The sequence below is a fragment of the Spinacia oleracea genome, chromosome 3, assembly GCF_020520425.1.
Source record: "Spinacia oleracea cultivar Varoflay chromosome 3, BTI_SOV_V1, whole genome shotgun sequence".
NCBI lineage: Eukaryota > Viridiplantae > Streptophyta > Magnoliopsida > Caryophyllales > Amaranthaceae > Spinacia > Spinacia oleracea.
Window position 1 is genome coordinate 3,662,807 of NC_079489.1, and position 288,358 is coordinate 3,951,164.

The following is a 288,358-nucleotide window of genomic DNA, read 5'->3' on the forward strand; positions in this document are numbered from 1 at the left end:
ACTTATCAATCCAACCATCTACTTAAATAATACATCTAATTTACTCTATGATCCACCATTCTATTAAACAAATAATTTCATAACTCCACCCACCTCCCACCCCCAAAATGACATGGTTCCCACTTGTTTATGTATTATTCCGTAAAATATCTATCCAACCCCACTTACTTTATTATGGAGTATGGCTTAGATTTGAAACTTCAAATTCCTCATCCTTATCTATACTAATATATTAAAAGGCGTTGTGGAAAATGTATATGTGTCACGTAGTACTCTCCTCACGCCACATCATCCATTCACCATGTATTATGTAATGGACAATCAAAAATCAATACAATGAGGTTCGAACACCAGACCTCCAGTTTGGATGATAATTCTCATTACCATCTTAACCAACCACCAATTGTGATTTATCTCTTCACATTAATTTATAAATAAATGTTCACGTAAAATCTAAAACAAATAAATTTTTATGTGACTTTTTAATTTCTATGGACTATTTTGAAAAGGAAAAAAATTAAAGCATTATGACAATCATGAAGAAACCTGATGTCATAAATCTCATAAGAATCAACTATAGGATTGTCTTACATAGCTGCATATATATCTAATTGGGTGTTTATTAATTTGACGCACTTAGTTCCACGAGAAAACAAATTATACAAATTGTAAGATGATATGATTGAAAACTTACTTGCCGTGATAAATGACTTAGCGTGCCTGTGTAGTTGACAAACTTAACGGATATTTTTCATTCTAGAGAATACAAGTATTTTGATCAAATATTGAGCTCAATAAAAATCTAAAACTTTAGTTATTAAATGTAGCAACTGGGACATCGCCCGGGCCACACACTAGTTTGTAATTTATATTGCGACTGTGACTCATCCGCACCAGAAAAAGATACAGTTATCCCGGTTTATAAAAGTAAAACTGAGCCCAATTAATTTGACCAACAAACTTGCCAATTAGGAACGTGATTCCCCTACAGCCCTAGATGCCTCTTTCATTCACACTCAGTTTGTGTTAGCTCAACCTATGTGCACTAGTGCAGTACTGTCTCCTTCAACCTCTCACCCGCAACCAAACACCACGCCATCAACCAGGGCGGCGACGTCGGCCGGAAATATTACTGAAGCACAAACACACATCTTGTAAGTAACGAACTGAATCTCTCTCCCATTTTCCGAAACCCTATCTTCTTATTCTCCATTTAATTTGCCACCATTTTGGTATTTGTAATTCTAATTTTGATTTGTTGATACCTAAATTGATAGATTTTCGCTCGATTTTCAGTTAGGGTTTCGCAATTTGATATCGGAATGGCTACTTTAACGAGTCACAGATTATGCCTGAAAGATTCCACTATTTTCAGCCGCCCAAGGCCTGCTTCACCGTATTCTTATAATAGGTATTTTTTTCTATGAATTTTGGATTTTAGCTGTAATGTCAATTATGAATTTTGTTTTTCCATATCAATCATTTTCATACTACAGGGTTTTGGTAAATTGAGTTTAGGCTCTTTTAAGGCAATTGTATTTCTGGTATTTTTTTGAACCATTGGTTTCTGTATGCTGTTTTAGTTATCAATAGATACCTTGGGAAGTTATTTCCGATGGGACTTTTGAGTATTGAGCAAGATGTGTAGCCGTTGTGTAAACAATATAATGTGATAGACATTCGCAGTGGCCATAGTTTCTACGGATGCTTTCTTTCCGTTGATTTATTGCCTCGAAAACAGGGTTTCTGGTCATTTTGGGTTGGGTTTCATGTTTGGTATAGATCATGAATATGAAGCTTCATCATGACCAATACGTTTCTAGTGTGTGGAATTGTCATCTAGGCAGGAATATGGTTTTGTATTGAGTAATGAATACAGACTTAGTGGATATTGGGGACTTTTGATTATGGAGCATGAATGTAGCCTTTGCGGAACCGACATAATGTGATAAGATATTCGCGATTGCCATTGAGTGTCTACGGATGTTAGCCTGGGCTCTGTTTATATGTGACATTGAAATCAGGGTTTTGTGGTCATTTTGGTTAGGGTGTCATGTTTGGTATAGATCATCAATATGAAGCTTCATCATGACCAATACTTTTCTGGTGTGTGGAATAGTCATTTAGGCAGGAATATGGTTTTTGTATTGATTAATGAATACAGACTTGGTGGCTATTGGAGAGAAGAGATTATGGCCTAAACAAGGAGTGTCGAACCAGAGCACGATTCAGTCTTCAACGGGCTCACATGGAAATTTTGTGTTTTGGTGTTAATTTTCGATATGGTCCATTTTGAATGCAGTTCTGTTCTTAAGATGCTATTAGATAGTAACTTTTACATTGCCAGAAGACTTCCCCTTTAGCTCAGGCGAGCCTCTGTCTCTTTTTATGATCTATTTAGGGAGCTCTGAACCTTGGGTCTAATCTTTAACGTACGCAGCCCATATGTATCAAGGAACTATTATTTTTCACCTGGATATGGGGAGGGAATTTCCTGCTTGTTTGAGGATCAAGTCTAAGACGTGTCTGTTACAAAAAGTAAACGACAGTCAACATATACCAGGTTACAATATGCATAAAGCATCCAAGGTAATAAAAATGCTGAGTCTTGGTTGTTATAGTGAATGGCTTGAGATCTTACCACTTCCTGTGTGGTATTTTCTTAATATGAACCCCGTATATTGTGTTTGGGGATATTTTTCTATTAGCTAGTAAAATAATGCCTGTTCATCAGCCAACTTTTGTCATTTTTTCTTGCAGAACGTATATTAGGTGGAGGTCCCCACAAGCTGCTGTGGTTGCTAATTTCCATCTTCCTATGCGTAGTTATGAAATTAAGAACAGGTAATGTATCAGTTTGAATTGTAAGTGGTATGTCTTGCTGGATAGCTTGTTTATTTTTACAGTTTTGATTACATGTAGTCTTTATTCAAGCATGTGTATTGATTCATTCAAGCAAGTCAACAAGGAAAAAACTAAAATTTGATGCCTACCTCATCTGTTTAAAATTTGATACCTACCTCTTCTGTTTTGAAGAAGCCAGTTAGCTATGAAAAGTACTTAAAGCTTATAGTGCACCCAATACATGTCCCAAGTATGAAGGGAAAAATTGATCTCACACATTATGCCGTGTACAGAAGCCTCTGTGTGTCGTTACAAGTTCTAAGTTTTAGAATAGGGGGGCTATTGTTTTATCAAGTACGATGTATGTTTTGTCTATTCAAAAGTACTTGTTTCTCTGTTGATTAAGTCACTTATCCTAAGAAGTATATAGACCTGCATTGTTGCTCTTGTTGATTATAAGTTGATCTTTTACTATTGTGAAGTAGGGGCTGGCTGTCATGCTCAGAGTCTATCAGAAGCTCCGAAATTTACTGTTCTGTATCAGTATTTTTCAGATTAGCAGCTTTAATGACAGCCGACATGACTTTTTGTTCTAGACTTCTAGTTTACATGCCCATTAAAATCTCCTTTTGTCGAAATTTACTCGCTTTGGTGTATTCCTCGTATCAGCTTATTTAACTTTGCAAATGAACTGACTATCCTATATGTAAGTAAAGAAGCAGAACTTTCTCAGAGCAGGGACTTGTTGGAAAATGTTAGTGAGGTTAGATTTTTGCCAGATACAAACATGAAGATAACTCATAAACTTAATCAACATATAATGGTTTCCTGTGCTGTTTGAATAGTTGGGAGAATGTTACTTGCCCAAAAAAAACCAAGTTTTTGTTGAGACCCCATTTTTTTCATCCTCGAATAGGAAAACAAATGAAATATGTTTTTCGATAATTCTAAATGGGGTTCTTTTGTCATTTTTATCTAAAGAAGTAAATGATAATGGTTACCAAGTTTTCAGACTCCCCCCTTTTTGCCTTTGTGAAACGAATTTTAGTTTTTGGATAGCTGTTGAGGTGTGGAAATATTACAAAGTCAGCTTGGTTTTATTTTCAGGACAAATGTGGACGATATAAAGGCCTTGAGACTGATTACGGCCATCAAAACCCCGTATCTGCCAGATGGAAGATTCGATCTTGAAGCTTATGATGCCTTAATGAACATGCAGATCAATGGAGGCGCTGAAGCTGTTATTGTCGGTGGTACAACTGGTGAAGGGCAATTAATGAGCTGGGATGAGCACATTATGCTGATTGGTCATACTGTCAACTGTTTTGGCAGTAGCATCAAAGTAATAGGGAACACTGGCAGCAACTCAACACGAGAAGCAGTACATGCTACTGAACAGGGGTTTGCTGTTGGAATGCATGCCGCACTTCACATCAATCCTTACTATGGCAAGACATCCATGGAGGGCATGCTTGCTCATTTTGATAGTGTGCTGTCCATGGGGCCCGCCATCGTGTACAATGTTCCGTCAAGAACAAGTCAAGATATTCCTCCTCAGGTGATACATTCTCTAGCACAAAATACCAACTTTGCTGGTGTTAAAGAATGTGTTGGACACGAAAGAATTAAGCAGTATACAGATAACAGGATTGTAGTTTGGAGTGGGAATGATGATCAGTGCCATGATTCCAGGTGGGACTATGGGGCTACTGGAGTTATATCTGTTACTAGTAACTTGGTTCCTAGCTTAATTGGACAGCTCATGTTCAAAGGGAAGAATCCATCTCTTAATTCCAAGCTTATGCCTTTGATGGAGTGGCTTTTTCAGGAGCCAAACCCTATAGGCTTGAATACAGCTTTAGCTCAACTTGGAGTAGCAAGGCCAGTTTTCCGCCTTCCTTATGTGCCTCTTCCACGGGAAAAGAGGGTGGAATTTGTGCACATTGTGAAGGAAATCGGGCGGGAGAACTTTGTTGGTGACAAAGATGTCCAAGTCCTTGAAGATGATGATTTCATTTTGATTGGTCGTTACTAAACTCTTGAACGCTTGTAGTAGTTCATTGTTGGTAGAACCGGGAAATAAGGGTAGAAGTGGGGGATTCAGGAAAAGCCTGCCGTTTCTTCTTCCTGCTTGTTTCAGAGTTTCCTTTGCTGTGCTGTTTATGAATTTTCTGCAAGTTATGTAATGAGTTTTTCAGAATGCCAGGGGTAGATAACTAGATACCAAAGTTTGTTCTGAATGTTTGATTAATTTACGGGATTTTGGTCTATACGCTTTACTGTTGCCCTCAGCTTATTCCATCCTCGAGTCTCCTGGCATATACAAGTGCTGAATACCTCCAATTGCTAATAAGCAAATGCTGCAAGGAAACTAGTACGTCTTCTCTTACTGTTTCCTTTTATTACCCAGCTCTAAGTAATTGTATGCATTTACTTGTTTGCTACTCCCTCTATTCTCATATCGCATTTAAATATAATATACAAATAATTGTGTGTGAAATGTAAATTAAGTAGCTAGAATACCGAGTGGGGACTGATAGATTACCGTTATTTTGGGGGTGGCAGAGTGGATTGGTGCATCTGTTGGATAGTTGGCAGTAACATTCAGCTCAATTCGGTATCATAAAAAACACGCCCTTAAGGCGTTAAGGCATTAAGGTTTTGTTTAGTTTGTCAGTTTGAGATTAATTGGTTGCTCAATTGGCCTAGTTTAGCGGATGCAACCCTGATGCCAGCAGCAGCATCTATTATAGAGTTGTACCATTTTGAATAAGGATTTGTTCAAAGAGAAAATGAAGAAAAAAGATTAGCTAGGGCATAAAACATAGTGCTTTTTTAATTCCTCTCTTATTCTTGAGCTAAAAATCCCCCCTTTTTTTTCTGCTTAATTTGCTGATATTTTCTGGCCTTTGTATTGCTTAATTGTCTCACCGAGATCTTCGGTTGAAATTGAGCTATTTGCAAATGCTGAAATAATTAGAGGTGGATTATATCTTCAGCTAGAATTGAGCTATTGATTTCATTGCTGATCAGTGATCACAATTCTTAATACATGCTAATCTTTTATTATTTAAACATGGGTAAACCAGAAAAGTTTAAGTGAACCTAGTAGATTTCCTGTATCTTGTTTATTCTTCAAACTCCAGGTCCAATTTAAAGTCTCGTCCTATAGACTGCCTCAGATCTGAAATTTCCGATACAACAAACTCCCCTTGGTTGCTAGATCTTGATCTTAGTCCCAAACCTTTGATCTTTGTTGCTTTAGCACCCGTCTGTACTGTATAACTCTTTATCCTCACTCTTCTTTTCAAACCCAGAATAGTTATCTTATCCAATATCCATCTCTGTCTCATTGCATATCCTCTGTGCACAACATCGGATGAGATTGTCACATTGTTTGGCCATGATTCTGCAGAAAATCTTACCAAGCTCCAACTTTCACTGTCGCCTCCCATATTCATTTCAACCCCGTCATCTAAGAAAAGCTCTCCGGTGCTGGCCACATGATCACTCATAACTACCAAAAGATGGAACGGTGTGCTTCGTGCAGCTTGAGTTGTCATAGCTTCTCCTTGCATAGCTACAATATTACCTGATAGAGATCACAAGGAAATTGGGTTATAGGTACACCTATCAAATTGACCCAACTGTGGAAACCTCAAAGCCCATAAGATATTTAAAAAATACACTTCAGCCTTGAACATTGAGATTGTTCGACTCAGGACCGACCCCATCTCCTAATCCAAGAACCCAACTTGACCCAAACCTAACTATACATGTAGATCTTGAAGGTCCACAAAGTCGGTACAAAAGAACACTTGATACCTTAAAGTTATGTTTACCCGCCCAACCGTACTCTATCTATATGATTTGTACGTCTAATTATGGATAATCTTCATCATATTGGTGTTAGCTAGGTTCACTTATGGACCATCGTGACCCTGCTAATAGTTTCAGGGTCCATACTGGTCCCAGGTTTCAGTCATAAAACTAGGTTTCAGTCATAAGACAGTAGGAAAAGGTAAGCCATTTTAAACAAATGAAGAACACAGTTTAGATTACCTTCGCGGATGTGAACATTGATATGATCAGGGGGTGCGTTGAGAGTAACATATGTTCCTTTAGATACACTCACTGAATTTGAGAAGTTGAACATGTCGAACCAGTTTCCCCGTGGGAAATATGCGTCGACAGATACTGCTCCGGGTTTCAGAACAGGTGAAACCATGATTCCTCTGCCAATGAGGAACTGTGAGCTAATTCCGTAAGTTGTGACATCTTCCGGAAAAGTAAAGAAAAGGGGTCGGGCAATGGGGGTTCCTCTCAAGTTCGCTTCATACATCATAGTGTAGAAGTAGGGGAGGAGCTGGTAACGGAGTCCCAACACTTTCCTTGCTGTAGCAGCAACTGATTCCCATAGATAGAGCTCCTGATAAATAGTATCACGAGCTGAATGATCCCTTGAAAACGGATAGAAGGCACCTAGCTGTGTATTAGCAAACACATATCAGATATAAGCAACCAAGCAAGCTAACACTTGTATATAAAATGAAGTTTCTTCTCCTATCTGAAGGCCGAAGCCATGTCTAATATTCTCATATGCAGGACCTCAAAGTGTAAAACCATAGCTATCTAATGCACAATAATCTAGCTTCCTCCTTCTCACTTGAGAAACCATTATTTGACCTATGAGCCCTTATTTGAACTTATTTTAGTTGTGAAAGAAATTGTGAGCTTAAAAACATCTGCCCTTTTCTGAACCTAGGTTTGATCAACTATAGCCCAACCTGACCCACCCCAGAAGGGCAGATTTGGGCAGTCTCATTTTTGAACCAAAGCCCGAGCTGGCCCTAAAAGTTGGATTTCAGGCCAAAAAGCCCGCACCTAATTTATGGGTCTGGCATGAGTTTTGTGTTAAAGTTTGGCCCGGCCTGAACTTTGATCACCTCTATCTGAACTGATTCTGAACCGGTTCTCCTGGTGAAGAACAAAGCCTAGGGCATACTTCTAAGGGATATAAGGATAGAGATTTACCTGAATCCATCGTCGACATAGCTCTTCTGATGTATTTTCAGCAAAACCACATATATCTGCTCCAATCATTGGCATCCCAAAAATTCCAAAGTTCAACATAGTTGGAATAGAATACTGCAAATCATCCCATCTTGCCGCATTATCTCCAGTCCAATGCGCGGTATACTTCCCGGAACCAGCAAACGTCGACCTTGAAAGTAAAAACGGCCTTTCATCCCTAGTTCTAACGAGTGCTTCACGGGTGGCTTGAGATTCAAGAAACCCGTAAAGGTTATGGACATTGTAATCCGTAACATTACCATAGTGCATAGCTGTTCCTGGTATAGTCTTGCTGATTATGGACACCCTACCTCCAGAATTATTGATCTTATATGGTGGATTATCAAGGGTAGATCCAGGTGTAGGTGTAGAAGTTATGAAATTTGATGCTTCATTCATGTCAATCCAGATTCCATCAAAGGGAATTATATCTCGAAATCTCTTAATTTCATCAACCCAGAAGTTATGAGCAGCAGGGTCTAGGAAATCAGGGAAGTAAACTGGTCCTGGCCAAACAGAACCCAAGTAAGGTTTACCGTCGCGTTTGATGAAAATATCAGCTTGCATACCCCTAATGAAAGTTTCATATGACTTGTTTGTATTGATTCCTGACATGAAAAAACAGAATATGAGTAACACTTATCAGATCTGAACTCTGAAGGCGGTTTGTTAGAGTACTGGTATTCTGAAACCATTTGTATCAGTTTGTCAGAGAATGCAGTATTCTGAAAATATTTGTATCAGTTTGTTGTCAGTTGAATTACCAGGATCCAAGATTGGAACATATCTTTGGCCATTCTTGTGGAGTTTACTAACAAATTGTTGCATCTTGTCCTGAGGGAAGTTAACAGGATCAAGAGTGAAATCCTTATAGGCATCCATGTAATCAATATCTGTCCACATTACTTCCAAAGGGATCTTAGCTTCTGCATACTTATCGACCACAGATTCAACCTCGTTTACATCATGGTAACCCCATCGGCACTGATGAAAACCTGAAATGGGAGGAAGATGCAAATATGTATGCTTAGAGGTAGACCTGTCAAATGTCAAAAATCAACCTGACCCGAAAACAAATCAACCCGACCTGAAAACCGACTTGAACCTGACCCGGATATTGGGTCTTGAACAATATTTTATGACCCGTAACCCGATTTTATCCGAACCCGAACAACCCGAAAAGTAATGGGTCAAAATCCAACCGAATCCGTTTTGACCCGACTTATTGAAGAACGGTATACTTATAGTATAATGAGATTATGAGCAATTTTAAGCATAATGAAGATGTTTTTACTATTGTTGTGTAATATGATTTATTGATTTTGATTTGAATTATACGTCATTTTATGGTTGAATTTGACTGTGTATAAAATTTTCTTAATTTGTGTGCATATTTTGTATAATTATTACCCAAATTAATTAGTAAAATATAACACGTATTTTAAAATATTTCAACTCGTTGGGTCGACCCGAACCTGAAAGTTATGGGTCTTGAACAATAATTAGTAAACCCAAACCAGAAAGTGACCGATCCGAAAGTTTTTTTGTTTTATAACCCGGCCCGACCGATCTGACTTCTTTGACAGGTCTACTTAGATGCATTCAAGTAATCTGCTTTTGTCAGAAACACACTGTAGAAATTGAAGTAAATAGATTACCGAAAGCCCAATAAGGCATTGGAGCAGGCCGGCCGATGATCTTAGTGTACTGATCCACCACCGCGGCTGGTGTTGGGCCGGAAAACACGTAAAGGTCAATAATGCCCCCAATCACCCTGTAAGTGATTCTATCACCAGTGTATTCTACATCCATCCCATTGCTATTCAACAGAAACACTCCATGAGTGGACCCTGCCACCGGTGAAGACCGAACATCCATATAAAACGGGTGTGACCCGTATAAGTTAAGGTCTCTATTGAAGCTAGCTATATCAGCATTCCAGAGAGTGAGGAGTTGGTTTTGAGCTAGCTGGAAGCTGGGCTTGGAGTGCTCCCCGAGCCCGTAGAGGTGGGCTTGTTGGCCCGGGAGGGACGAGGATAGTTGGAGATACTGGTCCTTGAAGACGAGGAAGGTGTTTGGGTTAGATGGATTAGGATTGGCGTCAAAGAGGACGTCGTGAGTGGATTTACGGTAGATGGAAAAGCCTAAAGGAGAGGTGTGGAAGAGAGTGAAGGTGAGGTCGGAGTGAGGGTGGGAGAAGATTGTGGCGGTGGGTTCGTTTATCGGGAGTGGATAGCGGAGGTGTTTTGGTGGGGGAGACGGTGGAGGTGGTGGTGGACGGGGGAGGACACTGTCGGGGACTTCCCATCGACGGTTGTTTTCGTCTGTGATTCGGATCCTCAAGGTGTCGTCTTCTTCTAAGCTGCATGCATGGTTAATTTGGTAGGTTAGCTTAGTTATCAAATACATAGTATGAAATTACGGAAAACTGATTTTGACACACCTCTATGTGATATGAGTAAGGCAAGTTTCATGTGGTCTCACATTTTTTTTTGAACATGTGACTTATCTTACACAGGGATAGTTAGTTAGGTAGGTTAGCTTACTTAGCAAATAGAATAAGGTAGAAAATTACGGGAAATTGATTTTAGCACATCTCTATGTGAGGAAGACAAGTTTCATGTGGTCACACATCGACAACTTTTGTGTAAGACCGTCTTACCGAAAAGACCATTTTGATTGTTTAACTAATTTGTTTCATTGCTTAACTAATTGGTTTCATTGATTAACTAATTAGTTTCAGTGCTTTTCTAAATTAGTTCCATTGTTTAACTAATTAGATCTCATGCTTAACTAATTAGTTCCCGTGTTTAACTAATTGATTCTATTGCTTAACTTATATGACATCAAGGCGGTCTTTTGTGTAAGACCGCCTTATATAAAAGTTTGTACATTCTTTTTGATACGAATGAGCCACAAGGGCATTTCAAGTTACAAATACAAAATGAACATGTGACTTATCGTACACAGGCTATAATATTAACCACTAGACCGAGACATCCTTTGTTCATGTGCTCGTACAAAGGGTATGCCAAAATCACTTCCCGAAATAATGTTAGTACTTATAAAACGTTGCAAAAATAAATACTTTGTATTAGCAACAAATTAGCAACAAAATACCTGGCAGTGAGGGTAAGCAACTGAATATCAGGGCCATAAACAGAGGAATTTCTTATAAGCTGCAACAAAGCAGTCAATGACTTCCCATCAACTTTGGCATACTTCACCTCGTACCCATACCCTATTGCTTCTTGGTTACCATTTTCCGATGCTGTTGCTCCCACTACCACCGTGCAAAACACCAGCAGTAACACTACTCCTAGCCCCGAGCAGGCTGATCGCGGTGGTTTAGCCCGTCCCATATGGCTGCTGCCTTTGCTGCTCGGCTGCTCCCTTTCTAAACGAGCCAATAATCAGAGTATTTAAGAAGTGAAAGACCAATAGTGAATAGTAGTTCCTGAAAATAAAACTTTTATTATTTATAAGTACATGTGAATTCAGTTATATGCCGTATGAAATTGGCGCAAATGATAACGACCACTACCTCAGTCACAAATTTCAATAATTGGCCCTCTTTTCAAGTTTATTTTCAACGAAATAACAATATGGGTACATTTTGGATCTACTATATTTCTCTTGATAAACACTAAATAATAAGTAATCACTTGAAATAAAAGATTACTATAATATGCTCAATATGTGAAATATATCTAGAGAACAGAAAATGTCTTCTACCACCGTTGTAAATGTCAAGTAGTGTAACATATTCTTTTTCATGTATGGTTAGAAAAAAATAAATTACACCATCTTTTAATAAATTCTTAAAACTTTTTTAATTTTTTTTAAGGTGTCGTTTGATTTATTTAGGAAGAAGAATTTTCCATGAGGGTCGTAGATTCTTGTAGCACAAAAGTTAGGTATGAAGTATGAAATGAGTTTTGTTTTTCATTTTTATTTTTTTAATTTTTTTTATTAGAAAATGATTGAGTTTATTTGGTTAGTTTCAAAGCAAATTCATTGAATCATTGATTCATTGGTGATTAGCTCTTTTACCCAATGAGAAAGAGGCACCTTACATGACATTTAGCGGCCCACTAGCCCACAAAATCAAAGGTTTTTAACAGGCCCAATGGTCCAAGTTGTCCTGTTTTTTCTTTTTGGTATTTGACATGCTTAGTGGTCATAGGCGGCTCGTGCATCGAGCCGAGGGCAATTTTTCTCGTATAACCGGTTGTATCTTATACAACTTGATGCCCATAGGGTATTTTTCTTCTTCATATTTTCTCATCTAGAAGAAAAATTAGTAAATAAGTAATAGAAAGTCGTTGAGTACAACCGGCTATATCATATATGAGCTCTACTCGGAGCTGTCGGAGAGGATAAAGGGAAAGTGGGGAACCCAACACTAAGGCTTCAAGAAAATTCCATTTCAACAATTAAGAAATCGACACATTATCAAATTGACCAAATAAATTCCTTCACATAACCATTGATAATTTGGTTTTATTTTTATTTTTTATGCGAAAGTGCCATAAGGGTAATACAATTACAAAATGGAGAAGGGGGATTCGAACATCTGACCTATCGATCTATCGTAGATTAGCCTTCGTCTTAACTATTAGATCATGACCTCATAATTAGCTGCAGAGTATTTTTTACCTAGTAAGGACTAAGGATACGTGTTATGCATATGACATTGTTTTGTTCAACGTACACCCTTCAAAACAATTGGAATGTTCTTATACTTTCTCTATAACTCAATTCTAGTAAGTATTTAACGTAAAATTAATGCACAAATTATTACACCTTTATAAAATGTGACAATGTTTTGAACATTACAATAAAGTATATATGATTATTATTTAAGAACAGATCGAGTAATAAAACTCCCTTTACTTGCAAATAAATTTTTTTATCTCTTATTTTTGAAAAAGATATTCCTCTTACTTATCCTTATCTCTTTCTCCTAGGTGCACTTGCTTTTAAAGTGGTTACTTTTGCTTTCTAGATCAAAAAAAAAAAAAATCCATGACATGAACTTTTACTAAGTTTCAATTCCAAGCTCACCACTATTCATATTATACAGCCATGCAACTAACATGTTATTACTCATAAAAAAATCTTAATTAATTATTTCAAAATTAACATTCAAACACTAGAGTTTATGCACACAATATAATCTCCAAATTTAACATATAACACTACAAGAATTTGTATCATTAACGACAACCTAATTACGACGGGTCAAACATCACGTCGCTAAAGCCTTTTGCGACGGGCTAACAACCAAACAAAGACGGAAACAACCGTCGCAAATGTCTTTTACGACGGGTTAACGACAGAATTTTCCATTAGCGACGACCCACTTATATGACGGATTCGCGACAGAAAATCCCGTCATTAATCAAAGATTATTGGCCTTTAGCGACGGGGATTTCCCGTCGTTGATGGTACAATATTTTGTAATGATATATGCAGTACGCAACCTAATCTACATTAACATAGACTAACTCGATCACTAACCTGGACGTACAACGAATTGATGTGTGTTCAATAGCCTTAATTATGGACGACGACCTTGCTTCAACGAAAATGGCATGAGCTACTAATGTTTTGTTATTGTAAGTTTGTAACTCTAGCTAGCCTGAAGTGTGATATATATAGAGAGATTGAGTATGCATGGAATTGAAGCCCGTGGTATTATAAATAAATTTGTAGATAAAATGCTGGTATTACATAAATACTAGTGGTATATAATTGAGATGCGTATGTAGGTGGGAATAAAATTGGCTTCTTATGAAGGTGGAAGCCTGTAATTAAGGTGTAAAGTATTGTATATTATGCATGAAATGCATGGAAGGTGTGAGTAAAGGTGTATTGGATAAGAGGAATTTTATCTTTATTTTCACCTTATTTACAAATAATAATGACCTAATTATAATTTACATAAAATAAGTTCAACTAAGTACAGGTAAGTGAAAATCTAATAAGCAATAAAAGATCTTGCAGCATCCAGTGTAATAGATAATTTTAATATTGTATCGAGGTAATTTTTAAGCGTTTTGAGTCTATTTTATTTTCGCTTTAGAATGTTTATTAATTGTACATCAGCCTTAAATAAGATTTTATGGATGAGCAAAACGCACATCAAAGTTTTTTTTTAGTTGTAGATACCACTAGTAAGGAAAAATTGACGCCACTAATTTCAAGTCTCCCAATTATAGATGGTCTTCTAAAAGGTTTCAACTTTGGGGGTCTCAACTTTAAACGGTCTCTAATATTCGGGAAGAATATTAGACTGGATCTAAATTCGTTAGATTTGCGGGGTTTGACAATCAAAACAATTTTGATGGGATTGGTAAAGCGTGAATCAACAAAATATCTTAAGAACAAAATGATAGAAGAATATAAGTACATATTGAGCAATCTACACGATTTGGCAAGTTGAATCATATCTTCGTTGTTTTGGTAAGTTGAATATCTTGATTGACATCCTTATTGATTCTCTCCTTAAATTAAAGGATTTATGTGCTTGTTGTCCAGTTTACTACGGAGTATCACACGTCATCATGTCTAGAACAATTAATGATGGCTTTCAATTCAGAATAGCTTCGAGAAATGAGGACAACTCAGAATGGCTTACGTTGTCTATACTGATGGCAATACTGCTAATTTGTAGGATATTGAGGAGATATGTCTGATTTGCTGACTTGGCGTGACTTGACCTTAATATGTATACATTGACTTTTCCACTTGACCTTCTCACATTCTTCTCTTACTCAGTGATGAGAAAATGTGAGAGGAACCATCAATAGACGTAAAATACTCTGGGAAATGATAAATCCAAGTAAGAATTTTACTTCATCCAAGGAAATCAACTTTTTTATAAAGTTGATTTCCTTGGAAAAAGTAATCCTTGGATTTATCACTTCCCAAATACTCTTAGGTGCACTTAATAATTTTCACTCTTGGTATTATTGACATGATCAACTTTGACCATTTATATTTATTTATGCATTTATTTATTTAAAAACATACACCGTAGTGATGTTGAGTTTTGTTAAATTTATTTTGAAACATATTTTCATTGTATCAATTTTTTATATTTTTTTAATTGTAGAGAGTTAAAAATGTTAATGATCAAAATTGTACATCGCCAAATATGTTATGTTAAAAGGGATCAACTTAAAGTATGAAATGAGAGGTGTAAAAAACAGTATGAAAGGAGTTTATTTCATTCTTTTATTAAAATTATTTGGTTATTTAGTCAATTTCAGAGCAAATACATGAATTATTGGTGATAAGCTCTTTTGACTACCCAAAATGAGAAAGAGGCACTTGAAAAGACATTTAGCAGCCCACAAGCCCACTGAAATCAAAGGTTTTAAACAGGCCCAATTGTCCAAGTTGTCTTTTTTTTTATTGGGTTTATATGTCATGCTTACTATTTAGTTGATAACCGGTTATCCATGATAAGTTGATAACCGGTTTACCAAGCATAAACTCAAAATACGGAGTACTACTTCGTATTACAAGTTTACAAGAAAACCTCGTTGTAATTATTATGAAATTAGGTTTAAGCCACATCAAATTGGCCAAATTGGCCAAATTTTCATTTCCAGCCTCAATATTAAGACTTTTTTTTGGACAGCTATTCAAACAAACTAAGAAAAGACAATGTTCGTTCTCGCCCTTTGTGCTAGACAGTGAGCTTGACGGACTGTGGAACGACTTACTTTAAGAATCTCAAACCTTTAAAATGCATGTATTTTGCGTACTATGCTTAATTGCTTATCAATAGTGATGTGAGTGAGGATTCCTTGAAATTCACTATTTATAAGGAGTAAAATTTTCAAACCTTCCCTTTGTAAGCTCTACATGCTTGTTTCCTTTAGTCTAAGGTTCAAATCCTACCATCAACGTTTCCTTTTATTTTATTTCTTCTTTTTTCTTTCTTTCACCTTCTATCTTATGAATTGATTCCTTTTATCATTTTTTTTTCCTCTTACGTTCTTTTTAATAATTTATTTATCATTGTATGCGTAAATTATATATTTATAAATGAAACATCAGACTTTCATTTGCGAGGTATTATTAAAAACCATAACATATTTACTTAACATTTGGTAAATAATTTACTCCACGTCTAATTATTCAACATATTTACTCTATTATTTTTTCTATTGGATTTCAATATCTAGCGCGCGGTCCAACAACTAATAAGAACAAAAGATGCTAGAATTGCCACGTGGATGATTTCCCTTACCACTAGTCTGACCTCCAGTGGGCTGGAGTTTGGGCCCTTTATATGATCCACAACATTTTTGTGGTCCGTTTTAATGATAATATTCATTCCATACTTAAGCCCCTCCCGAAGCCCACGCAGGATGGCCTTACACTCAACCCGGATAGGCGAAACCGCAAAGATTCTATCCGCACCCGAGATATTCCCGAAGACGCTACATTTAACAGCCCACCCCACTGCCGCTACCCACGAGCTATCCTTCTCTTTCCTGATACTCTTCCATGCCGCATCAACTATGATTGGAATACTAACATGGGAATCCACTGAGCCGTGTTGAACCGATATTCCAGAGCGGATACCAAGTTGGCTAGCTGAAGTATTTTCTTTTTAATATAGATAAGGATACTCCCTCCGTCCCCGGAATACTTGAATCCTTATCTGTAAAGATTTGGAGTCCAGATGCTATCCATCGATTCCATGAGATGGAAGATGGAGAAATTAAAGTTATCAATCACAGATTCAATGACTGGTTCTGTGGTCTGTGATCTTCCCAAATAAACCCATCAACCAAGATGAACTTAGTAAGATGAACCTCAAACTCGGTATCATCATCAGAGAAAGGCTCTGATAGTTTGGCTACTTAAAGAGATTTCAACACATATGCAGTGCCTTCCCAAAAACAATCCAGTCTCCTTTTACCTCATAAACTAGCCTTAAACATGCCATTATCTACCATACATATTCAACCTGATATAATTATGTGGAGAGCATATGAGTAGGAAAATGTAAGGGATGCAACTAGTTTCTCGGGTGCATAAAAGATGCTTACGGAGGACAATATCCATAATAACATAATCAAGGTAGTCCTATTTCATGTCTACAACAGGAAAAATGTTAAAGCAAGCAAGTTGTGGAGTGAAATTGGAAGAGATGTTACCTTACATGGATTAACTTCCTTGCGGGTAAGAGGAGCGAGACAAGGTATTCCTTTTATTTTTTTTCTTCCTTGAATAAAAATATATGTCAAGATCAAATCCGACCTGAAATTAGCAACAAACACGGTTTCCAGTTTCATCCCACGAGTGCAACTGTGCACCAATCAAGCTTACACCTTACACATACATGTGTTTTGCTGATGATGATAACATCCTTCGTTCCAAAGGTGAGTGTCAATCTAAATGCTTGATGCTAAAAGGTCTCAAGGTATTCTCATAACCCCGTCTGGTCTTCAAGTAAACACTCAGAAATTTGCACGCAGCAAAAGGCAACAATCTCAAACCTTAACTACCCAAACATGTCTGTCACGCCTAATTCACTGGCTCACCGCTATTAGATAATGATACAGACAGTCAACTAGGTCCAGGAATACAGAGGACCCTCAATTAGTGTGCTCATATACTATTGCAATTCCAATTGTCCACCAAGTTTCTCAACTTCCTAGAGTTAACCACATCGTGCTGCCTAGAGCCTACATGTTTCACCCTTTCTCCAATATTCAACTAAGCAGCACTATCATCTGTGAACTGATGCAGAAACGACTGTTATATTCCCACATAAATCAGTACTGGTTAGGTTGGAAGATGACTCACATGATAGGAAACCAAACATAGTGATAGGAAGTATGAGAATAAGGGATGTAGATGAGAGAAGCCTATGGCTATAAAACAGACATGAAATTTTTTAGCAACTCATCTAAAAATTTCCTGTTATAACCCTACAATTCTAGCAGCTGCAATTACCCTGTTTCCCAGGTAAACTGGCAGGAAAACTAACAGAAGCAACATAAATCTGAAGATCCTAACATATCAATGTAGCAAGTGAGCTAACAATTGCATTTCTTATGGCCAGAGGGGAAATCTGACTCAATATAAAACATGGGTGAAAATGCTCTATCCAAAGGAATAATTTCAAGGTTAGAACCACTTCGACATAGATATCCAAGAATCCACAGATAACAAGCATTCAGCTAGCCTAGACAAGACTACAAGAAATTCAAGCCTAGCTCATCTCATAGAGGTCCAGATGCCCAGTACTCCAACCAAACCAACAACTTTTACTTAAAGTCAATCCTAAACACATAAAGAACCCTGAAATCTTACAAGATACTCATATGACAAAAATATAAAGCTACCCGTGTTTAAACTAAATAGGAGAACATCAAGCATGCAAGCAAAATCCATACATGTGTTAGTCTGTTACACAGAATAAGCCATAAAAATGACCCTTAATGCATTCATCAAATCAGCTCAAATTGAATCGTATCGAAAAAGAGAACAAGGGTATTTCAATTCTATTTGCGGCATCACTATCAACCCAAAATCTTAACCTATTTCATCACTGTCGGCAATGTGAAGGAAGAAGTAGAATAGTCTAGAGTATTGTAGTGGTGGAAACCACCAACATTGTGTTACTATAAATATGGAGCATTGTAAAGCATGGGAATTGAATAGCTAATAAAACAAGAATAATTTCCCACAAAATTCAACTTTGTAACTCCTCTTCCCAACTAGAGCCCACTACAGTTTCCTAAATATTTCCAACAAATTCTTCCAGTCACATTTTCCGACCCATCTTAAATACCCAACAAGCAAAACTCAAACACAACTTTATAAATTTCCAAAGTAAAATGTTAAAAAATTAAAATCCAATGGAACATTCTTTCTCATCATTATCAGTACTAAAAAATAATAAACCATCTCAGCATTAATTCAAATGAGCAAGGGTTTGCAGAATGACAACAATTGGGAGCATTAATTCAATTAATTCCCAAAATAACTATTATTGAAATTGATTTCATTGCAAAATCAAAGCAAACATCCCTCTAAAAAACTGAACACAATGTTCCACAAAATCAACAAATTTCCCATTTCATTAAAATAAAATTACTGATTAAGCTTCTTCTTGTACTTAACTACCTCATCATCATTAGGAAAGAAACCCATGAGTCTGCCAGCAGAGTTCTGGTAAGCATACATGAACCCTCCCAGAACCCCGATTAGCCCGCCCGTCACCATTGAAGGACCTTTAATCCCAGGCTTAATCCCTAAATCACCAAAAAACCCAGATAAAATAAAATTAAAATAAAAGAGAGGAAATTGCGAAATGGGTATTTGATAAAATGAGGATAAAGGAAGAGGGATTACCGGATAAGTAGCCGACGGTGACAGAAACGCCGGTTATAGTGACAAAACGGAGGTAATCGAGGGAGCTGAAATTGCCGACGACTTTGGTGAAAAGTGGGTTCCGATCGATTACCGTGTATTCGGGCTTTGTTGATGCAGTGATGTCGGTGTTCATTTTCTCTCTCCTGTTATCGGTAATCGGAGCTCCGGTGACAGGGATTTGTTTCTCTCTCTTCTGTAAAAGTCGATTCAATATCTATTTCTTTTTTTCTTTTTATTTTGGAGGAAAGAGGAGGAATTGATTTTCTAACTCCAACATTTTAATTTGGCAATCGCTAGTCCCCTAATCTCCTATATCTCGTTAAAGATCACGACGGGCCGGGCTTCTTGAACGAGTCTAGCCCACATTCCATCAGTCCGGCTTGGCCGAAAATTTAATATAGGATCTAGGCCCGATCCAGGTCCATGGGTCCTTGTACCGGTCCGGTTGGGCCGCCGTATCTAGGCGTAATTTTACCAAATTTAGCGTTCATTGTCGTGTTGGGTTGAATCGTGTTATTTCTTGTTAAAAAAAAATGCGGTCCAGCCAGACCCACGACTCACGACTTTGTGCTCGTGTCTGGCCTTGCTTTTTCTGTGCTTGTGTTGGGCCAGCCCGGTCCAAATCCATCTTTATCTCTCGTGTGCGAAAATCAATTTTAATTGTAATATTTTTATCTAAACTCTTAATTAATGCCAATGTACAATAAATAGTATAAGTAGAATATAAAATTAATTCAAAATGATTAAAAAAATATGGTGATATTGTACTCCCTCCATTCCCTTTTGTTCTTCCCCTAAAGAATGTTGGGTGTGGTTTAAGAAAACTGAATCTTGGTTTGTATTGGGATATGAGTAATGATTGGGTGTAAGATTGGAAATAAGAGTTTATATATTTAAAAATAAAGATAAGTGAGAGAAAATATTTTAAAAAAATAAGATAAATGGAAATTAAACCCGGAATTTGTAAGAAATTAAACCCATAATTTCGAATACCCAGAATATTCAACCAAAATCGACGAACAAATTGTATCCAGAATATTCAACCAAAATCGACGAACAAATTGTACCTAGAATATTCAACCAAAATCGACAAACTATCTTCATCGACAGCAATCAACCAAGAAAACCGATTTATCAACCCAGTAATCGACAAAATCGACAAATTAACCCAGATTTCAACCAAAATCGAATAAAAATCGAGCAACATCAACCCAGAATTCAACAAAAATCAACCCAAATTAAACCCAGAAATACGAACAAGTTCAACCCAAATTAAACCGAGAAAATCGAACAACAAATTCAACCCAAACCGAACTATTTCAACCCAGAAAATCGTATAAATTCAACCAAATATCGAGCAAATTCAACCCAAATTCAACACAGAAATGCGAACAATTTCAACTCAAATTCAACCACCAAATTCGACCAAATTTAACCCAAAAATCGACCAAATACAACCCAAAAAATCTGCCAAAAATCATCGAAAATCAACCGAAAAATTCGACGAAAATCAACCTAAAACTCGACAAAAACCACCCAGAAAATTCGACAAAAAAATACAAAAAATTAATACCCACTTGATCCTTACTATCACTCCCGATTTCAAGGATTTAGAGGTCAAATTCGACCATGAAAACTCTAGATCTAGAATTTTTATAGTCGAATTTCACCATCTAAAGCCATATTTCCGTATTTTACGACCTTAACGGAGAGTGGTGTCGGCGGCGGAGGTTTGGTTGTGGTGGTGGCGGCGACCTCACATCCAAATATGAAGAACAGAGAGATGTTTTGGAGGAGAGAGAGTGAAAAACGTAGAGGAGGAGAGAAACAGAGCAAGAAATGAATAGAGGGAGGGAGAGAGAAAATGAAGGAGAGAGAAAATGAAGAGAGAGAGAGAGAAATCAGAGAGGTGGGAGAGGGGGGTGAAGTGAATGAGAGAGAATTGAAAGAGACGGGTAGTGGGTGGGGTTATGGGAAATGGGAAAATAATTAAATAAGGGTGGTGGGGAAAAAGATGGTAGAAAAAGTGTAGAATCTTAGGGTTTTTTGGTAAATAGTGGGGAATCTTAGGGTAAATTGGTAAAAATACTATGGCAAAAAATAGTAAAGATTCAGTAGGGGAAGAACAAAAAGAAATGCTAAAAAAGGAAATGGGAAGAACAAAAAGGAATTGAGGGAGTAGTATGCAAAAATTATTTATTTTTAAGTGACAAACAGTATAATAAAAGTGATATTATTAAAACAATGTCGTTGGATAATAAAAGTGATATTATTAAAAAACATGTCGTATGTGGACTTAATAAAATAAAATCGGTCAAAGGTTCGATTAATATTACCAAATTTTCCTAACTCTTATTTAAGTTTGGTGTACAATAAATATTGTAAGACCCAATCTATTTGCATCATTTAATACTTTGTAATAATTATGCATGAGTCTTGCAAAAATACGTGATCCAAGCCATTAAATAAATTACAGAGGGAGTAATTATATACAAACAAATACCTCGTATGTACTACCTAGATATTGGTTTAGAGATTTAACGTTGTTCTCTTCACTTAGTCTAATCCGATTTTTCTAGTTTCTAGTTTGATTTGGTTTGTTTGATATAAATATTTTACGTTACTGTTTTTTTGCTTCTTTTTTTGTCTGATATGATATGATCTGTTCTCAAATGAATTTTTTTATACTCAAGTTCCTAGACACAAGAGCAACCAATCTTCTTTCTTTTGGTACTCGAAAGGGTCAGCATGATTTGATCTACTCCCTCTGTATTTATTTAAGGGATACACTTGCCTTTTTCAGCCGTATTTATTTAAGAGATACACTTGCCATTTTTAGTAACTTATCAACCCCACTATCTAATTAAATAATCTATCTACACCCCATCCCCACCCACACCCTTAAAATGTCATGGTCCCTACTTGTTTTACTTATTAAAATATCTACATAACCCCACTTGTTTTATTACTTTATTTCATTCAATTCTCATTCTTAATACCCGTGCCCGGCCAAGTGTATCTCTTAAATAAATACGGACGGAGTAATAAACAATAGGAATAAAGTGAATAGAAAAGATCCTAAGACTAAAGATCTGTGTTTGTACAATAGGTCGCAAGTTTGGATTCCTTTTCCCCATTTAGAAGCACGAAGTCGTGTACAGAATTGAACTGCATGTTTTTTGAAAAAGCCCAACCCGACATGGCCGATTTCGAAATTTCAACCCGACCCGATATTGAGTGGGCTTAGCGTAACCGGGCCCGTTCAGGAAGCCCGACCCGGCCCGTATCCAACTTGTCTAACCAGCCAAACAAGGAGAATTACATTCCACACAAATCAACCCACACAGTCTTTCACCTCACCCGACTCTGCCTCACTCTTTCACCCTTCCCTCTCCTCCCCTCTTTTCTATTGCAAAAGGCAGCAACCGCGACGACAACCGCAACCATGGCGGAATACGACTTGACACCGACAATTGCGCCGCACCTAGACCGTCACCTGGTGTTTCCTCTTCTCGAATTTCTCCAAGAACGTGAAACGTACTCAGAAGATCAGCTCCTCAAGAATAAGATCGAGCTCCTCAGCAAAACTAACATGGTCGATTACGCCATGGACATCCACAAGAGCCTCTACCACACCGATGATGTTCCTCAAGGTACCTTTCTCTCTCCTAGGGTTTTAATTTTTGGTTTGATTTTTTTTTTTTTTGTTATTTTATGGAATTGTTCGTTTCTCTCTCCTAGGGTTTTTAATTTTGGATTTGATTTGAGGTTAATTTGTTTATTTGAATGTAGATATGGTGGATAGGAGAGTTGAGGTTGTTGCTAGATTGAAGTCATTGGAGGAAGGTGCGGCACCTTTGGTTTCATTTCTTCAGAACGAGGACAAAGTTCAGGAATTGCGTGCTGATAAACAGTATAATCTTCAGATGCTCAATGAGCGTTATCAGGTTTAACTTTTGCAACTTTTTGTAGGGAATCGAATTTTGCAAGTTTTTTGTTTAATTGTTTGTAATTCACTGAATGATTGTGTTCTATTGTTTAATTGTTTGTAATTGACTGAATGATTGTAATTTACTGAATGATTGTGTTCAGGTTTAACTTTTGCAACCTTTTTGAGGGAATCAAAATTTGCAAGTTTTTTGTTTAATTGTTTGTAGTTTGTAAGTATAATCTTGCGTTTGGTTTAATTTACTTTGGTGAATCTAATTGCTTTTGTAGTTGATGTTTTTTATTCGTTTCGTTCTCATCTTCTCTCCTGTTAGAATAAGGTGTGTGCTGCAAATTGCGATGACTCAGTAGTAGTATCTAATAGTTATATTGGTGGTTGTGTGTGGTGGTGGGAGAGCGGGGGTGGGGTGTTATGCTTTATGTGGTGAAGGAGATATGTCTCTATGTTTACATGTTGGAGGAAGTTCTAGGGACAAGTTTTTATATTAATTTTTATTTTAGAAAGAGGCGATTTGATCGAAAGTTTCCAGCTTTGTTTCTTGTTACTAGATAGAAAAATGAACCTCTTATGGGTTTGTATGCTTGTTCAGTTGAGGGCTTTGTATGATTGTGTATGTTCTTAGTTGAGTTTGCGTTGTCTCCTATGTTCACCAATTGTATTGCTGTTTCGTGTAGTTGTGGTTATTTATCTTTCATACTTCATTTTTTTTTAATTGCACCATATGAGATTTCACTCTTGCCAATGCATATGCATTATTTTAACCGCTAATATCTCTCAATATACATTTGAAAAAATTATAAAAATTTGATAATTTGAAAGCATATTTCTATCAAGATCCCACATGAATATCTTTTCCTTACATATAAATCACAAAAAATAACTATATAAGAATATGGGAATGAATAGTACTAAAATCCAAATGGTGCAATTATTAAAAAATGGAGGAAGTATATGTTATGGTGAGGGTTTTCACTTTTTGGTACTGGTGGTTGATGAAGTCACTCTGAAGGGGTTTCCTGGGAGTTTGAACTCTAGCTTTGACTAATAGATACGGTTACCATTCCATATCTCACTTGAGGGTGCCTCTCTTCTTTTGTTTCAGACTCCTATTGCCTTCGAGAGAACTTAGTGATCACTCTGTTCATGGAACTTGAGTTTCGTTGCAGGCAAAGAACAAATGTAAAAGCACCTTTAATTAATAACATATTTCACTTCGTGTGCCTCTCTGTTTTTGTTTTAGACTCTTATTGGCCTATTGCCTTTGAGAGAACTTAGTGAGCACTCTGTTTATGGACCTTGTGTTGCAGGCAAAGAAAAAATTTCAAAGCACCTTTGATTTCACTTCTGTGTACCAGAACCTTCATTGCGTAGTTGCAGAGAGAAAAGCCTTTGGATATTTCAGTTCTACCCTAAATCATCTATTTTTTTTAATGCTTTTGAAACAATGCTTATTTTTCTTTTTGGTTGACTGCTTATCCAATGAGTTCTTAGTTAAAACTTAAAAGTATATTCTAATAATGACTCTATTTCACCCGGTCTACAAATGAACTGTTGTTTGGTTAGCCTGGAGAATAGATATGTTACTCGATCATGGTAAAATTCAGACTGCCCTAAATTCCGCTCCAATGGCATTAATTTCTTTTGTTGATTTGAGTTAGAACTACTTAGAAGGTAGAATTTTACACCATTTGTGATCCTTTTTTTTGTTTTTAAATTTTATTTTATCACTTTTGATGTTATTTGAGTTTGTTGGTGATGGCTAAAAATCCCTTTTTCACATGGGATTGAATTCATAAAGAAAATGAAGAAACTATGGAATGATAAAAATGAGAAACTGTGCCCAGCAAGTATTTGAGCACTTTAGCATATGATCTGTTTCTTGATTAAAAATCTGGAAATTTCTGATTTACCTAGAATAAAAATAGAAGTTGAAGTTGTTGTTCTTAAGGTAGAATTCAAGAACTATGTAATTGGCCCAGCCTGGCAGATTTTTTAATTTTTAGCTGTGTGATCCAGTCCTTGTGCTACATGATTTTAATTTCTGGGTATATTCTTATATCTCATCATTGGTTTTGATCAGATTGGTCCAGAACAGATCGAGGCGCTCTATCAGTATGCTAAGTTCCAATTTGAATGTGGGAACTATTCCGGTGCAGCTGATTTTCTCTATCAGTACAGAGCTCTCGCCACCAACAGTGAAAGAAGTCTCAGTGCATTGTGGGGAAAGCTTGCAGCTGAAATTTTAATGCAAAACTGGGACATTGCCCTTGAGGAACTTAACCGTTTGAAGGAGATAATTGATTCTAAGGTCTGTTACTTTGTTCTTATCTGCTTGTTTTAATGAAAATTGATTCCTTTGTTATGTTGCATGTTTGCTGATGATCAACTTATGCTGCAGGCTTTCCCATCACCTTTGAATCAGGTGCAGAGTAGAATATGGCTGATGCACTGGAGCTTATTTATCTTTTTTAACCATGACAATGGCAGGACACAGATAATTGATCTGTTCAATCAGGACAAGTAAGACTCTCATTTGTGCTCATCTCTGTTTCTTTTATCTTATTATTCCATTACCTCTTATGGTCTGGGAAGCATTGCTGCTAACAGAATTTCACCTCTAACCAACATATAATATAGTATGTGAAGTTTTAGTGCACAATCTTCTCTTTTAATAGAATTGATTTTTTTGTAATTCGTTGTTGCTGTGGTACTTGAAGTTTTTGCTTTGTGACTTTGTATAAAGTGCCAGAAAATCTGGCAGATTTCTCCCCGAATTAAACATATAACTTTATCTTACAGGTATCTTAATGCTATTCAAACAAATGCTCCTCATCTTTTGCGTTATCTTGCAACTGCATTCATTGTCAACAAGAGGAGAAGGCCACAATTTAAAGATTTTATTAAGGTCATCCAGCAGGAGCAAAATTCTTACAAAGATCCCATCACTGAGTTTTTGGCCTGTGTTTATGTCAACTATGACTTTGATGGGGCACAACAAAAATTGAGGGAATGTGAACAAGTAAGAATCATCCCCTTCTTGAACTAAAGTTCTTTCTCTTATGCTGCACATTTCCTTGTATGTTTGTTAATGCTTGTGGCGTTTGTCATAATTGTTGTTGTGATCTCAAGTTTTCTTTCCCTATATGCGTCATCAGGCAGTGTCTTTAGTGCTCTACTCTTCTGTAGAAGTTATAGCCGGTTTTAGTGCTAGTGGTCTAATGTAACATCAATGTAAAATGATGCTTTTCTTGATATGTCCTGCTGACTTTACAATAATCTAAGGACTGTAATCTGTAATCAATGACTGAAATTTAGTTAGTGAATATTCCGTATGTTGGGGGAAAAGAACACATTTTGGTCTGCTAAATTTGCATTAACTTATTTAGGTTATTAAATAAGTACATAGGGCAAGTGTTTTTGCAACCCAAATTAGAAAGGTGGACAAAAACAGTGGGGCAAAGGGGGTATGAGATAGTTCTTGAATCTGTGCCTTTTTCTTTTGTTGTTTATCCATGGAAAGTAGTACGCAGTAATGAATAATAGACATTGTCACAAACTTAAATTCATTTTATTGGCTTGTGGGACATCTTCAGCATAAGGTCCTATATACTTCCGTGAGCATAGTAAGGGAGCGCTAGTCTGAACTTGAATTTTTGTGTTAATGACTTAATTTTCATCACAGGTTTATAGAGTTAAAAACTTCCTTTCTAGTTCTTGATATTCAAGCATAATTTGAATTTAACGTCTTTTCGGACTGTTCACTCTTCTTATTTTATGTATTTCTCCCACTTCTCATTTTCTGCAATTTATGTTTTTATTTTTTTCAGGTCATACTAAATGATCCATTCCTTGGAAAACGAGTTGAGGAAGGGAATTATACAACTGTTCCACTAAGGGATGAGTTTCTTGAAAATGCCCGGCTTTTCATTTGTGAAACCTATTGCAGGATTCATCAGCGCATTGACATGGGGTATGTTCATGCTTTCCATGAAAACGTTTTACACCCTACCAAACGGAACCTAACGTGATTATTTGATATAATTCTGTTTGAGTTAACCCTACTTGAAATTCTTGCTGGAGATTTTTGTTTAGTTGACTTGTTCCGAAGTATATGGACTACCATAGTGAATAAATTTTTGTAAAATTTAAAATTCGTGTTTAAATTTGAATTTCCCAGGGTCCTCGCCGAGAAATTGAATTTGAGTTATGAGGAAGCGGAGAGGTGGATTGTTACACTCATCCGCACTTCTAAGCTTGATGCCAAGATTGACTCTAAATTGGGCACCGTAGTGATAGAGCCCAATTACCCTAATGTGTAAGAACTTTTCCCTGTCAATTTTGAGCGTTTCCCCCTCATTTCTCTTTCCTTTTCTGGAAATTTTGAAACCTGTTTGTTTGTTTCTTGGTTTGCTCTTTCAGGTATGAGCAGCTCATTGATCACACCAAAGCATTGTCGGGCCGTACATACAAATTAGTGGGCCAACTTCTCGAACAAGGACAGGCACAACCAGCAAGATAGTTTTCGACGTGGGTGCTGCTGTTGTGGTGTTTGCTCTTTTTGGTTTTATTGTAATCTTTGATTTTTAGGTCAAGAGTTTGTTTGAATCTCATAAATTTGTTGCATTGATTTTCCTTGAACTTAGAGAAAAAGAAATTTTGCGGGAAAAGTTACTGATCTCTTTTGGTAATGTAAAATGGTGAGTATTTCACAATTTCTGGTAACAATTATTTCGCAGTTGTAGAAGTTTTACGATTTGATGAACTCGTATTTTGTTTATATTTTCTTTATTAAGGCCGTTCCGATCTTCTGGGGCGGGAAATTATAGCCGGATATCAGGGATTGAGCAATTGCCCACTAATGCGTGCCTTTTAGTCCGAAAGTGAACAATATTAGGTACCAAAAACTTATAAAAAGTTGATTTTATAAAAATGTTTATTGCGGCTAATTCAATAACATTTGATTAATGATTATTATATGTAAAAGGTTAAAGTGAAATTTAATACTTCCTCCGTTCCGGAATATCACACCTTTTGTTTTTTACATTATTTACACTATGACTTACGTCATTTTTGTGATTTGTACGTAAGGAAATTTTGGTCATGTGTGATCATGTTAGGTTCGTATTAATATATATTAATTTTTTAAATTTTTTACTTGAATAAACGCAATTGTATTTGTATAATGATTCAACGTCAAATTGACGTAAAATTTTGTGCTCTGATTGAGTAGTTTCTTTCCAGGTTAGTAGTTTCTGATTGTAATTATGGCTTAATTAAGGAAATAGTTCTTGTTTAATCTTTGTTTTGATCAGTATTCATTATTGTGTGAAGCTTTTTTTTAGGTTTTTTAACTTTTTCCCTCGTTAATTTGTGTGAATTTGATCAGTATTCAGTAATCAGTAATGAACTTAATTTGTGTGAATTTGATCACCTGATTGTACATTTCCAAAACCCTAACACTTGTGTTTGAGAATCAATCAACTACTACTCAGTTTGCTAAATTGCAGTATATAAAATCATGTAGTAGCATATCCATTATCCGATGTTAAAAAGGTTGATAAAGTTAAAAAAGTTGACAATTGATCATTATTGTACACAATCATGAAGCGTCGATAATTCATTATCGACAGTTTCTAAGAAATTTGCGAAAATTTTCCATTGAAATGGTCCTGTACTCTTGCCAGAGATTTCTTTTAAAAAAAAAATTATTTTGTATTAATTCTCATATTTATTTACTTAAATCAATGGTCCTGATTTTGTACTAAATATGGACGGCCATGAAGCCCATGATCAAAAGATTTCAATGGCTACCAATTTAGAGTAGCCATCATACGTAAAACTGTCCTACTTACGTAACTACCATAAATTCTCACTAGTATATCTATGAAAAATTATCATGAGATATCTTATTAGATTCGTCTCACGGTCAAACATTGCACATGAGTCCGTGCAAATAGTAAGTGTAAAGATCTTTTTGAAGTTGAGGTAGTACTTCGTATATATATATTTGTTCATATTAGATGTCATGCATAGCATGAGCCTAGACAAAACAATGGCCACAACATTTTTATTGCTTGGACATAATTTTTTTTTTTTTTTTATATTTATGGAGAACCATATACGAAACCGCAATCTAATCTCTATTCTATAAAACATGGAAAATGTTTTTTGTCGATGTTGAGCTAAATGACCTTACGCTTCATTCAATTTTTCATTGAATCTGAACTATATCATAACTTTTACATGTGTTTTCTGTTGTAGGGTGAGGGCATACAGTGCAATATTTTCGAGCCCGTGATTGAAAAGTTTATAGGACGGTTTCAAGAGGGATTCATTTATATACTCCTTGCTGTACAAGTGATATTTGCTGAAGGGAAAAACAAAATTGTCCCCAATTGGAAACAGATGATCATTAAAGAAGAAACAAATGTGATACGTGAAGAGGAGGATGACATTTCCATACCTTCATTCCACTATAATTTGGTTCATTTGAACAGATTAAGTTGTCACATCGACTGTACCAGTAGAGTTTATGGTACTTTTGTTTGCCTTTTTTCAATATTTAGTTATCATGCATATGTCGGTTATTAATTGAAACATTGATGATCTTTTAGATGCAATGGGATTGGTCCTATACGTTTCACCAATTGAGAATGTTGGTGTAGATTCATTCAAGCGAGACGTGGCAATAATGGATCGATACAACGTAAGTCCCCTACATTATTAAAATGTTAATTACTTATCGAATTTACATGTATTTCGATAAATTTGTCTTAATATTGTTTTACTTTCTACTTGCAGCTGGACTGTTATTAAACTAACACTTTGGAATGATTTTGCGCACGTTCTTGATGAAAATCTTAATCATGTTGACATTTGTCCAATCATTGTAGCATGTGGTCTGCATGTCAAGAGCTTCTATGGTACATCATCCAAATTAAATTATGGTCTTTTTAATATGTAGTTCAAAGTATAATATTCATATGTGATAATATTTCTAATTGATAATTACAAACAGGTACATATCTTTCCACGGGATACCACACTAGGATTTATGTTAACCCAGTTAATGAAAAAACAACATCCTTATCTACATGGTATGCACAATTTCGTAAAATTCATATACAACATAACCTTGAGTATTATGCTAACAAGTTTTTTCACGTATAGGTATAAATCGGAAAAACTAGCGAGGATAAGGAGAGATTGGTTTCGTTCGTCGACTTTTTCGCTAAAGTCATCGATTGATATTTCTAATACCCCCCGTATCCGATTATCTCAATTTCCTACTGTAAGAAATGTATCGTTTCTAACCTTGAAGTTTGAGTGTTGTCAACATATTAAATACGATATTATGTATTTAATTGTCTAACTTTGCTTTTTTTTTGTAGGTACAATACTGTCGAGTTGCCGCATATGCATGTCGTGTTGATGATGTTGGTAACGTCATTTATGAAGCATGCAATCGTTGCCTAAAAAAGGTTGTCATTTTTCAAGGACTACAAAAATGTCAATCTTGCAATATGAACAACACTGTATATATAAAAAGGAGGCATATTTGCTGAATTATTAGAGCGCCACGTAGGATTACTAATGGTTTCGGCCAATTAAAAATAAGATTTCTAATTTAGTTTTGAATTAAAAAAATCGATTGCCACGTACATAATTAATTAGGTGCCACATAGATATTTTAATTAATTAATATACAACTCCATCTAAAGTCAAACATTCTAATAATTAAAAACTAATCTAACATATAAAATTGTTATATACATAAGAGTTTTATTTAAACCTAACAATTTAATAGAATCCGTGCATCGCATATGCTAAAATCTAGTTTGAATAATATGATGAATGTAAAACAGAAAGTGAAACTATTGAATCGATCTGTAATTGTTCTCCTAGCTTTTCATCGTCATGAAAGGTGAAACAAGACTTTCAACGTACAAGACTGCCGATGCTCCGTAGTCGCTAAATAGAGACGGTTCAACTTCAAAATATTCATGCTGCGTAATTTGATGATCACTCTTACTCCTACTTTTACTTTTACTCTTACTCTTTAGGTACAAACTCCATACATCCATGTTCGAATACGTCAACAACTTGACACTTTTCCTAAACTCATACGAAGTGAAAAAGATACATAAATTCTCAGGGCTCTCAACACCATCAAACTTCAAAAACTTGTTCCATGAACTTGTTTCTAGAAGCTTCCACACTTCTAGAGTTCCACTTACGTCACCATACACGGATGCCGTCATAGCAATACATAGATTATCCTTAATACTGCTCAAACAAGTATGGAAGATACCATGTGCGGATCGGATCATCTGCTTCCGAACCCGAATAAGTTCTTCGGGTGGGTTTACCGTCTTGAAGGTATCCGTTTCCATATCAAACCCTAGAATAATCAACTCGTCTTCATTATATGTTACTAACCAATGTGATTTCGCATTAGGTAAAATAATCCCAGAACATAAATAATTGTACACTAGACGAGTACTTCCCAAACTAAACCTATCATCAATATCCACATAATCCACATTGTGTTGTTTCCACTTTGTATCACAACTCCTCAACGTATAACTATGAACATGAATCACGTCACTTAGCTCCAACATTACTAGCTTGTAATCATCCAACGACGGGACGTACCTTGAGGTGAGCAAAAATAAATAGATATTCATATTTCCGATCTGAACTGAATTTTGCAATATTGTATAAATAAAGTTTGGAGACTTAAATAACAAAATACAAAATTACATGTTCCATACAATATAAAAAATTAACAAGAATCGCCTTGTTCTGTTCACCTTATTTCAACTTATTTTAGAAAAAATAAGTTCAGATATATAAGCTCAGATAAATTCAGTTAAGTTCAGGAAAAATAAGGGTTGAACAAGTACAAGTTATAACTAAAATAAGTTTTGATAAGTTTGATAAGTTCTTCAGATAAGTTCAGAAAAAATAAGTGAAAATCAGGTAAATAGAACGCACCCTATGTTCATACGATACAATAATAAAGAAAATTACCGAATTTAGTTATTTCATCATACTAAATCTAAATTTATTAATACAAAAGATAAGTCAATTTCCTACAAATTTATAACGATTATTAGAAGAAAAATAAAAAAAGCTTATTCACTTCGCAAGGTATTGACAATTAAGAATTAGTTTTGCATAAATCAAAGAGACGTACCCGAAACCAAAAACACACCGCCATGGATATTCCGCGAGTAATTTTGGAATTTGACGGCATTCGTTGGTGATTGGATTCCAAACACAAATTCGACCAACATTTAGCCAACAACATTGTAATCCATTGCATGAACCAAGAACATAATAGTCAGGACAAAAACCCGGATAACTAATTCCGATTTTCGACATATCCAAGTGGAAATCTGTGGTGCTGAAATCATCATAAGAGATGTAAGTTAGTACCCTTTCTCTTGACAAAGACTTAGATTTTGATCGGACCAAAACCCCATTGTTATTATCGTTTGCTTTCGATAGTCGAAGATTCGATTCGATGAAATTAGGGGTTGAAATTATGGATCGCCATTGTTTACAAACAGTTTTGAATCGGATTAGTGATTTTGGTGGTAATCTTGGGAGGATGTTTATGATCAAAACATCATCGGGTATATTAGGGTTATTGTTTTCTCTAATCTCCATATTCTTCCCTTCCCTTTGCTTTTTTTTTTTTTTTTTTTTTAATAACTTGAATAATTAGGTTGTTTCGATAATTGGTTGGGTTGTGAATTTATAAGTTTTTCTTCTCTAAAGATGGAGTTTTAGTAACATACCAATTTGGTAATTTGTAAATCTAGGTTAATCTTCAACCGTGGTATTTATTAGAAGGTGACAACATATTAGTCATCAATTTCAATTATACTCGAGCAGAAACTTTCGTGTAGGACCGCCAACGGTTAATTTGACCACTTTTTTTTGGTACTAACTAAACTAGTGTAAAACATAACTAAAAGTAATAAAATAATAACTAATTGAACAACAAAAAGAGTTAAGATATAAAGACAAATAGTTAAATTTATGAGTCGAATAGTTATTATTTTTGAACAAACTTATTATTAACTAAATCTCATAATTAAAATCTTAACTAATTGATCTCATTGCTTAAGTAATTAGTTTTATTGTTTAACTATTTTATTCAGTGCTTAACAAATTGGTTCGGTTGCATAACTAATTGGTTTCGTTTCTTAACTAATTGAATTTCAAACTTAACTAATTGGTTTCAGTGGTTAACCATTTAGTTAAAGTGCATAACTAATTGGTTCCAATGCATAAAAGTGGTATAAATGTTTAACCGTCTAGTCACTTCATCGCTTTCGGACTAGGCAGGCTGTTTTCCTAAAAGTTTGTAATACTCGAGAGGAGACATTTTTTTGGTCTTCCTTTGAATAAAAAGGAGTATAGCGCAGTGTACTCTATGCTCATGAAAACTATATCGCGCAAAATGCTTATTGAAGCTACTAATATAAGTAACCCTAAGACTAATTCCGCACTAAGAGCATGTTCAGCCCTGTCTCGTCTTAAGACTTACTTCAAATGCCACATCAGCTTTCTACTAACTTTTAATAATTTTTTATGCTCTAAGACTTGCTAAAAACTCAACTAAATTTATCTCTTCACCCCTAAGACTCAATTAAGATTTATCAATACATGTACATGACATAACTCACTTTTAGGATGACATCACCCATGTGAGTGTCCAAGTCTTAAATTGAGTCTTGAAAAATCAAGACTCCACTTAAGACTTTGTTAAGACAAAGGGAGATAAATGGGTGAAATTATGGAAGTCTTGTCTTAAGATAATATTGATGATGTCATCCCAAGTCTTAAAACTTAGGGTTGATCTTGCTCTAAGTAGCGTTTTAACGTGGTACGAGTACATATGCTCTTTGAGGACGCTTACGGATATGTTTCTAGCTTAACTAACATCCAGGACTCGAAATCCTTTTCTAACTCAGGTTTCAAGATTTTAGGCTGATATTTGATAATGACATTATTCAATATATTGGTTGTTAATTTGATCCACAATCATATCCTCATTTGCTTGATTGATCAGCATTTTTGAGTAGAGAGCTAATTTAAGTAGTGTTAATTAATTCATACGACCCCTCAAAAAAAAAAAAAAAAATTAATTCATACGAAATAGTATACTAATATGAATATAGTGTCAAGTAATTAATGTTAATTAAACCAATATTATAAGTATATGATAAACTTGTATTTACAAATTCATTACATATTAGTTCGATCATCATTATCGATTATTAATTACTACGTTAATCGTTATTAATTCATCAAAAAATGTTTATGAATACGAAGTGATAAGTTCTATTAGTCATTAGTTTATTGTTATCGATGATTAAACTAAGCCATATACTATATATTCACTAACTCTATTGGGCTGTCTTAAAATTTTAACACTTTTACAATTCAGTTCCTCCCTTGTCTCCAAGGTAAGACATCCATATTATAATTTATAAACGTATTGAAAATTGTGATTTTACTAATAACTCGATATTGTTTATAATTTGTATCCGAATTAACCCGACTCGACATGAACCCGACTCGATATGAACTCGACCTGATAATCTGATATGATATGAACCTGTTACGTACCTAGCTAAATCCGTTTACAACCCGACGTGTTTCAACCCGACCCGACCATAATCCGACTCAATCCAACTATAACTCGACCCGATATGAATCCGATCCGATATGAACATGTCCCGATATAATCTGTCTAACGCTGTTTACAACTCGACCCAATCTAACCTGACCCGATTATACCCGTTCCGATATGTACCCGATACGATATTAAATTAATTAAATTTATTATTTGAGCTACGTACATCCCCTTTTGATGCTCCTTTATGATTACTAAAATATTTAAATTTATTATTTAAAAAGATAGTAATATGAATTAGGAAAAAATCTATCCTAAAACTCCATCTTTTGGAAAGAAAAACTTATAAATTCACAACGCAACCAATTATTGAAACAACCTAATTATTCAAGCTATTAAAAAAAGCAAAGGGAAAAATATGGAGAATAGAGAAAACCCTAACCCTAATATATCCGATGATCTTTTGTTCACTAACATCCTCCCAAGACTACCACCAAAATCACTGATCCGATTCAAAACCGTTTCTAAACAATGGCGATCCATAATCTCAAACCCTAATTTCATCGAATCGAATCTTCAACTATCGAAAACAAATCATCAAAACAGTGGGATCTTGGTCCGATCTTTATCCAAGTCTTCAACAACAGAAGGGGTACTAACCCTAACCTCCCTATCTTTCGATGATTTCACCACAAAAGACTTTAATTTCGACATGTCGAAAATCGTACATCGTTATCGAGATGACCACACACTTTTTGTTCTTGGTTGTTGCAATGGATTACTCTGTTTCTGGCTAAGTGCTCGTATAATCTGTGTTTGGAACCCGATCACGAACGAATACCGAAGACTTCCTAACCCACCCGTGGTATACTCTCATCCCGGGCAGTGTCTTTCCGGGTTCGGGTACGTCCCTTCGTTAGACGACTATAAGCTAGTATTGTTAGAGTTCATCAATGTCGATGATGGAAATAACTTGATCCGGGTTTATTCTTACACGTTGAGGTGTAACGAGTGGGAGCTCATTCGGGTTGTTGATGATATGTTTGATTCGCCTTTCCCGGATAATCCGTTATACAACTACTTTTGTCCCCAATCCGGGGTCATTTTACCCAATTCGAAGTCACATTGGGTCGCCAGACAAAACTACAAAACCCGAGACTGTAACTTGATATTAGCTTTCGATTTGGTGACGGACACATTTAACACCGTAAAGGTGCCCGAAGAACTCTTGTTACAGAGTGGAGAACCATCGATGAAAAGGTTTCTTTATTGTTTGAGTAATATCGATGATAAGCTATGTATTGCTGCACATGGTATTCGTTTAGGGGACTGTACTGATTCCCTACAAGTGTGGAAGCTCGAACGGTACGGAGATTCGAGTTCTTGGAACAAGTTTTTATGGATTAATGGTATTGAAAGCCTTAAAAGTTTATGTAGCTTTCTTACTTCGTATATGTCTAGGGATGGTTTGACATATTTGATGTATTCGAACACGAAGACAGGCATATATAGTTTTGGAGGTGAACTCTGCGCAGAGTACTTACTATTCACAGTTCCGTATGTTGAAAGTCTTATTTCACCTTTTATGACAGCGGAAAAAGGTCTGTTTAGCTAGGAGATGTTCCATATTTCACTAGTTTTCTATGCACGCCGAGCGTTTTTTTAATTTAAAAGAATACGATATCATGTCTAATTGGTTAAATATTTGCCCTTTTTATTGATTAATCTTCCTAGTTTTTAATGTATAACTTGTTGATTTTGATAATATCTTTTAAATTGAATTCCTTTGTAAGTTGTATTATGTTTATGTTTTCTATTTAAACAAACAGTAAAATAGACAATTACTCTTTTTTGGTATATAGGGCTCTCCTCCTTAGATATTGTCTTTTCAGCTTATTTGTTGCACCCAATAAAATATTGTTGACATTGTTTCGATCTGTTAATGACTATATTTGCAGATTCATTAATGTTGTTTGGTTCACCTTTCACCCTCCAACATTCTTCATTGCACCAAATCTGAATGTTGGTGAATTGAATACAAGAAAGATGATGGGTAGTATTGTGTGAAGAATTATTCAGGTATTGAGGTAAAGCCCACCCAAGCCAACAAGAAGATCATCCATTTCATACACATACACACTCCCGAAGATAGGTTTAAGTATTTTAGCTTCCATAATCACTAACATAGTACGTAGTATATTAATTTATTGCTTTCGATTACTAAAATGCATGTTAGAGTAGCGGCTGAAATTTTGACCATACATGCACACATGTTAAGATATGTTAAGATATTAGATATTATTCTGTGAATATTCTGTAGAGTCCTAACTATGGTAAGTTACCTAATGTGTACCTAGGGTTTAGGTAACTGAGTTGTACTATATATACGTGTGTTATTAATGAGAATGATACGAGATTACACAATATTTGACATGGTATCAAGAGCCTAGGTTAAAAACCCTAGATTTTTTTTTCCGCACGAGTTTGAGAGAGTTTGAGAACAGCGAATTCCTTCGCTTGTTGAGTACTGCGTTCTGAGGAGTTACAAATTCCTAGGGCATAACAATGGGTAATGACGAGGAGCCACCACAAAAGACAATCGCCGCCGCCGTCGATCTGGACTACTATCTTGGGTCAGGTGACGGCCCCGGTATTGTCATCACCCCTGTAAAACTTCGAGGAGCGTCGAACTACGATGAGTGGGCCAAAGCGGTTCGTCGCTCGATGATTTCAAAATTCAAATTTGGTTTTCTTGATGGGTCTGTGAAGGAGCCCATTACGGACGAGACGAAGATGAAACATTGGATTGCGGTCAATTCGATGGTGGTGTCTTGGATCACAAACACCATTGACGAGAGTTTGCGTTCGAATCTGGAGGACTTTGATATTGCTCACGAGTTGTGGAGTCATTTGAGGACGCGGTACTGCGTCGTGTCGGGCACCAGGGTCTGCCATATTAAGATGGCTCTGAGTGGTTGCAAGCAGGGCACGTCTGAGGGCGTCATGGAGTACTATGGCCGCTTGTCGAAGGTATAGAAGGAGTACGTACAGTATGCACGAGTTCCCAGGTGTGTATGTGCGGGTTGTACGTGTAATATAGCGAAGCAGGTGGGGGACATTCACGATGAAGATCGTCTGCACTATTTCCTAATTGGCCTGGATGATCACTATGAAGCCATTCGTGCACAACTGTTAGCACGATCGCCGTTTGTTGCATCGACATTTCTTAATTTTGTTGCCATGATTAAGTGTCAGTTTAATAGATCCCTTCGAGTAGTACGCAGTGATAATGGTACTGATTTCAATTGCTTACAAAATTATTTTCGTCAACATGGGATTCTGTTTGAGTCGTCGTGTGTTGGGACGCCTCAACAAAATGGGAGAGTCGAGAGAAAACACCAACATATTTTGAATGTTGGGAGGGCGTTACGTTTTCAAGGAAATCTTCCAATAACATTTTGGGGGGAATGTATTTTGGCCGCCTGTTACTTGATAAACCGTACACCTACCCCGATCCTTGACAATAAAACACCTTATGAGATGTTGTTTGGTAAACCACCATCGTATGTGCCTATCCGCGTGTTTGGGTGTCTGTGTTATGCATATAATCTCCGGTGTAAAGGGGATAAGTTTGAGTCTCGGAGTCGCCGATGTGTGTTTTTGGGTTATCCGTTTGGCAGGAAGGGATGGCAACTTTATGATCTAGAGACACATGAGTTCTTCGTCTCACGGGATGTCAAGTTTCATGAAGGGACGTTTCCTTTTGTAGATGAATCGGATGTGTTGCCACTGGTGCATGATGGTCATGGGGGGATTGACCATTGGAGTTTGGATGAGAGTGGGACTACGGGTCCTGAGACCGTGTCGTCGCCTGCAGGTGATACTGCTGGGGTGTCGCCGCCTACAGGTGATACTGAGGGAGTGTTGTCGCATCCGGGAGCTGATGAGGGGGTGTCATTGACCAGTGGCGACGACAGGGGAGTGTCGTCGCCTGTGAGGGAGGAACAACAACATGAAACACCTAGTCGAGTGGATTCAGACGTCGTCTCCTCACAGACAGGTGTAGAGGAGACGACGGGTAGTGACGAGAGTGAGACAAGGCAGTGTGTGGAGGATACGGAGTTAGGAAGGGGGAAGCGTGCGAAGTTTCCGTCGACAAAGCTGAAAGACTGTGTGATACATACAATACGGGAAAAATATAGTACTTCCGACAAAACACCTACGGCGTCATCACTCTCAGGTACTCCTTATCCTATCACATATTTTGTTAATTATGAGCGTTTTTCGTCAAAGCACAGGCATTATATAGCAGCATTGCAAGAAGGGCAAGTTCCTAAGAGTTTTAAACAAGCGATGCAGCATGAGGGGTGGCGTCAGGCAATGGCTGCTGAAATCGACGCGTTGGAGGAACAGGGGACATGGACGTTGGAAAATTTACCGGAAGGGAAGAAAGCACTGGGGAGTAAATGGGTGTATACTGAGAAGCGTGATGAGGATGGGAATTTGTTGAGACTGAAGGCTCGATTGGTATGTTTAGGGAATCATCAGGAGGAAGGGTTGGATTATAATGAGACATTTGCTCCCGTCGCGAAGATGGCGACAGTTCGAACTTTCCTAGCTGTCGCAGCTGTCAAACAGTGGGACGTGCATCAGATGGATGTCCACAATGCGTTCTTGCACGGTGACTTGGAGGAAGAGATCTATATGAAGATTCCTCCTGGATTCCAGAAGAATCACTTTGACAAAGTGTGTCGAATGAGAAAGTCGTTGTATGGGTTGAAACAAGCACCTAGATGTTGGTTCCAGAAGTTGTCGACGGCATTGACGCACTATGGATTTCGACAGTCGCTGTCCGATTATTCGCTCTTTACTCTGTCTAAAGGTACGTTGCAGCTGAGTGTGCTCATTTATGTGGACGACATGATTATCGCAGGCAATAACAAGTTTGCGCTTGAGAGTTTTAAGGCATACTTGAAGGAGTGTTTTAAAATGAAAGACCTCGGGGCTCTGAAGTACTTCCTTGGGTTAGAGGTGGCACGAAGTAGTCAAGGGTTCTATGTATGTCAGAGAAAATATGCCCTCGACATCATCTCAGAGGCCGGATTGTTGGGAGCAAAGCCTGTGGACTTTCCCATGGAACAGAATCATAGGTTGGCATTGGCAGACGGGCCAGACCTGTCGGACGGTGAGCAGTATAGGCGTCTGATCGGACGTCTGGTTTATTTGGCTGTCACGCGACCAGACGTTGCCTACTCTGTACATGTCCTATCTCAATTTATGCAAGCACCAAAGGAGGCACATTGGGAAGCAGCTTTGCGAGTAGTGAGATATTTGAAGAAGTGTCCGGGTCAAGGTATACTACTTCGGTCGGACAGTGCGTTGCAGTTGGAGGGGTGGTGCGACTCGGATTGGGCTAGCTCTTTTAGGTACTTGAATATTTCCCAATTGTTCTGGCATAATTATTTATCGAATTGATAGGTGTCTTGCCCTTTTTTGGAGTTCAACTCCGAGCCGGTAAGCAAGGATGTAGTGGGGATGGATGTTATTGTGCTTTACGAGACGCTGCCTGTGACTCAGCATGGGATAAGAGGGCGGAGGTACTACGGTCAATGAACTATTGATTTGAAAGCTCCGGATTCTAGATTTGGAAAAAGTAGATAGTTACTGGGAGAATCTTGCTACTTACTTGCTATATCCCCTTTTCTTAGACGCGGGGTAGAGCAGTTTGGGCAGGGTGTCCAATGACGCGTCGGTCGGTGACTGGATGGTTTGTGTCACTTGGTATGTCGCCAGTTTCTTGGAAGACCAAGAAACAGCATACTGTTTCTCGGTCGTCTGCTGAGGCAGAATATCGATCGATGGCAGCTCTGACGTGTGAGTTGAAGTGGTTGAAACAACTACTACGCGACTTGGGGGTGACACACGACCAAGGCATGAGGATGTATTGCGACAGTCAGTCTGCATTGCATATTGCACAGAATCCGGTGTTCCATGAAAGGACAAAACACATCGAGTCAGATTGTCATTTCATTCGAGATGCAATCAAGGAAGGGATCATCAGTCCGTCGTACGTGTCGACGAAGGTTCAGTTAGCAGATATCTTCACCAAAGCGTTGGGGAAGGCGCAATTTGAGTTTTTTTTGAACAAGATGGGAATTCGAGATCTACATGCTCCACCTTGAGGGGGATGTTAAGATATTAGATATTATTCTGTGAATATTCTGTAGAGTCCTAACTATGGTAAGTTACCTAATGTGTACCTAGGGTTTAGGTAACTGAGTTGTACTATATATACGTGTGTTATTAATGAGAATGATACGAGATTACACAATATTTGACAACACACAATGTAGCGCAACGCATACTCACTAGCTAACATGGTTCGGTGTGATTGTCAACTAGATTAGTTGATAATTGTCTTAAGGGGGTGACATCAAGATTTGGGTTAAATCACGTCTGCATCATTTTTTTTTGGCTCTCTCTCTACACAAAAAAGCTAAAATGATCATGTACGAAATACTTCGTCTTCTACTTTTATATTTGTTCATATTAGATGTCATAACATGAGCCTAGAGAAACAATGGCAACAACATTTTTATTGCTTGGACAGAAAGAAGAAAAAAAATTAAAAATCCAAGGAGAACCATATACAAAATATAAATCTCAGTGTAATAACATGATGAATTAGACTAAAACAAAAAGTGAAAATATTAAATTCAGTAATTGTATCCTAGGTTTTCTTGGTCTGTCATAAAAGGTGAAACAAGACTTTCAACATACAAGACTGCTGGTACGGAGTATTGGCAGAATAGAGACGGTTTAACTCCAAAACATTCATGCTGCATAATTTGATGATCACTCTTACTCTTTTGGTACAAACTCCATATTTTCGGGGTCGAATACGTCAAAAACTTGACACCTTCCTTAGACTCATACGAAGTAAAAAAGTTAGATGAACTCGTAGGGCTCTCGACATTGTTAAGCTTCAAAAACTTGTTCCATGAACTCGAATCTCCGTACCGTTCAAGCTTCCATACTTGTAAACATCCACTTACATCCTCGCAATACATAGATTATCGTTAATGCTACTCAAACAAGTATCGACGCCGTTATTGTACCAAACCCGAATAATTTCCTCGGGCGGTTTTACCGTGTTGAAGGTATCCGTCTCCAAATCAAACCCTAGAATAATCAACTCGTCTTTAAACATGTCGTAATCAATGTTATATGTTACTAACCAATGTAATTTCGCATTAGGCAAAACAATACCAAGACTTAAGAAACTGTACAAAGGACTAATAAGTCCCAAACCACTAGCTTGTAATCATCCAACGACGGGATGTACCTAGGGGTGACCAAAAAAATCCGAATAAATGGTTAGCCATATTTCCGATCAGAACCGAAATATTGTAAAAAAAAATGTTTGGAAACTTAAAAAACAAATTAGAAAGTTACATACATTTAGTTCATTTACTACGTATTTATGACTAATGTTTGCACAAAAACAAAAACAAAAAAAATAAAAAACTTAGTAGCAAGAATTAGTTCCGCATAAGTCGGATTCGAATTATCCGAATTACCGACCCGGTTAATAAATCATCCAACGAAGAGACATACCCAAACCCTGAAACACACTGGCATGTATATTGCATGGGTGGGTTTGGAATTTGACGGCATTCGCTGGTGAAACACACTGATTTTTTTTTAAGGTAAAAATCAGTTCATTAATAAAACGATCATACGATATTTATAATAGAAATCAAAACTAATAAATACTAGTACATAACAATTTGGATCAAACGAAATTCAAATCTGGCAAAATCATAATCGTTGTAGATGAGATCGATCTAACAATGATTAATACCCTATTTTACATCATTATTTGATACGGCCTTCAACGAGGGGTCTTTCGGTCGGTCGACTGTAGTTTTGAGATTGAATTAAATTCGATTCAATTGATTGTAGACGTTGAATTAACATTTGTTGTAACATCGTACAAATCTTCATCAATAAAATCAACTTTTCTGCGAAATTAAAACCATAGCCTCATACTCTCACAAGGAGAGAAATAAAACTCAATAAATGGGTAAAGAAACTCTCCAATAGAGAGAGAATGGAGTCTTATTCCAAATATGAAATTAAACTAGTTCATGGCGATGCTCCGAATTTTATTGTTTTTGTTATTTGGGTTTTGTACGGTTGATGATTGTTTTCTTTGCAAACCTTTATGTATTTTTCTATTTAAATTGTTGCCAATATTACAGAATATCCTCCAAATATATGAAGGTTTCCAGAATAGTTCCTAAGATCAAATACTTTATTTTTGCAAGTCTTATTTGATTGGTACTCCGTATAAAACATTGTTTTTTCTGATTCAATTATAAACATAACAAAAAATATAGTATATTTTTAGAAAAATACAACTTTGATTAGCTAAAGAAATAGTACAACAATTAACTTTTTTATACGTATGATGTGATTAATTAAGAAAGATTACGTAAATTTTTTATAATAGGTTATTATTCAAATATATATTGGGCATCAAAGGTTTAATACTTATAAGAGTGACTCTTGTGTTTTTCAATACTTTAGAGACACACGTTATATCATTGTAGAGATGGTTAGAACTTTACATTATGAATTAGAGGTCATGGGTTCAAACATTGATACTAACATTTTTGATGATAATAAATTTGAGTAATGCATGTGCGCGCGTGCATGACATGACACATCATTATTTCACTTGCCAAATCACAGTGACACATGGCTACGTGACATTTCTTGCCTTGGAGATTTAATAATACTATAGATAGATAGGTTGGTTGAATGATTAATATCATTGAGAATTTATAAGTTTTTCTTCTCAAAAGATGGAGTTTTAGGTTAGATTTTCGCCTACAATTCCTTATACGGACCATAATTTTAAACTACAAATCATGTTAGGCAATCAAAAGGGGATGTAGCTCAAATGGTAGAGCGCTCGCTTTGCATGCGAGAGGCACGGGGTTCGATCCCCCGCATCTCCATTTATATATGATGTTGATTTTACCTTGAGTTTTGAACTTATCAGAAACATATTTTAGTTAACAATTTTTCATGTCAACTTTTAATTTTAATTGGTCCAATTTTTTCAAATCATTAAATTTCTTTACAAATTTCCAAGTATATTAAGTTAACAATCTGTGTGCTTTTTCATCAGATTTTGAATCATTGCAATGGAGTTGGAACATTACTAGTTCAAATTACACTTTTAGCGTGATTATTAAGTCCGAATTTATATAGGGAGTAATATAATGGGTAGGTGACTAGGTGGTACTCCCCAAACCAACCTCAAGTGGGTATTTCTTATTAGATCATTTTCTAGATATGAAATTTATTTGATATGTGCATTTCTGCAAGTACTAGATATTGTGTGTCATTTAATTGCAGTGTTATGATCTGTTTATTGACAGGAAAATGATGTTACTAAATTTATTTGTGGCTTATAATGAACATACTTCGTATATAGTATCATATTCTAATTGAGAGAGCATTACTTTTTATGGGTTTCAACTTTCAAGTTAACTATATGCACTTAAATCTTACACTGTATGAGCGGAGATATTTTTTTTTTGGTTCTACTACGAGGAGTTTCCACCGCCTTTGGCGAGGTAATGTCCTGTGGGAGTTTGTATGGGACTTCGATGGGCAGCATCCCTCCCAGTTGAGATTTTTTCCATTACTCGCTTACACCGCTTATTACCATTTTTGTTCAGGGTACATAACAATTGAAAAGTTAGGTATCAAAACAAACGGACATAGGTTGCGGCAGGTCGGCCCAACCCGTTTATTAATAAATGTATTTATTTATAATTTCTTGAGATAGTTCATTATGCTTGTAAATTTTTATTATAAAGAATGGGAAAATATTATATTCTTCACTTTTAACGGGTATAACTTTTCACAAATTCTTGTTTATAATGGGTGTACAATAAATATTGTACACCGGAGTAAAAGTTGACTCAAAATGCTTAAAAGTTACATATATATATATATATATATATATATATATATATATATATATAAGTTATCTATTTTTTAATGATAAATTTTTCACTATTAATGTATAAATTAATCATTTAACCCTTTAAAATGTTTATCTATCAATTTTTTTATTTTATAATATAAAAGTTACAGAAAAATAGGTTAAAGTTACGAAAAACTGCATAAAAGTTATCTTGGTGTACAATAAATTTATTATACACCTTGTACGCGCAAGACCTTTTGATAACTTTTTACTTTAGTTAATCAACACAAAATAACTTACTCTGTACTTTTTTTTTTTTAATGTCCTTACAAGAACATCTCATGACTTAAACTTTTCACTTTATAATGTCTAGATGGACTCCTAAATTTAGGAAAAGGAAATATAAGCAAAATACTTTTTTCATAGCATGTGTTACAGAGTACAATATATTAATTATAATTAGTCATTTTTTTAATGCATAGCACACCTTAGCTCTGACTACATCCGGATCCGACCCGGTAGCACACTTGTTTATAGTGGATAAGTCTTCCAACAAGAGTTTTTGCATACAACGAGGCTCAAACCGAGACCTTTCTTAAGTAGTATCATCAAGCTGCTTACCACTCGAGGCCAACTATATGTTGGTAATTGTAGTTAGTCAAATGGACATTAATGAATCATCCTTGATGGATGTTGCATATAAAAATAAAATAAGAAGTAATATGTTTAAGTGTTTAACGCGCCTTTATAATATGACGGCATTGACGGGCAAGGCCCATAAAAGTGGATTCCTTTTTTGCTCCTTCAGGAAACAGGCCCAATAGACCAAAAAAAAGAATCAGGCCCAATAAACCAAAAAAATAGGCAAGGCCCTTCCATTTCCCGCCCAATAACGCAAATGATCCACCTACCAAAATTAGATAAACATTGTTAATTTGTTACAACTTACAACTAAATAGAAAAATGAATAGATGAACTCCATTGTTGATTGCAGTCCGAGTTCCCCAACTCGGAGCTTTCCACTATAAACTTGAAATTGATTATCCAGAAAAATGGCGCGGAAAACGCGATCAACAGAGTTGCAAATTCCACTACCTTGCAGTTTTTTGGATTTCTTCTCACTCGTTTCAGCAATTTCCCCGATGTTTCTCCATCTCCTTGCTTCGATTCATCATGATTCATCATCAATTAATTCGTCTTCGTTGTCATCGTCGACCGACCTCGTCATTATCTTTTTTGACGCCTCTAGGTAATTACGGCGAATTTGATTTTAATTGCAATTGATTTGGGCTGTAATTTTGTCAAATTTGAGGTTTTTTTGGGGGTTTTTTCAGGTTTGATTTTGTTGCGCCGATCGAGTAGTTTCTTTCCAGGTTAGTATTTTCTGATTGTAACTAGGGCTTAATTATGGAACTGAGTTTTGTTTAATCTTCGTTTTGATCAGTATTCAGTAATGTGAAGGTTTTTTTAGGTCTTTTTTTTTTGTTAATTTGTGTTAATTTGTTTGAATATGAACTTGTTTTTCTTCAACTGATTGTACATTTGCAAAACCCTAACACTAGAACTCTTGTGTTTGAAAAATCAATCAACTAATAAGTTTGCTAAATTGCTACGTTTGCTAAATCAATCAACCCTAACAGCATATTGAAATTCAAATGATGTTACAGAATTTAGTTATGGCTTATAATGAATTACAATTGATGGTTTCAAGATAACAACTATATGCTCTAAATCCTACATTGTCTGACTTTGACATACGATTGATCTTTCCTAAAGAACCTCAATCTAAACCCTTCATCTCATATTAATCTATTCAAAATCGTAAATTTCAAGTTTAATTCCAAGTTAGCAATTTTGTTAAGTGTAAAAGAAAAACAAAAAAATAAAGAGGAGGAAAGGAAGGTTAAAAAAAATAGTCTGTCACTGCAGCTATAAAGGGAATCGAACGTTTGATCTTTGCTGTCATGTTGATCTCAAAACCACTGAGGTACTTGGTTTATTGTGATACATTATAGGGGTGAATAATATATAACGTTTTTTTTCTGTCCAGTAAGGGTTCAGTTGCTTACTATCTTTGTTCATGAAACATAACATTTGAAAAGTCAGTAAGTTAGGAACCAAAACATAGGGTAAGAAGACTTTGAAATTAATGTTAAACAAGTGAATGGAGGATAGATGTCAATTCCATTGTGATATAACTTATTCATTCAAACGTTCGGGGATTTCTGTGTAATTCAATTCTGAGTGAGTCAATTTTGTTGGGCCAAGACTTTTGTACAACCTTTCTACCCCACAAGCTTTTGACTAATAACAGAGTCTTAGTGGGCACTAATTAACAAATACAAAGAACAAATATATGCAAGTTGCCATACAGATTGATTGAATGCTCAAAATTGTGTCCTTACAGTAACTGTGCAATTCTACCATGAAAACATTCCATCACCTTTTATTTATGATCCTACTTTCTTGGCTTGTGCTGTTATGCTACTGGTGTCATACTGCTGCTACTGCTGGAGACGAGGCTAGCTTTGGTGTCAACAATAACATCAAGTGTATTGATCACGAGAGAAACTCCCTGCTTAAATTCAAACGAGGCGTGAAAGATTATTGTGGGATTCTTTCTTCTTGGGGAAACCAAGATGACTGTTGCCAGTGGCATGGGATTCTCTGCAGCAACCGTACCGGTCATGTTATTATGCTCCATCTTCACGATAATGAAAATCAGTTCACGTGTTTAGAAGGTAAGGTGGATCCTTCCCTCTTTGAACTAAAGCATTTGAAATATTTGGACCTCAGTTTGAATTGTTTCAACCAGACAATACCCAAATTTATTGATTCTCTAACCAAATTAGAGCACCTCAATTTTTCCCACGGTTGCTTTTTTGGTGAAATTCCTCCTCAAATTGGAAATCTTTCCAAGTTAACATCTTTTGATCTCAGTTTTAATAATAATCCCCTTTCCGGTGACATCCTTACTGCTAAAAGCTTGCAGTGGTTGTCACATCTTACAGTATTGAGAGAAATCAACCTCAGTGGAAATAATCTTAGTGAAGCCACGGACTGGATCCAAACCATCAACAACATTCCCTCCCTAAGGGTCCTTTACTTGGATGATTGTGAACTTTATCCTGTAATTCCATCATCACTTTCTTACAACAATTCTTTAACTGCTCTTCGTGTCGTCAGCCTTCAGTCTAACCATTTAAATGACACTCCTATATTCCAATGGTTGTTCAACTCGAGTGGAAACAGTAACCAAATAGAATATCTTGACCTTTCTGATAACTCTATTTCAGGGCATCTACCAAGTGCATTTGAAAGTGTGCATTCCCTTTCATATCTCGACCTTTCTGGTAACTCTCTTTCAGGGTTTCTCCCAAGTGCATTTGAAAGCATGCACTCCCTTTCATACCTTGACCTTTCTTACAACTCATTTTCGGGGTTCTTCCCAAGTGCATTTGAAAACTTGCACTCCCTTTCACATCTCTCTCTCTCTGACAATAACCTTGAAGGTCCAATTCCTGAATATTTTCGAAACCTAAGGTCCCTGAAAGTGCTCCACCTATCTAACAATAAACTTCATGGCCCCCTTTCAAAAATCGCCAGTTGTTTATGCAACTTGCAAAAACTTGACTTGCAAGGTAACATCTTTACTGATGATATGTCTGATGTCTTCCAAGCACTATCAGTTGGGTGTACAAACGAGCCACTTTTGGAGTATTTGGATTTAAGTATGAACCAGTTCTGGGGTTCTGTTCCGAACATGATCAGCAGTTTTTCTTCAATGAGAGAATTAGATCTAAATGGGAATCATCTGAATGGCTCAATAAGTCAAGGTATTGGGAAACTTTCAATGCTTGAGGTTTTGGATGTTTCTTATAACTCTATAAGAGATACCCTCAACCACAACCACTTCTTAAATCTTTCGAATTTGCGGGAACTATACTTGTCAGACAACCATGCACTGATGGTCAATCTCAGTGCTGGTTGGGTACCTCCCTTTAAACTGAACATCATAAGTTTAAGATCTTGCAAGTTGGGGCCTTCTTTCCCAGATTGGCTTCTAACTCAAACTAATTTCTCCTACCTTGATATATCTGATACACAACTTTCAGACAAAATTCCCGCATCCTTTTGGGCCAAATCATTGTCGTCCAATCTGCAGTTTTTGAACGCTTCTCACAATAAAATTCATGGGGTGCTCCCAAATTTGTCAGCCACCTTTGACATAGATAGTGTGATTGACTTGAGTTCAAACTACTTTGAGGGTTCAATCCCATCATTTCTGGGAACATATGCTTCCTCACTGTACCTGAACGACAACATGTTTTCAGATGCCACTCATCTATTGTGTCCAAGAATAGGTAATACCGTCCTGTGGGATCTTGACCTATCAAACAACTTGTTGTCTGGAAAGCTTCCTGATTGTTGGATGAAATTTGATCAATTGCAATATTTGCACTTGGAAAACAATAAATTCTCTGGTAATATACCAACATCCATCGGTGATCTAAAACAACTTAACTATTTGCACTTGCAAAATAATAGTTTTTCAGGAGATCTCCCAGCACGGTTGGAGAACTGTACTTCCTTGTTAATTCTAGATCTTGGGTATAATTCTTTAACTGGCTATATACCTCCAAGCATCGGAATTGCTTTTAATGATCTCCGTCTTCTTAACCTGCGTGGAAACCATTTTTTTGGTAGACTGCCTCTAAGCCTGTGTCAATTATCCAATCTTCACTTGTTGGATCTTGCTATTAACCACATATCAGGCACTATTCCAGATTGCATACATAATCTTACAGCAATGATAAAAGGAGGGTCAGACTATCTAGTCTCTGTTTCAACCAGTCTGGGTAAAGAGGCCATTTCGCCGTATGAGGAAACTGCGGTAATTGAGTGGAAAAGAGAACAACAGAAATTTAAAGATACCTTGGCACAAGTGAATTACATTGATTTGTCCAGTAATGAGCTGGAAGGGGAAATCCCAGATGGAATTACAAATCTTACCGGGTTAATCTCCCTCGATTTATCAAGAAATAAGTTGAGAGGAAGCATTGTATCAAATATTGGGCAGCTGATATTATTAGAATTTCTTGATCTATCAAACAACCATCTCTCTGGAGTTATACCAACAAGCCTTGCTGATGTGAGTTATCTGGGAACCTTAGATTTGTCGAACAACAACTTGTCGGGCAAAATTCCACTCGGAACTCAGTTACAGGGGTTCGATCCTTCATCGTACAAAGGAAACCCATTACTTTGCGGGGCACCACTACGAAAATGTCCCGGAGATAAACCACCAAACGGAGAAAGTATGATTCATCAGGAGGAGCATGGAAATGATGATATTTATCCAGGGTTGTACATAAGCGTGGTGCTTGGATTTATAATAGGATTCTGGGGAGTTTGCGGCACTTTAGTGATGAAAACGTCGTGGAGACATGCTTTTTTCCGGTTGTTTGATGGCATGAAAGACAAGGTGTATGTCATGGTGGTTGTGAATATAGCTAGAGCTTGGAGGAAACCTTGAAGGTAGTTCATATATCTTTTTTCATTACTGATCCAAGTACTCCATTATTAGCTCAGTTAAGCAATGATTATTCAATCTTATTTTGTGCAGGTGTTATGCTTCTTATGATTGTGCATTAATTGTTCTTCAAACTGCATCTACATACTTAACCATTTTCCCAGACTAAAATTATACTTCTTATTTTGAATCTGTATACTTTTTATTTTGTAGCATATTGACATTTCTCTTCTCGTTTCCAGTTTTGGCAGTGTGTTTATTACTCTATGCTTCAAGATTTCAATCAGTGGCCGAACACTGAGCTAGAAAGGATACGTTATAATAGTATATCATCCTCCTCCATATATGTGTCAATGGTGGATCAGGCCTTTCCTGTTTATAATTTTTTCAAGGACATTTATTATCATCAATTCTTCTAGTTGCAAATCTTAGTTTCAAAGCTTCAATTCTTCTAAAATTATATGCAACTTTGTATGAATTCAGAGACTAGTTGCAAATCTTAGTTTCAAAGCTTCAACGTTGTGATAGTTACGTTGTTTGTAGAGGTTTATATATGCAACTTTGTATGAATTCAGAGACTAGTTGCAAATCTTATGAATGTTCAATACATGAGTCCTTTGGCTACTGCTAAATGTTTTATGTGATATACATTAGCTCTGTTTTCATCTTGGTTCATGATTCATATGTATTGATTGATATACATAAACTGAACTTGTAACTATTATAGGTTACTGATATGAGTTGACTATTTCAGCTCAAAGAAGTGAAGTACAAGGTTGTTCTCAAAGGATTAACGACAGCAGAAGAGAAAGGAATCTTACATGGAAGACTGAAAAGGGACTAGACGATCAGGTAAAGCTCAAATTACATTGGTGAGAGCTAGACCAGTGCAATGGGACAGGTCGGGTCAAGATAACTCTTAAACGGGTTAGACCGGGTCATGACCCATTTATCATGACTCGGCTCATTTATTTATTATATAGCTCATTTTTACAACCAATTTGATATATTTTTAAGTAAATATCTGTAGTACAAAGTTTTGATTTTTTGACAAAAGCAGAGCAAAAATTACAAAATGTTATTAATTACCCCATATTACCACCAACTAATTTAAACTTCCTTCACTTTCTAATTAAGCTTGGAAGCTTAAAGCTTAAACGTGTAGGCCAAATCTAATTGTAGATAAATTCACAGTTCATAGGCGGTTATGCATGTTATCCTAATGCATTATCGAACTAAAAGAATTCTAGGTTATACCAAATGTAGTAATAATTTTCAGGATAGAAGACTTCGTATTATTTGTTTATAAGAATTTGACTTATTCTACTTTCCTATTTCATGCGTTATTATTAGGCTAATATATCAAAAACAAAACAAATTAAAACACCTTTCGTTTTCGTATATAATAATAACCTGGCCTCAATCTTAATTTTAACACAAACAAAAACAAGAACAAACACAGAAACAAAAAACAAAACACAAAGTTTGGATCGATAGTGATGTATCAGTTGGCAATGGATGATAGTACTCCATTGTGTGATATGATCATCCCTATGGATGATTTGAATGGAGTTCTCAATGACTCGTGGTTCTTCTCCGATGAACAACTTCTACAACAAATAACTACCGATGGTTTTTTAGACCAGTCGTCATCATCAATGGTGTCTTTGCCGGAGTTACTACCTTCTTCTTGCCGTCATGGCAAGGGGAAAGAGTTAAAGACTCTCACTCGTCAAATCTTGATCAAACCAAAGTCGTCGGGAAAACCACTCTCTTTTCTTCATCGACAACAAAACAAGATGATAAAGAAGTCGGGAAGTGTCGTCAATGGCTTTCAAGAACAACAAAGCAAGACGATAAAGAAGTCGAAAAGTGTCGTCAATGGCCTTCAACAACAACAAAGGAATATGGTGAAGACGACGTCGTCGCCGAGAATAGTAATCAAATGCAGTAGCAAAGCTGTCGAGGGTCATCAAGTGACATCGACAGAGAATGTCGGTGCTGTGAAGTCTAAAGATGAAGTGGTGACCAAGAATACTCTAACTCATCAACTCATCAAACCGAAGTCGTCAGGAAAACCACTCTCTTTTCTTCGTCGACAACAACAACAACAACAACAAAAACAACATAACACGATGATGAAATCTTTCGTCAAAGAAAACAAGATGATGAAGACGTCTGTCGAGGGTAATCAAGTGACATCGATAGACAATGTGGGTGTGAAGTTTCAAGAAAATGCAGTGGTGACCAAGAAATCTGAAGATGTGGTTATGAAAGAAGATGAGTTGAAATCGAATCTGGAAATAACGAAGAGGAAACTACAAGAAGGCTATCAAAAGAGTAATGAAACGAGGAAGAGAATATGCATGATAGACATAAGGGCTCTTCCTTCGCAACCGGCTTGTCATTCTTCCCTCGATATTAGGAAAGGTTTGATATGTTAGAGACAATAATTGATCATTTTGTTTGTTTACTTTTAGTTTGTATTAACACGTACAGTTAATTGTGAAGCTTAACTTGTGACTTGGAAGGTGTAGTCCCTTTAGGGACTACAAAAAGTGCTCCCGTTGGAGTCACCTCCAAGGGAGAGTAGGGCTTTTTCCTCCTCGCGGAGGAGGTTTTTGCCTGTTATAAGCTTCACTTTATTTACACGTATTGATCAATACAGTTTTTAATTTGATACATTCTCTTTGGGGTACGTTTATTTTTAATAATAATGGTTCAAAGTATGATGCTCAACTTGGGATTTGGAAGGTGTAGTCCCTTTAGGAACTACAAAAAGTGCTCCCGTTTTTTGTCTGTTATAAGCTTTACTTTTTTTTAACAATTCTTGATTAATATAGTTTTCAATTTGATTCCTTCTCTTCTGGTTACGTTTGTTTTACTCTTGAATTGAGGTCGTTTTAGTCCACTTAACTTAAGCATGCATACATAATTAAAGTTGTAAGCAGACTTAGGAGATTAAATCTAAGGACTTAATTGCTTAATTAAACAAGTGAATGAATGCATCCAATGAGCCTGGTCCGTTGGAACTCAGTTACGTTGTTACATACTAGTTCAAATTAAACTTTTAGCGTGATTAATATATTAATCCCGGACATATATAGGGAGTAATATAACGGGTTGAGGTGGTACTCCCTAAACCAACCTCAAAAAGGAAGGACACATTAGGATTTGAGGCAGAGGAAGTTTTAAATATCCTATTATCATCTCAACCCTTTAATTAATTAGTTAGAAGAAATCTTTAATTACTTGGAAGTATACTAAATCACGTAAGCATTAAGCCGGGAGGTCAGCTGTCAAAAGGCCAACTCAACCAAAAGCTTAAGTTGATAGTTAAAGGCCTCAAGATTAGTTTAATACTCTATGATCAGCCAGGGCGAGTATATCTTATAATAATGTTATGCAAAAAGGCCTAGCTACGAGTAAATTAATTCTTGCATTGCACAACATTAAAGGTTTAGTTTGTCGATTATATTTTTTGATGTTCCAAAGGTGTAACAATAAAGTTGGAAGTCTAGGTAGATCAATCATGTATTGGTCTGTCTCTTCGAATTTCCACTCTTCCAATCCTAACACTTTAAAACATACAAACTTCAAGTTACTATTGCAGCAATAGTGTGCTGCCTATTTTACCCCTACCTATATCTCTTTACTACTCATTTACCCTTCCTTTCGGATCATGCCAAGTGCACCCTTCATCCATCGTTGTTTCTTGCGTCTGTTCTCCCTCTTCATTCTTCACTGCTTCGGTGCTTCCCCCCTTTTTTTTAGGGGTTTTCCCTTTCCTCCTCTCCCTTTCGGCGCCTCCTTTTCTGATCTACCCTTCCCAATTTCTTTTTCTTCGTTCTTCGTTTGATTCTCAAAGGTGAGTATGTCTCTTTTATTTAATTCTTACTCTGTGAATTCTCAAAATGGTAGATCTAATTGCGGAAATAATTTCCCCATTTCGTTGCCTTTTCTTTTAATTGAGTGTTTGAATTTGCAGGGTTTAATTGAGGGTTTGGAATCGAAGGATTTGATTAAGGTCAGCGAAAATTCATGAGTCGGTGGTCGATCTCCATTCGCGAACTATTAAAAATAAGTGAGGATCGTTGGTGAAATAAAAATGGGATCGTTGAAAAGTGAGGAAGAAATTGAATGATCGAAGCGAAAGAATCAAATGGCGCTATAATTTACATCGATGGTGTTAGGAAAGTAATTCCTGATGGTTTAGCTCACTTGACTCTCCTTCCTTTAGTATCTTCGAGGTACTTTGATTATTATCATTACTCCTTAATTTCCATTTTTAATTGGTGATTTGACTTGTTTTTTTATTTTACTGGGTTGAAAATATTGTTCATAATTTATATTGATTTCTGTAGTTTGTAAAATTCGTGATCTTTAAGGAATTATGTAGTTACTATTATCATTATTATTATCCTTAATTTCCATTTTTAATTTGTTATTTAAATTGTTATTGAATTCGTTGGGTCGAAAAAATTGTTAATAATTCGTATTGATTTATGTAGTTTGTGAAGTTTGTGATCTTAAGGAATTATGCATTTGTTACTGTGATTTATTATCGAGGATTGATGTTTGGCTTTGCTGGGGAAATCACTGACTTATGCTTGTTAGGGTTTGGCACTTTAGTTTTAGTGGGGGACTCTTGATCAATTTATAGTCCCCGAGCCCCTGGTTGATTGTTGATTGTTGATTGTTTATTGGTTATTTGTTGTTGTATACCCTGGTTGTCCTTCCATGATTGGAATGTTTATATCTTCATGTCTAAAAGAATTGAAATCAAGTTGTATTATTGTTTATTAAACTTGGGATATCTGCATTTCAATTTCTGGATGATATGTTGTGAGGTAAAATTCTTCCTCTGATATGTTCGAAGGACCTTAACCTTTACATTTAAGTTTCTTGTAGCTGGTTCTAATCTTATTAGTTACTGTGGTGAATCACCTTATTTATCTGGCAGCTATTCATTTTTTTTTTACCAGGATTTTTGTGCTCCTGCTCAATTTTTCGGTGCATCAATTTCGGTTTGTTATTTTTTTTTTGCGTGTTCCCTTATTTTAGTTGAATTCTGATGAACTGAATCTCTTTGTTTTGTTTTGTTTTTTATATTTTTATATTTGTTTCTTTTTTGGTGATATAAGCGGACCTGATTCTTCGGGATATGTTGAGATTTCAATTGATAATTTTTTTGAAGTAATTGGTCAATATTAGTTCATTGTGTTTTTGTAGTTACGAGTTATGACTTCTGACGCGCGTTTTCTATTTGATTAAAATCTTTGATATAATTCGCAACACGCGTACCAAGCTTTGATGCTAAATAAGATCACGTACCTAAAACTATTCTCTTTTGTTGCTATTCTGCATAAGTTCAAAATTTGAGAGTCACTGTTTTCATCAATTTTACGGTTGAGGTTTTCGGATTGCGACGAGAAACCATTTGACGAGTGAGTTGTTATTTTTGGTATAAGAGGCATAGAGCATGACCGGGTTTTGTTGATAACACGGGTTTTGTTCTTCTATTTTGGTACTTTTTAATTGAGAGTGTATGATTTTTTTTGGTGCTTCACAAATTTCTCTCCGTCTCCATAACTATATTATTGTCATAAGTATAACTGTGCTTTTATTGATGTAGATTCGAAGGTTATAGGTTATATCATGATGGTGTACAGATCTTGGTGATGTTGTAAGCATGCAAACAACTGAAAACACTCCTTTACAATGTATTGAACACCTTAGTTCTGGTTAAGGGAATGGGGGTGGGGCTTTCGAGTGGCAAGGTGACGCCGGTGTCGATTAGTGGGAGGTCGGAATCAGTGGTGTTTATGGAGGAGGATGAGCCTAAAGAATGGGTGCCTCAGGTGGACCCTGGTCTTCTTATTACTTTTGTTTCCATGCCCCAAGGTGGTAATGATCTCAAGCGCATTCGTTTCAGGTATAATTTATGTTTTTGGTGGTTTTTTTTTATCTGATTTTTTTTAGTGGGTTGATATACCTCGTTCTCTTGAGCATTTCTCTTAACTCTCAGTATTTTAAGTGTTATCATTTCATCTAATGGCTTCCAGATTTTTATTAATTAATAACATATGATGTTAACTGTTCAAACCTATAATTTTGTGCATATAAAGAGAACCAGGTTCAAGTGACCCTTTATGAGTTTATGGCTGGAAAGAGGCCGAACATCTGGACCATCCTCCAAAATGTGTAGTAGTTCGATAAAATCCTTGAGTACATTTTATGCCTTTGCTTCAAGTGGTTTTTTTTTCCTAATTTGGTCCTTTGCAGGTAATTAGTGTTGTGCGCCTGATGTGCATTCTATAGTCACCGTGGAAATCGAGCTATTGTGAAAAAGAAGCAGAATTTCAACTGGTTTCCCTTTTGGAAGAAGGAAAACAAGAACACATGGCTTGCAAAGTTTATGCAAATGAATGAGTTGAAAGACCAAGTGTGCTCTTCTTGGTTTGCTCCTGTTGGATCTACAAGTGACTACCCTTTATTGACGAAGTGGGTAATTTACAGCAAGGTATGTGATCAAAATTTTAAAGAATTTTTCTTGGTAATGTTATGGCGATTAAGCTCTTCGTAATTTATCTTATAACACTGCGTGCTTGTTGGTCTATTCTTTTGTTCCATGGCAGCTTGCATGCAGCAAGCGAGCAGCGGCACATGTGCAGAGTCGCCAGACGAAATTTCCCCTATATAGTCCTTATGGGCCACCTTTATAGGGATTTGCATAGCTAAGTATGTAGTGGCAAGGTCAACTGGGTGAGTTATTACTCTCTCTATTCACATTTTCGTTACCAAGTGATATTTTACCTATTACTGAATTTATAGCTGCCAAAATTGTATTAACGATGTTCAGGCAAGAAGGGACTAGGCTAAGACATCTAGGAATTCTATCACCTTTACCTATGATACTTGACTTCTTCATTTCAACCAAAGTGCCGTTTCCAAATTTTATTACTTCCTATAACATGAAATAATTCACCTCCAGCAAAGACTGAAATGTTTTAGAAGTTGCAAGATCCGGTTGCTTCTTTGTGTAAATAGTATCTATCGCTTTTTATCATGATTTTGAGGTTCTGCACTTCAATATTGTCTTGCAGTCAGAGAAATCTGAGCTTTACGACGAGTTGAATGCTATTAAGGGTGAAAAGGAACAAAACTGGGCATTTATAAATGAAAAAAGATCGCAATTGAAGCTCTTGCAGGAAGCGTTGGGCTCCTTACGTGGTGATGGTGGTGGAGAGAAGAGATTTCTCATATGTTCACTAAGAAGGGTTGTATTACTTATGTCCAGCCTATCTACGTGCCTGCTGATGATTTGACAGATCCTGCTACAACTTCTGCTCACTTGGATGCCACTACTGTGTTATCCCAACAGTAAACTGAGGAGCTTATTTGATATTTGCAAATAAAAAACTTAGATAAAAGGATTTGTTCTTGTCTGCGTCTTTTGAGTAATATGTACCTTGTGTGGAGGATCATTCTTTAATATAACTCAAATCTCTCTCTTTCTATCTCCTGACATAACTCAAAACTCAAGTCACTGTCACAATTCGCATTGTTATTTGTCTTACATGCACGTCATACAGAAGGGAACTGTCCTAATCATAGAAATTTCATGTTTTCAGGGACATTTTGAGCTGCTAAATTGGTATATGCAGCACCTAAAAAGAACAAAAGAGTTGGTTTGTTCTCTTCCCTATTCATGTCCTGCATTGTTTTCAAGATTTTATTTATCACCAAAGACCATGTAACTGACCTGCCTACTTTTTACTTTACCTTCTATGCAGGATGCTCATTCGAGCTTCTCACTGATCATCCTAAGGTTTCTTCTCGCGCAGAGAGATCTTAACCAAGAGGTGTAACTTCTAATTTTGTTTGCATTTTAGTAATTTTGATATCTAGGGTTGGGGTTCTATCTATTTGCTTTTGCATCTCCCATTCTCTACTCCCTCGTCCTCTTTAATTATATCTCCTGCATTTTCGATTTGAATTGGATTTTAACTTCTTTTTTTTTGTTTTTCTTGTAAAAATTTGACAGTGAGAGTACAATGTCCACAATACAGCAATTCGCGAGCGCAAAAGTCGATGAATCGGTTAGTCGTTGATGAATCAGTTATTGTTATGCATCCTGATACAATGAAAACGCTTCAGCCCTTTCGCGGTGATACTTTTCTAATCCAGGTATAATTTTTATCATTGATGTGTTTGTATTGTTATAGTTTTTGTTGTTTCTATTATTATATAGTCAATTGTCTACTTGAGGGTTCCTTTTCTAATGTTGCAAGAACTAAAATAAATTAAGCATAAATAATTTTTGTTGTTTCTATAATTCTATTGTTAATTTATGATGGAAGAGTGTCGTATGATCATCTTAGTTTTAAAAAGCGCTCTTTTTTGCGCTTAAAGCTCGGAAGCTCAGAAGCTCACAGCAAAACGCTTCTGCCAGCCGAAGCCTAGCGACATACAAGAAGCGCGCGCTTCCTAGCGCTTCGGTGCTTCTGCGCTTCCTAGGGCTTTTGCGCTTCTTGTAGTCTGGGCACATTAGACCCTTCATTTTTATAAAAAATAAAGCCACGTGACTCTAATCTTCTTTTTTAAAGTATCACGTGATTTCTTTTTTTGAAAAGCGAATATTTGGGAAGTTTTTGAAAACCCTAGTGCAATTTTCTCCCTTAGCCGGATTTCTCTATCCTTCTCGCCGGATTTCTCCCGTCGGATTCTGAATTTTTCTTTCACTGTTTTGATTTCTCTTTTTTTTCATCTTTTTTTTCAATATTTCCTCCATATTTTCTGAACTTTTGAAATTTTATTATTTCTTTGTGGGTGCGCTTCGCCTACGAAAAGCGTGCGCTTTCACTTTGCGCTTTGCGCTTAAGCTCCAGGGCCCTTTTGCGCTTCAGTGCGCTTCGCGCTTTTTAAAACTAAGATGATCATTCAATAATACACTGGTGTGAAACTGAACCTTGAGTAATTTTGAGTTATTCCTTGTATTTGTATTGAATTTATATCAGTTGTTCATATGGAATTTGTCTGGCTTGTTAGTTTTTACCTATGATAGGAAAAGAGAAAAAAATTTGATACGTCATAAGTGTACAAAATAGGACAGACGAGCTGTTCTTCCATGCATCACGTGCAAGGAAAAATAGTACTATGTGCGATGTATCAGACAATGGTAAGAAGCTACTGCAATGCGCTGTGCGTTTTGCTGCACTTACAAATTCGATTATCGTGCAACTATATTTCTTTTTCTTTTTTTTAACTGAGGTGTTTTCTTCGGCGAGTAGGTATCCTCGTGCTTCTGAAGTGGAACTTGCACAAGCCAGTCCCTTCTGTCAAATTTGTGATTGTAATGAGAGCAATTTGACTGAGCAAGCCTGCCCATGTATTGTTAGATTCTTATGTTTCTTTGAAGTTGAATAGGGTAGGATGACATATCTGGGTTCCTAATTGGAGATAGTGAGATACTTGGCATGTTTCCTTGATTTCTCCGAACAACTGGAAATTCTTGGAAGTATGAGGTAAAAGCTGGTTTTGTCTTGATGTTATCTACTTGCCAGTGTTCATTTGGATCACTTTCTTAACCTCTTTGTTGCTTATTATAGTGTGTAGGTCGTTTTTCTGTTTGGTAAAGAGTGATAAAGATAATAAGTTTTCCTGATAGTTTTTTCAAGTATGTTCCGTAATACCACTGCAGTATTAATGTGAAGGCGAGAAGTTGTTTCCGAAGTGTGGCAGAGACAAAGCAAGAGCAGAAGAAAAAGGAACCCAATAAAGTGACATTTTTCGATAACTGTAGACATTGCTCAAATTACCCATCTGCCAAGATTTCAGAGCATGAGAACTGCCCAGCTACAGGTATTTTTGTTCCTTGTGAACTCCTTTTCTCTCTTTTTTCTGAATTCATTTGTTGTAGTGATTGCTTTTATGTAATTCTTAGACATAGATAACTGATTTGTGATTCATTCATACTATGTGGTAAATGTGATGCATTCATACTATGTGATAACTAGTGAAAAGCAGACATGACTATCTGAAGAATATCTTTATGGAACTCATGTTTTCAGTTCAATAAGATCATATGCTAGGTTTATCTGTTCTCTTTCCCTTGTTTAGGTGTGGAATTAGGGGCTCATTAGCATGGGTTCCACTTCCCCACCCCTTCCTTCCACCACATATGTTTAATTCTATCCCACAATTAATTTTAAATTTAGTGTAATAAGAATATTCGAGTAATGAAAGAAGTGGAGTACTACACATTCAATGATTCAAAGATATAAAGAAGTATTACTCATCCTTCATCCCTGTTTTTGCATTTAAGAATATTTTGGATGACCTTGTTCTAACAATAGACTAAAGGCATTAGTGGTACTTAAATATTTCTCTTATTGTCTTTTGTGACAGTGACATAGATAGCAGTTGTCAAATATTTAAATTTGTTGTTATTTGTGATGTAGGAAGAAGATGTTGCTGTTTTGGAGTGCATGTTTGGCGAAAGATAACTTGAAAGTTCGAACGTGAAATTAGTAATTACCGTCTCCAAATTCAGATCAAGAAGGATAAGACACAGAAGAAGGATATAAATTTAGTAATTTTATTAGTTTGGCGGAAAAAATACTTAATTATTTATTAGTAAGAATAATTCTTTAAAATAGTAGTTTGAAAACAACTTGGTGTATATATTAAACTTTTGTGGACAATAAGGAGAAGGTAGCTACATTGATATACTACCAAACATCGTGTATCCTAAAGTTGTCTAAACTTGAAAGCTTTATTTTTCTTTTCATGGCTCCAAAACCTTAAATGATACCTTAGGATATTCTCAATGCAGACTTACCCTCCAAAGATGAACTCAATTGGCAATTCTTCCTCTTAAGTCTTAACCAAGTGAATGGCTGAATAATGTCAACAAAAGATAGCTTTCACTTATGTGTAGCTTTTTTATTTTTTTCATAAGCATTTTTTTGTTGCTGCTACAAATATATTAATTAAGAAAATTATAATTTCACAAAACATACCATTCATATTTTAACAAAATAGATTTCTATACCTCGGGGGACGGCGCGCGTTAGCGCGCCGGCCAACGACTAGTTATACAAAGTATATATAATGAAAAATAAATTGTTACAATAATCAAATAAATGGTAGAGCGCTCACTTGGCATGCAAGAGACACGGGGTTCGATCCCCCGCATCTCCATTTATACATTATTTTTAATGTTGATTTGGTACACGTGACTCCGTTCCTAGCTAATTAACTTGATTACAACAAACAACATTTGATTATTGTTTTCAATCAAATTAACAGATTTTTCATGAAATGCTCTCGAGATTTAACAAAATGCACCAAATACACTCAACTTTTTTAAAATACACCAAAAATTATTGAGTTTAGTAAAAATGCACCAAATAACTTGAGAATTTACCCTCCAATTTGAGTCCTAACTCGGAGAACCATACACGAAATATAAAAGCAAAATATAAATAACATTATGAATCGGACAAAAACGGAAATTGAAAAATATGGAATCAGTAACTATCTCCTAGGTTCTTTGGTTGTACGTCATGAAAGGTGAAACAAGACTTTCAACATACGAGACTGCCGGTACAAAGTATTCCCAATATTGAGACGTTTCATCTTCAAACCATTCATGAAGCGTAATAATTTGATGATCACTCTTACTCTTTAGGTACAAACTCCATACTTTCGAGGTCGAATGCGTTAATAACTTCACACCATCCCTAGACTCATACAAAGTAAAAAAGTTACATGAACTCGTAGGGATCTCGACATTGTTAAGCTTCAAAAACTTGTTCCATGAACTCGAATCACCGTACCGTTCAAGCCTCCACACTTGTAGACATCCACTTACCCCCTCCCCGTACGCGCGGGCCGTCATCGCAATACATAGATCATCCTTAATGCTACTCAGACAAGTATAGACGCCACTGTGTCGGATCCGGATCCTCTGCTGCCAGGCCACAATAATTTCCTCGGGCGGGTTTACTGTGTTGATGGTATCCATTTCCATATCAAACCCTAGAATAATCAAGTCATCTTCATTGTTGTAGTCATCAATGTTATATCTTACTAACCAATGTGATTTCGAATTAGGCAAAACAATTCCAGGACATAAATAACCGTACAAAGGACTAATACGTCCCAAACCAATATCCGCATAGAGTTGTTTCCATTCGGTATCACAACTCCTCAACGTATAACAATAAACTCGAATCACCTCCCTTAGGTCCAAGATCACAAGCTTGTAATCATCCAACGACGGGATGTACCTAGGGGTGACCAAAAAAATCCGAATAAATGGTTAGCCATATTTCCGATCAAACCGAAATCGGCAACTTTTGTGTAAGACCGTCTTACCGGAAAGACCACTTTGGTTGCTTAACTAATTGGTTACATTGCTTAATTAATTGATTCAATTGCTTAACGAATTAATTCCCTTGCTTAACTAATCGGTTTCAATACTTAACTAATTAGTTAAAGTGCTTAACTAATTGGTTCCATTGCTTAACTTATATGGTGTAAGACCGCCTTATAGAAAAGTTTGTAAACCGAAATATTGTAAAAAAGAAAATGTTTGAAACTTAAAAAACAAATTAGAAAGTTACATACACCATATGATCTAAAAAAAAAATTAACAAGAATATAAATCTATAAAAAACATTAAGAAAATTACAGTGATTTGATTATATATACTAAAATACTGCGTGTTATAAAAGAAATTTTATGCAAGTGCAGAGTAAGGTTATTAAATTTACAATTATCGTAGACATGATATTTGGATACTAAAACTATAGGTAATTTACAATAAATCTATAACGATTATTTAGAAAAATAAAAATAAAAAAGCTTATTAGAAAGGTAAAATAAGTATGAAAATTAGTTCCGCATAAATCGGATTCGGATTATCCGAATTTCCGATAGACGTACCCGAACCCTGAAACATACTGGCATGGATATTCCGCGAGTGGGTCTGGAATTTTACGGCATTCGCTAGTGATTGGATTCCAAACACACATTTCACCACAATTTAGCCAGCAGCATTGTAATCCATTGCATGAACCAAGATTATAAAATCCGTATTTCGACTTATTGAATTGGAAGTCTGTGGTGCTGAAATCATCATAAGAGATGTAGGTTAATGTTTCTACCCTTTCTCTTGATAAAGACTTAGATAAAGATGGGACCAAAACCCCATTGTTATTATGATTTGTTTTCGATAGTCGAAGATTCGATTCGATGAAATTAGGGTTTGAGATTATGGATCGCCATTGTTTACAAACAGTTTTGTATCGGATTAGTGATTTTGGAGGTAGTCTTGGGAGGATGTTTGTCATCAAAAGATCATCGGATATATTAGGGTTAGGGTTAAGGTTAGGGTTTTCTCTAATCTCCATATTCTTCCCTTTGCTTGCTTTTTGTGAAATTGAAGAATTAGGTTGATTGAATAGTTGGTTGCAATGTGGATTTATAACTTTCTTTTTATACAAGCGTTTGTGAATTTATAATTTGAGTAGGGCTTTTCTCTTTAAAAGATAGTCTATTTCTTAACCTATTACTATGCTAGTCTTATATGCACGCGATGCGTGCGGAATTATATACGAACTGAAAATTGTGTTGTTACAACTAATCATCACAAATAATAGGCAAAAAAAATGTTCACAAAGCTCGATCATCTAAAGAATTTTTTTTCTATGATGTATATAAATGAACCCCTCTGCAAACCATTCGATGAATTTTCAACGCGAGGCGAGAAAATAGTACACTGTATGCCTTTACTCTACCAAAAAAAAGAAATATAGACAGAAAAAGTTATGTTATAGAAAAATAACTTAATAAAAACTGACTGAAATATAAAAAATTTACTCATGACATCGGAAAAAAGCATTTATCAATGAAATAGTAGTTGTTCCTCGAGAATAAAGAGTAGAAAATGACACTCCGTCCTCCTGTAAAAAAATTAGAATAAAAGTAGAATTACATAAAATGTCACAATATATGAATGTCTATAACAAAAAGAAAAAAAAGTTATGCAGCTGAATACATTTAATTCAGCCGTAATAGAAAATTAATGCCTCTAAGGTAACAATTCGCACGCGACATTGTAAAGTAAGAATTTTAATAAAATTTATTGAAGTACTTAGGAACACGACTAATATTACCATAACGAAATATTTAGTGAAAATAAGAATGCAATAACATTTACAACAATGTTAGAAAATACTACCTCTGTTTCGAAAATGTACTTACTTGAATCGGCAATGTCAATCGTAGGAGGAGAAACGGTGATGGAGTTTATGTAGATGTTTGCGTGGTTTACTTTTTGTTGAAATATTCGACTGAAGAATTTTGATTTTGGTAATTGTAATAAGTAGTTATAGTTAATTTCTATTTTTATCTTTGGCTTTTGCTTGTTGTTACATTTCTAGCGTGATTTTTGGTGGGTTTAATTTGCTGTGATTAAGCATTTAGTTGTAATTTTTTTCCCCTTTTTAGTGTAATTGAGTATTTAATTATTTAATGTGATTGAGTATTTGATTGCAGTTTTCCTTTTTTATTTATGATTTTTTACTAATTTAGTTTGACTATATATTAAGGAGAGAGATTGATTTGTAATTCTCATTAAGTATATATTATTTGTTAGAAACGGTTACACTTCATAATATGTGTTTTTGAGTAGGAATTAAATTTTTTATTTGCTGTCAAATTTAACTTTTATGCGTTATACTTTGATAACTCATAATAGCACTAAATAGTCCGTTTATTACATGAATTCAATTTTGATAAAAAAAAAATCATTTTTTAAAATCTATTCCATATGGGACATCAAAGGGTATTAAAGTCTATTCATAAGGGGACACCAAAAGTGGGATTACCGAAATGTCCCTCCCCTCTTGGCTTATGTAATAGAGATTTTGATTAATTAATTTAATTCTTTTGACATTCATTTAAGAGCATCAAAGGTGATGTAGCTAGGGGTATTCATCGGTCCAAACTCAGACCGGAACGGGCCATCTCAACCGGGCTTGAATTTTGATAATACAAAATCCGGAGACCGTTGGACACTGCTATATGGAGGTCAATCGTGGTGGTTCGTTTCTTGTTAGGGGATTGCCCTCTTAATTCTCCTTTTATACATATTATTCGCAAGTGCAAGCTTTGATTGCTCGTCAAGGGTGGAAGGTCAGTAGGTCACCGTTGGACACTGCTATAGGGAGGCCAATCGGGCGGCGAATTGGCTAGCCAATTATGGTGTTACTTTGAACCAAAAACTCGTGATGTTTTAGGCGGTCCCAAAGACCCAAAAGACCTCCAGGATGATTTATTGGAGGACCTTAGTGGAGTGGCTAGACCTCGATTGGTTCCGACCGAAACGGGAGAGTTGGTTTAGTAGTTGCAGGAATGGCGGCTTTGCTTTTGATTTTGTTGTTTTCGCGTTGTTATGTTAGCTTTGATTTCCTAGTTCTTTTATTTTGCCCCCTTTTAATATAAGGGCTTAACCCTACTCTTCCTCCCCCAAAAAAGTAAAAATAAATTTGGAGACCGAACCGGTTATGCTTGGACTGAATTATGATTACTGAATCGGAAAAAAAAGGTCCAAAATCCGGACCGTTTGTAGACCAATTTCTATATTTTTTTTATTTTTTCTAAAATTTATGGTAAAAAAGAAAAAGTATATTAAAAAAAATCAATTATTTAAGACCATTTTTAGAAGCTAAAATAAAATGTATCACAATATATTAATATTTACAACATATTAAATGACACTACAAGAAATTGTACTATTAACGACGGGAAATCCCGTCGCGAAAGGCCAATAATCGTTGATTAACGAAGGGATTTCTTGTCGCGAACCCGTCATAAAAGAGGGTCGTCGTTAATAGAAATCCCGTCGTTAACCCGTCGTAAAAGACATTTTGCGACGGTTATTCCCGTCATTGTTTGGTTGTTAGCCCCATCGTAAAAGGCTTTTGCGGCGGGATTTTTTACCCGTCGTAATTAGGTTGTCGTTAAAGATACAAATTCTTGTAGTGTGAGAGAATTAAATTTTTATATAGTTAATATTATATTTAATTAAGGGAAAATCGGTTTATTTTTTTCGATCCGAACCAATTTTTGCACACTCCTCCGCATCTCCATTTCTAATTTTTAATGTTGATTTGGTATCTCCATTTCTAATTATTTCCACTTATTTTAGAAAAAAGGTGAATAGAACTTAGCTTAAACGTACATATGTTCGATTATTTTATAATATTTCAACAAACATATATATTGTTGACAAAGATTAAGAGCATGCGTAGAATATATCACAACTTAATTTCCACTCTTCCAAATATATACGTAGTTATTTATTATTTGAATAATCAGTAAAGAGCACAAGAAGGGGATGTAGCTCAAATGGTAGAGCGCTCGCTTTGCATGCGAGAGGCACGGGGTTCGATCCCCCGCATCTCCAAAGTTTTTTTATGCTGCTTTGTCAAACATGATAAATACATTAAATAATTGAAATGATATACTTCGTATTAGAAATTGTAGGTAAAATCTATCCCAAAACTCTATCTTTTGAGAAAGAAAAACTTATAAATTCTCAATGATACTAATCATTCAACCAACCTATCTATACTAATATATTAAAAGGCGTTGAGAAAAATGTCTATGTGACACGTAGTACTCTTCCTTTTGCGCCACATCATCCACTCACCAAATGATATGTCATATCATGGACAACCAAAAATCATTACATATACAACGAGGTTCGAACTCCAGACCTCAAGTGTGGAGGATAACTCTCATTACCATCTTAACCACCAACCATTTGTGGTGTATCTCTTCACATTAATTTATAAATGAATGTTAACATGAAGTTTACAACAACTAAACTTTTATGTGACTTTTTATTTTCAATTGACTATTTTGGAAAGAAATAATAATTAAAATATTAGGACAACCATGAATAAACATGATGTCATAAGTCTCATAAGCATCAACTACAGAAATGCTTTGCATGATTGCATATGTCTAATTTGGTGTTTGTTAATTTTGAATCATTTATTTCCACTAGAAAACAAATTATACAAATTGTAAGATGATGCAATTGAAAAATTATTTCTCATGATAAATGACTTAGTGTGTTTGTGTAGTTGACGAACTTGATGAATGATTTCACTTAATACTATACATGTATCTTATCAAATATTTTTCTCAAGAAAAATCTTAAATTTTAACTATTCAATGTAGCAATCGGGGCATCGCCCGAGCCACGCACTAGTTTACAATTAAAAATCAAAGGGAAGAATATGGAAATTAAAGAAAACCCTAACCCTAATATATCCGATGATATTTTGATCATTAACATCCTTCCAAAACTACCTCCAAAATCACTAATACGATTCAAAACTGTTTGTAAACAATGGCGATCCATAATCTCAAACCCTAATTTTATCGAATCGAATCTTCGACTATCGAAAACAAATCATAATAACAATGGGGTTTTGGTCCGATCAATATCTAGGTCTTCATCGAGAAAAAGGGTAGTAACATTAACCTACATCTCTTATGGTGATTTCAGCACCACAGACTTCCACTTGGATATGTCAAAAATCGGAATTCGTTATACGGATAAGTTTTCTCAATTTTTTATTCTTGGTTCTTGCAATGGATTACTGTGCTACTGCCTTTTTTTTTGGTTCGATGCTACTGCCTAGATGCTAGTGTAATCTGTGTTTGGAATCCAATCACCAGTGAATGCCGTAAAATTCCAAACCCAATCTCGCAAGGTCCCCGCCGGTGTGTTTCGGGTTTCGGGTACGTCCCTTCGTTGGATAATTTATTAATCGGATCAGAAATTTGGATTCTCGAATCCGATTTATGCGAAACTAATTCTTAATAACTTGCGAGTAAACTCTTTTTTCCCCCTAATAATCATCATAAATTTGTAATAAATTATCTGTACTGTTAGTATCCATAAATCATGTCCACGATAATTAATAAAATTTAATAACCTCAATATGCACTTGCAGTATATTAATATAATCAAATAACTACATTCGGTAATTTTCTTTAACATTGTATCTTATTGACATATATATTCCTATTAAACTTTTTTATGTAACTTTTTATTTTGTTATTTATGTTTCACAACGTTTTTGTTTATAACAAAATTGCAAAATTCGGATCAGATCAGCAAAAAAAAATATGAATATCCATTTATTCGGATTTTTTTGTTCACCCCTAGGTACATCCCGTCGTTGGATGATTACAAGCTAGTGATTTTGGAGCTAAGTAACGTGATTCGAGTCCATTGTTACACGTTGAGGAGTTGTGATACCGAATGGAAACAATTACACTATGAGGATATTGCGGATATTGATGATAGGTTTGGTTTGGGACATATTTATTTTGTGAACAATCACTTATGTCCTGGGATTGTGTAGTAGGGGACTTGATTACACTACAAGAATTTATATCTTTAACGACAACTTAATTACGACGTGTTAAAAATCTCGTCGCAAAAGCCTTTTGCGACGGGGCTAACAACCAAACAATGACGGGAATAACCGTCGCAAATGTCTTTTACGACGGAATTTCTATTAACGACGGCCCCTTTTATGACGGGTTCGCGACAGAAAATCCCGTCGTTGATCAACTATTATTGGCCTTTCGCGACGGGATTTTCCGTCGTTAATAGTACAATTTCTTGTAGTGTAATTATTCTAGGGTTTGATTTGGAGACGGAGACCTTCAACACGGTAAAACCGCCCGAGGAAATCACTTGGATCCGATCCGGTGCCGTCCATACTTGTCTGAGCAACATTAAGGATAATCTATGTGTTGCGAGGATGACACGTGCGTACGAGGTTGTAACTGGATGTCTAGAAGTATGGAAGCTTGAACGGTACGGAGATTCGAGTTCATGGAACAAGTTTTTAAAGCTTAACAATGTCGAGAGGCCTTTGAGTTTATGTTACTTTTTTACTTCGTATGAGTCTAGGGAAGGTGTCAAGTTTTTGACGTACTGTAACTCGAAAGTATGGAGTTTGTACCTAAAGAGTAAGAGTGATCATCAAATTATGCATAAACGTTTTGGAGTTGAACCGTCTCTATTCGGCCACTATGGAGTATTCGCAGTCTTGTATGTTGAAAGTCTTGTTTCTCCTTTTATGGCTGCGGAAAAAAAGTCAGAGAAAAAATAACTGATTCAATATTTGCACTTTTCGTTTTAGTCCGATTCATAATTTACTTTGCCGCCACTACAAGAAATTGTACTATTAACGACGGGAAATCCCGTCGCGAAAGGCCAATAATCGTTGATTAACGACGGGATTTCCTGTCGCGAACCCGTCATAAAAGGGGGCCGTCGTTAATAGAAATCCCGTCGTAAATCCATCGTAAACCCGTCGTAAAAGACATTTGCGACGGTTATTCCCGTCATTGTTTGGTTGTTAGCCCCGTCACAAAAGCCTTTTGCGACGGGATTTTTGACCCGTCGTAATTAGGTTGTCGTTAAAGATACAAATTCTTGTAGTGCGCATTATATTTCGTATATGGTTTTCCTTAGATATTTTTTCTCTCTAAGCAATAAAAATGTTGTTGCTATTGTTTATCTAGGCTCATGAGTTATGACATCTAATATGAACAAATGTATAGAAGAGTGCCACAAAGAGCATCGCAAATGATGCAGACGTGATTTGAACTCTTGGTGTCACTTCGTTGTGCTACATTGTGTGCATGTATTGTCAAAATTTAAGCCGCTACTCCAACGTCTCCAACATGTTAGTGAGTATGTTGTATGCATGCATTTTAGTAATCGAAAGCAGTAAATATATTATGTTAGTGATCTGAAAACCAAAATACTTAAACCTATCTTTGGAGTGTGTATGTGTATGAACCAGGATCTGTTGGCTTTGGTGGGCCCGCCCTCTGGTCCCTAGTGTATTTTCAGTTCTTGCCTCACTAAAACTTTAATAATTGTATAAATTTCATACTATATTATTTAATTTTCTACTGTCCTCTCATAAAACTGTTCAAGATCCACCACTTTAATAATTTTTTACATAATACTACCTATATATAAAAACAAAAACAAATATCACTATTTTAAAAGAGCATCACAATTATTTTTTTCTTGTATTCACCAACATTCAGATTTAGTGCAAATATAGTACAGAAACTAGGCTAAAAATATTTTAGTGGGTGCAAAAAAATAAGCTGAAAATAAAATATCTAAAGAGGAGAACCCTATATACTTCCTCCATTCTCTTTTAGTTACAACTTTTAAATTTTTATTATATAAAAAGCATGCACCTGAGTCGGCATCAAAAAAGTAATTATCGGTCAATTTTACAATTTAAAAGATAGGGCAAGTGAATAATTAAACAATCAATTAACATTATTGTGTATTTGTATGTGTTTTAAAATTACAAGCGTGAACTAGTAAAGTATATAGCAACATCGAATCATTTGTTCTCTCCTCGCAGACTTTTTTCCACCGCCATAAAAGGTGAAACAAGACTTTCAACATACAAGACTGTGAATGCAAAGTGCTCTTCGCAGAGCAAAGAGAATTCAACTCCAAAACGATCATGCCGCATAAACCATTCCTCCCTATTCGAATAAGTGAAATACGTCAAACCATCTCTACCCTTATACGAAGTAAGAAAGCTACATAAACTTTTAGGACTCTCAACACCATTAACCCATAAAATCTTATTCCACGAACTCGAATCTCCGTACCGTTCGAGCTTCCACACTTGTAAGGAATCAACCCACCCTTCTAAACTAGTACCATGTGCAGCAATACATAACTTATCATCGATACTACTCAAACAATAATGAACACCGTCCATTGAAGGTTCTCCACTCTGCAACTCCCAATTCACGAGTTGTTCGGGTATTTTAACGGTGTTAAAGGTATCCGTCGCTAAATCGAAAGCTAATATCATGCTACAGTCTCGGGTTTTGTAGTTGTGTCGGGCGACCCAATGTGATATCGCGTTAGGTAAAACGACCGCGGTCTGGGGACAAAAGTAGTTGTAAAACGGATTATCCATATCCAAATCCAAATCCGGTTGGAAAGGATTCGAATCAAACATATCATCAACAACCCGGATAAGCTCCCACTCGTTACACCTTAACGTGTAAGAATAAACCCGGATCATGCTACTTGATCCATCGACGTTGATAAACTCTAACATGACTAGCTTGTAGTCGTCTATCGAAGGGACGTACCCGAACCCGGAAAGACACTGCCATGAATGGGTGTATTTCACGGGTGGGTTGGGAAGTTTTCGGTATTCGTTCGTGATCGGGTTCCAAACACAGATTATACGACCACTTAGCCAGCAACAGAGTAATCCATTGCAACAACCAAGAACAAAGAATGTTTGGTGATCTCGATAACGAAGTACGATTTTCGAGGTATCGAAATCAAAGTCTTTTTTGGTGAAATCATCGTAAGATAGGGAGGTTAAGGTTAGTACCCCTTCTTTTAATGATCTAGATAAAGATCGGAATAAAATCCCAATGTTTTTGTGATTTGTGTTCGATAGTTGAAGATTTGATTTGATGAATTTAGGGTTTGAGATTATTGATTGCCATTGTGTAGAAACTCTTTTGAATCGGATTAGTGATTTTGGTGGTACTCTTGGGAGGATGTTAGTGATCAAAAGATCTTCGGGTATATTAGGGTTAGGGTTTTCTATAATTATCTCCATCTTCTTCCCGAGTGTAATTTTATGAGACCGCCTTCTGCATAAGATCCTTAGTTTGTTTGAATAATTGGTTGCATATTGGGAATTTATATAAAAACAATTCTATATAAAAGAGAAGACGATTTAAAAGATAGATGATAGCCTAAATGTCCTAGTAGTATTTTTTTTTTTTTTTTTTTATTATTATATGTTTGATACAGTTGGTTTACGGGTTAAATTCTTCTATCCTAGAATTTGATCGAATTGGTGTATCACTTATGTATCAATCTTTTTTATTGGTTGAGATATATAGTTAGTCAGCTACTTGTATTTTGATATCCAAACTTACATCAATATCGATTCAACCATTGGAAAAAAAAAGTCTTTATTTTTAACGGTTTTCATGTGAACATTCATAACGTAAATAAAAATTTAAAAAAAAAAATTGTAGCTTCATTCTTTTCTAGTGTAGAAGTATAGAAGGAAGATCGAACTCATTCAACTGATCGAGTTTGTCAGATCAGGTGTAAAGACCATTGGCGACCTCAAACCAGAACTACCCTTAACGCCGCTACATAGAGACCATTGGCGACCTCAAACCAGAACTACCCTTAACGCCGCTACATAGTGATTTTGAGGGTTTATTCAGTTGTCGGTAAAGGTAGAGTTATGGTCAGGATCCATATAAATTTTAAGGACAATTATTTAAGGTAAAATACATAATTTTTATAATAATATTGTTTTGTTTAAAAAAATTTAGAACCAAATTAATAATGTAGTTTAACAATTTATATGGGTTGGTTTGGAAAAATGAATGAAAAAAATTGATATATACATAAAAATGGTGCCAAAAAAGAGAAGTATGGGGTCACGATTCCAATTCGAACACGGGCGTATGATACTAGCTACACATCTATCTCCTTACCAGCCAAGACAAAGTGGATTTATTGTTATATGGATGGCTAAGAAAAATATGAGAAATAGATGGATTAAGGTGAGTTCTGCAAGTCCAAATAGACCATGTTAGTTGTTTCACCTTTTCTTACGACGAAAATTCTATAAAACAATTAATTTGTTTGTTTTAGTGCAGGACTCGATCAGATAATGCATGTGTCCTCAATGAGTACTCCGTACACCTTTTCTTCTTAGCTTATTGTTGCATTAAACTCTTTCTTTGCAATCTTCGTTCCTAATTACAAGTACAAAAGTGTCACATTCTGATTAAGATTGGTTTAATGCTCTCCAGTTAGTTGTCAATCAAATAGTTATTTACGAGGGGTTAGATTCTATCCTAGATGATTTGTTTCCCTGCGCCTTTAGTTTTTTCCATATGTTGATCTTTTGAGTATAAAATTGCCTGCTTACACAAAAAAAAAATTGTTCTGCTGATTTTATTATTTATACCTCTTTTAAGTTTTAGACAGTATGCTAATTGATGAAATTCATCAAATAGGCATATAAGGTTGACTTTTCTGATGTTTGCATTACGTGCATAAACATAGTGTAATATTATTAGCAAAATCATTAGTTTTGTATTGATTGAGAGAGTTGTAGTGCTTGCTGATCTATACAAATGAATGCTAAGACCTATTTATAGGCCGCCCTACTAGTTTCTAGCCTAGAAGCTTCTACAATGCTTCTTCAGAGGAGTGTTCTCTAGGTATTTAGAATGTTCCCACCTCCAAAAAAAAACCAGAAAACGCAGGGAGGTTTAAAAAAAATACCACCGAAATAATACAAAGGTGTTCTAGAACACTCTAGAGAAAGCTAAGCTAAAATGTTCAAGAACACTTTAGAAACTTTTTTTTCTTTTTTTTTTTGAGGGGAAATGAGTTTGTTTTCTGAAAATGCAGCCAGTACATCCTAATATCCAAACAGACGGGAAAAGATAAAGCATCCCCACCTTTAAAACAAATATGAATGAAAAAAACTTTGGAGATGCGGGGGATCGAACCCCGTGCCTCTCGCATGCAAAGCGAGCGCTCTACCATTTGAGCTACATCCCCTTTGATGCTTTAAATGATTAGTGTAATATTTATCATTTTTAATCTGTCCATAAGAATCTTTTGTCTCTGTCCAATAGAAATTTGTTTATGTGCGTTCAACCAAACTTCTCATGAGTCTAAAATACCTAACACACCCCAGTTTTTGTATCCTATTTAAAATGGTTGCCGTTACATATATTTTTCTGGAAATTTCAAACACAAATCGTGTGTATTTAAATCTAGTAGGAGTTCGTATAAATCATAACTCGCCTGCACTTAATCAATTTGGCGAATCTTACGCGTGATGGGGCTTTCGGGCCACTCCCCGTGCCTCTTTCTTAATTTAGTAACTTATGTCTTATAATGCTACTCGTATAAGTCTAATGTTTGAATGTACGGTGGGTGAAAACTTATGTTGTAAATTAATTAAGCTTCTTATTACTGGTTTTAATCTAAGAAACAATAGACTGTTTGAGAAATTGATTTTGGCACACCAGTCTTATATTAATTTTGGTACATTGCATACGAACACACCACCTTTGATTAGAGCGTGGAAAATTGTCTCACAGTTTGTGTGCCAAAATCATTTTTTTGGTGTGCCAAAGTTATTTCCCGCTATTTGCGGCCTGTTTGGGAAGAGTTTAGTTACATGCAACTTAGTTCACATGTGGTATTTTCCTAGTTGGAAGTTAACATCCCGTGAATGTTTTCCCCCCTAGGAAATCATGTGCAACCAAACATAGTGCAAGTAGATAAAACAAAAGAAAAGAAAAACACCATTATTATGCTTTTTAAACACAATTTTGGATGTTTATACTGTTTCTATTTTGGATATATTTGACAAGGACCCGTGACATCTTTTTTCCTATTTGCTGAATATCCAAAGTTCCAAACCTTAGCTCGATCTCATTACCACAAACCAAGATTCCTCTTGTTGCTTGTGGCCAATCCAATTATTGCAATCTTTATTTCTATTTTCTTTAATTTGTTGTAATTACTTGTAAAGCAACTACCTTGATGGCCAACTTCTACCTACTAGTAGTAGAGTAATTCTTAAGCTAATCAGCTACCCGACTGAGGTACTTTAGCCTTGTTTGGTAATTAATTAGGTGTTAGTTGGCTTGATTAGCTGTTATAGCTGGCTTGATTAGCTGCTTGTTAGCTTTTTGTGTTAACTGATTGAATTAACGGTTTGTGTTAAGTGCTTGAGAAATTAGTTGTTACTAGTAGGTGTTTAATGTGTAAAATGGCCATTAAAATCGGACATTGACATAAAGTTATTTGTGCTGGTAAGAGTTGTAATTTTAAACAATATTAAGACAAATTAGTTGTCGTATACACTCATTTCTTCAAACCTCTAATGCAAAAACTTCTATATTGAGCTTTTTCAAATTAATTTTCATCCCAAATTTCTTTTCCAAACCTCTCATAACCAAATACTCTCATTAGGTTTTTAAAGTGGTCAAAACGACCTTTAATTATTCACCTCAAATTAAAATCATTTTTTCTCCAAATCGATCTCTCACAACCAAACATCCCCGAATTCATAACAGAAAGATGAAAGTGGAGGCTTGCGAAATTCAGAGTAGAAAATGCAGTGAAGCTCATTACATAATTGTGTTTAATTGTTAATCATAAACGTAGCTAGATAACAAACATTTGTTGACTATAATGGTCTACATTAATAGGATAAAACGACGAAAAATCTGTTTCCTGACAATCATAAGAATTCGTACGTATGTGTAATAATAATAATAATGCATGCCCCACGTCTTATTCCATAGGTTTGTTCATGTTTGTATGTCTATCTATCTTAGTAATCTTGTGAAAGGGAAATAATTATGTCGAAATAACGTCAGTATCCTAGTTAGCAGAATATTACAAGTAACAGAGTTATATTATATGATATAAGATAAAAATCTATTAAACTGAAAGATAAACATATTATTTTTCTGCTATAAATAGAGACATATGCCCACGAATTAATAATTGGAGACTTTGAGATTAATTTGATATGTTCAACAAATCACAATAATTTGTTATTGATCCTTAATTAACATCATTTTTTGGACCTTGAAACCCTCCTAATCAAGACAAACAAACAAAGAACCCTATAGAGAACAAAAAACCCAATCAAAACATAAACATTATTCCATCTTTGCCCTTCATGTAACCCTCTCTTTTCCAACACATCATGCCCCGTCACCATACAACTCTTACTCCCTTCATACCAAACCAAACACTTATTAACAAGACAAGAGTACTCATTTATAAGCAAAGCATCAAGGGCATACTTGTACATTGACAAGTAATGCATGTAAACCCAATACTTAGGCATACTCTCCTTCCCAATAAAGTAGCCGGAAAAGAGGAAGAATCCGGCGAGGATGACCGTCACCAACGAACTTCCGGCGATGTACGTCGGCGCCACCGAGCTAAGGAAAAGGACAAAAGAGTTCGCCATAAGTACAATAACCCATATCACTAGCACAAAGTATCCAAAAGACAGCCACGTGGCACAAAGACCTACTAAAAAATACACCGAAAAAGAGTAAATTATAGAAATGATTAACAAATAAGGAAGGAAAACGATTGTGTTAGCTATAAGGTAAGAAGAAACCCTATAAACCCCACTTGAAGTTTCCCTTAATAAGATTGGTCTTTCATTAATGAAGATTGGTAGGGTTTCGGTTGTGGAAGAAAGAAGAAACGTAAGAGTGAAGGCAAAAAGCCCTAATCTTTTTTGAATCCCTTCTTTGTTATACCCTATATTGATGTAAATTGTACCTAATACAAGACCAACAATGAGTGCTTCCAATGTGTTTGTCAAAAGAAGTTGTTTCGTTCGGTATATAATCTTCCAGAACCTTCTAGAAAGTGTGATGATCTCATGCACACGTGAGCTTTTGTACTTGATCTTTTCCTTTATCTCGATTTTGTTACCGTAATTGTTTGTGTTATTGTGGGTTGGTGATGGAGGGATAGGGAGTTGGTTGAGTATTTCCATGGCGTATTCTAAAGCGTTGAGTTGTGGTGGGACGATGAAGCCATGGAAAGTGAGGTGGTTTTGTAAGGAAGATAAGCTTCCATGGTGTAAGACTTTTCCTTTTGATAGTAAGAGGATTTGATCGATTGTTGAGAGGATTTTGAAGCTTGGTTGGTGGATTGAAACGACGACGGTTCGATGTCGAGATATTGAGATTGATTTTAGGGTTTGCATGACGTTGAAGGCTGAACCGCTGTCGAGACCGGAGGTTGGTTCGTCGAGGAGGAGGATTCCGGGGTCGTGTAATAGGCTTAGTCCGATCGAGACTCGTCTCCTTTCGCCACCGGATAAGCCTTTTTGGCATGAAGTGTTTGATAGATGGCCTAGGCGGAGCTCCGATAAGAGGGTGGTGACAACGGCGGAGATGGAGTTTGAGGAGGAGGTGGGGTGGAGGAGGCGGGCGGTGAAGGTGAAGGTTTCGGAGACGGTGAGGAGGTTGAGACACGCGTCGTGTTGAGGGACGTAGGCGGAGAGTTTACGGTAGGAGGAAGGGGAGATGGGGTGGGAGTTGAGGAAGAGGGTGCCGGAAGTGGGGGATGTTCGAGCGGCAAGGATGTCGAGGAGGGTGGATTTTCCGGCGCCGCTCGGTCCGACGATGGCGAGGATTTGGGAAGGGTAGGCGGTGAGGGAGATGTCTTGGAGAATGTAGGTTGGTGGGGTGGAGGTGCAATCTTTGAAGAGGAAGGTTGGTGTGAAGGATGATGTAGTGGAGTTGTTTGTGGTGGTTTTTGTGTAGGAGATGGAAGTGGCGGTTAGTTTGTAGGTTTTTGGTGGTGGTGGTGGTGGTGGTGATGGTGGCGGAGAAGACGGAGTGGGGCTATGATGTTCCATCATTGAAAGGTAAGGCTTGTATTAATGGGTTGAGAAAATGAGGGAGTTTTACATGTGAGATTGATTTTGATGTGGCCAAGTGGAGTGGAGTGGAGTGGAGTTTCATGTGGTTTTGTAGTACTTGGAATGTGTCGTAGAAAATACCACCTTTTGGAATTGTTTGAGCTACCTAGTTTCATAATCCATCTAACATTTGCCATCAAGAAAATTAAAAAAATCAGAAAATTAAAAACATAAATATAAGGGTCCGTTTGGTATCATTGTTAATTTTCAGTTTAAATTATACGTAGTACGTAGTATGATTTAGGTTGTATTGTAAATTGAAATTTTATTATCAACATAATAGTCAGGTTGACTTTGTAAAGTGTTAATAGGAAACTGTAAACTACTCTTTGCAGTTTTCGATCATATTTTTATTTTTAGTTTTCTAAAAACATAAATCGTAAAAAAAACGATATCGATGAAGTTCATATGTTGTGTTTCATTTATTTCAGCTTATTTTACTTGTTTCATTTGACAAAAAAAAACACTATCATAAAAAAGTGAAATGGTCGAAGAAGAGTAAAATGAGACGGAAGGAGTAACTATCTAATTGTTTTACATGAGAATCATCAGCAGATTAAAAGGTAGTTAGGCTTTGATCCCATCTTAATTATTGGAATACTTAAATAAGTTAAACACAATAGTTAAATAAGTTAAGAATTTATTGATTTAAAAATTTGATTTTATCAGAATGTGATGAGCTAGACAAACAAATGAGAGTCACGGGGTGAGTTGTAAGAAACGATCGAGAGAAAGCAGATTCTTTAAAAATGCATGAGAACAAGAAAACGGACAATCATTATAGCGAGTACAATTCAATTGTACCCAACATTACAATCCACTCATAAATTAGGTTGGTGCCAATTGTTTGTTGGCAATATGTAATTATGTACTCTTACATCCGTTTTAAAATGATTTTTACAATTTTTGTTTTAGTCTGTTTGATAATGTACTTTACACTTTACTTTATTCTATTTTTTTATATGAAAATTTACTACCTTACATTTCTTACTCCACAATATTTACAATTTCCCACCCACGTTCTTTTACTTTATTCAGTTTATTCTTACAATCATCCACCTTTTTTTTTACAAATACTCTCTTACTTTATCCATATTTTATTATATTCAACCAATTTTTCCTTTTTTGTCTTAATATTTGTGCAAATAGTAACCGTAATTTTTTTTGAAACGGAGGTAATATTTGTATAATACAATACAAATTGGACTATTGAACCAAGGTGCGATTTTTTATCAGATGAAACCTAGCGTTATCTAAAGAGTTAATTTATAAGATTTAATTGTAACGTATATGACCTGATATGAACTTATTTGATCTAATAAGATTTATTGTTGCAATTGTATAATTCAGAATTATGTTGTTTTGTGGTTAATTGTAATAGAAGGGCTCTATTAATTCCTAAAGTTTGATGTTCTATATTAATTCTTTATTTTGGTACTAAGATTTAGATTCTTTGTCATGTAAAGGGTATGATTACTTTGTTTCACTATTTAGATGTATGTTCATATTGTATAACCTTAATATTTTAAAATATGAATTTTGTGAATATTTTTTAATCTAATATTTATATTTAGTGGTAGTAATACAATTTAAAGCTTTTATATAATCCCACACGCATCGCGTGCATATAAGACTAGTCTTAATTTATTTGAACTTATTAAACATTTTTTTTCCCCTAAGGTGAAAAATACGCACCTTTAAGAATTAAGATTATAGATGCCTTCAGCAATACAACTAAATAAAAGCATATGGAAGTGTTTTTTTTACATTGGCACAAAAGCATATATATTTCATTTCTAAATTTAAACTTATTTCATATATAACTTAAAATTGCTAATGACGCACATCAAGAGGAGCCAACTTCAGTATTTATCGAGGATTAACGAAAAAACTAGTGTTTGGTCCGAGTGTTGCTCCGGGTTTTACTTTTAGTAGGGTTTACTTTTTGTAAAAATGTACCCATTTTTAAAAGATTGTATTTTACATTTATATGGAAAAAATAACATACATTGTAGCTAGTTAAGATGGTAAGAAATGAAACTTTTATCCATGAGGTTTGATGTTCGATCCTTGCTACATGATTTTTTTTGGTTGTCAACATGCCATGATGCTTATTAGCGGTGACGTGGCGTAATAAGGAGGGGGTATACGTGACACATATACGTTTTCATAAACGTCTTTTAATATATTAGTATAGATTCATTTTAACACAAGCCCACAGAGAGGAGTCGTGGTTTTTTAGGTCAACGGTACTATTGCCTTGTTTCATAAAATAGTAAAGTGAGTAGCTTATTTGTTACAATAATACAATGAGACAAGTATATAAATACTTCTTCTTTTGTGTGTGTGGGGCTAAATATGGGCTTCGTATCATCTTCACTCCCCCCTAATAAGGTTTGGGTTGACCTGATAGGAGTCTTGGGCCTCTTGGCTCATTATGGGTTTAAGGGCCCATCATCTTACATTTAGAGTAATCTATACCCAAGATTACCTCTTTTTTTTTTTAGGGAACTTTTTAAATTATTAGAAGATCCTCAATGAGAAAAATGGGCAAATAGCCTAATACTTCTAAGTTATAATCCTAGATGTATCTAATGTGAATATCATTTATTACTCCGTATTTAGGTGTTTAAAATCACAAGATTTGAGATCAAATCCAGACTGTTACCGTCACTAATCCTCTATAACACTTACTCAAAAAGTATGTAGACAGGTAAAAAAATAACAAAATAGAGATTGAGAACTTGGGGTTTTTTACCGTACAACCAAGGATCTTTCCCAAGCCCGATCCCGACAATTTATGAGCCCAGGGCGAAAAATAATATAGGGGGCCCTAGTATACTGGTCCTTATACTCCGTATTTGATATTAGGTCAGGTCATGCTAATTAAATTTATTAATTCCCTATAAAAATATTAAAAATGATCCTAATTCAACTAAGTAAAGTATGATGACGTGGCATGATTTAATTTGGTTGGGTGGAGTTTTAAGTCAGTTTTGAGTGAGTTTTTTATTTTTAAACCAACCTCCATACTTGATGTAGTCTTTTACACATTATCCGAAGATTCTAGCTCCAAACTAGAGATAATCTCACCCTTATTGAATATTGATACCGAAATTGAATTTTGATGCAATGACCCGTAAGAGCAATTCCAATGGTTACACAATGGACCTGCTCACAAAAAAAAATGAACATGTACTGTGAGCAGGTAGCTCACCATTGGTACAACAATGACATAAGCAGCTATTAAAACCTTGTAACTATTTTGGGCTACGTAGCTCAAAAAAAAAATAGAGCTCAAATTAATAAATTATTTAAATTAAATATTATCGGGAGCTACAAAGTATTGTAGCCCACCAATGTGATAACTTGTAGTTTTTAATCAATTGTAGCTATAAATTTGACGTGACAAACTTAGCTACAACATCTTGTAGCCCACCATTGGAGTTGCTCTAAGGCCATAATTGTTCTAGTCAAAATGGGGTACTGAATTTGGGCCAAACCCCAATTTCTCCAACATACGCAAATACATCTTACGGTACAATTTAATGTTTTTACTTTTCATCGGTTCTAGATGTGCTTAAGGTTTTGATTTTTTTCAAGACCCGAATAAAAAGGCAAGGACTAATGGACTATTAGTGTATCTCTAATGACAAACTACAAGGTACTCCCTCCGTATTTTTTTTAAGAGATACACTTGGCCGGGCACGGGTATTAAGAAGAATAATTGAATGAAATAAAATAATAAAGCAAGTGGGGTTGGATAGATATTTTAATAATTAAATATGTGGGGACTATGTCATTTTGGTGGGTGGATGGTGGGGTGAGTTTATGAAAATGTTTGTTTAATAGGATGGTGGGTGATAGGGTATATTAAATGTATTATTTAATTAGATGGTGGGGTTGATAAGTTACTAAAAATGGCAAGTGTATCTCTTAAATAAATACGGCCGGAAAAGGCAAGTGTATCTCTTAAAAAAATACAGAGGGAGTATTGTACATTGGCTCGGCACATTAGATTCGCAAGTGACAATTTTTTCAAGCCACTAAGTCTTTCAATGGCTGGTTACAAGTTTATGATAGAATTTTGAGGACGCACGCGTAAATTTTGATGGATCTCAATTATATAACAAAATTGTATTTTCATCATTGATTACATTAATAAGAATATATTGTACAACAATTGTACAACAATATTTGCTAAACTCTTGTTTCTACCCTCACTATGTTTTCTGTGGGAGCTCTCTTGATTGGCTCATCTCTAAACTTATGCAAATGCAACATATTTATAGTGGTTGTATTCTAGTTTCTAGATTATTCTATTCTCCTCATTTATCTAGATTTTACTTAGGATAATTAATTAATCGGTTTTTTCATGAAATGCCCCTGAGGTTTGCAATAATGCACCAAATACCCCTGCGCGTTTCAAAATTCATAGAATACCCCTATTTAAACTTAAAGTGCACCAAATACCCTTGGATTTAACGGCCGTTAGTACTCCGTTAGCGTTAATTTACGTTTATGCCCTTATTCACCCAATATTCTACATTTTAACTTTTAAAAAAAAATCTAATGTCTTCTCTCTCATCTCATCTCCTCTGTTCTTCTTAATTACTCGCCCCTCTTCTTCTTCTTCTTCTTCTTCTTCTTCTTCTTCTTCTTCATCGTTTCTCTTCTCTCGCCACCGTCTTCTCCTTCCTTTGCTGCTGCCGCGCTTAGTCCTCTCCTTTCGCCGCCAACCTTCAACCTTCGTCGGCGGAAATGGCGAAAATGGTGGATTCGCAGAACTACCGAGCTTGTATTTCTGAGTAATTTGAGGTGAATTAATGCCAATCCTAATTAACACTTAATGAACCCTAATTAACTCTAAATCCCCTCTCTCCTCTCACCCACCTCTCTCCTCTCACTCGCACATCTCTTTTTCCTGGGTATCAAAATGGTGAACCCAACCACAATTTTTCCTTCTCAAACCATCTTCATCAAAAATCAATTGCTAACTCATATCCCAAATAACCGAACCCAAATTTTCTAGTGAATTGAAATCGTGAATTGAAGTTTGATGAACAAGGGGAGGTTTCTGTTAGGTATGGTGATGATGAATATTATGAACAAAGATGAAATTGAAGATGAAATTGTGGATATGTGGGTTAGGCATGTGCCCATGAACATGAATTCAGTTAGGGTAAGGTGATGATGAAGACAGTAGGACATGAATTCATATTTCTGTTGAAATTGAAGATGCTGAATTCAGATTTCATGTTGCCCCTATTTTCTGGGCTGATTTTTTTTGGAATTCGGGGGTTGGATTCGAAGGACGGAGAACAAAAATTGATAGTGTAGAGAGCATAGAGGGTAGCGCAACAATTAAGAGAGAATATAGAACTAGATTTTCGTTTTTTTTTTTTTTTTTTTGCAGATTTTCGTTCTCGAATTCGTTCTTCAGCATTTATGTTCTTCTCTTTGGTTCGAGGGAGCATATGAAATTAGAGGAGATTTTGGAGCAACATTTGTTTGTGTTTTTCAGATTTTGATTTTCGTTGGTTTTCCTATTTTAGATTTTGGAGCTGAGTTCTTCGTGAGCATAGAATAGCAGCGGCAGTAGCAAGGGGCGAAAAACAACAGAATTTAGGTAGATTAGAGAGAGATTATAGACACTGGAATTCGAATTTGTAGTTTAGATTTTCGATTTTAGGAATTAAACTCTCAAAATTTAATATTCTCTTCTTCAATATTATGGGTTTTGTTCTTCAATTTTCAGATGTATTGTTCTTCAAATTCAATTATTAATGGTATAAGCTGTTTGGGTATTTGGTGCAAAAAACTTTGTAAATAGGTGTATACTATGCAAAAAGTTTATAAATAGGTGTATTTGGTGAATTATAAACATGACTTAACGGAGGACTAACGGAAAGTCATAATAGGGGTATTTGGTGAACAATACGGAAAAAATAGGGGTATTCAATGAATTTTGAAACGCGCAGGGGTATTTGGTGCATTATTGCAAACCTCAGGGGTATTTCATGAAAAAACCGTTAATTAATTATAGACATTTTAGTTACTAGATTTTTCTAGTCTACCTCCTAAATATTTTCTAATATTATTCTAGATTATAAATTACAATCACATATTTCTATATTTTTCTAGATTAATATTTAACAGCTTATTGCATACGGTACTGTATTTAATATTTTCTCCGTTCGCGTCGTTCCTATTTTTTTAAAAAAAATATACATAAAAGGAGTTCATTTCATTTAAAAAATTTAAAAAAAAAAAAAAAAAAAAGCACCCCATTTTCGTCTTCCACTCTTCCTATAAACGGGCCAAAAAGCTACGAGTAGTGGAGTATAAAAGAGTGAAGTGATTTGCATAACACAAAAACAAAACAAAAAAAACCCTATTTTTGGAAATTTTGATGGCAGCTCCGGCTAACACCTATCCTTCTCCTCCTCTTTCCTCCACCACCTCCACCGTCGTTGCCGCCGCTACGACTGATTCTGATGATTCTCTCTCCTGCCTTCGTACCGGATCGTCTCCGTGGACTCAGATCATTCGAGATGAGGAATCTGACTTTATCGCACATCCGACACGGACATCGTTGTCTATGTTGATTCAGATGATTCGAGCTCAGGAATCTGAATTTTCCGCATCTCCGACACGGCGGCCATCGGCTACAGGTGAGATAAGATGTTCATGTCCCCGTTTTCCGGCTGAAAACTCCGACAACGGTGGCAATGCGGGTGGTAAAAAGCCCGTGAGGAATAAGAAGTCTTCTAATGGACCCGCACGTCGAAAAAGGTAGGCCCGGCCCAGTTGTGATGGGCCCTGCCGAAGCTTGGCCTGCTATCTTTGAGTCTACCAAAGCCCTTCCATTAATGTCGGATCGGTTTCTTCCCCTAGGTTTGTTACCATAATTTTGTTTATCAGTAATTAATTGTCTTTTCCGTATTTTATTTGTTCTGTAATCAGGGAATCCACTCAAGATCGCATATTTGAAGTGTTTTAGCTTTAATATAGAGTTAAAATTGGTGCTTTAGTATTGAGTATAATTTTATTTGTTATCGTAAATTACCATTTGTGCTACCTCCGTTTCAAAAAGATCTTTACAGTTACTATTTGCACGGACTCCAATGCAATATTTAACTAATAATATATTCAATTTCGTATGTGAAAAAATTATAAAAGTTTGATATTCTGAAAATACATCACGAGACCAATCTAACAAGATCTTACATGTAACGTTTTGATATATATAATGGTGAGAATTTACGGTCAAAGTTTTTATACTTTGGACACATTTTCCAAAGCGTAAAGAACTTTTTGAAACGGATGTAGTATAAGTTAGTGGATAATTTCGCACTACCAGACTTTGTATCTTTAATGATAACTTAATAATCACGGGTAAAAAATCCCGTCTCAAAAGCTTAAGCCAAAGGTTTTTGCGACGGACCTAACAACCAATTAAACAACCGTCGCACATGTCTTTTACGATGTTAATAACGGAATTTTTCATTAATGACGGCTCCTTTTATGACGGGGTTCGCGACATAAAATTCTGTCATCAATCAACGATTATTGACGTTTAGCGACGGGATTTCCTGTCGATAATGATACAATTTCTTGTAGTTTTCCTTCCATGGACAAAGAAAGCATTTCTAACCTTAAAAGAGGGCATTTTGTGTTTTCGGGTATGTGTTTTTTATGAATGAAGGAGAAATTGTATTGCATGGTGGTGCTGGATATGGGGACTTAATTGGTTTTTATATCGACGAACAAAACATGTTGTATCTTTGTGGTGTAATTGTGTAAAGTACTTTAATATAGGTAGTGGGAAATGTGTAAGGGGTGGGGAGAGGAAGTATTTTCGGATATCAGATATGTGCTTGCAAATACATATCATAGCAAAAGACAAAATAGGAAAACGGACAAAAAAGAAATTAAATGGTACTTTTTAAAATAAAAATGGTACTTTTTTTAACAGAATGGTACTATTTTTTACAGAATGGTACTTTTTTTTACAGAATGGTACTTCCTATTTTGTCTTTTAGCTATTTGTCTTTTAGCTGATATGTGTGTTTCCACACATATCTGATATGCGAAAAAACAACCCCGGGGTGGGGAGTGGTGAGAGGGGAGTGTGGATTTTTAAATGATTTTTTGTAGGGAGTAGGGGTGTAGGTGGGGTAATAGGTAAGTGTGAGAAATAATATAATATTGATAAATATTTCCATTTATAGAAGCGGTGCAAATATTAAGGGACGGCCCGAAAAAAAAAGCGGTGCGAGTATTAAGGGACGGATGGAGTACGAATGAAGGTTGTAGAAGAAAAATACGGAAACTATATTGTATGTTTGTCCATATTGGTGATGGTTATCATCGTTATAATTTTGTTATTGTGAGAAGTGAATATATCCCTGATTATCATTCATTGTGTGATGCCAATATATACACAGCATCAGTTACAAATTAGCGTACAAATTAACGTTAGACTAGGCTAACTTTATGGAATATAGTGCTAGAAATTAGGAAGCTAATTTTACAGAATATTTATAAAATTAATATTTACATATTCTATTAGTTATGTCTCATTCAATAACAACCACCAGAGAATACAATCGGTGTATATATATATATGGAAGACTTTTCAATGGCTACTATAAAATGGTAGCCACCATAATATATTGAATCTCAACCTTTTATTATTGTTGACTCATATAAACCATTGATTATGATGACTTTTTATTAATAAAAATAACAAAAAAATAAAAATAACAAAAAAATAGAAAAATAGAAAATCACCAAATTATCTTCCCACGTTCACTTTTATTTTACTTTTTTGGTATTTTCTTATTCTTGGAGATCATGAAATTCCTGATAAACGCCCATTGTCTCATCATTTACCAAAAACATCAACGAATACTCCATACATCTATTTCCAGTTTTTTTCATCTAACTCAAAACCATATACTTAGCAAATTAAAATCTGAATATTCGTTGGAAATTTAAAATTTCAAGTAAATTGAAATATGAATCTCTTTGGGAATTCGAAATTAAAATAAGTCCTTAAATCAGAGGTAAGATAAGAGGTGAGATTTCAGTTATTTAAATTAGAGGAGAAAGAATTAGGGTTGATCGAATAAAATGGTAATTGTGACGTCGTTTAGATACTTAAAGCACTGATTGGCAAATATTAGCAACTGTGAAGAGCATAAAAAGGGATGACAATGGGGAAAAAAAGTAGCGGGCAAGTAGGGATTTTATTTTTAGATAGAAACTGCTCTAAGATCGTGGGTGAAAGAAAGTAGGGTATATTTAATGTATTTATTTTATTGAAAAATAATTTAAATTAATTATAATAGTTTATAATAAATTAAAAGTCAGCCTAAATAATGGTTTAGATGGATCAACTTTTTTCAATGGTTCAGATTAAATACATTATGGTGGCTACCATTTTAATGTAGCTATTGTAAAATCTTCTATATTTATAACTAAAATAAGTTTTGATAAATTAACCGCCTAACATATACTATAATGGTGAGAATTTACAGTCAAAACTCTCTGTAACGGAGGTAGCAGTTATTATTTTTGAACAAACTTATAATTAACTAAAACTCATAAAATATTAACTAATTGATCTCAATGCTTAACTAATCAGTTTCATTGTTTAACTAATTGGTTCAATGTTTAACTAATTGGTTCAATGTTTAACTAATGGGTTCGGTTGCATAACTAATTGGTTTCATTGCTTAACTAATTGAATTTCATATTTAACAAATTGGTTTTATTAGGCCGTCTTTCTTAAAAGTTTGTAATTAAAAAGGGACACGGAATAATTTTCTTTAGATACTAATCCTTTATTGATACAAATAACCAAAAAGTATTACGTTGTATATTAGGCGTAATCTAATGTGGAGGGAAGAACTTGATCATACCTATTGTCCCACTTTGGAAGAGGGAAAGAATAAAAACATATACGTTTGGTGGGCTACGCTAGATATTCAATTCTTATAGAAGGGAACTTATCCACATTAGGTTTGTATGTGGTCAAAACTCTTCTCTGACATGGGCTTGGCCCAATTAAATTTACTCCATATCACCTAATTTTACATCAACATGCATGTATGTTGCTTATCGTAAATCGTAATTGTCTTTGATTATGTAAACTATCAAGCGTCAATACAATATTATTCTTTAATACTCCGTACAACACTAGTAAATGGATGAACCTGCTTACAAATTATTAAACTAATAATGTCGATTATGATCCAAAACTATGATATCAAGAGTAAAATGAGACGGAGGAAGTAACGGTAACTCTATCTCCATGCATCTATACAATTGTTTTACATGAGCAGATTAAAAGGTAGTTAGGCTTTGATCCAATCTTAATTATTTGAATACTTAAATAAGTTAAACACAATAGTTAAATAAGTTAAGAATTATTGATTTAAAATTTTGATTTTATCAGAATGGGATGAGCCGAGTACGTACGATTCAGTTGTACCCAACATTTCAATCCACTCATAAAGTCATACTACCTCCGTTTCAGAAAGTATTTTACAGTCACTATTTGCACAGACTCCAATGCAATATGTAACTACTAATATATCTAATTTCGTATGTGGAAAAATTATAAAAAGTTGATATTCTGAAAATACATAACGAAACTAATCTAACAAAAATCATATATGTAACGTTTTGATGTATATTATATTGAGAATTTACGGTCAAAGTTTTCATACGTTGGGCACATATTCCAAAGCGTAAAGAACTTTCAGAAACAGAGGTAGTAATTCATAAACTAGGTTGGTGGCAATAATTTTTTGTGGATTTGAATAAGTCATAAGAGCAATAGTGACTATTGTTTGTTGGTAATATGTTCTTTAATACAAATTGGACATTTGAACTAGCTGTATAATATGGGGTATTACTCGGTAGCCTGGAAAATTAGAATACAGATGAAAAATACTATGCCTTAAACATGACATAAGTTGTTGGCTCGTGTTATGCCTAGGATAGTAAAAGAAAATAGATCAATTAGATTATTATATAACTTAATTGCTTTGAATCTAATTTAATTCAATTTGTTAGATTATAATATATGTTGCTTTGTGTATGCTTTAATAAATTTGATTATGTAAAGATTAATAGCTCCTAATTATATTAATTTGAGGTAATATACTTTTAAACGCAAAGGAAACAATAAAATGAGTTGTGGCATAATGACGCGATTATACAGATGCAGGGGCATAAGTTCGAAACGTTTGCCCAACTTTTTTTTCCAACAATATAATAAAAGAGGTATGATCAAGAAATTACATAAGATGATAAAGCGCCATGTCAATGATGAATAGTAAGCGGCATGTAGTGAGATGACATTTCTTAACAAAAAAACTTAACAATACCACAAAAGCGTGTAACAGTTACTTAAAATTATTAACGAAGTCCTTAATTTAATGACAAAGACTGAGAATTTGTGTACAATAAGACACATATATAAACCCTTTTTGCCCATTTGTAATTGGACAAAGTTAAGGACCCGGCAATGTCACATTCGGAAGAGCCCCTTCAGAGTTTATCAAGGATTAACAAAAAAGTACATTTTGACACAAGCCCACAGAGAAGAGTCGTGGTTCTTTAGATCCACAGTAAGTCGAGTAAAGCCCTGTTTCATCAAAATAATAGAGTAAATTATTTGATACCATCATATACTACCTCCGTTTCAAAATTATCTTTATACTTTTCGTTTTAATCCGTTTTATAATGTTCTTTACACTTTGCTTTATTCTATCTTTATGCATAAAAATTTACTATCTTAACCCCCTCTTACCCTATAACATTTACAAATTTTCACTTACTTTCTCTTACTTTATTCATTTTTTCTTACACGCACTCACCTTTTTAACCATCTACCATACTTTATTATATCCAACCACCTTTTTACACATTTTATCTTTTTTATCTTAATATTTGTGTAAATAGTACTCCCTCCGTATTTTTTTAAGAGATACACTTGCCTTTTTCGGCCGTATTTTTTTAAGAGATACACTTGCCATTTTTGGTAACTTATCAACCCCACCACCTAATTAAATAATATATCTACTACACTTTATGACCCACCATCCAATTAAAAAATAATTTTACAACTACACCCACCCCACCCCCACCTCCACTTGTTCAAAAGGACATGGTCCCCAATGTACTTATTTATTAAAATATCTACCCCAACCCCACTTCTTTTATTTTTCTTAAGACCCGTGCCCAACCAAGTGTATCTCTTAAAAAAATACGGAAGGAATAACTGTAAAGATTACTTTGAAACGGAGGTAGTACTCTACAAGTACTTTGCATTTTGTGTGTGGTAAATATGGGCTTAGTCTGAGACACTTTGGGAAGGAAATCCTCTTTCCTTCTCCTCCCCACTAATAACTAATAAGGTTCGAGTTGACTTGATGGGGTTCTTGACTCGTTATGGGTTTTAGGACCCACTAATAAGGTTTAAGTTGACCTGATAGGAGCCCTGGCCCATTATTGATTTTAGGGCCCATCATCTTACACTCAAGAGTAAGTTATACCCACGTGTTTACTCCTTAAATATTTCGAAGATTCTCAATGAGAAAATTGGGCTAACACTTCTAAATTTAGATATACCTATTGTGAAGGTCAATTTTTTGTTGTTTAAAATTTCGAGATTCGAGATCGAGTCTAGTGTGCTACTGGTTGGCAATCCCTGATCCGACCTGATAATCCGACTCGAACCCGGCCTGAAGTTATTAAGAGAAACCCAACCCCGACCTGAACCCAATCTGAATGACCTGAAATTGACCTGATTTGACCCATTTAGCATATTTGGTAGTAATATTAAGTTTTACAATATTACTGATATTTTTTGACACAACCCGAAATCAACCCGAAACCAAACCCAAACATAACCCATTGATACGAATTGTCACCCCTACAATGCCTACCAATACTAATCCTTTGTAACACTTACTCAAAAGTCTAAATATATCCAAGTACAAAAATAACAAAACATACGTCGAGAAGTTAGGATTTTTCGCCGTATAAGTTTATAACCAAGGCTATTTTCTTAGCTATTTTCTCAAATGAGCACGAAAAAATAGCCTTAAATGTACTCTATAAGATACAACCGGTTGTACCTACAAAATTATAAAATAAAAAAAGCTTAGGAAAATGAGGAAGACTTAGGAAGTGAGTGTAGTGACTTACCCAGGTAGATCGCATTTTATGGCGGGTAGTGAAAGTAAAATACGAAATCCGTCTAATGGGACAAGTTGTGATACTGCAAAGGGGAAATGGTCCTCCGTGTGATATTTCAGTCGATGTTCGATTGGGTTGAACCTCTTCGAGGCTCGTCTCGATCATGATCCCTGTGGCTTCTGAGATATCCACCCCTACGACAAAGTTTTAAACTCCACGTTCAATTAGTGGTGAACCCGAAAAATATAGGTAGTGATGAGTTGGACATGTAGGGTTACTATTTAAAATTTAATGAAAATTTAACTGAAATGAAGTATTTTTTTTTAAAAAAATGAAAAATTAACTAATTTTGGTAATTTTTGTTGGCAAGTGGGGTGGCATGACCCCACTTGAACTCCCTCCCTACTCCACATGCATTCAATAACAACCACATGGGACATAAAGAGTATCGTTATATATATAGGTGATGTTTGGTTGTACTTAGGAAGTTATATTTCCCTTGTATTTGCAATTCTCATGTATTTTGACTTCAATTCCTAGGAATTGAGTATTCTTGTTTGGTTGAACATAAAAAGTTAGAATTCCCATGGGAAGTTCTACTTACTTAGGGAGGACTAGGTAAGCCACTTCCCCCATTTGGGGGGGAAATACAACTTCCCATGAAGTTTCACTTCCTATACACATGTCAACCAAACAACCTCTTTGCTCTTCACTTCCTAGGAAATCAAACTTCCCATATATTAGAGTGTCAAGCAAACTAGCCCATAGTAGTATAAGTGTATAACTCTTTTAATACAAAAGAGCCAGAAATCGATAAGATTACATGTGAAGACCCGGAATGTAAAATCAACATCTTGACCAGCTTTTGGTGTATAAGGCGTTGTGTCTACTTGTTGAATATTGATATCGAAATTGGATTTTGAGCCTGCAACAATTAAGAATTTACATGAATTTCATACAAACAAAAACTACGTAATAATAGTGCTCATGACATTGACTTCGATGTCTAAAACACTCCCTATGTTTCAGAATAACCGACACATTTCACCTTTGCACATATGTTAGTATAATAGTTCGGCCATTAATATGCGTAAAGAAATGTAAAAATTATAAATAATAATAATAATAATAAATTATGTAAGTATATCTTAATAGCTATTTAACAACATTTCACCTAATAACTTTTATTTGTAATATGTTAGTAAAAAACTATATAATAAAACTTAAAAAGTTAAATGTGTCCGTTATTCTGAAACAAAAAAAAAAGTATGAGAATAGAAGATGGAAATATTTGTTCGTTGATTAAAGTATGTAACACACTTTTTCGAGTTTAATATGTAGAAAATTAACTTACTACAAACTTCCATGGTTGGTCTTATAGCTTGAATGGAAGGAACAAAAAACAAGCAAAAACATAACAAAAGGACGGATCGTTTGAGCTTGAATGAAGCTTCATTATATAACAATCTAACATCCATAATCAAGATTAGTGTAAAAAATAGGAAAAAGAGAGAAAAGTTGTGTATGGAAAAAGAAGAAGATGCCAATTGGTGGTGTTGGGAGTTGATCTGATCTTGAGTTCTACAATATTTATAGAATTTAATTCCACTTGTTAGTTTAGTAAATTAGTAATGCTTGGAAACTTAATTGTTAGTTGACTTTTTGTTTTGGATAGAAATGGTAAGTTGACTTTAAGATGATTTAGAGTTGATTATATTCATATTGTATACTCTTATCTAATGGAAATTTTTATTTCTTCTAAGAAAATTCACATTATTATTGATCAAGATGCAAGTCTACGAAAGTATGAATGTAATCAATGGTCATCTACATTCTCATCTTAATCCTAAAATTAAGCACTAATTTTTAAATGGATTTAGTCCACACTAAATTTATTGTGGACCATGCTTAAAAAATAAGTATCAACAACATGATTTTAATTTATTTTAACGTGTTTTTTAGAATTATTATGAAAAACATATCAAATTGGTATCTTTAGTAAATGTTGTGCTTGAATAATGTGATTTTAAGTCATGGATCTATTTTAAAATTATAGGGTTCAAAAAATGGTTACTATATCCATGAAAATCAGTGTTTAATTTATTATAGTCATTATGTAAACAATAAATGTCACTATGTATGTAAAAGAGTGTTAGAGTAAATTATTGTCTTTAGGCTACAATAATATTATGGTGGAATAGGTCCATACAAGAATAATCCAACATTAAAAAAAATACAAAATAATCTTTACAAAAATATCATCAGATTGATAAAGGCCTGTTCAAGAAATCATTTCATGAAATCATTTACTTGTATATTTTTAATACAAGTGCGCTACATGCTTGCATCATGTTGATATATAGAGTAGTGTATTTTATTTTTTATTTGATAAAATTGATAGACAAGTTGACTTAGTCATGTTCTAGGCTTATAATTCTCTTTTGGCTGCAAAATTTTTAAATGGGGTCAAACCCTAAGCTAAAACTAAAAAGTCGTGGGTGAGACATGCCTATTTATGCTCCATTGTGTGCTATTTCGTCTCGACCATGATCCTGTGGCTTCTGAGAAACCCACAACTACGACAAGGTATGAAACGTCTCATTCAATAACAACCACATGATCATCTGGGACAAAGAGAATACAATCGGTGTGTAAGACGAGATAAGGTTATTGTTAAGAGTCTTAAGACGCAGAATATAAAATCAACATATTAACCTGCAATCAGTATATAAGGTGTTGTGTCTACTCGTTGAATATTGATATCGAAATTGAAATTGTATTTTGAGCCTGCGTTAATTAACAGTTTTACTTGAATTTCACATACATACAAAAAGTACGTGGCAATGCGGGTGGTAAAAAGCCCGTGCGGAATAAGAAGCCTTCTAAATTGACCCGTCGACAAAGGTAGGCCTGGCCCAGTTGTGATGGGCCCTGCCGAAGCTTGGCCTGCTCTCTTTGAGTCTACCAAAGCTTCCACTAATGTCGGATCGGTTTCTTCCCCCTTGGTTTGTTACCCTATTTTGTTTATCAGTAATTAATTACTTTTGTCGGTACTTTCTTTGTTATGTAGATCAGGGAATCCATTCAAGATTTCTTTTTTAAAAATAAAATAAAATTATTGCGCATATTTTAAATGTTTTAGGTTTAATAAAGAGTTAAAATTGGGGATTAGTATTGAGTATAATGTTATTGTAAATTACCATATGTATAATTGTATTTCAACCTATGACGACCGCTTTTATGACGGGTTAGCGATATGAAATCCAATCATTAATTAATAACGGTATCTTAAGCTGATGGTTGAAGTCCCTAGATTAGTTTTATAATCTATCACGCATCCTCACATGAAAGCCTCTTGGGCTTGAAGTGTGGATGCAGCATATGCCTCCTCATACCTAGCGCGAAATATTCCACTTTGAAATGAGGGGTGGATGAGATTCAAACCCGTGACCTTTGCGTCACATTGGCTCTGATACCATGTCAAAGAGCCAACTCAACCAAAAACTTAAACTGATGGTTGAAGCCCCAAGATTAGTTTTATACTCTATCAAAAACATGTTGTATTTTTATAGTGTAGAGTACTTTGGATAGATTTTAAAATGCTACGAATGAAGGTTGGAGAAGAAAAATACGGAAACTATATTGTATGTTTGTCCATGTTGGTGATGGTTGTCATCGTTATAATTTTGTAATGTCTCATTCAATAACAACCACCAGGTCATATGGGACAAAGATAATACAATCGGTATATAAGGCGATATAAAGTTATTGTTAAGGCTCGGAATGTAAAAGCAACATCTTGACCTACAATCGGTGTGCAAGACGTTGTGTCTACTCGTTAAATATTGATCTGATCTTTGAGCCTACATCCTCATAAAAGTACGTAATTCGTATAATATATAAAAGAAATTGATTTACTTGTTCAAGTTCTTATAATATAAGTTCAAGTTCAAATAATATAAGTTCATTAAAAATAAGGGTTGATCAAATATAATTTATAACTAAAATAAGTTCAAATAAGATAAGTTCGTGAAAATCAGGTGAATTAAACGCACTTTTAAAACCCCAGATAAGGAAAGCTATCATTAAAGTTGTTATTTTTTGGGTTTATTTGGCAAAACTTATTACAAACTTCCATGATTGAACTTATAGCTTGAATGGTAGAAACAAAACACAAGAAAAAGCAGAATAATACAAGGGTGGCTCATTTGAGCTTGCATGGAGCTTCATTATGAATTAAGCTAACAACCGTGATCGAGATTAGTGTATTACTAGCTAGTAGTATAGTACCAGTGCGATGCACGGTTTATAAATTATACTCCGTAACAAATTATTTTACATAGATTTAAACTGCATAGGATATTTTAAAGAGTAAGAGTGAACATTTTTACATTAACATATTAATCACTATTTGTTGTAATGTTGATTACCGATTAAATACGGACTCTCAAAATATTGGGAAAGAGATTCGAATAAAGTTTTCCCCCTGATGTTTCTCTTATTGTATCCCATTGTCTCAGATGGCTTAATTCACGAAGAGGGGTCAAATGTTTTTCACGAACATATGGTCCCTCCGATTCTAGGTGTTTGGATAGTCTATTTGGAATATTCAAAGATTTCACCCATAATGAAATTTACTACTCTATAGATAAATGTACGGAGTATATTGCTAAATATATTTATGTTGGGTCTTGTTTGACTCGTCATTAAATTAATATTTTTTCAAAATTGGCACTACTATGTATATCACACAAATTCTATGAATAAATAGATTATATCAAGAAATGTTCTATGTCCTTTTTAGTAATTGATGTTTTTTTATATAAAAAAAAGGAATAAACTAAGTGACATTTCCTCCATTTTTTTTAAATTTTTTTACGTATTTCTTTTTATTTGCAACATTATTTCTGAACACACAATTCAAGGAGACATATAAAGAATTAAAGGGACCATTTAATTAACTTAAATTAAACCTAAATCACACAACCTGCTTTTTTATTGGACCTTGATTTTTACTATTCATTTATCCTTTTTTTTTTTATCATTGTTTAATTGTGTGTCATGTATATATGTTACATTAAAAAAAAAAATGAAAGTACAAGATAAATAGATATTCTCATTTTCTCTCATTTCTCATGTTAGGTATAAAATTCGATTATCAAATTGTCCCATCATCTACCACGATAATCATAACCCATTTTTATCATCTACTCGATCCACTACATACCTACATACCTTACCCACCAAAGATTCACCTTACCCAATTTTTTTTTAAATATAAGTAGAAATTACTATATACTCCCCCCGTTCTAGAATATTCACACTGTTTTGACTGGACACGTTTGCCAATATACAACTTTGACCACCAATATCTTTAGCTATATATTATAAAAACTTATAAAATATTTATATTTTGAAAATATATATTAAGATAAAGCCAACAATATATCAAAAGGTCTTGCGCGCACAAGGTGTACAATAAATTTATTGTACACCAAGATAACTTTAACCCTTTTCTTTGTAACTTTAACCTAGTTTTGATTAACTTTTATATTAGTAAAAAAAAATTGATAGATAAATATTTTAAAGGGTTAAATGATTAATTTTATACATTATTAGTGATTTTGAAGAAATAAGTTTTACTAAAATGAAAAATTTATCACTTAAAAATAGATAACTTTTACATATATAAGCTTAACTTTTAAGCATTTTAGGTTAACTTTTACTTCGGTGTACATATATATACTAACATTTGTTTCATATACTAGAAATAAAATAGGGTCAAAATAAAATATGTGAATAGTGTAAAAATTCAAAACAGTGTATTCCGGGACGGGGGAGTATATATGTATAAACCAACTTTTTTTTTTAAAAAATATCTATATAATCTAGGAAATTAATAAATTATAAATGTTGATTATAACTTTTAGGTAAATTTGTAAAAAATAATTCAACATTTACCATATCTTCTAAAAACAGTGTAACTTTTGAATTATTCTAGAATAATACAACAATTTCACAGATCTTTATCATAAACTCTCTAACAATGCGTATATATAAATACTCAAGAATTACAATTCATCAGCCCACTTCACAAAAAAAACGCATAAGTTCATATTCAGTGGAAACAATATATCTACTTTGACTTTGAAATCAAACAAAGGTAATAAATGCAACAAAGAGTATAATGATGCATATGATGCAAAAAACCTTTCAAAAAAGTTTAGTGTTTGTCAGCTCAGATTCTCTCACTAATGCCCTCGATCCAGGGCTTCAATTCAAGGATGAAGTTGGTAGGGTCTTAAACTTGGATCACTATTGGTTAGACACGTTATCAAGTTCTCGAGTTTTTATTTTTTGTACAGATGTGGTGACAGTGTCAAAGGTTTTTTTTTTTTTTTTTTTTTTTGAAGTACAATAACGATTTGTCTTTCTCCTTGTCACTGTTATATCTCAAACCAATTCTAGCAAAAATGATTCTCATAATGTATATGTCTGACAATAAGGTGTAACTTTTATCCTTAAGCTTTGGGGCGCAGTACCATCCAACAAATGGTGGACAATTTTTGCCAAAAGCCTTAGTTCATCATCTTTAAAATGTATATGCTCGTGAAATTGCAAAACCCAAATAAATATAAACACGTACCTTAGTTCATCATCTTTAAAATATATTGAGAATATTTTCTCACCTAAAACAAAATCGCTAATTTTTATATTTTTATCTTGTAAAAAAGATATTATTTGGACATAGATCTCCATGTTTTAAATGATGCACTTTTCTAAACCTTTGACATAATTTTAGGTACATTTTCCATATTTGGTATGTTCTTACATATTAATAATATATGTCTATATTTATGGTCATACTTTCACCCATTTTATTATTTCTTCTTACAATTTACATTTATGAATAACTTAATACCAATTATCTTTTAATTACTCACTTACATCTTACTTTATTAAAATTAACTTACCTCTCCTTAAATCATGTGTCATTTAATAAAATACGGATGGCGGAAGTCTGTCATTTCATATTTTATGTTAATTCGTAAATGCTTACGTGTAATTTACTATTTGTTTTTGTACCGGTAACTAATTTTATGTGAATTTTTTTTTTGGTAAATTACTCACTTATATCTTATTTTATTAAAATTAATTTACCCTCCTTAAACTATGTGTCAGTTAAAGTACACCATTTAATAAAATACGGAGGCCAGGAGTCTGTCATTTCATACCATTTGTTAATTCGTAAATGGTTACATGTAAATTACTACTATTTGTTTTTGTACCGGTAACTGATTTTATTTTAAATTTGTTTTGCAAATAAAGGAAATGTGGAAGTAGGATTTTGGACTATTTTGAGGTGTTGAGGAAACAGGTGCAAGTGGAACTAGGGCGGAGACGAAAATCAATAACAGGGAAATATGACCAAATACACCATTTTTTTTTCTCTCGGTTGAAGATGAAAGTGGTACAGAAACTTACTGAAAATATGAATCTTAAAATATGTCATTGTTAGGGGTGTGCACAAGTCCAAAACCGGATCGTACCGGATCGGAACCGGTTGGACCGGTGGACCGGAATTTTCAGAATTCGCGGACCGATGACCGGGCCGGAAAGAATCCGGTCCGGACCGGAACCGACCGAAAAAGCCAAGTCCGGTCCGATTTTGGACCGGCTTGGACCGAGTTTTTTTAATTTTTGCGATTTACAATCTTAAACTCAATTTGTTTTTACGATTTTATCTTTTTACGATCTATATTTCTTTTTAAGTATGACATACATCAAATCATAAGCTTAATTTAAATGGATAAAGGCCAATGATATACAAAAAATTCTCCAAAGTCTTTTTTTTGCGGGAGGAGATTAATGTATGTGGGCTATAATTTAGACTCTTCTATCTAAAATTTATATATTTAAAATTATATTCCGGGTACCGGTCCTGACCGGAAAATTCCGGGTTTTGATCGGACCAGACCGGAAAACTGAAATCGTGTATTTTCAAGGACCGAGGACTGGATCAGAATCTATTGGTCCGGTACGATCCGGTTCCGGTCCAATTTCCGGTCCGGTTCCGGTCCAATTTCCGATCCGGACCGGATCGTGCACATCCCTAGCCGTTGTGCGAGGAACTCACATGTAAGAGAAGTAGGGGCAACACTGTTGTTCTAACTAAATACTCTCTTTGTATTTATTTAAGGGATACACTTGCCTTTTCCGACCGTATTTATTTAAGAGATACATTTGCCATTTTTAGTAACTTATCAACTCCACCATCTAATTAAATAATATATCTACACCCCACCCCAACCCTCCACTCCCTAAAATGACATGGTCCCACTTGTTTTTCTTATTAAAATATCTACTCAACCTACTTGTTTTATTACTTTATTTCATTCAATTATTTTTCTTAATACCCGTACCCGACCAAGTGTATCTTTTAAATAAACTAGGTTTGATCCCGTGCAATGCACGGCTATTACTAAAATATTTTATTATTTCAATAGTATTTAAATAAAAGACTTGTGATATTAGTAAAACGTAAAAGTAAAAAGAATATATGCAAAAGTATGAATTCATAGTGTACAAAATAAATATCCAAATAAGCTAAATATGTATATTAGTTCAATACGGAGTAAAAAGTTAAGGATTATTTAGTTGTATACTTAGCACTTATCATTATTTTAATTAACATCCCGTACTCACCGTGTATTATTATTAGACTAATATTAGAAATCAATTCTTCAGTATTATATAAATTAATTAAAAAGTTATAACAATACATAAATAAAATCAAATTATAAAGGAGAAAATAATATTGATTCATCTTTCCTCCAATAATATATCATGTACTACGTAGTTACATTTATGGTTGTGAGAAATAAATCCCCTGACTTTCATTGATTGCGTATTGTCAGTATATATACAAACTATCTGTTGTACAAAAGCGTGATATGAGGCTCCTAATTAGGAATCTAATTAATACATAATATTTACAAAATAACCGCATATTCTATCACACCCCCGCAGTCGAAGCGGGAGGTTGTCGTACGCCGAGATTGTCCCGAAAATCATTAAAAAGTACGCGCGGAAGATCTTTTGTAAAAATATCAGCAATCTAGCGGCGGGGTTTTACATGAAGAACATCAGTATATATATACAAACTATCTGTTGTAAAATAGCGTGATATGAGGCTATTAATAAGGAATCTAGTTAATACATAATATTTACAAAATAACTGCATATTCTATCAATGGTAATTCAATGATATATTATATATATATTTTTTTTCTCTTAATTTCCTAAAAAAAATGCAAAGTAAAATCTTTTAAAAAAAGGTAAAAAGATATATATTTTTTGGCGGGAAAAAAATAACACCAGGAAATGACACGTGTCATTTCTGGTGTCTCTTTTAGTATATAGTAAAAGATACGGAGGGAGTATAAGGACAAAAATGTAATATCATTTTCCCAAACTTAATTTGAAACGATTCCAAAAATAAATTTGGGCGGTTAACACAAAAAATGTAACATCACTCTCCTCTCCCCTTTCCGCCATCGCTCGTTCCTGATTGAACTCTTCAACTGTGGTAATTTTCTCTCCATTACTTCGTATATAGGTTCAAGGTTTTTCTCTTGATACTGGTTATGATTTCTTCCCCACATCAAATTTCTGTGAATTTTGGTCTGTTGTTAATTTAGATGTATTTTGTGTTTACAATAAATAAATTATCAGTAGTCAGTGAATTTCCTTCATTTAGTTGTGATTTAGGTGAATTTTTCGACATTGATTAAGAGATTTTCTGTGAATTGGCATTTTTTTCAACTCCTCCTATGATTCGGTACTGTTCATCAATCCCTAATTTGAATATTTTTGGGGGAATTTGATTTTGAAATGGGGTACAAGATGGGCTAATTGGTTACATAATTTCTGACTTGTCCTTATGATTTGTTTCTTAAAAGTAAAGTTGTTTTATGTAACTTGTAATGAGCCTGAGTAAATCTTTAATATTCTAAGACCCTTGAAGAGTAACTTGTAATGAGCTTGAGTTAGTGCTTAATATCACGAAGCTGATTCAAAGTCCGTTGAAGTGTTTGAAGGTTTTGTGAGTTTTGTTCGGTTTTACAGGAGTGCAGTGCAAAACTGATACCTTTTCAGCTGAGTAACCTATATTCCTAAATTCTAAATTTTTAATGACCTTGTGGCTAAACATTTGGATGAGCTATTATTGAGTAATTTGACTCTGTTCTATTGCATAAAATGGAGATGGAACTGATGAGAATCTTCAGGGATTTTTTTACTATCTAGTAACTATGAAAGAAAGTCATGAACTTTTACTGTTGGTGTTGCCTTTTCTGAGCTCTGGAATATCTGATCAGGTTCGTGCTGATCGCATTCAATCTAGTTTGTAGGAATTAGTAATATCTCAGTGAGTGTTGCAAGAAATATGGACTGTGATCGAAACCTACCACATTTGTTGAGCTTCCCTTTGGTAACTTCATATACTTGGCATGCTTTCTTTTCTTTGATCCTTTTCCCAGTAGCTTTGAGTTTTTTACCTGTTTCTTGCAAAATATGTTAAAGATTTGTGTGCTTGTCATTCAACTTTATTGAAGATGTTTCAGCCACTGTGAAGCTCGATTTCTGTGACGTGTCTGTCAATATTTTCTGACGATTCCCCTTATCCTTATATGCTCTTGGTCTGTACTCTATAGCTAGTTAGCTCTATTTCCTCTAAGCTTCTAAGTTCTTACCTTCTCAAAACATAATTGGGAGATTTCCAGGATCGTTGATTCGTTTCATGTTAGTATAACTTTTGCTAGTCGCGTTCTGGATTGTTTCAACAATCCCCGTTCTTGTTCTTGTTGCTTTCCATTTAGTATTTCCGTCTTCATAATTTTAGGTATCTGTTGTCATCTTAAAATTTATAGGCCCATTATATTTAGCAAAAAGGTCATGCTCTTTGGCTAGTTATTTTGTTTCATGCCCTGACATATTTTCTTACAGTTTAGAGAGATCCCAGTATTTCATGTTGCTTTACCTTGGAATCAAAGTACTTTGACCAATTCTGAGTGCATGAGGTTCTATGGAAAGTGATTTGTGGTTCTAGTTCTACATGCTATATAGTATAGAATTCTATATTCTCTGGAAAGAAGTTTTTTTCTGCAATGGTGGTGGTGGTAGGTGTGTGTGTTTGAGGGTGGGGGGTAGTGGTGTAAAAGGTCTTTATGGGTATAAAACAAAAAGGAACAGAAGTAGATTAATTAGGAGTAAAAAGAAATTACTCTCATACTAGATTATTTGCATTAATCAACAATGACTTCTAAGTTCTAACATAAATTCACTTGTCTACATGGAAGTTATGCAAGCGAAAAGGAACAAAAGTAGATTTATTAGTTCCATCAGTTATTTTATGTCTTCTTTATAAACTTGATTCATTTGATATCACTTGTGACCCCAAAGCATTGTAATCAGTTTTATGAAGAAAACCCTATCGGTGTATTGGAGGGGTTGAATAATGAATATAGCTTGATAATTCCTTGATAAACTTACCATATGGGATCCAAATAACAGAAAATCAGCTTAACCAATGTCATACTTCTAACATTTGTTTGTAATTTTTGTAGGAGAGGATTTGAATTGGAAAGGAACTTCTTGAGGCAAAGCGTATTGAAAAAGATAAAGAGAGAAATTGGTCTGTCTTTTTTCAGTATTCTATGCCCATGCTTTTTGAACTAATGCGTATTGCATTGGCAGTTTGATAGCCTTCAGGAAGGCAGAGAAAGATGAAGAGAAGAGAGCCTTGGAAAAAATTCAAAAGAAGGTGGAAGAAGACAAGGTTGTAATATCTTATCTTCCTTGTTGCATACCTTTACAAGTAGTTCTAGTTAGATCAGAAAGGTTCCAATTGAAAGAGTTACATGTTTTTTACTTTTTGCTGTAATTTCTGCTTACCCCTCTGAGCGCCATCTTAAAGTTTGTTGCCTGCAAATTGGTGGATCTACTTAGTTGAACGTATCCTTTCTCTTGGTTTCACACTTTCACAGGCTGAAAGAAGACGCAAACTTGGGTTGCCTCCAAAGGATCTCAGCAACATGTTATAAGGTTTTGCAGCAGCAGGACATTTTTACACAGATTGGTTAGATTAGTTTCACTTTCTTGTATGGGCTTACAGGTATTCTTTGCCTTGACCTCGTAATTTCTAATAGATTTTTTTTTTTTTTTTGCAAAAGTCTTCTAATAAACGTTTTAACAAAAAATGTGATGTTCAATTACCATGAGATCAACTTTCGTGAGTCTGAAAACAGTACTTTGCAGCTTTTAGCATTAACATGGAGTTCAATTGATACTTTTTGTGCAGGATTTTTTATTAAAAAAAATAATCAAACAAATTAATAATAGTGATGCTTCTGGCAGTTGCTAGCAGTGAATCATCTTTTTACCATCGTGCTGTATTATCTGTCTTAAATATCTAGAATTACAGATATAGAGTTCTTACTAAGTTGCATGTTTGAATGGGTGTTAGCTGGTTGGTTGTGGTGGCAAAGTTGTTGAGATGCTAGTTAGTAAACTATGCTTCGGAATTTCCAGTCCCACATTCAGTGAACATTTTAGGGACTGTGGACTTGATTGTGTTGACAATGTTGTTGAAGAGTTTATTTATGCAATAAGATTTATTAGAGGAATACTGTTGAGTGTTGTCTATGTACTCTGTGGTTTATTCCACGTTTTTGCACCAGGTGGCCGTTGTACTTGTATTAATGAGTTGCATTCTATGCCTAGATTAGATTCTTGGTATGTGGGCTGAACTTACACGAATCCAAAGGGCAAAGGGCAAAGGGCATACTGTGGTTTTTATTCATATTGGTTTCTATTTGTACAATCACCTGCCGTCCTGCCATAGTCGTCCCAGTAGTTATTTTCTCTTCTTTAAGCAGCAGGGTTGCAGGTGTTTGACAATTACTGCACGTGCTTTAGTCTTAGGCATCACAAATTATCCTTTCTTCTTCCTTGTGACGCAGCACACAGTTGTTTTTATCTTTTTCAAGAAAAATATTGACATTCACGCGTGTTGATTGGATAGATGGGAACTTACCTTTTTTGTAACATCTTAAATTGTCCAAGTAGTTTGCTGGATCTATAGTAATCTGCATTGATATTTGGTTGGCGCTAAATACTTGCTGCACCGTGTCACACTGGCAGTATATCTATTATACTTCAACTCCCCCTTTTGTCAGACTTTGATCTACCTGTTTTCCCCCTCCCCCTTTATTGCTTTCAACTGATTCACACATTCACATATGCTTGTAGAGTTGTAGTTGATCATTGACATATAGTTGTAGCTGTCTTCACAAGGTGTTAACTGTTTAGTGTAAACATTTTATATTGTCATTGTTCCGGTATTGGTATTGGAATCGAGTGGTGTGGTCGGACTCCAAGATCTTGAGTGTGGAGTGAGTTCCTGCAAAGTGAACCCTGAGTCCGGGGGAGGTTCCCCGAATTAGGGCCTCCGACGCCCAACATTAGTATCCAGTAGATAATATAGAGAGAGAAAGTAGAGAGTAGAGTGTGAGAATGGAGGAGATCCCCCCCTTACCTTACCCAATAATGAGTATTTATAGAGCTTGGGGGACTTAGGTCATGGACCATCATTGGGCTTTTGGATTTTGGGCCTTTAGTTTTTGGGCCTTGAGACCCTTAATTGGGCTCAAGGGAGTATCCCGTACAACTAGCCCCCTCAGAGTAAGTACAACCGTCTAGACTGTTGTGCTTGCTTTGAGAAAATGAATCACCCCGTACAACTAGCCCCCTTATCTGTAGACTTTCGCAGAATGGGCAGGTGCTTCGATTATGTATGGTATTTGACTAGCCCCTTCAGAATCGATGTAACCTGCTTATGAGGTGAAAATATGCAGATAAAAAACACTATTTTAATTTTCTTTTTCTGGCGATCTCCCTTGATTTTTTTTTTTTTTTTTTTTAGGCCGACTAGCCCCCTTGATTTATAAGGCTGACTAGCCCCCTTGATTTATAAGGCTGACTAGCCCCCTTGGCTTTTTAGGCCGACTAGCCCCCTTGATTTTTTAGGCTGACTAGCCCCCTTAATTTTTTAGGGCGACTAGCCCCCTTGGCTTTTTAGGGCGACTAGCCCCCTTGATTTTTTAGGCCGACCAGCTCCCTTGACTTTTTAGGCTTACTGTTATCTTCCGGTGACGCGATCTGCGAACGAGCTCGTGGAGTGCTATCGGAGTTATCAACGTCGTTTAAAACGTGCACGAGCTAATTTTTTCAGGGAGCAGATTGCCAAGCTTGGGCTGGATGTGATTGCAGTAGGCAATAGGAAGACCAAGTTGGGGCTTCTTCCAGCCAAGCTTGAGGAAGATAAGAAGAAATCAGCTGAATTGCTCGTTTTTAATAGTTAGGCCAACTAGCCCATTTGATTGTTTCTTGGGGCGAATGGCAACATACTTTGATATAAACTGATTTGAAACTAACCGATTCATTAAACTAGCCCCTCGAAGTGGGTACGATATTTATATTGTGGCCATTTTAATATGTTCTTGCTAAATAAGCTTAACCCATCGGAGTGGGTATACTGCATATATTGTAGCCGCTTTTATATTTACTCGCTAACTTATAATGGTTCGCATAATGATTACAATGGTGCAGGAGTACTTATGCCTTTTAGGCTTTTTTGTATGAAACAATGTTACTTTATTAAGCTTGGTGTTATTGGTGTTTTTGTACGAGAGTTTTGTACTTATGCCGCTTAGGCTTCCGTACTGAATTTCTTATTATTTCTTGTACTTCTGCCCTTTAGGCTTATGTACTAAATTGAATTTCTTATTGTTTCTTGTACTTCTGCCCTTTAGGCTTATGTACTCAATGGTGTTGCTTGGTGTCTCTTGTATCATCACAGACTGGCCTGATGTACTCAACTATTATGGCGTTTCTTGCATCATCGTCGACTGGACCGATGTGCTCAACTATTTGTCGTTTCTTGCATCATCGTCGACTGACCGATGTGCTTAACTTTTTGTCGTTTCTTGCATCATCGTCGACTGGACCGATGTGCTCAACCTTTTTGTCGTCTCTTGCATCATCGTCGACTGAACCGATGTGCTCAACCTTTTTGTCGTTTCTTGCATCATCGTCGACTGGACCGATGTGCTCAACTATTTGTCGTTTCTTGCATCATCGTCGACTGACCGATGTGCTTAACTTTTTGTCGTTTCTTGCATCATCGTCGACTGGACCGATGTGCTCAACCTTTTTGTCGTCTCTTGCATCATCGTCGACTGAACCGATGTGCTCAACCTTTTTGTCGTTCCTTGCATCATCGTCGACTGGACCGATGTGCTCAACCTTTTTGTCGTCTCTTGCATCATCGTCGACTGGACCGATGTGCTAAACCTTTTTGTCGTCTCTTGCATCATCGTCGACTGGACCGATGTGCTCAACCTTTTTGTCGTTTCTTGCATCATCGTCGACTGGACCGATGTGCTCAACCTTTTTGTCGTTTCTTGCATCATCGTCGACTGGACCGATGTGCTCAACCTTTTTGTCGTTTCTTGCATCATCGTCGACTGGACCGATGTGCTCAACCTTTTTGTCGTATCTTGCATCATCGTTGACTAGACCGATATGCTCAACTTTTATGATTTTTGTCATTTCTTGTATTATCGCTGATTAATGTATGGTAAGATTTATATGGTTGTAATTTATTTCCTGCAATCTTGATGTACAGAATATTAGGTCATGAGCAAAGTCAACCAAATCACATACGAGTACATACGTGAGATTATACAATGCCCTCGAGCATTTAGCATTTAGCATTTAGCATACTGCATACATCATTCATACTTTGTGGGAAGCTTACACTTCAACCCTTTCGGTACAAAATCTATATTAGTACTACTGTATAAGCATTTTCTCAACTTTTATTAATCACGTATATGTAAGGGCATATGAATGTGTGTGGGCATACGGCTCCTAAGTCGATCAACTTAAAGCCATTTAGGAGAATAAAACAAAATTTAACAACAATATAAATTGCTGATTGGAAGGACAATTGTACGATTTAGCATATACCTCATTATACTAACATCAAATCGTTTTATTAACTCATTTTAACGATACTTATGGATTTAAAAGTGATTGCACACATCATTAGTTTATAAAGGAATTAACATTGATCGCTCTAGTATACGAGCTAACCCCTCGAAGTCTTAAATCGAGTTTATAGTCGGCTTGAGAATTAAAATTACTTTGTAAGGAGTATTATTATGGTCACTTGTTGTTCTCTTTCTTACACAAAGACGCTTACAAACACATATTCAACTACTTGCAACGACATAACATGGTTAAAACCCACTAAATAATGACAATTTTAAAGCTACGACACAGTCGGCTTGCAAGAGACTTCTTTTATTACACGCGAGCCATTCTACGACGAACTAATTTAAGTCGTTGCTAACATTAAACTAGCCCCTCAGTCTTAAGTCGATTTTGCAGTCGGCTCAAGAGTGATGTCATTGGGGTCTCTTTACTTAAAACAAATTCTAAGAGCGACCTTAAACTATTTACTGAAATAACTAGTGATTATAAATAAGTTGTGGTATTCTTTTAGTAGCACCTTTGTTAATAGTTGTATTGCAGAACTGATGTACAACAATATTTCAGGGTTTCGGCAACTGGCAGGACCTTATTTGAGATGTTAAACACAAATTTCTCTGAAAAACCGATATATAGGTGAAACTTGACTAGCAAAGAAATGCTTTTAAAATCTAATCTATTATAAATAGAAAATATTTTGATATACACACATTTCAAACTGCTAACTCTATTTGATGACTTCATCAAAGAAAAGATAGGGGTGCTTAAGCAATTCTTGGTCACGAAAATACAATTTTGACAATTGTTACATATATGGCAACATGCGGATGAGAATTTGAGCATCATTTTATGACTCAAGGTGCTATTAGTGGCATAAACCATTACAATACTAAGTACTTAGGTTATGAACATGCCAGTTTTGAGCTTTACATCTTGCTTTCACTATTATTTAGTATTGTAACTATTATGTTGCGACGTTCATGGTTATGGCAAATCAACCGGTGACAACAGGAGCCTACCACTTAAGAAAGTTGGTATTTCCAGGCTTTGAGTTACTCTGGACTAGGCCTGGTTATCGGGCGGGGCGGGTCAGGGTCGGTGCGGGTCAAAAGAGGGTCGGGTATTGAAAGGGTCATTTTTAGAGGGTCGATAATGGGCGGGTTAAAAGCGGGTCGCGGGTCATTATTGGGCGGGTCAATAAACGAGCAATGAAAAATGAAAAACAAAAGAGCCATGTGCAAGTACAAGTAAATACGAAGCTATGCATGTAATTTTTTTGTATCATTACTATTTTTATTTTCAAAATAATTGTAGTATAAGTTTGACCCTATAATGACCCTGTCCAATAAAGGCCCTGTCCAATAAGAGCCCTGCCCAATAAAAGCCCTATTAACTTGACCCTAACCCTATATCCATTGGACTACCCTGTCCAATAACCAGGTCTACTCTGGACTAACATGATTACAATAAAGTATGCCATAGGCCCAAATTCTGCTGACATTATTGGTAAATAATGAATACTCTTTTCATGTTGTAGCTCATGCATCTTATAAGCTGTAGCTCATGCATCTTATAAGCTGCTTTATGCATCAGGTAGATCATGTAGCCACATAAAGTATATGAGTGCAATAAAGAAGAAGACTTTCCTGATTTTTTTACCACGACTATTCTTGTTTTTGGAGTAGTAAACAGTGAAGTAGTGTTACTCCGTCAATCTCCATAGGATTGGTTAGAGTCTGCCTCAGAGGTTGAGAAGCAATGCTTGGACCAAGTGCCCTTTACTCCGGCCGTTCCAAGCTCAACTAATTCAAACCATACTAATAGCTGGTGTTTTAGAACTTCCACGCAAAATCACAACATGAAACTCACAACTTGATCAGTGAAAAGATGAAAATAAAAATCACTTATCAACAATGCCCAACATTTCAGACCTAGTACGCATAAATCAATAATGGATTGAAGTATAACAACAAATGAGAGAACATCCACAACCTCTGTAGGGGATTTATGCTCATACTTTATGCAATGAAAATGAATACCAGTCTAGATTGAAAATTCATAATAGTGTTTTCTCTGATGGGCTAATGCATCTCGGCAACAAAGTAGTATTATGAATATACACATTAGACTTTTTAAGAAACACAAAGAGGTAAGAATCTTGGCAGCAAAGTAGGCGGCCACTGGCCTCATTATTACTGGATGGCTCACAATATTCATTTAAAAAACACTTGGAACTTACCAAACAGTTGGAGTACTTAAACTCTTGGTAATAGCAAATGAGTTAAATCGATGCCGCTTAAAAAATACCGGTGTAGAGTATGATTTTGTAAATAAGACCGGTAGCAAATTACCGGTAATAGATTTCAATTTTTTGAAACTTTCATAACATGACCCGTACCTCTGAGTGTGGCATGGATTTGGCCGAAAAAATAAAAGTAAAATCATGTTCTAGACGGATTTCCGATTGTATGACTGGCAGCGAAAAAATAGACATCGTACCCAACAACAAATCAAACGTAAAGGAGTATAGGCCCATTGGGCATGACCTCAAATCAGGCCGATTGCAAATATAATTCCTCAAATTAGGCTGATAGCTATTTAGAAGAGACTTTTTCAACTTGTTAGTTATGCAAATAAGAGGTTCACTATTATGCTGGTACTCTGGTAGTAAGGCTGACCTATGGTAATTATTTAAACCGATACCGGCTTGACCTCTCTGACAAGAGCCAACAATTACCAGGTAGTGAATCAAAAACAATAAAGTTATGCAATGTCTAATAAGTTTAATACTATGCGTCGTCGGTTAGATGTGTACTCCGACAGAGTAGCAACTCAGTTTCACATAAAACTTTTGCGCATGGGTCAATGGGGCATGACTCTAAACCAGGTGATAGCAAGTATGATCCATCACACTAGGCTGGTAGTACTTTAAACCAAATATACACTAGACCAGTAGCAACCAGCCATTATAACTCTTCATTTCATAGTGGGAATAGGTAGTTTTGCTACAGAGTAAGGAAGTTAGATGGTAGGAGGCATATAGCATCGTAGACTGACAACAAATTAAACCGGTAACTCGGTGAGAGATGCACACAATTGACTGTATGGCATATGACTGACATAGGATTAAAGTAGCCGACAGAGAAGTAGTACGACAACAACCCAAAATAGACGACAGTAAACTAGATGGTAACACTTTCAAAAGGTATAAGGTTGGCTGACAACAAGTTGAAACTAGCTGATCGCCACTTAAGAGATGCGTATATGGCTGCAAAACTTAGATTGGTACCAAACAATAATGTCTGTATGCAGCACATTACCGTAGGACTTCCAAAAGACATACTTGTGGAAATTTATGCACAAACGTCATCATCATAACAAGTACTTTACAGATAGAGCCGACAACAGATTAGAAGGTCCGTGACTATCAGACTATGGGTTATGGATTTTCAAATCAGGTACTGTAATAAATAACCACTTGCTATTATCTTCTTCTTTAAACCTCTGTTTTAACATCACTTCTCATAAATCAGACAATTTCAAATTATCCTGGGAACAAAACAGTGGCAATAAATCAGGTCATTTTAGTCGGCAATTAACCAGGTAATCAATAAAGTGGTCTTATTAACACTTATGGTATGACAGAGAGATTAAGACTTAGACTTTGAAGACTCGATGGAACTGCCTAAAAGCTTAACAATTGCGCTTTAACAAACACACAGTGTGCACCATTTTAACTTGGTCATACGAGAACTAGATTACGGCAGCCCAAACCTTCACATCTAATGCAGTAGTGCCGTAAAATCATACACTTATTAATGTCGTCTAGCAAAGAGCAATGAATTAGCTTGCTCAAACTAAATGCCTACTGGTAGGTTGACTATGGAGTAATAAAATAATAACTATGTCGCAATGAAATACATAGACATCGTAACGGGAATCTTGCGGGAAGTGCAGACGGTAAGCCGACAGTGAATTATGGTATGGGGTATAACTTTTTAAATCAGGTCGGTAGTAAATACTCATCAAATTAGGCTGACAGCAGTTTGGTAGCAGATAGTAATAGAGGTGACCATGTGCTCATGGGTGACTATTTAGTCTAGATTTAACACCACCTTTTTACTTCACACCAGGAGAAAGGAGACTTAAGATCTTATGTATATAAGTAAATTGCTGTTGGCCATCCTAACTTCATAGTTCAAGGGTCATAAAGTTTGCAAAACTGCAACTTCAGTGGTAAAGAGTATGACTTGTCATAAAGTTTGCAATGTGACTCGTACACTTGAGCCCGGCAAGGTAGAACATTCATGTGTTCTGACAGTCCGAAAATAATAACTACGGGTAGCATAATACGGAGTATAGTAAAGAAAATAGTTGAGTTTTTCTCTGAGTACTGTAAAAAATAGTTCAGTTTTTCAGTTTTCAAGTCTTATAAAACATCTTAAAATAGTAAAGGGCGATTAATAGGCCGATACCAAATAAAATAGTCATATGCAGCCTATTATAAAAACGATCTTAACTGACACAAGGTCTATAACAATATTAGTTTTAGAATTATGCTTTTCGCAATTGACAAACCATGACTCGGTTTTGCAACTTAGGAATTATGACTATTAGAGGCTTATGAGTCTTGCAATCATCACCTAACAACATGGGGCGGTTAAAGTGCCGGTGGAAACTAATATGAGAATAACTTCACCAAGCTTGCTGGTAGGAGGCATATAACATTGTAGCCTGATAGCAAATTAAACTGGTGAGATTAGAGGAGCGCACTACTGACTGACTGACAGACATCAGAATTTAGCCAAAATAAGTAGCACGACAGCGAACCAAAATGGCCGACAATAAACTAGCTGGTAGCAAATATGACTCCTCTAAGCAGCCAAATAATAATTTGGACGGTAGCAGATAATATGACTTTCAAATTCATAGTTCAAATAGAGATTAACTAGTTAAGGGTCACGTGAAAATAAAGAAAACATTGAAATTATGCACCGGCTATAAAGATGGTATGACTACCAATTCATAATGCGCCGGTGAGGTTATACGCCGGCTAATCAAGAAAACACCAGGTACAACCAGGTAGCACATAAGATGGTATGACTATCAATTCCCTTCTTGTAAAAATTGTTTCAAAATGACTTCATACTAGGCACCCGCACCTTGAAAATTGCCGACAGAAAGTATGTAATTAAAAGGTATGCAGTACGACTGGGCCGGCAATAAATCAGGTAATTTTAGCCGGTAATAAACCAATCGGAAATAAACCACTGGTATAGGTATGGCCATAATCTTAAGCTGACAGACAGTATCACACTATCACATATTATGCCTACTGGATTCATAGTGCAAGCAGTACGTATACTAGGGTGCTTCATTGTCAACAAATAAGCCAATGCTTTAACACATTCTTTCAATTTCACATTTCATAAGGAGAAAGAGAACTTAGCTGGTATCCGTGCTCTGGCCTAGGCCTGGTTATCGGGCGGGGCGGGTCAGGGTCGGTGCGGGTCAAAAGAGGGTCGGGTATTGAAAGGGTCATTTTTAGAGGGTCGATAATGGGCGGGTTAAAAGCGGGTCGCGGGTCAATAGCGGGTCATTATTGGGCGGGTCAATAAACGAGCAATGAAAAATGAAAAACAAAAGAGCCATGTGCAAGTACAAGTAAATACGAAGCTATGCATGTAATTTTTTTGTATCATTACTATTTTTATTTTCAAAATAATTGTAGTATAAGTTTGACCCTATAATGACCCTGTCCAATAAAGGCCCTGTCCAATAAGAGCCCTGCCCAATAAAAGCCCTATTAACTTGACCCTAACCCTATATCCATTGGACTACCCTGTCCAATAACCAGGTCTACTCTGGCCTTGTCGCCGTTAGCGGAGCAATTCAGCAAACGGCACTTAGTCGGTTATTTTGGGATCTCAAACATCCGTCTTGCTTATTCCCACGGTCAAACCCCATGTTAAGAAATTTAACATACCCCTACATTGATGCTTTATCTTTCCTTTTTCTTCCTTAAATTAAGCTTTACATCTGAGAATGTTCTGGGCAATTTCGTAATTTAAGAAGCACTGATTTTTGCCTATCTATAGTGATTAGTGAAGTTTGTTAAAAAGAAAATGGGCAACTTTGAGCTCATGATATGTCAAATCCACCTTCCTAATCCACTTAGGAGGCACTGAATTTTGCTTTGGGTAATGAACTTCGTAATAATAGCTTTTCGACGGGGAAGATAAAGCTTGACATTTGTAGTGTTTTATTATTTTTTATTCTTAGATCTGAAAATGTCTTTTTACGGACTGGTTTGTGAGTTTGTGACTTTATGGCCTTGTGGGCCTCTGGTAATTGTGGTGGTGACCGGTGAGTGTAAATTTGAGATGCAAATTTGTTTCTCAAATGGCGGTAATGAATTAGGACAGTAGAATATTCCTCCGAGTACTCCTCCATTCTCGGAGATTCAATGGTATGTTATTGTGCCCCTCCTTCTAGCGCCAATTGTTCCGGTATTGGAATCGAGTGGTGTGGTCGGACTCCAAGATCTTGAGTGTGGAGTGAGTTCCTGTAAAGTGAACCCTGAGTCCGGGGGAGGTTCCCCGAATTAGGGCCTCCGACGCCCAACATTAGTATCCAGTAGATAATATAGAGAGAGAAAGTAGAGTGTACCTTACCCAATAATGAGTATTTATAGAGCTTGGGGGACTTAGGTCATGGACCATCATTGGGCTTTTGGATTTTGGGCCTTTAGTTTTTGGGCCTTAATTGGGCTCAAGGGAGTATCCCGTACAGTCATCAAACTGTTCCGTTCTCATGCAATGTTAATCAATATAATCATGGTGTGATGCTACTCTTAACTTTCAATCATGCACGCTAGAATTTTGGGACGAGAAATCCTAAATGACTTCCACGTTATTCTCGCCTGAACTTTAGGAATCTGTTTTACGGAGTATCTATTGTTGTTGTGCTCAAACATGTGTAATCAATGCTTGTTTGTGTTGATTGTACTAATCTTGTGGTGTGTAGTTACAATATATACTTCTTAATACCAAGGAAATGATAATTTTTAATGAAATGTACCTAAGGTCAGCGATGGTAAATATCTTGTAATTATTACAGGTTAATGGAGATGATGAATGGTCATTTGGGTACTGTGAACAAGGAACTGGAGTCTTTAGCTGTCCTGCTAAATTATATATACCGTGAAAATATCGTTCTTGGACAAACAAATTTTTCTAACTCCAAGGTTAATCAGATTTTGAGGAAACTAAGTGGAGAATGTCCTGGAATCTCCTATGACTTGTTCTCAAGTAATCGCAATCATTCTGTGTTGAGATTTGTGAAAAGTTTGGTGTTCCCAAACTTCCAGGTATAACATCTTTGCAGCCCTGCTTTTGTAATAACTAAGAGTAAATTCGTTACCCTTCCTATTGATTATGTATGTGAGTATGCATGGTATTTTGTTACTGTCATGTGTTGATATTTACATTCATAAGATTCTGTCATTGTGCACTTTTGGTATGGGATAGCTGAGCTGATCTGCCATTTTACACATACACAGTCTTTTGCTTTTGAGTTTTTCTGCCTAATTCGAGCAATTTCTGTTGCCACTGCAATAATTTTGACAAAGTAATTTTGACTAATTAAATGAAGAGTTCTAAGATCTCTCCCAGAATTAAACTTGTTGCATTCATAGCAGGTCAGGATTTCTAATCAACCCCTTTTAATTCATTCCTTTAAATTGACAGCAGCAATTGATTTTGTATTCACTCTTGTTTTCAATTACATGCAAATTGTCTAGGTAATTCTTCATTTTACTCGGTATTATTGCTGGAAATTCCCAATTACATTTTTATTTTGTTGGTAAATTGATTATGATATGATGGCATAATTTGTAAGATAATGCTAGACTTGGGAATTGGAGTCTACCCTAGTTTTGTGGTGGTTGTGAATCGACGAATAGTGATGAATGATGATTAGCAAAGATTTATGGCAAGTTAATGATGAAATATGACCAAGTTCAGTTATTACAGTAGTACAGTATTTTGCATGTCTATCTTTTAGTGAATAATCGTGCTTATATACTAGTAAAAATGTAAATCAGACTTGAGTATCTCAAATTAATTGGCAATCTTTTAGGGACGAAGGGAGTATGATTTTGGGGTAGAGGAAGCTAGTAGTATGAAAGACAATAATTTGGTAAATAGTGGTAGTGTGGTGCTAATGACACATGAAGATTCCTGTGTTGTAAAAAACTTGACTTGGGACCTTGGGTAGTTGGGTATGGAGGATGCACAATATTCAATAGCATGAATAACCGTGGATGTTAGCTAGCTTAATTGGTTAAAGTGTTGGCGATGGTAGTGCTAGTACTCATTACCCAATACCTAGAAATCTAGGATCGAATCATATCTATGTCATTCTTGTTGTGACTTTCTCTACACCAAACGTAAAAAATACTCCGTAGCATGAATACCTGATAGTTTTTAAATGAACACAGAATTCTGAAATTCTTTGTCTTTTCTATTGAAGGAGCAAGAATGTTCATTAACAAGTGACCCACAGTTTCGTACTATGTTGCCAAAGAATTGACTCCACCTTGACCAAGTCTTAGTCTGTCTTATGTACAACAGTACGTATGGTATGGACTAATTACCTGACTATTCAGGCATAGGACTAGTACCCATTACCCAATACATAGGAAATAAGAATCTAGGATCGAATTATATCCACGTCATTGTCATTGTGACTCTCATTTAACCAATGAAAAGCTGCTCCGTAGTATGAATACCTGATAGTTTTCTATTGAAGGAACAAGAATTTCATTAGCAAAAGACTCATAGTTTCATACGAGTTGACTCCACATTGACCAAGTCCTAGTCCATGTCTTCTGTACAACAGTATGAATACTGCGAAAAATATGCATGTGACTATGTGAGCATGTCCACTTCTATTTAAGTACCTCTAGTAAAACTCAATTCATCTACAAAAACAATATTCAGTTCCTTTAATTTTGATTTTCATCCATGAATTCTGCATGTTGCCTTTTGTTTCTGACTGCTTGTTATTTTATATCCTACAGCAACTGCCTTGCTGGTGGTACTCATGAATCCATCCATTGTATCCATGATGAAAGAGAAGCCTTGCTCCAGTTCAAACAAGGCATTCAATTTGATCGTTGTGGGTTGCTCTCATCATGGCAAGAACAAGCATCACAACACCATTTAGAGTGCTGTCAATGGGAGGGTGTGCACTGCAATAACCACACCGGCCATGTAACCATGCTAGCTCTTCGCGGGGTTGCTGGTGATCAACCTTGTTTGGAAGGTACAGTAAGTACTTCCCTCCTTAAACTGAAACATCTGAAATACTTGGACCTAAGTTTGAATGACTTTGGAGGTGAACCAGTACCTTCCTTTATTGGTTCTTTTACCAATTTACAGCACCTCAATCTTTCCAAGGCCGGTTTTTCGGGTGAAATCCCTCATCAGCTTGGAAATCTTTTCAACTTAGCATCTCTTGATCTTAGTTGTGATTTCGGCAACTCCTATGGCTGCCCTTATGCCGATTCCTTAAAATGGCTCTCCCATTTAACATTGTTGAGAGACATAAGTTTGAGTGGAATTGATCTTAGTCAAACTAGTGATGATTGGTATCAAGTTGCTAATAACCTCACTTCCTTAAGTGTTCTTCACATGGAAAGGTGTGGTCTTTCTCCATCGATTCTGAACTCCATTTCATACATGAATTCCTCTTCCTCTTTTAGTGTCATTGATCTTAGTAACAATAATTTCAATGACACTTCAATCTTCAAGTGGTTGTTTAACTTGAAGGGAATTGGTAGTACCCTTGTTCATCTTGACCTCTCTGATAACCAAATTCCAGGCCCTATCCCACACAATTTTGGAAAAATGCTCTCCCTTTCCTATCTTGATTTGAGTTCTAATCTTCTTCAAGGTCCAATTCCGAGTGCATTTTGGAATATGCGTAGTATTTCATATCTCTCTCTCGCTAAAAATCAACTTGAAGGTCCAATTCCAGACACAATCTCGAACCTGAAACACCTTTCCCATCTCATTCTCTCTGGAAATGCTTTTCAAGGTAGAAGAAACTTTCCAAAATCTCTTGGTAGCTTATGTAACTTACAAGATATAAGGTTTAATGACAATAATCTCGACGATGAGTTATCCACCATCATTCAAGCCTTATCAGGATGTGTGCGCAAGTCACTGGTGTCTCTAGAGTTATCCCAGAACCGGATTTGGGGTTCCATCCCCGACATAATCAGCACATTTTCTTTGTTGGATGGTTTAATCCTTAATACTAACCGGTTGAATGGCACGATTAGTCCGGGTATTGGACAACTTCAAATGCTTGAGATATTGGATCTTTCTTACAATTCTTTAAAAGATACAATTTCTCACAATCACTTGTCAAATCTTTCAAGATTAAGTATTCTAGACTTGTCCAATAATCCTGATCTAGTCGTTCACATCAGTCCCGATTGGGTTCCTCCATTTCAGCTGACCTCCTTAATTCTGGAATCCTGCAAGTTGGGACCTTCTTTCCCAAAGTGGCTTGTAACACAAACCAATCTCTCTTACATTGGGATATCAAATGCTGGAATTTCAGACACTATTCCTACTTCTTTCTGGAACTCACTGTCGCCATCCAATCTTGTGTATTTGAATATGTCATACAACATGATTTCCGGGGTACTCCCTAACCTGTCAGTTACCTTGCTCAAACTCCCTATTGTAGACTTGAGTTCAAACATTTTGAGTGGCGCAATACCATCATTTCTAAGAAATGCCACAAAGCTGTACCTAAACAACAATAGGTTTTCTGACCTGAGTCCTTTCTTTTGTCCAAAACAGAAAACTAGTCTAACCTTTCTTAACCTTGCAAACAACTTGTTTTCAGGGGAGATTCCTGATTGTTGGATGTATTTTGACCAACTATTAGTGCTCCACCTAGAAAACAACAACTTCTCGAGAAAGTTACCTGCATCCATAGGTGCATTGACACTGCTTTACACACTGCACTTGCGCAACAATAGTCTTTCAGGGGAACTGCCCAAATCCTTACAGAACTGCACATCTTTGGTCATTCTTGATCTTGGGTATAACACACTGACAGGAAAAATACCCCAAACAATTGGTCATAGTTTCGAAAATCTTCGTGTTCTTAGCCTCCAGAGCAATAATTTTGTTGGGGAACTTCCTTTAAGCCTTTGTCAACTGTCACAGCTCCAAATTCTGGATGTTTCCATCAACCACATCTCTGGAATCCTTCCAAAGTGCTTATACAACTTAACAGCAATGACCGGCACAGAAGACGGATTACCAGATTTATACGTTGATAATGTGTACAACTATTACGTGTACTCAGAATATGCACGGCTTATGTGGAAAAGAAAAGAGCAGAGGTTCCAAAGATCTATGGGACAAGTGATTGCTATTGATATTTCTGATAATGAGTTAGAAGGTCATATTCCTGAGGGAATTTCAAGCCTCACTGGTTTGATTTTCTTAAACTTGTCAAGAAATCATTTGAGTGGAAACATCGCCTCGAAAGTTGGGCAGCTGGTATCATTAGAGTTTCTTGATCTGTCAAACAATCATCTTTCTGGTGAAATTCCTACAACCCTTTCCGAAGTGGCGTCCCTTGAAATTTTGGATCTGTCAAACAACAACTTGTCTGGGAAGATTCCAGTAGGGACTCAGTTACAGAGCTTTGATTCTTCCTCGTATATGGGAAACCCTGGACTTTGCGGGTTACCTCTTCCGAAATGTTCTGGAGATCAACCACCAGCAAACAACGTGCAGGAAGATGATGCTTTTTCTGAACAGAATGAGGATGACAGTAGTGATATTCTTCTGGGGTTGTTAATAAGTGTTCTACTAGGATTCATAATAGGATTTTGGGGAGTTTTTGGAACGTTAGTGATCAAAACAGCTTGGAGACTCGCGCTTTTCAAGTTTTTTGATGACATGAAGGAAAAGCTTTATGCTTTGATGGTTGTGATTGTGAACATAGCCAAAGTTTGGAGAACATAATGAAGTTATCTTGGTAAGTCCTTTATTTCTTACTTCAAATTTGTTGTTGCTGCTTTTTTTAGATTATTACCGATTTTCCAGTATGATTCTAGTAAATTTTTACTAAAGTACAACGCGAAAAAGATGCAAATTTAACTGCATTATCATTGTCATTAGCATTATGATTAGATTACTCCGTATTTGATACTCTATCATTGTATATTAGACCATATCAAGCAATAGTGTTGTAACATACGAAGTACTACAATTTTAACGCTCTTTAAGTTACAGAATTATCATCTGGTTTTTGTTATATTTTGCAGGTGGTGGGTGTAGATCAGTAGATGCTACACCATACTCTTAAAGTCATCCATACTTGCCTAGCAGCAAGCAGCAGGTTATATTTGAAGTTCTGTTTGTAATTTGCAGTCTTGAATATTTCTCTGTTTCATTCCTCTGTTTTTTAATTCACGCATTAGAGAATGCGTTTCAAAACTCTTGAAGAATTCTGTATGTACAATCTTTTCTTGTAATTAGTTAAGCGTTTCATATACTGAATTTGACAGTTTCTTCTGAACGAAAACAAAATCCGTTTTGATCCCAAGTTGTTCTTATCGTTTTTAACAATTGTCTAGTAATTACTACGTATGTAACAGTGTTTGAAATATGTACTACCTCGGTCTAGATTTAGTTATCAGGTTACGAGTTCAAATTACATTCTCAACGTGACAGTAAATTCCCGATGGAGGAAGCTTCTCTTAATGTTCAATGTCGTTGGTGATACTTCAGCTGGAAAATAACACAACAACATTGAAGGTTTTTGTCCTTTTTATCTAACCTTTGATTTCCAATGTACATTGACTATGAAAGAAGGGCAGAAGACATTCAAGGTTTCTTGGTGGAAATGGCATAAATTGTTTGAGAAATCGTACGTTGTGATGCCGAGGTTTCTTGAGGACTTTGGCTTTAGCTATTCTTCCTTCGATAGTACTCCCTCCGTCTCTTTTTGTTCTTTACGTTTTCTTTTTTGGATGTCCCGAAATGTTCTTTACATTTCCTATTATATTATCACATAAATGATTTAATATTCTATCAAAATTTGTGTCCAACTATTATATTAACCAATTAAATCAATTGGGTCATTTAATCCCTCACACTTTTCCATAGGGACATTAATTTTTTTTCTCAATTTTCCAATATCAGAATTTTGATAAGAGTGAAAACATTATAAATAAATGTAATTTTCCTCGTTTACATGAAAACTTAGAAGAATCTCAATGCACATTAATTATTCGTTAAAACGCGTGCAAAATACCAAATGTAAAAAACAAACTGAGATGGAGGGAGTAATATATAACAATTACTTCTTCCGTTTCATAATAGATGAATCATATTGACTTTTTACTCTATTTATTTACTAACTTTGATTGAAATATGTAAAGAGAACTTTTGTATTTTTAATTGTTATTGGATTAATCTCAATATATATTTTCAAAACGTGTATTTTTTATTAACATGCAATTAAAGATAATGATTATCAAAGTTAGTATATACGGAGTAAATAATGTAGCAATTCAAAAGGATACATCTATTGTAAAATGGAGGAATTATTAGTTAGTGACTAAAAATGAGTGTATCCAGATTAGTAAACAATCATTTTCGAAACAAATAAATCTCAAACTTGTCAAAATATAAAGATTTACAAATGAACTTCCTCCATTTCACTCAGCTGAATTTCCCTTAAGCACGTGATGACTCTTCCTGATTGAGAATTGAGCATTATCAAATATCAATCAATTAAACACCTAATTACTTAAATAATCAGCACCAATGAGATTTTGGTCTAGTAGTTAAGATTGAGAGCCATGATATGTCTCAGGTTTGATTCCCCTATTATTATTTAAATATTTGGTAAATTAACTGTTAGATGTTAGTTATTTACTCATTTGCACATTAATTAGTTTATTGTTTTCTATGTACTACTCCAAACATTCCTAAAACAACACGCAGATTAACACAAATGTTACGATTATTCGGAAATAGAGGGAGTATTGGTATTTCTTTCAAACATGTAGACATGTAGTGGGATCCAGCCATCCAGGTTGACGATGACAAACAAAAAAATTGTGTGTGAAAATAAAAAAATGATCGTATTCATAATACGAAAATGATAAAGGTCGCAACACGCGACTTTTAAGCCGTGTCACAATGATGACATGGCATGCTTATGTGTCATGATTTAAATTGGAAACTAAAATATTTAACTTATATAATCTATTATACATGTTTCAAAAAAGGGTAAGAAAATTTTAATATTCTAATTTGTTTCCTTTTTTATATCGATTAATCTATTTACATATTTTCATAAAAAATATTGAATTGATAGTAAAAATATCCTGATGACACATAGCCTACGTGGCGCCTATATGTACCAATTAAACTGCGACACGTAACACTACAAGAATTTGTATCTTTAACGACAACCTAATTACGACGGGTCAAAAATCCCGTCGCAAAAGCCTTTTGCGACGGGGCTAACAACCAAACAATGACGGGAATAACCGTCGCAAATGTTTTTTACGACGGGTTTACGATGGATTTACGACGGGATTTCTATTAACGACGGTCCCCTTTTATGACGGGTTCGCGACAGGAAATCCCGTCGTTAATCAACGATTATTGGCCTTTCGCGACGGGATTTCCCGTCGTTAATAGTACAATTTCTTGTAGTGTAAGATTGTGACAACTAAATATTGTCGCAACTTGCGACTTTTATCATCACCCTTCATAATATGTTAAGTTTGCACTTCCTATGCTATTTTGTACAATTGTACGAGTACGTAGTTTGGTTGTTTACTGTACGTAGTTTCCATATCTTGTTGGATGCTAAAATCATTTCATAAATTTGCTAGCATTTGGTATATTGGACTTTGAATTTTCTTGCTGAGTAAATAAATGATGTACGTAGTACGAGTTAATTACAAGGACGTGTGCGTTATAACCACCCTATGAGCGAAAGGCTTATATGCTGCCAAACAAAGGTACCACAAAATTCTTCTTTCACACTCGACTTTTAACATTATTGTTGCTTATTCAATACGTCTATCATATCGTCCCGGAAATCAATGCATTTATATACGGAGTATACAACTAGTTAGTGATCCGGATGATGCCCCAGATTTTATTATTTTTGTTATTTCGTCTTTGTCTGGTAAAATTATGTATCTTACAAAACTTTGTGTATTTGTTTTATTTTACTTGTTGCCATATTACGTACATAATGTCCTCTAAATATATGAGTACAAACTTTTATATAAGCGGTCTTACACAAAAGACCACCTTGATGTCATATAAGTTAAGCAATGAAATCAATTAGTTAAACACTTGAACTAATTAGTTAAGCATTGAAACAAATTAGTTAAACTATGAAAATAATTAGTTAAGCACTATAACTAATTAATTAAACAATCAAAGTGGTCTTTTCTGTAAGGCGTTCTTACACAAAAGTTGCCGATATATGAGGATTTTTCAGAATAGTTCCTAAGTTCAGATACCTTATTTTTCCAAGTCCTAGTTGATTGGTATTCCATATAAAACTTTATTTTTTCTAATTCACTTATAAACATAAGAAATTTCTTAAAATATCAATTATTATAAATTGCATAACAAAAAATATATATTTTTGAAAAAACACACAATTGATTAGCTAAAGAAGTTGTGCAACAATTAACTTCTTCTTTTATATGTATGATCTGAGTAATTAAGAAAGATTAAGTAAAAAATTTATAATAGGTTATGATTCAAATATATGTTGGACCTAAAAGTTTAATATTTATAAGAATGACTTTTGTCGTTTTTCATTACTTTGGAGTTATACTTTATATCATTGTAGAGATGGTTAGAACTTTACATGCATTATGATTAAGAGGTCATTGGTTTGAATTATTGATAACAACATTTTTTGTGATAATAAAATTGAATATGCATTGTGCGCCCGGCGCGCCCATGACATGACACATCTTCATTATCTTGCCAAATCATAGTGACACATGGCAACGTAACATTCCGTGCATTGAAGATTTAATAAGAGGATGAAGTTTCAGACCTTAATCCTTCATAATTTATTGTCCAATATCTACCGCTGCCTAGAACTTTAGTTGCATCACTTGCATGTAACTTTAGTCTTTATATCAATTCATGTATCAATAATTAATTAACCTTATCAACTAAATGCAAGAATTTGGATTTGCTTAGAAAATTAAACAAGGGTGTGTGCAAAATTGTGTTCGTTTCTTTTTTCTATGAAATGGGTCCATAAATTTCAAATGTTACTATATGGTCTTCATGTTGAGTTACCTTATCGAATAGCTCCTCTTAGACTTGCTAATTTCATGTCGGGTTCTAATTAAATTGATGGAAGGATAATTAGTAGATCAGGAAGAATTGATCTATATACGACTCGAGATCCTAACTCTACTGAAAGCACTTGATTTGAATGATACTCGGCCTGAATGTCTAATTTGGACCCGAACTGAACTGACGCGGAAATAATTACATCTAATAATGAATAGTTTATCATAATGGACAATGAAACGAATATGACCTGATCCAAACCAAAAATTAATCTCAGTTATTCTTCATCCAAGCTTTAAACAATCCAAATTGATCCGACACGAACCCGATTCAAACTAGTCCAGTGATTACTTAGAAAACTTACCCTTCTTTTTTTTCCAAAGTAAATAAAAAAACAAGGGGGTATTTTGGGAAATAGCTCACTTAACCTTCTCAAATCGTTACTTTTCATGGTAACTTTCCTCCACGGCTCCATTCATAATCTTCTAAAGTTGCTGATTTTCCACTCCGATGAACGGGAAATTAAATTCTTTACATAGACAGCAGAAAAATCAGGTCAGGATATCTAAATTAACCCTTTTTCACTTCTTTAAATTCCACAAAATTAACAACTTAATCAAATTGCAGTAATTAAATTTCACTTCTTTGTCATTTTTCTATCTGTCCCTGTTAATATTTTCTAATTATATGCAGATTAGTCAAGGTTCTGTCTTGATTTTTACTGATTATAAAAAATGAAATTAGTAGGATTTTCTGGGGAATTTCCAATTGCTTTTCTCGATTATCTGTTGTTAGCCAGTGGATTGTGATATGATTATTTGTTAAAGTTGGAATTTAATTGCATTTCATCATGGAGAATTGTAGTTTACCCTAGTAGCCTAATTTTGGGGTAGCTATGCTATGGTGATTAGCAAAGAAATATGTAAACTGAAGACGAAATATGACTATGTTATGTTAATCATACACCCAAGTCGTTGTCCCTAAATAATATGTCACATTTTCGTAAAGTATTTCACTAAATTATAATGTTTGTATAAGGGGGTAGTTTTTTTGTGCGCTACTCAAAATCAACATAAGGTGTGCCAAAATCAGTTTGCCGAGTTAATGGAGGTGTGTTAAACTGCCTAAAATCAATATATGGTGTGTCAAAATCAGTTTGCCAAGTTAATGGAGGTGTGCTAAACTGCCTAAAAAATCAATATATGGTGTGTCAAAATCAGTTTGCCGAGTTAATTTGGCCTTTCACTTTGGTTTGGGAGGAAAGTGGTATGAAAAGGCAAAATTTTGGTACATAAAGGTGTAGTAGTGGAAGATAAGAAGGTAAATTACATGAAGATTCCTGTGTTCTCAAAACTTGACTTGGTCTCTGACTCTTCTACAAACAAAGTAACTTGATGAATGATGATGATTCTAAAACCAGGGTCTTTTTTACGCAATGATGATTCATGCATAACCATCTTGACTTATTAGTAGTGTTTACACAACCATGTTTTTATGCATAACCATCTTGACTTATTAATAGTGTTTACACAATCATGCTTTATGCATAACCATGACTTGAATTGCTTTGCTGATTCGTTTCTATAAATATCCAAAACTAGAACTTGATCCATCATTCACATTTCACACAATTGAATTGAACCGTTTGATTTTCATCTGTTCATGTTAGCCGACCCCCAATCATTTCGGGACTAAGGCTTGATTTTCAGTTGTTGTTGTTGTTGTTGTTGCCACACAAAACAAGAAATGGCTTGTTTTCCTCCCATCAAAAACTGTTATTATCAACTCTTGTGTATGCTTTCTTTGTTTTTGCTACCGTGCTTCGTGATGAGTCTTATCGATGGCAATGATGCTATCCGATGTGTGGAAAACGAGAGGAAAGCCCTACTTCACTTTAAACACGAGATTCAAGTTGACCGTTGTGGGTTGCTCTCTTCTTGGGGTGACCACCAAGATTGCTGTCAATGGGAGGGTATCCGCTGCAGCAACCTCACGGGTCATGTAGTAGAGCTGAATCTACGTGGAATACAAACAAACACCCTCAACCATCGTTGTTTAGAAGGTACAATTAGTGCTTCTTTACTTGACCTCAAGCATCTTCAACACTTAGACCTTAGTTTAAACAATTTTCAGCAACAAACCATACCCGTCTTTATTGGTTCACTTACCAGTTTAAACCATCTAAACCTCTCAAATGCTAATTTCAAGGGAGAAATTCCTCACCAACTTGGGAATCTCTCCGAATTAGATTCCCTCGATCTTAACTGTCGTGCTGAACTGAATCCCTATGATCGCCCTTTCGTGAAAAGCTTATGGTGGCTTTCCCGTTTAACTCTTTTGACAGACATTAATTTGAGTGGTATTGATCTTAGTCAAGTCACTGATTGGTTCCATATTGTTAACAGCCTCCCTTATCTAAGAGTCCTTAAAATGAGCGAGTGTCAGCTTTCAGTAACATATCCACCATCACTCTCGTACGTTAATTCCTCGAAAACTCTCAGCATAATCAGCCTTTCTAGCAATAATTTCTTATCCGCTGAAATTTTCAGGTGGTTGTTTACTTTGAAGGGAATTAGTTCAAGCTTGATACACCTTGACCTCTCTTATTGTTTACTCTTAGGTACTCTTCCTAATGATTTAGGTGGAATAACCTCTCTTTCGTATCTTGATTTGAGTTTAAATCTTCTTGGAGGTCCGATTCCTAGCTCAATTTGGGATATGCCTAATCTTTCGTATCTCTCACTAAGTTGGAACGCGTTCGGTGGGTCCATCTCATTTCCTGACAGAATTTCCAGCCATAACCTCACTCATCTTGATCTTTCTGGGAATGGTTTTCAAGTCACTACTCTTTTGAAATCTCTTGGTCATTTATGTGGCATAAAAGAACTCGGGATAACTAGCCAAAACCTCCCCTTTGAGTTTTCCACCATTATGGAATCCCTTTCCGTATGTTCACTCCACACACTAGAGTCTTTAGATTTGAGTAACAACATGGTTCATGGTTCAATTCCTGATATGATCAGTTCATTCTCTTCGTTAAGGGAGTTGTTTTTGTATGGTAACCAATTGAATGGCACGGTTAGTCCAGCCGTTGGGAAACTTTCTATGCTTGAGCAGTTGGATCTTTCTTCTAATACTTTGTCCGACACTCTTTCTGAACACCACTTTTCAAACCTGTCAAGGTTACGGACATTGTATTTGTCAGAAAACTCGGGTCTGGTTGTGAACATCAGTGGTAATTGGACCCCACCATTTCAACTAGACTCCTTAACTCTTGGTTCCTGCAAGTTAGGACCTCATTTCCCGAAGTGGCTTCAGACTCAAACCAATTTCTCCTGGCTCGACATCTCCAATTCCGGGATTTCAGGGCCCATTCCTGTTTCGTTTTGGAAGTCATTACCCTCAAATCTACAACTTCTGGATATGTCTCGTAATAATATTTACGGAGAAATTCCAGAAGTTTCCATCACCTTTGACTTCCTACCCCGGATAAACTTGAGTACAAACCATTTCAGTGGTGCAGTTCCATCCTTTCTTGTAAATGCTTCAATGTTGTACCTAGACAAGAACATGTTTTCTAACCTGATTCCTTTCTTGTGCCCAAAATCCAAAACCGCTATAACTTTTTTAGACCTTTCAAGCAACTTATTCTCAGGTGAACTCCCAGATTGTTGGAAGTTTTTTGACCAATTAACAACCCTTTACTTGGATAACAACAATCTCTCAGGAAACTTGCCACCATCCATCAGTGAACTGAACAACCTCCAAGCTTTACATATGCGCAACAATAGACTTTCCGGTGAAATATCCAAACCTTTGAAGAATTGTTCGTCGTTGGTTATTCTTGATTTGGCTATAAACTCATTGAGTGGGAATATACCACCCGGGATTGGGACTAGTTTAAGAAATCTCGGTGTTCTTATCCTTCGAAGCAATAACTTTGTCGGGGGTTTACCTTCTAGTCTTTGTAAACTTTCTTACCTCCAAATCTTGGATCTTTCAAACAATCACATCTCCGGAACCATTCCAACATGTGTATACAATCTTACAGGAATGAGAAACAAAACCGATCTTTTACCAGTCATTGGTAAGACGGGGATTTATGGTTCATCTGATTCTGCTAAGCTTATGTGGAAAAGAGAAGAACAGAGTTTTAGCAACTCTTTGGGTCTTGTAAAATCCATTGATTTTTCAAACAACATGCTAAAAGGTGAAATTCCTGAAGGAATTTCATTTCTTACTGGTCTTGTTTCTTTGGATTTATCAGGAAATGATCTGAATGGGAGTATTACTCCTAATATAGGAGAGTTGACATCATTAGAACTACTTGATTTGTCAAACAACAGACTTTCTGGTAAAATCCCTGTAACTCTAGCCGAACTGAGTACTTTGGCGATCTTGGATTTGTCGAATAATAAATTATCTGGAAGAGTTCCGATGGGTACTCAGTTACAATCGTTTAATGCTTCGGCGTATTCTGGGAATTCCGGGCTTTGTGGTGACCCGCTCCCCAAATGTGCAGGGGATATACCATCTGTTAGTCCAGTGAATGGAAATGGTATCACTCAACATAAGGAGAGTGATGATGTTTTTCCTGGGTTGTACATAAGCGTGTTGCTCGGGTTTATCGTAGGGTTTTGGGGAGTTTGTGGAACTCTGGTGATCAAAACGTCGTGGAGGCGTGCTTATTTCCGGTTCTTTGATGACATGAAAGAAAGGCTCTATGCTGTTATTACTGTGAAGAAAAGCACAGCTTCGAGGAATTCTTGAACCTTATTGGTAAATCTTTCTCTTTTACTACGGCTCCGTTCTATTCGACTCATTTTGTCTGAATTTATATTAACTGTACTTATCTGAACTTAATTTATCCGAAAAAAACTTATTTATTTGTGTGTTAAAATGTCTTATTTTTTCTGAAAGTAACTGAACTTAATTGAACGTATTTTGTCTGAAATACGTCAAAATAAGTCGAACAGAATAGAGCCGTACATGTTCAATTCTTGATGTTGTATCATGGATCGATATTGTATCTAATGCTTTACTCGGATTAGCAAGAAACAAAATGTTGTTCTGAAAATGTCATTGCTTAGTTACGTACTTACGTTGCCTGCGTTTTCAATACATAACTCTTCAGTTCACTCAACTCTTATTTTCTACAGGGGAGTGCTTTTGTTGCTGCATGCCTGCATGAGTTTCTTACAGTATATAACAACTCTCATTTTTGCTATTAGGTAAGCAAATTTACAAATTTCCTCTTAATAAACTAATTACGTTCTTAATTCTAATCGTATGGTCGTGTCAAGTACTTGAACTCTTGAAGCATTAACTCTTCTCTTTCGATTTTCCTTTTTCGTGCAGTAGCCAGTAATCCAGTATATATGGTCTTAGCAGAGATGTCCTTAGCAGCTTGGATTGTTCTTTATCTGAAGATCAACATTAGGGTAAATGCGAATATTAGATTCTCCGTAGTAGATTTTAGTTATACTAGCTTCTAGTGGCGGATCTTGGCCAAAAAAAGGGTTTGAAACCTCAACTCCTCAAGATCTTACTGAATATAAGCACATTCAATCAATTTGTCACTGGCATTTTATGTATACTTGTATTATTTTTAGCTTGAAACTTATCATGGGTTAGCTTCTTGTATCATTGCAAGGAAGAATGTAGTATGAGTTTTACGCAATTTTCCGTTTTTCATAGGCGGAAAAAGTAGTGATGATCGACAACATTCAATCTCAAATCTTATGTACCATCGGAAAGCTTTAAATGTTAGGGGTGTTGGCTAATTGTCTTTTTTTTTTTTTTTTTTGAAGGAGTTGGCTAATTGTCTTGAACATGTGAGAAGAAAAATAATAAAATACAAATATTATCTTTCATATGAAATCCCAATCTCATGCCAAAGTGAGGAGGATGAGTAGATCAGACAGGCTTGGGCTGGGCTGGGCTGGGCTGGTAGTGGGCCGGTGGCACTTGTTTTGTTTCAGGCTGTTTTCCTTTTTCTTCTATTTGGTTTAAGTGGGGCGAGTCCGCGAGTGGCTTATAGTCTTATAGTACTAATGTAAAATGCCCAACTTAATAAAAGTGAAATTACTTCGTTGTCCCTGATGGAGGATTGATCCCATAGTTGTGACTTGTGAGACCATGTACGACTCTTTTTCACAATAGTAAAGACCAATTGGCAATTAACATATTGCCAGATTAGTTAAAATGTGTCGTACGGATGTAATATAATATCTTGCTTTGATTTAATGTATCTTGAATACTCCCCCGGGTTTATTGTGGATTTTGTTTGGAGGATATACCTACTTGAACTCTTGTAACTGTTAGAGTTTTTATTTAATATCCCTTGCTTGCAGCAAAAACAAAAAAATTACAAGTTTGTTAACTAACATAAGTTGGTGAAATTGGTGATTAACTATCCTTGTGACTTGAGGTCAAAGGGTGAAGCCACATCAACTGCAAAATGTTAAGAGTTGTTCGAGTGTAAACTTGCATTGATGAGCAGTATGCTTACATTGAACTTGACAAACCCATCGATATTTCTTCCTAAAAGTGATTACTCGGTTAGTGATAGGAGGAGTAACACATTAGTCTGAACTCACACGTGTGTTATTTTCTAAACACTTAGGATGATGAAATTATGTAGCGAACATCTTAATGTTTTAAAAGTTCCCTCTAACCATCAACAATATTCGAACTTTTTTAAGTATGATGATATATAGGAAAATTATTTTAAAACCTTAGTTAATTCTCTAATGCTTACAAGTATATATGATCAACACGTAATATATACTAAAATACACATATCATCTCCTGGTGTGTCCTTAAATTTTATTTATTTTTTTAAAAATAAAATTTTAATCAATGAATCTTTTAAAATATCTAACTTTCTGATTTTTTTTTTCTTATTTTTTTTTCAAAATTACGATTTCATGTGTATTATGAAATGAATCTAACATAATATAATAATACTAATTTAAAAAATATAGGTCAGCAATGGAAACAAGTGTTTTTATTATTATTTTCTTCCATTTTATGTAGCGGGTACGGGTATGGTTACAGTTAGACCTGTTAAAAATCGACCCGGCCCGAAAACCGACCCGAACCCGACCCGAAAATACTGGGTCCTGAACAAGATTTTGTGACCCGTAACCCGATTTTATCCGAACCCGAACAACCCGAAAAGGAATGGGTCAAAACCCGACCGAATGAAAATCATTGTATTTATAGTAATAAATGAGATTATGAGAAAATTTAAGCATAATAGACAAGTTGTTTTTACTATTGTTCTGTGTAATATGAATTTAATTTGAATTATACGTCATTTTATGGTTGAATTTGACTAAATATAAACCTGTGTAGGAAAATTTGTTAATTTGTGCCCATATTTTGTATATTTATCACCTAAATTAATGAAAATATAATGCGCGTTTCAATATCTCTCAACCCGTTGGGTCGACCCGAACCCGAAAGTTCTGGGTCTTGAACAAGCATTTGTAAACCCAAACCCGAAAGTGACCGACCCGATATAACCCGAACCCGAAAATAATTTTTTACAACCCGACCCGACCGACCCGTTTGACAGGTCTAGTTACAGACTTACAGTTATGGATATCATTCAATTTTAAAAGAAACAGTTACCTGATAAAGGTATGATAAGTTTTTTTTTCTAACCTTAGTGTTTTTGTCGAAACTCTAAACACCTAAGATTGTACTAATCACTTTATAATTCGAATAAAATAATAAAATTCTCTAATTTTCCAACTACTCATAATAAAAAAAATATGATTTTGTTTTATTAAAAATATTTTAATTAAATTAGTCATAATAGAAAAAACAAATTATCTAGTCTCGTCCGTGCGTTGCACGGGACCTAACCTAGTCTATTATCTATTACTATATACTAAAAGAGACACCAGGAATGACACGTGTCATTTCCTGGTGAAAAATTTTCCCGCCAAAAACTCTTTCCTTAAAAGACATATTTATTTTATTCTTTTTTATTTTCTCTCCTTTTGTATAAATGTTTATATATGGAAAAAAAATATAGGATTATGGAATATGCCATTATAAATTTTGGTAAAATTTTAGTCAAACTGTCATGTCAATGATAGAAAATATTCTTACTCGATATTTTGGTCAAATTAGCATATTAAATATATCAAATATTTTAGTCAGATCATCATATTAAACTTATAAAATATATAATACGTACTAAGTTAAAATATGATAAAATGAGTATATTCGAGATTATTAATTACGCAATAGATTTAAAAGATAAATAATTCAATTAAAAATTTTATAAAAAAGATAGTCAAATAATAATTTTTAAATATCCGTGCGTGCACAGGACCTAATCTAGTTATTGATTATTTGCAAGTTTGTACCGGTTCAGTAGGGTCTCTACTTCTTAAATCTTAAACTAATAAAAAAAATGTTATATTAAGGACAATGATAGAGTGACCCTAAGGGTTGGTAACCCTTTCAATATTGAATTTTGATTGGTTACAAATACATTGAAACTTTACATATAACACACTCTCTCTCCAATTAATTATGCTTATATATTATTTTATGTTATATTTTTTTAGGGTTGTCAACCCTTAGGGTCAACCAAACATTTTCCGTTATACTAATGTGATGTTTTCGAAACTCAATGATACCTTGAGAATGAATTAATTAATTGTCTCTACACCGGTACATTGGACTCGGACATATCAACATATCCTAAGTTACTATGATCAGTAATTACTCCAATTAAACAATAATTATCTTCGTTAATGTCAAAATTAACAAGTACATTTGTTATTAAGTTAAACATTAGCCTAATCTAGTTATAAACATAGACACAAATCAACAAAGAAACAGAGCAAATCTATTGATTAATGTTAAAATAAGAATAGGTTGTTCAATTGTTGGGAGCATTGATTAATGCGTTGTCTAAATGCATAGCATTGTGCTCTTGAAACTCATTATCTACCATTTTAGCTTATCATAAGGTTGTCTCACTAATTTTCCTTAAGTTTTGGAATATTTGGATCTTCTTAGATTTCCTTTTCTTTCCTTTTTAAGTATGCCACTTTGGTTCTCCACATTTTTCTTGCTCAAGCTAGATCTCATAGTAAGGAAAAATACTCTTATTTTATCCTCATTCTGTATTTATGGGTCTCGATCTCATAGGTGTTTGGTCATGAGAGATTTGGAGAAAAAAGAGATTTTGATCGAGGTGAAGTAGAGGTTTGATAATTTCAAAAAGGTTAAAAGGAGTGTTTGTTTGTGAGAGTTTTGGGATGAAAAAGCTCAATATATGAGTTTTTTTTTTTTGTATTAGAGGTTTAAAGATGTGGGTGTAAATCGACAGTTTTATCCTAATATTGTCTGTAATTACAACTTTTATCAACCTACTCCCTTAGTGTCAATGTTCTTAATGGTCATTTCATACGTTAAATAGCTAATAGAGTAACAACTAAGAACAACTTTATCAAATGCTTTACCAAAACAGTTAATTCCACTAATTAGTCAAAACAACTAATACAAACAGCTAGCAACTACTCCATTCAACTACTCTGTAACAACTTAATGGTCATTTCATACATTAAATAGCAAATAGAGTAACAACTAAGTATAACTTTGCCAAATACTTTACCGAAACAGTTAATTCAACCAACTAGTCAAACCAGCTAATACAAACCGCTAACACCTACTCCAATCAACTAACAACTTATTGCCTAACAACACCCTAATCTTATCCTTATTTCTCATACCAAACCTTATGTATGCCTCTATGCCCCTATGAGTGTTGTGGAGTATTATTCGTACTTTCATATTTCTTGCATAGTATTCGGGTTACTTATGATGAGGCCTTAGAAAGTAAGTAGATCAATTGTTGGGGTGGAATGTAGTTGTCAACAAATATATGATGGGAATACTGACTAATATGGTTCATCGCACTTTGGAAACTATAAGGCCTATAAACACTTCCACAATTTCAAAAACCTTCATAATTACTTCACAATAGTATCAAGTATGATTGTATGAACTTGAATCTTGAAACTTGAAAGGTGCCACTAGTCTTTCACGGCAACTACTCTTAATTCTCTTAAACAATCCCAAGTGCCACGAATTATACACCACAAGAATGCTTTTATTTGTTTATTAAGGAGTAAATAGGGTTAAAGATGATCGTGAGTCGTGCTGAGTGTAAGTGTCATGGGCCTGAATGGGTCTGGACCATACAAGATCCACTTGTTTCGTATCGTATTGTGTCGCGCCCAAAATTTTAAAAGGGGGCTAGGCAAACCTAAGCCCACATGTCCTAGTGTCACGAATAAGCTTAATTTCACTAAATTTAACACATTTTGTTGTGTTGCGTCTTATCGTGCTTTTTACCAAAGAATATGGTTTGTGCCCAGCACATATCTTCATGGTTGTACTTTTTTGTTGTCGTGTTTTTTTTTGTCCTGAGTCGGGTCATGTCGTGCCTTGGGACAACCAAGTTCATTGTCATCACTACGGAGGGTCCTTGTACCACATAGAGGTACATTCATGCTCGTAACATATACGGAGTACGAAGTTTATATATCTCCAGATAAGTGAGTTGGTTGTAAAAAAAAATAAAAAAAATTAGTAAGTTAAGTTTGGCTTAGTGGAAATGACACCACCTTCTGACTTTGAGATAGGTTTGGAGTACAACCCCATAAGAGACAAGTTAGATGAGAGTAACACTTTATCCTTCCCCATTTTTTCAAGGTGTACTAAAGTGTCTAATTTGTTAACTCGAGTCAAATTAATTTGTGAGGAGTTCGACCCCGATAACAGTCATCGGGAAAAAAAATCAAAAAATCAAGAAATACAAAGTCAACTGCACTTAACTGAATATTACTAAATTGAACTTAATTTCCCTATAATTCAACCAAAAAAAACATAATCTTACAATCAAAATTCAAATATGTGTACCATTATTTCAAAACAGGACGGTAAGTCACTATGTTGTGTGGTGCCAATTTTGGGTCGAAGTTGGGCCAAAGTGTATCAAGTTATCCATGAAGTCTATTGTCCTAGAGAAAAAAGGGTGTCAACTATTTTTTTTTTTTTTTTTTTTACATACAGTAAAACTGTAAAAGTACTCCATAAAATTTAAGACAGGTAAATACTCCCTCCATTTCTTTTTTATCTTCCTGTTTCTATAAATGTCGTTTCTATTTGATCTTCCTGTTTCTATTTTGGGACATGACTTTTTACCATAAATTTCCCCACCATCCCTTATTTAATTCATTCACATTTCCTATTCACCCACCCAACCCCACTTTTATGATTTTTTATTACTTTCATAAAAATATCTTCTCTCTCCTTCATTTCTTTATTACTTTCTTCATTTATTTATTATTTTCTCTTACACCAAATCATTACTCTTACACCCAATCATTAAAAAATTCTAGTTTCTGAATTTCCACCCAAAACTCCAAACAGGAAGATCAAAAAGAAACGGAGGGAGTAGATAATACGAATATGATAAATAAATGCAACAGAAGCCTGAGTGGAAAAAAGTGTGATAATTTAATTTAGGCATGAATGAAATATTGAATAGGCAGGGAGATAGCTAAGTACGTAGGCGCGCAGGGAGTTACAGAAATGAGCGGGTATTACGTGCTTTAGACGCCATCAGCGTGACTATCCACTCGCTCCTCCTGACTACTAGACGTACTCCTTTGACCGTACATAGCTTTTACCTCGAATTGTTACCGTTTTACACCTTTCAAATCTGCAAAGTAAATTTAATTTACCACTCCATTTTAAAATTGACGCCATCAGCGAAACTTCATTGAGTTTATAAGTGCACCAAATTCTCCTCCTCCTTATTGGGTTTTCCGGACGCATTTCGTATTTCTCTAAAATTTACAAAAATTCAAATGAGCAAATGAAAACCATAATGATACAGTACAATCCTATACCAATGATTCAACGAGGTCTTGATACAATGGTTAAAACTTAAAACATAGAATCCTGTTGTTAATACTACGACGCTCAAAAAGTTTTGTGTCCAATGATAATGCGTTCTCAAAGTCTTGATTAAAATGAAATAATGTGTCCAAGATTGGATCTTATTTGAATTCATTAGACTAGAAGATCGAACCAAATTTGACATGTAAAGTTCTGTTTGTTTCAACTTATTTTGATTTATTTCAGCAAAAATAAATTGAAGTACGTTTACATAAGTTTAGATAAGCCCAGTTCAGTAAAAAATAGTTAATCGAACTCACCTGCTCCTTATTAGGTTGACCAGACCCATTTCGTATTTTTCTGAAATTTAACAAAAATGCAAAAGGGCAAATGAAACCATAATGATACAGTACAAATCCTATACTAATGATTCAACGAGGTCTTGATATGGTGGTTAAAACATAATGATACAGTACAAATCCTATACTAATGATTCAACGAGGTCTTGATATGGTGGTTAAAACATAGAATCTCATTGTTAATGGTTTCGAATCCCATCTCCCTGTTTATAGTTTATATTCCGTTGTAGTTGATTCGTACCATAAAAAAATACTTTGTATAGTACTACTATGTTCAAAAAGTTTTGTGTCCAATGATAATGTTCTCTTCACCTGGAAATTTGGAATCTTCTTATTTAACTAGAAAATTTATGTATTTGACATGTAAAGGTCTGTTTATTTCAACTTATTTTGACTTATTTCAGCAAAAATAAATTGAAGTACGTTTACATATGTTTAGATAAGTCTAGTTCAGTAAAAATACGTTTTTCAGACAATTTCAAACACAAAAAAGTTAATTTTCTGCAAAAGTAAATTCACATAAGTTCAGATAAGTATTTCAGTTAAATCAAACAGAAACTAAGAAAGAAAACTTGTCACACGAGTACATAATAATAAATTTACTGGACATGATTAAAACTGCTCAAAATCTCTTGATAGTGATTACTGATTAATGATAAATCATGAAATAGCAATTGTCTGTTGATTTAGTGGTGATTGGGGCTGAACTTGGTAGGAAGGACCCGTTTTCGATCCCCCGCAACAACAATTCAGAGGGGACCCTGAAACCTGTCCACCCAGAACTCGCCCAGAATTCAGATTAACTCTAAAGGTGAACTGGGTGCTACCAAAAAAAAAAAAAAAATAAATAAATAAATAAAATCATGAAATAAAGGGAGCAAATACATAACGTCATTACAAAATATTAAAAACGGTGTTGGAATTTGCAAAATAAATGCAGTCAAATTACATCATCCCTATTGGAATCAAACTGCAACACTACGACTCTACGAAGCCTGTTACTATCGTACCGGCTCTTACACGACTGATGCTCTCTTGCATTTCCTGTCAAAAAGATGATAAGTTTCGTTTCATGCTCAGCTTTGACGTTCAAATATTTTAACTCATTTTTATTCTTTCTTTTTCATTTTAAATACAGAATATAAGTATCAAAATTAAATAAATAAAAGTCTTTTTTTTATTAGAAAAAAATATTATAGACAGATCGATAAATTGTGCGTTCTTTTCGCCTTATAAAAGTAAGTTTTATATCTCATAAGTTTAGATAAGTTGCAATCAGATCCTATAAGATCAATAAATTTCATTCAGATCACATTATTCCAATCAGCTCTAACAAGTTTACTCGATGAAGTATATTCCCATGTCGGATATAGTCAACAAAACGATAAATAGGCTAAAAACAAACATTAAAGGACAAAATCAATTTTTTTGAAAAATGACATATGTTTTTGAAAAATTACATCGCTTTTTGAAAAATGGCATCTGTTTTTTAAAAATGGCATATGTCTTTGAAAAATGATATCATTTTTAATGTTTGTCTTATCCATATTTCGTCGTTTTATGGGATGGGATGTATTTGCTAAATACATCATTAAGATGTGCCTCTTCGCCCTTAGTTTACTCTGATCGGGTCCAATAATCCCTTCAAATTTAATTAGTTCAGATGAGTTCAATTCAGGTTTCATTTAGTGAAGAGAACGCTCCTCCGGAATATCCTTTCAAGTAAAGAACAATAGAATACGAATAAGTATGGTGGAGTAAAAGAATAGGGTAAAGGAAGAAGGAAAAAAAATATGAGGAAGAATTTTCTCTTTTATTTGATGGGAAAAAAGAATGAGGAATTGATGTTAGTTAGAGAAGAAGTGAGTTGAGCTTTGGAAAGTGGTTTCTAAAAGATTGACTAACCTTCCTTTTATTTCTTTTCTTTTTCTTTTCCTTTTTCTTTAGCTCTTTCTCTTCTTTTGTTTTTCATGCCAAAAAAATTAATTTTTGCTTTAAAAGCTTTTTTGTGGCATATATGCTTAATAAAGATTAAAGAACACAACATTATTGAAACAAAAATCAATCTTTATCTTTTAAAGAAAATTAATCTTTATCTTGTGAAGAAAATTACCTTTATCTTATGTAGAAAATTATCTTTATATTTTAAGCATCTTATTTGTTTTTCATTTAGTCTAATTTTTCATGGATGTCACTTGAGGTTAGACTTGTCAAATTGGTTCGATTGGGTTGGATTTAGATGGGTGAACCAAATTTGAGTTTGGAACTTTTTTTTGTTCCCAGTAAAATTTTAGTGCGTTATTGTGATATGTTAATAACTTGTGTCATTTTTGTCGAATTCTATACGTTGTTAGTTACCCAATTTCGGTCAATCAGTTTCAATTTCGACTTTTAATCTACACATAAATAGAAAATAAAAAAAATCACGGATTTCCAAATTTTCAAGTATTTTTTCAAGTTTATTTTGACTACTATACTATTGATTTGATCTAATTTTACAGGTCTACTTGAGATTATTTCAATGAGTTTAGCTAAACAATAGCTTGGTGTTTCTTAGTGAATTGATTTTTCCTCTTCTTTTACATGATTCTACTGGATATTGAATTTAGGTGAAAAGAATGGCTTCTTGCTATTGTTCATACAAGACATTCAACCAAATTAGGCTCATACAAGTAACATGATAATATTTAATACCCGAATTAAATTAAATGCCTAGATTGCCAATTTGTGGTACGTTCATATTTAGTTGTGTTAGCCTTGAATCGGTCAAGCCCCTTACTACAACTCCCCAACACGGGGATATTTTACGGTATCTGTTATTCTAGACTAGGGTTATCTGTTTTGGGCCTATTTTCTGGGCTTTTCCGCATCTGCCTAGAGAGTACTATATAAACTCTCTAAGTCATAACCTAGTCGTATTATTTAATTACGTTATTTAATCTTTCTTTGCATCCGTTATTACAAGTTGGTCAACTAGCTAGAACTTCCTCACTAAATCGTACTAGGTACATAAATAAATATAGTAGGAAAATTGCCCGTACATCATTTTAAAAGGAGTCCATATCTTGATAGATCAACATAGCCACAAGAGCATCTCAAAAAGCCTGGCCAGTTTTGTTCACGGGCATATTTTAGCTAGTATCAACGGGCTAAAAGTAAAATACTCGATTCCAATTTGTACTCAATGGTCGAGAAACAAAACCACCATAAAAGTCCATAATGTGAAGTTGTACAATTTTGTGAATCAACCACTTACCACTTCAGAAGTTCATAGCCCAATAACCCTCATGAAAATGTCATGCTGAATCACGGACTCGTAACAGTTGCAACAATTGCTAATTCTTCATCATTTCCAAAACACAACAAAAAATGAAAAAGATGCACAAAAATTTACAAAAATACCATATCATCATTAACAAACAGTTAAAAAAGCTTTACAAGACGACTCAAGTGACCTAAGCTCACTCGTCACTCATCCACTGGTCATCATCATCTAAATTCGTTCAAAATCATCACTCCTAACAAACTAAACTCACCTAATCTCAAAATCATCTCTCTCAAATACAGAGATATTCACCAAACTATGCTTTCCTAATTATGATTAAACCAACAATGGGAGAAGATTTTCCCGCCACTTTCTCTCTCCTAAATACGGAGTACAATAATCAAACAAAAGTTTACAGGCAGCAACCACTAATCATTTCATCTTCTTTTTTTTTCTTCAGATTATGTCTGACACTTGAATTGACTTCTCATGTGATGGATCGCTGCTACATCTCGATAATGACGAATGTCCTGCAATTTTATCAAACATAATTTAATTAATTAATAAAATTTCAAATTACTGACACTTAAACTGTTTAAACATCGATATTTGAATTATTACATATTCGAAAAATAATGTAATTAAATATTGGTTGTTACCTTTTGAAGTGGTGAAAGAGCGTTTGCAGTGTAGAATAGCGCCTTCAATGCCGTCACAAGGATGGTCGTTTCTCGCCGGGAAACTCGCCGGAGACGGAACGATCATCGCTGAAGCTGATTTGCTCTTTCCTAGCTGCTTACATTTCGCTTTGAATCGACTGCTCTCTTTCTCCTTCTTCAGCGAAGAAAATGGCGTCGCCGTCGTCGACGACTGTCTTGTTGGAGAAGAAGCGGTTTTCTCGCCGTCGATACACTTTCTCGAGGTTTTCGGCTTGATGAGGTTTAGAAATGTTTTTTGAACGGCGTCTTTGGAGAAACGTTTCGACGATTCTGTTAGAGCGTCGGAGCTCTGTTTTTCGATCTTCGGACTGGTGGAAACGTTTGAGCTGTTGCTGCGACTCCGAGTGAATTTCGGAACTATTGATCCGTCTTCGATTCTGAACTTGACTGTGAACAGGCTTGAACTGTTACGTTTTGGAGAAGAAGTCGATGAAACGCTCTCCGTTTCGAAAATCTCATCAACGCGCTTCGACTTCTTGTTGAGTTTGCCGAACATGAAGACTCGGAGTTTCGGAGACGCCGATCGAAGAATTGAAATCGGAGATTGAGGTTTGGACTTCATTTTCGGCTTAGATTCTCTCTCATCTTCGCAATTATAGAAGTTCTCTGATGAATTCTTCGAACAAGGAGAAGTGAGAGAGAATTTGGAGTCGTAAGCCGGCAATGCGAGCTCCAGTTCGAAGAATGAGTCATCGTCATCGTCGCTCTCTTCTGTGAGATGATCGGAAATGGTGGATTCAGTGATGGTTTCAGCGGCATCTCCGTCGCTAGCGGTGGTTCCTGCGGCAACTTTAGAAGTGCTAGATTTCCAGAATTTTAGCATCGTTAATACCTCCATTGTTGGTCGTTGGTGAATATTTGAGTCAAAATCTGTTTGTTTGAAGGAGGAAAAAGAGGGAGAGAGGAGAGAGAAAGTGTTGAATTGATTTTGTCTGGCCGTGTAGGGAAGAGGAGTGACGAGGGGGGTATTTATAGAGAGGAGGAAAAAGAGATTTTTTTTTTCTGTTTTCTTTTTTTATTCGGGAGGGGATGGGAAGTATTCGTTTTCCTCTTCCTTTTTTTTTTGGTATTTTATTACTTTTAAAAATTGAAGGAAGAATATTCTTCCTTAAAAATAGTCTTTTTCAATTCTGTTGAGATTATGAAATAATTAATATGTGTATAAATAACAAATGTACATAATATTTGAAATTATCTAAGGAGTATACATGTCACTTTCCTGGTATAAAATTTTCCCGTCAAAAACCACTTTTCTAAAAAGTGTATCTGTTTTAATTTTATTTTTATTATCTATCATTTTTTATAAATTATTTAATTATTTATGTATGGGAAAAATATTAGTTTATATACTACGGCAATAATAGATACAACATAATAATAATTTTGATAAATATATTTTAGTAGTAATATTTTAGTCAAATCGGTACATTAATAATGAAAAATACATTCACTTGAAATTTTGGTAAAGTTACCATTACGCATTTAAAATATGCATAGATGAATACATTGAAATGGATATGTTCAAAATTTTATAATGATGCAGTAGTTTGAAAATATTTCAGTTAAATATTTTGTGAAAAAATTGATCAAAATTCGTGTGTGCACAAGATCTAATATAGTTTTCGTCTAAATTCGTGTATAAATGATAAATGTACATAAAATTTTGAACTTATTTCATATAAATTTGTTTATGAAATAAACTCATTTGTGTATAGGTGTTAGACGTGAATATATAGTCAGGCCAGCCTAAAATCGGGCTAACATTACAGATCATTTGGGTTGAAATATATGGAGGGTTATCAAATTGGGTCATTGGTCTGTTACAAGTCATGTCACTTGGGGTTATAATCGGATAATGTTTTGTAAGGGATCATTGTGCTCATGCATGCGGATTGAATGTGTGAATCAGTTTTTGTCAAATGATGGTCAGAGCGGTTCAATTTTCTAGTCATGTACAAGGTCAAGTCAGACTTAATAGTCATGCCAAAATTAAGGCTCTAATTCCATCCAAAAAAAAAAGGCTCTAAGCCAAAATGTTCTTTTGTTTATGGTTCTTTCTATTTTTGAGCCAAAAATAACAATTGTTCTATCTATTATTTGACCTATTTCCTCCGAACTAATCTAATACTAATTCGAATTATCAAGACTTATATGAAATTATCTTGTTCGTAATTTGCAGAGTCGGTAAGAATGTTGTAACTTATTTCTCCAGAACTTATATTACACGATCATTAGAGAGTAACTTTTCATTTGAAAGATAATTATCAATTAATTTAATAATGTTATGTACATGTATTTTTTATTTTTTTTGAAGATAGGAAAAAACAAATTGATAAAATAAGTGAAGTAAGTGGTGTATAAGGAAGATGTTGGCTGCAGGTTAATCTCGATGGGTGTGTGTGTCTTGTAGGAAGACAAAGAAAGGGAAGGGGAAGATGGGAGGTAGATAGTTAGATACAAAGTACGTAAAGAAAAGGGAACAAGATAATAATAAGTTATGGGAGTTAATTAGAATTTGAGTATAGACAAAGTTATAAACATCCGGCGACGTTATTTTCGGGCTTTTTGTTCCTTCCATCACACACTCACTCATCTCATGGTACGGCTCATCCCCCCTCATCTTCCTTTCTTAACCATACAACTTTCATAATCATAGTGTATGAGACAGTCGGTTACGGGAAATGATCGAGTCAAGTTTGGAAATGTATGACGTTTCGGGTTTTAAAATCTTGTGAGGAATACCAAACCCCTTTAGAAATAGATCTATTGATGCATATGCTTCAAGATGGTTGTGGGTCTGGCTGATCTGACATGCATGAAAGGCCGGTCCGGACACAAAGTCGTGGAACATTACATTTATTAAAAAAATACGACAAGATACAATATGATCCTGCTCTATACAACAAAACATGCCAAATTTAGTAAAATTAGGCTGAGGCACGAAGCCTTGGGCTGTATTTTTTTTAAATTTCAACCCGGCCAGGCAGGTTATAAACGAGTATGGCATTAGCCGGACCCGTATAGGCCCATGATCATGGGCTTGGCCCAGAGTTCAGTCTGACCTACAACCATTTATCTTCACATGTGATGCGACTTACCTCTTCCGTAATGTTTGGGTGGCCGATTTGAGTGGTGGGGGACCCCTGTTTTGTGAATTTCATGGCATATAGCAATTAATGACTAGCTAGCTAGGTGGAAGGACCATTTGGAGTAGGTTAGAAATGAGTCGCTAATGAAGATGTTACTTGGCCATGCAACTATACCTTCTACGTGGATATTTTCATAGCCATGGCGATAATTGAGATATAATAAATCTGTTCTGTTACTTACGTACACTTCTAATTACTAATGGGGTAGTTTTCTAGAATATTCCTATGCAACATTTGTGTTACAATTCTTCCCTTTTTACAAAGTACAAATTCTGCCACGACATAGTGTGTCTAATTACTTCATTAGAATTGGAGACGAACCCTCACTTAATTTTGGAGCGTAGGGTTACATGAAACTCTTGCTGCCAAAAGAAAGGAGCTAAGAAAATGATGATGTTCACAAATCTAACTTCATTTCAATAAGTATATAGACGGCCAACAATTAAATTAGAATCCTTAAGGGATTGTCTGCTATGCTTAGTGTCACGGTCCGAATGTTTTGACACCGGTTCCGTGTGGTGGACCCTTGCCTATTGGCGATAAAGATGTATGTCTTGTGCGGAATTAGTGTCTTGTGACTCGTAGGGGCACGAGCGAGCGTCTGATTCTGAATGGACGCTCTTGCCTGTTGGCGACAAGAGCGGGATGCGAGGGTCGACCGGGGTGCTTGTGGGCGCACAAAAGGCACAAGCGGGACCGACAACAGAAAGTTATCTGATTGCGAGACTTTGTGTTATTTGGGATGCTTTTGAGCAAATTAAAGGCGTCACAATATCTATGAAGGCCTACAACAAAACACAAGCAATAAAGCGATGCAACAATTGGTGAGAAGTTGAAATTTATTCATTCATACAATCATACCCCTCACAAAGGTTTATTTTGAATTAGCTACAAACTACAAGTGAACACTGGTCTGACACTAACAAAATAATACATCTAAGTAAAGAAATGTTGGATTCTAACACGTAGTGTCGTAGTGGTATGCGTTTCAAATCAATAATGAAATAAATGTGGTATGAGATTAGAACTTGATTTATAATACCACGTGTTTGGTTTATCCAAGAACTGATACCGTTTTTAATGACGTAAAAAGTTTGGTATAACCATACCCATTTCCCCTTAAATTGTCCGTTTATTAAACGGGCTCAAAAGCTAGTTAATATAAAAAAGATGACGGATTAGATTCGAACGGTGATATATATACTGATATATATGGAAGGTTCCTAGTCTAATAGTCTTACTAGTTTACAAGATTTAAGAAAAATAATGCATTTTATTGGCACACCTAACATATTTTGACTATAGACTAAAAGTACACTAGTTTGAAAGTTTGAAAGTTGAGTCAATACTGAAAATAGACATAACTTCTTCACGCTGATATTAAAAGTTCAAGAATACAGAATACGCTCTAGTAGTACTCTAGTAGTAAACCCACGTAAAAGGTTAAGAAGAAGAAGAGAGTAAAAAAAAAAGAAGCCAAGAAAGTTAAAAAAATATGCGTGTGTGTCGAAACAAAAGCCACTTAAAGAAACAAAAAGAGCTTCTCAAAATACACCAAATTACAAATTGCATGAAATGTCTCTTTTCTTTAACTTTTTGAAACCCCCTCTTCATAAATTTGCTCAATTTTGGACACTTTCATTACCTAATTGTGTGGGTTAATGGGCGGGCCATGGTGTAACTCTTTCTCTCAATTACTTCCACCATCAAAGTTAATTAACAAATCCATCTATCTTGTTCTCGAGTGTACCTAGAATTAGTTGTAAACCATGTAATGAATAGTTCATTTTGCTCATTTCATCCGTTTGCACATTGTGAAAGTTTAAAACAAGAAAAAAAGAAGATACATTTGGGTACATCGTATTCCTAGTTTCAACTTTGTCTTCTTCGTCTAGTCTGGTCTAATCTTTCTTATTTTGTGTTACATTTTGGTCTGATTTCTCCTAGTCTCTAGGTCTTGTCTTGTCTTGTAAATGTCTTTTGCAAGTGTTTTTTTTTTCTTTTTTGGTATTAGTTTATTCTGGTATGGCCTAGTTCAAATTTTCTTATCTGGTATGAACGTACCACTCCAACTTTCTTATTTGGTCTGGTTCGGTCTGGTTTTAATGAAAATAAGTACCATGTAATATGGAGTAAGCAATAAGAACAAGATAAAAAGAACATATATACTCCGTACTTATTAGATTAGACCAGACCAGATAAAGAAAAAAGCACCCACATAAAACAATCAGACTAGACCAGACAAAAACTACTCCTATAAATTAAAAATCAGACCATACCAAATAAAGAGAACACAACCTAAATATATCCGATGTACATACAAGATAGATTAGGCAATCACAAGCAAACAAGCAAATATGTTATGGTTACAAGAGTCTATCCGTCGCATCAGTGGCGGTGCCAGAAAAATCGTACTACGGGTTCGAAATTTAAACTCAAGTCATCTTTTTATACAAAATATTGAACAATACTTTTGATACCGTATATAAGATACATTGAAATTTTAGCAACACAATTATAGGAAAATAATCCAATTAGAACGCAAAAAAATGGGAACAAAATATGCTATAGTTGCATTTAGCAAAATTTCATATTTTAAAAGTAACTTTATATAGGAATTAGTATAAAAATATATACTGTTTTAGAAAACCAAAAAAAAAAAGAGCAGGAAAAGCCGAAAAAAGGAGGAATTAGTATAAAAATTATTCACTGTTTTAGAAAACCAAATAAAAAAAAGCAGGAAAAGCCGAAAAAAGAGAGGAAAGAGATTCAATCTCTTGTCCTTTAATTTGGTGAGTAGAGCAAATACCACTGCATCGCCTCAATTGTTTACGTAATATATCGCGATTACTAATACTTGACCTTATTTTGTTTGTAAACCTGCTAGACTTTTGTTTAGCTAGTAAGGGTTCAGTTGAACCCACTGAACCCTTACTAGCACCGCCCCTGCGTCGCATATAGGCTTTAATTTTCGTTTTCTTAACATTAATTTATGACCCAGAAAATAAAAGCTAAGGTTTGACCTATTTTGTTCTTAGGCTATTTAGACCTAAAATATAACTTTAACCTTAAATTGAAACTTACGTCAAAAAAGAAAAAAACTTAAATTGAAACTTTATTATTTTTTTTCTATAAAAAAAGTCTTTACAGTTATGTATAGTCCTACTAACTTAAGCTTTGAATTTCCTTTATTCAACCTTTTTATCGTTTCGAGTTATTTAAAGGTAATTTTATCCATTTTGACTCAAAGAAAAGAGAAGGTATCCGAAGTTGTAAAGTCCACCTTGCCTATACAAACATGCAACTTTAGTTTTAGTTATCCAGCTTTAGTTAACTAAAGGAAAAGAAAAAAAGGATATTACAAAAATGTATTAATATTTTTCAAGTATATATTTATGTTAAAAGATAAATTTAAAGGCAAAGCCTCAAAGGAGCCTTAACAAAGTGATGTGACCATTTTCTTTTTCTCCTTTCTAGTTGGAAATTTTGTATAAAAAAATAATAGGTAATGGTAAATTGGAAATCTTTAATTTGTTAAATATAGAAATCTTAATTTTAGAAAAGCTTATGAAAAGTAAATTTCATATACATGTGTCTTGCTATGAGAATTTCAAGGATAGATCTTCATAATAGAGGTGTATACAACACATTACTAATTTATTATGAATGAAGTGTATTTTATCCGAGTAATCTACTCCATTTATTTCTTATTACTTTCCTATTTTCCTTTTCCAAAAAAGGATTTATATTTCTATTTTAAGCCATAAATTTTTCTCACTTGTCTAATCTATCTATCTCTATATACTAAAAGAGACACCAGGAATGACACATGTCACTTCCTGGTGCAATTTTTTCCCGCCAAAAGCCTATTTCCTAAAATATATCTAATTTACTTATTTATTTAGTTTTTAACAGTTTTTATAAATGATTTATGTATGGAAACAAAATATTGGCTTACTAAATAAGACAATAATAAATACCACATAATACCTTGCTTAACATTATATTGAAATATTACTGTCAAATCTGTATATCAATAATAAAAAATACATCTAGTCAATATTTTGATCAAATTAGCATATTATGCATATAAAATATGTAAAACGTAAAGTTTCATATCAGATGATTAAATATGAATATGTTCAAGATTTATTAATTATGCATTATGTTTAAGAGAAGAAATATTTTATAAAAAATATGGTCAAACAATAATTTTAAAATATCCGTGCATGCACGGGACATAATCTAGTACGAAGTATATTGTTTTGTTAGTTGAGCCTTGGAATAAGGCTTCGTTCGAACTGAATTATTTTGTTTGAACTTATATGTATTATTTTAATTAACTTACCTGAACTTATTTAGCTCCTTATCTATAAAAAAAAATCAATTTTTTCTTAACTGTTTTGTCATAGAACATGTTGTGTAATGATGTACGAACAATACGGTATTTTATTTCGAAATGCGTGTTTTCGGTAGCAAGACTGCAAGAGTATATATATGATCTGGTTGTTTCATCACATTTTCACGTACCTAAAATTATGTTGATGTTCAAGTAAGTATTGCATATATAATAACACAAATTAAAACGTACTTCATTGTTCCAAAAGTGTTCGAGCATACTCAATTTGACCCTAATACTTTGTTAATTAATAATTATCTCACTAATACTTTGAAATTATCTAAATGCAATGATAAGAAAGAATGATTTATCAAAAGAAAACAGGTGGGAAAGAAAAATATTCAAAAAAGAACAAAAAGCCCCAACATTATCTCGTGAACAAACCAAGACTTTGCTAAGGCTGTCTGCTTGGATGCTTGCTATCATTTTATATCTCACTAACTATATATTTAATTATTTACTGCTAATGTTGTATCATGTCGTTTTACCCTTATTTAACTGTCAGACTTTCTCTAATAATACAACAAATGTATAGGAGATTTGTGACATAAATGCTAAACTTTCTCTAATAATACAACCGATAGAATTGGTCCTTTGATATGGTATCAGAGTCAACGTGACGCAAATGTCACGGGTTCAAATCTCATCCACCTCTCCTTTCAAAGTGGAATATTTTGCGCTAGGTATGAGAAGCCCTATGCTGCATCCACACTTCAAGACCAAAGGGCTTTCATGTGAGGGGGCGTGATAAAATATAAAACCAATCTTGAGGCTTCAACCATCAGCTTAAGCTTTTGGTTGAGTTGATAATGTGACAACAACAAATATATAGGAGATACGTGACAAGGCATGTCGTAGTCTTGTACTTAGTAATTAACTATCAACCGATCTTTTTCAGATTTATGCAAAATGACAAAGAAAAATTGGTCAAAATTAAGTTCAGATAATATCAGATGAAAAAGTTTAGGCACTGTGATGTTTACCTTATTTTCAATTGTTTCAGGAAAAATAAGTTTAGATAATGCAAAAAGATATAATAAGTTCATATAGGATAAGTTTAGGAAAAATAGGGCCCCACCAACGTACACTTTATAAGTTCTAGTAAGTTCTGATAAGTTCTAACAAGTTCAGAAAATTCTATTATGGCTTTGTTCTATTCAACTTATTTTGACTTATTTCAAATAAAATAAGTTCAGATAAGTTTAGATAAGTTCAGACAATATAAATTCAGCAAAAATAAGTTTTTTTCAGACATTTTCATACACAAGTAAGTTTATTTCAAACAAAATAAGGTTTTTTTAAATAAATAAGTTCAAAAAATATAAGTTCGGTCAAAATAAGTCCAATAAAACAGAGCCTAAATCCATATAAAATAAACTCGAAACAAAAGTAAGTGAAAATAAGTTAGAATGAAATAGAGCCCTACAATTATCGGGAAAATCTATCAATCAAACAACGATTTCACGGACTCATATATGGTGGACATGTTAATGATTGCAATCAAATATTGTATGCCCTCAATTTCATGATGATGAACAAAGCCCAAGCTACAATTTGGATTTAATGGCCCCCACATTTTTCATGTGATTAAGGTAAGTTAAGTTTGTAATTAGCTTAGATAATTCCCTCTTTATGTGCTTATTTGTAGGTGAATTAGGAGACATAAACAAATTAATCGGTAGTGGCAGTTGGTAGTTGAATCAATGTTGTTGGATTAAGACTAATCATGGTTAACCGTCCTAATTACTATTATGATCTAATAATTTCACTTACCATTTCGTTGATTACGGTATCAATAGGACAATAGCGCGTAATTATAGCAATAAGTTTTATTATAGACTAACATATACAAAGTACTAAACCTCGTATGTAATTCGCCTCTTTAATTTATATTCCGTAGTTATGTATAATTGTATACCTTTCGAGAGTGATGATGGAGCTAGTAATAGAGTATCTAAATAAGTTTGCATTACTTCATACGCAGTACGAATATATCTTAATATTTAATCATATGGTGTATTTTTTTTGCCGGATGATACCTAAACTTATTAGAACTGGTTAAACCGTGTTGATCTTATTGGGCTTTTAATAGGACTTGATAGAAACTTAATTGACTAACCAAGTGTGTCTTGGCCTAGTGGAAAGGATTCCACCTTCCAACCAAAAGGTTGGGGGTTCAATCCCCACTAGGGGCACTTTGAGGGAGGGTTCCCCTTATCACTCCCCCCACTCTCAAAGTGTCTAGGCTGCTAACCCGGGCAGGTTGACCCGTGCGGGGTTCCGACCCGATAGGGCTATTCATCTTACCTTGAAAAAAAACAAAAAAAAAAAAAAAAAAAACTTAATTGACCCGATTAAAAAGGTCAATAGAATTATAAATGACACTAAAAAACCCATCAATATAGCCAAGACCTTATGGGTCATTTTAGGCTAGGTTTAATTGCCCACAAAAATATATGCGATTTGCGTGTCTAATTGCTATCTTTAGGTATTTTCATGAATATGTATGGTAAAGTTTGTTGGAATGCAACCAAGAAAGTACGTGCAACTATTTGAGAGTTCATTACTTTTTTCTACAAGGTTTTCTTACTTGATGACATTTTACTAACATAAGCATGATGGCATTAGAGGCAAGAACTTTAACCACAATTTCTTTTGTTAAATTAAATTATATTTGTACAATCAATAAGTGTTTTATGAGACATACACGTAAGACCGTTAATTTCAATATTATAAAAGTTAACTATTTGATAGAAACTATGACTATTTAATCGGGGAGTACAATTTATAACAATAGAACATAACTATGTGATCACATTGGTAACTATCTAATCAAAATTATCTACTTGCTAAGAAGCTGGTTTTATATACATGAAATCGTCATATATAAAGTTTTTTTTTAGACAAAATATATAAAGTATTTGTATTGTACGAGTATAGGCAGGAATTGTAACCTTCATTCCTTTTTGTTGAATTAAGTTATATTTGTATCGGGGATTACAAAATGGAAATTAACAATAGTATATTTTATGAAAGACGTCCTGAAATATAATACGTACTACATACTTGTTACGGAGTAGAATATTACAAATATAAATATGAGATCCTCATTGTGGTAAAAAAAAAAAGGGTTTTATAACTTCAACGTTTTAAGATCAAACCCCACCTCATAACATCGATGTCATAAGATCATACCCCATCAGTCTCAGCCATCAGGGGCTTTTTGAGGGTGAAGATTTCATTATCATTTCACCCCACTTTTAATATTCTGACCTGTAAAGTTGGCTAGAGATACCTACGAAAGGCATAACTTAAGTTAGCTCTTTCATCTTACTCTGTACCTTCTAAAAAAAATATGTTCACGCTTGAGTTGCATCAGTAACCACTAACTATGGAAGGAAGTCTATGTCAAAAGTGACTTGTGTCCAAAATAGACGCAAGTCTCTCATTTTAGTACTAATTAATTTGGTATTGATACTGATTATGTGCTTCTAAATTTCTAATTAGTACTAATAAAAGTCACTTGCATATTAGTACCGACATACTCCCCATTGTTACAAAAAAGAATCTGACACAAGTTACTTGACGTTTAGAATCATCCAATGATCCCACAGTTGAGGTAGTACGCTATTTCCAAGTTTTGATCCCACATAATAAATGCCAGACCAAGGATTAAATTGGTAGGCCCATTAATTCTTATTAATTACAGGCCTGGACACAATCTGAAACATAGGCCCATATGTTTGTTAGTCTACAACTAACAACATTAAAGGCCCAATTTTAACCAAGAAGGTATATTCCCTTTCAGAACCTCCAACTCCCATACAAACTATCAGCATATCAGCATATGCCATTTCAAATTCCAATCATTTTTTCCTCAACTGATGTCCATCTCTTGATAATAACATACAGACATACTGCTACTGCAATTTTCTTCTTCTAAAACACCATCAAAATGAGAGAGAAAGAGGAAATATTACGAATTATACGGCTTTAGAGTTACCGCGCCATGTTACTGGTAAGTCCTAGTTACAACCTACAAGCTTGTGTTACTCCTTTCTGAGTTGTGCATAATTTTTGGTTGAATATCTTTTTATTTACGCGTAATTGGAAGAGTTTGGTTTAAGGCTTGAAGCCTGGTATTTGACGAGTTCTAACTGCAATATGTAATGCTACGGAGTACTTCTGTACTTGTAAAATGATGTAAGATTAGTAAGGTGTTAACTTCCATGCCTCTAACTAATAATGGTGTACGGAGTATAACTAAATTTTATTAGACTCGTTTGAATAAAATTTATTTTTACTAAATTTATCTGAACTCATGTTTGTTTGAACTTGTTCCGGTGTTGTAAAGATGGAAACAATGGGCTTCGAATGAAGGCCCTTTTGTATGTGTTGAAGATCTTGCTTGTTTGAATGAGTGGAGTCCGAATTCACCTGCACAAGAGCAAAGTCACTAGCCTCGGGGGTGTTTCCGAGGAAAGCCCCTCCGATGCCTAAGTAAGAATGATGCTCGGATTCTAGAGAGAAGTTCTCTAGAAGAGTAGTCTTAAGGCGATAAATTGGACGTACCTTGAGGTGTGAGCCTTGGCGGCCTATTTATAGTGTTTGCATAATAAATGCCCATAGGTCACTTATTGTTATTGGGCCTTGGGCCTTAATGGATGGCTGAATAGCCATTGGTAGGTTTGATGTTGTTGTTTAGAGCCATTGGGCTTTGGACTTAGTGGCCCAATTGAGAATCGATTGGGAGCCCAAACAACATGCCCCCCAGACCCGGTCCATTTAGAATTAAATGGGTGGGTTTCCAGCTGTCAGAAGTTCGAAAGTTCCCTCTCTTTTTTGAAAAGGGATGATTTGCATTGATGACAAGTGTCGGGAATTGTACTGTGCCATGGAGATCGTGGGTTTGAGGAAGTTGATGCGCCCTTTCTCTTTTCTATAAATACTGGGTGCCTTGCTCCTTTTAAACTTTTTACTCCTTATTTCAAACCCATTCTCTCTCTAAATTCCGGCGATCGCAGTGCAATTTGCTTCTTCAGATCTACGAAATTCGGCCAACTTTAGACTTCGGGAACTTGTGTTGTTCGCTTTATCGGCGAATTCCGCTTCGGAAAAAGGTAATTTGTTTCTGAGTTCTCCTTTTTTCTTCGTTCTTCCTTCTACCCCTCAATCTAAACCCTAGATCGAGATTTCGCGACCATGGCAAAGAATAGGGGCAAAAACAAGTTCGTTGTTGGCTCCTCTAGTGAGAGAGAGAACGTGCCTTCGGGGAGGTTACCGAAATCTTCGAGGGGTCGACCTTCGGAGAGGCCGTTGGAGAAGAGTTCGATTGGTTGGGATGCTTCCGAAGATGAACGTGCAACCTCTGGTGAGAGAGCTGGCTTTTCGGGTGTTCGTCGTCGTTACTCCGAGTTTCCAGTTCATTGGTCAGAAGCTGATCCGAAGGGCAAGTATGCCTCAATTTTGCATGAGACCACGCAGATCGACGGTCCGTTGGAGAAATCGGTCAGCGGTGACTGGTTGGTGGAAGCGAAGTTAGGGAATTATCATCGGAAGGCCGAGGAGCTATACGGAATTCAGCATGCCTTGGGGTACTGGTGCGAGCTTCCTGAACAAGAGCGTCCTCGGGTGACTCATCCACCGAGGGGGTTCATTTCCGTGTATACTCACCATTTGGAGAATGGTCTCCGCTTTCCTTTGGATCCGTTCGTATCCGAGCTTTTGGTGTCGTACAACATTAGTTTGGCCCAGCTCACACCCAAATCTATGAGGCACATAATCGGATTTAGATGGGTGTGTGACTTCGTCAATTTCCCTTGCTCTGTCGCTATTTTTCGGGATCTTCACGATCTGGTTCTCAACCATGCTTCCAAGGGTGATGGGTATGGTTGGTGGACCATTGTCAACAAGAAGTCCCGAAAGAGGGGGGATCCGAACTACATCACGGCGTACCCCTACCTTAGCTCTGACCACAATTGGAAGACGGAGTGGTTGCTCGTTCGTGTGCCGACGGATCCGAAGCATCCCAACTTTTATCGTCCTCCGAAGTGGTTCGTGGCTCCTGATCCTGATATGAGGGGTGTGGCGGCTCCAGATCGGAACCATCGCCACTATGTGGACCTCCTCCAGTGGTTCTTGGCTCAAGAGGATAACCACCGACTGCCGTCTAGCTGGCTCCCGAATCTCAATTACATTCTGAGGGAGGACATTCTTGCTGTTGCCGGTCTCAGCAGGATTTTTGACAGGGGTAGGTGTCTTTCGGCTGAGACCGTTTTTTCAGTGAGTTTGTCCTCTTTCCTGTTTCGTTTTGCTGACATGTTTTGTGCTTTGTTTTTGCAGAGTACGGCTTTAGCTGCATTGATCCTAAGAAGTTGGGCATTTCTTTGGATTTGAAGACTATTCACGACCCGGCTCCCGAGTACAAGTTCGGAAAAGATAACCCTCGTAATCCTCGTCTGAAGGATTACGTGTTGTCTCCTTTGGGGGTTGCTCGGATATCCGAAGTTCGAGCTGATCCGTGGGATTCCGCCTCTTCTGTTGAAGCTGTTCCTGTGAAGGTTGTGCTTCCTGAGTTGAAGACGACTTCGGATCCGGTGAGTGTTCATTTATAGGCTCGATTTTCTGTTTATCTTTTTCTTTTCGGTTGGCCGTCGGCTAACGTCTTGGTCCTGGACCATCTTTTTAGGGTCCTGGGACTGACGCTGTGCCGCGTGCCGTTCCTTCGGTTTCATCTCCGGCTCGGATAGATATCTCTTTATCTAGGAACCGGGTATTTCCCGCTTTTTTCTCTATTTCTTCCTTTTTCTTCTTTTACATTCGTTGACCCTTGGTCTCCCCTTTTTAGGATCAACGCAAAAGGAAGGGTAGCACTCTTTTGAGGCCTTCCACGCATCCGAAGAAAGCGAAGGCTTCTCAGCCCTCGGAGAAGGTATTTGTTCTGACTTGGAGTTTTTGTAGTTCGTTTCTCCCCTTTTCGGAAACTAATCTTTGAATGCTTGCTATGCAGGAAGCAGTTTCGGAAGTCATGCCTCCTCCTAAGAATCTTCTTCACTTCATGCCCTTGCCAGGGCAGAAGTTAAAGAGTGTGGTGGTTGCTGAACCGCCGGCCGTGGATCAGCCGCTGATCGAGGAAGATATCATCCCTTCTCCCCTTAAACCATCTGCTGCTTTGGGGATCGAAATCCAGGATATCACCGAGGTGATGGAGGCGATTGAAGCCGATTTTGTTCCTGGTTCGGATGTCCCTGAGGTAGCTGGGGAGAAGAAGGAGTCTGCTGATCTTCCCTTCGAGAGGGAGAAGAGTCCAGACAAGGAGATGATAGATCTCTCGGGCCCCGAAGCTGCGGTCCCCGAGGTTCAGAAGGAGGTTCCCTCTGCTGGAGAGGAGGAGCAGCCCGAGCAAGGTTTGACGAGGAAGAGGCGCCACTCGACTTTGGGTTCTACTTCTACCTCGGCCCTGGATAGGCTGATCCATGCTGATCCCTGTTCGGATGTTCCGCTAAAACGGATCCCCGAAGAAGTAAGGGAGGCGATGGCTCGATATGCCAGGGCTCCGATTTTGGGAGAGGACCCTTTGGCTCACGTGGGATCCTTGGTGGGCCCCGAGGCTGCTCGGGAGAATCTGCTTCGTGCTAACCCGCAGTGGAGGGTTCCTGGGGCCGAAGAGAGGAATCCGGCAATGATGGCCCAGTACTATCTGAACGAGGTAATTTGCTAGATTTTTCTCTTTGAGTTGTGTTTTTGTTTTATGTTTTTCCTATTTTGCTCATCTTTCTCTCGTTCCCAGGCTGTTTTCTGGTCTTCGTTCGCTTCCGAGTGTAGCTCGGTTGAGGAGAAACAACTGAGGAAATATCGTGAGGCTTATGCTCGTGATATTCCCATTTTGGACCAGAAGGCTGGGCAACTCCTCTCCGAGCTTACGGAACTCAAGCAGCTGTACCTTCACTATAGTCGCGAGGCTAGAGAGTCTGCTGAGAAGATCGGGACCGAGGTTGGCCAGCTCATCTTCCGAGTTGAAGAGGATGCTGAGAAGATCGCTTCCTTTGCTGAGGAAAAGAAGGATATGGCCGCTAAGTTCGCTAGCGAACTTGAGGAAAAAGATAGACTCTTCCAGGAGATGAAGTCTAAATTTGAAGCGGCCGACAAGGAGCGTACAGAGGCGGAGTTAAGGCTCCACCATTTTGTCCAGCATCGGGAGCTGATCCAGCAGCAAGCTGATAAGGTGCCTGTCCTTCGGCTGAAGCTTCGGGAAAAGGATGACTATATTCGGAAGCTAGAGCAGGAGCGAGTCAACCTCTACACTGCTGATCAGTGTAGAGAGCAGTACTGGAACGGCATCCTGGGTGCTCGGCGCATGTTTGCGAAGCACATGCCTCACTTCCCTTGGAACGAGAAAGTTCCTCTATGGATGCAGGCCGAGGACCACTTGGTGGAATGCCAAGCTGATCGAGATGAAGCTGAAGCTGAACGCCAAGCTGCTCTTGCAGAGGCTCGGGCCCAGAAGGCAACTTCCGAAGGTGATACCACTGCTGGGGGTTCTTCGAAGGGTGCTCCCCTAGGGGCCGCTTCTGAGACTCCCAAGAGTTAGGGATTCGGGCAGTCGTCTTCTTCAGAGTCGGTCGGTTCCAGTTGAGGACTTCCGAATATGTGCTTGCTTTTCCCCCTTTTGCCTCGGCGCTGCGTTGTACTCATTTCTTTTTGCTTTCTTTAGTACTTCGGTAGGCCGGTATTGTCTGTTGATGGCTGCCGATTTTAACTTGTTTCATTTTGTTTTCAATTTTTGAGGTTTTCGATGTGTTTGTACTTCCCCCAAATATTGAATAAAAAATGAATGTTTGTTACTTGGCTGCTTCTTTTCAACTTGTGCTTTCGCAATTTTTAGGTCTTTAAATCCGTAGATTTCTCGAGCTCCTCTTTCTGTAGACTTGCTAAAAACCTTTTGATCTTGCGAGCTCTTTAAATCCGTAGATCTGCTAAGAGACTCTTTAGTTTTGCGAGTTCTTCAAATCCGTAGATCTGCTAAGAGACTCTTTGACTTTGTGAGTTCTTCAAATCCGTAGATCTGCTAAGAGACTCTTTAGTTTTGCGAGTTCTTCAAATCCGTAGATCTGCTAAGAGACTCTTTAGTTTTGCGAGTTCTTCAAATCCGTAGATCTGCTAAGAGACTCTTTAGTTTCCAGACTCTTCAAATCCGTCGATCTGCTCAGAGGTTTGGATTGTTCTTCCGATCTCTTGTGGTTCGGAAACCTGGGCAAGAGATCGCTAGTCTGCCTCTTTAGTTATGCCTTCGGCGATCCGTGGATCTGAGCCGGAGTTTTATAACTTGATTCGAGCGACTGTTTGTTGCGAACAAATTTTATTAGGGTACCGCGAATCCGAGGATTCTGGACGGTTCCCTGAAGTGTATGATTTGGTCATTTCTTGCATTTTATCAAGGAATGGGCAAAGTCAACCTGTTTTTGGTCTCGGATTGATCAGATCCGAGGCTGCATATATATATAAAGGGACAATAAATGTAGAGATAAGTTTAATGAAACACATGGTGCCAATGGCTTTCCTCTTCTCATTAAACAACTTACTTGGTTTACAGACAGAGATCATACAAAATATTTCTTGAGAACATCGGTATTCCAATGGTTCTTCAGAATTGTTCCATCTAACTGTTTCAGCATATACGTGCCTGGCCTTTTTTCGGAATGGATGATGTATGGTCCTTCCCAAGTGGCTGAGAGTTTGCCATGGATCCGTCCTTTCTGAACCGAGGCGGCGTTTCTGAGTACTAGATCACCGACTTTTAGGGGTCTGGCGTTGACTCTTCGGTTGTAATGCTTGTTGACCCTCTGCAAATAGGCTGCGTTGAGTGTCCTTGCATCGTTCCGAGCTTCATCCAGTAGATCGAGAGCTTCGGATAGAAGCTGGTTGTTGCTTTCTCCTTGGAGCCCATCATACCTGTTGTATGCCTGGATCCTCAGGCTTTCTGTTCCGATTTCCACAGGAATTACAGCTTCGGATCCGTATACAAGGTGGAACGGTGTTTGTCCGGTAGCTTCTTTTTCAGTGGTCCGAAGGGACCATAGCGTTCCGGGTAGCTCTTCTAACCATTTGTTTTTGTCATCCTCGACTCTTTTCTTGAGTGCGTTGAGGATGAGTTTGTTAGCAGCTTCGGCTTGCCCGTTGCTTTGTGGGTGACAGACTGCCGAGTATGCTAGGTGTATGCCGAACTGTTTGCACCACTTTTGCAACGGGGTGTTGTCGAACTGTTTCCCGTGGTCGAAGACCATCAGTCTTGGTATGCCGAACCTTGTGATGATGTTCTGCCATATGAACTTGCGGACCTGAGGTTCGGTAATGGAGGAGACAGCTTCGGCTTCGATCCATTTGCTAAAATAGTCGACTCCTACAATCAACCACTTCTTCTGGTTCGTCGCTGAGGGGAAGGGACCAATGATGTCTAACCCCCACTGTGCGAATGGTAAGGGATACAGTGTTGATTGTAGGGCTTGAGCTGGTTGATGGATGGCTGGTGCGAACTTTTGGCATTTCTCGCATTTCCTTGCCATCTGCTTTGCCTCGGAAACCATAGTGGGCCACCAGTACCCAGCCCGAAGGGCTTTATGTGCTAATGTCCTACCTCCAATGTGGTTTCCGCATATCCCGAGGTGGATTTCCCTTAGGATGTAGTCAGCGTCTGTTGGACCCACACATTTTAGCAGCGGAGCAGAGAATGATTTCCTCATGAGCTCTCCTTCGGCGCTGATGATGAACCATCTGTTGAATCTTTTCAGTTTTCTCGCTTGCAGCTTATCTTCAGGAAGTTCTCCCCTTTCTTTGTATGCAACTACTGCGTCCATCCAGCTCGGTTCGGTACGTAAGCTGCATACTGTGGTGGGTAGCAAGTCGATGCTTCTCTCCTGGTGAACTTCCACGTGGACCGACCTGTTTAGGTCGATGAGTGTCGAGCTTGCGAGTTTTGACAGTGCGTCTGCTTGCGCGTTCTGTCCTCGGGGAATGAGGATGACTTCAAAGGATCTTAACTTTGACGTTAAGGATTTAATCTTTGCTAAATAGGCTGTCATGCTGGGCCATTTGGCCTCATACTCCCCTCGGATCTGGTTGGCTACAAGCTGGGAATCAGTTTTGAGGCGAACATGTTCGGCCTCCAGGGATAAACAAAGCTCTATCCCTGCGATTGCGGCCTCGTATTCGGCCTCGTTGTTGGTTGCTTTGAAGCCGAACTTCAATGCATATTCTATGCTTTTCCCCGTCGGGGGGATTAGTACAACTCCTGCCCCTGAGCCGTTTACTGTGGAAGATCCGTCAGTGAAGACCTCCCAAGTGCTTTTCGTATCATCCAACATTTCCTGGTATGAGCACTCGGCCAAGAAGTCTGCCAATGCTTGTGCTTTGATCGCTGTCCTCGGCTGATATTTGATGCCGAACTCTGATAGTTCGAAGGCCCAGGCAGCCAATCTTCCTGACCTCTCTATTTTGTCGAGTACTTTTTCGAGCGGTTGGTCAGTTAGCACTGTGATCTGGTGGGAGTCGAAGTATGGCCTCAGTTTTCGTGCAGCTACCACTACTGCATATGCGACTTTCTCGATGAGTGGGTACCGGGTTTCGGCTCCTGTAAGTGTTCGGCTGGTGAAGTAGATTGGCTGTTGCTTCTTTTCTTCTTCCCGAAGAAGCACTGCGCTGACGGTTCCAGGGCTAACTGCGACATATAGGTACAGGGTTTCCCCCTCCTTTGGTCTGGCCAGTGTCGGCAGTTGAGCTAGGTGGGCTCTGAGTTGCTGAAAAGCTTCTTTTTGCTCCTGTTCCCATATCAGTTCGGGATCCACTTTCCTCGGGACCCCCTTTTTCTTGACTGGTTCTGCTTCTCCTCCGGGGAGGCTCTTTGGTTTCAGTGCCTTGAAGAAGGGGGCTCCCTTGTCCGAGGCTTTTGATATGAACCTTGTTAGTGCGGCTAACCTGCCGGTTAGCCTCTGCACATCTCTCTTGGTCTTCGGCTCGGGTAAATCCAATGCCGCTTGGACTTTGTCTGGGTTCGCATCAATTCCTCTTTCGCTCACCATGAATCCGAGGAATTTCCCTGACTTCACCCCGAAGACGCATTTTTTTGGGTTCAGCTTCATGCTGTATTTCCTCAGATTTCCGAAGGTCTCTGCCAAGTCTTTGACATGGTCTTCCTCCTTGATGCTTTTTACGATGGAGTCATCCACGTAGACCTCCACGTTCCTCCCTTTCTGGTCAGCGAAGACGTGGTCAACTAACCTTTGGTAGGTGGCTCCGGCATTTTTCAAGCCGAAAGGCATCATTTTGTAGTTGAACACTCCTGCGCTTGTGATGAACGCTGTCTTTGCCCTGTCATCGGGGTGCATGAATACTTGGTGGTAGCCTGAAAAGGCATCCATGAAGCTGAGCAGTGCATGGCCGCTGGTGGAGTCAACCAGTTGATCTATCCTTGGCAGGGGATAGCAGTCTTTGGGGCAGGCTCGGTTCAGATCTGTGAAATCTACGCACATTCGCCATGAGCCGTTCGCTTTCTTGACCATCACCACGTTGGCCAGCCATTTCGGATACATGCATGGTTCGATGAATCCGGCCTCTTGCAACTTTTTAACCTCCTCGGCGATGGCTTTGTTTTTCTCCGAGGAGTAATTTCTCTTTTTTTGCTTGATTGGCCGAGCTTCAGCGTTGACATCCAGCTTGTGACAAATCAGCTTCGGATTTATCCCTGGCATATCTGCTGCTGACCATGCGAAGATGTCTTTGTGATCCCTGAGTAGTCGGATCAAATCGATTCGGAGCCCCGAGCTTAGGCCCTTGCCTATTCGGACGCTCCTGTCTGAATTATCTTCGAGGAAGATATCCTCCATTTCTTGATCTGGTTCGGGAGATAGGGTTTCGGGGCGAGCATCAACTTCTGCGGGAGACAAGCTGCTCGTGCTTGCTCTTCTTCTTTTTGCCTCGCTTTCCTCTCCCTTAGCTCCTTTTTCTTCCTCGGGGCCGTCCTCTAGTTTTGGCTTTCGGACAGCAGTGTGGCAGGTTCTTCTCGCCACTTCTTGATCACCCCTGATTCGTTCGGCGAATCCTGCATCCGAGACGTATATCATCAGCTGGTGGTATGTGGAGGGGACTGCTTGCATCTTGTGAATCATGGTTCTCCCCATGATTACGTTGTATACGGAGTCGCAGTCCATCACCAAAAATTCGTCCCGAAGGGTTTTTGCTGCCTGGCCTTCGCCCACTGTGACTGGCAGGGTGATCTTTCCTCGAGGGATAGCTGCGGATCCGTTGAATCCGATCAGAGGATAACTGACTTTCGTCAGTGCTTCCTCTGGCTCTTCGAGGATCAGCTGCTCGAAGCAGTTTCTGAAGATGATATTGACGGCACTTCCTCCGTCGACTAATACTCGATGTACGTTGTGGTTATTGAGGTCCATGGAGATGACCAGAGGATCATCATGTTTGTACTGGACTCCGAAGCAATCATCAGCAGTGAAGGTCATGTTCGGGGGGTGTGGCTGGTTGTCTCCCACCGCGCTGAAGTTGACCCGATGGGAGAGGGCTCTTAGGTGTTTTTTGCTGGCCTGGCCAGACTTCTGTCCCCCGAACACCACTAGGATGTCATTTTTCTTGTGCCCTGTTGCTTCGTAGACCCTTTTCTGGGGTTGCTCGTGTTGTTTGCCGCTTGCGGTCTTTTCTTTTTCCTCCCTTCGGTCTAACAAGTACTGTTTCAGGTAGCCTCGGCGAACGAGGTCCTCAATGTTGTCTTTCAGCGAGTTGCATTCTTCGGTATGGTGACCGAAGTCATCATGGAACTCGCACCATTTGTTCTTGTTTCTCCGAGCTGGGTTGGACTTGAGCTTCCCAGGTAGTTTCCACTTTTCGTCATTTCTGTTGAGGCTGAATATCTCCTTTCGGGGCAGAGCTAGTGGAGTGTAGTTGGTGTACTTGGGTTGAAGTTCACCCCTTCTCCCGTCTTTCTTTGGGCTCATCTCTCTAGCTCCTACTTTCTCTTTCCCCTTCCTTGAGCTACCCTCGGGCTTGCTCTGGGTATTCTTTGTGTCTCTCGGATCCGACGATCCTTTCAGCCTTGCAGCGGCCTTGTTGAACTCCTCGGTTCTGATGAACGCGTCAGCCATTTGGAGCACGTCAGCTATTCTGGAGGGGTTCTTCATTGAGAGTTCGTCACGGAACTTCCCTTCCTGGAGCGCGTGCTTCAAGGCGAAGATGGCCACGTCTGGCTGCAAGTTTGGTATGTTTGTTGATTCCTTCATGAATCTGGCCATGAATTCTCTCAGACTTTCGTCTCTTTCTTGTTGGATTGAGGTCAGTTCTGCTGTGGTTCGCTCGGGGCGATTGTTGCTCACGAACTGTGTGCAGAATCTCTTTTTCAGCTTTTTCCAGCTCTTGATCGATCCCTTCGGCAGCGATCTAAACCACTCTCCCGCCACTCCGGTTAGCGTGGTTGGGAAGTATTTACACCAGCATGCTTCGGAGTAGGGACTCAAGAACATTTGCTGCTCGTAGGAGATGACATGGTCCCTCGGATCTGTGATTCCGCTGTAGGTTAGGTGAGCTGGCAGTCTTACCTTCGGTATTTCTTCCATAATCAGCTCGTCCGAGAAAGGGGATGACGTAGGAGTCATGATTCTTTTCCCGAGTCTAGCCCTGATGCCTTCGTTTGCCGAGGTTCTATGATTAGAACGTTCGGGCGTACGATGGGGGCTAGGGGTTCGATCATGCCTCCTGTCTCTTCTTCTTTCTCGGCTACTGACCTCGGGTCGTTCGCCAGATCTGCTCGACTCACCTACCCCGAGTCTCGTGTGGATCGAAGGTCTTAACCTTGAGTGGACCGAGGGCCTCAACCTGCTGAGCACCGAGCTTCGGATCCGAGTGTTACGAGTAGTTGATTCGCTTTGGAGAGCTGTTGGAGTAGGCGATGGTCTCGCAAACCAATCTGGTTGCTGTTGTGCCCTTTTTTGGGTGTCCCACGTGCTTTCCGTCCACCTCGACGTCAAGTGTGTTCCTGTCAAGGGAAGGAGTTCTCGTTCAGGTCTGGACACTTCCGCACTGGGTGGCTCGTTCAGCCTTCGCCTGGTCCTCCTCTCTTCTCTGCGGTCGTTTGCCAGTCCTTGCTGCTTCTCATTGAAGAGGAAGTTTTGCATGATGGTCATGGCCGCAGTGAGCTCTTCCCTAGTTGGAATCGGAGGTCCTGCATTTGTGGCGGTCGTAGCTCTGCTTGGCTGTGACCTCGCCATCGATTGAGGGTGCCCCTCTTGGTCAGATTCTGAATCTGACCGCACCATCATATCGTCGTCATTGTTAACAACATCATTCACCATTTTCGCGGAAAGAGGTGGTTGATGTCTTTCAAAGGCTTTGAAGTGTTCTTCCCCACAGACGGCGCCATCATTGTTCCGGTGTTGTAAAGATGGAAACAATGGGCTTCGAATGAAGGCCCTTTTGTATGTGTTGAAGATCTTGCTTGTTTGAATGAGTGGAGTCCGAATTCACCTGCACAAGAGCAAAGTCACTAGCCTCGGGGGTGTTTCCGAGGAAAGCCCCTCCGATGCCTAAGTAAGAATGATGCTCGGATTCTAGAGAGAAGTTCTCTAGAAGAGTAGTCTTAAGGCGATAAATTGGACGTACCTTGAGGTGTGAGCCTTGGCGGCCTATTTATAGTGTTTGCATAATAAATGCCCATAGGTCACTTATTGTTATTGGGCCTTGGGCCTTAATGGATGGCTGAATAGCCATTGGTAGGTTTGATGTTGTTGTTTAGAGCCATTGGGCTTTGGACTTAGTGGCCCAATTGAGAATCGATTGGGAGCCCAAACAGAACTTATATGAGTTTATATGAAATTTTTTGTGCGAGTAAGTCAAAATACGTTGAAATAAATAAACTCTTGTACTATCGCAAAAACAATATGTGTAAGTGTGTAGCACATAGAATTCCGGTAATACCTTTAGCCTTTAGGTATAAGATATTAGTCGGGTCTGAGTTGGGCTTGACCTCACACCCCTTACAAAATTGAACCCTTAACCCTTTTTGTGGGATCAAGGTTGAAATACTTCTATACTTAACCTAACAATAATAGATGGAAACCTTAATCGAATAATCGGTACGGGTTATATCAGATAATGATTATAGAATGTTAACGTCTTCATTTACATATAACACGTAATCAATTGTACTCGAGTTACTTCAGAATTTGTTGCATTGATCTATAATCGGATAACTTTTTGACAACTACTCCCTCCGTCCCTTAATACTCGCACCGGTTTGATCGGTGCGGAGTTTAAAATACTTGAATTGACTTATTAATTTAATGGGTGTTATTTGATAGGGAGATATTTTTTTAATATAGTTAGTGAAATATTAATTTAATGGGTGTTATTTGATAGGGAGATATTTTTTTAATATAGTTAGTGAAAAATGTGTAAGGGGTGGAGAGTGGTGAATGAAGGGTGTGAATTTTTAAATGATTTTTTGTAGGGAGCAGGGGTGTAGGTGGGTTAGTAGGTAAGTTGAGAAATAATATAATATTGGTAAAGACTTCCATTTACAGAAACGGTGCAAGTATTAAGGGACGACCCGAAAAGAAAAGCGATGCGAGTAAAGGACGGAGAGAGTATTTTGTACCATAAAAAAATGTGAAAAATATATGTAATTGGGCCATGCATATGGCCATATGGGCCGTAGGAATCTAGGAGTGAACCCCAAATGTGAAAAATGTAATTGGGCCTTGGACATGGGGTCTAGGAGAGAGCCCAAAATGTTTTCATTGGCAACAATATAAAACTTCCTTTGAATTAAAAATAAGAAAAATATATTTGACTAATCAGGAATCCCAAAAGTCCACAATATATTTTCCACCAAAAAAGTCCACAAAAAAGGAAAAAGCCATAGAAAAAACAACCCAAATGGCAAGCAATGAGTGCAACACATGTAGATCCCCACAACCCCACAAAATATACTCCCCATCAAAATGCATGCTATGCCACTCCTTCATTTTCCTCCCTCCACGTGTCCCCCTACCCCTTAAATATCTCCCCCCTTCTTTACTTAACGCCGTCATCACCTCCACCTCTCACCCTCCCCCAAAAAACGTCAATTAAACACCGTCAAATTCCCTCACTCATTCCTTGTTTCTTTCACCCCCCCTCTCCAACATCCCTCCTACTCTCACATTCCCTCATTCCTCTCATTCTCTCATTCTCTCTCTTCCTTTGAAACTTCCGCCATTGAAGCAGTCATGTCGGACCATCCAGAGGAGCATCACGAGTCATTGATGGAGAAGATCTCTGAAAAGATCCATGGTCACCATGATTCGTCATCGTCTTCCTCTGACGATGAGGATGATAAGAAGAAGTCATCGGTTGCTCCTTCTGCTGCTCATGTTCCACCGCCTGAGGTTGTTCCTGAGGCGGAGGTGTCGGCGGCGGTTCCTGGTTCTCCTTCGGCTTCTTCGAAGATCTATCGCCTTTTTGGTCGCCAGCAGCCCGTTCACAAAGTCCTTGGTGGTGGAAAACGTCAGTATCTCTCCTGTTTATCCATCTATATCTATCGTTTCAGATTTTAATTTTGATTTCTGCAGATTATTGCGGCCATTCTTTTGCTATTTGATGAGCTTATTAATTCGTTGTTTTTTGAAAACTTGCTATTATTGTTGCTTCTAGGTCAAAATTATGTTTGATGAGCGCATTTATTAACTTTCTATTATTATTAATTGTTTGTAATTAAATTAAATTGAAGTTTGAATTTAATTAGGGTGCGGGATGAAAGCTTGAATTTTAAGAGAAGAATTGAATGTAGATGATGTAGGTCAAAGCTTTTATTTGATGAGCGTGTGTATTTGGTTTTGATGAGAAATTATAGTATGATTTGAAGAGGATAATTCTGTAGATTATTTTGGTGATTTTGAGAAATTGCTGTTAAATGTGTTATCTGCAGGTTGAAATTTCATCTGATGAGCTTATGAGAATTCCTCATCAATTTATTTTTGCATGGATGCGATAAGCCATTTTTATCTAATGAGCTTGATTGTTGATTATATGATAAAAATAATAAAAACGAGATAAAGCATTATTCCTGGGAAAGGAGGTGCAATATTATATGGAGATGATTACTTTTGTGAGATGATTTTGTAGTTTGGTTTGGGTGCTTTGGAGGAATGGTTGGTAGTTAGATTACTAGTTGGAAATTTGTGATCATATGATATGAAGATTAAGTTTGTAGCATGCTTTTTTCTTGTTTACCTTCTAGCTCGCGTTCGTTTGATTGTTTTGTTGCTTATTTGAGTAGCGTTTTGCTGTAATTTTGTCACACAACACAAACTTATTCTTTTAATACCTTCTTACTGCGAGTCGTCTCCTGAATTTCTGCTGGTGGGCAAGTTTTCCCTAGATGTTGATGGTCAATATATACTCTTGCCTAGTTGTTTATTGTTGTTAGCTCAACAAATTGCATTTTCCTTTTGGAGGGGGCTTAGAATTAGTTGAAGGAGAGGTTTGTGACTTTGTGGAGAGGAGGGGGGTCGGGGTCGGGTTTGAAGAGGAGTATTGCCACGAATCACGATAAAGTATAAAGCAAGCTATGATAGTTTCCTGGATAACTGGGTGCAGTTTTGAATTTTACGTGCTGATTGTGGGTAATGTTCGCGAGTAAACCCCTCAAAAGCTGAATCCACTATGCTAGACGGAGTACGTTTTTTTGGGTAGGGTGGTCGATTCTCCGTAGTTGGTCATTGGTTCTGTAACTCGATATTACTGTAAGGGTTAGAGGGGAAGATATTGTCTCTTCTGCGGATCAGAAAATGTGACTAGTAATAAGTGTTCTATCCTAGAATTTGTAATTTCACGTGACAAAGATCACAAAATGGTTACTTTATTAATTTTACTTTCGTGATCTCTTTATCGCCCATCCATGTCTATTTTTCTGTTAAAGTTGGAGTGTGTAATTCTGTTTGGTTATTGTACACCTCTAATTAGTAGTTTCTTGAACATTTATATACAGCTGCTGATGTTTTCCTATGGAGGAACAAGAAGATTTCTGCCACTGCACTTGGTGTAGCTACTGTTATTTGGTTCATCTTTGAGCTTCTTGAATATCACTTGCTGACCTTGCTCTGCCACATTTTGATCGTCAGTCTTACAGTCCTTTTCCTATGGTCAAAAGCTTCCACATTTCTCAACAAGTAAGCAGTTCAGTTCGTTATTTTGCAATTGTTCACCGTTGCTTCTAAGGAACTTCCATCTTTAACCTTGTTGTCTTGTGTTGGCTAGGTCTCCTCCAAGTATACCCGATGTTCACATTCCTGATGACGCTCTCAAGGAATTTATCTCAGTAGTGAGATTTGAGATCAACCGAGCTCTTCATGTGCTACGGGACATTGCCTCTGGGAAAGAGCTTAAGAAATTCCTCGCTGTATGTGTTTTTAGCCTTTCTTCTTGTTGTTACAGTGGTTTCTCTTCTTTACGTCAGATCTATATGCATTGCCGCATGGGTTGTTAAATGTAGCTATTCTCAGAGAAATCAGATAGAATGACATAAAACCTGGCAGCTCAATCGGGTTTCCTAATCTGTTTTACCTGGGAATTTTAATGTTCTAATACGTTATGGAAAATTCTCCTGGATTGTTATGGGATGCGGATATAAGTACTCTGACGGCACGTTTTGTAGCCGGTAATAAATGGTGGAAATGAGAATAAATCTGAGTGTTTTTTGGCAAGAAAAATAACGATCATAATGTCAATGGTAATGACACTGTATCTCATAATTAGTGTTTTTTTTCTTAAATTTGCATTCTCAACCAATACCACTCCCCATATCTATACGGTGAAGGTTGGTAATGGAAATTTATGAAGAAAAGAGATAATTTTGAGTGAACTAACATTACCATATGAATGAATATTGATTTTTCTTACAAAACATACAAATTCATTCCCATCGACACCATTTGTGACCAGCTACAAAACAAGCCGTGAGTGTTTATTCAATAATTATACTGAAGTATTTTGTATTTTAACGGTGTCTAGTTATACTGTTTTATCTCTAACAGGTTCCCGTTTGCATTTATCGTTGATTTATTAACAGGTGGTAGCCGGCTTGTGGGTTTTGTCAGTTGTTGGAAGCTGCTTCAACTTCCTTACACTAGTTTACCTATGTAAGAAACCATATTCGACAATCTTATACCTGAAATATCTATAGCTAGATATTTTACTTGGGTCACTAACTAGAGTGTCTTTCGTATTTGGATCAGTGTTTGTTCTGTTGCACACCGTACCCGCACTCTACGAGAAGTATGAGGACCACGTAGATACCTTTGCCGAGAAGGCAACAAGGGAGATCCAGAGGCAGTACGCCGTAGCCGACGAGAAGTTCTTGAGTAAGATTCCAAGAGGGCCTTTGAAAGACAAGAAGGCTGCATGATGATGAGAGAATTTTAGAGCTAGCTATGAAAAAGGTTCACTACTCTTGACATTTGTGCTGCTGCTACTGCTGTTTTTTTGTGTAGAAGTTACTGAAACTGTTTGTTTTTTTCGACGTAAATGAGTTCATATTTGAAATGAACCCAGGTGCTTTGTAACATAAGTTTATAGTCCTGGATTCTGTTTAAATACCTAAATAGTTTTTACTAGTTGAGTATTTATGTTCACTTGTTCAGTAGCTTTTCGATATTGTAGGAGAGGACATAGTTGAACAATAAAATGTATTTTTGCACGTTTTGTGTCCGTGAAGACGTCTTCTCTCCTTGAATCAACTCTTGCACGAGCTAGAGTTTAGGTTTAGGGGACAATGCCGGTGAACAGAAATAAAATTAAAATGTTTTCTTTTTACTCCGGGATGGAGCCGTGGTGCTATTTCTGATTGTTTCCGGTCAGGTTGAGAGGTAGTTTGCTTGTATCGATAATTTAGGTTCCGAACTTTACAAAGGTGAAGGGGGGTTTGTCACATTCAACGAGCATTTCAAAAAGTTAAACTAACATGTATTCCCTCCGTTCCTAAATACGTGTCCAGTTCCCATAAATAGCGTTCCTAAGTGTCCAGTTTTTATTTTGTACATACACCTTTCTCACTTTTTCATACACTTTTTCCACACGCTTTTCGCACTTTTTTATAAATCATTATTACTTTTCTTACACATTTTACACTTTTACCACTTTTCAATCACCACACCCACTTTTATATATACTTTATTACTCCCTCTGTCTCTTTTTGTTCTTTACGTTTGATTTTTTTTCACGCGTTTTAACGATTAATTAATGTGCATTGAGATTCCTCTGTTTTTATTATTTAAACAAGATAAATTACGTTTATTTATAATATTTTCACTTTTATCAAAATTCTGATATTGGGAATATGAGAAAAATTTAATGTCTCAATGGAAAAGTGTGAGATATTAAATGACCCAATAAATTTAATTGGTTAAAATAATAATTAGACATAATTTTTGATAGAATATTAAAGCATTTATGTGATAATATAAAATTAAATGTAAAGAACATTTTGCGACACCCAAAAAGGAAAACGTAAAGAACAAAAAGAGACGGATGGAGTAATAAATAATTATCTACTTTTTTCTTTCCTCCAAAAAAACATTCCCAATCATTACCTTTTACATGTCATTCAACTATAAGTGAACACGTATTTAGGAATGGAGGGAGTAACATCCATTACAGAAGCATAGTCGGCTGCAACAAACCTAACTCGCTATTCTCCAAGCACAATAATACAACGCTACGAAGGATCACTAAAGATGTGACAGGTTTTAAAAGACATAATCAAGTAGGAGAGTGACGATGTGATCCTTCAGATACAAAAATGTGATGATGTGACAGGTTTTAGTTTTGTCGGAAAAAGAAGTACAGATTTAGTGAATCTTGTATTTTCAAACTCAGATGTGGAATAACTTTCGACCATAATATTCCCAGAGTTCGGCTTCAAATTTCCTTCCAGATTAGAAATAAACCCATCCTAAGGAAAACATTCTGGAATGTCTTGGCTACAATTTGCATTTTTTATTTTTCCCCTCCAGCAAAGATTGGTATTCTCTCCGTCTCTTAATATTCGTACCGTTTTAACTGGACACGGTTGTCAATGCACAACTTTGACCATCAATATCTTTAACTACATATTATAATAACTTACAAAAATATCAATATTTTGAAAATATATATTAAGATGAAGCCAACAATATATTATATTCGTGGGAGCAAAATTCCGTGTCCAATGTTAAATAGCAATATCTCAACTGTTTCTTGCAAAAAATCACCTTCAAGGCCTAGATTCGGAGGGCATTAAAATGGTAGATCTAGCCTAAAAGATACTTCATCTGTCCCTTAATATTCGCACTGTTTTGATTTTACATGTTAGTATAAAAAACAAGCTAACAGATTATTCTTGTGTGGACCCAAAATCAATAGTTTTATGTAGCACCATTTTTGCACTCATAGTGACATTTATTGTTCTTATAGTAATTGTAATAAATTAAACACCAAAATTCTTAGACATAGGAACCATTTTTTGAGGTATAGTAACCCTATATTTTTGAAAGCGAATTATGACTTAAAATCACATTATTCAAGCACACTATGTATCAACAACACTAATTTGATATATTTTTTTCATAATAATACAATGCCAAAATAAATTAGGAACAAGTTGTTGACTTTATTTTAAGACATGGTCCACAATAAATTTAGCGTGGACCAAGTCCATTTAAGAATGGGTTCCCAGGAATTGCTAAATGTTGTATAAATAAAAACAGATTGAATTTGTTATACAACCATTTTATCCTACTCGTATTTCTATAGGGAATATATATTCCGTATATAATACTCGGTACAATAATAAAGAAGCCGATCTCAGATAGACATATCCATCTTCTACAGCATCCAAAACCGAGTACAAGGAACTTCATCTGATTCACTATCGTCATCATCAGTATCTGAAGAATATATCAACCAATAAGTATCATCTAAAATGTATCTGACAATCTGCAGAAATGGGGCAAAAAATAATGTCAAAAACCAGCTTACTTATCTCAAATTTGGGACACTTACATAACAAGAACAGAACAATATTAGACAACACTATGGAGGTTCTTTTTTTGTTTTGACAACAAAAACACAAACAACTACGAACAATTCTTACGAACAATTCTCGAGAATTTTCACAAAACAACTACGAACAATTCTTAAGAATGTTCACAAAACAACTACGAACAATTCTTAAGAATGTTCACCATGATATGTACTTCAATGATGCTGCCATTAGAAGCAACCGGGAGCCAGCAAATGTTTCGGTATTCTGTAGGAGATGCAGTACAGAACTATAGTTAACCAACTACTGCAACCAAGTATCTTTAGAAGCAGATTGGATAGCAAATGTTGGTTATCTAATTAGCAACACTATGTGTATTGAATCTTGTAATAGTCACCAGTTAATTTCCGTTTTAGACATTGATTACTTAGGAATATCCCTCGTGCGGAGGACTCCTAGTGTACTATTCTGCTTACCTTTCCAAAAAAAAAAAAAAAAAAGGCTTCTTTAGACAACTGTTCCCTCTATAATTTGTTAGGAGTAACAATCACTATTTCCAGCCGTATTTTTGTTAACTTTTACACTCACTCGCCAATTGTTTATTATTTTTTATTTTCCTATGAATCTACTTTAACGCTCCGTTTGGTTTAATGTAAAACGTTTTCATTGTAAAATGATTTTCCAAGGGAAAACACAATTCTAACCTAATTTTCCTTTGTTTGGTTCCTTAAAAGAAAACGGGAGAAGATGGTGAAGATTGAGGGGAAGAAAGGAGATGGAGGTAGGGAGGAAATGAGGAAAATTGGTTTCCCTCCCTTCCAAACGGAAAAGGCTTTTCCACCTTTGAGTGAGTTATGGAAAATTGCTTTCCATCCCTTGCCCAACCAAATAACATAAAATGATTGGAAAGGGAAAACCGTTTTCCATGAAAACGTTATACACCCTACCAAACAGAGCCTAAATCATAAATAATTCCATTTTTGGTAACTTTTACATCCCACTTGTTTTATTTTTTATTTTTCTTTATTGTCAACTAACTCACTTGCATCATTATTATATCAAATTCAATTATGCTTCCTAAAAAAAAACAGGGGGAGTACAAGTCTATAATTGGCGGTAGAACTCTTAGGAAGGGTGAGAAATCCACCTGGCTAGGCGATAAAGGCTTCAGTAGCTGACCTCCAGAACCTCGCCTCGACGAGTGTTTATTAGGACATTTCAAGTTACTAAGCCAAACAATTGAACGACACTGACCACAATATCCCCTGTTATACTTGTATCTCCGTGATGGAATGGCTGCCAATAAACAAAACACTTCAGTGAAATGGCGATACAATAAAGAAGATGATACCTCAACAGTCCACATTACATGTTTATAGCAAGGCAAAGAGAAAACAGGCTTGAGAAAGCAGTCTATTAAAAAGGCATACCAAATTGACAATTACACAAAAAGATGTTCACTTGATTCCATAAACTAAAAGAAAATTCACTTTGATTTGTCTCTCTTTATATGTTGATGTTCATAAGTGTTACGACCTACGAGCATCACCTTATTTCTTAAAATTGTACTGTATGATTTTTAAAAAAAGGCTTTTTTTTGGAAAAATAAACTGCACTTTTGAACTACTTCAGAAATGTGGACATTTTTAGTGTGACGAAGAGTAGTTTATAGGTAATTGTCAAAGCTAAGATGTAACTATGCCAACAGAAAGTCACTAAGCCCTACGAAATCATATACGGGGTATAAATATTATCATTATTATTATTATATAAATACCTAAATATAATCTTCTGAAAGCATCTTTCCAGTCGTAGTTTACATCTTCACTCTCACCATTTGAAGCTGTATGCTGCCTGTCTTTCGCAGTAACACCATCTTGACGATCCTCCATTTTTAGAATACTTTCCGAGTCACTAAAATGGGTGTTATAATGGAACTTCCAAAGGTAGTTGTCAACTGCTGCTTCATTCCACGACCTTTAGAAACAACAATGAACAAGTACCATTTGATTAATCGAGAAGTGTGCAACATTTGGAAGTCACAGATACAATCAGTTTGATATTACTCAAAAGAAAAAGAAACTCAAATGTTCAAATTTTTTAGAAATAGATGATAATTAGTAAGCATTAGAAAATGTAGAGCACGAAAAGGCATTTACCGGCACACCATACCAACAGTTACTAAAGTTGGCATTTCCAGGAAATTGAAGAGATGTACAAGAACATCTTGAGGCAATTGGCCAACATCTGAAAAAGGCCATTCTTGTCATCAATATCAATGTGTGAAATATGAGCATAAACAATGACAAATGACCAAATACATAGAAATAGCACGTTTCTTGCTATGTGTGACATTGTAACTTCAACTAAGAAAAAAATTGCTTCATTTAGTGTTGTTAAGAACCAGATCACTCTCATGGATCACCAAACTAAAATTTAGCCCTCGTTAAGATAACATTTGGATGATGCCTAATTTTCCTTTATTTTTTTTGATAAAGGACGAGGTTTATGTCAAGTTGTCAACTTGGCTCGGCAGAATAAGATACATGCTAACTAAAACTTAAGCAGTTTAAGGACGCACTGAGCAAAAGACAGGATTTTTACATCCTTTCCTACCAAAAAATTTAATGCATCTATGCTAAATGGGGTCGTTAGAGGTTTACGTCAAGCATTGCTATCAAACTTGGCTCGGCAGAATAAGATATGTGCTAACTAAAAGTTGACAGCAGCTTAAGGACGCACTGAGCAACTGACGGGATTTTTACATCCTTTCCTAACAAAAACTTTAATGGATCTATGCTTAATGGGGTCGTTTGATCTCGGAAAATTCTACCTTTATCTTCCACCTGAGTTTTGGAACGTCTCTTGTAAGCAACTTTTGCTTGCTTGAATTCTGTAGCTGCTAGACCTCGTTTCTGCTTTGGCAAAGCAGCTTCTGCACTCTGGCTGAGAAGATTAGCTGCTGAAACAGCACCTTGTGTCTGCATTCTAGCACAGAACTTCCAAGTTATAAACTGAAGGACTTCAAATCATCAAGAAACCAAATGTTTTGTATGTAATCTATGTTCGACCATTGAGTTGTGTCATCCAATAAATCACTGTTGTTTACTTGTAAAATTAAGATACAAGTATTAAGGTTTTATTCTCCTTTTCACTTCAAGCGAAATACTTTCACATAAGTTATGAACAAGGCTAACAAGTTCAGACAAGTTAAACTCAAGGCCAATACGTTCAGATAAGTTAACTTCGGGCAATAAGGAACATCCAAGTTCAATTCATAACTACAATAAGTTATCCAGTATTTCTAATAAGTTAGGTTCAAGATCAGGCAATGACTACGCAGAAGCGGAGAGAAATCACAACTACCATAAGTTAAACAGTACTTTGTAATAAGTTAGATTTCAAGAGTCAAGACCAGGGAATGACTATGCAGAAGCCGGAGAGAAATTGCGCTACGTCATTAGCAACGAAATTGAGCTAGGTCTAAAGAAATTTGCTAATTGATGAGATAAAACAAACAAACCTATGAACCTCTTTGGCTCTTCCACCAATTCCTTATCATATACGAAGTATCCATCAATCTAGTTATCTAAATACTTTTATACCTCCCTATTTCCCAACCAAAAAATCACAAAGAAAAGAACTGTAGAAAAATGAACTTCAGATATTCAGTTTACTCAAATATTGCATTGATCAAGAAGTATTGAAGTATCCCACCACAAAGAAAAGAACTGTAGAAAAATGAACTTCAGATATTCAGTTTACTCAAATATTGCATTGATCAAGAAGTATTGAAGTATCCAACCACAAAGAAAAGAACTGTAGAAAAATGAACTTCAGATATTCATTTTACTCAAAAATTGCAATGATCAAGAAGTATTGAAGTATCCCACAAGTATCTAATTTGAATGATGTCTTAATTCTTAAACCCAGTAGTAAAAATTGAGGGCCTATGTATGATGGGTCAGAGGTTCGAATCCCCCTTCCCCAATTGTAATTCTCACCGAAAGGTATCCAATTTTCAATGAACAAACAGACCATAAAATCAAAACTTTTAATTCCCCCCAAAAGTGTAATGAAACTAACAACCAAGCAAATCATAATCAATTCATCAATCCCAGTTCAATTCACTGATAACCCAAATTGCAGAAAGGGTAAGGCAATCAATCGATCAATCAAAAAGTTCTAAAATTCAAGCAAACCATACAATTATAAATCAAAATTAACAATGACAAAAACAATTAAATTGAAAAAAGAGAAGGAAATTACTGAGGAAGGAGGCGAAAGGCGGCGATGGTATCTTCAAGAATAAGAGATTGAAGGGGTTTAGGGGATTTGGAGTAACCTAACCGAAGAATTACGCCAAGCTCGTTGCAAACAATTGGGTAGCGGTAGGAGACAGAAAGTGATTCTCGCAATTTCAAGTTTTTGTATTTTTTTATTGCCCCCGCCATTTTTGTCTCTGCAAATTGATTGGAAATATCAAAATCAAAATCAAGTCTTTGAAGGAAGATAAGATTAGGGTTACTTACAATTTGTCGGAGAACTTCAAAGCTTCGCCATTGAAAGGCTTGTTTGTGGAAGGAGGAGAGAGAATTGAGATTTGGTATTATTGCGGTGGTGTTAAAGGTGGGTGCTTGGATTTTCCACCCAGAGGAGGAGGAGAAATTGCTAATCAATCACCTGAATGGCTAAATATGTCGATCAAAAGGGCATTCTCGTAAATATAACAACAACAATACAATCTAAGAAACGTCTAAATATGTTGATCAAGAGGGCATTCTCGTAAATATAACAAAAACAATACAATCTAAGAACTTCGATATTTATATATTGTTACTCCGTAATTTATTTAAAAAAATGCCCTTTGATATGTTCTGTTCGCTAATCTTTAAGATTAACAAGCGGAGCTTGAGGAAGAGAGAAGGGATGTAGAGGTAATAATTTGAAACTATTTTTATGAATGATGGTGATTGAAATATGATTTGGTTTATGTTATTTTCTCGATTCGAATATGGTATTTGTTCTGATTCAGGGATCTTAATATGTACAAGTGTACAATTACATTAGTAAAACATACTTTCACCTCCAAATACACCTAACTCTAGATGCACCTGGTTATAAGATAAATTTTGCGCACAATAAAATCATATGATACGTACCTCGTATGTTCTTGCCAAAACGAGTTTTTTCAACTTTTTTTCACTCATAGACTAATTTTCTAATACACCCATTTAGATCCTACAATAGAGGTGTTCTCGTGAGAATATATGGGTGTTAGGCATGTTCATGTTCATGTTCATGTTCATCCCCGGTTAGGCATAAGATATGCAAAACTCACTAGCAACTTAATGTGGTGCTAAAGTTTTAACCTTTAGATGATCATTGAGTTTTCAACAACATAAGAAGTTTGCAGTGCAAACCAGCTTCTGAATATAAGCATTAGACATTCAGTTTCAAAAATCAAGTAGAAGAAACAGAACAAGAAGTACTAATTGTAAGTTAAAATAAGACATAATGTACAAATGGCTACTGCCACAATAACTGGTAGTAGTACATAAATTACAACCCCATTAAGTGACAGAGAAAAATCATAAAGTTTTTGTTCATAATCTAGAAATCTAATTACATACTCCATTGCATATAGGCTCTTCTTTTCTGATACAACATGAGCAAACTCAATACAGAATATGGTAAATTAAGTAGATATATAACCCCTTGTTGCATCTAATATCTAAAACTCGTTTTTTTCCACTCACCCACCAAAAGTGTTTAACAAGAAATACAGATTACATAAGCTTCCTTCATTGCCTTATGATAATGTATCCATTGCCAAAGAGGACTCGGAGTTCTCTTACAGCTGCTCCTTTCTTGACGCCTTCTCCATACCGCCTTTCTATAAGAAGTAAGTAAGCTGCTCCTTCTTTCTTGACCCGCCTTCTCCATAGAGCTCGTTCCACTGCTTCAGTTCGTTCATTACTGCACCCTCAGAAGCAAAACTAGCAGAAACCTGCAGTTCACAAATTGTTGTAATTTTGTAAGATTTAACCATATTTTATACAGTACAAAGGGGTTGTTTGGTTGACAATTAAAAATGGGGGAAGTGAAAATTCATGGGAATTTATAAATATGGTTGTTGTTTGGTTGACATAAAAAAGGAAAAATGGAGAATTCATGGGAATTAGAAATTCTCATGTTGTCAACCAAACTTAAGAAAGTTCCCATGAATTTAACAAGGGAAGTAATTTCCCTTGAATTACAACTTACTATGGAAATTAAATTCCCATGTCAACCAAACAAGCCATAAGAGTTTGAGATCGTATGCATGAGTGCAGTTCATTACCTGATTCTTTGCTTGCCTCAGATCCTCCATGTTTAGGGGCCTCAAAATGATTGGTTCAGCCTCCTTTTCTGGTTCTTTTGTCTCTGATGAACCTTCAGCAGTATCATTGTTGTTTTCCTGAGTTTTCTTCTTCTTTTCCTGTAAAAATCAATGGTTAAAATTAGGAAAAATAAAGGCAATATAAGCATTTCAAAAGGGTAATTCTTCTCTTAACAAAACAAGAAGCATGAAAAGAAGATCACTAACCAAATCCTTCTGTCTCTCCCTCTGGATTAGCTCACGAACAGGCCGATATGCAGCAGTGATGCAGAGGTTCTGTTGGACAGATGAAAAACAAAGGTTTGATTATCAGACAATATTAATATTAACATTAACATTAACATAATACAATGTAATTAAGAAGATTAACAACCTTAAGATCACTTCCAGTGTATCCTTCAGTCATGGTAGCAAGCTCATGGAAGTCAAGCTTTTCTGCCTTTTCTTTTGACATGAGAGTTGTTAAGATCTTTTCTCTGTTCTCAATGCTTGGCAAACCCACCATTATCCTGTGACGAAAAAACATTTGGGAGTTTAGCTGTTGAAATAAGCAACTAGTACTAATGACAAACTTTCGAGGAATGCTACATTTAGAGATTAGACCCGATCAAATCACGGGGTAGGGCCGGGCTACTTGGTCGGGTCGGGCAAAACTTCGGGCCAGATTTTTCTGTCCAAAACCCGCTATTTTGGGCCAAAATGACAACCTTTTTAGACCATTTATGACTGAAATTGAAATTTTGAGTTGCACAAAACCCACCCAAAAATTTTTGAAAATCGGACCAAGCCAGTGTTGTTCCGGAAAACGGGCCTATAATTCTGCCCAAAACCTGCTATTTTCGGGCCGGGCCACGCCTTAAAAATTCTGCCCCTTAGGTCAGACGGCTCGGGCTGGATTTTTCAGCCCCAAACCCACTATTTTGGGCCAAGAATAGAGGTTTTTTCAGACTATTTTCGGATCAAGCCAAATTTATAACTCAAATTGCAATATTTAGTTGCCCGAAAAGATTTAAAATCGGCCCGGGCCGGAAAACGGGCCTAAAGTTTTCTATTTTTGAGCCGGGCCGGCGGGCCGGGCTCACGATAATTGTGTATGTTAGAGATCAGTGAACAAACCTGCGCTCAAATCTCCTGATAATAGCCTCATCAAGATCAAAAGGCCTGTTAGTAGCAGCAAGAACAAGAATCTGTTCCCCAGGCTTAGTCATAAGTCCATCCCAATGTGACATAAACTCATTCTTAATCTTCCTCATAGCCTCATGTTCCCCAACTCTAGTCCTTTGCCCAAGCATACTATCAACCTCATCAACAAAGATGATTGTAGGAGAAACTTTAGCTGCAAGTGTGAACAATGCACGAACATTCTTTTCATCTTCACCAAACCATTTCGAAGTGATTGTGGACATTGACACGTTGATGAAGCTTGCACCAGCTTCATTAGCAATTGCCTTTGCTAACATTGTTTTTCCTGTGCCGGGCGGGCCGAAGAGGAGGACTCCTCTGCAGGGCTTTAAAAGCCCGCCTTTGAAAAGGTCGGGCCTTCTTAAGGGAAGCATTACTAGTTCTTGGAGGGACTCTTTGATCTCGTCTAGGGATCCGATGTCGTTGAATGAAACTCCGATTTCGTTTGCGGGGATGACTTCGGGTCGAATTCGCTTCTCGAATTCGTTATCCGGGGCTACTTCCTGTTTCAATATGATATGTTTCAGTGTAAGATATTAGTGAATGAACATGTCAAAGATCGACCCGACCCGAAAATATGGGTCTCGAACAAGATATTCTGACCCGAACCCGAACAACCCGAAAAGTAATGGGTCAAAGCCCAACTGACCCGTTTTTGGCCGACCAATTGAAAATCGTTCTGTTTAAAGTTAATAAATGAGATTACAATGAACTTTAAACTAAATAAACACGTTGTTACGGTTGTTGGGTGTAATTTGATTTTGATTTGAATTATACCTTCAATTTGTGGTTGAATTTGACTAAATATAAAATTGCGTATGAAAATTTGTTAATTTCACCAAATATAAACTTGTGTATAATTACCACCTTAAATTTGTTTCAACTTTTAAAATTACCACTACTTGTCAGAAAATTTAACTCTTTCCGTTAAGTGGTTGGTAATTTTGAAAGTTTAGATAAATTTAAGGCGGTAATTTTTAAGTAAAATTTTTACAATGTGGTAAGTTTGAAAAACCGGACTTTATAAGGTGGTGATTATGAAAAAAAAATCCTATTTATTACCCCAATTTTTGAAAATATAATACGCGTTTCAAAATCTCTCAACCCGGTGGGACTACTGAACCCAAAAGTTCCAGCTCTTGAACAAGCATTTATAAACCCGAACCCGGCCCGAATTATCCCGAACCCGAAAGTAAATTTTTATAACCCAACCCGATCGACCCGTTTGACAGGTCTACCTGAATCAAACTGACAAAAGTAACATCAGAAGCATTTTTTTTGTTACCTTGGGAGGAGCTGCATTCTCAGCATTCTTTGTCAGAGCAACTGAATCCCCTTTATTATCAGCACCAGAAGTTTCATTCTTCCCATCACTTTTCACAGCAGCAGAATCATCCATCTCCTTACCAGTTTCCCCATTCGTCTCCATCTTCCTCCCCATCTTCTTCCCTTCCTGGAACAAACTCAAACCATGGGACAAACTCCCAGAAGAAATAACCAGCTTCCCATTCCTATACTCAGGCTCATGATTATTCATCAAATGGAACGTAATCGCAGACATAACAATCTCATCAATATGATCACTCAGTGTTAAAGTATCTGAATGACAGATTGAACCCAGATCATCACAGACAAGATCATTTGCTGCTAGAACTTCAGCAATGTGGTTCCTGTTATCCTGGAATTGGATTGTTTTCATGTCTTCTTCGAGTTGGGTGTTCCAGTTTACGAGATTGGTTTCGTCAACTGGTGGCCTTATGTCGATGTTGTAGGGGAAGAGTAAGGTGAGTCTTTCGTCTGCTTGTTCGTAATCAGTGTTCGCATCTAACATACGGGATCCGAGAACGAGGACTGAACCACTTAGTTTTTGTAATAGTTTGTCGAATAAGTTGTATAGTCTGTCTGATTGAAGGAGGAGTCTTTCTATGTCCCTGACGTAGAGGATGATGGGGCTCTTTTCTGATGTGGAGATTATTACCTGCAAGTTAAAAATGACATATCTAATAAGTTCATTCATACTCTATAGTCTTTAGTGTTCATGGAGTTTCAAGAGCGTTAAGGGTCCGTTCTGTTTGACTTATTTTGTCTGAACTTATGTTATTTGATCTTATCTAAACTGATTTGGACTTAAATGAACTTAACTAAACTTATTTGAACTGAAAAAGCTTATTTTGTCTGAAATAAACTCGTATGTGTGTAAAAATGTCTAGAAAATACTTATTTTGTCTGAAATAAACGAATGTGTGGAAAAATATCTGAAAATAACCTATATTTTCTGAACTTATTTGAACTTATTTTGTCTGAAACAAGTCTAAATAAGTAGAACAGAACGGAGCCTAATCTTACAAATGACAGATGAGAAAACACTGATTCATAAATTTTACCTTGAAAAGTGCTTGTAGGAACAGTTTCTCATCAAAAGACCAGTTGGTTTGGCGTTTTACTGAAGCGAAAAGAAAGATCAAACAAACAACCAATCAGGATGAGAATACAAAAATTCAGAATTTAATTGATATCAAACACTATAATGTACAAACAGAACAAAAGATGATTAAGGTTAATTATAGTTATCTTGCTAAAAAGTTGCTGTATTTCTTTTTACAATCTGCTGGCAGAAGAAGAAAATAAAAACAATACCTGAACCAGTTGCAGATTGAGAAGTAAGGCTGCTCATATCAGCTGATGTTGAGGCGTTTCTACGATGCTTTTGGGAGTAACTAGAAACATCTCCAGACCTATATACACAAAACTACAAGTTTAGAACTAACATACAACATAGTAATTAGTAAATAGAAAAGAAACAACAACAACATCAACAACAACAACAACAATAACAAGAATAACACGAACAAGAACAAGAACAACAGCAACGGAGGTATCATACCCAGATTTGATGACATCTGTAGTGCTAGCTTGCCTACGCAATGTGCCTGAAAGAAACAATCATAAGAACTATTATTAGAGGGGAAAGCTGGTTTAATGAAGCAAAATTAGTTGATAATGTGAAATTATAACTAGTTAACTACCATCCTTCAAACTCGCAGATGATTTGAAGAAAGATTTACTGAAATATATACCTTTGGGTGCATCTCTTGGAGGAAGGATAGAGAAGGAACCTAGCAAGCTTGACATACGTCCCAATGTCGCTTCTGAAATGGACCTTGACGCTCTCTAAAACAATGGACAAAACGTACAAAAAAATGAGCAAAAAATGAGGCAAAAATACATCAAAAATACAGAAACAAAAAGGCTAGGAAGTTGTAATAGTGAAGGAAGAACTTACATGTTCCTTTTTGTCTAAGCCATACTTGTTTTGCATCTGCAGAAACCAGAATCAAATGAACATTAGTACAAGTTCATCAAATCATTAACACATTAGTACAAGTTCATCAAATCATTAACACATTAGTACAAGTTCATCAAATCATTAACAGGAGGTCTAATCAATCTGTGGGATAATCACCTTCATGGAGAAGTCAGCAACATCCAACAGCAACAACTTAGCATCAAAGTAGTGTGCCAATGCTTTGGCAAGCAACTGCTGGTAAAGTTCTGCAAAGGAAGAAGATTTTACACCAAATATTAATTAGAAGGAAGCAACATAGAGAAAATTAACAAATTAATCATTCGAGGAAACAGAAAGATTCGCGTACCAGCTGGTCCTGATAGCAGGATTGCTCTGCTTCCAGGTGACAGATTCCTAGTGAACTTGGAAACTTCAGCATGCTTTAGATGTACATATGCCGCGCTTGTCAACAGGGTTCGGGTTTGCTCACTGTTATCAAAACATCATGAAACAATGTTGTAAAAAATACTCAAACAACAAGATCTTGAGAAGTCACAAACAACTATCTTTCACGTGGATGTCAACTAGCTTAGCTGGTTAAAGTGTTCGTGGGTGGTACCCTTGGGACCAAATCCCGTCTACATAATTTATCAAAACTACTAAAATAACAAGATCTTGAGGGCCGCAAGCAATATCTTTCACGTGGATGTCAACTAGCTTAGTTGGTTAAAGTGTTCGGCGGTGGTACCTCTGGGACTAAATCCCGTCTACATAATCTTCTCTTTGTGGTTCTCTCTATACCAAAAGAATCATCATCCATCCTCTAAGGATAACCAAAAACTCATTGTTCTAACTTCTAAGAGCCAGAAACAACATCCTTCACGTGGATGCCAACTAGCTTAGTTAGTTAAAGTGTTCATTGTTCTAACTTCTAGGAGCCAGAAACAACATCCTTCGTGTGGATGCCAACTAGCTTAGTTGGTTAAAGTGTTCGGGAGTGGTACCCCTAGGACCAAATCCCGTCTACATAATATTCTCTTTGTGGTTCTCCCTATACCCAAAAAGCATCCTTCAACCTTTACTAAGGATAGCCAAAAACTCATTGTTCTAACTTCTAAGATCATGAATCACACCTTCATTCTTTTGTGTGGATTAAGATTTTAGTCTATGGTTCTTACAGATCATAAATCGAACTCCGGACTTGGATGCTTCATATGAAATCATTTTAATCAGATCATCACTCAAAGATTTAGACATATTCAGTGTAACTTTTTGAGGATTTTTACTGAGCTAAGTTAAAAATCCAGAATAATTCACCAAACTCATCATTTTGGCAATCCAACAGATCATCAACAACTTCATCTTAAGCATCAATGAGCAACATGGATGCCAAGAAAATAAAAATTACAGATTTACCCAGAAAAGTGAAAAAACCAAACAGTAAAATTAAACCCTCTGAAGTTAGGAAGGAATATACTAAAACTCAAAATTAGTTATGCATCTTTTTCAATAATATTTAGCTGATGACACAGAAACTATTCCTGGGAGAGTGGGATCATGATTCTATTTGTATCTTTGAGGCATCTATTCACAAAATTCTTAACATATTCTAAAATTTGCATTAAAAACCCAGTTCAATATTATGATTTATTTATTTCATATGGGGATTCAAAAAGATACAGATTCATACAACCACATAATAATAAGCATAAAACCCAACAAGGAAATACCCAACAAAAATCATAAAGTTGCAACCTTTATCCACAACTCTATCCAAAATAAATACTTGAAAAAAACAGGGGAAAATAACAAAACAGAAATAAAAATCTTTACTTTTTAAAACAAAAAAAAATGGGGGAAATGTTAAAAATAAATAAATTACCTCAAATAATAGGGAAATTCATCAAAAGAGACTTTGGTTTCCTTGCCATCAACAAGAAGCCTGGATAATTCATTCTCAATCTGATCAGCAGAAATGCTATCCAATGAATCATTTGAAGAAATCCATTTACCAACAGTTTGCCCAGATGCCAATCCAAGCCCAACTCCCACACCAACACCTACACTCAATGCTGACAACAAAAAACTCTTCTGCTCCATTTTTTGTTTTGTTTTGTTTTTACCAAAAAAGATTCAATCTTTTTCTTGAAATGTCAGCAAAACAATAATCATAGAAATGATGAACACCCAAAAATCAAAAAACAGGGGATTTTTTCTTTTCTTTTTTTTATTTTTGATTTTTTGGTGTAAATTTTAGGAGATGAGAGAGAAAAATGAACACAAAAAATGTGGGAAGAGGTAGAAAATTGGTGGGTTTGGTGGGTTTTTTGGAGAAGCTTTTGTAATTGTTGTGTGATGTCCTATCTCAATCCTATATTTATAGAGCCCTTAATTAATTATTCAATTGCTTAAAATAAAAAATAAAGGAAAAAAAGAAATGCTTTCTGTAAAATTTTATTGATTGATCAATTGCTCCATTATTTAAATAATTTTTAAAAAAGGGGGGAAGAAATGAAAGAGAAAGAGGGAGAAAAAAGACAATTGGGCACAGTTGTTGAATCTTTTTCTGACTTACACACGAAGGAGAGTCCTCCTTTTTTCCAACTCCATTTTACAAGTTTTTGATTGGGTTTTTTTCTGTAATTAAATTTTTATTTTATTTTAGTATTTGTTGATTTCTCAGTCCAGGGGAGATTTTTCTGACTTGCACCCGCTTTTTCTGTTCTTTCCCATATTATTTGGTTTGTTATTGTGGCAAAGCCGCTATTTTTATTTTTTGAGAAAGTGAATTTGGGCAGATTTAAGACATGAGATCAATTCTCGAATTTTATTTCATGTTATTTAAGTGTGCTTTATAAAGTTTATTCTTTTTAGAAAATGAATTAAGCCGTATATAATATGGAGTAACACTTGTATGATTGTATGAACATGAAATTAAATACAATATGAAATAGTTTATTTTTTATTTTTTATAAGGAAATAAAAACTAGATTAGTGCATAAAATATGACTGACCTAACTCACCCTTTCGGATGATAGAAGAGAAAAAATCATTACAAGAGCTAAACCAATAAAGCATGGTATGGTAATTATGGCCATGATTAGTCATTCCGTCGCTTGATTTGCCTCCCATAAACAGTGGTGAAAAGAGATCGACTCGAACTTTGAAACATCATTCTCCACATCGGCAATGATGTTGTAGATCGCCCAAGAAATCTAACATTGCCGCTTAATAGCGTTGATGACGCAAAGATTGTAGTCTTCAACTACTATAAAGAGTGTTACTTTAATGCCTTCTTGAAGAGGCAAAGCTTCCACTAACATAATTCTCGATTTAGAAACAATGAATTTGGCACCCGCTAGATTAAGGGTGTCAAGATGATTTCTAATAATAATATACAGTTGAGTTCATGTTTCTCTGATTTCAACTAAATTTTGATAAACTTAATATTTTGTAGTTAAAATAGTGTCAAATTTTATTTGGTAGAATTTTTACAAACTTGAGAAGATGTGTAACTTTTTCTTTTTGTTAGTACAAAATGGAACAATTATACGACAATGATACCTAATGTACTCCATTACTTTAACTTTTTCATCTCACAAAAGGTGAGTGTTTATCTAGCAAAAACAAAACGTACAAACTTGTTCCGAAAGAATCTTTAGCTATATATGAAATAGACGCATTCATATATAGAGTATATAACTTGTATGTTACACTGCACAATGTTTTTTTGTGTTAGTGGAACAACTACTCTCTATTTTCCAAAGGGTTAAAATTCCTACATATTCGCAATCATTCAGTATTATAAATAACACAAATTAATCATTAAAAACTGTACGATGGTAATATTGATATACGAAGTATGTTTCATATTTTCAATCAATGTTGGGTTATTACAATATCTTATTCTTAATTCTTAATTACATAGTATTAACAAACTACCTAGTTGCAGAATGTTTTTGATAAATACGGTACTTAAATTAATAAAAATAGAAGTAATAAATGTCAAAGTTAGAGGTTAAGGTCAAAGTACGTACGTCCATTTGCGCCATGCACCATGCCAAATAGATTCCTCTAACATGGGAGATAATTATAGCAATAATTGTAAGTTGCCAATTTGCAATTCTCAGTTAAAATAAAACAAATTCCCATCAAATAATAAAAAAAAAAAAAAAATATATGAAAAATAAAATAAAATTGAATACTGTATGAACTTGTGCGAGTGGCATGGTCCATAAAATTAAATCTCCCAAATCTCGAGACCTAATATTGCGGTTCAAATCTTTCCAACTACCATTATTTTTATTTAAAAACAATTATTTATTTTATTTTTTGGGTGAAAAAACAATTATTTTATGGGAAGAGGGCCATTCTCATTTATAATTATGAGCAAGATCGAGTGGGGGGTGATACAGCTACTTTTAATTATTTCGACCAATAAATTCTATGTACATCATGGAATTACATGTTCACCTCACTGTTTTCAGGAGTTTCCTGCTATAGAGCTCACTAGCCTATCACAAGCTAGTATGTGGGTAGTGTTGATTAGCGAAAATGATAAAGGTCGCAACATGCGACCTTTAAGCCGTGTCACAATGATGACATGACATATTTATGTGTCATGATTTAAACTGGAAACTAAAATATTTAATTTATATATTCTATTTTAAATGTTTCAAAAAAAGCTAGAAAAATCTTAATATTCTAATTTATTTCCTTATTTATACCGACTACCTTATTTACATATTTTCATAGTAAAAATATTGCATTGATAGTAAAAATATTATGATGACTCTTAGCCTACGTGTCGCCTATATGTACCAATTAAACCGCGACACGTAAGATTGCGACAACAAAATGTTGTCGCAACTTGCGACCTTTATCATCATCCGTTGATTAGATACGATTAGTCCTGGTTATTAGACGGGTCGGGTCATGATCTATTCGAGTCATTAATGACCATCTATTAACTGAATAATAAGACGGCTCAGATGGGTCAGATCGTGATCAATCCGGGTCATTAATGATCATATGTTCACTGAATAAGACGACTCGGACCAAAGCAGTGTGCTAGTAATAAAAAAACACGGGATTATAATGGTCGTATCAATTTCTTTTATTATTAGGTAAGGAGAAAGACTCTACTGAATTAGCACTTATCATTGAGGAAATGACAAAGTTGAGTATAAGTGAAGATATACGTATGTATATATAGCTTTATGTTGTTGAGTGCACTTACAATCGGTTATATGGCTATTTGCACTCAAGTTGTAGTTAGTGTGATTGAGATTAATTTTACTACAAATTATGTCCCAAACTTTCTTTGATTAGGATATAAAGTATAATTTTATGCATTTAAGTTCTTGCTTGGGAGTTGGCTCTTATTGGAGGCGGTACGTATTTTCCAAAAATATTGGTTACCCAAAATTTCACAACTTTAATAGTTTTCTGGTGAGAAAGAGAATTTTTCATACGACTTTCTACTAATATGAGGAACAATTATCTCCTTTTTCTAAGGAGTAAAATTGCTTGAAATTCCTATCTTCATGGATTCTTTTCAAAACTTACACTTACCTAAGATACTTTTTTAAAGCTCAAGTCTTGTTCAAATTGCCTCATTAGATCTCAAGTACACCAAACTCATATCCATAAGAAATTGCATGTTACTACTACGCAGTGGCAGACCTTTAACGGTTTATGAGGGGGGTCGGTAGAAAAAAAATTAAGCAATATACTATGTAATTATACAATTATATATAAATTGTAAGGGGGGCGGTAACTAAAAATACACTACAAAAATTTTCGGCCGGGGGGGCCAGGCCTACTCCAGCCATAACAAAGATCCGCCCCTGCTACTACGTACTGGATCGTAGTAGAAAATAACTAGTATTGTATTTTTCAATTCTCTAACATGACTGTTGAGTAATTGATGATCGTATTAAATAGTTATCCGAATATTAACTACAAAAGGATCGTACGTGTGATAAATAAAATTAATTGACTCGTGATAAGGTCATCAGATAATGAGACTGTTTTACGTGTTTAACTCCATATCTTTCTTGGTAATCGGATTGGATTATTTTCGGATTCAATAATAGGGACCATATTTAGTGTTTGAGTTTCACATCCCTAACGGCTCACACACACACCCTCTTTGAACCATTAGGGACCAACTGTTTGAAACGTCGCTATTAAAAGTATGGCAAAGCCTTTATAAGAGTTACAAATGTACACAAACGACAAAATTAAGGCGGCTGGTAAATATATTTAATTAAAGATCAGTAATACTTAATTAGTCACTACACTGTAGTTACACTAAATTAAACCTGCATTTTAACTATAAAAAGTGTATATATATATAGGTTTAATTTAGAAATGGAATCTATTAATAATAACGACAACTACTTAAAAACTCTTTGCTTGTACACTGGCTTTGCATTATTATAGTGTTAACTCACATGATGACCGATGCTAATGCACTAATTATCAATTAACTTAACCTTAATTCTTGCTTTAGACCTGTTTTCTTCGGCATCTAGCTGACTAGCTCATGTGGTTGCATAGAGACATAAAGTATGACTAGCTGATTAGCTGACTATCTGATTTGATCTGATCTGATTTTTCTAGTTTAATAGTTTCTGGTTTGATTCTCCTTGGTTTGGTCTGATTTTTTTAGCTCATGTGGTTGCCTAGAGAGATAATGTATGGTCTAACAGAAATAAAATACTCCGTAAACATCAAGGAAATAACTTATGTCCAAAGATGTACGCAAAAGTATTTCTTATGCGTCGAGCTGCTGATACTGAAAGAACGTATGTGTATTCATTAGATCGGGCCACTATATGTAAGTAGGAAGTACATAATTAGTTATAACTAATTAACTATAACTATAACTATTGTTAAAAGGTTATTTATATAAGGATTAAAATGTTAAATAATGAGGGACTTACTTCTTGCTTTAATTTAAACCTACTCATTTCGGCATCTAGCTGACTAGCTTATCTGGTTGCATACAAAAATAAGTATATATTCCGTGTGACCTAACAAAAACAAAATACTTGGTAACCAACAAAGAAATAACTAATGTTTAAAGATGTACGTAAGAGTATTTCTTATGCATTAAACTGCTGATACTGAAACTCTAAAAGAAAGTACATGTCTTCACTCTTCACTAGATCGAACCAAGTAGGAAGTACATAATTAGTAAATAACTATAACTATTGTTAAAATGTTAATTAAGGGTTAAAATGTAAAATAATGGGAAACTTAATTAATTAATAATATAGTTTATAATAAAGTGGGGGTGTCGTGTAATCCACAAATGATAATGTCTGTATGTGGAAATTGAAAAAATAAGAAGTGCCATGTGATGCTGATCTGGAAAAGAGTATTGACAACTAGGAAAGATGCATTTCTGCTCCCCAGGAATCTCTAGATCGATCTCTGGATTTTTTGTACTACAAAATCCCATCTTTTTTTTAACTTCTTTTTAACTTTTTGGAAGAAAACATAATTTTTTAGGGTAAAAAATTGACACAACAATGGAGTTTTGGTCCGACCATTCTTTCACTTAATGACTCTAGCTTTGGCCCCCTTTGTTGTACTGATGTAAACCTCATGCTTTTCGTGCCTATATATATTATTGGTAGGGTTCGTGTCAACATGTTAACCAAAGTTGTACAGATCGATTTTACTGCATAGGGCCGGGCCATGGTGTGTCAAAGTGATCATTGCTCGACTCACGACACGTTATGATGTCATATTGGGCCATTTTTGGCTCGACTCTTGTCGTGTTGTGCTTCGAGGTTGGTCGATCTAGGTGTCAACCCTAATTATAGTTATAATCGAATTATTAGAAGTTAATGTAAAGTGAACTTTGATTTTAAGATATTTTCCTTTTGATTTTCTATTCCTCGAATGATAAAGGAAATTAGGAGAATGTATAGCGGAACAATTAAGTGTTAAGATGTGCACTTGTATAACTTATACGGTTATACATATTAGTAATGGTATCAGAGCTATAAAATTATACTTAGATTATTTACTATAGATATATAAACTCCTAATTCAATCATGACTAATAATACCTACAATTAAAACCTCCCTATACAATGAAGATACAACTAAAATATATATTCAAACATCTTCTCAAAACATCTAATAATAAATACGATACCGGAATTTTGCATAAAGTTTCATAAACTGGATGTATATCATTGATCATATTTATAATTTATAAAGGTACTAAAAGAGGCCAAGTAAACTTTCTCTTCCACCTAAAATGCATTGCATGGGTGACAAAACTACTTTTTTGACCCTAGATTTCAAAACAACAAGACGTTTTATATGACTAGGGCCGTAGGGGGTGGTGGCTTAATCGATCAAGATGCCTTTTAGTTTCATTGAAACCAAATCTTAGCTTAGTGTCAATGCATTCACAATCTTAATCAACATATTAAACTTTTAAATAATTAATTTGTTCTTAACTAACATATTTTTCTTTATGTCTCCTCCACCTAAATCTAGTCATTGTCACAAAACTATATAAAAATTTGGATGCTGTCAAATGTCAATAACGTAAAACCTAACTTTTTGGCAAGAAAACTAAAAAAAATCTACCAATAGATTGACAACTTTATTGATACAATTATACATACTTTGTTTCAAAATAGATGCATCATATTAACTTTCTACAAAATAACTATTAATAAAAAAATTCAAAGATTAAATATTTTTAAAATATATATTGAGATTAACCCAATAACAATTAAAAATACAAAAATTTTCTTAGTATTCATGTGGTCAAAGTAGTAATTGAATAGTAGAAAAAAATCAATATGATGCTGAGAAACAGATGGAAAATTTGGTAATATTAATCCAACCTTTGACCGATTTTCTTTTATTAAGCCCACCTACGACATATTTTTTAATAATCCCACCTTTATTACCCAACAACTTTTATTGGGCCCAACAGGTCATGAAACTGTTGTAAGCGGCATTATTTCTCTACATGGCAGTACTCTCTCTCGATATATTCAGTCATCATCATCAATTCATCACCATCTCGTTGACTTTTTCACCGATTACCGGCCACTTAAGCCCAATAAAAGTCGTCGGGTAGTAAAGGTGGGATTATTAAAAAATATGTCGTAGGTGGGATTAATAAAAGAAAATCGGCCAAAGGTTGGATTAATATTACCAAATTTTCCAGAAACAGATTGATAAACTCCATTGGGCCAGGTCGAGCCTAACGTCGGAGGAAAGTCTAACCATGCAAGCATGCAGATATGGTTTTATCATAAAACCAATTGGCAATACGTGAACTATGAATTAGTCCACCAATTTTATACTTTAGAATATTTCTCTTTTCTGTTTTCACGTGGTATAATGAGTCCCAACTCACATATAAGTTATTACTCTTAACAAGTATAATAATACAATGCATGTACTCCCTCCGTCCCGGAATACTCGACCCGGTTTGACCGGCACAGAGTTTAAGGGACTTGAATTGACTTATTTAATTTAATAGGTAGTAGTTGATAGTGGGGTATTATTTTAATGTAGTTAGTGGGAAATGTGTAAAGGGGGTGGGGTTGGGGGAGAGTAGGGGTTGAATTTTTAATTTTTTTTTGTATGGAGTAGGGGGTAGGTGGGTTAATAGGGATGGAGTGAGAAATAATATAATATTGTTAGAATATTTCCATTTTTAGAAACAGGTCAAGTATTAAGGGACGGCCCGATAAGGAAAACATGTCAAGTATTCCAGGACGGAGGGAGTATTGTTTTATTGAACATGCATGAGTGCTTTTTTTAATTAATTGGGTGGTCCTTTTAGGTTAAATTAGTGGAAAAGGGGGCTGTATATATTATGCATGCTTTTACTTATATTGGACCAACTTTACAAATGTAAACATGCTATGGAAAGCACCTTACTTAGCAAGATCTTTCAATTCAGAACTGCCGGCTAATTTTTAGTGATTATAACCCTTCACTTACCCATCAACACGACTATCCTTTTTTTACAAGAAAAGAATGTGTTTTTGTTCTGTAACTTTTGAAACTAGCTTTGTTATTCCACAATTGATTATAAAATCACTTTGCATAAACTAATTGTATGTTTTAGGTTGTTTGGTTGTTGGTACTTGTTGTTGCGAATACTAAAAGTTACGGTTTGCATATATTTGTAAAGGCGTAACTAGAATTTTTTAATGATAGGGGCAAGGGGGAAAATCATTCTCAGAAAAGGTTCAACTAAGTTAAACCTGAGATTAAGTACGTGACAGCATGAACCTTTTCCACATATCTGCTAACCAACTGAGGTAACATTTTTCTCGCTACTTTTATTGTATATTTAACCAATAGGCTGGTGGGGGAGGTCATGGCCCCACCAGCCCCCTGACACCAACCCTATCCATATTCGTAAATATTGTCGAATTATTATATCTAGTTTAGGATCGAGTGTATGGTGTGCAAAATTAAGTGTAACGTATATCTGTATATGTATGTAGTAATAAGATTTTATGAAATTTAATTTGTCAATCATTTAACAAGCTGAGGTGGAAATGGGGAGAGGAAATTGTCATTTTGTCAAAAGAACTATTTAATTAGTTCATTCTTTTAATTAAGGCTTAATATTTTCTTTCTCCCCTTTCATACACAATTAATTGAAATGAATTGATTGGAAAATGAAAGGAAGAAATTGTTAAAAAGTAATATTCCAAATGCGTAATATTGTCGACCGACTTTCCAAACAATTAAAGTGGTGAAAGAGTTACATAGATAGATAAAGTTCCTTGTATGCCAAGCAAGCAATCAACTTCTTTTTCTTTTTAACTTACGACTTGTCCTTACCTTAACTTAGTTGTCCAGTTGGCATGTGTTTTGTGAGTGATGCTTTTCACATAACAAAAATTATGTGAATTTTGGGGCCACAAATTTCATAATATACTCCTAATTATAATTAGCATACCAAGGGCTTTAAAATGGACGTAATAAGGGCGATAAAAGGAGTTTTCTTACAAATATATACACACCAACTCTCATCGACCTGTCTAACGCGTGTGAATTGATTTGAGCAGGGTTGATCCGTGTGGGGTTTTGATCTGGTAGGACATTTCATCTTACCTTTTTAAAACAAAAATTCTTATCAATCAGTTGATGCACTTGCACAATTCTCGAGAGTAGGATTCAATCGTGTTCTTATAGATTAGAGGAATTAACAACATGAGAATAAAAGAAAGTGGAACATTTCTACTTAAATTATTTTGAATCGGTGAACGACGTACCCCTACTTCTCGATCTATATAGGTTAGAGGAACTAACAACATGAGAAAGGAAGTTGAAACACACAATTAACAACTTTCATAATATGCCTGAAATTATATTTAGCATAACTAAGACTTTAAAGCGTACGTAACATGCTCTATAAAAGAAACCTTCCTACAAATTTACACTAATACACACCAATTTTTATCGACCAATTGACGCACGATCCTGTGAGAATGATTCTATCGCCTTACGTATATAAGGTAGACGTATTAACAACATGAGAGAGGAAGTTGAAGCACACAAGAAAAAGTAATTTAAAGTAGACCTGGTTATTGGACAGGGTAGTCCAATGGATATAGGGTTAGGGTCAAGTTAATAGGGCTTTTATTGGGCAGGGCTCTTATTGGACAGGGTCTTTATTGGGCAGGGTCATTAAAGGGTCAAACTTATACTACAATTATTTTGAAAATTAAAATAGTAATGATACAAAAAATTACGTGTATAGCTTCGTATTTACTTGTACTTGCACATGGCTCTTTTGTTTTTCATTTTTCATTGCTCGTTTATTGACCCGCCCACTAATGACCCGCTATTGACCCGCGACCCGCTTTTGACCCGCCCACTATCGACCCGCTAAAAATGACCCTTTCAATACCCGACCCTCTTTTGACCCGCACCGACCCTGACCCGCCCCGCCCGATAACCAGGTCTAATTCAAAGTAAGTACACTTGTATGATGGAGTACCTACGTACATCTTATTATATATAAAAAACAAATGAAAAAAAAACCTAACACAATGCATAATCATGTGATTAAGTGTATAAGTACGAATTTCAGAATTAAAATGATTATCCTCGAAAGTGATGAGGCACCATCCTAGCTAGTTCTGCATTATCATGTGCTTTACTTTGTGATTAAGCAAGATTAGTGCATAGATTAGTCTCTAAGCCTTTTGAATGAACTGACAGGAAGAGTCACGAGTTAGGTCACGTGATGAGAATAAAGGTCACACATCCTTTGTTGTTGGAGAAGTGGGGGTGGGTGTCATTGAAAAAATAAAACAAAACTAAATTAAATTAAAACCAAATTAATTATCTCAAAAATTCAACTCATAATTAAACCATGCATGCATTTTTTTAGTCAATATTAAGATGTCCAAATGAAGAAGGAAACTAATTGAAGTTTCAAAAGCTTTAATCCATCTTTTAAAGTGGTTGGTTGCATTGACTTGTAGAAAGTGTGTTACCAATTGCCATATTTTTCTCTTCAATCCTTATAGTGTAAGGCAAATGCAAAACAATGGACATGTAATAAAGTAAGTTCCATGTGTGGAAATTGGAATAAAAGTTGTCATTTCTTACAAGAAAGATATATTGAGGATTGCCTTTAATTACTAAGTACATAAGAAAATTAAGGACAAATTTTTTTCAAAGAAATTACGCAAACAACTACTCCCCCGTCACTAAAAGATTATCCCATATACCATAGATGGATGTCCATATTTGTTTGTCTTATATATTATTTAATTAGTTTGTGGTCACTACTCTCTCCTCACAAGCTATTATTTAATCTAACTAAAGACAAATCTACCTATTTATTGACTTTTGATTAATTATACTCGATTCTTAATAAAGTGATTTTTTCTTCTAGAGCAATCTTTAGGGACGGAATAAGTATTTTGGGTGACGAGGGCAGAGAGGCCCATATCAGATATGTGCCTCCAAAGTCCAAACACATATCCGAGGGCACGGTGGTAATTGCACCATTATTTTGAAAATTTTTGAGTACCATATTTGAGAAATGAACTCAGTTTTTGAGTACCATTTTTGAGATTCTGAATACCATTTTTGAACTCCTGAGTACCATATTTGAACTTATGAGTAACATGTTTGAACTTATTTTGGTCTGATATATTTTTGTCAAACCATATCTGACATTGAAATAATGAAATCACAAATTCTTATTTACAATGGGTGTACAATAAATATTGTACACCAAAGTAAAAGTTAACTCAAAATGCTTAAAAGTTAAGCTTATATATGTAAAAGTTATGTATTTTTTAGTGATAAATTTTTTAATTTTAGTAAAACTTATTTCTTTAAAATGACAAATAATGTATAAAATTAATCATTTAACCCTTTAAAATGTTTATCTATCAACTTTTTTTATTACTAATATAAAAATTAATCAAAACTAGGTTAAAGTTACAAAAATTGAGTAAAAGTTATCTTGGTGTACAATAAATTTATTGTACACCTAGTGCGCACAAGACCTTTTGTATTGAAATATAGTTCCTCTTTGGGTGACAATCTATATACCACTCCAATCTGTGTATCAAACAAGGAAGAGAGTCAAAATCACACCACATTCATAATTTCATATAATAAACGCGTGTATATTCTTTTTCATTCTCAACTTAATGCAATTAATTTCATACATGTATTAAAAATTACAAAACTCTAAATTAAACGGGCATGGATTTTAATTTTACCTATTTTTTTCGAGTATAAAAAATGGAATAAGTAGAAAATGTTGTTTTCATATCATGGAACTTGAAAATTCTTGTATATGTAGTCTAGTATGAGTACATTTTTGGAAGGAGCTTTTGATTTACACCATTCCTTTTTGAGTCCATAAATGTAGGGTTTAAGCACTCTTTGTTGAAAGCAAGAGACAACATGGGAGTTTTCCATTGGCTAATTGAAGTTTAAACTAAATTAAAAAGTGGTTAGATTGATTATATTTAGATGTAGCCAAGCATTTATTCATAATTATAGTCAACTTCATGTGGAAGGTCAGTTTTAGAGAGACATTGTTTATTCCCATCATGTGTTAGGTCAATCACTTAGGGTGCATGCTTACATATTTACCACTTTAATCTTTTAGTTCTTTAACATGATAACTTATTAACCACATAATTTTATTATAATTTACCTATATTTTCATCCACCACTTATAATTTCCTTCTCTAATGTACTAGGTTGCCTTTGATTTTTTTTTTTTTCAACTATTCATGGCAAACTTACTGTTTCTGCTTATATATGGATGTCAATTACTTTAGTTGGTTAAAGTTATAGAAATACTGAAAATTAATGACATGTGATCAAATTTTATCTACATCATTTATCTTTTATATACTTCGTATTTCTTTTATATTTCGCATTAAAAAAAACACAGTTTCCACGTACATATGTCCAAACACCAAAAAGAAAAGGAAAACCCCACCTAAACAAAACAAATCACTCTCTTATGTTGGGTATTACATGGGTATCACATGAATCCAAATACCTAATTAGTCATAAACAAACAATTGTGAAAAAGAATGATTAGACAAACATGATTATGAAAATCAATGGGTTGGTCCACATCTATTTGTTGGCTAGTAAAGCATTATTTGGCATACTATAGGGCTATAACAATAATTGTGAGGTTCATAATTAAAGTTGATTCTCGATGTTAAATATGGGCCTGAGTTGCATCCCTAGTCAAGAAAGAGAGTCTAATTCATGAGTTTATGGAGATTCCACCTTAAAATTATATGGTAATAAAGGGAATAGACTCATATAGTAAGGCTATATTATCTTTATCTTATTCTTATAACCTATTAAATCAGATAAGAAAAGCTAGACCAGATCAGACCAGAATAAACCTGAAAAGGCAAAAATTACTCATGAAAAACATTCAGATCAGACCAAACTAGACCAGAAATTTAAAAAAATCAGATCAGACCAAGCGAAAAGAATAAAGCCTTAACTCCTTAGCTTTACAAAGTGATTAGTTCGATCTCTCTCATCTTCTGTCAATGAGGATTGAGGAATTCTCACGTGTATTGTTTGGGAAGGCTATACTTCGACAAATTCTTTAAATGAGTTAGATCTAGCTATGTAATAGAAAGAAACGGCCAAAATTAGTTTAAACTACTTTGTGTTAATTTAGTGGGAGTGCTAGCAGAAAGCACTAGCACAAAAAGAAGAGAAGTCACATTCTTAGCCGGCCAAAAGTAAGGCAATATCGACGGTACCAACATGGACGTGACCACACTTATAGACTTGTAGTGTTGTTAAATTATATGATGTGAAATTTACACTATCCATTTATATGAATCAAGTAGGCCTCTCACCATGTTCTTCATTATTGCACTTGTGTAGACGTGTAGTTGTGTTACTTGTGTACGATCGAAAATATGAAAATGGTGGTACCCTAAACCTAGGGCCATTTCACACATTAATTAACTTCCTAGGCACTTCGTATATAAGATCATATTAATCGAGTTTGATTTAGGTCATGTTAGTAAAGTTGTCGAATCAGATATGTAAGTTGAGTTTAATAGAATTAATTTTAAGTCATGTATGATCCAATCATGCATGTTGAGTCAGATTTTCATTTTTAGCTTTAAATATATTTTGGTAATGAGTGTTTTGATTCTTTTCGGGTTTATTCAATTTGAGGTGAGATAATTCAACCTCTAATAATATTGATCTATATGGTGCATGTTGAAAAATCGAACTTATACAAGGACTTTAAAACGGAAAAACAAAACGATATAGTCATATTTGACTGGCAAAATTAAATCAGCCTCATCGACGCAAACTATTGGTCAGGTGCATAAAATAGCACAATCTTCCCATGAGGTCTTGACATAGCGGTTAGGAGTGTGGGTCTGTTTACAATATGTTTCAGGTTCGAATCCCTCATCTCTCATTGTAATACTATTACCATTTGTGGCTCATTCGCACACACAAAAAACAGCACAACCTAAAACTGGTGCGGAAAATAACACCAAGAATACTAGTTAGGTTAGACTGTTAGAGTTAGCAATGTCTTGTCTGACCCGATAACCCGACTTGAAGTTCCTGAGAGAAACGAACCCGACTTCCGATTGACCCGTTTATCAACATAATATGTATTAATGTCAAGTGTTACATTTTTCTAGTTTTTTTGACACAACTTAATCGAAACCAAAATGCGACTCATTGACCCGAATTGCCACCTCTAAGTTAGGTGCATCGAATAACATAATGATATATTTGTGTTGGTAATCTAAACTAAAGTGGTGTTATAGTTCTTTGAAATTGCTTAAATAGGCTAAGCATAAATTGGCCAAAGGCTTAGCCGGCCTAAAAAATGTTTTGTTGTCAAATGCATACTTCTATGTTCGATTAAAAAAAAGTGCCGTCTTCCTAATACAGCAAGAATTTTCTTTAGATTAAAGTTTCTCAAATTGGAAATTAGAAAACGAAAGGAGAAATTATCTTAGGAATAAAATTTATTGGTGGGATTTCTAACTCATTGATTGCAACTTGCAAGTGAATGTTATTCACACTACTTTCTAAAATGGATGTTGAAATATATCAAAGGTTCCACCTAATTCAGTAATTCTTATCCACTGTAAAAACAAAAAGTAATAAATCTTATTCCCGTTGTTAATCGGCCCGCTTTGATTTAATTTTGATTAACCTACTTCACTTTGATTATATATATTTTATTTTATTAATTCATTAATAAAGAGTCATACGACATCTACGAAATATAAATTTAACAAATACATGACAAATTGAATCAAATAAAGGTTTCCTTCATCAAAACTACAATCGTTGAATGAATCTTGCACTGTAGAACGTCTCCCGTATACAACGCTGGAACATGCATCCTTTTCAGGGAGAGGGTCTAACGATTTGTTGTAGCCGTGAGAATGATTTACACTTTGATTATATTTTATATTAACATAAATGGTAATTTTTTTAAAAAAATATATCAACTGTGTGGAGTTTATATTTTTTACTAACATAAATTATCGAACTTACGCGTTAGTCTGTAATTAGTAATTTGTATCATGTCGAATAGTATTTTTGATTGTGCAATCAATTGTATACGCATGAGCATGGTACACCAAAAAAGCACAAGTGTTTGCGTGAAAGAATATGACATTTTGTTAAAAGAACACGAGTTATTTTTTAATTTATAGTTTCAAAAAAAATAAGAATATATTTCATGTTCTATTCATAGTCCACGAATTGTACATTTGTATTGGGAATATTATATGGCTCATTGTATCCTCATTGAACCAAGGTAGTTGGGCCGAAGACCGAAGTAATGAATGATAAAAGCCCACAAATGAGGCCACAAAAATTCTACTGGACGGTGGAGAAAACAATCGCTAACTGCTGTACCCGGGTACAGTCAGAGCCCCCAAAAATAACGCGCTCATATTGTTTGTTCATTCTTGTCGACTGTTTGTTCTTTTTTATTGTACTGTTTGTTCATTCTTATTGTACTCTTTGTTCTTTCTTGTTGTACTGTTTGTTCATTCTTGTTGTACTGTTTGTTCTTTCATGTTGTTTTTTAAATTCATCATCAAATTTTCATAATGGTTGTATTTTTTGTTCTTTCTTCTCGAATTTTATGTTCTTTTTATATTGTTTGTTCTTTCTTGTTTATTTGTTTGTTTATAATAATCATATGGTTAATGTTCATAATTAAACTCTTCATTAATCTTTTATTCTTTCTTTTTGTATTGTTTGTTCTTTCTTGTTGTATTGTTTGTTCTTTCTTGTTGTTTTTTAAATTCATTCATCAAACTTATTGTTGTATTGTTTGTTCTTTCATGTTGGCTTTAACATTCATCATAAAATTGTTCATAATTGTTGTATTGTTTGTTCTTTTTTCTGGAATTTTATGTTCTTTTTTATATTGTTTGTTCTTTTTTGTTGAATTATTTGTTCTTTCTTGTTTATTTGTTTGTTCACAATAAATATATGGTTAATGTTCATAATGAAATTGTTCACTTCATTGGTATTTTATGTTTTTACAAGCGCCTATATTGTTTATTTCCAAATAAATAAATAAATAAATGTTCATTTCCAAAATAGTAAATGTTCATTCCAAATAAATAAATAAATGTTCATTTCCGAAATAGTAAATGTTCATTTTTGGGTTTTTTTTATTTAATGCAATCTATACCTAGTCTATACCTAATATTTAAAATAACCATAGATGATTAGATGACATGTGTCACCCCATCTTTTATCCATGCATAATTTTATTTTATTTACAATTTTTCATTTTATTATTCACCATTTAATTCATATATTTATTCAACCTTTTCCACTTCATCTCCCTCTTTAACACTCAATATTAAATACGGCCGCATGAATATTAAATAGGAAAAAATTTATGGATATGAGCGAGTATATATTAGAGTAATAGCGCTCCGTAATGTACATGTTTCACGTACGTGTACATCATTTTAAAACTATTGTTATGACGTTTGATTCTTTAATACTCTGTAACATCGTTGACATAGAATTTTCTACCATGATAATCTTGGAAAAGATTCTTTTCGAGATGAAATCATGTAATTCATATTCTTTTTTAAACTTAACTTATTTTTTTATAAGATAATTTCTCTTCAATTTCTCCCCGGAAAAATGAAAATAAGATGAAAAATAACAAGTTTAAAATTTGTATTTTACGTAAGTAGTATAACAACATGCTTAAGTGGTTAATTTTATCTAATTATGTTTTACAAAAATTCTAAATTTTACTACGTCGTTATTTTTAATTTGTACCTTATATTTTCTCAAACACACATAGCGAATATAAATCAATTTTATTTACTTAAAATATATTTTCTATTTATAAATTATTATTTACGAATAATTAGTTATACTCCGTAAACAAATTTAATCTCATCTGTGCGTTGCACAGGTCCAAATCTAGTTGTTCTCAATATCCGTAGTTTTTATTTTTCAGAAAGAGGTTGATTGAAGAGATCAATGGCTTCTTCAGAGCAGATTGAGGTAATTTTTCTGCTTTAGAAATGGATATTTATATTGAAAATATGAATACCCAAATTGGATATGTGGTTTGCTTTGTTATTTTATGGGAAAATTGAATCTGGGTTTTGATGTCATTGGCAAAATTGCGTTAGTTGTGTTTTCGCGTCTGTTGTACGGCAAATCGAATGTCAATTGCGCGTTTGTTTTGCCAATGCTGAAGTACCGACTGCATTGTTCCAATTTCCAAATGCATTCTATTGTTGACCATGTAAAGTGGGAAAAAAACTTGAAGGAACAATACCCACACCGGCGTAGTCGTTAAAAACCCGAACAATTGATGATAGAGGCAAAAAATCAAGATATCTCTCTTCTAAATGGCCATAGACATGTGATACAAGAGAATATTAGTACTTATTTTGATAAGAATGAACCAAAAATGATATCCAATCTCGAGTCTTTTTTGTTTTTTAGTCCTGTGGTTGGAGTTTTTGAAGTTAGGCTTGATTATAGAGAGGATGGAGATGAGGTTTACTTTGGACAGGAAAATTATAAGTATGAAGAGTTAATTGATGATTTAGGGAACAAGAGAGAAAATGAGGTTTTTCATGCTGTGGTTTTACTTGATTGTGTTGAGGCATGTGGGGATTTTTTTCATTGCTTATCTAAATATATTCATGGTGACCCAACAAAAAACATATGTAAGGATCACATAGCTTGGCTTAATTATCGTGTTCTACGTGAAACTGACTATGGAGTCTCACTCCCCCCAGTGCATCCTCCTCCTGTTCTTCAGTCTTTGAAGCAATGTACATCATTATGAGTCGAGCTTAGTCAACATCAGGATGGTCCTGATTCTATCCTAGTCCACGCGGAAGGTTGTTATGAAGAAATATATGAACACATTGAAAAAAATAAAAAAATAAATAATAAATGTTCATTTCCAAAATAGTAAATGTTGATTCCAAATAAATAAATAAATGTTCATTTCCGAAATAGTAAATGTTCATTTTTGTACCAGTATATTAATGTTCATTTTAAACAACACAAAACGACATCGTTTTGGATGGGGGTACAACCAACTTTGACTGTACCCGGGTATAGCCAAAAATTTGCGGTGGGGAAAATGCAGGAATACAAATATCATGGGCTTTTAAGGGAAAGCCCACAAATATCATGGGCAGCTGTTATGGAAAAGCCCACAAGGCCCAAAAGTATTTGCTAATCGACTGTCTTCGTTCCAGTGCTTCTTCAGCCCACCACAAGCCCTACCTTGTTTCATTAATTTTGGTTCATTGTAAATTGGTAAACATAAACACTTAAGTTGAGTTTTCATTCATCGAAAAGACTTGGGCCAACTTGGGGGAAATTTTCATTTCGCATGTGACACCACCAGTCCATGTTCAATAATATATTATGGGTTTTTATTTTTATTTTTTTATAGTAGGTAAGAAGAAGGATCATACTGAATCAACAACTATCTTAGGTTAGTCAAATCAGCTACGCGGGTGGAGCCATTCCCAAGTATAAACGCGCATGATAGGGCTTTATCTTGTAACCTTAAAATATCAAGGTGAGTTCCTTTTAAACTCCACCAAGTTGGGTGGCTTATGTAGTTATGTTGGTTAGCCAATGGTGGAGTATTTTATGGTTTGCATGATTAGGGTTGTCAAAAACTGACTCGGTCCAATCAATTTCTGACAAAAATTGAAGTGACACGGGAAAAAAAAATCTACATATTTAATCCGCATAAGCATAATAACCCCGTACAACTACATTATACAACTATACTCGAACCTATTATACCCGATCTGTAACCAACCGATCGACTGAGAAGTATGATTATACATTTATACACTTGAAAGTAATTGGACGTGGAGTATCTTGTAGTTTCAACACGAGGAGTTTGACTTTGGAGGAAGGGTGGTCCAATTCTAAAATGAAGTTATGATTATGGGCTGATGGACACATGGGCATTAAATGAAAATCTTCTTAAAACAAATGTTTGGCCCGTTAACTTTTTAGCCTTCACGCAATTGTTTCTTCGAAGTGGTAAATTGGAGTATGAATGATAGGTTTTTTTCTTACTTGTTCACTCTTGGTCTCGTTGTCATAAGCCAAACCCACAGGGTTAGAAATTTCCCCATACACTTTAAATCTCAGAATTCGAAACAAAGAATACGGGTGTGTGGGTCACACCGATCATCAAGAAAGAGGGTCCAATTTGCAAGATCACAATTCACAAGAGGTTTCACCTTAAAAGCATATCGAAGTAAGGGGGAAGTAGCTAAAGTTGGTTGGTCGACAGGAAAAAAGCACGAAAAAAACACGACCAGGGCACGAAGTTGTGTGCCTTAGCTAGACGGGGCTGCGGGCCGCATTTTTTTGGAAAAAGCACGGCAAGAACGGTCTGTCTCAGCACAAAAAAAAGAGCTAAATTTAGTAAATTTATGTTACGCACGGACGACCCACCTAACAAGGGATCTCGTGGGTTTGGACCCCATTTTTGAAACTTTCGGCACGACCCTACCGGATACAAAGGGCTTGGCGTGAGATGGGCCCACGGCTCGTAGGCTCGGCTTGAAGCTCAACCTGGCCAACAACCATCTTTAAGAATAGCCCCTTAAACTTATAAAGTACTCCGTAGTTCATACTAGTTAACTCTTATTCATTTATCAAAATAGGAACGGATTTTTTTTTATAGTCGTAACAATATAAACAAGAATATACATCCGAGCCACAGGAACATGTACACAAAGAATACGAGAATTTCCACCTTGTTGAAAATCTAGCGGTGCTACCAAAAGATTTAAATGAATAGTCATCGTTGTTAAGAACAACCAAGATCAATTGAGAATTTGTGTGTAGTTCCTGGTCGTTGACATCAAAAAAGAAGGTTATAATAAAGAAAGAGAAAGGGGGCTAGGGACCCTTCTGCAGGTATCAGGCGACACATTCAGAATATGATGTTTCATGGTTAGATCTTGATACTTTTTTATAAAAAAATAATTTGTTAAAGGATTTTAATCGTACATTGTTCTTGAAGCTAGTCCGACTTTATGAATCTTAATTTTAAGCATAACGAACATTTATCAAATGATATGATGAATGTGTATATTGTCATAAAGAACATTTTCAATTTTAGTAACACATGAAATGATGAATGTTTTCAATACAATGACATAAAGTAGCCTATATATGTGCAATGTGCTCACATATTAGTTGTTACAAACTTACAACAAAGCTATGCACATAGTTACATAAATAGTCTTAGCTCGAATGAGTCCCACAACTTGTACCTACATAGGGAAAAAGGAAGTGATTATCAGACAATGACAAGAAAACAATACCCTTTTCAAAGAAACAACCAAGTAATCCGTACGGAGGAAAAGTTGTGTTTAAGCTACGGAGTAATGATGATTACATCAAGAGGAGTCCACAATAAAGATGGTTGTGGGCCTGAGGTCCAGCCCAACAAGGAAAAGCACGATCCGACACAAGACGAGGTCGTGGACCGTGGGTAAGGTATGGGACACATTTTTTGAAAAGCACGACATGCCTGACTCGGACCGGACCGACCCGAAGTTATATTTTTTTGGTGTTAGCACCCGGTTTACACTTAGGACTAATCCGGATTCAGAGCGAGTTCTGGGTGGATATGTTTCAATCCTCTTCCAATTGTTGTTGCGGGGGCATCGAACACGTGTTCTCCCTACCAAGTTCATCCCCAATCACCACTAAACCAACAAACAATTAGTTCTGACCCGAAGTTATGTCATTGGGTTGTATTTTTTATTCTCAGCCCGGCCTGTTACAGGTGGGTTTGACATAATGACATGGACCAGACCCGTTCAGACCCACGACGCATGGCGTGACCAGAAGCACGACCATATCCGGTCTGCAACCATCTTTAGTCTACACCCCATACATTGTGGATTGTTGGAGTAAAAAGTGTGATCTTACGTAATAATATCACGAAATTACCATCAATAAGGTCTTTGCGCGCTAACATAGTAACATTGTTGGCCAGTGTATTATATGTCCTAGGTTCGAATCCTTACTCTCCATTTGTAATTTTGTATTGTCTTTTTGGGCGTTGTGGGTTATTCACACCAAAATTTTAAAATTACTCTAATTTAGTTAGTTTTGAAATTTCAAAGCATCTCCAATAAATCCAAAATCAAAAACTTTATCCTTAGAACCACTAATTTTCTACCATCAATATTTCTAAAGCATCGATCGACTTATCATATCTTTGAAATTTCTCATCTACTAGACTACTCCCTCCGTCCCGGAATACTTGACATGTTTTTCTTATCGGGTCGTCCCTTAATACTTGACCTGTTTTTAAAAATGGAAATATTCTAACAATATTATATTATTTCTCACTCCACCCCTATTAACCCACCTACCCTCTACTCCATACAAAAAATAATTAAAAATTCAACTCCTACTCTCCCCCAACCCCACCTCTTAACCCACCTCCCACTAACTACATTAAAATAATACCCCACTATCAACTACTACCTATTAAATTAAATAAGTCAATTCAAGTCCCTTAAACTCTGTGCCGGTCAAACCGGGTCGAGTATTCCGGGACGGAGGGAGTAGTAGACTACCCGTTATCCAATAGGAAGTTCCTCACTTACATTGTAACAAAAAATTGAAATAGAAAAAGGACATAAAAGAAATAGAAAACAAACGAAATAAAACATCAGTGTATTAAATTATTAATCAATCGCTAAAACAAGTTTTTCTTGTAGCGACCATAGTTTTTTTGTTTTGTTTTATATTGTATAAAGCTGGAATTGTGTACAAAACAGCTATCTAAGGAAGTACTCCCTCCCTCCCGGAATATACTCGCAACGGTTTGACTGGACACGCTTGCCAATGCACAACTTTGACCATCAATATTTTCAATTATATTTTATAAAAACTTATAAAATATTAATATTTTGAAAATACATATTAAGATGAAGCTAACAATATATTATATGGTAACGCTTATTTTCATATACTATAAATACAATAGGATCAAAGTGAATTATGTGAATAGTGCAAAAAGTCAAATCGTTACGAGTATTCCGAGACGGAGAGAGTAAACAATGGTAGCCATGCAATTGTTACATGGAGTTATGATCCATGCAAAGATACTTCTATACGGAATTGCACGGATAATGACCCTTTTTTAAAAAATAATTAATTTAATTTTTTAGGGCGTCATCAATCCAAACTTTGCTGCTTCATACTTCAATATTTGATTCTTTTTCTTCCTTGTTTTTGTGACAAAATTTATGTCATTTTCCTAGGGTCAATATAAGTTAGTTGATGGGACTTCGATTTGCTCAACTCTGCAAATTGCATGCCCATTTTGTTGGAGCTGGTAATAAAAATGAGTAAGGCTATGTTCTATTCACCTTAATTCCACCTATTTTCAAGAAAAATAAATTCAGGTAAAATAAGTTTAGTGAAAACAAGTGAAAGACATGCGGATTTACTTGCCTACATGGCCTATTGTGCTCCCACACAAATTTTGCCAATTTATGACAGGCTAAGTTTAAAACACAACATTTTTTGTTGATCGAGTGTTATAATATACTTCACTACTCATATGTTGATCGATAACATATATTAATGTGTAATAATTTTAGTTATAACTTCTATATGCATACATAGTAATTCCTCAGTTAACTTTTTTTTTTTTTGATATTAGCATCCGGTTCATCTTTAGGGCTAATCCAGATTCGGGGCGAGTTTTTGGTGGATAGGTTTCATCCTCCTCAACTAATTTTTGTTAGTGTTCGTTAATACCGATATTTGATATATCATAATATGTGGTTAGTCGATCTATTTTGTTCAACCTATACAAATAAAACCTCCCAATATATGACAAATTAAAACTTTGAATTACTTCAACTTAGCTAGTACTTTGTACATCACCTTAAAAATGTTGACAACAAATTAAATGTACCAAACAAATCAGTATCACACAATTTGTTAGCATGTCTCAAGCAATAACACGCCACAGTTGTCTAATTTCATGCGTATTGGTAATCAATCGATATGTCACCATTAATTGCTAACAAATTTCTAATTTTGTAAAAGCATTAATTATAGGAATTGTAGAAAATTATACGTATTTCTTTTAGTATTAATTTGTCGATGTTTTTACTCCGTATTTAACTTGTTATCATGAAAACGTCTCATGCGTTCATGCACAATGTACAACAATCTATATATTTAATTAAAAATATATAATGCGCAATATGCAACCGGTTGTACCGAAAAAATTTAACTTCTTACACGAAATATTTAATGAAACTATGACTCGAAAATATTTATTGCAGTTTTAATTGCAAGGAAGATTGAAAAACCTAAAATTATTGGGCTGCAAGGTCGGCCGGGCCAAGTTAAAACAATAAAAAGTGACAAACCATCTGTCATTCATTGAATGGTTGGTTGAGTTTTGGCCTTTTGGGACAAATTTAAAGGGAATATACTTAGAAATCTTTCCTTATGTTGAGCTTGATGGGTACAAAACTACAAATGAACATGCTATGCAAAAACCCAAAAACAACATTAGTAGTTTTAGTATGTATCCTAAATTTTTATTATCAAAATCTATTTTTTAATTATAAATCTTATAATTAAGACATACGTATTCACATAGATGTTACTCCTATTTTTTATTTTTCATTTTGATAAGGAAAGAAAATCGGGTTAGTTCTTTAGGGAGGGTCAACCTAACTCATCCTTTCGGATGATAAGGGAAAGGGAGGGATCAAAAGACGAAATCAAATCGACATAGAAATACAAGAGCTTCCTTAATTTTGCCGCTAACACATCCGCCACTTGATTTAGCCTCCCGGAAATAGTGATTGTTCGAAACATAATCAAAACTAGAGAGATCCCTCCTTGCATCTTCAATTGTCCATTGATTTCCCACACAGGACCTGCCACACTTGATTCATCGAATTGATCACCACTAAGTTATCTCCCTCTATGATGATGTTTTTACACCCCAACGCGATAGCACTCTTGATTCCTTCCCCGAGAGTCGAAACTTCAGAAAAAAGAATGGAGCTAGACCTCCTGGTGAAGAGCCTTTTCTCCCGCCATAACTAGAACACCTTTATCGTCTGGAATGATGAAACTCAAGCTCGAAGAAAGAGAATCTTTCTTGGCACCATCAAAATTGGGTTGACGCTACCTCTGTTGGAGGGACACTCAAATTGTAAGTCTTAGCATTAGACTTTTGCTCTTGATTTTCCAAGTTGTGCCATAATGTATATGGTGAACAATTAGATTTGTCAAATATTGTGCAATCTCGTATCCTTCTCATTAATAACACACGTATATATATAGTACAACTCATTACCTAAACCCTAGATTACATATTAGGTAACATACCATATGTAGGACTCATATTAGGTAACATACCATATTTAGGACTCTACAGAATATTCACAATATAATATCTCCTATATTCTATCTTAACATCCCCCCTCAAGGTGGAGCATGAAAATCTCGAATGCCCATCTTGTTCAAAAAAAAACTCAAATTGCTTCTTCCCCAACGCTTTAGTGACGATATCTGCTAACTGAACCTTCGTCGACACATACGACGGGCTGATGACTGCCTTGTCTCACTCTCATCACTACACGTCGTCTCATCGGCACCTGTCGTTGCTGAGACGACGTCTGATTCCACTCGACTGGGTGTATAATGTTGTTGTTCCTCCCTCACAGGCGACGACACCCCTTCGTCGACGCCACTAGTCAACGACACGTCCTCATTGTCACCTGTATGCGACAACACTCCCTCAGTATCACCCGTAGGTGACGACACTCCCTCAGTATCACTCATATCATATAACATAACTCTATCTCATATGATATTCTATCCTCTAGGATAACTACGTTATCCTTAACTCCCTCCCTCAATCGTAACGGCAGTTTCACGAACATTGCGATTGGAAACACCATTCTTCAATAAAAAAATCGAGCAAGAACGCCATTCTTTTCGAACCTGCACTTTTTTTTTCTCTCTTGATGAGAACGCCCTTCTTTTCGAACTCACCAATTATCTCAATATGAATACTCGAATTGGACGCGATTCCAAGTACGAGTCTTTTCTCCAACACCAACCTCATCTTCTACCAATTTGCAGCGGAATTATTATATTAATTACGAATCCCGCCGGTGGATTTATTTTTCTAACCCACCGGCAGGGGATAATATTTTTTTTTTGTAGACGGGTCGTAGGATCTCCCTAAACTCTTGATACCATGTCAAATATTGTGTAATCTCGTATCCTTCTCATTAATAACACACGTATATATATATATATAGTAAAACTTATTACCTAAACCCTAGATTACATATTAGGTAACATACCATATGTAGGACTCATATTAGGTAACATACCACATTTAGGACTCTACAGAATATTCACAATATAATATCTCCTATATTTTATCTTAACAAGATTACTAGTTTCAAGGACTGAAATACTTTCATTCCTAAAGACTGTTGAATTTCAATTCGAACATACCAAGTGTACACCAAGGAGTAGCGATTCTCGAAGTAGTTTCCGATCCTAGAGAATTCTAAATGTGAGCTAAGTTGTTTACAATAGAAGCATTAAGATCAAAAGTAGGCAAGCCCAACCTTGAGAGCTGTGAAGTTGTAGAAAAAGATCGACACCAAAAAGACATGAAAGCAAGAGATGCTAAGTGTTTTATGTATGATGAGTGCAAAACTAAGATTGAAGGCCGGTTCACAATCACATGACTTTTAAATAATTTAGAAGATAGAGCATCGTTGCAAATTTTCCGTAGGATTTTCCATATGTGATTGGTCATTTTTATTACCGGATACAATTTAATCAATAATTTTGGGGGTTTTCTGAGACTGACACAAATGTAAGAAAATAATTGTTCCAAAGAGTAGTACTATCATTTTTTCCCTGTATAATTTATGAGTTGCATTGCTAAACGTACTTTTCTTTTTTGTTGATTATCGATTAAACTCTTTCTCTGCTAACAAAGCTTGTCCTCTTTTCTGCTGAACACTTAAGTTTTTTCTTAAAATTTTGGAAAATCAATAAGCTAATTATTACTAATATATCTATTTGTTTTTTTTAATTATTATTACTGATTAATTGTGATCATATAATAACCAAATTTCAACAACATAGACTCTAATTAAGTGAAGAAAAAAATCTCAGAAAAAACAAAACAAAAAAAAACGAAAAGGAAAGGAAATAGGGGGGGGGGGGGGGGGGTGTCTTAATGTAATGGGTTGATTGATAGAAACATTAGATCCTCTCAATCATCGAGCCTGATTTAATACAATCATACAAGCTAGCTATTCAATTCAATGTTTATGCTACAATATTAATTAATGTTGAAGAAACAAGGCCACAAGTTTGGCATCATCATAATTTTTTTTTTTTTTTTTTTTTGCTGCGAATGAGATACAAGAGCAATACAAATGACAAATTGGAGAGGTAATTTGAACATGAGACGAATCGTGCATAGACCCTCAGTCTTAGCCATTGGGTCAAGACCTCATTGGTAACAAGGTTCTCAGTCGACTTTTATACTATAACAAGGCCAATTCTCTATTGATCTATAGTTTATCACGAAAAGGTACTCCGCCTATACTTAAAAAAAAAAACATAAAAAACAAATAACATGTGTCACAGTTTTCTACAATACATCATAAGCGCATAGTTATGCAAACAAAATTCAATCTCAAGAAGTTGTTTGGTTGACATACAAAAACATGGGAAGTTAAAATTCCTATGAATTGCAAAGTGTGTGAGTTGTATGGTTGACACTATTTTGATAAAAAGGGGGAAGTGAAACTTCCTAGGAATTTCAACTTCTCACAAAATGGGGGAATTTGCTTACCTAGTCCCCCCTAGGTAAGTAAAAATTCCCATGGGAAGTTACTTCCTATATTATTAACCAAACAACTATATGAAGTTCCCATGAATTTAATTAAGGAATTCATTTCCCATGAATTTGCATTTCATGGGAAATTTTACTTCCTATGTGAACCAAACGACACCCAAGTTTATCAAATTTAATATGGAGTTACAAGTAGTAACTAATGCGTATCTATGGTACGTACATTTATGCTCCTCTTTCTTCATGAGCGGGATAAATAAATAAATAGGGGCGTTGGTGTAAGTTGTGGGGTCATTTGACGCCACTTAAAATTTGATTTTTCTGTTTTTCTTTTATAAAATAGAAAAATGTTATGTTCCGTACAATAATTTTTCTACTCCGTATAAAAATATGATGATTTGCGCTCCACTCAAATTAATTATCAAAAGATATTTTACACCTACTAATACAGTACCTGCGTTTTATAAAGTTCTTCACCGTTACTATTTGTCCGGACCCCAATGTAATATTTAACTACTAGTATATCTAATTTTGTATGTGAAAAAATTATAAAAAGTTGATATTATGAAAATGCATACTGAGACCAATCTAACAAGATCTTACATGTAACAATTTAATGCATATAATAGTGAGCATTTATGGTTAAAGTTTCTAAATTTTAGACATATTTTTCAAAGCATAAAAAACGTTCAGAAACGAAAGTAGTACTATTTTGGATCCACTAGGGAAAATAAATAAGCGATGGAGTGGATTCATGATTACCTAGAGTTAGGAAAACTACGCACTCACTACTCACTTTTACTCAAAGCCAAATTGCTAATCATTAAGGTTTTAACCTTTTAATTAAGTCATGGGTGCTTAATTATTCGCCACTTGTTTCGAAAATCGTCTAGAAACTTCGACTATAATATGTGATGTCATATTATTGATACATAGTACGAGCCTTATCTCCCTGTCCTCCACCAATAACATAAATCTAATTAACAAAATTAGGAGATTTCTTGACAAAAATTTGAGATCTTGTTTCACCCATTTGTAATTTTTAATACAATGTTTATTCTCCTCACGCACTACAAGAAATTGTAATATTAACGACGAGAAATTCCATCGCTAAAGGTCAATAATTGTTGATTAACGACGGGATTTTCCGTCGTGAACCCGTCATAAAAGGGGGCCGTCGTTAATGGAAAATCTCGTCGTTAATCCGTCGTAAAAGACATATGCGACGGTTTTTCCCGTCTTTGTTGGGTTGTTATCCCCGTCGTAAAATCCCTTTTGCGACGGGATTTTTACCCGTCGTTATTAGGTTGTCATAAAAGATACTCCTACAAATTTTTGTAGTGACGTATACGAAGTATCAAACAATAAGTAAATTTAACCACAAAGTAGTCTTTATGGCTAAATTATATTCATTACTCTATCTGTCTCGTTTTATTTGTCTTGTTTTAACCAAAAAATTAGCTCTCATAAAAAATATATCAGATTGTGGAAGTAAAATGAGACGACTCAGAGCTAGGGAGTACTTTTTTTTTATTTAATCTTTGTACCATGTACACACTACAAGAATTTGTATCTTTAACGACAATCTCATCACTACGGGTCAAAAATATCGCCGCAAAAGCCTTTTACGACGGGGCTATACAACCAAACAAAGACGGGAACAACCGTCATAAATGTCTTTTACGACGGGTTAACGACGACCCCTTTTATGACGGGTTTGCGACAGAAAATCCCGTCATTAATCAACAATTATTGGCCTTTAACGACTAGATTTCCCGTCGATAATGGTACAATTTTTGTAGTGATAATAAATTTTAGAAACTCATAAATGTTTATTGTGCGTCATGCATAAATTATATGGTGTATGTTTTGTGTTTTTAAGCATTATTTTTTGAAAAAAAGGTTTTTTAATAATAAAATTAATCGGTTGATAAAGCCATACCACATACACTAATGAGAAATGAATTTAAAAAATATGTAAATAAAATCAAAGGAAATAAAACCTTTTAATTAAGAAAAACTACGATCATTGTATTATCGAACATTTTTTCATGTGCTCTTTCGATCAGATCAAGAACATTAAATAAACTGAGGAATTTATTATTGAGTATTACTAAAAACATTAAAACAAACCCTACAATTAAACTAAGGAATTTATTATGGAGTATTACTAAGAGCCTAGAGCACAAGGTACGTGACTTTATATTACGTGGAATTGTGCATAAACAATATCCTAGATCACGGAAATACGTAGTAACTCCTTAAAATGGGTACAACTTTATTTAGATGCATAAAAGGCCAACAAATATTGAATCAAATTAAAGTAGTACTTCGTATATATGAATATAGATAAAACAAGTATATAAGACAATTTACGAATCAAAGACGACCCGGCCCGTTTTTCCACTCAAAGATCACTTGCTATTGTAGTCTTCCACTGTATCTAAACCTACTTTAGTTTTTTTGAAAGTTCTTTACGCTTTGAAAAATGTGTTAAAAGTATAAAAACTTTGACCGTAAATTCTCATTATTATATACACCAAAACGTCATGTAATTGTAAAGGATTTTAAGAAACAAATGTAGTATATGTTAGTCATCCTGCCTATTCTTTCACATCGTGAGACAATTAATCCAAACTCATACGTAGATTACTATTTTTAACATTAATGCATTATAAATGAACTTATTACTCAGCTCGATCTAATTTTCACCATTTGCAAATGTTGCAATCAATATGAGCCGACCTGTATTTTTCCACTCAAAGATTGACTTGACAAAACAAATTCAATCCTTGTCCAATATGCAAGCTAAGGTAGTCATCCATTATATCCAAAATCTACTTTAATTTCCATAATATCTTGATCGAGTCAAGTTGTAAAATTAAAATGAACTTTTTTACTTTCCTTTTCACCATTTGTAAATGTTGCAATCAATAATTCAATATAATGTGACTAGAGTGTCTTCACTGTACGTACGTACCATTAGTCCATTACATATTTACATGTCATGGCTGTAACTTTTTACGTACTTTTCATACAACTGGTTTTGCATTATTTTCTTGGTCAAGTTTTGTGCGCCTTTAACTTGCTATTTTCAGAATTTATTATGTTTTTTTTCTCAATTTATTTTAGTAAAAGAATTTTGATCAATTAAGTTGACATGCATGTGTGGAAAATATATGTAATGTGTTGACGAGGGTTTTACTACTGTAGAAGGTACATAAGAATATAAGACTTTGATTCAACTTTGAACAAGTGAAAAAAAAATCTACAAATAGGGAACAAGGAATTGAAGAAGATAGTCAAAGTATCATGAAAATTTGTCTGCGATTCTGGAGTATGCTAGGGTAAATAAGGATGTGGGTCGGGCTGGCCTGACACGAAAAAATCTCGGCTCGACACGGGCACGAAAAAACAGGGCCCGACAAGAGCACGAAAAAACAAGACCCTACACGAACACGAAATCGTGAGTCATGGGGCGGGCCTGGGGCACCATTCTTTTGGAAAAAGTACGACAATGCATGACACGACAAAACACGATAAACTTAGTAAAATTAGGCTTAGTCATGACGGTCCGACCAGAGCCTGTGTCATGTTTTAAACTTTTCGATCCGACCCGACCCGATACAGAGTGGGCCTGGCATGCCAACCCAGTGTAGAGTACGTGGGCCTGACATGGGACGACCTGAAACCCGACCCGGCCTGACCACGACCATATTTATGCTAGTGTACTTGTTAATTCATACTTAGTACGTATATAAACTTGAGGATCGTGTTACTACTGATCATCCAGTTGCCTCTTTTAGTGTGTATTCTTAAATTTTTGACTAACAAAACAAATTAGATGGTAAAAACTACGGCCATTATACACAATTAGCATTTGACGTACATTGTTTTTAACATTTGGTTGGATAGACTTGATCGATCTATGAGGAAAGAAGAATATATAAACCCTGTGTACGAGTTTAAAAAGTAGTAACCAGAGAAAATCTTACAAGTGTACAACCACACTATGATAATCGAAGTGAAATAAGGACACGGTTGCCGCAATCTGATTTTATTTGACGCAACTTTTTTTTCTTTCATTTTTTTCTTTCTAAAAAACCATAACCCTCACTTTTACTATTTTCTCTCAATCTTTTTTGATATTATTTTGGTTCAAATACATTTGATTTTTTTTTTATTATTGTCACGTGTATCTAATCAAATTAGAATACATATTTTGATTGCAATGGACGCTATTCTTGATTTGGAATTTTTTTTGAGCATTTCATGCAATTGGTATGAAATAAATAACTTCTATTTTGTACAGATTGAACAGAATATAATTAACTACTTTTTACAGATTGAAAAAATATACGGAGTAACTAATTATTTCATACAGATTGATCATAACAGAACTAAGTATTCCGTACAAATTGAAGAAATGATGATACTAGTTCGTTCAATTGTCTATAATGAAAGAGTTGTCGACTGGTCATGTAGTGTTTGTTTGTTATACATTAGCAGTGATGATAGAACTTATTTCTGTTATGTTCAATTTTGAACGGAATTATGTTTTGTTCAATTTATACAAAATACTTAGTTATGTTATGCTCAATATGTACGAAATGGTTAATTATATTTTGTTCAATCTGTACGAAATGGTTAATTATATTTTGTTCAATCTGTACAAAATAGAAGTATTAATTTCATACAAGTTGTATAAAAAGACTCCAAAAAAATATACCTCAATTCCAAGTTAAAAATATCATCCATTTCAATCTAAATATTTACTCTAATTTGATTAGATACACATGAAACTAAAAAAAAAATTCAAATTATTTGAACTAAAATAATATCAAAAAAGGTTGAGAGAAAATAATAAAAGTGAGGGTAGAGTTTTTTTTTTTTAAATGAAAAAAAGAAGTAAAAAGGGTTGCGCAAAGTAAATTAAATCAGGATGCGTATAATACTCCCCATAAAAAATGACTAAGGCTCTCTTTTATTCGACTTATTTTGACTGGACTTATATTATCTAAACCTAATTCTGAACGTATCTGAACTTAACTGAACTTAACTTAACTTATTTGAACTAATTAATTGGACTTATCTGAATTTATTCTATCTGGAAAAAAAACTTATTCCGCCTGAAATAAACTTATTTGTATGTAAAAGTGTCTAAAAAAAACTTATTTTTTATGTATAAACTTATATTGTGTGAACTTAACAGAACTTAACTGGACTTATTCAGAAAAGTATTCTTTATTATTCGGACTGTTTGTTGGGAGACTTGGAGTGGTGGACATTAGACGTACTCTCTTTCGGATAAAGCACAACAGCATCCTAAATTAAATTAAACAATGTATTATATATCACTAGATTCAAGTTAGGTTATGGTCACAATTCACTAGATGGTTAATTTTAAGGTAATAATAAAAGTGTGTATTATCCTTCAAACATGCACCACGTAAACTTGTTTCCCAACACATATATATCATCGTTCCTTTAATTTGTTGGAAAAAGTTGAAATTATTATACTCCGAATTTTTCGAAGAAATAGTTAATTACGTAATGTATTACTATTATCTTTTCTGGCCCAGCTGTAATTTAATGGAATATATTAATGCGGTGGTACCATCAATATTTTCGTATAATGTTCACCTAATAAAAAAAAAACTTACAAGAATCCATAATTTTTGGAGCATAATATCAATACGTTGTTCATAACAATCCAAAATCCTATTATATACTTGTTATTCGAATCATCTAAAGAAACGTCTTCGAGGTTTCCAAATTTTCGTGCTTCCTATACATAAGAGACTAAGATGCAGCATATAGGAGCCGTACTAACCAACATAAGTTGGTGGAGTTGGTGGGGAACTCACATTGTGACTTGGAGGTCACAAGTTCGAGCCCCATCAACTGCAAAATGCTTGGGAGTCGCTCAAGCGATGACCTGCGGAGCTGGGCTGGTTCACCTGTGCTAGGTGCTGGTTCAGTTAGGGTCCCTTCTTCTTACCTATTAAAAAAAAAAAAAAAAAAAAATATAGGAGCCGTACTCACTTTGTCAATCTTTGACTCTTTTGAGAATTAGGCTTTGATTATTGACAACTTTTGTGTAAGATCGTCTTATCGGAAAGATCATTTTGATTGTTTAACTAATTGGGTTCATTGTGTAACTAATTGTTTACAGTGTTTAACTAATTAGTTTCGGTGCTTAACTAATTGAATACTCCCTCCGTCCCGGAATACTTGACCTGTTTTCCTTATCGGGTCGTCCCTTAATACTTGACTTGTTTCTAAAAATGGAAATATTCTAACAATATTATATTATTTCTCACTCCACCCCTATTAACCCACCTACCCTCTACTCCATACAAAAAATAATTAAAAATTCAACTCCTACTCTCCCCCAACCCCACCTCTTAACCCACCTCCCACTAACTACATTAAAATAATACCCCACTATCAACTACTACCTATTAAATTAAATAAGTCAATTCAAGTCCCTTAAACTCTGTGCCGGTCAAACCGGGTCGAGTATTCCGGGACGGAGGGAGTACATTGCTTAACTTATATGACATCAATGCGGTCTTTTGTGTAAGACCGCCTTAAAAAAGTTTGTATTGTTCTTATTAAATCATTCAGAAAAATCAAACCAAGTCAGAACAGACTAAAACAGACTAGAAAAAGCAAAAAAAACACTCACAGAAAATATTCAGATCATATCAAAGAAAACCATATCAAATAAAGCAAAAAACACTCACAGAAAACATTTGATCAGACCATATCAGATAAGACTAGACCAAACCAATAACTAAAAAAATAATATCATATCAGGCGAAAAGAATAAGGCTTTAAAAGTTATCTCACCAGGGTCGAGCCATGCCCAAGGTCCCTCGGACCATGTCGTATTGCCTAAGCTTTATTTTACTAACTTTAACATGATTTTTTCGTGTCAGGTCGTGTCATGTCCTGTCGCGCTTTTTCCCTAAAAAAAACACGGCCCACAACTTTATGTATGTGCTTTTCTCGTGCCAATGCTGGCCAAGGATATTTTCATACCTGAACGTGCCTCGGCCGAGCCGGCCCATATCCATCTTTTCGTACCGAGGACGGGCCTTAGCCAACAACGAACATTCTACACGGTATGTACTTCAAAACAGCTGGTGTCCGTGTCTAATTGTCTAAATCAATACAAATTGTGGTTGAATTATATTTTTGGAAATAATTAGCTGTAACACTGTATGTACTACATGGACCTACTAATTTTGTCACTCCAACAAGTAACAACAACTAACTAATTACAAGTACTCGTAACAAGTACATCTAATTTGACTCCATTTTTTGTTGCAACTATTTTGTTGACCTTCAATTCCATCTTTCTTTTTCTTTTATTTCGTATTCCATTGCATCATCTTATTACGACTTAATGATTTGAATATTCCGCCATTAACAATGACCTTGCTATAAATGTGTTTTCTTTAATTTCTCTCTAATTAAAATGATGGCTTCATTTTGTTTCAAATTTGTAGTTCTTCAATTTTATAATAGTCTCTGATTTATGTGTTGTATGTAATTAACTAATTACAAAAAATTTGGGCACAACTGTTTTAATTTACAAGTTGTTAGCAACGTCTAAATCGATCATGCAATCCATTTATATTATATATACTTCTATGAATCATGGTACATTAATTGATGATTATGAGTTTAACAACTTCGATCGTGTTAGTTGGCGCATACTTCTTACGGTCCGTTTGATAAAATGTTAATTATCGATGGTTGTTGAATCATACTCCGTAGCTAGTTTTCTCAAACAACACATATAAATGTCTCACATTCATAAAAGATGAGAATTAATCAGTTTATAGGCTTTAGGCCGGCTCTGTTCTCTTCACCTGGTTTCAGGGGCGGATCTTAGGTGGTGCAGGGGTGGGCCTGGCCCTCCGGCCGGAAAATTTTATAGTGTATTTTTAGTTACGCCCCCTAAAATTTATGTATAATCCCCCCTAAAATTTATGTATAATTGTATAATTACTTAATATATTGCTTAATTTTCTTTTGTCGGCCCCCCTTATAAAACTGTTCAAGGTCCGCCACTGCCTGGTTTGGTTTAGTTTGGTATGGTATAGTCTGATTCTTCCTGATTTGTTCTGAATTCTTCTAGTTCGGTTTGAATATTTTATATGAGTGTTTTTTGCCTTCTATGATCTCATCTGGTCTGGTATAATAGGATATAATTTTTTTGATCTGTTCTGATGTGTTGTAAATTAATTTTCATATATGATATGATTTTAAGAAAAATACTATGTACTACCTCCGTTCCTGAAATTTATTTACGCTTCCCATTTTAGTCTGTTACTAAAAATTCTTTTTACTCTACTTTATTCCATTTTTACTCTCATTTGGCTCACCATAATTAACTTACACACTCATAATACTTTAATATTATTTTTCATCCACTCACATTGTTGGACAATTTATAGCAACTCATTTTCATTTGTTATCCCACCAACACATGTTCACAAAAATTTCTTAATTATCGTGCAAATAATAAGCGTACAGATCATTTAGGAACGGAGGTATTATTGTAACGAGTACTGAGAAATAACAAAAGGTATGAGGAGGGAGGATTAGAACAACTTAAGATTGACTTTCCCAAGTAGTTGCAACAAGATAGCGTGCATGCTAGAAAGAGCACTAGATCGAATACATACAAATAATTTCAGAAGGATTAGTAGTAAGTTTTTGTTTAATCAATAAAAAATTGTGATTAGGAACATAAAATTGGATATTATAATAAGATGCTTAATATACATTCAATGTCTATTTTTCACGTCCAAAGCGATAGGTACAAGTAACAATATATATGCCGGATTGAATAAGGACTTATTATTATTATATTCTACTAATGTTTATTTAATTATTTGATTTATGTGTAGCCGTTTTCTTATTAGTATTAGTTAACTTGATCTTTATTTTGCTAATTGATGCCAGTTTGCTCTGTCAAATTGTGACAATTAATTATATTAAAATATGTCAACAAACAAGAGGAGCTAGATATTTGGAGGTTTTTTTTCTACTGCGAGGAGTTTTCACTGGTTTCGGTGGGTGGACTAATTTTTCGCTGGAGTTTGTATGGGTATCTCGATGGGCAATATTTCTCTCAGTTGAAGTTTTTTCCATACCCAAGACTCGATTTTGGCATGCAATACTAGATTTATTTCAATTTAGAAAATTCATTTAATGTTTATTTACATCATACAATTATAACTTTATAAGAGTTGCATATATCATTACCTTTAAACATTCCGCTCACTACAAAATTATGGATTATCAGAGACGGAATTTGAGACGGAAACTATAAGCATCTCAAACTTGAGACGGATTACTAAAATTTCGTCTCTAAATTAAAATTGAGATGAGATTGTATATAGAGTTTCAAAACTTTCGTCTCAAATTTGTAATGGACTTGCCAAAATTCCGACGCCCTCTATAGAGACGCCCCATTTCGGTCTCAAATCCGTCTCCAATCATCATTTTGAGACGGATTTGGTCTATTTAGAGATGAAATCCCTCGTCTCTATAAAATGATTTTTTTTGTAGTGGCTACTTTCTGAGTTTTTTTTTTAGAAAAAACTTTGATCTCCAAGTTGCTAATTGTGGTAATATTTAATTTCTTCAAGTTGATCTTATCTTTACGTAGTTATACATGTTAATATAAGTTGGATACCTAATTAAAATTAATGATATGATGTAACAAAAATAAGGTTAACTTGTTGATGACCTCGTTACCGAATTTCCATAGTACTAAAGTTTATCATCTTTATAGCAAATGCATACACATTGTGCCCAATAACTATATGAGATAATCTTGTTTAAAATGCTATTAGTCAATAAAGTATAATTATGGATTGGGGTAAACTTTTGTATACAACTAAGAATTGCACATTTGCACTTTACACTCCTGTCAAATATCATATTTTTTGCATTTGCACGTCATATTTATGGCATACCTAATTTTGTTGACTAATATAAATCTTGTTTAATAGTTATATCATCATTTTAATTGTGGATTTCATTTTCTTTACGTTTTTACGCTGATAAGCATTAAGAATTTGTTATATTCATCTGATTTTCATTTATAACAACTAATACAAATTAGTTCATAATGCATAAGTATAAGGGTAATAAGTTCATACTCCGTATAATGTTTAATAAGAATCACCCAAAGTTCAAATTATAGTTAAAATAATGTCTAATTAATAATGTCTAATAAGATCGAGGTTATCCAAATTTTAGCAAATGTTAAATCATCTAATAATTTTAACAAAGTACTATAACTTCTCATCTTCTTGTTGCCTTTTCTGTTTTTTAGGTTGATGTAGGATAAGCTTTGTTTTGTTTACCTTATTTCCACGTACTTCAGAACTAATAAAGCTATCTAAGTTTAATTTATAGCTAAAATAAGTCCCAGTAAAATTTAACCGGATAATTATATACAAACTACAAATTAAAAACATATTGGATTAACACAACATTATACCCTTACATTCATACATTTAGAAGTTTTTCTCAATTTCAAATTGACCAACATATATAGCCCTCATTCCACCAATGATGTCTTGACTTACTGGTTAAAATTGAGGGTCTATAAACGATAGGTCACATGTTCGAATCTCCTTCACTCCCTCTATTTATAATCTATATTACCCTCGTGACTCATTTGCAACGTAAAATAAACCCCTTATTTCCACACGCAAAGGACCATCATGCCCCCATCAGCAAAATATTGTTAATAACATATCTTTTTTCTTGTGCGAATGAAGCACACGAACAATATAAAATACCAATGAGGGTGTGGGGTTCGAACCTAAAACCTATTGTACACAAACACCAGTGTTAACCTTAACTACCAGGACCTTGTTCTTTTTATCTAGTCTGGTCCGATTTATCTAGTTTTAGGTCTAATTTAATTAATCTGACTTGGTCTGATTATTTCTCGTGAGTACTTTTTACAGTCTAGCCTTATCTATTACTCCTTCCGTCTCTTCTATTACTATATACTAAAAGAGACACCAGGAATGACACGTGTCACTTCCTGGTGAAAAATTTTCCCGCCAAAAACTCTTTCCTGAAAAGACATATTCCCTTTTTTCTTTTTTTATTTTCTCTCCTTTTGTATAAATGTTTTATATATGGAAAAAAATATAGGATTATGGATTATGCCGTTATTAAAATTTTGGTAATATTTTAGTCAAACCGTCATATCAATAATAGAGAATATTCTTGCTCAATATTTTGGGAAAATTAGCATATTAAATATATCAAATATTTTATTCAGTTCATTATATTAAATATATAAAATATATAATACGTAATAAGTTAAAATATTATAAAATGATTACATTCGAGATATTAATTACGCAATAGATTTAAGGGATAAATAATTCAATTAATTTTTTTATAAAAAAGATAGTCAAATAATAATTTTCAAATATCCGTGCGTGCACGGGACCTAATCTAGTTTTGTTCTAAAGTGAAGAGAATAGATGCTTAGGTCAAAACCTCAGTGATAATCAACCATCAACATTCACCAAATTACCAATCAATGGAAGACATACATACTCATTAACAACAATATTGCTGACCTACCCCAAATCTCAGATAATAACCTTTTTTTTTAAAAAAAATACTATCACCATTTCTTTTCCCTTATTTGTCACTTCAAAAAAAAAATTAAAAATAAATAAATAATCACATCACCATCAAAAAAAACAAATAAAATATTCACATAAAAAAATAGTACCTTTGACGTAACTTCGTGGAAGAATATTAACCCCCAAAATGATAGGCTATATATATTGGGCTCACTCCTCTAAATCAAAGACACATGCTCTCTTTCTACTCCTTTTTCTCTCGTCAACAACAACAAAAAAACCAAGAGGACAGCTTGGTTTTACAAATCATATTATTCCCATTATTATTCTTTCTTTTTTTAAAAAAAATTTAAAAGAAAAACATTTAGGCTAAGATCACGGCATAAATTTTGGTCTGACTCACTTAGATTTGAACAACAAAGTTTCAAATTTCCAGATTTCAGGTAAGACTATATACCAATTCAATTAAACAGCTGTTTAAATTTGTTTATGTAAATCACATCATTTGCATGTTTTAAGTCTCTATACACCTTAACACGAAACGAAGTCGAAGAAGTAATACTCCCTCCATCTCAAATTACTTAGCTCCATTTGTACGTTGTTAATTATTTACTTTTTATTTTCCCGTATCTGGTCTGCTCTGATTTTTCTAGTTTATGGCATATTCTAGTCTAGTGTGGACTGAATTGTCTGATTTGAATGTTTTCCATGAGTGTGTTTAGTTCTTTCTTATGTACGGTATGAACTTCTCATATCTAGTAAAATATTAAAGTAATACTCCGTACTAAGCAATTATATCATCATTTGTTCTAATTTTCTAGTTTATAGTATGGTTTGTTATGATTCTTTCTGGTATGGTCGAGTCTGGTATAGTTTGAATTTTCTGATTTGAATGTTTTATGTGAGTGTTTTTTTTGTATATTCTAAAATTTTCTTATCTGATCTGATTTTAAAGCAATGAGGCGAATATATGTAGTTCATCTACATTGATGCATTATCGTGCAAAAATAGAAGGTCGAGAATTTAGCCGTGCATCTTTTTGAAAAAAGGAATAATAATATTTTAAAATGCCAAATTAGCAGACAAATTCTAAGAATTTTGAGTTTTAATTTTAAGTAAGCCAAGTCAAAATCAACTGCTGCAGATTCAAAGGAAAAACAGTAGATTAAACTTTTTTATATTTAGCTAATCAAATTAAGCTGCTGGTTTTTTTTTTCTTTTTTTTGTTTTTTATGGTAGATTTCTGAAAAAGTTTAATTCTTAAATTAGAAATAGTTCGTTAAACATTTTCATTGGTTTTGTTTAATTAGTAATATTTTTGAATGGTAATATTCTAGTGAATATGGTTGAATCACTTGAATGGTTGATAATTTAACTAAATCCTTAATTTAGGCAATAACATTTCGTCAGTCATGGAGAACTCCGGCGAGTTTCCGGTATCGGCGGCGAAGCAAGAAGATGAAGTTATCGAAATTCCATCTTTGTTGACTGTCATTTCATCCAAGGAAATTCAAGGTTTTGATACTACTGAAGGCATTGACAAGATTGCAGATAACAGAGTAAGTTTATTCAAATAATTGCGTTTTTTTTTAATAATATCATTAATAATCAGTCATACAACATCTGTATTCATTCTGCAATGATTACAGTTAATAATTGCGTTCTGACATTGATTATTATTGTATAAAACAGGAAACTGAAGTAACAAATGGGATTCAATCTGTGTCAATTAGCATGCCACATACACCAAGGAAGGTGTATTTTAATGATCACCCTCAAGAATTTTCATCCAAAGTTGTTCCACATGGTTCTCCTCCTTCCGAGACAACTGAAGCTAAATACTACTCTCAGCCAATGCCGAGAACGGCGACTCCCGTCGAGGTGGCCGGTAACGGACAAAACCCGGCCCAGTATTCCGGCCCACAGGCGAGGAACCCCCACGTAGAACGACTCAAGGACGCAAGGTTCGACTCTTTCAAGACGTGGTCCGGTAAGCTCGAGAGGCAGTTGTCTCACCTCAGAGGAAAACCCGTCGAGCCACAGCCAGAACGCAAGCCTCGTGACCACGCAGAGGGCGAGCCATTGCCTGTGGATCGGTACTTTGATGCATTAGAAGGACCTGAACTGGACACTCTTCGTGTAAGGCTCTGATAACATGCTAAATATGTTTCTTTTTACTAACATGCTAAATATTTTTTTTTTTTACAGTCGTGTAAGGCTCTGATAACATGTTAAATTTAATATTTTCTTTTTCTTTTACAGTCGTGTAAGGTAAGGCTCTGATAACATGTTAATATTTTCTTTTTCTTTTACAGTCGTGTAAGGTAAGGCTCTGATAACATGCTAATTTTTTTTAAAATATTTTTACAGTCGTGTAAGGCTCTGATAACATGTTAAATTTAATATTTTCTTTTTCTTTTACAGTCGTGTAAGGTAAGGGTCTGATAACATGTTAAATTTTCTTTTCTTGCAGCCATCAGAGGAGTTGATGCTCCCAGACGACAAAACATGGCCGTTCCTCCTCCGTTTCCCAATCGCCTCCTTCGGTATATGCCTCGGCGTAAGCAGCCAAGCCATCCTATGGAAAACCATAGCAAACTCCTCCTCCACAACCTTCCTGAAAGTCAGCCCTTTAGTAAACTTAATCCTCTGGACAATCTCAATCGCATTAGTAATCATCGTCGCCATCATCTACTCCCTCAAACTCATCTTCTACTTTGAAGCAGTTCGCCGTGAATACTACCACCCAATAAGAGTCAACTTCTTCTTCGCACCATTCATATCACTCCTTTTCTTAGCACTCGGTTGCCCACCATCTGTAACCAAGGACCTTCACCAATCACTTTGGTACATCCTCATGTTCCCCTTCTTGTGCCTAGAACTTAAAATCTATGGTCAATGGATGTCGGGTGGTCAACGGAGGTTATCCAAAGTGGCTAACCCTGTTAACCACCTGTCTGTAGTCGGAAACTTTGTGGGTGCTTTGTTGGGTGCGTCTATGGGTCTTAAAGAAGGACCTATCTTCTTCTTCGCGGTTGGGATGGCTCATTACACGGTTTTGTTTGTGACTCTTTATCAACGTCTTCCTACGAATAAGACGCTTCCTAAGGAGCTTCATCCTGTGTTTTTTCTCTTTGTTGCTGCTCCTAGTGTTGCTTCTATGGCTTGGGCTAAGATTCAAGGGTCTTTTGATTATGGTTCGAGGATTGCTTACTTCATTGCCATCTTCCTCTACTTCTCTTTGGTACGTTCTTTTCACTAACTTTAAATTTTATCTGGTCGCATGTTGCGACCTTTATCATTTTCGATTTGGGGTGATGATAAAGGTCGCAAGTAATTGTTGTCGCAATCTTACGTGTCGCAGTTTAATTGGTACATATAGGCGACACGTAGGTTATGAGTCATAATAATATTTTTACTATCAATGCAATATTTTTACTATGAAAATAGGTAAATAAGGTAATCGATATAAATAAGGAAACAAATTAGAATATTAAGATTTTCCTAGCTTTTTTTTAAACATTTAAAGTAGGATATATAAATTAAATATTTTAGTTTACAATTTAAATCATGACATATAAGCATGCCATGTCATCATTGTGACACGGCTTAAAGGTCGCATGTTGCGACCTTTATCATTTTCGATTTGATCTACTCTCATTTTATTCTGTTTGTAGAAACTTGTTCCTAGAGCTTTTACTGGACAAAATCGTATTTTCACGGTTTGGTTTGGTTTACGGTTAGGAATAACGGTTTAGTTAATAATTTTAGCTAAATACGTATACTGTTTGAGTTTGATTGACAAAAGAAAACGAATCAAACCATAAACCGTATTAATAATATGGTTTGCAGTTAAAACCGCAACCCCGTAAACCAAACCCAAATCATATTAAAATATTACATATAATTTAAACTACTATTGCATAATTCATCACAATTAATTAACTATAATACTTAATTTATTTATTTTTGGATTTTTGGGAAATTTAAACTAGTACTGCATCATTCATCACAATTAATTAACTATGGTACTTAATTGATTTATTTTTGGAATTTTGGGAAATTACCAAAATGTACCGATTCTGTTTTAATTTCTCATTTTCTTGCATCTTCTAATAAAAATTGAACCTTCAATTAGCAAAAGTAGCCGCTTTAATTGCTCATGTTTTTGTATCTTTTAATAAAAATCGAACCTTCAAAATTTATCAATAAAGAATACACCGCAAACTAAACTGTATGTTCTGGTCTGGTGCAGTCTGGTTGACTGGTTTGGTCCGGCTTGATATAAAAAATTCCCAAACCCTATTTTAAAATTTGGTTTGGATCCAGTGTCAAACCGGACCGTGTTCACCCCTTTTTTTTTTTTTTTTTTTTGGAATTATTGGAAACTAGCAAGTGTAGCAAATCGGTTTAAATTTTCTCATTTTTTCGTATCTTCTAATAAAAATCGAACCTTCAAAATTTGTCAATAAAGTATAAACCGTAAACCAAACCGTATTTTACAGTTTGGTTTAGATTTATTATCAAACCACACCAAATCGGACCGTGTTCACCCCCAACTCATCCCTAACTTTCTCTCTTCCTATTACATTTTCACAGGCCGTACGGATCAACTTCTTCAGAGGATTCACATTCTCATTAGCATGGTGGGCATACACATTCCCAATGACAGGAGCAGCAATTGCAACCCTAAGATACTCAAACGAAGTAACAAATTGGGTGACAAGAACTTTAGCCTTAATCTTAACCGCAATCTCAACACTAGTAGTTACCTCCTTACTAGTGACAACTCTTCTCCATGCCTTTGTGTTTAGAAACCTGTTCCCTAACGACATAGCAATTGCCATCAGTGATAGAGCGGTTAAGCCGCAACGTAAGAAGTGGTTTAAGCATCTGAGACATGGGAGTTCAGATGCTAATGATATTGAGCAGTACTTGAAGTTTGTTAGTACGGAAGGGAACGATGTTGAATCTTCTGTTGAACCTTCTAGAAACAATAATAATGAGAAGGAGGAGAATGGTGGGATTGTCTAGAAGTTTCTGGAATGTGTTGAAGATTAACAAGGGATATATGGAACTCATGGAAGATGATGGAAGGAAGAGCCAATGAAGTCTCTATGACTATCAAGAATTGAGAGAGAGGCTTAATAAATATGATGTTGTAATAAGAGATATTCTCTCCGTCTCAATTTACTGCTGCTTGTTTGACCAGTTCTTGTGAGAGTTTTTTGGTCAAAATGGGGGAAGTAAAACGAGACTGGGGGAGTAAGTGTTGGTTCTTGTTAAGTTACTCGGTAAATAAGAAGGTTTCGGTTTGTACATGTGTACAAAGAGTTCGAGGATTACTATGAAGAGATCGCGGTGATTAAGGCTTAATTAGTTGTTATTACATTGAAGGAAGTTATCTTCCCTCCGAGCTATTGTGACTTGTGAGGGATGAACTTTACTTGACTATATGAAAAAAGGTCCTTAAAGTAATGTGGAGCCTAAGTTTTTGTATCAATTTTGTTCATGTTGTTGTTACCAAGTTTTGAGCAATTCCATTTGTTTTCAGTTTTGATTAGTGCAATACAAGCACTATTGGGCCATCCTAATCATTCCCTTAAGCAAGTGATTGTGATTTGTTACCCAAACTGCCGGCCCAAAACTTAAACAACTTGATTAGTGGCTAATTGTGCCTTAGAAATATATATTTCCTCCTTTACCCCGAATATGGCGTCATGTTGACTTTTACTTTCACAAACATATAACTACCACACTTAATAACCTATGATTATGCGAAAATAAAAATTATTGATACAAAATTAACAAGATCTTTCACGATTATATTTTGCTCTCACGTATAAATTACAAAAGATAGTAAAATTTAACAATATGAATAGTGTTAAAGTACAAATTGTACGATATTTGCGAAGCAGATCGAGGACAAAATTGCGTTGGACAGACCCGGTTTCTCGATGGGTTGGTTACAAGTAAAGGTGGTGTTGGACAGACCGGGGTTGGTCGGTCCTAACTCCTAAACGGGCCGTGCCCAATCCAGGCCCACTCTGCATCGTGTCGTGCCGGATCCATATATGCATGAATATTGTTGTGCAACACGACTTATGTTATAGTTAATGTTATCAACATTGCTGACATTTGAAGTCTTAGAATTGATTGATAATTGGCAGATTAGGGAAACAAGATTTTCTTTGCATATTACAGACTATCCGTACTTATCAAGATTAAACACCCGTCAACTACAATAAATTAATACTCCGTAATAACAACCTCGCTAGTAAATTATCGCGATTACGTGTACTTAAACATACATTAACGATCTAAATACGTTTTACACTTTTACTAATCAATTTTTCTGATTACCTGTAACCTAATCTTTTTTCATAAGCGTGTCATTTTTTAATTAGGGCATAAATCATTTTCAAAGTCCACTAGAAACAAATAATCCACTTGGAGTTGGAGTTGGAGTTGGGCTGTCCAATTTAAAATAGGACAAGTGTGTTTAGTAAGCCTTTAATTTGTAATACGTTTAATAAAAAGAAAATTCCATTAAAAAAAAAGAAAATAGACCCTCTTGGACCAGACCATCACACATCGCACAAGCCACAAGGCCCAGCCCAGGCCCAGGCCCAGGCCCAGGCCCAAGATCTAAGGAACATGTGAGATTTGTTTGTTTTCTCCCTCAAAATTCTTATTCATCATTTTTTTTTAATGTAAGTTATAAACGAAATTTAATCACATATATTCAAAACTTTATCGACTAATCTATATAGCATTAGTAGTATTGTAGTAGGCGCAATTAGGGGTGTAAATTGGATGGACTGAATTGGACTTTGCCAAGTCCAAATCCAATCCAATTTTTTTTGGACTTGGATAATTGAGTCCGAGTCCGATCCAAACATTTTTCGAGTCCGATCTAATCCGATCCATAAAAATATTATTGAGTCCGAATCCAATCCAATCCGATCCGATCCAATTTATTTTTTGAAAAAAAAAATTATTTTAGTTTTATTTTTAAACAAAAAATTAACTCAAACGGTTCGAAAATAAATGCAAATAATTCTGTTACCAGGTAACTTTTCTAACACATAAACTAAAATAATCCGTACACGAGTATCAAATAGTGGGTATTAAATGATTTAACACCTATAATATAAGTCACTCCTTTTTAAAGGAAAAATAAATAGCCATTAAGCAATAAATATAATTGCAAATAACAATATGTTATACACATTAAACACTTAGCCAAAAAAAGGTTTGAGTACTTAAAAAAACATAACTTTAAATATATTAAAACTCAATAATCAACCATCACAGCCGACGAGAGAAAGCGGAAGAGAAAGAGGTTGACATAATATTTTTGGGTTATGAGTTTTATATGGAGTGTAATATTTTGTTGTTTTTTTGTTGCACGTAGTAAATAAAGGCCCAAAAATCATATATTTCACAATAGTTTTTAAATTACAAATGTTTATCTATAAATAAAATCGTAAAACTTTGGACTTAATTGGATTTTTGGACTCCAAAAGGTTGAGTCCAAGTCCAGTCCAAAAATAATTGGATTTGGTAATTTGAGTCAGAGTCCGATTCAAAAAATTTCAAGTCTGATCCAGTTCGACAAATTTGGACTGGACTGGATTGGACTTTGGACTTTTCTCAATCCACTTACACCCCTAGGTGCAATAGCGGAAAATACAAATTGCTTCACATAGGTGTTAAAATATTAATCTAGAAAAATCTAGATAATATGTTTGTAAAAATCTAGTAGTGAAATGTATTTTGTAGAAAAATCTAGAAAAATGATTGTAAATTATAACTAGAATAATCTTAGGAAATGTCTAGAATTATCCTAAGAAAAATCTAGTAAGAAAAATCGAAAAATCTAGTAAGAAAAATTAGATAAATGACAAGTGTAGAAAATCTAGAAACTAGGATACAACCACTATAAATATGTTGTATGTGCATGAATTGAGAGGTGAGCCAATCAAGAGAGCTCCCACAAATATGAGGGGTAGAAACAAGGGTTTTACCAAAGAGATAAGTGAGAGACATGAGATCTCGCAAATATTGTTGTACAATTCTTATAAAAGTAATCAATGATAAAATACAATTTTGTTATATTATTTAGGTCCACCAAAATTTTCGCGTGCGTCCTCAAATTTCTATCGATAGGTTGGTTGGAAAGAACTCTGTTGGCGCCTGACTCGGTAAACTCAATCATGACACGACCGGGTGATGATTTGATCAAGCTATGCTAAACTAAGGATGTGAATTATACGTACGCGCGTGATATAATCAATCACCACAACTTGCTTGAACAATGTATGTGTTGTAACTTTAACCTATTAAAAATAATAGTCCCCTCTAGGGCATAAGGGGCGCTCGCCCTGGGCCCAAGAGAAAAGGCTCAAAGTTCTGTAACAAACTCCTACAGTATATATAAATATATCTTTGTGTAAAAAATATCCAAAAACAAGAAATTTCAATTGGTTTGTCAACGCGTATCTACTCTTGGTGGATTGAAAATTTGAGGGTGGCTGGTAGTTTTTCAACTTTTTCTTCATCTTAATAGACGTATTTTATTCTTTAATTTCTTATTTAATCATGACATGTTATAATTTGGGATTTAAATAACAATTAAACTTTATTATGGAGTATATGTAATCAATTTAAATTATCATACATAGGAAAATTTTACCAGCTTACTAAAACTCTTTGACTATCTACTACGAACTTGTTAAAATACTTTTTTATCTAACTTTGCATGTCGTATATATATCAGTGTTAAGTTGTTATGAAATTATATCCTAATGTTAATTAGTTTGATAATTGATTTTTGAAAACTTAGAATTCATTTTTTATGGTACGCACAAGTATAAATCAAATTTAATTAACAAAGTAGTATTAAAAAGTAAAAAGCTAATCATTTATAGATCAAACTTTCAAATGAAAAGTCATCCTGTTTATGAGCATATTTGTTTATTTACTACATATCTTTAAATGTATAGGGCCTCAATTTATTGTTTCGCCCTGGGCCATCAAAAAGTTAGGGACGACCCTGACAACAATGTTTTCGTTTTGTAATTTGATTTATAATATTTAAATTATAAAATTTTGATACTCATTTAATTGAAAGTATGCGCTTGAATTTATTTGATATCCGCATAAATCACTTGTATGATTTGACATATACTCCGTATGTGACAACTCAATGCACCTCTAATATACTAATACGACAAGGAAGCTGAAATGTTCCAAAGTCACCACTAGATTTTCACACGTATATTCACACATCAATATTTATAACTTTTTTTTTGTGTAATCATGTTTGTAATTTATTACAACGAAAATAAAAACATCAAGAATTCTCTAAATGAAAAAAAAAAAAAAAATAATAATAACAATAGCAAACGTACATTTTCATGAAATATCATTTTCTCCGTTTGATATAAGAAAATGACATGAAATTAAAGTACTTAATGTGACACATGAATACAGTTCGTTAAGGGTTTTAACAAGACGAGTTGAGATCGAGCTTTTTTGAACTTATGGTCACCCAGGCTCGCTTGGTAACACTTGATTCAATTCGAACAAAAGATGAGTATATATCAAGCTTTTCCGAACTTGAATTCTTAAGTAGAATTTAATTTAAATCTCAAACTTAAGTTTGAAAATTATAACCTTTTTTATGTTTTACTCGGTAGTATATTTATAGCTATGTTTTTTCCATTTCTTTTGAACTTCTTAACAAAAGTATACGGAGTATAAAATCTTGTCTAATACTTTTAATTATATTTTATAATACGTAAAATAAAATAGTTAATCAAATTACTTCATATTTCAGTCATGTTCGCAAGTTCCTTGAGTCGAGCTCAGTTTTGAGGAGTTGTGAGGGATGAACTTTACTTAACTACTAGATTAGGTCCCGTGTACGCACGATAATATTGAAAATTATTAATTGACCATTTTTTTTAACTGAAATATTTGTCCCTTGAATCTATTGCGTAATAATAAATCTCGAACATACTCATTTTATCATATAATTTCGCTCTATTACGTATTATATATTTTAAATGTTTAATATGATGATTTGATCAAATTAAATATTTGATATGCTTAATATGAGCAAAATATTGAGTAAAAATGTTTTTTATTATTGATATGACTATCTGACTAAATATTACCAAAATTGTCTAATAATGTCATATTTAATAATCCTATAATTTTTTCTATTTATAACCATTTATACAAAAGGAGAGAAAATAAAAATAGAATAAATTAAATATATTTTTTAAGAAAGAGTTATTGGGATCTTTTATCAAATTGACTACTTTTATAATTTTATTTATCAAAATAGCTATCTTTTAATTTTATTTCCCAAACTAGCTATTATTTTGATTTTAAACTAGCTATCTTTTGATTTTGATTTTAAAATAAAACCAATGATCCGGCCTAAGTTTTTATTTTTATACTGAACCAGTTTGAGCTTTTTTAAAATAGTGAACCGGTTTGATTTTTTTTATAATAGTGAGCCGGTTTGATATATTTTTTTAAATAGTGAACCGTTTTGATATTTTTTTTTAAATAGTGAACCGATTTGATTTTTTTTTTTTGGTTAATAGTGAAGCAGTTTGGTTTGAGTATTTTTTTTAAAAAAAAAAAAAAAAAAACTTGAGCATACTTGAGCATATTTGAATTTGTACCTTCTTTTGTTCATTACCCTATTTATGTCATTTTTTTTTTCTTGAGTATCGAGTTCTACTAGGAATATAGGTTGTTTTGGACGAATATTAGGGACAATGGTTAGTTATGGAGTTCTCATATTTAATTTTACGAAGTTCTTAAATTTAAGTTTAAAGGTTTTAATGTTTCTTCACTACAAGAAACAGGCCATTTCGCGACGGATTTTTGTTACCAAGCAAAAATCAGTCGCTAAATTACTACTACTTAAGTTTCAGTTACCAATTAGTTACTGATATATTTCTAGTCAGTGTTTACTAACCAACTCAACCTCAGTCACAAAATCAGTTGCAAATTAAGTACTGATAAAATGTTAGTCACTAATTATCCACTTAAAGAATACTGGTCTCTATTTAACTACCAACAGAAAGCCCGTCACAAAAATGTGGTCGCCAAATAGTTACAAAACAATTGTCAGTCACTAAGTAATTACGGAAAAATTCCAGTCCCTATATAACTACAGACATTATTTCAGTCGCAAAAAATCAGTCTCAAAATAACTACACATTATTTTTGTCACTAATTTACTATAGATAAATTTATGTCACATATATCAATAGAAAATTGTTCGCAACATCTCTAAAGTTAAGCACAAGTAAAAACTCTATAAAAACGATATTATTCACTAAAAAAATCAGACAAATCTCATTTGCAACTATTTGTTGATGAATATAAACCTAATTTTGATAAAACTACTACAAAAGTGGGAACTGAGAACCAATTTGAAAAATTGCATAATTAGTTAAAAAGTAAATGAAATTTCATTAAAAGTGAAGAAACTTGAAACCATTTGGAAAGTTGCATAATTACGAAAATATCATAAATGACAAGGGAATCATTTGGACCATTTGATTTTGATGATATAAGGGCACATGTGGAATTGGGATCCAGTAAATAGAATCGCGATCCGGTGAGAGCCACACCCTAAATGGGAACTATGAACCAATATGGGCCCTTAGATCATCAAAATCAGATGGTCCAAATGATTCATGTGTCAATAATGACTATATATGTACTTCATGCATTCCATAAATATGGCCCCATGGTTGACTTTTACTCCTCTAACACATTACTTTGACTCTTAATATCTCAAATCGCTGTAAGTAAAAATTAAAAAAAAAAATGATATTTAGAAAATATATATCGATATGAATCTAACATAACCTCACATACAATTTTCTTACGTATGAATCACAAAAAAATGGCCAAAGTCGTAGTGTGAATAGTGTAAAAAACAAAATAGTGCGATATTTACGGAACGGAGGAAGTATATAGGTTCAGGTTCTAGTGAGAACCAAGTCTATAATTAAAATGAGAACTAATTCCGCCCTTTCAAAGCAAAGCAAAAACACATTAAAGTAAGTCGTATTGACTCAAAAGTAAATTACAATGCGTAACTTCTTATGTTTAGATTTGTAATTTTAAAGAAGAAAACACATTATTAACCATAAAATTAAGTATTAACAACTAACCTTTTTAGCATAACGATTAAAATAACCATTTATAATCTACGTAGTTCACTTATAGTATCCGAATTTATTTGAACTTATTTAAAATATTACTGCTATTAATGGCCCAAGGCACTGTCCGAAAGAAATAACTACTTTATTTTAAGAGATTGAATGAGGATATCTACTACCTCCGTTTCAAAATGATCTTAACAAATGCATTCCATTGTAGTCCGTTTACAATGTGTTTTATTCTATTTTTGTTCTTTACAATGTGTTTTATCTTTACCCCTCTTACCCCACAACATTTATAACTTTTCACTCACTTTCATTTATTTTATTCATATTTTTCTTACACCCACAACATTTATAACTTTTCACTCACTTTATGTTATTTAGCTCATGTCAAAAGACAAAAAAAACTCAACTGTGTATAAACTCAACTGTATTTATACGCCTAATGCGTGCGTAAAATTTTATATAAATATTTAATATAAAAAAATGTCACACATAATGTTTCGTTTCTTAGATAAATGGAAAGATTCCATCTTTTTGGTTTGAATGATTTTTTTCTATTTAAACAAAATTAACTTGTTATAAGGATATATTAGGTATTTTATAGGAGACTACAAAAAGTCAAACCTCTTAGACGTTCCTTTATAAAATTAATTAGTAATAAAATTTATCCACCTTTTATTATTGGGTACGAACAACCTAAAAAGGCAATACAAATTACAAGAGGACGAGGTGATTTGAACCTTAGACTTATCGTACACCGTAAAGTATAAAGTAAATCTTAAAAACAAATGAGGTGGTTAATTTTTATTGAAACTGGAGCGGGAAACAAATGTGGGTGAGTGCTTAACTTTTTTGACGGTTTTATAAGATAATAAATATATCTTAATTCTTTACCCTAGGTGTTACTACTCCTCGTCCATCTATGTTCATTCGTTAGCAGTTAATCGCCGCGCTCTCCCTATTGCGCTCTTTCTCGCCTATCTCATCTATTTCCAGGTTTGCTTCAATCTTCCATATTCACCGCCTTTCTTTATTGGTTTTAATTTAAATTTATAGTTTTATTTTTCATTTTTAGTCGGTTTTCGATCTAATATTCTACGATTTGTTGTCAATTTTCATATTTTGTTGGTAATTCAATTGAATCATGCTTATTGTACCTTTTCCCTCATTTGGGGTAATTCGACTCTAATTTGTATAAATGAGGGGGTTCTCGACTTTTTTTGCATCCTTCAATCAATATATATTTGATCTTTAATTTGTATTATTGATTTGGTTGTATCTGAAACGATTTTTATTTTTTTCTTGTTAAGAATTTGAAAGACGAGGAAGAGGATCTTGAACATGCAATTGGAGAAACAGAGATATGTTGTAATCTCACTACTTTGCGTTTCTGGTCCTGCTCTTTATTGGAAATGCATTGTTGATTTGTTAGTTTGGTTCATGTGGTATAATTGATGGGATTAGTAAGTTTTGATTCAATTGTTAGAGTTCATGATTTGGGTTTTACCCCTCATTTAATAATAGGGATGTGCTCTTTCAAGGTCACATGTATCTTTCTTCCACATAGGTAAATTTTTTTACTATTTCAAACTTCTTGCCATTTTCACACTCTAATTTGTAGCAATGGATGTTAATCATGTGAACTATTAGGCTATTTTAGGACTACTTATGAAATGATATTTTTTGTGGAAAAAAGTTGGAGAGTAGAAGCCTACAAATTTCTTGGAGTTGGAGAATTTGTACTACCATAGTTTATGATTTTATATACTTCGTATAGTATTTCAGAATAACGATAATGAGTAATCATCAACAACTTTGCTTGTTTTCTTTTTTTTCCGGTATTTAATCATTTTTAATTAAGATTGAACTAGTCATCTTTCGTTGTTTGTTTCAATTTGGTACAATTCACTAGATCATAACATAATTACTCTTATACGAAGTATTGGGTTTTCCCTCATAGTTTACACTTGTAAAGGATAACTTTTCCTATACTAATTACACTTTTTTGTGCTTGCGTGCAGGTTATTGTAAATGAGAATTAAGAAGCTACATCATATTCATATGAACAAGTTTATTTTGATAGCTTAGTGTCTTTGATGTAAATGTTTATTTAGTTACTTCATTTAATGAATTTCTACATAAACTACGAAACCTTAATGTATGATGTATTTGTGATTTGTATATGAAAATCTATCATATTTCATACTCCTTAGTTTTGTCTCTTCAAGTGTATGAAAATAGTTTGACCAATTGCTAGTGACGACATTTAGAGATTAATAAAATTGTGTCTAAACAAATACCACACCAAAATATAGTTTTAAATAAGGAAAAATTGATATTATCAGTCCCAACTATGGCCGATTTACTTTAAAAGGTCTCAACTTTTGATTATCTCATAGTGGTCCCAACTATAGAGAGTCCTTTCCAAAAATGGTCCCTTAGTTAAAATTAAGTGCTAAATAACTTAATTAAGACTCATATCTCTCGTGCAATAACCATATTTTTTAATTAAATGAAGTAAATAGAATAGTATGATATGCTTAAATCAACTTAATTAACAGTTTAATAAACTAAAGGACCATTCTGGGAAAACACACCTTAAAGTTGAGACCACTCTAGAATAATCAAAAGTTGGGACCTTTAAAAGTGAAGTGACCATAGTTGGGACTGTCAATATCAAATTTTCCTTTAAATAATACAATGTGATTGTATCAATATTTATAACCCAATTGTGACCGACAATCATCTAGTTGCTAATTTGCAACAAAATTCGACTATAGCAAATTAAGGACTACATATGCCGATCGCTAGTTTGTGACAAATTGATCTCGTCACTAATTGGGCAACACAATTGTTGATCTCTAATTACCGACGGTAAAACTCTTTGTTGCCAATTAGTGACTTGAAAGTTCAGTCACAAAATATTGATCGTCCCCATTTAGTCATTAAAGTGTCACAGATATAATCAGTAGCCTTTTAGAAACTACTAAATTTTCAGTCGCAAATTCGTGACAGTTTTAAATTTGCGACCAGGTGTTTAGCGACGGATCAGATCCATCACTAATCCGTCGCTAAATGTATTTTGCGACTGATTTTTGATGATTAGCGACTGAATTTTCCGTCACTAAATGGCTCTTTTCTTGTAGTGCTTTCTTTTTAGTCAAAAATAAAAAAATATAAAACCGCCCTAAACAAACTGGTTTATTATACATATATATTAAAAATAAAAATAAAAATAAAAAAACAAAAACAAAAACAAACCAGTTTAATAGTTTTTTTTTTCTCAAAGTCAAAGTAATCATTTTGGTAAATAAATAGTACGTGTAGCTAGTTTGGGAAATAGAATTCAAAAGTAGTCATTTTAATAAATAAAATTCTAAAAGTAGCCAGTTTGGTAAAAGATCCGAGTTATTGGCGGGAAAAAATCGCACCAGGAATTGACACGTGTCATTCCTGGTGTCTCTTTTAGCATATAGTAAAGTAATAGATATGAAAAAAGGTACTGGTGTGTGTAATACACGCGCAGTGGTGGCTGATGGGCTGAGTGTGTAGTTGTAGACTAGAGTAAGAGCTGCCCACTTAGGTGGGCTTCACTATTGGGCAATCTTAACCAGTCGGCCCAACAACTTTTTGACACTTCCAAGTTCCAGCATTCCCTAAATATGACATCATGTTGACTTTTACGGTCACGGATATTTAACGCTGACACTTAATATCTTTAATTACGCATTAATAAAATATTATTAAAAAAAATTGATAACTTGAAAATAAATATATCGATACAAATCTAACAAGATCCTTCGTGACTATATATTTTCTTATGAATGAATCACAAAAGCTGGTCAAAGACTTAAAGGGAATAGCGTGAACAACGTAAAATTAATCCCAAATGGTGCGATATTTGGGGAGCTGAGGACAAAAATTGTCCCGCCGATATCCACCGCTCCTCATCCCGCTTTCTCGATGGTTAGTTACAAGTATTACCCACCGGCCACCTCTATTCAACACACGTCATGGTACATACTAAAGTGTCTGTCACAATTTCATGTATAATGTTATACCAGTCTCACTCGGGCAGGGGCGGATTTTCCCTATAGTGGGGGTGAGCCTGGCCCCCCGACCGAAATATTTCATACTTTGTTTTCGGCCTCCCTAAACTTTGATTATTTTTTTTATTTTTTTTGGTGTTAGCACCCGATTCACCCTTATGGCTAATCCGGATTCGGGGCGATTTTTTAGTGGATAGGTTTCAGTCCTCTCCCAATTGTTGTTGCGGGAGATCAAACACGAGTTCTCCCTACCAAGTTCAGTCTCAATCACCACTGAACCAACAGACAATTGGTTAAATATAACTGTATATATTATATATTACATTGCTTAAATTTTTTGCGAGCCCCCTTACAAAAACGGTTTAAGATTCGCCACTGCACATGAACATGTCACATATGTACGCCTTGGTGTACAATAGAAGATGTGCGCTTGCTTAACTAGTTAAGCATGTAACGCACTCAACAGCACATTGACAAAATAGTATATTATGCATGAATGATGTTGTGCAACACGACTTGTGTTATACAGATGGTTAATGTTATCATTTATCAACATTGCTGACATTAGAAGTCTAGAATTGATTGATACTCCGTACTCCGTAGTTGGCAGATTAGGGAAACAAGATTTTCCTTGCATATTACTCCGTATCCGTACTTATGAAGATGTTTGTCCGTCAACTATAATAAATTAATATTTTCTCCGTACCTTAATACTCGACTCGGTTTGACTTTTTGCACTATTTACATAATTTACTTTAACCCTATTTTATTTATAGTATATGAAAATAAATGTTACGGAGTACTACTCCCTCCATTCCTTTTTTATCTTCCTGTTTCTATAAATGTCGTTACTAAATGATCTTCCTGTTTCTATTTTTGGACATGACTTTTACCATAAATTTCTCCATCATCCCTTATTTAATTCATTCACATTTCCCCATTCACCCACCCAACTCCACTTTTATGATTTTTTATTACTTTAAACAAAATATCTTCTCTCTCCTTTATTTCTTCATTACTTTCCTTCATTTATTTATTATTTTCTCTTACACCCAATCATTACTCTTACACCCAATCATTACAAGATTCCATTTTCTTATTTTTCACCCCAAACTCCAAATAGGAAGATCATTTAGGAATGGAGGGAGTAGTATATAATATATTGTTGGCTTCATCTTAATATATATTTTCAAAATATTAATATTTTTATAAGTTTTTATAATATGTAGTTAAAGAAAATGGTGGTCAAAGTTGTGCATTGGCAAACGTGTCCGGTCAAAACAGGTCGAGTATTAAGGGGCGGGGGGAGTAATACACAAAATTCTTATTTACATGGGGTGTACGATAAATATTATACATCGAAGTTAAAGTTGACGTAAAATGCTTAAAAGTTACCCTTATATAAGTAAAAGTTATCTACTTTTTAGTAATAAATATTTCATTTTAATAAAAATAATATTTCTTCAAAATCACTAATAATGTATAAAATTAATTATTTAACACTTTAAAATGTTTATATATATTTTTTTTATTATTAGATAACTTTTACATATATAACGTTAACTTTTATGCATTTTACGTTAACTTCAACGTTGGTGTACAATATTAATCGTACACCACATATAAATAAGAATTTGTGATCTGTCTCTATTTATTTGTCTCATTTGCCATTTTAGTCCGCGTCTAAAAAATTGCCCCTTACTATAAATATAAATGTTCACGGGGCCACAATTTTGCTCTCACACAAAACACACTTGGCCCACCTTTTTTGTTGCTTCTCAATTTCACTCACCCATCTCTTAATAAAGCATATTTAATTCATGGGGTAAACAATAAATAACAGAATGAGTAATCCGTAATAACAACCTTGCTAGTAAATTATCGTGATTACGTGTACTTAAACATGCATTAACGATCACGTTTTACTAGTCAATTTTTTTTTATTACCCGTAACCTAATCATTTTTCATAAGCATGTCATTTTTAATTAGGGAAAATCAATTTCAAAGTCCAATAGAAACAAATACTCCACTTAATTCCACTTGGAGTTGGACTGTCCAATGTAAAATACTACAAGTGTGTTTAGTAGCCTTTATAATATCTATACTATATGTTCCGGTGTTGTAAAGATGGAAACAATGGGCTTCGAATGAAGGCCCTTTCGTATGTGTTGAAGATCTTGCTTGCTTGAATGAGTCGAGTTTGAATTCACCTGCACAAGAGCAAAGTCACTAGCCTCGGGGGTGTTTCCGAGGAAAGCCCCTCCGATGCCTAAGTAAGAACGATGCTCGGATTCTAGAGAGAAGTTCTCTAGAAGAGTAGTCTTAAGGCGATAAATTGGACGTACCTTGAGGTGTGAGCCTTGGCGGCCTATTTATAGTGTTTGCATAATAAATGCCCATAGGTCATTTATTGCTATTGGGCCTTGGGCCTTAATGGATGGCTGAATAGCCATTGGTAGGTTTGATGCTGTTGTTTAGAGCCAGTGGGCTTTGGACTTAGTGGCCCAATTGAATGTCAATTGGGAGCCCAAACAACATGCCCCCCAGACCCGGTCCATTTCGAATTAAATGGGTGGGTTTCCAGTTGCTTCGAGACTTTTGTTTGATCAACTGCCTTACCTACCGCCCATGCCTGAGGAGTCACTTTTGTTCGCAGCTCGAACGAATCTTTTTTCGCCGGGAAGCAGAATGCTCGGATCGAAACCTCGCTCTTCGGGATCGGCAAACTGAAACATCTTGCGCGCTCGCAAAACTTGCCTTGGTTCGGGACGAAGCCCTTTTGAGGGCTATTCGATCGATATCTCATTAAGAAAAATGCTCTAGCGCCCCAGAGCTATGGAACAAAGGATGCGTAGGAAACTTAGGAATAAGGAGGTGTTAGATGAAGTTCTTTTTTTTGAAAGCGCTTTAGCGTGTAAACAAAAGCATAGCTTTTCTTTTCTTTTTTTCGGTATGCCGCTCTGCTATTCCTGGCTCGGCTCCGATAACGCAATTCCGGGAGAGCGCAGCTGACCTCCCTCAGCTATTTAGGCGCCCGAGACCTTCCCGTCTTCGTTTAGCAGCGAACGAAAGAGCCGGTGAGTGGGATTTCTGCTCATTGCAGTCACCTCCGGGGTCACACTCCTAGATCTTCACGGCACCTCCTCCACCATAGTTTGAGCTGGGAGCAGCTCCGAAAAGCGAGGCCGACTCAAAAATGAGCTTTCAACAACACCACGAAAAAAGGAAACTATGGTTGCCCACTAATCTTAGATCATAGGTGAAATCCAATCCCTTCGCTTCACGCCAGGCCATTCTGGATAATTGGCGACCTTGATGAAGCCTGCCGTGCAAAATCAATGGGTGCCGGAGCTGCTTCCAATTGCTCGGCAAGAGAGCTATTCTCTTCCCTTCTTCTTCACGTGAGACTTATAGGCCTCGCCAGTTTCGATCGTGAACCCAAACTCCAGTCTGTCTACCAGGGGCTGGCATCGCTGGGTATTCCGGATTTTCAGAAGTCCAAAAGTTCCCTCTCTTTTTTGAAAAGGGATGATTTGCATTGATGACAAGTGTTTGTTAGGTTATGATACATATGACATTACATAAATCATGCGGAAACAACCATTAACCCAGGACAACATATTATTTACACATAATCATATAGCATAATTTAGATGCATACTCTTTGTTGCGTGCCCTCCCTAGCTGCGCCCGAACCGAACAAGAACAAGTCTTTAGGACTCCAAGTGTCGTCCCTCCGTAGATAGTCCACAGCACGTCCGGATCCGCCTTAAGATTGACCAACTAGAATCGCCCTTAAGGTACTAGAAAATTTCGGCACTTTTGAGCAAGATGTGTGTTTTAATTTTCTCTCAAAAAACTCACTTTTGAATACTTTGAAACTTGTGTATAAATTATGACCCCTAGGCCTTTATTTATAGAGTTATGGAAAAGGAATCGTAATCCTAGTAGGATACGAATTAATTGAAATTAGAATCCTACATGAATTCTATTTAATTAATTTATCCAATTAGGAATAGAAACTTAATCATACACTGACTCTTGTAGATTCAGGAATCACGCATGAGCACAAACTCACACACACACGGCAGCCACAAGGGCTGCCCATGCGCGTGCGAGCAGCAGCCCGTGCAGCACGGCCCACGCAGCCGTGGCCCTTGGCGCGCGCTGGGCCTGCCTTGCGGTAGGCCTGGGCGCTGCCTTGGCTGGGCTTGTGGCGCGCATGCTTGCTGGGAGATGGCCCCGGCTTCGTGCTGGGCCTTCGTCCGGCAAGCCTCGTCCGATGCTAATTCGTACGATACGCTTCCGATTAAATTTCCATTTCCGGAATCTATTTCCGATACGAACAATATTTAATATTTCCGATTCCGGAATTAATTTCCGTTTCGAACAAATATTTAATATTTCCGTTTCCGGAATTATTTTCCGATTCCGGCAATATTTCCGATTCTGATAATATTTCCGTTTCCGGCAATATTTCCGATTCTGGTAATATTTCCATTTCCAATAATATTTTCCGATACGTACCATGTTTCCGTTTCCGGCAACATCTACGACTTGGATAATATTCATATTTCCGATACGATCCATATTTCCGTTTCCGGCAATATCATCGTTTCCGGAGTATTCATTTCTTGCCTGTGACGATCTTAGCTCCCACTGAAACCAAGATCCGTCGGTTCCGAATATTCATAGATGGAGTATTTAATGCCATTAAATACTTGATCCGTTTACGTACTATTTGTGTGACCCTACGGGTTCAGTCAAGAGTAAGCTGTGGATTAATATCATTAATTCCACTTGAACTGAAGCGGCCTCTAGCTAGGCATTCAGCTCACTTGATCTCACTGAATTATTAACTTGTTAATTAATACTGAACCGCATTTATTAGACTTAACATAGAATGCATACTTGGACCAAGGGCATTATTTCCTTCAGTCTCCCACTTGTCCTTAGGGACAAGTGTGCATTTCCTAATTCCTTTGTCGCTCGATGCTTGCTCTTGAACATAAGGTAAGAGTTGTCATCCTTATTATGTCCAGAGGTGTTCCTCGGTTTCAGAGTTCAACTGATCAAATAAACAGATAATCATAGCCTATGATTCATCCGAGCACGGCCATGCATTTCACAGTTTCTAGCTCTCCGAGTGGCCTTGTACAACTTTTAAGCATCTCATCCCGATTTATGGGAGGACAATCCCAATCTTGCGATCTTGAGATTAGACTTCGTTTGATAGGTGATTACCTGAGCGTTGCCTTTATAGCCTCCTTTTACGGTGCGACGGTTGGTCAACGTCAAAGCAACCAGTTCTCAAACAAGTAATCTCAAATCACTCAGGTATTGAGGATTTAGTGTCTAATAATTTAATGAAATTTACTTATGACGGACTTTCATCTCTTACAGTAAAGTTTCATAGGTCTTGTCCGATACTAGTCTTCCCAAAGTAAGTATCTATGCAAATGATTATGACATTGCCATGTCCACATAGTTCAAGAAACAGAACTACTAGTCATCTTGCATTCTAATCGTCTAACGTTTTCTATGCGTCCAATTTTATAGAAAACTCCGATTAGGGACCATTTTCAACCTTTGACATTCAAGTTCACTTGATAGACATTTCTTAGTCACAGGACTGGTCCTGACAGTCTATCTTGAATATATCGTCAAGTTGAAGGGACTCATCATTTAATAAACCACAAATTAAATGGAAAAATGAATTCCTTTCATTTATTGTGAATGATTAACCAATAATGTTTTACAAAGATTTAAACTCTAAAACTTTAAAACATTAAACAGAGACATCAAAGCCATTCTCCAATATGCTTGATTCCCATAGCTGCAGTGTGCGAGTTGTGCTTCGCTTGCGGCAGAGGTTTAGTTAATGGATCTGATATGTTGTCATCAGTTCCAATTTTGCTTATCTCGACTTCTTTTCTTTCAACGAACTCTCGTAGAAGGTGAAATCTACGAAGTACATGCTTGACTCTCTGGTGGTGTCTAGGCTCTTTTGCCTGTGCAATAGCTTCGTTATTATCACAATACAGGGCTATTGGTCCTTTAATGGAGGGGACTACACCAAGTTCTCCTATGAACTTCCTTAGCCATATAGCTTCCTTTGCTGCTTCATGTGCAGCAATGTACTCCGCTTCAGTTGTAGAATCCGCAATGGTGCTTTGCTTAGCACTTTTCTGTTAGGTTATGATACATATGACATTTACATAAATCATGCGGAAACAACCATTAACCCAGGAATCATATTATTTACACATAATCATATAGCATAATTAGATGCATACTCTTTGTTGCGTGCCCTCCCTAGCTGCGCCCGAACCGAACAAGAACAAGTCTTTTAGGACTCCAAATGTCGTCCCTCCGTAGATAGTCCACAGCACGTCCGGATCCGCCTTAAGATTGACCAACTAGAATCGCCCTTAAGGTTCTAGAAAATTCGGCACTTTTATGAGCAAGATGTGTTTTAATTTTCTCTCAAAAAACTCACTTTTGAATACTTTGAAACTTGTATATAAATTATGACCCCTAGGCCTTTATTTATAGAGTTATGGAAAAGGAATCGTAATCCTAGTAGGATGCGAATTAATTGGAATTAGAATTCTACATGAATTCTACTTAATCAATTTATCCAATAGGAATAGACATTTAATCATGCACTGACTCTTGCAGATTCAGGAATCTCGCATAAGCTGAAACTCACACACACACGGCAGCCACAAGGGCTGCCCATGCATGCGAGCAGCAGCCCACGCAGCGCGGCCCACGCATGCGCGGCCTTGTGCGCGCTGGGCTGTGGCGTGCGTGCTTGCTGGGCGATGGCCTGGCTTCGTGCTGGGCCTTCGTCCGGCAGGCCTCGTCCGATGCTAATTCGTACGATACGCTTCCGATTAAATTTCCATTTCCGGAATCTATTTCCGATACGAACAATATTTAATATTTCCGATTCCGGAATTAATTTCCGTTTCGAACAAATATTTAATATTTCCGTTTCCGGAATTATTTTCCGATTCCGGCAATATTTCCGATTCTGACAATATTTCCGTTTCCGGCAATATTTCCGATTCTGGTAATATTTCCATTTCCAATAATATTTTCCGATACGTACCATGTTTCCGTTTCCGGTAACATCTACGACTTGGATAATATTCATATTTCCGATACGATCCATATTTCCGTTTCCGGCAATATCATCGTTTCCGGAGTATTCATTTCTTGCCTGTGACGATCTTAGCTCCCACTGAAACCAAGATCCGTCGGTTCCGAATATTCATAGATGGAGTATTTAATGCCATTAAATACTTGATCCGTTTACGTACTATTTGTGTGACCCTACGGGTTCAGTCAAGAGTAAGCTGTGGATTAATATCATTAATTCCACTTGAACTGAAGCGGCCTCTAGCTAGGCATTCAGCTCACTTGATCTCACTGAATTATTAACTTGTTAATTAATACTGAACCGCATTTATTAGACTTAACATCGAATGCATACTTGGACCAAGGGCATTATTTCCTTCAGTCTCCCACTTGTCCTTAGGGACAAGTGTGCATTTCCTAATTCCTTTGTCGCTCGATGCTTGCTCTTGAACATAAGGTAAGAGTTGTCATCCTTATTATGTCCAGAGGTGTTCCTCGGTTTCAGAGTTCAACTGATCAAATAAACAGATAATCATAGCCTATGATTCATCCGAGCACGGCCATGCATTTCACAGTTTCTAGCTCTCCGAGTGGCCTTGTACAACTTTTAAGCATCTCATCCCGATTTATGGGAGGACAATCCCAATCTTGCGATCTTGAGATTAGACTTCGTTTGATAGGTGATTACCTGAGCGTTGCCTTTATAGCCTCCTTTTACGGTGCGACGGTTGGTCAACGTCAAAGCAACCAGTTCTCAAACAAGTAATCTCAAATCACTCAGGTATTGAGGATTTAGTGTCTAATAATTTAATGAAATTTACTTATGACAGACTTTCATCTCTTACAGTAAAGTTTCATAGGTCTTGTCCGATACTAGTCTTCCCAAAGTAAGTATCTATGCAAATGATTATGACATTGCCATGTCCACATAGTTCAAGAAACAGAACTACTAGTCATCTTGCATTCTAATCGTCTAATGTTTTCTATGCGTCCAATTTTATAGAAAACTCCGATTAGGGACCATTTTCAACCTTTGACATTCAAGTTCACTTGATAGACATTTCTTAGTCACAGGACTGGTCCTGACAGTCTATCTTGAATATATCGTCAAATTTGAAGGGACTCATCATTTAATACTAAACCAAGATTAAATGGAATATGAAAATACATTTCATATATGATAAATGTTCAACCCCAATGTTTTATAACCATGGGCCTCAAACCCATCTTCTAAAACAATTCATGGAATTCAAAGCTATGCTTGATTTCCAGTGCTACAATGTGAGTGTTGCTTCTCACTTGTTGCATAGGTTTAGTTATCATGCTTTGCCAATCTTAATATCCTTTTCATCGAATGTTCTTCGAGATATGATGATAAGATCTTTTCGAGTTTGTTTATTATGTGATCTAGTCTTTCTTACTTCGATGGTGGTTTTACTCACTTTGCAATGAAGAACCATCAAGTTAGCAGACGTTTTTCTTGCTTCAAGAGTGGTTCCACGCATTTTTCAATGAAGAACCATCAAGCCAGCAGATAGGTGATCTACCTAAGTTCAGTGAAGAACTTTAAACAACCCTGTTTTATTGCTTCTTAGGCAATAATTACTTTTACTTCAACTGTATAGGTTGCTAGTGATGCTTTGTTTGGATTTACCTATCCAAGCAGTTCATAGATATGTGGACGACTCTCCAACTATATCTTAGAACATAGAAATTAATATTTTAATTTCCCACGCAACAACTCATGGTCTCCAATCCATGTTGCCATTTCAAAACACGATGCTCTATAGCTCGTCCTTATCAATGGTTAACTCCAAAGGGTCTTGCTTGATCCTTTGCCAGTGTTTATGCGTGTAGCATCAATATTTAGCGTATCTTTATTTCCTTGAATCAAGAACTATTCCTATGTACCTTTTCAAGTACCATAAGTATTCTTGGTCTCAATCTAGTTGATCTTCACTTAGATCAATAGAGATTGGTATATGTTCGTCATGCCTTAAAGTCATACGATACGTTTTTGGCGATCCTCATATTATATCATACATGATAAATTCTTTTGCAGAATAATTCCCAATTGAATTCTATTCATGTAACTTTAGCTCATTCAATTTTAGTAGATACTGAATCCAGCTAAATTCTTTGACATATAATATAGGTTAAGAATCTCATTTAGACTCTTTGATGTTTAACTTAGTAAATGCTTATACATAGTTCAAACATTCTTTACTTAGATTTATTCACATGGGTCGAATATCTCCAATGGAGACTTTCGTGTTTGATTTAGTAAATGCCATTACTTAATCCAAAACAATATCATAAGATCTTTGTAACTAGATCTTAATACCCAGTATGTACTAAGTTTCGCCATGGTCCATCATTGATGAATAATTTCAAATCTAAGTCATTAGCATTTGAATGTTATTTCACAATAGAGAGATATGTGTGTGATACACATAGGACCAATTAAGTTTTATGTACTCCCACTAAACTTCTTATACATCTATAAGAATCATGTACATTTTATGAAACTAAAATACTTATTAGCTTCACTAAAATACAGTTCCAACTCCCAATTGCTTGCTTAAATCTGTACTTAGATTTTATAAGCTAGCTTTCTCTTTCAAGCATTTATTTGGATCCACAAATCCTATGACATACCATGTACATAGTTTATTCCAACATTTGATTGAGGAATACGTTTTGTCATCCAATTGCTATATGTACCAATATGCAATCATTGCTTGAATTATAGACTTGAGCATTACGATTATGCATGAGGTTTCAACACAATTTACACCATGAATTTGCTTGCAACCTTTAGCAACTAATCTAGCTTTGTTGTGTGAACACAATTCCATGTTTGATGGTTTTTATCCTTAAAACAAACTTGCAACCAATAGGTGTGAACCCATTCTTGCAAATCAACAAAATTTCAATTTTGTCATCAAAACATTGAGTATGTTTTATGGCCTCTAACCATTTAAAACATTTGAGTCTATATATGGCCTCTAACCATTTTAGGGAATCTAGGTTTCGTCATAGCTTTCTTACAAGTCACAAACTCATTAATCTACATGATAATAGTTTGACTGCAAGTTGTAGGTTTCTTCACTATTTAATAGAAGAATCTCAAAGTTTCATTGACCTGATCTCTATGTTTCTTTACTATCTAATAGAAGAATCTCATAGTTTCAGTGACTTGAATTCTATGCCTACTTGGGTATAGAACTTCAAACATTAGAATATCAATAGCCACTTGAAAGTCCTTTGAATATTCTGTTCTCTTTGAAGCACTTGTAAAGTCTTCTAAGAGATATCTATTCTTTAAAGCCACTTCTAAAGTCCTTAAAGAATAAGTTCGGATTTTCTGAAGTACTTCGAAAAGCCTCCGGAATGTCCGTTTATGTTTGTTGTTCGCCTCGAAAACTTTCGAGGTCTATTTTCTCCCACTTGTCATTTTGGAAACGAATCTCCAAAAGGACATTATTTCGAGCAAACAAACATTATGTTCTCAAAAATTCGTGGTAGAAACAATACCCTTGTGTCTCATTTGAATAAATCACAATGAAACATATATCTAGACTTGGGCCTTAGTTTGTTGAATAACAAACACTAAGCTCCCACTGAGTTTAGCAACTCTTTAGATATATATAATTGAAAAGATATCCTGAAATTACTTTTCAATAGCTTTGACGAATTTGGTTTAGTTTGGTGGTAGTTGAGCATTTTGTTTTAGAAATTATAGGAAAAGTCTTTATGATTCATCATTGATCGAATCAAGTGCTAATTGACTTCGATTATTCCAACTACGATATGCCATATCTTATGGACCTAGATTGTGAAATTACAACACACAATCATTGATGATCATATTTGGTCTCAAGTAATCATCAACATGATCTAACCTAGATCTTTATGATTTCTTGCCAAGTGGATTTTATACTTCTGAATCTTTGAACTAGCCAAACAGATTCAACTTATATCACATTTGAGTAAATAAACCTACATTCACTCAAATCCATGCGAAATAATAAAGTCATAAAATATTTCTTTAGCTTTGAACTCTATTGTCTAGGCGTTCTAACAATAGTTCACATCTTTTGTTACTTTCAACAAGTAAGACTAGCTTGTCTTAAGTTGATCTAGAAATCAACCAACTTTCAAAAGTCCATTAAAATAGAGTTTTTGAATGTTAACTTGTTGATATGGTCTAAGCAACAATGCCAAAGATTAGTGGAACTCAAATCAAGGGGTTGATTTGAACCTTAGTAAAGTTCTTTAAAGAGTTGTTTGTTTTAATCAAGCATATTGACTCAACCTGTAATTGACCATTTCATTCAAATAAACAAACAAACATTGTTTTTGTTCTTCTGAATGTGAGTCTTTCTGTGTTTGAAGCAGAAATTTAGGTATGTTGATTATGGAACAAAATAGCCATTAAGTTCCATCCTTTGAAAGGACTTAAAACAAACTAGATGACCCTACAACTAATGTAGCATTGCCATGCTTCATTTCCCACTTGTAGGTCATTAGTGTATCCTAGCTTCCATTGTTTGAGTTATTACCGAAGTAAGAACCTCAAGCGGTATATGATACCAAGGAAGTTTGATTGCTAGGTCACTTCTCTTTAAACTTATAGGTAGAACCGGAATCGTAAATTCCTTTCATTTGTTCCTTTGTTTTCCTATTTCTTGTACCCTTTCTTATAGTCTTAAGAATTGAATTCTTTAGTGTTGACTTTTATACTTTGTTAGACATATCCAATGTCACCAACAAGGTTCTTTACCATTTATGTTGAATATTTTGTTTCAACTAGATGATCTTACCAGAAGCTTCTAAAGTTCTCTAAGTATCGATCTATTCGAATGTCTAGGGACTAGACTCATTCGAGAATTAAATGGACAAAGATATTAGGTTGTTAACCATTGGTAAAGCTGAGCGTATTAGACTCAATGCTTTATGATCTCAAAACTACAGTGTATTTTGAATTCACAAGCACCAATTGGTTTGCCATTCGATTTTGATATTCGAAAACAACCATAAAAGTCGATATAAGAAACGTACATTTTAAATTGCTCACTTTCTCTCTTTTCCGTGAATCGTTCTTGGATTCACTACCAATCAAGGAAATTTACTGTTACCTTTCTAAAAGGATTTATTGCAGTGCAAGATATTTAATTATAAACAATAATTAAAACATACATTGAAGCATGCAAAGTCTAAACATTTATCATGAATAATAACTTGAAATTAAAGCAACCATGCAATTCAAACAAGTTATTAGCATTTTATTCGATTTTATTGTTCCGGCAGGTGTGAATAAAATGATTCCAAGACCCTAAAACCATTGAAGAATTAAGCACAGTTTGTCGACTCAATTCTAAAACATTTTAGGTAAGCAAAAGCCTTTTGCTAATAGTCTAGAAACTACTCTTGGTTGATAGGTACGTCTAAGAACTTATTAGGTAAACCTATCGAATTTGCCACGACATAAAAGGACTCCTTACTTATATCGTTGAGTTTCACCAAAACTAACATGTACTCACAATTATTTGTGTACCTTGCCCCTTTAGGACCAATAAGTAACACCTCGCTGAGCGAAAACTATTACTAGATTGATGTAAAGGATATCCAAGCAAGTGTATATTTTGGCATGGCACCTTTTAACTCAATTTTTAAGTTTGGAACTTAAGGCTCTTACTATGTTGGTTAGATTTTAAGTGAACTAAAATCCTTAATCATGCAACATAATCAAGCTTTTGATCTCATGCATTTTAAGACATATTTAAAGCAATAAATAACTTAAAACATGCATAAGATATTTGTGATCTAGTATGGCCCGACTTCATCTTGAAGCTTTGACTTCAAAGTCCGTCTTGAAAATCTCCGTGGGAGGCACCATTTTCTTCAAATAGGATAAGCTATAACTAATTACAACTATTTGATGGTTCGCAGACCATATTTGAATTGAAAAATAACTTTGGTACTTTAGACCAATTACATTCAAATTAATGGTACGCAGACCATATTTTCTATCCTATTTGGGCCATACTAGTCACTTCATAACCTGCAAAACAGTACATATACAATATATACCATTCACCCATTCATTATCATGAATGGCCCACATAGCTGGTTAGTTAAACACATTATGCATCACGTAAACATTTGCAGCAATTAATCAAGGGCACCAATAATCTACCAATTATTCAGTCCTTATTAATTCTAATCGAGTTGTTTTAACCTTAAGGATTTGTAGACCTAATCAAGAGTTTATGACTAAAAAGTGCTCCCACTCAAACCAATAAATTCATATGCTTTACTAATTTTAAACATAAAATTGTATTTCTAGTCTAACCGGAAACATACAAATTTAATTAAAATTTAAAGCTCATATAAATTTATAATTGAATCCAAAAATTTAATTTTAATTTCAGTCGCATTTAAATTAATTCATGATTTTAATTTTAGTAAAATAATTAGAATAAATTCCATTTATTATAATTATAATATTCAAAATTAAAATCCAAGAAATTAATTCAAATTATTAATTTTAAAATTAATTAAAATTACGTGAACTGAAATTTTCAAATTAAACATTCAAAACGATCTAATCGAAACGCAAACACCCTACGCGTTGCACGCCCATGGGCTGTACGCACACAGCCATTGCTGGCCATGTGCGCGCAGCCCATGCGCTCGTTGCATAGCTGCTGCTGTCCCATACGCAAGCCTCCGCACAGCGCCCACCGCACGCGAGCTATCGCTCGCAGCGCGCGCGCGTTACCGCGCTCGCTGGTGCGCGCGAGCCATCGCTCGCTGGGGCGCTGCATCGCTCGCTGGCGCGCGAGATCGCTCGCTGGTGCGCGCGAGTGATGCTGTGCGCAGCGCTCGTGGCACGCGAGCTTGCGCTCGCTGCGCACGAGGCTGCGCGCTGTTGTGCGAGGCAGCGCGCGCTGTGGCGCAGCTCGCTTGCTGCCCACACGCGACTGCCTTGGCTCGCCCCTCGCCCATGCCCATCCGTTCATCGCTCGTGGCACACGACACAAGGCAGGGCTGCTGCCTTGTGCTCGTGCACTACGCCCTTGCTCATTGCATTCGTGCCGCACGGGCGACGAGCTCCCTTGCTCGTCGTCGCATGCCCGCATTATACAACACCCCTTAAGGGTAACACGAAGCGTCCATTGCTTCGTGCGTGCAAGTTATTTGAACGAATCGCATAAAAATTTAAAATTTATATTTAAAATTAATGACAAATTAATAAATAATATTAATTTCATAATTTTAGGGCGAAAAAATCGAAAATTTATTATCCAATTGATTTCCGATTGATATGGATTCAAGTCTAGGTCATAAAAATTTAAAATTTATCGTAAATTTACAATTTTTATGGTGGTTTTTAATCATAGGTTTCTAATTAAATTACAATTAATTATGAAAATCAAATTAATTCTAAATTATTCTAATTTTCAACAAATTAATCATAATTACAAATTAGATTGCATAATTAACAAGACTAGGCATTCAAACTTGTTAAACATATGCAGTAGGTCAATCAAAAATTCAAGATTTATCAACAGGAATCGCAAATATTTAATTTAACATCTTAAATTTACGAAATTTTGCATCCGAAAAACTAAAACCTTCGAAAAGTCATAGTTAGACTTCGAATTTGAGAATTCTGGGTTCGGCAGAAAAATACTATTTTTGTCAAAATTTTAGAATGCCTTTTACATGCGGAATTGACACAAAAATCACTCAATTCGGATGAGTAATGAAGAAACTGCCGAAAAACTGCGTACATATATTTAAATAAACGCAATTTGCAATTAATTAACAATTACGAAAATTAATCACCCCTTTTAATTCTTGCAAATTTGTAATATTTAACCATGTTCATGCAATTTAGATTATGAAAATAATAAGGGGCTCGTGATACCACTGTTAGGTTATGATACATATGACATTTACATAAATCATGCGGAAACAACCATTAACCCAGGAATCATATTATTTACACATAATCATATAGCATAATTAGATGCATACTCTTTGTTGCGTGCCCTCCCTAGCTGCGCCCGAACCGAACAAGAACAAGTCTTTTAGGACTCCAAATGTCGTCCCTCCGTAGATAGTCCACAGCACGTCCGGATCCGCCTTAAGATTGACCAACTAGAATCGCCCTTAAGGTTCTAGAAAATTCGGCACTTTTATGAGCAAGATGTGTTTTAATTTTCTCTCAAAAAACTCACTTTTGAATACTTTGAAACTTGTATATAAATTATGACCCCTAGGCCTTTATTTATAGAGTTATGGAAAAGGAATCGTAATCCTAGTAGGATGCGAATTAATTGGAATTAGAATTCTACATGAATTCTACTTAATCAATTTATCCAATAGGAATAGACATTTAATCATGCACTGACTCTTGCAGATTCAGGAATCTCGCATAAGCTGAAACTCACACACACACGGCAGCCACAAGGGCTGCCCATGCATGCGAGCAGCAGCCCACGCAGCGCGGCCCACGCATGCGCGGCCTTGTGCGCGCTGGGCTGTGGCGTGCGTGCTTGCTGGGCGATGGCCTGGCTTCGTGCTGGGCCTTCGTCCGGCAGGCCTCGTCCGATGCTAATTCGTACGATACGCTTCCGATTAAATTTCCATTTCCGGAATCTATTTCCGATACGAACAATATTTAATATTTCCGATTCCGGAATTAATTTCCGTTTCGAACAAATATTTAATATTTCCGTTTCCGGAATTATTTTCCGATTCCGGCAATATTTCCGATTCTGACAATATTTCCGTTTCCGGCAATATTTCCGATTCTGGTAATATTTCCATTTCCAATAATATTTTCCGATACGTACCATGTTTCCGTTTCCGGTAACATCTACGACTTGGATAATATTCATATTTCCGATACGATCCATATTTCCGTTTCCGGCAATATCATCGTTTCCGGAGTATTCATTTCTTGCCTGTGACGATCTTAGCTCCCACTGAAACCAAGATCCGTCGGTTCCGAATATTCATAGATGGAGTATTTAATGCCATTAAATACTTGATCCGTTTACGTACTATTTGTGTGACCCTACGGGTTCAGTCAAGAGTAAGCTGTGGATTAATATCATTAATTCCACTTGAACTGAAGCGGCCTCTAGCTAGGCATTCAGCTCACTTGATCTCACTGAATTATTAACTTGTTAATTAATACTGAACCGCATTTATTAGACTTAACATCGAATGCATACTTGGACCAAGGGCATTATTTCCTTACTTTTCCAGCTTACTGCTCCTCCGTTGAGGCAGAAGACAAACCCAGACTGTGATCTGAAATCATCTTTGTCGGTTTGGAAACTTGCGTCCGTATAGCCTTTAACAATTAATTCATCATCTCCACCATAGACCAGGAAGTCATCTTTGTGCCTTTTCAGGTACTTCAGAATATTCTTGGCAGCAGTCCAATGCGCCTCTCCTGGGTCTGACTGGTATCTGCTCGTAGCACTGAGTGCGTACGCAACATCCGGGCGTGTACATATCATAGCATACATTATTGAACCAACCAATGATGCATATGGAATCCCATTCATTCGTCTACGCTCATCAAGTGTTTTTGGGCACTGAGTCTTGCTTAGAGTCATTCCATGAGACATGGGTAGGTAGCCTCGCTTGGAGTCCGCCATCTTGAACCTATCAAGCACCTTATTGATATAAGTGCTTTGACTAAGTCCAATCATCTTTTTAGATCTATCTCTGTAAATCTTGATGCCCAATATGTACTGTGCTTCTCCTAGATCCTTCATCGAAAAACATTTCCCAAGCCAAATCTTGACAGAGTTCAACATAGGAATGTCATTTCCGATAAGCAATATGTCGTCGACATATAATACTAGGAAAGCAATTTTGCTCCCACTGACCTTCTTGTATACACAAGATTCGTCTGCGTTCTTGATGAAACCAAAGTCACTGACTGCTTCATCAAAACGTATATTCCAGCTCCTGGATGCCTGCTTCAATCCGTAGATTGACTTCTTTAGCTTGCATACCTTTTTAGCATTCTTTGGATCCTCAAAACCTTCAGGCTGTGTCATAAACACAGTTTCTGTTAAAACGCCGTTTAAGAAAGCAGTTTTGACATCCATCTGCCATATTTCGTAATCGTAATATGCAGCGATTGCTAACATTATTCGAATAGACTTTAGCATTGCAACTGGTGAAAAGGTTTCATCGTAATCCACGCCGTGGACTTGCCTGTAACCTTTTGCAACCAATCTAGCTTTGAAAACTTCAAGTTTCCCATCCTTGTCCTTTTTCAGTTTGAAAACCCATTTGCTTCCAATGGCTTGGTAGCCATCTGGCAAATCGACCAAATCCCATACTTGGTTTTCAGACATGGAGTCTAATTCAGATTGCATGGCTTCTTGCCATTGCTTGGAGCTAGGGCTCGTCATAGCTTGCTTGTAAGTCGCAGGTTCATCACTTTCAAGTAATAGAACGTCATAGCTCTCGTTCGTCAAAATACCTAAGTACCTTTCCGATTGAGATCTATATCTTTGCGATCTACGCGGGGTAACATTTCTAGATTGACCATGATTCTCACCAGATTCTTCTAAAGATCTCTGAGTTTCATCCTGAATGTCATCTTGAGCATTCTCTAGAGTTTGTTGTTCGACTCGAATTTCTTCGAGGTCTACTTTTCTCCCACTTGTCATTTTGGAAATATGATTCTTCTCCAAAAAGACACCATCTCGAGCAACAAACACTTTGTTCTCAGATGTATTGTAGAAGTAATACCCCTTTGTTTCCTTTGGATAGCCCACAAGGATACATTTGTCAGATTTTGGATGAAGTTTGTCTGAAATTAATCGTTTGACGTATACTTCACATCCCCAAATCTTAAGAAAAGACACATTTGGAGGTTTTCCAAACCATAATTCGTATGGAGTCTTTTCGACAGCTTTAGACGGAGCTCTATTTATAGTGAGTGCAGCTGTATTTAGTGCATGTCCCCAAAATTCTAATGGAAGTTCGGCCTGACCCATCATTGACCTGACCATGTCTAGCAAGGTTCTGTTCCTCCGTTCTGACACACCGTTCCATTGTGGTGTTCCAGGAGGAGTCAATTCTGATAGAATTCCACATTCTTTCAGATGGTCATCAAATTCATAGCTCAGATATTCACCGCCTCTATCAGACCGCAGTGCCTTAATCTTCTTGCTTAATTGATTCTCTACTTCACTCTGAAATTCCTTGAATTTGTCAAAGGATTCAGACTTATGCTTCATTAGGTAGACATAACCATACCTACTGAAGTCATCAGTGAAAGTGATAAAGTAGCTGAAACCACCTCTAGCATTTGTACTCATTGGTCCACATACATCTGTATGGATTAAACCCAATAGTTCATTTGCTCTTTCTCCAACTTTAGAGAAAGGTTGCTTTGTCATTTTGCCAAGTAAACATGATTCGCATTTACCATAATCCTCTAAGTCAAATGGTTCTAGAATTCCTTCCCTTTGAAGTCTTTCTAAGCGTTTCAAGTTTATATGGCCTAATCGACAATGCCACAGATAGGTGAGATCTGAATCATCCTTTTTGGCCTTTTTGGTATTTATGTTATATACTTGTTTGTCGTGATCTAATAAATAAAGTCCATTGACTAATCTAGCAGATCCATAAAACATCTCTTTAAAATAAAACGAACAACTATTGTCTTTTATTATAAAGGAAAATCCCTTAGCATCTAAGCAAGAAACTGAAATGATGTTTTTAGTAAGACTTGGAACATGGAAACATTCTTCCAGTTCCAAAACTAGCCCGGAGGGCAACGACAAATAGTAAGTTCCTACAGCTAATGCAGCAATCCGTGCTCCATTTCCCACTCGTAGGTCGACTTCACCCTTGCTTAACTTTCTACTTCTTCTTAGTCCCTGTGGATTGGAACATAAGTGTGAGCCACAACCTGTATCTAATACCCAAGAAGTTGAATTAGCAAGTATACAGTCTATAACGAAAATACCTGAAGATGGAACGACTGTTCCGTTCTTCTGATCTTCCTTTAGCTTTGGACATTCTCTTTTGTAATGGCCTATTCCATTACAATAAAGACAGCTTGATGTGGACTTGTCCTGCTTTGATTTAGCATTGCCCTTGGACTTTCCACCTTTCTTGAATGGTCTCTTTCTAGCCTTGAGTAAATCTTTGGCTTCACAGTCCAGTACTATTTCAGCCTTTCTGACAAGGTGAATAAATTCTGCAACTGTTTCTTCTCTTGGTTCACTTAGGTATTGTTGCTTGAAGCGACCAAACCCACTGTGTAGTGAATTGAGCAAGACAGAGACTGCCATCCTTTCGCTTATTGGTGTTCCTAGTAGACTTAGGCGATCAAAATATGAACACATAAGATCCACATGGAACCTCAGTGGGACGCCTACCCTCTGTTTAGTGCGAAGGAGCTGAACATGTGTTTCTTGGACCTCCATCCTATAACACCTGTTGGGAGAACTAACCTTTAGCCCAGACATTGATTCAATCAACTCATGGACGTTCAGGTCCCTGTCCTCCGTACTTCCACGACAGATATCCCTCAGATTCTTGATGAGCGTAAAAGGTTCATAAGCTACAAACCTTCTAGCCCAATCATCAGGGATATTGTTCAGCATGAGACTCATAACCTTTTTGAGATCCGCATCCCAGGCGTAAAATCTCTCAGGGGTCATGTCTCTGGCATAGTAGCTTGGCATGGGATGTGATAGTACATACTCAAGTCCATTGAGTTTGACTATTTCAACTAGCTTAGCTTCCCATTCAAGAAAATTTGTCAGGTTCAGCTTGACCATAAGCTCAGAACCCATGATGATGTTTTGATTGTTGTTTGCCATATTAAAAACTACAATTGAAAAGAATAAACAAATAAATAACCATTCACAGTTTCTCTTAATAAACTTAAATTCTAGCATACATGCATAATTCAATGTTTATTAAGCATTTTATTCAAGTTATGTGTTCCGGCAGGTGTGAATAAAATGATTCCAAGATCCTAAAATCATTGAAGAACTAAGCACAGTTTGTCGACTTAATCCTAGAACATCTTAGGTAAGCAAAAGCCTTTTGCTAATAGTCTAGAAACTATTCTTGGTTGATAGGTACGTCTAAGAACTTATTAGGTAAACCTATCGAATTTGCCACGACATAAAAGGACTCCTTACTTATATCGTTGAGTTTCACCAAAACTAACATGTACTCACAATTATTTGTGTACCTTGCCCCTTTAGGACCAATAAGTAACACCTCGCTGAGCGAAAACTATTACTAGATTGATGTAAAGGATATCCAAGCAAGTGTATATTTTGGCATGGCACCTTTTAACTCAATTTTTAAGTTTGGAACTTAAGGCTCTTACTATGTTGGTTAGATTTTAAGTGAACTAAAATCCTTAATCATGCAACATAATCAAGCTTTTGATCTCATGCATTTTAAGACATATTTAAAGCAATAAATAACTTAAAACATGCATAAGATATTTGTGATCTAGTATGGCCCGACTTCATCTTGAAGCTTTGACTTCAAAGTCCGTCTTGAAAATCTCCGTGGGAGGCACCATTTTCTTCAAATAGGATAAGCTATAACTAATTACAACTATTTGATGGTACGCAGACCATACTTGAATTGAAAAATAACTTTGGTGCTTTAGACCAATTACATTCAAATTAATGGTACGCAGACCATATTTTCTATCCTATTTGGGCCATACTAGTCACTTCATAACCTGCAAAACAGTACATATACAATATATACCATTCACCCATTCATTATCATGAATGGCCCACATAGCTGGTTAGTAAAACACATTATGCATCACGTAAACATTTGCAGCAATTAATCAAGGGCACCAATAATCTACCAATTATTCAGTCCTTATTAATTCTAATCAAGTTGTTTTAACCTTAAGGATTTGTAGACCTAATCAAGAGTTTATGACTAAAAAGCGCTCCCACTTAAACCAATAAATTCATATGCTTTACTAATTTTAAACATAAAATTTTATTTCTAGTCTAACCGGAAACATACAAATTTAATTAAAATTTAAAGCTCATATAAATTTATAATTGAATCCAAAAATTTAATTTAATTTCAGTCGCATTTAAATTAATTCGTGATTTTAATTTTAGTAAAATAATTAGAATAAATTCCATTTATTATAATTATAATATTCAAAATTAAAATCCAAGAAATTAATTCAAATTATTAATTTTAAAATTAATTAAAATTACGTGAACTGAAATTTTCAAATTAAACATTCAAAACGATCTAATCGAAACGCAAACACCCTACGCGTTGCACGCCCATGGGCCGTACGCACACAGCCATTGCTGGCCATGTGCGCGCAGCCCATGCGCTCGTCGCATAGCTGCTGCTGTCCTATCGCAAGCCTCCGCACAGCGCCCCATCGCACGCGAGCTATCGCTCGCAGTGCGCGCGCGCGAGATCGCTCGCTGGGCGCGCTGGCTCGCTCGCTGTGCGCGCGAGCCATCGCTCGCTGGGGCGCGACATCGCTCGCTGGGCGAGCGACATCGCGCGCTGCGCGCGCGAGCCATCGCTCGCTGGGGCGCGACATCGCTCGCTGGGCGAGCGACATCGCGCGCTGCGCGCGCGAGCAGTGCTGGGCGCAGCGCTCGTGGCACGCGAGCTTGCGCTCGCTGCGCGCGAGGCTGCGCGCACTTGTGCGAGGCAGCGCGCGTTGTGGCGCAGCTCGCTTGCTGCCCACACGCGACTGCCTTGGCTCGCCCTTCGCCCATGCCCATTCGTTCATTGCTCGTGGCACACGACACAAGGCAGGGCTGCTGCCTTGTGCTCGTGCACTACGCCCTTGCTCATTGCATTCGTGCCGCACGGGCGACGAGCTCCCTTGCTCGTCGTCGCATGCCCGCATTATACAACACCCCTTAAGGGTAACACGAAGCGTCCATTGCTTCGTGCGTGCAAGTTATTTGAACGAATCGCATAAAAATTCAAAATTTATATTTAAAATTAATGACAAATTAATAAATATTATTAATTTCATAATTTTAGGGCGAAAAATCGAAAATTTATTATCCAATTGATTTCCGATTGATATGGATTCAAGTCTAGGTCATAAAAATTTAAAATTTATCGTAAATTTACAATTTTTATGGTGGTTTTTAATCATAGGTTTCTAATTAAATTACAATTAATTATGAAAATCAAATTAATTCTAAATTATTCTAATTTTCAACAAATTAATCATAATTACAAATTAGATTGCATAATTAACAAGACTAGGCATTCAAACTTGTTAAAAATATGCAGTAGGTCAATCAAAAATTCAAGATTTATCAACAAGAATCGCAAATATTTAATTTAACATCTTAAATTTACGAAATTTTGCATTCGAAAAACTAAAACCTTCGAAAAGTCATAGTTAGGCTTCGAATTTGAGAATTCTGGGTTCGGCAGAAAAATACTATTTTTGTCAAAATTTTAGAATGCCTTTTACATGCGGAATTGACACAAAAATCACTCAATTCGGATGAGTAATGAAGAAACTGCCGAAAAACTGCGTACATATAATTAAATAAACGCAATTTGCAATTAATTAACAATTACGAAAATTAATCACCCCTTTTAATTCTTGCAAATTTGTAATATTTAACCATGTTCATGCAATTTAGATTATGAAAATAATAAGGGGCTCGTGATACCACTGTTAGGTTATGATACATATGACATTACATAAATCATGCGGAAACAACCATTAACCCAGGACAACATATTATTTACACATAATCATATAGCATAATTTAGATGCATACTCTTTGTTGCGTGCCCTCCCTAGCTGCGCCCGAACCGAACAAGAACAAGTCTTTAGGACTCCAAGTGTCGTCCCTCCGTAGATAGTCCACAGCACGTCCGGATCCGCCTTAAGATTGACCAACTAGAATCGCCCTTAAGGTACTAGAAAATTTCGGCACTTTTGAGCAAGATGTGTGTTTTAATTTTCTCTCAAAAAACTCACTTTTGAATACTTTGAAACTTGTGTATAAATTATGACCCCTAGGCCTTTATTTATAGAGTTATGGAAAAGGAATCGTAATCCTAGTAGGATACGAATTAATTGAAATTAGAATCCTACATGAATTCTATTTAATTAATTTATCCAATTAGGAATAGAAACTTAATCATACACTGACTCTTGTAGATTCAGGAATCACGCATGAGCACAAACTCACACACACACGGCAGCCACAAGGGCTGCCCATGCGCGTGCGAGCAGCAGCCCGTGCAGCACGGCCCACGCAGCCGTGGCCCTTGGCGCGCGCTGGGCCTGCCTTGCGGTAGGCCTGGGCGCTGCCTTGGCTGGGCTTGTGGCGCGCATGCTTGCTGGGCGATGGCCCCGGCTTCGTGCTGGGCCTTCGTCCGGCAAGCCTCGTCCGATGCTAATTCGTACGATACGCTTCCGATTAAATTTCCATTTCCGGAATCTATTTCCGATACGAACAATATTTAATATTTCCGATTCCGGAATTAATTTCCGTTTCGAACAAATATTTAATATTTCCGTTTCCGGAATTATTTTCCGATTCCGGCAATATTTCCGATTCTGATAATATTTCCGTTTCCGGCAATATTTCCGATTATGGTAATATTTCCATTTCCAATAGTATTTTCCGATACGTACCATGTTTCCGTTTCCGGCAACATCTACGACTTGGATAATATTCATATTTCCGATACGATCCATATTTCCGTTTCCGGCAATATCATCGTTTCCGGAGTATTCATTTCTTGCCTGTGACGATCTTAGCTCCCACTGAAACCAAGATCCGTCGGTTCCGAATATTCATAGATGGAGTATTTAATGCCATTAAATACTTGATCCGTTTACGTACTATTTGTGTGACCCTACGGGTTCAGTCAAGAGTAAGCTGTGGATTAATATCATTAATTCCACTTGAACTGAAGCGGCCTCTAGCTAGGCATTCAGCTCACTTGATCTCACTGAATTATTAACTTGTTAATTAATACTGAACCGCATTTATTAGACTTAACATAGAATGCATACTTGGACCAAGGGCATTATTTCCTTCAGTGTTGGGATTTGCATTGTGTCGTGGAGATCGTGGGTTGAAAAGAAGTTGATGCGCTTCCCTTTTCTATAAATACTGGGCGCCAAGCTTCCTTCAAACTTTACTTTCTCTCTCTTTTAAACAAACTTCCTCTCTTTTTCCGGCGATCGCAGTTTTCGAGTTTCTTCGGATCTACGAAATTCAGCCAGCTTTAGACTTCGGGAACTTGTGTCGTTCGTTTTGTCGGCGAATTCCGCTTCGGGAAAAGGTAACTTTTTTCTGAATTCTCCTTACTTTTTCGTTCTTTCCTCTACTCCTCAATCTAAACCCTTGACCGAGAATTCGCGACCATGGCAAAGAATAAGGGCAAAAGTAAGTTCGTCGTTGGCTCCTCTAGTGAGAGGGAGGATGTGCCTTCGGGAAGGGTACAGAAAACTTCGAGGGGTTGGCCTTCGGAGAAGCCGGTGGAGAAACGTTCGACTGGTAGGGACGCCTCTAAAGATGGCGCTGTTGGCGGGTCTGGCGTGTCTGAACGCGCTGCTTCTGGTAAGAAAGCTGGTTCTTCGGGTGTCCGCCGTCCTTACCCTAAGTTTCCAGTTCATTGGACTGAAGCTGATCCGAAGGGTAAGTATGCTCCGATCTTGCATGAGACCACCAAGATCGATGGTCCGTTGGAGAAATCGGTTAGTGGTGACTGGTTAGTGGAGGCGAAGCTGGGGAACTACCATCGGAAGGCCGAGGAGCTATACGGAATCCAGCATGCCTTGGGGTACTGGTGTGAACTTCCCGATCAGGAGCGTCCTCGGGTGACTCATCCGCCGAGGGTGTTCATCTCTGTGTACACTCATCACTTGGAGAACGGTCTCCGCTTTCCCTTGGATCTGTTCATTTCCGAGCTCCTGGTGTCGTACAATTTCAGTTTGGCCCAACTTACACCCAAGTCTATGAGGCACATCATCGGATTTAGATGGGTGTGCGACTTTGTTAACTTTCCCTGCTCTGTCTCCGTTTTTCGGGATCTCCACGATCTGTCTTTCAACCATGCTTCCAAGGGTGATGGGTATGTTTGGTGGACCATCATCAACAAAAAGTCCCGAAGGAGAGGGGAGCCGAACTACATTACGGCATACCCTTACCTTAGCTCCGACCATAAATGGAAGACGGAGTGGTTGCTTGTTCGCGTGCCGACGGATCCGAAGCACCCCAATTTTTATCGCCCTCCAAAGTGGTTCGTGACTCCTGATCCTGACATGGTGGGGGTGGCTGCTCCGGATCGGAACCATCAACACTACGTGGATCTCCTCCAGTGGTTCTTGGCTCGGGAGGATAATTATAAACTGCCGTCTAACTGGCTCCCGAACCTTAACTACATCTTGCGGGAGGACATTCTTGATGTCGCCGGTCTCAGCAGGATTTTTGACAGGGGTAGGTGTCTTTCGGCTGGGACCGTGTTTCAGTGAGTTTGTCCTCCTCTTTTTTCCTTCGTTTTACTGATTCGTTTTGTAATTTGTTTTTGCAGAGTACGGCTTTAGCTGTCTTGATCCTAAGATTTTGGGCATTTCTTTGGATCTGCAAACTATTCACGACTCGGCTCCTGATTACAAGTTCGGGAAAGAGAATCCTCGTAATCCTCGCCTGAAGGATTACGTGTTGTCTCCTTCGGGTGTTGCTCGGATATCCGAAGTTCGAGCTGATCCGTGGGATTCTGCCTCCTCTCCCGAAGCTGTTCCAGTGAAGGTCGTGCTTCCTGTTTTGAGGACAACTTCGGATCCGGTGAGTGTTTCTATCGGCTCGGTTTTTGTTTGTCTTTTCTTTCTCTTTGGTTGGCCGTCGGCTAACGTCTTGGTCCTGGACCATCTTTCTAGGGTCCTGGGACTGACGATGTGCCGCGCGCCGTTCCTTCGGTTTCATCCCCGGCTCGGATAGATATCTCTTTATCTAGGAACCGGTTACTTCGCCTTTTTTCTTTATCTTCTCTTTTGTCTTCTTCTGAATTTATTGATCCTTTGTCTCCTTTTCTTAGGATCAAAGAAAAAGGAAGGGTAGCACTCTTCTGAAGTCTTCTGCGCATCTGAAGAAGGCGAAGGTTTCTCAGTCCTCGGAGAAGGTATTTGCTCTGACTTAGGAGCTTTTTAGTAGTCCGTCTTTTCCTTTTCCGAGGCTGATCTTTGAATGCTTATTTTGTAGGAAACGGTTTCGGAAGACATGCCTCCTCCTAAGAACCTTCTTCACTTCATGCCCTTGCCAGGGCAGAAGTTAAAGAGTGTGGTGGTTGCGGAACCGCCGCCCGTGGATCAACCGTTGGCTGAGGAAGATACCGTCCCTTCTCCGCTGAAGCCGTCTACTGCTTTAGGGATTGAGATCCAGGATATCACCAAGGTGATGGAGGCGATCGAAAACGACTCTGTTCCTGGCTCGGATGTCCCTATCGTGGCCGAGGAGAATAAGGAATCTGCTGACGTTCCTCTCGAAAGAGAGAGAAGTCCAGATAAGGAGATGGTGGATCTCACAGGCCCCGATGTTGAGGTTCCCGAGGCTGAGAAGGATGTTCCCTCTGCTGAGGAGGAGCAGCCCGAACAGGGTCTGACGAGGAAGAGGCGCCACTCAACTTTGGGCTCTACTTCGACTTCGGCCCTGGACAGGTTGATCCATGCTGACCCTTGCTCGGATGTTCCGCTGAAACGGATCCCCGAAGAAGTAAGGGAGGCGATGGCTCGGTTTGCTAGGGCTCCGGTTTTGGGAGAGAACCCCCTGGCTCACGTGGGATCTTTAGTGGGTCCCGAAGCTGCTCGGGAGAATCTACTTCGGGCCAATCCGCAGTGGAGGGTTCCTGGAGCTGAAGAGAGGAATCCGGCTATGATGGCCCAGTACTACCTGAATGAGGTAAGTGTTGGATTTCTCTTTGATTTGTGTCTTTGTCTTATGTTTTTCCTACTCTTTCTCATCTTTCCTTCGCTCCCAGGCTGTCTTCTGGTCCTCGTTCGCTTCCAAGTGCAGCTCGGTTGAGGAGAGACAATTGAGGAGATATCAGGAGGCTTATGCTCGTGATATTCCTATCTTGGACCAGAAGGCTGGGCAACTCTTCTCCGAGCTTGTGGAAGTCAAGCAGCTGTACCTTAAGTACAGTCGCGAGGCTAGAGCTACTGTTGAGCAGATCGGGACCGAGGTTGGTAAGCTCACCTTCCGAGTCGAAGAGGATGCTGAAAAAATAGCTGCCTTCGACAAGGAGAAGAAGGATATGGCCGCCAAGTTTGCGAGCGAACTTGAAGAAAAAGACAGACTTCTCAAGGAGATGACGTCTAAATTTGAGGCGGCTGATAAGGAGAGTAAGGATGCGGAGGCGAGGCTTCAGCAGTTTGTCAAGAATCGGGAGATGATTCAGAACCAAGCTGACAAGGTGCCTGTTCTTAAGCTGACGATCCGAGAGAAGGATGAGACCATTCAGAAGTTGGAGCAAGAGCGAGCTGACCTCTATACTGCTGATCAGTGAAGAGAGCAGTATTGGAATGGTATCCTGGGTGCTCGGCGCATGTTTGCGAAGCACATGCCTCATTTCCCTTGGAATGAGAAAGTTCCTCTCTGGATGCGGGCCCAGGATCACTTGGTGGAATGCCAGGCTGACCGAGACGAAGCTGAAGCCGAACGCCAAGCTGCTCTTGCAGTGGCTCGGGCCCAGAAGGCGAATTCCGAAGGTGATACTACTGCTGGGGGTTCTTCGAAGGATGCTCCCCTAGGGGTTGTTCCTGAGACTCCCAAGAGTTAGGGATTCGGGCAGTCGTCTTCTTCAGAGTCGGTCGGTTCCAGTTGAGGACTTCCGAATGTGTGCTTGCCTTTCCCCCTTTTTCCTCGGCGCTGCGCTGCGTTGTACTTGTTTCTTTTTGCTTTTTAGTACTTCGGTAGGCCGGTATTATCTGTTGATGGCTGCCGATTTTAACTGTTTCATTTTGTTTTCAATTTTTGAGGGTCCTCGGGTGTGTCCCGAGTTGGTTTGATGTATTTGTACTTCCCCCGAATATTGAATAAAAAATGAATGTTCGTTACTTGGCTGCTTCTTTTCAATTTTTTTTTTTTTGCGCTTTCCGAAGTTTTAAGTCTGCCTTTGAACTTGTAACTCTCGAGCTTTTCTTTGTGGATTTGCTGAGGGATCCTCTGATCTGTAGATCTATTAAGAGACTCTTCAATTTTGCGAGTTCTTCAAATCCGTAGATCTGCTAAGAGACTCTTTAATTTTGCGAGTTCTTCAAATCCGTAGATCTGCTAAGATACTCTTTAATTTTGCGAGTTCTTCAAATCCGTAGATCTGCTAAGAGACTCTTTAATTTCCAGACTCTTCAAATCCGTCGATCTGCTCAGAGGTCTGAATTGTTCTTCCGATCTCTTGTGGTTCGGAAACCTGGGCAAGAGATCGCTAGTCTGCCTCTTAGTTATGACTTTGGCAATCCGTGGATCTGAGCCGAAGTTTTATAACTTGATTCGAGCGACTGTTTGTTGCGAACAAGGTTTATCGAGGTATCGCGAATCCGAGGATTCTGGACGATTCCCCGAAGTGTATGATTTGGTCATTTCTTGCATTTTATCAAGGAATGGGAAAAGTCAACCTGCTTTTAGTCTCGGATTGATCAGATCCGAGGCTGCATGTATATATAAAAGGACAACGAATTTGAAATATAGAGATAGGTTTAATGAAACACATGGTGCCAAACGACTTTCCTCTTCTCATTAAATAACTTACTTGGTTTACAGACAGAGATCATACAAAATATTTCTTGAGAACATCGGTATTCCAATGGTTCTTCAAGATTGTTCCATCTAACTGTTTCAGCATAAACGTGCCTGGCCTTTTTTCGGAATGGATGATGTATGGTCCTTCCCAGGTGGCTGAGAGTTTGCCATGGATCCGTCCTTTCTGAACCGAGGCGGCGTTTCTGAGTACTAGATCACCGACTTTTAGGGGTCTGGCGTTGACTCTTCGATTGTAATGCTTGTTGACCCTCTGCAAATAAGCTGCGTTGAGTGTCCTTGCATCGTTCCGAGCTTCATCTAGTAGGTCGAGAGCTTCAGACAGAAGTTGGTTGTTGCTTTCTCCTTAGATTCCATCATACCTGTTGTATGCCTGGATCCTCAAGCTTTCTGTTCCGATTTCCACAGGGATGACAGCCTCGGATCCATATACAAGGTGGAACGGTGTTTGCCCAGTAGCTTCTTTCTCGGTGGTCCGAAGGGACCATAATGTTTCGGGTAGCTCTTCCAACCACTTGTTTTTGTCATCCTCGACTCTTTTCTTGAGTGCGTTGAGGATGAGTTTGTTTGCAGCTTCGGCTTGCCCGTTGCTTTGTGGGTGGCAAACTGCCGAGTAAGCTAGGTGTATGCCGAACTGTTTGCACCACTTTTGTAGCGGGGTGTTGTCGAACTGTTTCCCGTGGTCGAAGACCATCAGTCTTGGTATGCCGAACCTTGTGATGATGTTCTGCCATATGAACTTGCGGACCTGAGGTTCAGTGATGGAGGAGACAGCTTCGGCTTCGATCCATTTGCTAAAATAGTCGACTCCTACAATCAACCACTTTTTCTGGTTCGTAGCTGAGGGGAAGGGACCAATGATGTCTAACCCCCACTGTGCGAATGGTAAGGGATATAGTGTTGATTGTAAGGTTTGAGCTGGTTGATGGATAGCTGGTGCGAACTTTTGGCATTTCTCGCATTTCCTTGCCATCTGCTTTGCTTCGGAAACCATAGTAGGCCACCAGTATCCGGCCCGAAGGGCTTTGTGTGCCAATGTCCTGCCTCCGATGTGGTTTCCGCATATTCCGAGGTGGATTTCCCTTAGGATATAGTCAGCGTCTGTTGGACCCACACATTTTAGCAGTGGAGTGGAGAATGATTTCCTCATGAGCTCTCCTTCGGCGTCGATGATGAACCACTTGTTGAATATTTTCAGCTTTCTCGCCTGTAGCTTATCTTCGGGAAGTTCTCCCCTTTCTTTGTATGCAATTACTGCGTCCATCCAGCTGGGTTCGGTACGTAAACTGCATACTGTGGGGGGTGGCAAGTCAATGCTTCTCTCTTGGTGAGCTTCCACGTGGACCGACCTGTTTAGGTCGATGAGTGTTGAGCTTGCGAGTTTTGACAGTGCGTCTGCTTGCGTGTTTTGTCCTCGGGGGATGAGAATGACTTCAAAGGATCTTAACTTTGACGTTAAGGATTTAATTTTCGCTAAGTAAGCTGTCATGCTGGGCCACTTGGCCTCATACTCCCCTCGGATCTGGTTGGCTACAAGCTGGGAATCAGTTTTGAGGCAAACATGCTCGGCCTCCAAGGATAAGCAAAGCTCTATCCCTGCGATTGCGGCCTCATATACGGCCTCGTTGTTAGTTTCTTTGAATCCGAACTTCAATGCATACTCTATGCTTTTCCCCGTTGGGGGGATTAATACAACTCCTGCTCCTGAGCCGTTTACTGTGGAAGATCCGTCAGTGAAGACCTCCCAAGTGCTTTTCGTATCATCCAGCATTTCTTGGTATGAGCACTCGGCCAAGAAGTCTGCCAACGCCTGTGCCTTGATGGCTGTCCTCGGCTGATATTTGATGCCGAACTCTGATAGCTCGAAGGCCCAGGCAGCCAATCTTCCTGACCTCTCTATTTTGTCGAGTACTTTCTCGAGTGGTTGGTCGGTCAGTACTGTGATCTGATGGGAGTCGAAGTATGGCCTCAGTTTTCGTGCAGCTACCACCACTGCATATGCAACTTTCTCGATGAGCGGGTACCGAGTTTCGGCCCCTGTGAGTGTTCGGCTGGTGAAGTAGATTGACTGTTGCTTCTTCTCTTCTTCCCGAAGAAGCACTGCACTGACGGTTCCGGGGCTGACTGCGACGTATAGATATAGGGTTTCCCCTTCCTTTGGTCTGGCCAGTGTCGGCAGTTGGGCTAGGTGGGCTCTGAGTTGTTGAAAATCCCTTTTTGCTCTTGCTCCCATATCAGCTCGGGGTCCACCTTCCTCGGGACCCCCTTTTTCTTGATTGGTTCTGCTTCTCCCCCGGAGAGGTTCTTTGGTTTTAGTGCTTTGAAGAAAGGGGCTCCCTTGTCCGAGGCTTTTGATATGAACCTTGTTAGTGCGGCTAACCTGCCGGTTAGCCTCTGCACGTCTCTTTTGGTCCTCGGCTCGGGTAGATCTAACGCTGCTTGGACTTTGTCCGGGTTCGCATCGATTCCCCTTTCGCTCACCATGAATCCGAGGAACTTTCCTGACTTCACCCCGAAGACACATTTTTTCGGGTTCAGCTTCATGCTGTATTTCCTCAGATTTCCGAAGGTCTCGTCCAAGTCCTTGACATGGTCTTCCTCCTTGATGCTTTTTACAATGGAGTCATCCACATAGACTTCGACGTTCCTCCCTTTCTGGTCGGCGAAGACGTGATCAACTAGCCTCTGGTAGGTAGCGCCGGCATTTTTCAAGCCGAAGGGCATCATTTTGTAGTTGAACACTCCTGCACTCGTGATGAATGTTGTCTTCGCCCTGTCGTCGGGGTGCATGAACACTTGATGGTAACCCGAAAAGGCATCCATGAAGCTGAGCAGTGCATGGCCGCTGGTAGAGTCGACCAATTGGTCTATCCTCGGCAGGGGATAGCAGTCTTTGGGGCAGGCTCGGTTCAGATCTGTGAAATCCACGCACATTCGCCAAGAGCCGTTTGCTTTCTTGACCATCACCACGTTGGCCAACCATTTCGGGTACATGCATGGCTCGATGAATCCAGCTTCCTGCAACTTTTTCACCTCTTCGGCGATGGCTTTGTTCTTCTCCGAGGAGTAATTCCTCTTCTTTTGTTTGATTGGCCGAGCTTCAGCGTTGACGTCCAGCTTGTGACAAATCAACTTCGGATTTATCCCTGGCATATCTGTTGCTGACCATGCAAAAATGTCTTTGTGATCCATGAGCAGTTGGATCAAATCGATTCGGAGCCCCGAGCTTAGGCCCTTGCCTATTCGGACGCTCCTGTCTGAACCCTCCTCGAGGAGTATTCTTGATCTGGCTCGGGAGATAGGGTTTCGGGGCGGGCATCGACCTCTGCGGGAGATAAGCTGCTCGTGCCTGCTTTTCTCCTTTTTGCCTCGTTCTCCTCTCCTGGAGCATCCTTCTCAGCCTCGGAACCGTCTCCTAATTTGGGCTTTCGGACGGCTGTGTGGCAGGTTCTTCTTGCAACCTCTTGATCACCTCTAATTCGTTCGGCGAATCCTGCGTCCGAGACGTATATCATCAGCTGATGGTATGTGGAGGGGACTGCCTGCATCTTGTGAATCATCGTTCTTCCCATGATTACGTTGTATACGGAGTCGCAGTCCATCACCAAAAATTCGTCCCGAAGGGTTTTTGCTGCTTGGCCTTCGCCCACTGTGACTGGTAGGGTGATCTTTCCTCGAGGGATAGCTGCGGATCCGTTGAATCCGATCAGGGGGTAACTGACTTTCGTCAATGCTTCCTCTGACTCCTCGAGGATCAGTTGCTCGAAGCAGTTTCTGAAGATGATGTTGACGGCACTTCCTCCGTCGACCAACACTCGGTGTACGTTGTGGTTATTAAGGTCCATGGAAATGACTAAAGGATCGTCATGTTTGTACTGGACTCCGAAGAAATCATCGGCATTGAAGGTCATATTCGGGGGGTGTGGTTGGTTGTCTCCCACTGCGCTGAAGTTGACTCGATGGGTGAGAGCTCTTAGGTGTTTCTTGTTGGCCTGGCCAGACTTCTGTCCCCCGAACACCACTAGGATGTCATTCTTCTTGTGCCCTGTTGCTTCGTAGACCCTCTTCTGGGGTTGCTCGTGTTGTTTGCCACTTGCGGCCTTTTCTTTTTCCTCCCTTCGGTCTAACAAGTATTGCTTCAGATAACCTCGGCGAACGAGGTCCTCAATGGTGTCTTTCAGCGAGTTGCATTCTTCGGTGTGGTGACCGAAGTCATCATGAAACTCGCACCATTTGTTCTTGTTTCTCCGAGCTGGGTTGGACTTGAGCTTCCCAGGAAGTTTCCGCTTTTCATTATTTCTGTTGAGGCTAAAGATTTCCTTTCGGGGCAGAGTTAGTGGAGTGTAGTTAGCGTATTTGGGTTGAAGTTCACCCCTTCTCCCGTCTTTCTTTGGGCTCATTTCTCTAACTCCTACTTTCTCCTTCCCTTTCCTCGAGCTGCCCTCGGGCTTGCTCTGGACATTTTTCGTGTCTCTCGGTGTTAGGTTATGATACATATGACATTACATAGATCATGCGGAAACAACCATTAACCCAGGACAACATATTATTTACACATAATCATATAGCATAATTTAGATGCATACTCTTTGTTGCGTGCCCTCCCTAGCTGCGCCCGAACCGAACAAGAACAAGTCTTTTAGGACTCCAAGTGTCGTCCCTCCGTAGATAGTCCACAGCACGTCCGGATCCGCCTTAAGATTGACCAACTAGAATCGCCCTTAAGGTACTAGAAAATTTCGGCACTTTATGAGCAAGATGTGTGTTTTAATTTTCTCTCAAAAACTCACTTTTTGAATACTTTGAAACTTGTGTATAAATTATGACCCCTAGGCCTTTATTTATAGAGTTATGGAAAAGGAATCGTAATCCTAGTAGGATACGAATTAATTGAAATTAGAATCCTACATGAATTCTATTTAATTAATTTATCCAATTAGGAATAGAAATTTAATCATACACTGACTCTTGTAGATTCAGGAATCACGCATGAGCACAAACTCACACAAACACGGCAGCCACAAGGGCTGCCCATGCGCGTGCGAGCAGCAGCCCCGCGCAGCACGGCCCACGCATCCGTGGCCCTTGGCGCGCGCTGGGCCTGCCTTGCGGTAGGCCTGGGCGCTGCCTTGGCTGGGCTTGTGGCGCGCATGCTTGCTGGGCGATGGCCCCAGCTTCGTGCTGGGCCTTCGTCCGGCAAGCCTCGTCCGATGCTAATTCGTACGATACGCTTCCGTTTAAATTTCCATTTCCGGAATCTATTTCCGATACGAACAATATTTAATATTTCCGATTCCGGAATTAATTTCCGTTTCGAACAAATATTTAATATTTCCGTTTCCGGAATTATTTTCCGATTCCGGTAATATTTCCGATTCTGACAATATTTCCGTTTCCGGCAATATTTCCGATTCTGGTAATATTTCCATTTCCAATAATATTTTCCGATACGTACCATGTTTCCGTTTCCGGCAACATCTACGACTTGGATAATATTCATATTTCCGATACGATCCATATTTCCGTTTCCGGCAATATCATCGTTTCCGGAGTATTCATTTCTTGCCTGTGACGATCTTAGCTCCCACTGAAACCAAGATCCGTCGGTTCCGAATATTCATAGATGGAGTATTTAATGCCATTAAATACTTGATCCGTTTACGTACTATTTGTGTGACCCTACGGGTTCAGTCAAGAGTAAGCTGTGGATTAATATCATTAATTCCACTTGAACTGAAGCGGCCTCTAGCTAGGCATTCAGCTCACTTGATCTCACTGAATTATTAACTTGTTAATTAATACTGAACCGCATTTATTAGACTTAACATAGAATGCATACTTGGACCAAGGGCATTATTTCCTTCAGTCTCCCACTTGTCCTTAGGGACAAGTGTGCATTTCCTAATTCCTTTGTCGCTCGATGCTTGCTCTTGAACATAAGGTAAGAGTTGTCATCCTTATTATGTCCAGAGGTGTTCCTCGGTTTCAGAGTTCAACTGATCAAATAAACAGATAATCATAGCCTATGATTCATCCGAGCACGGCCATGCATTTCACAGTTTCTAGCTCTCCGAGTGGCCTTGTACAACTTTTAAGCATCTCTTCCCGATTTATGGGAGGACAATCCCAATCTTGCGATCTTGAGATTAGACTTCGTTTGATAGGTGATTACCTGAGCGTTGCCTTTATAGCCTCCTTTTACGGTGCGACGGTTGGTCAACGTCAAAGCAACCAGTTCTCAAACAAGTAATCTCAAATCACTCAGGTATTGAGGATTTAGTGTCTAATAATTTAATGAAATTTACTCATGACAGATTTTCATCTCTTACAGTAAAGTTTCATAGGTCTTGTCCGATACTAGTCTTCCCAAAGTAAGTATCTATGCAAATGATTATGACATTGCCATGTCCACATAGTTCAAGAAACAGAACTACTAGTCATCTTGCATTCTAATCGTCTAACGTTTTCTATGCGTCCAATTTTATAGAAAATTCCGATTAGGGACCATTTTCAACCTTTGACATTCAAGTTCACTTGATAGACATTTCTTAGTCACAGGACTGGTCCTGACAGTCTATCTTGAATATATCGTCAAGTTGAAGGGACTCATCATTTAATAAACCACAAATTAAATGGAAAAATGAATTTCTTTCATTTATTGTGAATGATTAACCAATAATGTTTTACAAAGATTTAAACTCTAAAACTTTAAAACATTAAACAGAGACATCAAAGCCATTCTCCAATATGCTTGATTCCCTTAGCTGCAGTGTGCGAGTTGTGCTTCGCTTGCGGCAGAGGTTTAGTTAATGGATCTGATATGTTGTCATCAGTTCCAATTTTGCTTATCTCGACTTCTTTTCTTTCAACGAACTCTCGTAGAAGGTGAAATCTACGAAGTACATGCTTGACTCTCTGGTGGTGTCTAGGCTCTTTTGCCTGTGCAATAGCTCCGTTATTATCACAATACAGGGCTATTGGTCCTTTAATGGAGGGGACTACACCAAGTTCTCCTATGAACTTCCTTAGCCATATAGCTTCCTTTGCTGCTTCATGTGCAGCAATGTACTCCGCTTCAGTTGTAGAATCCGCAATGGTGCTTTGCTTAGCACTTTTCCAGCTTACTGCTCCTCCGTTGAGGCAGAAGACAAACCCAGACTGTGATCTGAAATCATCTTTGTCGGTTTGGAAACTTGCGTCCGTATAGCCTTTAACAATTAATTCATCATCTCCACCATAGACCAGGAAGTCATCTTTGTGCCTTTTCAGGTACTTCAGAATGTTCTTGGCAGCAGTCCAATGCGCCTCTCCTGGGTCTGACTGGTATCTGCTCGTAGCACTGAGTGCGTACGCAACATCCGGGCGTGTACATATCATAGCATACATTATTGAACCAATCAATGATGCATATGGAATCCCATTCATTCGTCTACGCTCATCAAGTGTTTTTGGGCACTGAGTCTTGCTTAGAGTCTTTCCATGAGACATGGGTAGGTAGCCTCGCTTGGAGTCCGCCATCTTGAACCTATCAAGCACCTTATTGATATAAGTGCTTTGACTAAGTCCAATCATCTTTTTAGATCTATCCCTGTAAATCTTGATGCCCAATATGTACTGTGCTTCTCCTAGATCCTTCATCGAAAAACATTTCCCAAGCCAAATCTTGACAGAGTTCAACATAGGAATGTCATTTCCGATAAGCAATATGTCGTCGACATATAATACTAGGAAAGCAATTTTGCTCCCACTGACCTTCTTGTATACACAAGATTCGTCCGCGTTCTTGATGAAACCAAAGTCACTGACTGCTTCATCAAAACGTATATTCCAGCTCCTGGATGCCTGCTTCAATCCGTAGATTGACTTCTTTAGCTTGCATACCTTTTTAGCATTCTTTGGATCCTCAAAACCTTCAGGCTGTGTCATAAACACAGTTTCTGTTAAAACGCCGTTTAAGAAAGCAGTTTTGACATCCATCTGCCATATTTCGTAATCGTAATATGCAGCGATTGCTAACATTATTCGAATAGACTTTAGCATTGCAACTGGTGAAAAGGTTTCATCGTAATCCACACCGTGGACTTGCCTGTAACCTTTTGCAACTAATCTAGCTTTGAAAACTTCAAGTTTCCCATCCTTGTCCTTTTTCAGTTTGAAAACCCATTTGCTTCCAATGGCTTGGTAGCCATCTGGCAAATCGACCAAATCCCATACTTGGTTTTCAGACATGGAGTCTAATTCAGATTGCATGGCTTCTTGCCATTGCTTGGAGCTAGGGCTCGTCATAGCTTGCTTGTAAGTCGCAGGTTCATCACTTTCAAGTAATAGAACGTCATAGCTCTCGTTCGTCAAAATACCTAAGTACCTTTCCGGTTGAGATCTATATCTTTGCGATCTACGCGGGGTAACATTTCTAGATTGACCATGATTCTCACCAGATTCTTCTAAAGATCTCTGAGTTTCATCCTGAATGTCATCTTGAGCATTCTCTAGAGTTTGTTGTTCGACTCGAATTTCTTCGAGGTCTACTTTTCTCCCACTTGTCATTTTGGAAATGTGATCTTTCTCCAAAAAGACACCATCTCGAGCAACAAACACTTTGTTCTCAGATGTATTGTAGAAGTAATACCCCTTTGTTTCCTTTGGATAGTCCACAAGGATACATTTGTCAGATTTTGGATGAAGTTTGTCTGAAATTAATCGTTTGACGTATACTTCACATCCCCAAATCTTAAGAAAAGACACATTTGGAGGCTTTCCAAACCATAATTCGTATGGAGTCTTTTCGACAGCTTTAGACGGAGCTCTATTTATAGTGAGTGCAGCTGTATTTAGTGCATGTCCCCAAAATTCTAATGGAAGTTCGGCCTGACCCATCATTGACCTGACCATGTCTAGCAAGGTTCTGTTCCTCCGTTCTGACACACCGTTCCATTGTGGTGTTCCAGGAGGAGTCAATTCTGATAGAATTCCACATTCTTTCAGATGGTCATCAAATTCATAGCTCAGATATTCACCGCCTCTATCAGACCGCAGTGCCTTGATCTTCTTGCCTAATTGATTCTCTACTTCACTCTGAAATTCCTTGAATTTGTCAAAGGATTCAGACTTATGCTTCATTAGGTAGACATAACCATACCTACTGAAGTCATCAGTGAAAGTGATAAAGTAGCTGAAACCACCTCTAGCATTTGTACTCATTGGTCCACATACATCTGTATGGATTAAACCCAATAGTTCATTTGCTCTTTCTCCAACTTTAGAGAAAGGTTGCTTTGTCATTTTGCCAAGTAAACATGATTCGCATTTACCATAATCCTCTAAGTCAAATGGTTCTAGAATTCCTTCTCTTTGAAGTCTTTCTAAGCGTTTCAAGTTTATATGGCCTAATCGACAATGCCACAGATAGGTGAGATCTGAATCATCCTTTTTGGCCTTTTTGGTATTTATGTTATATACTTGTTTGTCGTGATCTAATAAATAAAGTCCATTGACTAATCTAGCAGATCCATAAAACATCTCTTTAAAATAAAACGAACAACTATTGTCTTTTATTATAAAGGAAAATCCCTTAGCATCTAAGCAAGAAACTGAAATGATGTTTTTAGTAAGACTTGGAACATGGAAACATTCTTCCAGTTCCAAAACTAGCCCGGAGGGCAACGACAAATAGTAAGTTCCTACAGCTAATGCAGCAATCCGTGCTCCATTTCCCACTCGTAGGTCGACTTCACCCTTGCTTAACTTTCTACTTCTTCTTAGTCCCTGTGGATTGGAACATAAGTGTGAGCCACAACCTGTATCTAATACCCAAGAAGTTGAATTAGCAAGTATACAGTCTATAACGAAAATACCTGAAGATGGAACGACTGTTCCGTTCTTCTGATCTTCCTTTAGCTTCAAGCAATCTCTCTTCCAATGCCCCTTCTTCTTGCAGTAGAAGCATTCGGATTCAGAAGTGGGTTGACTGACCTTCCTCTTTGCAGATTTGGCGCCAGTTTGCTTAGTTGGGCTGGCCTTGTTGCCACCTTTCTTAGCATTCCTCTTCTTTCCAGATTTCTTGAACTTGCCCCCACGCACCATAAGCACATCCTGCTTATCACTTTTGAGCGTCTTTTCAGCGGTCTTCAGCATACCGTGAAGCTCAGTGAGCGTTTTGTCCAGACTATTCATACTGTAGTTCAGTTTGAACTGATCATACCCGCTATGAAGAGAATGGAGGATGGTGTCTATAGCCATTTCCTGAGAAAATTGCTGATCCAGCCGACTCATATTCTCAATGAGTCCAATCATTTTGAGAACATGTGGACTTACGGGCTCGCCTTTCTTAAGCTTGGTCTCAAGAATTTGCCTATGAGTCTCGAATCTTTCGACTCGAGCCAGATCTTGGAACATGTTCTTCAACTCACTGATGATTGTGAAAGCATCTGAGTTGATGAACGTTTTCTGCAGATCTGCACTCATGGTGGCGAGCATTAGACATTTCACATCCTTGTTGGCATCAATCCAACGATTGAGGGCTGCCTGAGTGACCCCGTCGCCTGGAGCTTCGGGCATCGCCTCATCTAGGACATACTCCTTTTCTTCCTGCATAAGAACTATTTGCAAGTTCCTTTGCCAGTCAAGGAAGTTTTTCCCGTTCAACTTCTCCTTTTCGAGAATTGATCGAATGTTGAATGAATTGTTGTTTGCCATATTAAAAACTACAATTGAAAAGAATAAACAAATAAATAACCATTCACAGTTTCTCTTAATAAACTTAAATTCTAGCATACATGCATAATTCAATGTTTATTAAGCATTTTATTCAAGTTATGTGTTCCGGCAGGTGTGAATAAAATGATTCCAAGATCCTAAAATCATTGAAGAACTAAGCACAGTTTGTCGACTTAATCCTAGAACATCTTAGGTAAGCAAAAGCCTTTTGCTAATAGTCTAGAAACTATTCTTGGTTGATAGGTACGTCTAAGAACTTATTAGGTAAACCTATCGAATTTGCCACGACATAAAAGGACTCCTTACTTATATCGTTGAGTTTCACCAAAACTAACATGTACTCACAATTATTTGTGTACCTTGCCCCTTTAGGACCAATAAGTAACACCTCGCTGAGCGAAAACTATTACTAGATTGATGTAAAGGATATCCAAGCAAGTGTATATTTTGGCATGGCACCTTTTAACTCAATTTTTAAGTTTGGAACTTAAGGCTCTTACTATGTTGGTTAGATTTTAAGTGAACTAAAATCCTTAATCATGCAACATAATCAAGCTTTTGATCTCATGCATTTTAAGACATATTTAAAACAATAAATAACTTAAAACATGCATAAGATATTTGTGATCTAGTATGGCCCGACTTCATCTTGAAGCTTTGACTTCAAAGTCCGTCTTGAAAATCTCCGTGGGAGGCACCATTTTCTTCAAATAGGATAAGCTATAACTAATTACAACTATTTGATGGTACGCAGACCATATTTGAATTGAAAAATAACTTTGGTGCTTTAGACCAATTACATTCAAATTAATGGTACGCAGACCATATTTTCTATCCTATTTGGGCCATACTAGTCACTTCATAACCTGCAAAACAGTACATATACAATATATACCATTCACCCATTCATTATCATGAATGGCCCACATAGCTGGTTAGTAAAACACATTATGCATCACGTAAACATTTGCAGCAATTAATCAAGGGCACCAATAATCTACCAATTATTCAGTCCTTATTAATTCTAATCAAGTTGTTTTAACCTTAAGGATTTGTAGACCTAATCAAGAGTTTATGACTAAAAAGCGCTCCCACTTAAACCAATAAATTCATATGCTTTACTAATTTTAAACATAAAATTGTATTTCTAGTCTAACCGGAAACATACAAATTTAATTAAAATTTAAAGCTCATATAAATTTATAATTGAATCCAAAAATTTAATTTAATTTCAGTCGCATTTAAATTAATTCATGATTTTAATTTTAGTAAAATAATTAGAATAAATTCCATTTATTATAATTATAATATTCAAAATTAAAATCCAAGAAATTAATTCAAATTATTAATTTTAAAATTAATTAAAATTACGTGAACTGAAATTTTCAAATTAAACATTCAAAAACGATCTAATCGTAACGCAAACACCCTACGCGTTGCACGCCCATGGGCCGTACGCACACAGCCATTGCTGGCCATGTGCGCGCAGCCCATGCGCTCGTCGCATAGCTGCTGCTGTCCTATCGCAAGCCTCCGCACAGCGCCCCATCGCACGCGAGCTATCGCTCGCAGTGCGCGCGCGCGAGATCGCTCGCTGGGCGCGCGACATCGCTCGCTGGGCGCGCTGGCTCGCTCGCTGTGCGCGCGAGCCATCGCTCGCTGGGGCGCGACATCGCTCGCTGGGCGGGCGACATCGCGCGCTGTGCGCGCGAGCCATCGCTCGCTGGGGCGCGACATCGCTCGCTGGGCGAGCGACATCGCGCGCTGTGCGCGCGAGTAGTGCTGGGCGCAGCGCTCGTGGCACGCGAGCTTGCGCTCGCTGCGCGCGAGGCTGCGCGCACTTGTGCGAGGCAGCGCGCGTTGTGGCGCAGCTCGCTTGCTGCCCACACGCGACTGCCTTGGCTCGCCCCTCGCCCATGCCCATTTGTTCATTGCTCGTGGCACACGACACAAGGCAGGGCTGCTGCCTTGTGCTCGTGCACTACGCCCTTGCTCATTGCATTCGTGCCGCACGGGCGACGAGCTCCCTTGCTCGTCGTCGCATGCCCGCATTATACAACACCCCTTAAGGGTAACACGAAGCGTCCATTGCTTCGTGCGTGCAAGTTATATGAACGAATCGCATAAAAATTTGAAATTTATATTTAAAATTAATGACAAATTAATAAATATTATTAATTTCATAATTTTAGGGCGAAAAATCGAAAATTTATTATCCAATTGATTTCCGATTGTTATGGATTCAAGTCTAGGTCATAAAAATTTAAAATTTATCGTAAATTTACAATTTTTATGGTGGTTTTTAATCATAGGTTTCTAATTAAATTACAATTAATTATGAAAATCAAATTAATTCTAAATTATTCTAATTTTCAACAAATTAATCATAATTACAAATTAGATTGCATAATTAACAAGACTAGGCATTCAAACTTGTTAAACATATGCAGTAGGTCAATCAAAAATTCAAGATTTATCAACAAGAATCGCAAATATTTAATTTAACATCTTAAATTTACGAAATTTTGCATTCGAAAAACTAAAACCTTCGAAAAGTCATAGTTAGGCTTCGAATTTGAGAATTCTGGGTTCGGCAGAAAAATACTATTTTTGTCAAAATTTTAGAATGCCTTTTACATGCGGAATTGACACAAAAATCACTCAATTCGGATGAGTAATGAAGAAACTGCCGAAAAACTGCGTACGTATAATTAAATAAACGCAATTTGCAATTAATTAACAATTACGAAAATTAATCACCCCTTTTAATTCTTGCAAATTTGTAATATTTAACCATGTTCATGCAATTTAGATTATGAAAATAATAAGGGGCTCGTGATACCACTGTTAGGTTATGATACATATGACATTACATAGATCATGCGGAAACAACCATTAACCCAGGACAACATATTATTTACACATAATCATATAGCATAATTTAGATGCATACTCTTTGTTGCGTGCCCTCCCTAGCTGCGCCCGAACCGAACAAGAACAAGTCTTTTAGGACTCCAAGTGTCGTCCCTCCGTAGATAGTCCACAGCACGTCCGGATCCGCCTTAAGATTGACCAACTAGAATCGCCCTTAAGGTACTAGAAAATTTCGGCACTTTATGAGCAAGATGTGTGTTTTAATTTTCTCTCAAAAACTCACTTTTTGAATACTTTGAAACTTGTGTATAAATTATGACCCCTAGGCCTTTATTTATAGAGTTATGGAAAAGGAATCGTAATCCTAGTAGGATACGAATTAATTGAAATTAGAATCCTACATGAATTCTATTTAATTAATTTATCCAATTAGGAATAGAAATTTAATCATACACTGACTCTTGTAGATTCAGGAATCACGCATGAGCACAAACTCACACACACACGGCAGCCACAAGGGCTGCCCATGCGCGTGCGAGCAGCAGCCCCGCGCAGCACGGCCCACGCATCCGTGGCCCTTGGCGCGCGCTGGGCCTGCCTTGCGGTAGGCCTGGGCGCTGCCTTGGCTGGGCTTGTGGCGCGCATGCTTGCTGGGCGATGGCCCCAGCTTCGTGCTGGGCCTTCGTCCGGCAAGCCTCGTCCGATGCTAATTCGTACGATACGCTTCCGTTTAAATTTCCATTTCCGGAATCTATTTCCGATACGAACAATATTTAATATTTCCGATTCCGGAATTAATTTCCGTTTCGAACAAATATTTAATATTTCCGTTTCCGGAATTATTTTCCGATTCCGGTAATATTTCCGATTCTGACAATATTTCCGTTTCCGGCAATATTTCCGATTCTGGTAATATTTCCATTTCCAATAATATTTTCCGATACGTACCATGTTTCCGTTTCCGGCAACATCTACGACTTGGATAATATTCATATTTCCGATACGATCCATATTTCCGTTTCCGGCAATATCATCGTTTCCGGAGTATTCATTTCTTGCCTGTGACGATCTTAGCTCCCACTGAAACCAAGATCCGTCGGTTCCGAATATTCATAGATGGAGTATTTAATGCCATTAAATACTTGATCCGTTTACGTACTATTTGTGTGACCCTACGGGTTCAGTCAAGAGTAAGCTGTGGATTAATATCATTAATTCCACTTGAACTGAAGCGGCCTCTAGCTAGGCATTCAGCTCACTTGATCTCACTGAATTATTAACTTGTTAATTAATACTGAACCGCATTTATTAGACTTAACATAGAATGCATACTTGGACCAAGGGCATTATTTCCTTCACTCGGATCCGACGATCCTTTCAACCTTGCAGCAGCTTTGTTGAACTCTTCGGTTCTGATGAATGCATCAGCCATTTGGAGCACGTCGGCTATTTTGGAGGGGTTTTTCATCGAGAGCTTGTCACGGAATTTCCCTTCCTCGAGCGCGTGCTTCAAGGCGAAGATGACCACGTCTGGCTGCAAGTTTGGTATGTTTGTTGATTCCTTCATGAATCTGGCCATGAATTCTCTTAGACTTTCGTCTCTTTCTTGTTGGATTGAGGTCAGTTCTGCCGTGGTTCGCTCGGGGCGATTGTTGCTCACGAACTGTGTGCAGAATCTCTTTTTCAGCTTCTTCCAGCTTTTGATCGATCCCTACGGCAGCGATCTAAACCACTCTCCTGCCACTCCGGTTAGCGTGGTTGGGAAATATTTACACCAACATGCTTCGGAGTAGGGGCTCAAGAACATTTGCTGTTCGTAGGAGATAACATGATCCCTCGGATCTGTGATTCCGCTATATGTCAGGTGTGCTGGCAGCCTCACCTTCGGGATTTCTTCCACGACCAGCTCGTCCGAGAAAGGGGATGACGTGGGAGTCATGATTCTTTTCCCGAGTCTAGCCCTGATGCCTTCGTTCGCCGAGGTTCTGTGATTTAGAACGTTCGGGCGTACGATGGGGGCTAGGGGTTCGATCATGCCTCTTGTCTCTTCTTCTTTCTCGGCTACTAACCTCGGGTCGTTCGCCAGATCTGCTTGATTCGCCTACCCCGAGTCTCGTATGGATCGAAGGTCTTAACCTTGAGTGGACCGATGGCCTCAACCTGCTGAGCACCGAGCTTCGGATCCGAGTGTTACGAGTAGTCGATTCGCTTTGGAGAGCTGTTGGAGTAGGCGTTGGTCTTGCAAACCAATCTGGTTGTTGTTGTGCCCTTTTTTGGGTGTCTCACGTGCTTTCCATCCATCTCGACGTCAGGTGTGTTCCTGTCAAGGGAGGGAGCTCTCGTTCGGGTCTGGACACCTCTACACTGGGCGGCTCGTTCAGCCTTCGCCTGGTCCTCCTCTCCTCTCTGCGGTCTTTTGCCAATCCTTGCTGCTTCTCATTGAAGAGGAAGTTTTGCATGATGGTCATGGCCGCAGTGAGTTCTTCCCTAGTTGGAATCGGAGGTCCTGCGTTTGTGGCGGTCGTAGCTCTGCTTGGCTGTGACCTCGCCACTGATTGAGGGTGCTCCTCTTCGTCAGATTTCGAATCTGACCGCACTATCATATCGTCATCATTGTTGTTGACAACATCATTAACCATTTTGCAGAAAGAGGTGGTTAATGTCTTTCAAAGGCTTTGAAGTGTTCTTCCCCACAGACGGCGCCAAATTGTTCCGGTGTTGTAAAGATGGAAACAATGGGCTTCGAATGAAGGCCCTTTCGTATGTGTTGAAGATCTTGCTTGCTTGAATGAGTCGAGTCCGAATTCACCTGCACAAGAGCAAAGTCACTAGCCTCGGGGGTGTTTCCGAGGAAAGCCCCTCCGATGCCTAAGTAAGAATGATGCTCGGATTCTAGAGAGAAGTTCTCTAGAAGAGTAGTCTTAAGGCGATAAATTGCACGTACCTTGAGGTGTGAGCCTTGGCGGCCTATTTATAGTGTTTGCATAATAAATGCCCATAGGTCATTTATTGCTATTGGGCCTTGGGCCTTAATGGATGGCTGAATAGCCATTGGTAGGTTTGATGCTGTTGTTTAGAGCCAGTGGGCTTTGGACTTAGTGGCCCAATTGAATGTCAATTGGGAGCCCAAACACTATATATTAAAAGGCGCTTCTAAACAAGTTTATGTGTCACATGGCGCTCTGTTTATGAATAGTTCATTTCATGTAAATTTCATACTTTTAAAAATTTAGAAATGAAGCATGTATAAGACTTCAACCCGCAACCTCAAGTTTAAACAATGGAGTTTTCACTTTTCACCATTAACCTATAGCATTTTATATCCTATCGTTGTGAAAAAAATACAGAGTACTAATAAATGTAATAAAAAGAAAATTGGTTAAAAACACTTTCAAATAAGAATAACATAAATATTATTAATGCAGTAACCCGAGGCGTAGCCCGGGCCTAAAACCTAGTTTTTAATTAAAAAAATATATATATTCCATTAAATGCAATTGTTTTGTGTAGACCCTCTTTGGCCAATCCAACACATTGAATAAAATCATAGCAAAAGGCCCAGGCCCAAGATCTGAGGAGCATATGATCTTTGTTTGTTTTCCTCAAAATTCTTTTATATTCATCATTTAAAAAAAAATTAGTATTGTTATAAACCAAATCAATCACATACATGCATTCAAAACTTTACCAACTAATCTATGAAGTATAACATTAGTAGTACCGTAATTGGCACAATGGCGCAAAATACATATTATTTCACTTAGATTAGTTGGAAAGAACTGCGTTGGGCCTGTTGGCGCCTGACTCAGTATGATTGACCTCAATCATGACATGACTAGATCGATGATGATTTGATCAAACTAAGGGTTTGAATTATACGTGATACAATCAATCAACACAACTTGGCTTGAACAATGTATGTGTTGCAAGTTGCAACTTTATCCTATTACACATTTACACATAATAGTCATCTCTAGGCATTTTCACCGCAACAATTTTTTCGTTTTGTAATTTATAACATTTAAATTATTAAATTTTCATACTTATTTAATTGAAAGTATGTGCTCGAGTTTATATGATATCGGCACAAATCACTTGCATGATTTGACATATATGTGACAGCTCAATGCGCCTCTAATATACTAATATGACTAGGATACTTAAATATTCCAAAGTCACCATTAAATTTTCACACGTACATTCACATACATCAACACATATAACTTTTTTTTTTTGTCGAATCATGTTTGTAATATATTACAACGAAAATAAAACATCAAGAATTCTCTAGAAGTCTAGATAAAAAAATAAAAAAAATTAAACAATAGCAAACGACATTTTCATGAAATATCATTTTCTCCTTTTAATGTAGAAAATGATATGAATTTAACTACTTAATTGGACGCATGAAAAAGAAGAGTACACTTCGTTAGGGGTTTTAACAAGACGAGTTAAGATCAAGCTTATGATCACCCAGGCTAGCTAGGTAACACTTGATTCAAACAAAAGTTGTGTCATAACGGATGCAAAGAAAGATTGAATAACGTAAATAAAGAATGTAGAGATTTAACGTGGTTCATTAACAATGTGTTAGCTACGTCCACAGGCAGAGGAGATGAAAGTTTTATTGATCTTGAAGAGTACAGATCCCCGTGATGGGGCGTTGCAGTAAGAGGCTTGACCGATTCAAGACATTATTCTAACAAGTTGAGTATCAAGCTTTTTGGTACTTAAATTCTTAAGTAGAATTTAATTTAATTCTCAACTTAAGTTTGAAAATTATTATCACTTTTTTATGTTTTACTCGGTAGTATAGTTATAACTATGTTTTTTCCATTTCTTTTGAGCTTCTTAACAAAAAAATATATAAATCTTGTCTACTCAAAAATACTTTTAGTTATATTTTATAATCCCCTTAAAAAAAGTTATATTTTATAATACGTAAAATAAATTAAATAGTTAATCGAATTACATCACTTATGTTCACAAATTCCTTGAGTCAAGCTCAGTTATGAGGCTCATCAACACCCATACTTCTCCCATTCCTCATTAAAACACACACTACACTTTATTATTGTTCTATTTTATATTACATTTAACATTATATTAAAACATTCCTATTTGTTAGAGCATATGCCATTATTAATTATAAATATCAATATATACAATAATTGGAGATATATAATTTCTAAATATTATTGATTTGTCAAGTTTTTCAACATGTGACAAATTAGTATTGGAGTTTCTCTACATACTTTCAATAGTAGTTTACTTGTCTTTGGCATAGGAACTCTGGCTTTTGGAAAGTTGTTACCATATTTGTGCAAAATTACAAGACCAATCAAAGGAAACGAACAAAGCAATACACAATCAATTCAATCCCAACCAAAAACTTTAAGAACGCGTAGATCTCAACTAGCTTAGCTGAAATCTCTAGAGACAGTGCCAAAATTCAAAATGAATTTCGTGATACTACTATTTATGGAGTACATCGCTTTCTTTTGAATAATACCTAAAAACTTAACCGACCCATTTTAGAAACCATACACCAAAATATCATTTCAAGAATTGTCACTTCAAAAGGCATCAAACAAATCATTGAAGTATCATTGTCTCTCTTTTGATGTTTAGTAAGAATTGTAATTTGACATGTGTTAGAAACTAACTTGGCTAGGCATCAAATCAACGCCATTATATCATACATTTAAGTTTCACATAAGCTAAAGCTGACTTTTTCAATACCGTGTCCTAACTTATCTATGGAAATAATATAAGGAAATTAATTGTTAGTAAAAAAAATTATATCTTGATAGATCAAAACGTGTAAACTAGTAATAAAATGTAATATAATCTACGACAAGATTAGCTTCTCGGTAAACATGCTGCAAAAAGACATTTGAGATTGGAAATGAGTGAAAAATAATCAAACACGATTTATGTATTCTTTGGGCATAAAAAAGGAAATTGACAAAAATAAAAATTCAAGAAGAAATGGGCTTTTTGTGCACTGTACAAAACGCTAACGGCTCATAATTGTGAAGTACAACAGTTTATTGGTCCGGCCCATATTTGGCATTTTCCTTTTAGCTTTAATAATTTGTAAATAGAGTTTTTATTGTCCTCTTATGAATGAATGAATGAATGAATGAATGAATTTCGTAGCATGGACGTTAAGTACTCATGTATTTGAAGAACAGGGATGGAAGTTACTTGCAGGTTTTCCGTTAATTTTATAGGTACACCCAGTTGTGTAATGAAGTTTTTCGGGTTTCTTGTTACAACGCATCGGTTAAGCCTATCCACCATTCTAAGTGGATCTTATAAATTGGACATATAGTCTTGGCAGCTTGGTTTCCTAGGTGTAAATTAACAATAAAGATTAATAGTCAATTTTTTCCAAATTAACAAATTATCTATAATGTATTACCAACAAATTTATTACGTTATATTAAAATAAATACTAGGAATGACAAGTATCACTTCCTGGTGTAAAATTTTTCCGCCAAAAGTTTTTCCCTGAAAGATCTCTACTATGAAAAAAATATTTGTTTATAGATTATGGAAATAACATATTTCACATAACATATTTCACATAATAATAATTTGGTAAAGATTATTTTTGGTAATATTTTAGTTAAATCGTTATATGACCTTATTAAAACTTATAAGATCTTATTGGAACTTTATAGGAACTTATATGCCCCTGTTGGAAATTATAAGATCTTATTGGAACTTATTTGAACTTATCTGAAGTTATAGGACCTGAAAATAAGGTCCTATAAAATTGAAGGGAGCAAGGCCTAAAGATCATTAGTCACATTTTCCCTAAAGATTTAGACAAGTACTTCCTCCGTTCATAAATACTCGCAACGTTTGTCACTTTCACGCTTGTCAATGCACAATTTAAATCGTCAGTATCTTAAAAAAAATTCAAGCAAAAATTATAAAAAGTTGATATTTTGAAAATATTGATACGAATCTAACAAGATCTCACATGACTATGTTTCATTTGACATATAAATTACCAACAATTTGACATATAAATTACCAACAATAGTCAATGTAGAATATATGAATAGTGTACGTTAAAATACAAAACGTTGCGAGTATTTATGAATAGATGAAGTATAATATTCATACTAGCTGGAATGCTGGATTACCATTACATGGAAACTCCTCTTTTTTTTTTTCTTTTTTTTTTCTTTCTTTTATCTTGATTTTTTAACAATATTGGATTAAGATACAAAGAACAACAACAAAAGAAACCAGAACATAAAAATGTTCAAATACAGCTCCAAAAAGTGAGATGCAAAGCTAACACCATCGTTGACTGCTGATTGAGAGAGGGAGTAAACTTTAGAGATCGCCCC

The 288,358-nt window shown here is 36.2% G+C and overlaps 20 protein-coding genes and 3 non-coding genes across 36 annotated transcripts; 11 read left to right on the forward strand and 12 right to left on the reverse strand.

Annotated features, from left to right (window-relative positions):
* The first annotated feature begins 951 nt into the window (after positions 1 to 951).
* On the forward strand, positions 952 to 5,114 carry LOC110779570 (4-hydroxy-tetrahydrodipicolinate synthase, chloroplastic). Of its 2 annotated transcripts, none has more exons than XM_021984060.2 (4): positions 952 to 1,154; positions 1,278 to 1,411; positions 2,761 to 2,844; positions 3,952 to 5,114. In XM_021984060.2, exons 2-4 carry the CDS (start codon positions 1,323 to 1,325, stop codon positions 4,877 to 4,879), a joined length of 1,101 nt encoding a protein of 366 aa, XP_021839752.1. In that variant the 5' UTR covers positions 952 to 1,154; positions 1,278 to 1,322; the 3' UTR covers positions 4,880 to 5,114. The 2 variants fall into 2 exon arrangements, with proteins under 2 accessions (XP_021839752.1, XP_021839750.1); XM_021984058.2 differs by having other exon boundaries at positions 953 to 1,154; positions 1,297 to 1,411.
* A 724-nt stretch (positions 5,115 to 5,838) lies between these two features.
* Positions 5,839 to 13,580, reverse strand: LOC110779580 (alpha-glucosidase). 2 transcript variants are annotated; one of them, XM_021984072.2, is made up of 7 exons: positions 13,441 to 13,580; positions 11,038 to 11,374; positions 9,576 to 10,279; positions 8,682 to 8,912; positions 7,879 to 8,525; positions 6,907 to 7,330; positions 5,839 to 6,436 (listed from the first exon to the last, which is right to left on the reverse strand). In XM_021984072.2, the coding sequence occupies exons 2-7, from the start codon at positions 11,277 to 11,279 to the stop codon at positions 5,973 to 5,975; spliced, it is 2,712 nt and encodes a 903-aa protein (XP_021839764.1). In that variant the 5' UTR covers positions 11,280 to 11,374; positions 13,441 to 13,580; the 3' UTR covers positions 5,839 to 5,972. The 2 variants fall into 2 exon arrangements, with proteins under 2 accessions (XP_021839764.1, XP_021839770.1); XM_021984078.2 differs by lacking the exon at positions 13,441 to 13,580 and adding an exon at positions 11,462 to 11,717.
* Positions 13,581 to 18,840: 5,260 nt separating this feature from the next.
* On the reverse strand, positions 18,841 to 19,620 carry LOC110784066 (NADH-ubiquinone oxidoreductase 20.9 kDa subunit). The gene is made up of 2 exons (XM_021983880.2): positions 19,306 to 19,620; positions 18,841 to 19,205 (listed from the first exon to the last, which is right to left on the reverse strand). The coding sequence occupies exons 1-2, from the start codon at positions 19,457 to 19,459 to the stop codon at positions 19,045 to 19,047; spliced, it is 315 nt and encodes a 104-aa protein (XP_021839572.1). The 5' UTR covers positions 19,460 to 19,620; the 3' UTR covers positions 18,841 to 19,044.
* A 3,037-nt stretch (positions 19,621 to 22,657) lies between these two features.
* LOC110779592 (eukaryotic translation initiation factor 3 subunit E) lies at positions 22,658 to 28,037 on the forward strand. The gene is made up of 8 exons (XM_021984083.2): positions 22,658 to 22,979; positions 23,119 to 23,273; positions 25,356 to 25,583; positions 25,674 to 25,795; positions 26,075 to 26,294; positions 27,103 to 27,245; positions 27,453 to 27,590; positions 27,695 to 28,037. Exons 1-8 carry the CDS (start codon positions 22,772 to 22,774, stop codon positions 27,792 to 27,794), a joined length of 1,314 nt encoding a protein of 437 aa, XP_021839775.1. The 5' UTR covers positions 22,658 to 22,771; the 3' UTR covers positions 27,795 to 28,037.
* A 2,948-nt stretch (positions 28,038 to 30,985) lies between these two features.
* On the reverse strand, positions 30,986 to 33,111 carry LOC130470620 (F-box/kelch-repeat protein At3g23880-like). Its single transcript, XM_056841130.1, has 2 exons — positions 32,475 to 33,111; positions 30,986 to 31,930 (listed from the first exon to the last, which is right to left on the reverse strand). Exons 1-2 carry the CDS (start codon positions 32,948 to 32,950, stop codon positions 31,177 to 31,179), a joined length of 1,230 nt encoding a protein of 409 aa, XP_056697108.1. The 5' UTR covers positions 32,951 to 33,111; the 3' UTR covers positions 30,986 to 31,176.
* Positions 33,112 to 35,331: 2,220 nt separating this feature from the next.
* Positions 35,332 to 36,728, forward strand: LOC110780323 (F-box/kelch-repeat protein At3g06240-like). Its single transcript, XM_021984739.2, has one exon. It carries the CDS (start codon positions 35,347 to 35,349, stop codon positions 36,541 to 36,543), a length of 1,197 nt encoding a protein of 398 aa, XP_021840431.2. The 5' UTR covers positions 35,332 to 35,346; the 3' UTR covers positions 36,544 to 36,728.
* A 7,153-nt stretch (positions 36,729 to 43,881) lies between these two features.
* On the forward strand, positions 43,882 to 43,954 carry TRNAA-UGC (transfer RNA alanine (anticodon UGC)). The gene has a single exon. It is a non-coding gene; the product is annotated as a tRNA-Ala (tRNA).
* A 1,921-nt stretch (positions 43,955 to 45,875) lies between these two features.
* LOC110784086 (receptor-like protein EIX2) lies at positions 45,876 to 53,151 on the forward strand. 3 transcript variants are annotated; one of them, XM_056838356.1, is made up of 4 exons: positions 45,876 to 46,183; positions 46,269 to 47,675; positions 47,946 to 50,472; positions 50,561 to 51,074. In XM_056838356.1, exons 2-3 carry the CDS (start codon positions 47,360 to 47,362, stop codon positions 50,468 to 50,470), a joined length of 2,841 nt encoding a protein of 946 aa, XP_056694334.1. In that variant the 5' UTR covers positions 45,876 to 46,183; positions 46,269 to 47,359; the 3' UTR covers positions 50,471 to 50,472; positions 50,561 to 51,074. The 3 variants fall into 3 exon arrangements, with proteins under 3 accessions (XP_056694334.1, XP_021844181.1, XP_056694335.1); XM_021988489.2 differs by lacking the exon at positions 50,561 to 51,074 and adding an exon at positions 51,222 to 53,151 and having other exon boundaries at positions 45,877 to 46,183; XM_056838357.1 differs by having other exon boundaries at positions 45,877 to 46,183; positions 50,710 to 51,074.
* Positions 53,152 to 62,015: 8,864 nt separating this feature from the next.
* LOC130470735 (F-box/kelch-repeat protein At3g23880-like) lies at positions 62,016 to 63,888 on the reverse strand. Its single transcript, XM_056841255.1, has 2 exons — positions 63,422 to 63,888; positions 62,016 to 62,763 (listed from the first exon to the last, which is right to left on the reverse strand). Exons 1-2 carry the CDS (start codon positions 63,886 to 63,888, stop codon positions 62,016 to 62,018), a joined length of 1,215 nt encoding a protein of 404 aa, XP_056697233.1.
* A 2,986-nt stretch (positions 63,889 to 66,874) lies between these two features.
* TRNAA-UGC (transfer RNA alanine (anticodon UGC)) lies at positions 66,875 to 66,947 on the forward strand. The gene has a single exon. It is a non-coding gene; the product is annotated as a tRNA-Ala (tRNA).
* Positions 66,948 to 70,947: 4,000 nt separating this feature from the next.
* Positions 70,948 to 71,685, reverse strand: LOC110780330 (uncharacterized). The gene has a single exon (XM_021984741.1). It carries the CDS (start codon positions 71,683 to 71,685, stop codon positions 70,948 to 70,950), a length of 738 nt encoding a protein of 245 aa, XP_021840433.1.
* A 2,428-nt stretch (positions 71,686 to 74,113) lies between these two features.
* TRNAA-UGC (transfer RNA alanine (anticodon UGC)) lies at positions 74,114 to 74,186 on the reverse strand. Its single transcript has one exon. It is a non-coding gene; the product is annotated as a tRNA-Ala (tRNA).
* Positions 74,187 to 76,137: 1,951 nt separating this feature from the next.
* Positions 76,138 to 78,192, reverse strand: LOC110779598 (ABC transporter G family member 8). The gene has a single exon (XM_056838358.1). It carries the CDS (start codon positions 78,043 to 78,045, stop codon positions 76,225 to 76,227), a length of 1,821 nt encoding a protein of 606 aa, XP_056694336.1. The 5' UTR covers positions 78,046 to 78,192; the 3' UTR covers positions 76,138 to 76,224.
* An 11,254-nt stretch (positions 78,193 to 89,446) lies between these two features.
* On the reverse strand, positions 89,447 to 92,905 carry LOC110779606 (uncharacterized). Its single transcript, XM_021984098.2, has 4 exons — positions 92,678 to 92,905; positions 92,147 to 92,248; positions 91,333 to 91,517; positions 89,447 to 89,767 (listed from the first exon to the last, which is right to left on the reverse strand). The coding sequence occupies exons 1-4, from the start codon at positions 92,799 to 92,801 to the stop codon at positions 89,681 to 89,683; spliced, it is 498 nt and encodes a 165-aa protein (XP_021839790.1). The 5' UTR covers positions 92,802 to 92,905; the 3' UTR covers positions 89,447 to 89,680.
* Positions 92,906 to 100,225: 7,320 nt separating this feature from the next.
* LOC110779372 (receptor-like protein EIX2) lies at positions 100,226 to 120,575 on the forward strand. Of its 8 annotated transcripts, none has more exons than XM_056838361.1 (7): positions 100,787 to 100,912; positions 102,951 to 103,018; positions 103,081 to 103,165; positions 103,371 to 103,498; positions 114,559 to 114,808; positions 116,522 to 119,511; positions 119,801 to 120,575. In XM_056838361.1, exon 6 carries the CDS (start codon positions 116,721 to 116,723, stop codon positions 119,496 to 119,498), a length of 2,778 nt encoding a protein of 925 aa, XP_056694339.1. In that variant the 5' UTR covers positions 100,787 to 100,912; positions 102,951 to 103,018; positions 103,081 to 103,165; positions 103,371 to 103,498; positions 114,559 to 114,808; positions 116,522 to 116,720; the 3' UTR covers positions 119,499 to 119,511; positions 119,801 to 120,575. The 8 variants fall into 8 exon arrangements, 4 of the variants coding, with proteins under 4 accessions (XP_056694339.1, XP_056694338.1, XP_056694337.1 ...); XM_056838360.1 differs by having other exon boundaries at positions 103,081 to 103,162; XR_008929729.1 differs by lacking the exons at positions 114,559 to 114,808; positions 116,522 to 119,511; positions 119,801 to 120,575 and adding an exon at positions 106,244 to 106,374 and having other exon boundaries at positions 100,226 to 100,912; positions 102,951 to 103,162.
* Positions 120,576 to 124,391: 3,816 nt separating this feature from the next.
* Positions 124,392 to 129,586, forward strand: LOC110779624 (receptor-like protein EIX2). 2 transcript variants are annotated; one of them, XM_021984114.2, is made up of 3 exons: positions 124,392 to 128,609; positions 128,990 to 129,061; positions 129,189 to 129,586. In XM_021984114.2, the coding sequence occupies exon 1, from the start codon at positions 125,577 to 125,579 to the stop codon at positions 128,598 to 128,600; it is 3,024 nt and encodes a 1,007-aa protein (XP_021839806.2). In that variant the 5' UTR covers positions 124,392 to 125,576; the 3' UTR covers positions 128,601 to 128,609; positions 128,990 to 129,061; positions 129,189 to 129,586. The 2 variants fall into 2 exon arrangements, with proteins under 2 accessions (XP_021839806.2, XP_021839813.2); XM_021984121.2 differs by having other exon boundaries at positions 129,192 to 129,586.
* A 9,929-nt stretch (positions 129,587 to 139,515) lies between these two features.
* Positions 139,516 to 141,046, reverse strand: LOC110779377 (membrane-associated kinase regulator 5). The gene is made up of 2 exons (XM_021983900.2): positions 140,051 to 141,046; positions 139,516 to 139,921 (listed from the first exon to the last, which is right to left on the reverse strand). The coding sequence occupies exons 1-2, from the start codon at positions 140,946 to 140,948 to the stop codon at positions 139,848 to 139,850; spliced, it is 972 nt and encodes a 323-aa protein (XP_021839592.1). The 5' UTR covers positions 140,949 to 141,046; the 3' UTR covers positions 139,516 to 139,847.
* Positions 141,047 to 153,462: 12,416 nt separating this feature from the next.
* Positions 153,463 to 156,550, forward strand: LOC130470741 (uncharacterized). The gene is made up of 7 exons (XM_056841262.1): positions 153,463 to 153,908; positions 154,001 to 154,254; positions 154,347 to 154,430; positions 154,506 to 154,589; positions 154,668 to 155,366; positions 155,448 to 155,973; positions 156,543 to 156,550. Exons 1-7 carry the CDS (start codon positions 153,734 to 153,736, stop codon positions 156,548 to 156,550), a joined length of 1,830 nt encoding a protein of 609 aa, XP_056697240.1. The 5' UTR covers positions 153,463 to 153,733.
* Positions 156,551 to 164,757: 8,207 nt separating this feature from the next.
* Positions 164,758 to 168,389, forward strand: LOC110779643 (reticulon-like protein B4). Its single transcript, XM_021984129.2, has 5 exons — positions 164,758 to 165,199; positions 166,683 to 166,863; positions 166,952 to 167,093; positions 167,763 to 167,832; positions 167,929 to 168,389. Exons 1-5 carry the CDS (start codon positions 164,923 to 164,925, stop codon positions 168,096 to 168,098), a joined length of 840 nt encoding a protein of 279 aa, XP_021839821.1. The 5' UTR covers positions 164,758 to 164,922; the 3' UTR covers positions 168,099 to 168,389.
* A 1,889-nt stretch (positions 168,390 to 170,278) lies between these two features.
* Positions 170,279 to 175,403, reverse strand: LOC110779651 (F-box protein At5g52880). Of its 2 annotated transcripts, none has more exons than XM_021984137.2 (7): positions 175,244 to 175,403; positions 174,981 to 175,173; positions 173,545 to 173,699; positions 172,871 to 172,958; positions 172,489 to 172,688; positions 171,859 to 172,007; positions 170,279 to 170,616 (listed from the first exon to the last, which is right to left on the reverse strand). In XM_021984137.2, the coding sequence occupies exons 2-7, from the start codon at positions 175,163 to 175,165 to the stop codon at positions 170,368 to 170,370; spliced, it is 1,026 nt and encodes a 341-aa protein (XP_021839829.1). In that variant the 5' UTR covers positions 175,166 to 175,173; positions 175,244 to 175,403; the 3' UTR covers positions 170,279 to 170,367. The 2 variants fall into 2 exon arrangements, with proteins under 2 accessions (XP_021839829.1, XP_021839835.1); XM_021984143.2 differs by having other exon boundaries at positions 170,318 to 170,665.
* A 776-nt stretch (positions 175,404 to 176,179) lies between these two features.
* LOC110779668 (uncharacterized) lies at positions 176,180 to 184,149 on the reverse strand. The gene is made up of 14 exons (XM_021984156.2): positions 183,444 to 184,149; positions 181,929 to 182,050; positions 181,739 to 181,827; positions 181,559 to 181,594; positions 181,353 to 181,446; positions 181,160 to 181,205; positions 180,913 to 181,010; positions 180,660 to 180,718; positions 179,561 to 180,253; positions 178,210 to 178,778; positions 177,467 to 177,602; positions 177,301 to 177,369; positions 177,055 to 177,192; positions 176,180 to 176,721 (listed from the first exon to the last, which is right to left on the reverse strand). Exons 1-14 carry the CDS (start codon positions 183,659 to 183,661, stop codon positions 176,608 to 176,610), a joined length of 2,481 nt encoding a protein of 826 aa, XP_021839848.1. The 5' UTR covers positions 183,662 to 184,149; the 3' UTR covers positions 176,180 to 176,607.
* Positions 184,150 to 222,385: 38,236 nt separating this feature from the next.
* On the forward strand, positions 222,386 to 227,669 carry LOC110779677 (S-type anion channel SLAH2). The gene is made up of 5 exons (XM_021984164.2): positions 222,386 to 222,609; positions 223,559 to 223,725; positions 223,859 to 224,305; positions 224,640 to 225,410; positions 226,766 to 227,669. The coding sequence occupies exons 2-5, from the start codon at positions 223,579 to 223,581 to the stop codon at positions 227,198 to 227,200; spliced, it is 1,800 nt and encodes a 599-aa protein (XP_021839856.1). The 5' UTR covers positions 222,386 to 222,609; positions 223,559 to 223,578; the 3' UTR covers positions 227,201 to 227,669.
* A 29,644-nt stretch (positions 227,670 to 257,313) lies between these two features.
* On the reverse strand, positions 257,314 to 257,946 carry LOC130469092 (uncharacterized). Its single transcript, XM_056838074.1, has 2 exons — positions 257,591 to 257,946; positions 257,314 to 257,501 (listed from the first exon to the last, which is right to left on the reverse strand). Exons 1-2 carry the CDS (start codon positions 257,916 to 257,918, stop codon positions 257,485 to 257,487), a joined length of 345 nt encoding a protein of 114 aa, XP_056694052.1. The 5' UTR covers positions 257,919 to 257,946; the 3' UTR covers positions 257,314 to 257,484.
* Between the last annotated feature and the right edge of the window lie 30,412 nt (positions 257,947 to 288,358).

Bases quoted from the DNA above. Each gene is read 5' to 3' on its own strand.
- LOC110779570 (XM_021984060.2), top strand. From the start codon at position 1,323: ATGGCTACTTTAACGAGTCACAGATTATGCCTGAAAGATTCCACTATT. The intron at 1,412-2,760 runs GTATTTTTTTCT...TTTTTCTTGCAG, and splicing joins TCACCGTATTCTTATAATAG to AACGTATATTAGGTGGAGGT. The intron at 2,845-3,951 runs GTAATGTATCAG...TTTTATTTTCAG, and splicing joins AGTTATGAAATTAAGAACAG to GACAAATGTGGACGATATAA.
- LOC110779580 (XM_021984072.2), bottom strand. From the start codon at position 11,279: ATGGGACGGGCTAAACCACCGCGATCAGCCTGCTCGGGGCTAGGAGTA. The intron at 10,280-11,037 runs GTATTTTGTTGC...CCATGCATGCAG, and splicing joins TTGCTTACCCTCACTGCCAG to CTTAGAAGAAGACGACACCT. The intron at 8,913-9,575 runs GTAATCTATTTA...CTCCCATTTCAG, and splicing joins AATGCCTTATTGGGCTTTCG to GTTTTCATCAGTGCCGATGG.
- LOC110784066 (XM_021983880.2), bottom strand. From the start codon at position 19,459: ATGAACACCGACATCACTGCATCAACAAAGCCCGAATACACGGTAATC. The intron at 19,206-19,305 runs GTAATCCCTCTT...TTGGTGATTTAG, and splicing joins CACCGTCGGCTACTTATCCG to GGATTAAGCCTGGGATTAAA.
- LOC110779592 (XM_021984083.2), top strand. From the start codon at position 22,772: ATGGCGGAATACGACTTGACACCGACAATTGCGCCGCACCTAGACCGT. The intron at 23,274-25,355 runs GTTTAACTTTTG...GGTTTTGATCAG, and splicing joins TGCTCAATGAGCGTTATCAG to ATTGGTCCAGAACAGATCGA. The intron at 27,246-27,452 runs GTATGTTCATGC...TGAATTTCCCAG, and splicing joins CATCAGCGCATTGACATGGG to GGTCCTCGCCGAGAAATTGA.
- LOC130470620 (XM_056841130.1), bottom strand. From the start codon at position 32,950: ATGGAGATTAGAGAAAACAATAACCCTAATATACCCGATGATGTTTTG. The intron at 31,931-32,474 runs GTACGTCTCTTT...GCTCACCTCAAG, and splicing joins CGGTGTGTTTTTGGTTTCGG to GTACGTCCCGTCGTTGGATG.
- LOC110780323 (XM_021984739.2), top strand. From the start codon at position 35,347: ATGGAGAATAGAGAAAACCCTAACCCTAATATATCCGATGATCTTTTG.
- LOC110784086 (XM_056838356.1), top strand. From the start codon at position 47,360: ATGAAAACATTCCATCACCTTTTATTTATGATCCTACTTTCTTGGCTT. The intron at 47,676-47,945 runs GTAAGGTGGATC...CACATCTTACAG, and splicing joins TCAGTTCACGTGTTTAGAAG to TATTGAGAGAAATCAACCTC.
- LOC130470735 (XM_056841255.1), bottom strand. From the start codon at position 63,888: ATGGAGATTAGAGAAAACCCTAACCTTAACCCTAACCCTAATATATCC. The intron at 62,764-63,421 runs GTACGTCTATCG...GGTCACCCCTAG, and splicing joins CAGTATGTTTCAGGGTTCGG to GTACATCCCGTCGTTGGATG.
- LOC110780330 (XM_021984741.1), bottom strand. From the start codon at position 71,685: ATGTTAGAGTTTATCAACGTCGATGGATCAAGTAGCATGATCCGGGTT.
- LOC110779598 (XM_056838358.1), bottom strand. From the start codon at position 78,045: ATGATGGAACATCATAGCCCCACTCCGTCTTCTCCGCCACCATCACCA.
- LOC110779606 (XM_021984098.2), bottom strand. From the start codon at position 92,801: ATGGATGTTAGATTGTTATATAATGAAGCTTCATTCAAGCTCAAACGA. The intron at 92,249-92,677 runs GTAAGTTAATTT...TAATTGTTGCAG, and splicing joins ACCAACCATGGAAGTTTGTA to GCTCAAAATCCAATTTCGAT. The intron at 91,518-92,146 runs GTAATCTTATCG...ACTTTGTCGTAG, and splicing joins TACATTCCGGGTCTTCACAT to GGGTGGATATCTCAGAAGCC.
- LOC110779372 (XM_021984110.2), top strand. From the start codon at position 116,466: ATGAATTCTGCATGTTGCCTTTTGTTTCTGACTGCTTGTTATTTTATA.
- LOC110779624 (XM_021984114.2), top strand. From the start codon at position 125,577: ATGGCTTGTTTTCCTCCCATCAAAAACTGTTATTATCAACTCTTGTGT.
- LOC110779377 (XM_021983900.2), bottom strand. From the start codon at position 140,948: ATGGAGGTATTAACGATGCTAAAATTCTGGAAATCTAGCACTTCTAAA. The intron at 139,922-140,050 runs GTAACAACCAAT...ATAAAATTGCAG, and splicing joins CTCTTTCACCACTTCAAAAG to GACATTCGTCATTATCGAGA.
- LOC130470741 (XM_056841262.1), top strand. From the start codon at position 153,734: ATGAGGGGTGTGGCGGCTCCAGATCGGAACCATCGCCACTATGTGGAC. The intron at 154,255-154,346 runs GTGAGTGTTCAT...CCATCTTTTTAG, and splicing joins TGAAGACGACTTCGGATCCG to GGTCCTGGGACTGACGCTGT. The intron at 155,367-155,447 runs GTAATTTGCTAG...TCTCGTTCCCAG, and splicing joins CCCAGTACTATCTGAACGAG to GCTGTTTTCTGGTCTTCGTT.
- LOC110779643 (XM_021984129.2), top strand. From the start codon at position 164,923: ATGTCGGACCATCCAGAGGAGCATCACGAGTCATTGATGGAGAAGATC. The intron at 165,200-166,682 runs GTCAGTATCTCT...ATTTATATACAG, and splicing joins AGTCCTTGGTGGTGGAAAAC to CTGCTGATGTTTTCCTATGG. The intron at 167,094-167,762 runs GTATGTGTTTTT...ATTTATTAACAG, and splicing joins AGCTTAAGAAATTCCTCGCT to GTGGTAGCCGGCTTGTGGGT.
- LOC110779651 (XM_021984137.2), bottom strand. From the start codon at position 175,165: ATGGCGGGGGCAATAAAAAAATACAAAAACTTGAAATTGCGAGAATCA. The intron at 172,008-172,488 runs GTATTTATATAA...GTTTATTGGCAG, and splicing joins TTTCAGAAGATTATATTTAG to CCATTCCATCACGGAGATAC. The intron at 170,617-171,858 runs GTGGATTTCTCA...TATATTCTTCAG, and splicing joins AGCCTTTATCGCCTAGCCAG to ATACTGATGATGACGATAGT.
- LOC110779668 (XM_021984156.2), bottom strand. From the start codon at position 183,661: ATGGAGCAGAAGAGTTTTTTGTTGTCAGCATTGAGTGTAGGTGTTGGT. The intron at 180,719-180,912 runs GTATTGTTTTTA...TTTTCGCTTCAG, and splicing joins TCAATCTGCAACTGGTTCAG to TAAAACGCCAAACCAACTGG. The intron at 177,193-177,300 runs GTTAGTGATCTT...TGATTTTTACAG, and splicing joins GGGAGAGACAGAAGGATTTG to GAAAAGAAGAAGAAAACTCA.
- LOC110779677 (XM_021984164.2), top strand. From the start codon at position 223,579: ATGGAGAACTCCGGCGAGTTTCCGGTATCGGCGGCGAAGCAAGAAGAT. The intron at 223,726-223,858 runs GTAAGTTTATTC...TGTATAAAACAG, and splicing joins ACAAGATTGCAGATAACAGA to GAAACTGAAGTAACAAATGG. The intron at 225,411-226,765 runs GTACGTTCTTTT...ACATTTTCACAG, and splicing joins TCTTCCTCTACTTCTCTTTG to GCCGTACGGATCAACTTCTT.
- LOC130469092 (XM_056838074.1), bottom strand. From the start codon at position 257,918: ATGGCAGTCTCTGTCTTGCTCAATTCACTACACAGTGGGTTTGGTCGC.